The sequence below is a fragment of the Pleurodeles waltl genome, chromosome 7 (genome assembly GCF_031143425.1).
Source record: "Pleurodeles waltl isolate 20211129_DDA chromosome 7, aPleWal1.hap1.20221129, whole genome shotgun sequence".
Taxonomy (NCBI): Eukaryota; Metazoa; Chordata; class Amphibia; order Caudata; family Salamandridae; genus Pleurodeles; species Pleurodeles waltl.
The window spans coordinates 139057876-139346233 of record NC_090446.1 but is presented as its reverse complement, the minus strand read 5'-3'; positions in this window follow the sequence as shown (position 1 = coordinate 139346233).

Sequence of the window (288358 nt, the reverse complement as noted above, 5' to 3'; positions counted from 1 at the left end):
AGGTGCTAAAGGGGGTTCTACAACAGAAGTTTCTTCCGGTCAAGCAGAAACTGCAATGGGCCGCCATCCAGTACACCATACTATATGAAGCTCGCTGACGGATCAATTTTCTGGGCAAATACCATTTTCAGAACCCCCAACAGGCTGCTGACTTTTTTTAGGAAAGTTCCAGACCATAGCCCGAGGGGTGGACCGTCGACCACTTCAAGATCCTCCTATCCACTGACTGACCAGGACTTAGCCCCATAAACAGGATATCCTCAGATGGGCTAGCAGACAGAACCTCACATGCCGCTGCTTGTCTACCCTTTCTGCTTGAAAACAGACTTACATACATCCTTGAAGACAGGAAAGCGTGAAGCTCATATTAACATTCCCCAGCCACTATTGTTTCAAGTCACCACCATTTGCTCATCTCCACTCAGAAGCTTGGATTCTGTTCAACCCACTGCAGCTGATGGTCATCTTATTCATGTACAGATGGTAAGGTATGCTCCTGCTGCCTATTGTATATTTGCACTTGTGGGATTGGGCCGCCAGCGTTGGTGGTGAGGAGTTTGGGGTGGGGGGAGAATATGGTATTACGGTGTTCATTTGATTGTCATTCAATATGTGCCAATCAATGATTGGAGTATGGCAGGACTTAACTTACCTTAGCTCAAGGGAAGCCTTTGAACATGACTGGTGTTAAAGAAACAAGGACGTTGGTATGTTTAACGTGGAACGTATGTGGACTCAATAATCTCCACAAGACTGGACAAGTCAGTTTTTATCTATATCACCACTGAGTTAGCATTCCATTATTGCAGGAAAAACACTGCCCACACCCCTTTGCCTCAAACCAGGCTGCCTATAATTAGCTTTCATTATAACCTTTATATGCATGTGGTGTAGCAATATTAACATAAAAATGAGTCTCTTTCCCTCTGCAGGAATCGCTTAAGGATGAACAGGGTTGATATGCTATTGAAGATCCTGGATTCTTTGATATCCTGTGGGGAAAAGTCACTTAGACAGACCCACAATTCTTAATTTGGGCAGGAGACTTTAAATGCTTCTTACATGAAAGCATAGATATATCCCACATTCCACTAAGCAACTGAGGTACTGCTTTGAGCCATTTACATGCAAGCCACATTATATGATCATGACTTAGTAGATGTTTGGAGAGTTCAGCACCCCCACATCAGGAAAGGCACATACTACTTCAGGGTGCACAGAGGTTGGTTGAAGCAGGACTACTGGCTATTGTCTTGGGAAGTGAGCAACTCCTTGCAGTGGTCTGGTCCTTTTGGACCATTCCCATGTACTAATTTAGCTTACACTCCCTGGCAGATCTCTGGCGGGGTCCAACTGGTGTCTCTCCCCTAGCAATCCACTCAACCAGTTATTTACAGAAGAGCTGCAGATCAAAACTAGAGTTCTTCAAGTGCAATGAGGGCTGAGCTTACTCAGTCGATACTATTTCAGAGGCTTTCAAAGTCACTATCAGAGGTAACTCCATCACAAAACAAGGAGGCATCCAACACACATTTTGCGATCATCTTGCATGCCTGGAATGTGATCTGAAGCTCTTAGAACAACAACAGGCTCAAGGGAAGGACAGCACCACTCTAGAGCAAATCATATCAAAGCTCATGGAGTATAATGAACTGGCTGAAAGAGCATGTCACTTTAGGGGCAAATATGCTACAGCTATGGCGTGCGGAAAGGGTGAGTGATCTGGGAAGCCTTGGCAGCCACAATTAAGCATCCCACAGCAGCAAACAATGTACTTGAAATTGAAAACATACAAGTAGAGTGATGCTAGTCACGACTTTCTACAAGTCACTATATACATTTAAACACACTGGTTGCATTGACACTACACCCTACCCTGAGAACTTGGTACGGGAATGGCTGGCTCAAAATCATAGACTGTTCCTGGAACAGCCTTCACCTTGGAGAAAATACCCAAAATCATAGGTAAACTCCCAACCTGCAAGGCGCCGATGGCTTCTAGGCAGAATTCTACAAATGATACATGGCACTGTTGGGTCCGTGCGTGCTCATAGTTTTTTAAGAATCATTTCAATTAGGGCAGCTACCAAAATCCATGTGTGACCCCCCTGGCAATATGACTCATGTAGACCTCTCTCACCAATAAACTGCAATGCACAAATTCTAGCCAAACTAATGGCTTACCCGCCAATACTCTTTTTGACTCATTTAGTGAGACTGGAAAAATCAGGCTTCTCTGGGCGATCACAGTTCGTAGCCTGTGGACCCTGTTTGCGGTTCTGCAGAAATTATATCCTGATCTGAACACCACATCTGTTCATTTAGATGCCACCTAGCTAAGTGAATCCCTAGAGTGGGACTATTTATTCATGATATTACCCCGGATGGGCTTCCCTTCGACATCTAGATAGGTTTATTATACACCAAGCCCATTGCCAGGGTAAGGAGTAATAGGACATTGTCCACACCTTTTTGAAATATCAAGCAGTACCAGGCAAGACTGTCCTCTGTCACCCATCCTTTTAACGCTGGCTATGGGGGCACTGACAGCCAAGCTTGGGCAACACTGACTATGCACTTTGCTACTCAAGCCAGCACATTTTAGTATCTTCATATGCTTATGACTCTATGTACACGGCATCCAATGCACACCTGAATGCAATTATGAGGAATTCCTCCCAATTTTGCACCCTCTTGGGAGTCCACACAAACTGGAATATCTTGCAAATTTACCCCTTAATCCATAAATAACACGGTTCACCCCAGATTTCCCAATGCACTGCTGCACAGACAAACGTAAATACCTGGGCATCTGGATCAACTGTGACAAATACAAGCTAATAAGTGCTAATTATAATAACTTGATTAACATCCTTACAGATAAGATCACCTGTTGGATTCCTCTCCAGCTGTCCCTAGCGGGGCACGTAGGACTCATTAAGATGGTCCTACTCCCGCCCTGTTATACCTATTCCTGAATATCCTCCTCCCTACTTGGAACACATCTGATCCGATTAGCATGGGCAGAGAGACAACCCTGCATTAAATGGGAAACTCTCACATTGCAGTTTGTCCAGAAAGGTTTTGAAGTGCCAGATATAAAGCTTTATTATCTCTGTGCCCAGGCTTTCTTTGTCACATACTGGTACTGTCCGATACCCTTCCTGCCCCATCTAGCAACTGAAGAGAGCTATATGGCCCCTCCTTTGTTGGTATCTCTTTCAATGGAACCAAAAGAAATATGTCCACTGCTGAGTGTACGTACAAGGTTTGGGAATGTTTATGCAAAAGAGTGGGAAAGATATTAAGTTATTTCCCTCAGCTTCCTCAGAGCTGCCTCCTGCTGATACCGGCTACAAAGGAAAAACTAGTAAGAACCCATCTACTAGCAAAGGGCCTGTCATAGTGGGGCATCATGTATCAACAAGACAAATTCATCACAGTTGTAGAATACCTGGGAGATTTCTTGGGATCTCCAACGGGCATTTTCACATATCACTGGTTCAAGGGCAGTTGCAGGCAAGCCATTCAAGGGTTCCCCAGGGAACCCCACATCTTCACTAGACTTCATAGTCTGCTGACAGCAGCCAGCAAAAACCATCTCATCATCATACTATATTGTGCAGCAGAGGAGGAAAGTCCAATACTTCTGTGAAGGAAAAGCAGGAATGGGTGTCTGAATTGGGGAAGGTGATTCTGAATGAAAACTGGAAATTTTTAGCACCCAGAGGATCTTCCCTTGTAGTAGGCTCAGTAGTACTGACTATGGTGGTCATTACAACCTCAGCGGTCTTTTAACAAGACCGCTGAGGGACCGCCGTGCGGAAGACCGCCAGTAGTGGCGGTTTGCCGCTCGGCGTATTATGACCGTTGGCTGCCCTCTGTCGTTTTTCCGACGGAGAGCCGCCAACAGCCATACTTGCGGGCCGCAGGGAAGTGGAGGTTGCTCCACTTCCACCGTCACACCAACAGAACACCGCCCAGCTAATCACGTCCTGTGATTCTGCGCGGCGGTGTTCTGTTGGTGGTGTGGTGTCGGCGGAGCTGCCCCCATGGCTCCCGTCCCCTCCCGGCGGATCGACGGAACAGGTAAGTTGATTGTCCGTTAGAGGAGGGGGGTGGGGGGTGTTGTGTGTTGTGTGGGTGCATGGGGGTGTGCGTCTGTGTATGTAGGGGGGTGTGTGAGAGCGTGTATGCTTGCGGGGGTGTTGCATGTTTTGGGAATGAGTGCGTGTATGTCTGTAGGTATGTCTGTGTGGATGTGTGCGTGAATGTGTGAATGTGGGTGTACATGTCTGAATGTGTGTATGGATGTTGGCATGTGTGTCGGTGTGTGTGCGTGTATGTGTGTTGGTGGTGCCTGCGTGCGTGTCGTGTGTGTGTGTGTAAGGTAATGTCGGGGGTCGGGGTGGGGAGGGGGGTCCTGCCACCTTTGGGGGGTGGCAGGGGTGGTGGGGGGTGTAGGGGAGGGAGTCGGGGTGGGGGTGGTGGGTGGGGGTGACCCCTATCAGTGCCAGGGAAGAATTCCCTGGCACTGATAGTGCTTACCGCCATGGATTTCATGGCGGTTCCTACCGCTGGAAATCCACGGCGGTAAGCCGGGTCAAAATACCATTGGCGGTATTGTCGCGGCCGCCGGGCTGGAGACCCAGGTCTCCAGCCCAGCGGGCGGAACGGAGAAGCGGCGGATGACCATGGCGGTAACCGCTATGGTCATAATTCCCAAAATAAGACCGCCAGCCTGTTGGCGGTCTTACCGCTGCTTTAACACCGTCCGCCAGGGTTGTAATGACCCCCTATATGTTTTAGCAGCAAGCCAATTATACTCCCACAAGCCTACACAAATTTGGCCTGAGGGAAAATGATTCCTGTAACAGGTGCTGGTCACCTGGAGCACGGTTCCTACACTTAGCTCGGTACTGCAACGCAGTGCAGTCATAATGGGTGGAAGTGATGACCGGCCATCCTGCCTTTGTAGAGGAGAAAATACAACTGGATCCAGTAGTTAATGTCTTGGGCCATGTAAAAGAAAATCCATATCACACAGAAGGTTCATGGCCTTGGCGCTTCTGCTGGCAAAAAGGACTGTGGTCTGCAGTTTGGGTAGGGGACAAGCTCCCAAGCTTAAAGAATAGCTTGACAATCCGATATACTGCAATGAGCCGATGGAGCCCTATTCTAAAGTATTGCATCCCACCTCTAGACCCCAAAACATTTGTCAACCTCTTTATATGTCGTTCATGTACCACTCAGTGGAAACTGTGCATGACGTGTAGCATAATCTATACTGAATGCAAAATAGGGCAAATTGATATGCTTGATGTGTGAATCGTTTTAGAAATGCTGGATAATATTACAGCGCAACTCCCCAGCTCGTAGGACAGTGAATTCCATGTCTATCTCTAACTTATTCAATGCCTCCACATGCTGCATGCTGGGCTGACAGTGGACACAATATAGATGCCCTTTCACCTCCCTTTCAGAGCCAATGTCTGATGTTACTCCTATGTAAGTGTGACTCCTACTTAAGGTGTGGATATCTTTCACTATACTGCCATAAATTCATTTTGTGTATATTTTTTAATTCCGGTTAAACGCAGTACATTGCAAATAAGCAAAGCATGTGCTTTTAAAATGTTTCACAGTTTAATAAAGGAGCAATCTTTCCTCAAACATTCTTTTTTTCTTGCATGAAAAGTGTAATTCTTCTTTTTATCAATCTTTTTACTATTGTCAAATGTTCTGGTGTCATATTCAAGGCAATCCTTTCATGTCATTCCCTTGCTCCGAGTAATCGTTAAAGTGAATGGAAACCATACTATTTCGAGTAGATTGGATCGAGATGATCTTGCGAATAAACTTCACTTTATGTGTTCGCCCATTTATTTTTCTGCCACATCATGCCTATTACTTTAGTGTGTCAGTTATCTATTGTCTCAAATCTCTTCTGTTTGTCGAAGCCTAACATGCTTGATTGTATTTTGACTTTGTCTTAATGGATGGTGACCAATGGCACTAAGTATATGATATTTCCCTGATATCATAACGCAGTTATTCTGATTTGCTACAAGCAGTGATATCATTTACTTTTAATGGGCACATAACGTATGTATATGTTAAACAGTAGATAGTGTTGGGACACCAACATTTCAACTCAAAATACAATTTCCTTCAGAGCAACAAAAGATAAGAGGATAGAATGGAGAGAGATGCATGAAAGCATTACGTTCTCAAAGGGACACTTCATCAAAGTCAAATGTGTCGCACAATGTCAATAGTTACTCTTACCGAGAATATTCATCTCAGGACAGTAATCAAAACAGAGAATTCCTTTCCTCACAACAATTCTAGTAGACCTAAAAGAAAGATAAAACCAAAAGAAAATATTACTGACCTGCACAGTGGTTCTTCAACAAAAGAACCTTGCACAAATTCACACTTGTCAGAGAATGACACACAAATGTATATTTTATCAATCACTGAGATATATGTGAGATAGGTGTACTCTTGTTTTAATTAGGAACTGACTTCCAGTGATTACCACCACTGAATCTTTCACAAAATGGCCATCCTTGTTTGAGCTTGCCTCACAGAAAACAAGCTAGTGCAGACCAATAGGGAGGGAGACACCATGAAGTGGGGTCTTCCTAAAATGCATTCTTGGGAGCTACTCCCGATTGAGTTATAACACAGGTGTCAAGGTAATAATTCCCCCTTAGTTATTTTTACTGCCCTTTGTTTAGTTAAATACCACTGAAATGTAAAAAAGAAAACAGAACAGAGTTAATTAGCTACCTTTGCACGTGTGGTCAACCTAGAAATCTGTTGACAAGTATAAGTAACAATTAGATTACTCACAAAATTAACAAAAAAACACAGCCTACAAAGAAAGGATAGATGCGTGGCAAATGTTACTTTTCTTCTAACCCAAGCTCTTCATTATGGGTACCTATGTGAGTGGAACACGTTTTGAAAATTATCCCACAAAGAAATATTCATCAGGATACAATAGTTTCTCTGTTTTTAAAATTCTGGCTCACAAGCATTAAGCATTACTTTTCGTCCATCAAGTGCACAGTAACCCATGACAACAGTACTTTTTACTTTACCAGGCTGAGATCAGCCAAAATGGGCCCAGGCCAGTCCAGGAGACACTGCAGCTGAACTGTTCCTCCCAGAGCCTCTGGAAATGCTTTGAAGGGCACAGATGGTGCCCTCCTTGCATAAGCCAGTCTGCACCAGTTCAAGGACCCCCAGTCCCTGCTCTGGCACAAAACTGGACAAAGGAAAGGGGGGTGACCACTCCCCTGTCCATCATCACCCCAGGGGCGGTGCCCAGAGCTCCTCCAGAGTGTCCCTGGGTTTTGCCATCTTGGATTCCAATGTGGTGGGGCGCTCTAGGAGCCTCTGAGCGGCCAGTGCCAGCAGGTGACGTAGAGCCCTCCCCTTATAGGTGCTTACCTGTGTACCTGGCCAATCCCCCTTTCAGGGCTATTTAGGGTCTCTTCTCTGGGTGTTTCCTCCGATTCGGATTTCAAGACTCCAGCAGGAATCCTCTGCATCCTTTACTTCACCTTCCACCGAAGAAACTACATCTGGACCCTCCAGGACCTCTACAAACTGCAACAAAGAAGCAAAGATGACTTCTGCAACATTGTATCTTTGGCTCCTGCCAGCAACTGCAACTGTTTCCAGGTCATGCATCTTCTGAGGACTGCCTATCTTCAGTCGTCACCAGAAGAACAAAGAAATTTCCCTTGAAGTGAACAAGTCACTTCCCTGCTTCAGCAGGCACCCCTGTGCAGCGATGACCGGTTGTGTGGGTCCCCTCTCCTGACAAAGTGTGTGGATCCAGCAACACAGGTGGTGGACTGAAGTTGTCCCGATGGTCCTAAGGTCCAGCTGTCCAACTTTGGTGGAGGTAAGACCTTGCCTCCCCACGCAAGACAGTACCCCGTGCACCACGTGATTTGCAGTTGCCAAGACTTGCGTGCAAACTTCCACAAAGTTCTTTGTGCACAGCACAGCTCCGGCCCCCAGCACTCCTTCCTTTGACACACAGCTTCCTGAGTGGTTCTCCAGCGGCGTGGGATCCCTTTGTGTCGTGCTGCGTGGGCCTCCATTTGCACCTTCTTTGTCCCCATGCTGTGGGACTCCTGTGCGCGCTGCCTGGTCTTCTGAGGGCTCTCTGAGTTGTTGAGACACCCCTCTGTCTGCCCCTCCTAGGTAGAGGCCACCAGGTCCTTCCTGGTCCCAGGCAGCGCCATTTTCTGCTAACCACAAGCTTTGCATGTGCTAAGGCTTGTTGGCGGAATCCAGCGATGCAAACCAGACTGCAATCTTCATCTGCACCAACCAGGAACCAGCATTCATCTTCTTGGGTGCAGTACTGACTGTTCTTGTTCACCGGTGGTTCTTCTTTTGCACCTTCTTCCGGGTTAGCAGGGGCTCCTGTTCCCGCTGGACTCATCAGTGCTTCTTGGACTTGGTCCCCTTCTCCCATAGGTCTTCAGGTCCAGGAATCCATCATTGGTGTCTTGTAGTCTCTTCTGGTTATTGCATAATCTTCTATCATGTGTCCTAGTGTGTTCTAGGAAACTTGTTGTGATTTACTCATGCTTTCCTGGGCTCTGGGGTGGGATCTATTAATTACCTTTGGTGTTTTAGTACACTCCCATGGCCCCTCTACACACTACACTTGCCTAGGTGGGAAACCGACTTTCACATTCCACTATTTTAGTATCTGGTTTGTGAATTTCACTATTTGCACTGTTTTCTTACTGTTTTTACATCTATTACTGCATTCTAGTGTATATACTGTGTATATTACTTACCTCCTACAGGAGTATAGTCTCTAAGGTATTTTTGGCATTTGTGTCACCAAAATAAATTACCTTTAATTTTCGGAACACTGAGTATTTCCTTTCATGGGTGTAAGGACTGTGTGACTACAGTGGTATTGAATGAGCTTTGCATGTCTCCTAGATAAGCCTTAGCTGCTCGGCTACAGCTACCCCTAGACAGCCTGGCTTCTAGACACTAACTGCATTTCACTAATAAGGGATAATTGGACCTGGTATAAGGTGTAAGTACCTTTGGTACCCACTACAAACCAGGCCAGCCTCCTACAATTTGGAAATCTCCTGTTTGGAGAACATTTATTTTCCAATTAATTTTCATTTTAGGATCATACACCTTGCTGGGGTGCTCTCCATTTAAGGGCCTTATATAGATCTTAGCGGTCTTACTGCCAATCCGCCATGGTGTCAGCCTGAGAACACCGTCAATTCAACTGTGTTCTGCCAGCCGTATTCAGATGTATTGCAGCTGAGCCGCACACTGCCACAACAGAGTGCTCTTCTTACCAGTCAGGAGGGCAGGTAAACGCCAACCATATTTAGGTGTTACAATCCTGCAGGTGGTGTACTGCCAGCGGATTTCTGACAGCGGGAGACCATCACTTGACCCAATGGACATCGGACAATGACAGTGGCTATGTAATACAGGTAAATCACACACACACACACCCAAACAGTACCTAGCCCGTGTGTGTCTATCTGCATCATACACAACACAACAAACCACATAAACTTGTATCCATTGCCATTCCATCACAAAACGTACATGCCACAAACACACACTGACATACATCCATGACATAACAAACACTATTGACAGTGCACCCACACATGACACAAGCACAACAACCAACACAGCTACACCCTCATCTACACAAAAACACTCCCAGAAAGACACAACTACACACGTCGCAACAACGACTGCCACACAACATTTACATGAATGTTGCATGCAGCAACACAACACCCAACATAACATACACAACATCAAACCCATATGCAAGTGGTACACATACTCACACAACCACATCACCAACTCTAGCTCCCTTTACATCAACCAGCCCACTGCATCGCACACACACATAAACACATAATGACTCACATGCACAACTGAAAGCACAACATGACAGGTACAGGTCTCTTTGCAATGTGCATACATGGACACAGTTGACAAGTGTGACTGAACCATCATTGTGGTGCCAGCATTCATATGGCAATGAATACTGACACCAAACTGACAGCTGTGAATGTGTGCTACTTGTGTGATGTACCAGTGTCTTCCAATCCATATTTTACCCAATCCCCTTGCAATGAGCACACATGGACACAGTTGACAAGTGTGATTGTATCATCATTGTCTTGCCACCATTCATTTGGCAATGAATACTAACACCACAATGACAGCTGTGTATGTGTGCGATATGTGTGATGTACCAGTGTGTCCCCATCCACATCTCACTCAATTGTGTCACATACACATACATATCACAGTAACAAAACAATTATTGTGACATGTATATGACTGCAGTGGTCCCGAGCTCATACGCGTTGCCCACACAATGTAGATAGGCATTGTGGGCGCCCTACCTTCGAGTTCGGCGATGGGGGCCATGTTTTCTCTGTGGTCCAGTGGTAGCAGTGACAGAAGGTCTTGTCCAGTTGAAAACAGAAGTAGATTCTGAAAAAAAGGTAGATTTTCACCCCATTTCTCTCCCCCACCCATCCACCAACTCAGATGTGGAGGTCAGTCCAACACAGATGGTGAGTTGGAAGCAGGAAGCTGAAGCTAGAGCAGGAAGCAGCTGGACATAATTGCATGAGGAGAGGAGAGTTAAGAGCAGTGCGAGGGACGGCTGGTGGTGCAGAGTGGTGTAGCCTGTGCTGGAGCGCCGGGAGTCAGGGTCTGGGAGCCAGGAGGTCCACTGGCACACCTGCAGCTGCTCCCGGGCCTGCACCTGTTCACTATACCTACACTACTGTCTGCACTATCACCACTCCCGCCATTACCTATCTGTGCGCACCATGGTACTTGCAGTGCGCCACTTGCCTCTCTCCCCACACTCACAGTAGAGTTGAGCAGAGTGCGGGTGGTTGTTACTGGCCTCCTGATAAGGCCTTTAGTAGGTCTGGATGGAAAGGACAGGACAGGCTTCTTGAAGGATTGTATGAAAGATTGTGTGTGGGTAAGCGCTAGGTAGCAGTTCTCTCGTCGGTGGTGCGGAAGCAGCCAACAATAGACAGTTTGCACCTCAGCCAAGGGTCGCACCCCCATACATCTGTTATTACTCGCCAGTACCATTCATGCTGCCATTGTTATTGACATCTCTGTGACATTTTGTGGGCTTTATTTACTTGGTATGTGTGTCCTCTACAAAAACATTTGCTCAGTCAATTCTCTACAGTTCTATTTGCTCAGTCAATCAGGCCATTACTGGCTATTTTTTTTATTTCCTTCTTTGTTGTAATGAGAGATTGAGCTTGCCCACAACACATAGCCCCCACAAGTGGACTGACAGAGAAAACGAGTGGTTGTGTGTCTTGTGGTACCCTGAATTGGTACCGTTTCGTACCTAAAATTATTCTACATGGGGCTTGGTAGGTTGCTTGCTGGTGGTGGCCTTATTGGGTTGAGTCTGGTCTCACAGAGACAGTCCGCTAGGTTGGGGGTGTGGTCTGTGAGCAAGAGTCATAACTATGTTCGGCTTCTGCTATCTATAACGAACTATAAGCAACTCTATAGCCTGGGTTGGTGCAGGCCACCTGTTGTTCACTTTGGACGCCAAATAAGTTGAAATAAGATACAATAGGATGTCCCCCAGGTGTTTGCCCTCTGATCGTTTAGTTTCTTCCATCAGTTCAGCTGCTACTTCCCCCAGTTCTCCTGAACTTTTAAAGACTATGGCCCTCATTCTGACCCTGGCGGTTTGAAACCGCCAGGGCAGAGGGCAGAGGAAGCACCGCCAACAGGCTGGCGGTGCTTCCTGGCCAATTCTGACCGCGGCGGTAAAGCCGCGGTCAGAAAAGGGGAACCAGCGGTTTCCCGACGGTTTTCCCCTGGCCAAAAGAATCCTCCATGGCGGCGCTGCAAGCAGTGCCGCCATGGGGATTCTGACCCCCTTCCCGCCAGCCTGTTCCTGGCGGTTTACACTGCCAGGAAGAGGCTGGCGGGAACGGGTGTCGTGGGGCCCCTGGGGGCCCCTGCACTGCCCATGCCACTGGCATGGGCAGTGCAGGGGCCCCCTAACAGGGCCCCATAAAGATTTTCAGTGTCTGCTTGGCAGACACTGAAAATCGCGACGGGTGCCACTGCACCCGTCGCACCGCAGCAAATCCGCCGGCTCCATTCGGAGCCGGCTTCATCTTTGCTGGGGCTTTCCCGCTGGGCCGGCGGGCGATCTTTTGCAGATCGCCCGCCGGCCCAGCGGGAAAGTCGGAATGTCCCCCGCGGTCATCTGACCGCGGGCGGTGTTTGGGCGGTTTCCGCCCACCGGGGTCAGAGTGACCCCCTATATGGCTTAAGAAGCCACAGTCTCATATGTCCCTCTTGAAGTCTCACTCTGCTTTTCTGTCCATGTTTTTAAAAGGTAGAAGTAGGGAAGGGTATAATCTGCACGGTAGTAAGAGTCTTGCCATCAGCCACTTTTTCCTATGGTGCCATCGACGTGGATGGGAATCATTGGTGGAATCGGTGAGACTCAGGCGCTCTTTTGCCTATGGGCCCGCCATCTCTAAATCGGGTGGGAGGACCTCCAATGCAGCGGATGGGTTTTCGGTCAGAAAACCGACAAAGGACCATTAACACCAAGACTTAAATCAGGCCCTAAATGTTTTTGCAAAATAAATAATTTTAAATAATGCTTACATACCTCCCGACGGAACACATAAGTGTGAAATGCATAAGCAGCTTTTAGTTATCTTACAAAACTTATGCCTGCTTCATATTAATGCGTCATTATTGATGATTCTAATTAGATTTGTAAACAAATTGATTTTGATACTTTTCGATAGACCACTTAGAGATGATGGAACTTTCTATGGGAAAATGGATCTAAATCTGAAACACCCGACATGTTTAGATGCTATTGGTACTGTGAGAATTGCTATTTGGCATGGTAAACCCTGTTGTTTGCAGACTGATACTGGTGGTTTAAGAACTCTGCACACTTTGGTACTACTATCCAGTCCCCGCTGTATGTTCTCTGACCCTCAAAACAATGTCAAATTAGCTGCTCCTCAAATGGCATATTAAGTTGCCTGTAAGGCCACAGTGTACGGTGCAAGAAATACATCAATAATGCTGAAGTTAAATATTGGCTTTGTGCTGCAAAACACTGTGGGGGTGATTCCAAGCTTGGCGGGCGGCAGGAGCCGCCCGCCAAGCGGGAACCGCCAGAAGACCGTACCGCGGTCAAAAGACCGTACCGCGGTCAAAAGACCGCGGCGGTCATTCTGGGTTTCCCACTGGGCTGGCGGGCGACCGCCAAAAGGCCGCCCGCCAGCCCAGCGGGAAACACCCTTCCACGAGGAAGCCGGCTCCGAATGGAGCCGGCGGAGTGGAAGGGGTGCGACGGGTGCAGTAGCACCCGTCGCAAATTTCAGTGTCTGCTAAGCAGACACTGAAATTCTAAGTGGGGCCCTCTTACGGGGGCCCCTGCAGTGCCCATGCCATTGGCATGGGCACTGCAGGGGCCCCCAGGGGCCCCACGACACCCCATACCGCCATCCTGTTCCTGGCGGCCGAAACCGCCAGGAACAGGATGGCGGTATGGGGGTCAGAATCCCCATGGCGGCGCAGCTTGATGGAGGATTCCCCTGGGCAGCGGAAAGCCGGCGGTACACCGCCGACTTTCCATTTCTGGCCGCGGCTGTACCGCCGCGGTCAGAATGCCCAAAGGAGCACCGTCAGCCTGTTGGCGGTGCTCCCGCGGACCACGGCCCTGGCGGTTTTTACCGCCAGGGTCGTAATCAGGCCCTGTATGCCATCCACTAGGCTGACAATGAAAAACAGAGCTATAGGCCTATATACTGTTGCTGCATTTAACCCTGCAAGGAAAACCTTTTTGACAGGAAGAACCTTATATTTCAATATTAGATGTTACCATTAGGAAGGCCTTGTAGCCTTCAAGGTAGGGTGTCTAGTATGTAAAAGTGGAACATATAGCAGACTTTCAGAGACAACTTACCAGCACTCCCCTCAATGTATTCCTCTACTATCGCCTCCGGGGAGCATGCAGGACAGCTATTCCTAATCATACCCATGAGCCTGACACTTTCCCAATACTAGGTAAACTGATCGCACATATACAGTTGAATTGCAGGTTGACAAATGCCCAGCTAGAAATAAATGAGGGGAGGAGCTGGAGGAGGAGATCCCCATAGACACTTGGAGGTTATGTTGTGCATAACTGATCTTGATATCTGCTAGCAGTCAATTAATAATTATACAGTAAAAATTCTTGCTGTAAGCTTATTACACCTTCCTTGCTCCATGGAAGCCTGCCTTTGCAAGGACTCCTGCTGTGTGCAATGTAATATCGTGGAGGCTGGTTTCCTTCATTTGCCATGGATGTGCCATGAGGGCTCCTCGTATTGGTGCAAGATGTTAACAGCCTTTCTCACATGACCGACTGTGTGATTCCAGTAGACTCAAAAACTGCGGTGTTAGGCTGGATATACTGTCGCAACACTACTTGTAGAAAGTTAATTGCTCTTGCACTGCTGTTAGCAGAAAGGAAGGTCGTATGCTACTGGGGTAGGGATAGGCTCCTGACTTACACAGCACCAAATCAAATAAAATCAGGATTTATAAAGCGCAACTACTCACCCGTAAGGGTCTCAAGGCACTAAAGGGGTTTGTCCTGTGAGCTTCAGTCGAAGAGCCAGGTTTTAAGGTCCGTCCTGAATTGGGGTAGCGATGGTGACTGCCTGAGGTGCAGGATAAGGGTGTCCCAGCTCTTTGCCATGAGGTAGGCGAAGAATCTCCCAGCAGCCGAGGTCTTCTGTATGTGGGGTACGGTGGCTAGTGCTTGTTGAGTGGAGCAGAAAGGTCTAGTGGGGAGTAGAAAGTGATGAGGTGGTTGAGGTAGGCGGCTCCTAGGTTGTGGAGGGCCTTGTAAGCGAGGACGAGGAGCTTGAAGTTAATTCTCTTCTCGATAGGGAGCCAGTGGAGGTCCCTTAGGTGACTGGAGATATGTTTGCAGCAGGAAATGTCCAGGATGAGTCTGGTGGAAGCGTTTTGGATGTGCTGTAATTTCTCAATGTTCTTCTGGGTAGTACCGACGTAGAGGGCGTTGCCGTAGTCGAGTCTGCTGGTAACCAGGGCATGGGTTACGGTTTTGCGGCAGTCATTTGGGATCCATTTGTAGATCTTTCCGAGAAGTCATGGTGTGTGAAATCAGGAGGATGTGACTGATTTGACTTGGCGGGTCATGGTGAACGAGGAGTCCAGGATAAAGCCAACATTGTGTATGTGGTCTGTTGCTGTGGGGGGGTGCTGAGGGTCAATGGCCACCATGAGTCGTCCTAAGCTGATGTGGATGTTCTAGGAGATGATCAGCTGGGTATCTTTGGCGTAGGAGATGATGTTAAGTCCATAGCGATGGATGTGAGAGGGGCCATAAGGACCTTGAAGAGTGTGGGGCTGAGGGAGGATCACTGTGGAATTCCACAGCTTGTTTCTGTAAGTTCTGACAGATAGGATGGGAGTCTGACTCTCTGTGTTCGGCCAGACAGGAAGAAGCGTATCCATTGTAGGGCCTTTCTGCGGATGCGGGCTGCGTGGAGCCTGGAGCACATGGTGAGGTGTGAGACCGTGTTGAAGGCGGTTGATAGGTCTAGTAGGATGAGGGCTGCTTTATGGCTGCAGTCGAGGAGCGAGCGGATGTCATCTGTGGCCGCGAGAAGGTCTGTCTCCATGCTGTGATTGCTCCTGAAGCCTGATTGTGTGGTGTCTAGGATGTTGTCCTCCTTGATGTGATTACGGGGCTGAGAGTTAATTGCCTTTTCAATGACCGTGCCTGGGAAAGTCAGTAGAGAAATGGGGTGGTAATTCTTGAGATTCAGGGCGGTCTGCCGTGAGTTTCTTCAAAAGCAGTTGTAGTGAATCCTAGTTTGTTTTAATGGGATACATGAGTTAGCTTAGCCTGTGGCTTGCAGACTCGTGCCCCTGTCACCCAGTGACTTTTACCCTACTTAGCGTGCTCTGCAGGTGCACCTGGATTCCTGTAGTGAGGGGATGAACCAGCTGGCCTTCTTGTGGTGGTGTTTGGCTGAGTCTCACGGAGAGGTGCTGCGGTGCTGGCACATTCAGCGATCCGTCTGTGAAGGTTCCGTGCTGAGATGTTAGAGTCTGCGATGAGGGGTGGAGGAGACTTGCTGAGGGTTTGGAGAGCTGTTCCTCTGTGAGCCGGTTCGATTTTCTGCTTGGGGCGCGGAGTGTGTGGCGGTGAATGGTCGGTGAGGTGATGGTGAAATGGATGCAGTGGTGGTCAGTCCGGTGAAGTGTGGAGGTGTTGTCGACGGTGATGTTGTTGCTGGTGGAAAAAATGGCATCAAGCATGTGCCCTGCGGTGCGTGTTGGCGAGGTGACCTGTTGTTTTAGTCCTGTTGTGGCAAGGTTGTCAATCAGAGAAGCAGTGTTGGTGTCATCACTGCTTCAATGTGGTAGTTGAGGTCACAGAGGAGGAAGTAGGTCAAGGAGGCGAGAGCGTGAGGGGAAATGATGTTGACGATGGAGTTCCTAAAGGCTGGATGGGGTCCGGGTGGTCTGTAGATGAGGGTGCCGCCAAAGTTTGACTTGGGTGTGGAGTGTATATGGAAGTGGAGGTGCTCCATGAGGGGGGAGTGTTCTTCTGTGTTAGTTGTCGAGCAGAGGGAGGATCTGTGTGCGATGGCCAGGCCGCCGCCTGGGCGAGAAGGCTGGTCTTTGTGGAGCAATTTGTAGTCGCTGGCGATGTCCGGTGCAGATACTGGGTTCGTCCAAGTTTCAGTGAGGAAGACGATGTCCGGGCGGGTGGAGTTCAGTAGGTTCCAGAGTTCTACGGCATCTTTGTGGAGGAAGCGAATGTTGAGGAGGATGCAGTTGAGATGCTCTGGGTTGATGTTTCCGCAGTGGGAGGATCTGGTGTTTGGTGTAGGGTGAGGGTGCAGTGGAGGCAGGCTTCTAAACCCAGAGATTTTTGGGGACCCATAAAACGTTACCTCCTACTATAGTTGAATGATCTTGCACCACATGGATGATACGGAAATTGCACTATGACACTATCCCCTGCCTTATATATGGCCAGCTATACTGAGAACTCTCTTAGTGTTCACTCCCACAAGTCCTTGATGCATTATGGACTACCTTTGGGCTAACATGCGCAGGATAATTGACTCCAACTTAGTATGTGCTTGATGGTTGAATTATATTAACGTCAATGTGAAACCAATGGCCATGAAGTTAGACCTAATTACGGTGTTATGCAAAAGACTCTATTAGTATCTGCTTACCATTTTGTAACATAAAATTATTAATGAAAGTTATAACTAAGCTCATCAGGAGAAGAAAGTGGAAGATATAATTAGAATTCTATGTTTGGCAATTTTAGTTTGGAATGAGCAGGAATGTATTCAACAAGTGTTTTTGATCATGAATATACAGGAAAGGTAACTAAAAATGTTAGACTTTGCCTGTCTGAACCCTCAGTGGGCTAATTAGCACTTAGGACGTCTGACAGGAAAGCATGGATGTGAAGCACATGGCTCATCCTCTCTCAGGAAGGTCTTTTGGGGAGAGGTCAAGAACTTCATTAACTTGAAAAAGACCAGGTGAAGTCTACCCAATCATAGTTAAATATAAGATGAGGCTTGAAGAAGAGGGGTCTTTTGATCTCAGGTGAATGGTATCCAGCGTAGTTTTTTCCAGAGGGATGGGGGTGCTGGTACCAGAATCCGTTTGAGGTGATTAAGGAGGAGGGGACTGCTCATTTCCTTCAACACACCCATGGCTGGGCCAACAGCATTCCTCAGGGGCAAGGGTTCTGCCATACCGGATTTCACTAAGACTCAGGCACTTTGTGACTGTTTACAGAAAAGCAAACAGGATTTGCTGCAAAAGAGGGCAGGGTTGCCCCCACAGAAACATTGTCTCTATTGGTTAGTCAGTGTCCAGGAGTCACCCCCATCCACAGGCAAGTCAATATTACAGAAGCTTTACCCCAGCTCTTCAGAACATATCTGGATGTGAGGGAGATCAGAAGAGAACCAGACCTTTTATGTGTGACCTATGTGAGTCCTGAAAGGCTGGACTTGCTCTGAATCATACACAGGGACAAGAGGGTGACTGCAAGGGTCAGTTGCCTGACCTCCTAACCTCTTTGTGGCTAGTGGGTCATCAAAAGCTGCAAGAGGCCCTTTTCCTGGAGTGACCAGCTGGTATGTACTTGCTGATGGCCTCTGCTGGAGTGGGTCCTCGCTTGTAAATGCTGGCTTTGAGCTTCTGGGAGCCTTAGAAGTGATCAATAGGAACTGCTCCAGAAAGCTGGAAAAAGTGGGACTTCAAAACAATAACGCATTTACCTTAAGTTAAGCTTGTCTCCTCCGTGCCACAGCTACAAGGGGTAGAGCCCAGGCTCATTTTATTGAACTTGTGTGCTGGACCTGATAAGATTTTGCACTTATTACTTGAGAAGGACTAATTTCCTCCTCAACTAATAAACAATTACCTTAACCTTTGGCTAGTTGTTATGAAATGCTTCGGAAGCTGCTGCTGGGCCTGCATATGAGCAACAGAAAATGGATCCTGAAAACATTATGGGCCTGATTACAACCTTGGTGGATGGGACACTCCATCACAAACGTGACAGATATCCCGTCCACCATATTAAAAGTTCCATTATATCCTATGGAACTTGTAAAATGGCGGGTGGGATATCCGTCACATTTGTGTCGGAGTATCCCATCCGTCAAGATCGTAATCAGGTCCTATGTATGCTAAGTCCTAATATAATGATTAGATTCCTAATTATGCAGGTTGGACCAGTGATATTTGGGGAGATTTAGGGCTGATATAGAGTTTGGAGTATGTGCCATAATTCCTTCATCAAGGAAGCAAATGCTCTGTTTGTAAGGCTCACAGAATACTGCCTGCAGTATTTAAAGGTTGTGCTAAAGGACCACCGTCAGTCATGATGGAATAAGGTATATCAGCCTATCCTCAGTACTTCGTAGTCAATTTCCCAACCCATCATCGACAGATAAAAGATTATCAGCGTTGGTATAGCGTACGTCTGTTAGCCATGTTTAGAACTGTCCTAAGTCAGAGTGGGACTGGTAGTACATTACAAGAGAGCACATCAATGTTGGGCGAGTTTCCAGACATCGGACACATCGATCATATTGACAGACGCATCCGTCAACACACACAGCTGCTCTATATCAACTTATCAATCACACTTGTCACCGCCAACAGACATGCGGGAAACAATGTACCGCCCACACTATTATGACAGGCCAATCCGCCACCTTTTCCGGGGCGGATTCATTGCGGATAAAAACATGGCGGAAACAGCAATTTCGAAGTGAAAACGCTCACCTCTACACACCCCACGAGGAACGAGGACACCATGGATCCGGAACTCCAAATTCTACCTGAGATAGTCTTCCTGCTCCAGTACCAGGAGCACGAACGTCGGCGGCGAAGACCACGGTGAGTACTGCACCTACGACACAGGGGAGGGGGAGGCAAAAAACAGGGACACACACACGCAACACCCCCACCCTCACCCTCACCCACTACAACACACACACTAATACATGTTGATACATTACAGTAACACCCCCCGAGCCCCCTGGAAGAATGCAAAGACAAAAGGAAATGATTGTAACCATTGTAATCCATTAAACTCCAGTACTCCAAAACATATATACACAATAAACAAATATAGACACCAATAATACAAGTCCAGGTATTGCATCATTTATAGTCCGTGGACCACTGGGCCCAAAATGCATGGGCGAGGCCCACACCCGATACCAGATCAAAACAGAGAGAACACTGCAGGGGCATCAGATAGAAATACAACAGGCACCTCAGGGGGAAGGGAAGGGGGGCACCTCAGCCGGATGAGTGCACGACGCCAGATCCACGAGGGGGCCCAATGCCCACTGTTCAATCCTGGGGAGTGCAAAGCCACAGACTCTCAAGTCTCTACAGTGGGTGGCTTGCCCACTGTTCAATCCTGGGGAGTGCAAAGCCACAGTCTCTCAAGTGGATAACAGTCTCCACTGGTTCTGGAGGGGGACTGGTGCCCAGAGTGCTTCATCCTGTGAAGGACAGAGGTAGTGGATGGATGTCTCCACTGGTTCTGAAGGGGGACTGGTGCCCAGAGTGTTTCATCCTGTGAAGGACAGAGGTAGTGGATGGATGTCTCCACTGGTTCTGGAGGGGGACTGGTGCCCAGAGTGCATCACTCACCCTGTGACGGATCCAGTTGCGTCAGTGCCCCTGCCGCTCATGGGCTAGCTGTGCTTGAGTTGGCGGTGCCCTGTGCAGTGGTGCTTGAGTTGGCGGTGCCCTGTGCAGCGGTGCTTGAGTTGGCGGTGCCCTGTTCAGCGGTGATTGAGTTGGCGGTCCTTCATGGCCCAGCGGGGCTTGTCCTGGCGGTCCTTCATGGCCCAGCGGGGCTTGTGCTGGCGGTCCTTCATGGCCCAGCGGGGCTTGTGCTGGCGGGGCCCTCCTGGGCAGCTGGGCTGGGGCTGGCGGGGCCCTCCTGGGCAGCTGGTCTGGGGCTGGCGGTGGCCTCCTGGGCAGCTGGGCTGGGGCTGGCGGGCCCTCCTGGGCAGCTGGGCTGGGGCTGGCGGGGCCCTACTGGGCAGCGGGGCTTATGTTGGCAGGGCCCTCCTGGGCTGGGGCTGGCGGGGCCCTCCTGGGCAGCTTGGCTGGGGCTGGCGGTGGCCTCCTGGGCAGCTAGGTTGGGGCTGGCGGTGGCCTCCTGGGCAGCTGGGCTGGGGCTAGCAGGGCCCTCCTGGGCAGCGGGGATGATGGCGGTCTTCTCCGCCGTGCTGCTCTTCCCAGACTTGCCGGGTTTCTTGTGGCCCTTCCCCACCTTGGGAGGTGTAACAGCTGACTCCACACTCCCACCGGGACCCCTGGGAGCGGCTTTGGTGGCTGGAGTCTTCCCCCTCTCCCGCCGGGCACTGGCCAACTTCTGATGCTTCACAGGGGGAGGACTAGCTGTGCTGTGGCTCCGTGCCACACTGGCTGTCCTGGTGGCCGGTGCACTCCACATACCTGTGACAACAGGCACCACTGGTCCCGGAGATGTTGTGGCTGAGGTGCTACTTCAGGACCAATGAGATGCACCGGGTGGGGGAGGTGTGGGAAAAAGGTCAAGGCTGGACAGGAAAATTCTTTTGGACACACTGGGACAGGTAGCTGGAGGGGGTTTGGGAGTGGAGGAAGAGGTGATGGTTGTAGGAGGTGTACGTTTGGTGACTTTGGGTGCAGGTGCATGCGCTGGAGGCTGTCGTGAGGTGGATGGCTGTTGGGTGGGTGGGTGCCTGCGTTTGTGTATCTTGGGAGGGGGCGTCACAGACACACTGGGAGAGGACACAGGGGACGTGTGAATAGTAGTGGGGTAGTGACTGCACGTGAGCGGGGTGTGCTGGTGGGTGTGCTGGTGATGGCTGTAGTGGCTGTAGAGGTAGTGCATGCAGGTGTGTGTGTAGACGAGACTGGGAGGGAGGAGGGAGACGAGGAAGAGGGGGACACAGTGGAGGCAGTGGATGTTGGTGTGTCTGCATGTGTTTGATGCTTGCGTGAGTGCCTGTGGGATGTGTGGTGCTTATGTTTGCTTGAGCTTCCCTTGTGTGGTGAGGTGTGCGCAGGCTGGTCTGATGGTGTGCTTGGGATAGGCAGAGGTACAGGGGATTGGATCTGGGTGGAGGAAGTTGGAGGGGGGAAGCTAGAGACGGGGACAATTGCTGCCATCAGTGCTGAGGCCAGAGTTTGAAAAGCTTGGTGAAGGGCCGTCTGACCAGAATGCATGCCCTCCAGGAATGCATTAGTTTGTTGCAACTGCCTTTCTACACCCTGGATGGCATTCAAAATGGTAGACTGCCCAACAGTGAGGGACCTGAGGCGGTCAATGGCCTCCTCACTGAGGGCAGCAGGGGTGACTGGGGCAGGGCCTGAGGTGCCTGGGGCGAAGGTGATGCCCACCCTCCTGGGTGAGCGGGCACGGGGCAAAGGCTGAGGGGCTGCTGGGAGGGCGGTGCTGGTGGGGGGGACGGCTGTACCTGTAGATGCGGGGGGCACAGATGTTGCCGCCACCACAAGGGAGCTCCCATCAGAAGACAAGTCCGTGTTGCTGGTCTCAGCTCCTGTCCCCGCCGTGGAGCTCCCCTCGCCCTCCGTCCCACTGGTGAATTCAGAGTCCGTAGTCTCGGCCTCCAGGGCCATGTGGGATGCAGCTCCCTCGTGCTCCGGTGCCACTGCTCCTCTGCCTGATGATGCTAATGCACACAAGAACAGGAAGACCACAAAAAGGGGGGGGGGGCAGAAGAAAGACATGTTGAGTGCATGGATTACCGCTACCGTTGGCGGACAAGACAGACACAGAAGCCCCCTGCACTACGCCGCGCTCTTGGGCTCTACAGTGCAATTCCTGGGAAATGGCGTACAAGGCTATGGACGACATCTGCACACATAGATGACACAGGGCCATGAATAGCTGTACTTGGCACTCTACAGAGGTGGGGTGGGGGGGGCACAGGGCCATGCCTTACGGAGGGGCCTAGCCTACGGAACTCGCCCTGGCCTAGGGAAACCCACAGCCCTCCTCCCCCACCCAGACACCTCCACTGCACGCAAAGTCAGCAGAATGAGAGTGTACTCACCCCCTTGTGTCTGCTGTGATGCCCTCAGGCGCCCCTCCAACTCCGGGTAGGCCACCGCCAGGATCCTGAACATCAGGGGGGTCATGGTTCGACGGGCACTCCTCCCACGTTGGGAGGCCATCCCCAGCTGAGCCTCCGCCGTCTTCTTGCTCCAGCGGCGAATGTCCTCCCATCTTTTCCGGCAGTGGGTGCTCCGTCTGTGGTAGACCCCCAGGGTCCGGACGGCCTTGGCGATGGCACGTCAAATATCTTTCTTCAGGTGGGCGCTGACCTTCATGAAATGTACAGTGGAAGAAGAGAAGTCATTACCAACTGCACCGTCAAAGTGAGTGGCCCCCATCCCTACCCTAGCCATGTGGCACATGCACCCACCGTCTTTCATGCACGCAGCACTCTGCCCCCTTCCTTCTTACATCCAGCCCTCTCCACACAGGCATAGCCCATACAACATGCTCCCTGTGTACTTACCTGTTTGTCTGGAGGACCGTAGAGTAGCGTGTACTGGGGGAGGACCCCATCAACGAGCTTCTCCAACTCCTCCGATGTGAAGGCAGGGGCCCTTTCCCCAGACGCACGAGCCATTGTCTCTTCCAGACTGAGGTCACAGCAGCACTTGCAGTGTAGGTCCTCTCCTGTCGAAGATCAGGTATCGAGTGATTGAACAGATAGAAAATGGTGGTCACGTCCGCGGCGGTGCGTACCATCACCGCCGGCGTACATCTTCATTGGCTCCTGGGACCCATAAGGTCCAATGTTAACCAATGCAGCATTGCGCCGCGGTCTCCGACCACCTACCGCAACGGTGTACAACGCCAGCGCAGTTACCTCACATCCCATTGTCCCACTTTAGAGGTCAGGCAGCCGCCATTTCAGGGGCCCACATGGCCTCATTTTAAACTGCGTCACACATACCTAGGCCTAGTCTCAACACACATACAGGCCACCTTTTGTGTATGATTGATGTTCTGTGTAAACTGTGGGTACGTACCTCTGAGTTGTTTGACTCTGTGCTCGCTGTTGTCCTTCTTAGGCACAATCCGCTGGGACATGTGAGGAGATGGCGGCATCCTCCGGTGTACCGACCGTTGGTGGACCTGTCGACAATGGAGGAGCGACATTTGATCATCACCTACAGGTTTGACCGTGCCACAATCCAGGAACTGTGTACCCAGTTGGAGCCAGACGTGATGTCAGCAATCCGCCATCCCACAGGAATCCCCCCTCAAGTGCAGGTGCTGTCAGTGCTCCATTTCCTTGCAAGTGGGTCTTTTCAAACAACAGTGGCCATAGCATCAGGGATATCCCAGCCTATGTTTTCCAACGTATTGTCCCGAGTGTTGTCTGCCCTTCTGAAACACATGCGGAGCTACATCGTTTTCCCTCAGGTGGAGGATTTGCCTACAGTGAAAGGTGATTTCTATGCCCTGGGACATATCCCCAACTTCATAGGTGCCATTGATGGGACCCATGTGGCTTTGGTCCCCCCCCACAGGAGTGAACAGGTGTACAGAAACTGAAAGAGTTATCATTCTATGAATGTACAGTTGGTATGTTTGGCCGACCAGTATATCTCCCATGTGAATGCCATGTTCCTTGGCGCAGTGCATGACGCCTACATCCTGCGGAATAGCAGCATTCCTTATGTGATGGGGCAACTCCAGAGGCACCGTGTGTGGCTATTAGGTGAGCCCATGGAAGCAAGACAGTGGGAATGGTTGTCTGGGGTTATCCCTCCAGGTTAGTGTGTGTCTAACAGTTGTCCCTCGCCATTTGCAGGTGACTCTGGTACCCCAACCTGTCATGGCTACTGACCCCAGTGAGGAATCCCAGGACCAGGGCAGAGGAAAGCTACAATGAGGCCCATGGGCGAACTAGGAGGGTGATTGAGCGGACCTTCGGCCTCCTGAAGGCCAGGTTCAGGCACCTCCATATGACAGGTGGATCCCTATTCTACTCACCAAAGAAGGTGTGCCAGATCATCGTGGCTTGCTGTATGCTTCACAACTTGGCTTTTCGACGACAGGTGCCTTTTCTGCAGGAGGATGGTCCATATGGCAGTGTTGTGGCAGCTGTGGAGCCTGTGGACAGTGATGAGGAGGAAGCAGAGGAAGAAGGCATGCAGAACAGAGACTCAGTGATCCAGTAATATTTCCATTGAAACACAGGTGAGAATACATTCCTGCATACTACATGTACTTTTACAATACTACCTCTATCCTGTCTGTCGTTTTCACCCAGTGTATGGTCACTGAGTTGTCACTTTCCCTTACGGTTTCACAGATGTGGGTCCCATTGTGTGTCATCTGCTTAAATTCCTCATGGACTAGAGCTGTGTGACATAGGTATGTTGACATTACTATTTCAAGAACATTTTGTCACTGTAATTGTAAATACACTATTTCGAAATCACAGACAGACTCAAGATCATTTTGCGCTTTAGGTGTGTTTGCAAAATGCAAAATATTGGAGGGGGTAGTGAAATGGTGAGGGGTGATGGCGGAGGAATGTCCATGGCAGAGTCCAGTCTATTAGTCTCACAGGTGCATTGCCCATATGGGCATAGGAAGTGGAGCTGGGGCAGTTTAATTATGGACAGGGTGACAAAGTGGGACAGTGGGGTGACAATCAGGGTGGTCTCATTTCTTGGCGGGGGTCTTGGCATCATGCTCTGTCTTGTTCCTGGATCTCAGGGACCGTTTGTGGGGTGGTTCTCCCTCTGCAGGGGGTGGGGTGCTGGTGTGGTGGTCCGGTGGCGGGGCGTCCTGTCCACTAGCGCCGGCGGAGGTGGTGGGCAGTTCGTCGTCCATGCTAGTGTCAGGGGCCCCTTGGAGTGCCACAGTGTCCCTCCTGGTGTTGAGTAGTTCCTTCAGCACCCCTACAATGGTGCCCAGGGTGGAGCTGATGGTTCTGAGTTCCTCCCTGAAGCCCATATAGTGTTCCTCCTGCATGCGCTGGATCTCCTGAAACTTGGCCAGTACTGTTGCCATCGTCTCCTGGGAGTGGTGGTAGGCTCCCATGATGGAGGAGAGGGCCTCGTGGAGAGTGGCTTCCCTTAGCCTGTCCGCCCCCTGTCACACGGCAGCCCTCCCAGTTCCGCTGTGTTCCTGTGCCTCCGTCCCCTGGACCGCGTGCCCACTGCCACTGCCCCCAGGTCCCTGTTGTTGTTGGGGTGGTGGGTTATCCTGGGTTCCCTGTAGTAGTGGACACACAGCTGATTGACGTGTCCTGGGGACGGAGGTATGGGCCCGCTGGGTGGGTGCTGTGCTGGTGTTTCCAGAGGGGGGAAGGTCTGTGGTGGCCTGTGCCTGTGTGAGGGGAACCGACTGTCCAGAGGTCCCCGATGGTCCGGGCTGGTCATCTAGATCCAGTTGGACAGAGCTGCTGTCATCACTGTGGGCCTCCTCTGTGGGTGGAGTGGACATGTCTGGAGCCTCCTGTCTGGTGGCGTTCGGTAGGGGTCCTGCAGGGGTGGAAAGGCATGATTATTGCATCTGTGTGTGGCATGGTGTGCAATGGGTGAGTGACCGTGTACCCCAGTGCTGGCATTCCTGTGTGGGACCTTGTGTGATGATGGTTTAGGGGGTTGTATGGGTATGTGCAATGGGCATGCTTTGGTGATGGGTGTCCATGCTTTGTTGTTGCATGCAGGGCTTGGTGTCGGGATGGGTGGTTTGTGATATTGGTAAATTTGTGAGGGGTTGATGTGATAGGGGTGAGGGCGAGGGTGGGGGTATGTGATAGCATGCAGGTATGGTGGGGGATGTAATAGTTAAGATTTGACTTACCAGAGTCCATTCCTCCACCTACTCCTGCGAGGCCCTCAGGATGCAGAATCGCCAAGACCTGCTCCTCCCATGTTGTTAGTTGTGGGTGAGGAGGTGGGGGTCCGCCGTCAGTCCGCTGTACCGCCAGGTGGTGTCCTGAGACCACGGAACGCACCTTCCCCCGTAGGTCATACCACCTCTTCCTGATGTCCTACCGATTTCTTGGGTGCTGTCCCACTGTGTTGACCCTGTCCACTATTCTTCGCCATAGCTCCATCTTCCTTGCTATTGAGGTGTGCTGCACCTGTGCTCCGAATAGCTGTGGCTCTACCCGGACGATTTCCTCCACCATGACCCTGAGCTCCTCCTTCAAGAACCTGGGGTGTCTTTGCCGTGCAATGGGGTGGTGTAGGTGATGTTTGGGGTGGAGTGTGTGGTGATAAGTGTGGTGATATGTAGTGGTGTGTTGTGTGAGGTGCGTGGAAGTTGTGTGGGTGATGGTGTTGGACTTGCTGGTTGTGTCTCTCACTGTGCTTCTTTCTCAATTGTGGTCGTAGGGGTTTGTGGGTGATGTGGGTGTGTGTTTTATATTGTATTGGGTGTGTGGGAGTGGTGTGTGTATGTGTATCAGGGGTGTGTATTTTGAATTGTCCAATGTGGGGATGTTTTGTAAGAGTGTGTGTATTTTGAGCGCAGCGGTGTGTACCGCCAATGGAATACTGCGGTTGAAAGACCGCCGCGTGGATTCGTGTTTCGTGATAGTGTGGGCATATTTTGTTGGTGTGACGGTGGAGGTTTTGTTTTCACCAGTTTATCACTGACCTTTGGTGTGGCAAACTTGTGTGGGTGTCTGAATTTTGGCGGGTTCCAAGATGTGGGTCATAATGGCTGTGGCGGAATTCCGCAGCCGTGGCGGTGTGTTGGCGGTCTTCTGCACGGCGGTAAGCGGCTTTTACCGCCAATGTTGTAATGAGGGCCAATGTATTAAATGCACTGTTAATAATACTATTACTTTTCTGAATATGTAGGTGCTCTTTTACCAGTTAAAAAACTGAAGTGGGTGTGCTGGTGCTAGTGTGAGGTGAGAGTGGTAAGTGGTTTGTGTGGTTAGAGTGATAGCTCCTATAGTTATCCTACAGATAGCCGCGCTGTTTGTTTGTACCGCCGTGGCGGTCGGAGTGTTAAAGTGGCTGTCTATGTTGGCGGTTTCCGCCACGGTCGTAATTGCAAATTTTTCACCGCCGGCCTGTTGACGGTCTTACCGCCGCTTTAACACCGTCCGCCAGGGTTTTAATGACCACCATTGTCTCTTGTAAAAATGTGGCCAGGATAAGTGTCACATTTATGAAGGAGTAACACTCAGATTAACTGCCAATCAGGTCCTATAAATTTATGGGAATTTTTAAATAAAAATAATAATACGACTAGCAAGCACACTCAGTTGAAGATATATGTTCTGTTGCAGATGGTCTAATATGCCTGACAACTTTAAATTAGGCCACAAATATTATGAAGTATAGAAAATATTTCTTCCATTTTCAATTCAAGATTTGATTAAAAAAAATTATTACATTTTCTAAGGTCAACCTCCAAGAAGAAAAACAATATCTTCTAATCTGGTGGCTACTAAGCCTCAAAAAACACCATGTGAAGCTTTCAATGAGAGCTGCTCTCCTGTCACTGAAGTACATCTGGAGGGCTACTGGGGCCCATCGTGTTTGTTGGCTGACCCCACGCCTACCCTCCTCTATCCACACTCTAGACATAATACAGGCAGCAGAGACTTGCCCCCATTGGAAACAGCTGGGCCGCCACCAAAAGACCCATACTACCATCAACTGTGGTTGTCACTATCTTGGCTCCTCTGACAACCACAGTCATTACAACTGCTGTGCAGGTTAAGACAGACAACATTTGTGGCTCACTTGTTAAGGATACCAGGTGTTTATGAGATGAGTAGGGTGGGAGGCCGAGGGTGCACCTACATGTTAGCACCATGGGCCAAAACCTGAGGGTGTTGCTACACAGCAGTAGGAACACCTGGGCCACATTACAGATTTTTAAGGGCCCACAGAGATCTCCTTAGGGCCCCGAATAAGCTCCAGAGTGCCTAAATGATATACTGGTACAGCACGTGACTGCCTCTACTTTATATTATGGTGTGCTGCACTATGGCTAAAGATCTCTATCTACAGCAGTGTCCAATTTAGCCAACTCTTATCATGGTCAAACAACATCTGCTGCAAGCTTGAGCCCACAAAAATCTCCAGCTAGCAGCTGTACGGAAAGGGGGACACTGCTGCCCCTGTCACCACCTCCCCAATTGGCATTTTGACAGTTTCAGTGGCCCTTACGATCATCTGGCTGTGTTAAGGGCAACAACCAACCACCAACTGCCACAAAAAGTGAACTCCTTCTGTTAGCATCTAGAATATTCCTCCTATTCAACTTCTGTCATCACAATTGTAATCCACTCATGGACTATTGCCCGGAAAAAATCTACTGTCAACTAATCTTTTGTTTCTCATACACCATACCCATTAACTCATTTTCTGAGAGTGTGAATTGTTTATGTATTATCTTTTGGATTTAAAAACATAGAATAAGAATATGTTAGAGCATTATTCTAAAACAAAGGAAGGATGCGCTTTATAAGATGTTACACATAACAATTGTTTAATAAAGTTAACAATTATTATAACAAGACACAATACACTATTCACCACAAGCATGCTACAGTGAGTGCTGCACAGCTCATTTGTTTGAAGTGCAGTTAAAGGGATTTATTCAATATTTAGGAATATAAAGTTTTAGTGGTGCAATTTTTACCAGTAAGGGAGAAGTATCCATCATCTAAGTCTACAAACACTTGCCAAGGTGGAAACCACGTAAAGAAGACACAACACTGGGAAGTACTCAACTAACAAAATATTTGGATGCATGATGAAATAAGAAATAAGAAAGAAAACCACCTAAAGGAAAGAGGAAAGTAACTATTACACTATTGTAGCGACTGGTCCTCCAAATTTATTAGCAACCCCAAACAAGATTCAGCCACACTTTGGGTCTGTCCTCGTGTTTTTCACATACATGCTCAGACATAGTGATAACATTCTTGCAATTTACACAGACATAATAAAGATGAACAGCTCAAGAACCAGATCTATAGTTTGAGACAGACACAACATGTGCACATATTTCATTAGATTGAAATATCTAAAATTACCACCATTCCATCACTGAGTCGAAGTGTATAGATTATATTCACAAACCCATCACACTACTGTTTAGGCAAATTGGATTGTGGATCACTCAGTGATCAGTTTCTGTACAAGACTGCAATATACCCAGCAATGACTTGTGAATTTTCCAATAGATGACAGGTTGAGATAACAACAGAAAAACTAGGCAGCCATAATATGTTTGCAGAAAATACTTTTAGAAATCCAATCAACATTTTATTACAAGTACAAAGACAAGGTTCAATTCTCCCTTCCTCAGGACTGCCCTATTTTGTTGTTTAGCAGTGTGGATTCAATTGGGGGATGGACCAGTTTGCCCCAAATTAGAAAAGAAGATCCAAAAGAATCAAAAACCCGCATTCAAAGAATCAAAGTTATTATGACATTTCAGATCGCTTTCAAGCAATAATCCATCGAATCCGCATGTTCAGTTTCAAGTGCATTTATTGAGCCTATATATGGTAATTCATTCAGGAAATACAAGAAGAAACAGCCAACACGTGTTTCACTCCCTTGTGGTGTGTTCACCTGGGGATTTTTCAAGGCTGCAAATAATGAGAGGTGATCAAATCAGAGTAGTACTACTAACAAGATTAATAGGTTTGAGTATTATTGAAGACCCTATGGAAGTACCGCCCATTAGTGCAAACAATAAGTGTCCAGAGAAAAAAAAGGGAACATATCCAGGTAGTACTCCCGTAGTCTAACCCAAAGTAGTGAGAAGAATGATTAATAAAAATTTGTGACAGTAGATTTCAGAGATGCTTGTTCATAAATTTATAACGCTACAGGAAAGTGCGATGTGTAAATAAAAGTTGGAATTTAAGTTTCTGTTTAAAATTCGAGAATCAAAGTAAGGTTAGAGCTGGCACTGTGAAATTTAGAGTGGCAGACAGATTAATAGTCAGAAAAGGTTAGAGGTAATCTAATGATTGTGATCAGAAGACATCATACCATTGGCGTTGTACGTCTGAGAAAATCAATTTCTAAATACAGATCGTCTAGGTAGACGCAAGGCGTGAAATAAATATGAAATACACATTTGCCAAATTGTTAGTAGAATACACTTATACGGTATACATGAAACATGACCTGGTGGTAGAAACATTATATATATATGTGTCCTTGAATATTTATTTGAAGATGCTTGTTCATAAACTTATAACGCTAGAGCATTTTATTACAAATCATCAGTCTCAACAGCTAGAATATATACAATCTCAAACACCATATCCAACTTTATGTCACAGTTTAAGTACATCATTATGTGATTTCTTGATTGAAATACATTGTTTTGTACACAAATACTATGATAATCTGTAAAAAAAAAAATGGAGAATTAGCAGCATGTATTGTAAAAGAGGAGATGTACCTTTTCAGTATATATGGTCTTTGTATTTCAATGTTATTACTAACAAATATGTTTTCAATGAGTTCACACCTAAGGTCACTGACTCCATCTTTCTACCAGGTATCTTACTGATACATCTCACCAGCTTCATTCTGGAATTCCCACTGGTAGTCAACATCAGGGATGAAGGAGATGTTCCTAAGCAGGGAGAGGCTGTGGAGCATATAACACAATAAAATTATTTTGCAGACCTTTCCAGGAGAGTAGTGAAGGCCCACGCCAGACTTGTGCAGGCACAAGAAATGGGCCTTTTGGGAGCTCCACTCCATTGCCCCCACACACCCTGTTAGTATACGGGCTTCAATGGTCAGAATTACCCTGGCGTTGTCGGGTTTCTCAGTGGTGTTAAAAGCCATGTGCTGCTAGAAGAAGTTGAATTCCCTGAAAAAATGTAATTCAAAATACAAACATAACATTAAGTATGTCTAAATGGCAACATTAGAAAAAGTAATCTCACTACAACACTTTTGATAACACTAACCTACAATGCAGGCACTGATTGATGCAATGTAATAGCAAATTATATTAATATAGAACTCACTAACCCAGATGAGGCCATGAAGCACTTTGTGGTGAGCAGCATCCCACTCCAGATCACAATGTTAGCAGTAAAATGGTAGTTGAGTAGTTCAAGTACTTATTCTGTTTTCTTTTAGATTAGTTGTAGTAACAGTGTTAAGTAGGTGCTCTTGAGAGTCCATGCACTTAATGTATTGTTTAGAAAGGGGCATATTGATTTGAAAAGGTTCAGAAAGGGAAGATGTGAGGTGTAACTGGGAGTGATGGAACTGTCTGCCTGTAAATTGGATGAACTGGATAAGGGGAGAAAAGTTTGGAGAGGATGTTTGGGAGTCCATAGTAGTCAGAAAAGTTTGGGATGGGTAAAAGAGAGTGGGGACATGCAGAGGTTGAAAGGGAAGAATATATAACTATTACTTTTTCCCCAGTAAGTACAAATTAATATATCTATGTAAACAGACCAATCCATACATATATGAATACAGCGATATGTAAAATACATACACACTTAAAAATAATATACTTATTAAGTTTTACGTACAAGATACAACCCCCAACCATATATACACTCCCGTACATATATTCAGTAATACATACATGATCAGATATTTACATGTTTGTTTTGTAAAAATATACCTAGACTGTGCAATAATTATTATTACTTATTTGTGTTATTTCATCTTTTTCTTTTATATTTATGTAACTTTATAAAGTAACACACAATTTCATGTACACAAAGAGATGTATATACACAATGCAATCTACATATATATGTGATCATGTTTAAGTCTGCCATCTGTTGTGGTATGCCGCTGTTGCATAGCACTAGCACGTCATGAGTTGAGCCAAGAAAACATAGCACTGCTATTATGTTCACAGTATGTGGGATGGCAGTTGAATTTCTAATTTCCAACAACATTGCCATTTAAAATTGTAGACCTAAGGCTTGTAATGTGCCATGGTTCAGAATGTGCTTCTTAATGATGTGTCTTACCTGTTCGGTTTCCAATATCACAAGATGCTTTCTTGAGGTTGCCTTCCTCTTAAACGTCCCTGTATTGGTGGATGGACATATCTGCAAAATAGAAGAGCAAGTAATATCCAGGCAAGCGGGCACTTTGTTTTTAATAGTAAACACACTTCGGATTAAAAATTGCATTCTATAGAAGTTTTTAGTTTTGGTTTACCTTACCTTTTTTGCCCCGTACCAGCTTACCAATCCTCTGCTGCTTCCATTTGTGTGGCAAAAGCTTTAGTTTTTGTAGTTACCCCACTTCTGGTTTTGCCGCTGGAGCACAGGTTCAGCAATCTAGCTGCTTACATCCGGTTGGCTATTTAACACCTCTCCCTTGCAGGAAATCCTTTGTTCTGCTCCTCTGGCCTGAGTCTGGTTCATCAGCAGGAGGGCAGAACAGTGTCTGTGATCAGCAGCAGCACAGGCTGGCAGCTGGACCCCGTAAGGCTGCACAAGCAGAACAGAGGAATCCCCTACGGAACCCCCAGAGTACATGGTATCATGCAACTAACTCTGGAATTGGTATAGTTAACATGATTCCAACATGATTGGTACCAAACATGCGTAGGTTCGGAGTAGCCAGTATGTAGTTGTACATGTTGACAAGTGTCCACTACATATCTTAATAAGATTGCTTCCCTGCACTTACAGAGACCAGGAATTGGCCTGGAGTCTGTTGGAGTACCTTGCTTATACAGGGGCACCCTTACACCTAGAGACATGCACCCTGTCAGTGGGCTGAAGGGCCTTCCAGAAGGGTGGCTTATAAGGGTCTAAATGCAGTGGTTAGGTTTGGCAGTGAAAGGGTGCATTCACCCTTTCAAGCAGGCTGCAATGGCAGGCCTGCAGTCACAGTTTGCAGGGGCTCCTATGGATGGCATACTACATGCTGCAGCCCATAAGGGAACCCTAGTTCATTAATGTCCTGGGTACGTAAGTACCATATACTAGGGACTTACAGGGGTGCACAAGTATGCCAAATGTGGGGGTAAAAGGGTTTACTAGCAACCAAATTTAGGGGCGAGAGCACTGGCACCGAGGCTCTGGTCAGCAGGATCTCAGTGCACTACAGTCCAAAACATACTAACACCATGCAAAAAAAGTGTGTGGGGGGGGGGGTACTACAACCATAACTCAGCTTACTACACTTGTCAAGCCAAGTCTTTGAGGATACCAATTTGAATTTATCTCCTTCTACTTGTGGCACAAATTCAAGCAAGTTTAGTACTTTCTCAGCTGAGTCAATCCAGAAAGCACTTGCCTCACCAAAATCAGGTTGTCCTATGGATATATGTCTTCCCAGGATCGTTGTTATCCTGTCTGATCAGCTTGCTCCTACCATATGTTCTTTGGTTAATCGATGTGTTAATACTGGGAAGTTTCCCTCAGTTTGGAAAGCAGCCCATGACCAAGTTATGCAGAGCCAATAAAAGGCCGATCTGTCTCCTATGAATTTAACAAATTATCGAACAACCGCACTGCTTCCCTTACTAGGTAAGCTGTTGGAATACCAAATCAGTAAGCAATTTATGGACTATCTTGAGATCAATAAGATCCTGGACCATCTCAATCTGAGTTTAGACCTTTATACAGCACAGAGACAGCTTTGGTAGCAGTCACTGATCAAGTCAGATGATTGCTTGCTTGATGCCAGCAATCCATCTTTCCTTGTGCTGCTGGACTTATCCGCAGTGTTCGACACTGTGTCTCATCCCAGGCTGATACAAAGGCTTCAGGAGATTGGAATCTAGGATTAAGCCCTCAAATGGTTCGAAGATTTTCTTACCAGTACAACCCAAACTATCATTCTAGGTCCTTACAAATCCCATACCATGAAATTGAACATAGGGGTGCCACAGGGCTCTTGCCTTAGCCCTACACTCTTTAACATCTATGTGCCCCCCCCCCCTTGCCAAGCTCCTTAAAACCTCTGGATGTTGACAATACACAACTAATAATCTCCTTTGATGAAGATCTGGCCAAGGCTAAAGAATGTTTTTCAGCCAGAATGAAAGCAATTGCCGAATGGATGGAAGAGAACTGCCTCCAGCTGAATGCAAGCAAATCTGAGATTATGTTGTTTGGGAAGGCCCCACAGTATTGGGCCTCTGACTGGTAGCCTCCTAAACTTGGTGTGGCTCTGATTCCCACACAAGTAGTTAAGAACCTGGGTGTCTGTTTGGACCAAACTCTTTCTATAAAAGAGCAGGTCTCGTCAACTACAGGAACTTGCTATCACAAGATGCACCTACTGAGGAAAGTTTATACTTTCCTCCCACTTTCAGCGAAGAAAACTCTGGTACATTCATTAGTTGACTAGACTAGGGCATTGTCTTATTGGCTTCTGCAAATGAGACAATGCTTTTGAAACTCCAAGTTATTCAGAAGGAGCCGCATGGGTGGCAGGTCCTTATCTTACCTAGCTCCTCTGTATTGGAACAGGTTACCTCTTCATATTTGGATGTGAACTGATCATTTTAAATTTTGAAAGTTACTCAAGGCAATGCTGTTCTAATTTAGCAGTTAAAGCTTGCATCTGGGTATTGCCCTGCGCTGAGATAATCCTTCTGGGAATATTTGTGAATGTTATAAATTATATTAACAGGGGGGCATGGCCAACCAAGATGCCCGGCGGGATGCGTCTCTAGTGCGCTCCACTGTCCCGTTGTTATCCTGCAGAATCCTGAGTGCCAGACTGTAGTACCCCCCTGCAACGGCAAGTGGGGGTGCCCTGAAGATGTCGGTGGGCCCCCTCCTGATTTTGGCCCCTGTTGGAGCTCCGAGATTGGAGCGCGGGGTCGGGCCTGGTGGATGGGCGTGTCTGCACTCGTGCAGCGGGTTCGCTGTGGCCTTTGCTGGTAGGCGCCGCAGCCTGCCGGCCCGACTGGGTGACTGGAGTATGTGGGGGGTGGGGGGGGGTTGATCAGGGCTATACCCCCCCCCCCGGAGTCAGCAGTGAGGACGGCTGGAATCGGGGCGGGTGTGGCTGCTAGCTCGCTCCGTAACGAAACCTCAAGGTGAAGGAGGTGAGGGAGGGTTTGTGTGCCCCCTCTCTGGACTGCCTGCAAGTATGATGCTCCCCACAGGCACAGAAGACTAATCCTGTGCAATGGTGAGCTACAGTACGGGAGCGAAGGTGGTCGGGGGCCTAGGCTGGGTCCCGTGGGAGTGGCCTTGGTTGGCACGCTCCTCTGCGGGGCCCACTGGTAACCAGCGACGAGGAAGACTGCACTGGGGCCCAACAGATGGTTCTGCTGCCACGGTAAGGTGTTAGTTTTTCCAAACTCTGGAGTGTGTGCAGAGACGTGGAGGACTTGGATCCGTGCTCCTGTGTGTAGTGTGCGCACCTGACACACGCTGGGCTGAAGTGGTCGTCACGGCGATGCGGGCATTTGGGGGCCCCTACGGTGCACACTTGGGCTAAACAGTAGATCTTCAGTGTTCTGGTGGTAACATATCCTATTATCCTTCTGTGGAGGTAAGATGGGGCGACATCGGCAGTCTACGCCGTCACAGGGGAACACAATGGAGGAATATACTACCCCTACTCTGCTTCCACAGAGACAGACCCGCACGGGAGGGTCGGGAGAGGCATTGGAGGAGCCGACCACAGCGGGGGAGCCCACACGTGCTGAGCTGTTAGCCGCCATTCAAGGCGCAAGAGTGGCCCTGGATGGGAAAATAGAAACGGTGGCTGTGGAGGTGAACCTTTTGCGAGCTGACCTCCGCAAGGTATCTGATAAGGTCAAGGTGGCCGAGGGGTCTATCGTGGACTTGCAAACAGAGGTAGGCACACTGTGCAAGCAGATGGCTCAGGTCACATCAATTGCTGGTACATTAGAGGCGCGATTGGAGGATTCAGAGGGCAGATCACGACGGAACAAAGTGCACCTCCTTGGATTCCCGGAGCGTGCGGAGGGCTCCAGGGTGGAAAGCTTTGTTGAACAATGGATCAGAGAAGTATTGCAGCCAGGGAGGGATTGTCCAGGGTGTTTGTGGTGGAGCGCGCTCACAGGGCTTTGGCAGTTCCTCCTCGGTCTGGGGCGCCGCCTGAGGGCCTTCATTGCACACCTACTGAATTATAAAGACAGGGATTGTATCCTACGGACCGCCCCTGAGCCCGATAGGGCTGTCTTTGAGAATCATAAGATTTACATCTTCCCAGACTATACGAATAAGGTCCAGCCTTCCCGAAAAGGGTTTCTGGAGGTGAAGGCCAAGCTTTGCGCCATGAACATCAGATACATGTTGTTGTATCCGGCACGGCTGAGGGTGATTTCCAGAGGTAAAACACCATTCCTTGAGCATCCTTAGGAAGTCCGGAGATGGCTGGAGATGTGGGACAGGGTTGGCCGGGTCCTTCTGGGCAGTCTGGAGTCGGTTCGGCTCACATTTCTGGAGTGAATGGTTCGGACTGGAGGAAGCGTGGTGATGGTCCATCTGGGGTCTCTGCGCAGCGCTGTGATGACTCTGACCCTGTCAGCAGAATTGAAATCCAGTAGGATGGTACTATGGCGATGATGGATCCTGAGCAGGTTGTTGAACTTGCTGGCCCTTTGGACGTGGAGGCTGGGGTGCTATATGTTGATTCTTTATTATGTGGGTCCTTGGGAGATACTGTTTGTGCAGCTCGGCTGGGGGCCCTGTGGTCCATGCCCTGCAGGATTGGGAGTAATGAAACTCTTACGGAAGTTGTTTAAAGGGGCTTCAAATGTCTGTGTACTATATGGTTGAGGGGGGAAATGTTTATCCTAGATGATGTTTGGACGGGGTGGAAGACACTGTGGGGGTGATTCTGAGCTTGGCGGGCGGCAGTAGCCGCCCGCCAAGCGGGAACCGCCAGAAGACCGTACCGCGGTCAAAAGACCGTACCGCGGTCAAAAGACCGCGGCGGTCATTCTGGTTTTCCCACTGGGCTGGCGGGCGACCGCCGAAAGTCCGCCCGCCAGCCCAGCGGGAAACACCCTTCCCACGAGGACGCCGGCTCAGAATTGAGCCGGCGGAGTGGGAAGGTGCGACGGGTGCAGTTGCACCCGTCGTGAATTTCAGTGTCTGCTAGGCAGACACTGAAATTCTTTTTGGGGCCCTCTTACGGGGGCCCCGCGGCACCCCCTACCGCCATCCTGTTCCCGGCGGGAGAACCGCCAGGAACAGGATGGCGGTAGGCGGTGTCAGAATCCCCATGGCGGCGGAGCGCGCTCCGCCGCCATGGAGGATTCTCAAGGGCAGCGGAAAGTCGGCGGGACACCGCCGACTTTCCGTTTCTGGCCGCGGCTAAACCGCCGCGGTCAGAATGCCCAGCGGTGCACCGCCAGCCTGTTGGCGGTGCTACCGCGGTCGTTCGCCCTGGCGGTTTTTACCGCCAGGGTTAGAATGACCCCCTGTGTATACTACTGGGGACGGGGTTTCATTTCCACAGTTGTGGTAGGCTTTTTGGGTGTTGGGGTGTGGGCTGTTGTCCTGGCAGCGTACATATATATGGATCTACAGTATATTTTGATAACCATGTTTTACTGTTTATCCAGGGTGGATACGGGGGTTCGGGGATGCAAAGTTTGCATAAGTTCTCAACGGTTTGATGTTTATAATGGCAGTGCATTGCTGAGTGTGAGATGGGTGGTTGGGACTTGTCACGCCTTCTTCAATTGGGTATGGGGCTGGAGTAGGGGCCCTAGCGGGAGGAGTGGCTTTATAATCTAAACATGGGTAGACAGTTTAATATAATGACATGGAATGTTAGGGGTCTGAAGAGCTACACTACGCGTTAGAGAGTGCTTAGATGTTAAGCATTTAGGAAGGTTTTTGTCTGATCATGCACCGGACCTGATGCATGTGCTGTGGGGATCTGATGCTAATGTGTCTCGTGGGTGACATATGCCTCCTTCGTTTTAGATGAAGGCTGGCTGTTGTGAGAAAATGGTGGCAACCCTCAAGGACTATTTGGATTTCAATTAGGTACGACTAACTCAAGGGGCACGGAATGGGATGCCATGAAGGCGGTCCTAAGAGGAGTGTGCATCGGCATGGTATGTGGGGTTCGCAAACAAATGGAACAAGAACTCACAGATTGGGAAAGTAAACTGGAGGTAGCACAGCAGCAGACACCGGTAACCCCAGAGGTTGAGCAAGAGCAGCTTCGGCTGTTCCAGAAGGTCAGTAACTGCTGGGACATGCTGGATAACGTTACCCTTAGATCGTATAGACAGCGCCTCCACAGGGAGGGAGACAAGTCTGGTAAATTGTTGGCATTGCTCCTTAAGCATGAGGTTGACTCTCCTCCCATCCTACGTATTAGGAATGCGGAGGGGGTACTGGTTACTAATCACAGAGACATTTTTCGGGCCTTAGTGGAGCACTTGCAGGTGGTGTCCAGGGCTGGTCCCCCTGTCTCGGATGTTAGATTAGGAGAGTTTCTGAAAGGAATGAGACTTCCACGGCTAGAGCCGGAAGGTGTGTAGCGCCTAGAGGCTGAGATAACAGTTGAAGAAGTGGGTGCGGGCTCTGGAAGCGTTGTCGAAGTCTAAATTGCCTGGTGGGGACGGTTTCCCAAACGAGTTGTACCAGACGTTTCCTCTTCTGCTGAGGGAGAGGTTAATGGCGGTGTTTGAGGAAGCTCGGGAATGGGGTATCCTTCCTGAGACCACACAACAGGGTGTTGTCTGTTTAATGCTTAAGCATGGGGGCGACCCTGATGACCCTTTCTCATATTGCCCGGTTACTATGCTCAATACGGATGTCAAGATTTTGTGTAAAATTTTGGCTACTCGATTGCGTGGAGTGATCTGGGGTCTAGTACACGAGGATCAACGCGGATTCATCCCCGTTCGTAGTACGACTTACAATTTGCACTGTTTGGCTCACGTTTTTCATGAAACAGCGGAGGCAGGAGACAAATTGGTATTAGTAACACTGGATCTAGAGTAGGCTTTTGACACTGTGGAGTGGGAGTACTTATTGACAGTTCTGCAGGGAATGGGATTTGGCTCTCAATTCTGCGCTTGAGTTAGTTTATTGTACACTGCTCCCATTGGACTTGTGCGGGTGAGAGGAGCGCTATCGGATGTTTGGATGATTGGTAGTGGAACCCAGCAGGGATTCCCATTGTCACCGCTCCTCTTTGCTTTATCAGTTGAGCCGCTGGCGGCCTGGCTGCATGAGGAATTGAGGCCCTGGGGTGTTCAGATGGGTCGGGCCACTCATATCGTCGCCCTGTATGCCAATAATGCGTTGCTATACCTCCGAGAGCCACGAGTCTCAGTTCCCCTATTGTTACAATTGATGGAAGAATTTGGGGCTGTGTGTGGGCTACGGATGAACAGGAAGAAGTCACTGCTGTTTCCTATGGGTTTGCTGTGTGATGCCCCACCAGAGGATTTATCTGAGGTAGGGCTCAGGTGGGAACTTGAAAGTTTTCGTTATTTGGGCATATGGGTTACACATATGGCGACGGTACATCTGACGCACAATGTGGAACGGGTGGTGAAGGGGTTGGATCACTCCGTTTTGTTCTGGAATAAGCTGCCCCTATCCGTGATGGGAAGGGCGGCTTTGGCCCAGATGGTGTTTTTGCCGCAGTGTCTTTACCTGGTACAGAATTCCTTGTTTCCATTGACGGCTCGGCTTTTTAATCACCTAGATAGCTTGTTGATCTCCTTGGTTTGGGCTGGCCGCCGTAGTAGGGTGACGTCCACGCTACAAAGGGGTATGGAAGATGGAGGTATGGCACTCCCTAACATTAGACTCTATTATTATTCAGCTCATTTACAACATGCCGCTAAGTGGATGACGCAGACGGATAATTGGAAGAAGCGGCTGTTTGCAGGCAGGTTGGGAGAGGAGGCACTGGTGCACGCATTGTTGGCAGGCGGTCGGTCAGTGACTCTTGTCCCCTACCTGTCCAAGTATACAGATGAGATCTGGGAACAGGCGGTTAAGCGGATACTCTGACGTGCCCCCTTTGATAGGGAACTGAAGATTTGGAGTCCAGCCCCCTTTCGGGATATGGATACCTTCATGTCAGTGGAGGCTTGGAGAATGGGTGGATGCTTGCTGGCGGGTGATCTATATCCCAATGGTGAGTTTATGTCTTTTCAGGAGGTGCGAGATACGTTTGGACTGAGCGCTATCCAGTTTTTGCAATATGCCAAGATTGAGAGTGTGGCTCGAGGGGCTCCTGTGACATCAAAGATGTTGAACCATTTGATAAACTGGGGAGATGATTCCCACTTGGGGATAGTGTGGGGGTAGAGTGTGCAGCGCTCAGGGCCTGGGATGGAGAGCTGGAGAAACCCATAGAAGAAGTGGACTGGAATTTGGCTCTATCGCTGGTATGCACGGTCTCTTGTAACCACAGATTTAAGTTATTTCACTTTAATTTTGTCCATTGTGTATACATCACGCCTGCTCAACTTAAAAGGGTGGACCCTACAAGGAAGGTAGGGTGTCCTAGATGTGGGGAGATGGGTTGTTCTTTGCTTCTTTTCTTCACTTGGCCTGGGTCTGCAGGGAGGTGCAGCAATTTTGGTGGGTGGTGGTTCGTAAGTTGGACGGGGTTACAGTCTGGGGCTTGAGGCGACCCCATTGGCTTACCTCCTGGGTATAATACAGAGCCCATTGGGTAGGTGTGTCCCATACAGATTCACGCAGCTTGCTTTGGGGTTGGCTAAGCGAAGGGTTGCTATGGGTTGGATGGATACACGAAGTCCATCCCCCTCTCACTGGTCCTGTGATGTTTTGGAATGGGGTGTGGCCGAAGAACAAAATATGAGACTCATACGCAGGGAAGAAGAGGCACTGGCAGACATAACGGCCTGTAGTGCACTATTAGAACACTTTAACAGGGCTCAGGAGTCCAGCTTTGATTGGAGCACGGATGAGGATCCTTGACCTTGGATGTTATACTATGGGTATAAGTGACAACCAACTGTGGTAAAAGAGTCAAGCTGGTAAACGAGGTGTATGAACGATGTGGTTACATATGAGGTCCTGTGGGAGGGAAGCGGGGGTGGTTATGCTGGTCTGCCTAGATATGTCCCATGTTTTTGCCTACAGGTATCATCAGCCTCTGCCCGGGAGAACAATGGACATTGTGATATCTCATATGAAAATGCACTGCCTGTTTTGTGTTATTTAAGTTGTTCATGAAAAACTCAATAAAACAGAGTTATAAAAAAAATATATATATATATATATATATATATATCAACATAGCATAACAATGTGTAAATATTGTTTCCTTACAAATTTGCATTGAGTATTAAAAAATAAGGTCTAAATTATTCAACAACAGACATGGATACATATAAAACAGAAAAATCCTTTTCACATACTTGTGGCATATTGTTTCAAAAAGTATATTTTTTTCTTATGTTTTGTGAACTATCTATTTAAATAATAATAACTCTAGTAAAACATTTCTTTATTTCTTAAAAGTCAATTAGGGATGTGCTTTTTTGTGTAACATTGTACCAAAATTAACTTTTTTTTAAATAATATTGACAAAATATGTTTTTATTTATGTGTTTATTTTACATTTTGTAAGTTTTTGGGTTTAAATCTGTCAAGGAAGACAAATCTTACATCACGGATCATTTATCTGTATATTTTGTATAGAATATGTTCTAGCTCATTTCGAAGCAAAGTCACGGATGGCAAATGCTTGCGTTAAATTTGGAGTACTGGTCTACCTTATTGTCATACATAACTAAACCTTGCAATGTAGGTTTATGTTGGTATGAGTGACATGGTGGATGACTGACATACCCATCATGTATGATGGACTAATAAGTGTAGTCTGCACCTACCTTTTTGGGTGTTCATTTTCCCACACTTGTTAAAATGGGATATTACTGATGGAAAATGTTGAAGCTGTGAAAGCATAATTTGACTTAATGTTCCATCACACTGGCATACACGTTTTTGAGGGCCATTTTGTCATTTGCTCACTCACCTTAAAATGTAGCAGATGTCCTCACAAGTTGCTGCGCAGTTTCTACTGCTAAGACCCATCACAGCTAGGGGTAAAGGTTACAGGGCCCTCAAATTCACAGAACATCCTTGCGGAGAGGTCCCTAATGAACTACGGCAAGCTGTATGGTCTACCAGAGAGTTAAGTAAGATCCACACATGTAACAGCTTAACACAAATATGTCTGATTTGTGCATATGATTGTATCTTCACTATCTAAATGTAATTGTTTTACATTTATATCAGCCATATTAATTGATATCAAAAGTTCCATTCATTATCAAAAGTACATTGAAAAGCATGCTTGTGTAATACAGAAGGGAACTGTGAGCTAGTATGCCTATAATATCAATAACTACGCTTGCTGAGCATACAATAAAAATCAGAAGTTTAAAACATGGTTGCATGGGCAACCATACTAGCCAATAACGCATGTGCCAATAAATATTTTAAAATTAATATATGCACACACACACACATATTGTGTATATGTTTATATATAACAGATTTTTTAAATGTATTAGCTCAGCTCTAGTTTTTACACGTAATAGAGTCTGATATCATAAAATAGCAATTAAACAAATTATATAGTTAATTGTTTTAAAATCACCTCTACCCCCAATTTATGTTGCTAGTAACAAGGACAGCAGAACACTGTAGTGGGTATGGAGGCACAGCCTCTGACATGTGTAAGCTGTGTGGTATACATTACAACTGTGTGATGATCCATGGACTGACAAAGCGTTCCTTCAAATTAGTGTTTATTTTGAAGTATTACAGTAATGATGTAAATCACCCCACAGACAAGAAAGAAGTGCTAAGGTCTTCAATGGTTACGTAACTGTCTTTTTAACTGTCGGCTACCAGGAACACTGAAATCCCCATTGCATGGAGCCTCCCGGTGTGACCATGCCAGCCCAAAGCTCTATGTGATGCCGACTGCCCACAGGAGGCAGAATGCTACATATCTCTTTTCCTTATTCAACATTTAAACAAACATACATAATATTTATATAACACAAGATTTGACTATGAACATGCCTAGGCATTAAAGTCTTGAACCCCAAAAAACTTCCTAAAACTAAATTTGAAAGCTATCCAAATATTGTTATTTACAAGGAATGAAAAACATTAAAAAAACAAGCAATAGTAAGACAAATTCGCAAATAAGATCACCAGAATTAACAACTGTAAGAAGCTCACAAGCTGTAAAAGATTACCTGTACCTCAGAGATATCTTACTCTGCCTAGTATTTATCCAAACCTCTTGAGAAGCATAGAGAACTACATTAGCTTTATCCATTGGATTATTTCTAGAAACATTTTTTTCATTAATTTGTCATTATTACTTTCAAGAGTCTAAGCATCATAAGGAAGCAACTTGGAATCTACTTTCACTATTTTAGACACATTCAGCCAATTACGGTCTTTCACACGTACTGCACTGCCACAAATCTTATCAATTCTCACTAGATCAGAATATTTTGATTCTCCTTTTCTCAATAAAAGTCATTCTTTTAACATGGACAACATCTCCAACTGCAAAATGCTTTGAAGAGACATTCTTTGTTTTATCATAAATACTCTTTTGCTTGATTTGAGCATTTTCAGCACTATTTCTTACAAAAGAATCTAGATCAGACAATTAAACATTCTGTTTGTGCCACTTAGACATCCTTAAATGTAAGTTGAGGGCTTCCAACCTCTCAACAATTCAAAAGGTGAAACAATGGTCGAAAAAATGAGATGTAATTCTGTAAAACCAAAGCATAGTCCTCACATCCACTGCTACTACACACTCTTGGAGCACAGCCCTCCATATGAATTCCCCTACCACTCTGTTCAGGCACTCGCTAATTCATTTGTTTGTGGGGAATAGAGTGAACTTCCTTGTCAAAGACTATCACTTCAGGGAACCCCTCCCTCATGTACACAACTTTGAGGAAATCTAATACTGCCTTGGAATCTGGTTCTCCTATAAACTTTACCTCTGGCCATTTTCAATAATAATCAACCAGAACCAGGGCAAAACAAGAATGATGAGGTAGCAAATGAAACAGTCCCATGAGATTAATGCCCAGTTTTACCCATGGCCTTGAAGTTAAAGCAATTGGAGTCAATGGAGGATTTGGTGATCGTAAAACCTTGTCGCTCCTGGAGCAGATTACATATTAATGGACTTGAAATAAATCTTTTTATCCATCTGTCTCCACCAAAAGTCTGCATGTACTTTGTGGTTGGTAAGGTTAGCCCCCAAATGCCCTTCATGTACTACATTTAATAGATTCCTCGCCTTCTAAGGAGGACTAGTTTATCCAACCTCATTTTTAAACCATCCTCTAACTGTAGCTCATCATCCACTTTTAAATAAGGTTGAATTACAGCTTCAACATTCTTTTCTTCAGGCCAACCTTCAACAATGTAGTTATATACACGCTTTAAGAAAGTGTCCTGTTCAGTTACACTCTTTCACTGGTCTTCAGAAAATGAACAGACATTTTTAACTTCAAGTGCTACTACTATGTAATTTTCCAGGTCTTCATCATCATGAAAGACTAAATCACTGTTTTGACAACCTGGTTCATCTCTATCTATTGGAAATCATGACAGAGAGTCCACTCTAGTATTCTTCTCATCAGGAGTGTGCTCCACATTAAACTGAAATTGTGGCAATTTAGTGGACAACCTAGCTTTATGGGGAGTATGACCTCTGCTACATGTCCCTCCCAGTATATACACTAAGGGCTTGTTGTCTGTCTGTAGTGAATTTTCTACCCCATGGGTAACATCAACATTTTTCAATTGAGCACAAGCATCCCAATAGTTATTTTTCAATAATTGCAGTGCAATTCAGCATTACAAAGTACTCTCAATGCAAACCCATTGTCAGTTTTTTGGGTCAGCATAGCACCTAAATTGAGATTGCTTGCATAAACTGTAAGAAAACACAGAAATGCAGGATAATAAGGTGTTAGGGCTTTAACTTCAACAAGCTGTCTTTTCACCCGTTTAAAAGGTTTTTGCAGCTTTCACCACACAACACACCTGCTTCTGGAATACACCCAGAACTTTGTTTAATATGTCATCATGCATTTGCCTATCATGTGCATATATCAAAACGTCGTCCCGGAAAATGACCACATTCTTTACACCTTTTAGAAGGTTCACCATGATGCATTGAAATGCTGATGCAGCAGAAGCCAGACCAAACGGCATACGACATATTGAAACATTCTCAACAAAGATACAAATGCAGTGAGGTATCTGGATTCATAATCCAATTCAACCTAGTTGTAGGCGGTGGCCAAATCAAGCTTTGCAAAACCTTTTGCCCCAAAACCGGTGACCAACATTTCCATGATGTTTGGAGGAGGGTGAGAATCTAACCAGACCTACTCATTTAGACTGCGAAGACACACAAACACATACACCCCAAGCTCTCTAATTTTTTCTTAGCTACAACTAATGGGGGAAGCCAAATTGAAGATTCTGTTGGTTCAATAATCTCTCTGTCACATAACGATGTATGTTCTCTCTCCAAATCTTCCCTGACACTGAAAGGAACACCCCTCAACTTCTGCTTTACTGGGATAGCAACCTCCATGATTTTGATTTTATGTCTGAAACCTTTAATTTTCCCTAATTCTCCTGAAAACACCTTGGGAAAATTGTTTATGATTTCTTTGACAAAACTAGGATCCCTTATAGCTAAAACCTGTTCTTCTGCATCAGGATACAACACTTGTCAAGTAGACCTTGATGGAACCATCCAAATATATTTAATTCTTTGACTACAACGTAGATCTTACCCTGAATACGCCTACCCTTAAACTCCAATATGTCTTCAAACTATCCAAATAATTCTATCTTGTGGCCTTAGTTAGACTCTGGCACACAATCAGGTGGTAACAACTGTCTATTCTTCCAATTCACCAAAAACAACTCTTGGTGATCATGGTAATGCGCACCCCAGAATCCACCAACAAATGCAATGCCTTGTTTGCTACCAAATGTTAACATACAGAGCCACACAATGAGAAGGTTCTCCTGTCCTTATCTTTTCATCATCAGTGACCAAAACTATGTCCTGCATGTCACCAATCAGGTCTTCTGTATCACTTCCAATGTTGTCCAAAACACACCCTAGTTTTGTTCAAGTGTGTTTTACCCCCTAACATACATTATCAAAATGACTTATTTTGCTACATGGTCTACATACCACATTCCTTGCTTGGCACGTTTTCCCACATTTGGCATGACTCAGACTCCCACACCTGAAACATATGTCACTGTGTTTGAAACCTTTTTTGCTGGCTTTCTTTTTTACTTTTGATATGGTTTGTGGTCAATTGTACTGGATTGACTCAGTCAACAGCTTTATCATTCAATTCAGAGGTTCCCAACCTTTTGACTTCTATGGACCCACACTTTATCATTACTTGAACCCGGTGACCCCCAATAATCATTATTGGAATCCAGGGACCCCCCACTGAGTCGTTACTGAAAGCTGAGGACCTAATCTGATTATATTATTTAATTTTTTAAGCAGTCGTGAACCCCCTGAGGAGGCTTTGCGGCCCCCCATGGGTCCCCGTACCACAGGTTGGAAACCACTGATCCAGTTCTTTAGCTGACTTCTTTGATGTTTCAATACTTTTGGTCACCCTAATTCTTATCTTCTAAAGTAGGATTACCCAGAGATAATAATTTATTACAAATGCCTTTGGCTGAACAAGGATTCAATGAATTGGTCATGTACTAGATGATCGCTCAATTATGAAAATCGCATTCTGCATCCAGATTTCGCAACACAGTGATGTATGTATGAATCAACATCCTCACCAGGCTTCTTAACTCTTTTAAAAAATTTGTGGCTTAACACAACCAAACTTCAAAGTACATCAACTCTAGTTGCTAGTCTTTTTAACAGTTTCTTAAAATTCATCAAGTTCCTTACCATCCCCTAAAGCTAGTTCAGGAAGATGCTTGAACGTTGGTTGCCTCGAATCCCAATGAACAGAGCAAAATACATTTATTTCTTTCAGGTCTAAATTTAGATGCTCCTATTGCTTCTAAACAGGTTTCAAAAGCATCTAACCATTGTCGCCAAGGGAAGAAAACAAGTTACTTACCTGTAACTACAGTTATCCAGTATTGGTATCTTTCATACATTCACATGCTTGAATCATCCCCGTCGTCGAAGTGGGAGTCCCACGGTACATAAAATAGCAATAATTAACAAATAAATTTTTTTTGGCATAGGCTATAATGGAGACAGCAATTGCTTATATAGCCTATCCATGTCCTTTTGTGAAAGGACCCAAACCTGCCTGCTGTCCAATCAGTCACCACCACCCTCTAGAACCTTCTCCAGAGAAGCTCCCTTCCTCAGATTTTCCAGCACGAGAGTGAAAAATTATAAACTCAGAGGAAATGCGAGCATCAAAGGGGAGGAGGGTGGGTCGCATGTGAATTTATGAAAGATACCAATACTGGATAACTGTAGTTACAGGTAAGTAACTTGTTTTCTTATCCAGTATTGGATCTTTCATAAATTCACATGCTTGAATCTGAATAGTCAGCAGTACTGTTGATAAAACATTATATCCAACGTGGATGGAGGGTGCGAGCATGAAGACCCTCTATCTCCAATATAAATAGTTAACTCATACATTTTTCATCGTGAGCTTCAGAGGAATATAGATACTTCTAAGTACATGTACACATATCCTGAACATTCGTGCTGTAAATGCCGATATACATATATATATATATATATATATATATATATATATATATATATATATATCCATACACATATATACATTACATATCCATATAGAAGTATAATAGAAATCACGGTTATTTGCATCTCAAACCATTTCTATATAACTAAGGAAAGGTCTCACCTTAATGAAAGAGATGGCGTAGAACAGCTTGTCCTACTAGAGAGTCGGTTCTTTGTGATGACTCCAAACAATAGTGCTGCGTAAAGGAGTGCGTAGTTTTCCATGTCGCAGCTTGACATATCTTATCAAGGGCAATACCCTGAAACAAAGCAGCCGATGTGGAGACTGCTCTCGTGGAGTGGGCTCTCGGGCGCCTAGTCAGCGGTCTTCCTGCCTTGGTGTGACAGAATTGGATTGTCGAGGAAATCCATCGGGCTATAGTAGCCTTGGTTACTCCTGTTCCCTGTGGTCCAAGAGAATAAGATACTAGGAGTTGGTCTGATTTTCTGATTTGTTTGGTACTTTGAAGATAAAATTTGAGGCATTGTTTGATGTCCAAAGAGTGTAGAGTTTTCTCTGCTATCGTAGTAGGATTTGGAAAAAAGGTTTGTAGTATCACAGGTTCATTGAGATGGAACGAAGATGGCACCTTGGGAATGTATTTGGGGTTGGTTCTGAGCATAACGAAGTCTTCAGAAAAAACTAAAAAGGGTTCTTTAGTAGTGAACGCCTGTATATCACTGACTCCCCTGGTAGAGGTGAGAGCGAGCAAGGTTGGCACTTTCCAAGTGATGTACTTGAGTTCCGCCCTATGAATGGGCTCGAAAGGAGCTTTCATGAGCTGGGAAAGGACAATATTAAGGTGACACTCTGGCGGAGGTAGTCGCACCGGGGGAAAAGTGCAGAAAAGCCCTTTCATAAACTGCTTAATGACTCTGGATGAGCCGATAGATGGCATCTCAGCCGATCGTCTATATGAGGCTATAGCTGCTAGGTGAATCTTGACTGATGCATGGCAAAGACCAGCTTTGGAGAGAGAGAGCAGGTAAGAAAGAATTTGCTCAGGGTTAATTTGAAACGGGTGAAAATTGTTCTGAGAGCACCAAACACAAAATCTCTTCCACTTGAGTTTGTACGTCTTATTTGTGCTCTCTGCTCGTGCCCTAGATAATATTAGCCCTCATTCCTGATCGATGTTCATATCCTGAAACTCTCTGTGCTCAGGAGCCAAGCATGCAATTGTAGTGAAGCTGGGTTGGGATGTAGGATGAGACCCTGATTCTCCGTTAGAAGATTGTGGTTGCAAGGAAGGCGGACTGGATTGGCCACAGACCGGAGTAGGAGCTCCGTGTACCAGTACTGTCTGGGCCAATTGGGGGCTATAAGAATGATCCTGCAGCATTCGGACTTCATTTTCCTGAGGAGCCTGGGAATCAGAGGGATGGGGGGGGGGAAAGCGTGTGCAAAGATCCCGGACCATCTCATCAAAAGAGCATTTCCCCACGACCCCAGGAGTGGGTATCGACTTGCGTAAAACTGGTATTTGGCGTTCAGGTTGGTGGCAAACAAGTTTAGTATCAGCCGACCCCATCGTTGGAAGATGCCGTAGAGTATGTTCTGGTTGAGTTCCTACTCGTGGCAGTTGTCGTCCGTCCTGCTGAGAGAGTCCGCTAGGGCGTTGTTGACCCTAGGCAGGTGCTCCACCCTGAGGCGGACGTTGTTCAGTGTGAGCCAGTCGTAAAGAGACTGAACTTCTCTTGAGAGGGAGAGGGATCTTGTTCCTCCCTGCTTGTTGATGTAAAACATACTTGTTGTGTTGTCCGTTTTGACTAACACTGAGGATCCTGCGATGCGTGGCAGAAAAGCTTTGAGCGTGAGATGGATCGCCTTCAGCTCTAACAGGTTTATGTGCATTTCTTTTTGGAGCTTGGACCATCTGCCTTGAATGCGCATGTCCCGCAAATGGCCTCCCCATCCTTCCAAGGAGGCGTCTGTGGTGATGACAAAGTCTGTTATTGGTGCTAGAAAAGTAAGACCTTGGGAGAGGTGGTTGGTGTGAGACCACCATTTCAACTCCTGCCGAATTTTTGGTGTGATAGTTATCAAGTCGTCGAAGGACCCTTGCGACTGGGTCCATTGAAGTTGCAGTTCTTCTTGCAGCGGCCTCATTTTGAGTCTTGCTAGCCGTACTAGGACTATGGCCGAGGAAATCATGCCCAGGAGCGACTTGAACAGTCGTACTGAAACAAACTCTTTTGTGGAGATTCTGACAGCTAAGTGGGTTAGCTTCTGCTGGCTTGCTGGAGTGAGATATGCCTTGTTTTGGATAGTGTCTAATTCTGCTCCCAGGAAAACTCTTCTGCATGAGGGAAGCACAACTGACTTCTGTAGATTCACTGTTAGACCCAAACTGTGGAATAGTTTTAAGCAGGCTTTTGTCGCTTTGGAAGCTAGTAGAGATGACGGAGCTTTTATGAGCCAGTCGTCCAGGTATGGGAACACCTGGAAACCCTTGCTTCGGAGGAAACCTGCGACTGGGGCAAGGCATTTTGTGAAGATTCTTGGAGCTGATCTGAGACCAAATGGTAGGACTTTGAACTGATAATGGGCACCGGCTACCGTAAAACTGAGATATTTGTGATGTTTTCGGTGTATTGGTATGTGGAAGTAGGCATCTTGGAGATCTAGAGTTGTCATAAAATCTCCAGGATTGAGGAGGTGCAGGATATCCGATAGTGTGATCATCCGGAAAGATTGCTTCCGAAGAACTTGTTGAGTTTCCTGAGGTCTAGTATAGGACGCCACTCCCCTGACTTCTTCCTTATGAGGAAAAAACAGGAGTAGAATCCGAGACCTCGTTGTTGTACTGGAACTGCCTCTATAGCTCCTTTGGCAAGCAGGCTGAATACCTCCCCTTGAAGCAGACGAAGATGGAGAGATCTGCCTGATGTTGGTGGATGATGCGGTGGCTTTTGTATGAATTCCAGGGTATGACCTCTTGTCACTATATCCAGCACCCATCTGTCTGATGTTATTTTCTTCCACTCCTGGATGTAGTTGGAAATATTTGCTTCTATTTGCTGATGGTGTGGGCATTGGGGGAGCATAGCCGGTGCCTGGAGAAGATCATTGCTTTCTGGGTTGAGCTCTGGATTGTGAACCTTGTCTTCGTTTACCTCCCTGTCTGGCATAGGAAGCAGTAGATGATTGCCTGTACTGTTGGTGGTAGGAAGGCCTATACTGGGACTGTTGGTATTGCCTGTGGAAGGAACCTCGAAATGAGGTGAAACTTCTTCCTCTAGCACCCCGAAAGGGCTGTTTCGGGTACTGCAGGGTGACTTGGCAGTGTCCGTGTCAGTCTTGATGCCTTGGAGCGCGTCATCTACGTGCTTGCCAAATAGAGATTGGCCATCGTAAAGGATCCGTGACTGCACTTCCGGCCTGAAAGATGTGGCTTTGAGGCAACCTTGGCGGCGTAAGACAGCGGCACCTGCTAGTTGACGAAAACCAGTAGAGGCTATATCAAGAGCGCAGTAGATTATTTCTTCCGACGTACGCTCACCCTCTTGGAGGATCTTCCGTGCCTCTGCTTGCTTACTTTCAGGGAGGAGGTCCAAGAAAGGTTGCATGTCCGACCACATTTGGTGGTCATAACGACCCAGGATTGCCAAAGAATTTGCTGCTCTGACAGTGATTGCTGACATGGAGGAGAATCTTTTGCCTATATTATCCAATCTCCGTCCTTCTTTGTCTGGAGGAGTAGAGATAGGTGTTGATGGGTTTTTGGAGCGCCTTTGAGCAGCCTGTGAGATAACTGAGTCAGGCTTTGGATGGCCAGTAAGACATGCCGGAGAGTCTTGGGTTGCCTTGTATTTCTTGTCCAGTTTTTGCAGGACTGGTGGAACTGTAGCCGGGTTGCGCATAATCTTTGTACCTTCGCTCCATATGAAATCGATAATCGGAATGGACCGTACAGACTTCCTTGACTGCTCCTTAAAATCATGTAGGAAACATTCCGACTGGGAGACAGATGTTGGAAGGGGAAAGCGTACAGCAGCTCTGTCCATAAGATTATGGAAACCACCTATGTCCTCGGGTGGAGAATCAGAAGGGCGAGGAGGTGGTGGAGAAGGAGTGGGGGCTAAGTAATCATCCCATTCCTCAGAAGGATGTTGCGGGGTAGAAATTTCTCCTTCCTCTTCTTCCCCTGAAGTGGAACCTTCATCTCTAGGGGGTGCAGCTAACACCAAGTGGGATGTCATTCTTGGAGTAGCTGGAGGAGGAGGGACATTGATTGGTGTCACCGGAGAGACTGGCGGTGGTGGCTGATCTTCTGCTGCCAGTGGGAACCTTCTCCTATAATCCTGTAGCATAGATTGTAAATCCTGGATTAAGGAGGAAGGCATCTGTATAGAGTCTCTATGCTGAGGCTCTCTTGGTTGGTAATAGTGTTCCTGATGAGAGTAGTATGGTTGGTACTGGTCATACTCATCCTCGTCATCTTCTTTTTGATACTTGACGTGGAGCTGTGAGAGGCTGTGTGCATCTCCAAATGGACCTTCATCAGATTCCTCCCAGTCAAGAAGATGACTGGGTACTAAAGTTGACACTTTGCTTGGAGATGTGTCTATTGGATAAATGTCTGGTGTGGGCAGAGAGGTGATCCTGACCATGGCTCGGAGACCTGGAGACCTGGAAGAGGTAGGAGTTTCCTCTATCTGCCTAACAGGCACCAGTGCAGTCGTCGATGGTGTGAAAGTTGACATAGCCGTAGACGGTACTGATTTTTCCATCGATGATGGTCTCGTCGACGGTGGTCTCGTCGACGGTAGTGTCGTCGATGGTAGTGTCTTCGTCGACTACGACTTCTTTGACGGTGTCCCCGTCGACGGTGAAACAGCCGATGATATTGGCGTCGCTGAAGTTCTAGTCGATGGAGCAGTCGTCGACGGTGTTATAAGCGACGATGTTTTTGTCGTCGATGGTGTACTCGTCGATGGAGGTTTGAGTGAGGGAATAGGAGCCCTTACCGTCGATGTTAGAGTAGTCGACGCTGACGACGGTCTCATCGACGATGTAGTGGAGACGGTAGTTGTTAGTACCGTCGTCACGGTCGTCGACGGTGGTGTCGTAGTCGATCTGATTTTAAGAGTTACTTTTCCAGAAGTAGAAGGCTCTGAAGAAGGAAAGAGACAGTAGGACTCCTTCTTCTGAAGAGGAGAGTAAGGCTCAGAGGAGACTGAAGTCTGTAAGCCCTTCCCATGATGTAATTTCTGCCTCTTCCTAGATTTTTCTGTGTGGCCCAGGTCCTCAGATTTGGACCTTTTATGTGGCCTCTCTGACTCACTCTCCTCACCTGAAGTACAGGATTTAGCCTGTAACCATGTCAGGAGCCTACCCTCACGGTCTCTGAGGGTCTTTGTGGAGAAGGTGCAACATATCTTGCAGTCCTTAACCTGGTGTTGTGGGTAGAGACAATACAAGCAGTCTTTATGTGGATCATCCACATGAAGCCTTTTCTTTCCACAGGTCTTGAAAGGGCGGAAAAGGCCTTTTCTAGAAGAATCCGACATATTTTCAATTCTTTTGAGAGAAAATGTTCTGAAGTAGAAGAAAAACTGAGCAGAGCTCAGGGAGACTCCCTTCACACGACGTGCGGTAGAAAATCTGAGGAAGGGAGCCTCTCTGGAGAAGGTTCTAGAGGGTGCTGGTGCCTGATTGGACAGCAGGCAGGTTTGGGTCCTTTCACAAAAGGACATGGATAGGCTATATGAGCAATTGCTGTCTCCATTATAGCCTATGGCAAAAAAAAATTATTTCTTAATTATTGCTATTTTATGTACTGTGGGAATCCCACTTCGACGACGGGGATGATTCAAGCATGTGAATTTATGAAAGATCCAATACTGGATAAGGGAGGTCTTCCAGGTGCGTCTAGAAATGGTGGTGGTGGATTTACTGTAGTGCATTTATTTTTTACTTAATAGAGCAAACACTTAAAAACAATGGTATTTCCCACTAAGTTATTAGACAAGAGAGAGAAAGAAAAGATAAACAAAATGGTACACAGGGTGTCATACCACACAATGCGCAATACCTACTGGACTAAACATAAGTGATTTTAAACCTAGTGACTTAATAATTGATTACAACATTTACAATGAAAACAGTAACAATGTTCATGCAGTTTTAATTCAGCACCGGTCGAAGAGTGTATCATATTGTGACGTGGAAACAATATAATCACACACAGATACAGTTTGTGGCATGCATTTAAATAGGTGTGCACATCGCTGCATGACAGAAGAAAAGGAGAGAGATAATAGAAAACTAGAGATCTTGTATCAGTTTCTGGTGTGTGTGTCATGACGCACCTCTATTCAATGCAAAAGCAGGCAGTGTCAGGTGTGTGCATCACTGCGCAGTTCAAGCTGTCACGTGTGCGCGTCACCGCACAGTTCTACACAAAGAGGAATCAGAATCAAATGTGTGCGCCTTTAAATAAGCAAGGACTGAGCACCATTCAGTTCTTTTCACTTGTAAAGCAGTGCGCACCGGTAAACAGATAAAAGCAATACCAGGAGAATATTCAGGACCTCACCTTCAACTCCAGTTTCAGCTGGTCACACTGTTAACTATGCAAAAACAAATACTCAGGGCTAAACACCACATTTTCTTTTCAATAATAAGGCTGTGCACTCTGTTAAATAAGTGAAACCAAGCAGTTACAGGCATGCACATCGTTAAATAAACAAAGGCTAAGCACCATGCAATTCTTTTTGTGATAAGACAGTGCGTACCGGTACACAAATGGAAGCAGTCTACCAAACTAAGCACTCAGGAATGAGTTATCTGCCCCCGTATGTTGGTTTGCACATAACTGCGCTGTTAAATTAAGTACTCATGCTCACCCCTCTAAACTCTTGTGCACAATGTTGTTAACGCTGAATTTTACTAAGGAATATTCATGTTTTCTGAGTGTTGAGTTTGCATAGAAAATGAGTTAACATGGAGAAATAATGCACGCATTTGAAATTGCGCCTATTTGAGTGACCGCCGCTGTTCACAAAGTGTACTTATTAATAGCTTATTAATATAAAATGTTGAGCAAATGTTGGATTAACATATTAATATGTCATATCAAGGGTCATGTATTATGTATTAGCTTTATTAATTGTAGGCTTTAACTTTAGGGAGGTCTTGGACCTAACTGCACGGCCTCATGCCATGCTGCATTTCCTAGGCGATTATAAAATAGCCACTTCGAGAATTAAACTGTGATCTGCCACTGTACTGACCAAATGCTCTTGGCTGAAATTCTTTCTCATGAGAACTGCTTGCTAGTATATGCTGTTCTAGCTAGGGATACAATGTATAATGTAGTGTGTGTAAAGGCGACCTTCCCAGGAGGAGACAATGGATGCACTGACTGGAGTACAAGCTGATACAATATTGTTACCTGACAAGCCCAACGACGGGAACAGGAGAAGAGGAGCCAATCATTGACATGTGAACCGTATACTAGTAAATTCCTAGATTTGGGGTTCTACTTCCATTGGATAAAGAATAACCATACAATTCCTCGACGAATGACAACATGGGAAGTAGTTTTAAGAAATCTAACTTAACCAGACTGCACGGAGAGGAGATATGCCATTTGTTGCCCTTTTCTTTCCTAACCGTTCTGAGACACCATTAGCTCTATTCTTTCTAACTTTCCAGACGCCATTCTCCCCATTCTTTTTGAGGGTTTAGTTATTATTCTCTCCAAACTGCATGAAGAGACTTTACTTTCTGAATTTTAATGCTGAATTCCGATGCCTTGCTGACCGAACTGATGTCCAATTGACGAAGACTATCACAGTTTGCTGAACCATACTGAGGCAAGGTATAAGACGATGATACTGATTGTTATGTCTATTTGCTTTTGTCCCTAGGTACAAACCGCTAATTTTGATACAGCTAGATGTTTTTCCAAATTTGTGTTGACTAAATTGCTTTAGCATGAAGCCCAAACATGCTATTCTAATCTGAAGTTAGTTAGAGTACTCACTGATGATGCTCGCTACATGTAATAACAGTTGATGTATTTTCTTTGCTAATTTGAAATGTATATCATTTCATTTGCGCAGTTATTCTTGCTATTGATTTCTACTGTAACCTTAGAATGTGTGGTGATCCAAGCTTTGATTAAGTTGCGATTCTTTAGGCGTTTGGGCAGCCAGTATTGTTTCTGTATGCTTACCATTTGATTTTGAGATTAAGTTACGTGACATTAGCATAGTTAATATCAGGAAATAAACATTTTAACTTTTACATAAAGGTGTGGTTATTTGTGACTGAAAGGTCACGGCGTGTGGCGTGATTGATTAATGTTATTGATTGTCATTGATCTGTGTTGGTCCGGAGTCTCATGGTGGGAACTACTCTAAGCGCAGTCAAAAGGTCCATCGACCTCCAAACGTGTCCCCTTATAGATTAACCAAATAAGGTCCGACGCGCTAACAGAGATGGTAGCAGAGGATGGTTTGACTCCTTAAGAGCCCATCATAACGGCCCGGTACATAGTTTGTCTCCTTAAGACCCCATCATAAAGGCCAGGTACATGGTTTGTCCCCTAAGAGGCCATCATAATGGCCCGGTACTTGGTTTGTGTCATTAAGAGCCCATCAGAAGAGTATTTGGCCCCAGGGATACTAAGTAAGGAATAACAGGTTTTCCCAGAGATGGTAGTGGGGTAAGGGTTAGTCTCCTACAAAGAGCAAAGTAATTCACAGATTTGATGAGAGAAATTGGTGAAAGTTTGGGTTTTTCAGATTCGATGATACAAAGTGGAGAGAAAATGTGCCCCTAAGTACTTAGAATGACTTTTCCAGAACCTTGGAGCTTGCCAATGATTGTTTGAGGATGTTCTCGGTGTTCTAGTGACAGTGTGAATGAAATAGGTTTTGCACTAGCACCGCTTATGCAAATCACACCTAAATTGTGATGTTTGTGAGGGTTTAGGGAGTTTGCGCACTCTTAATGAAGTTGTAGAAGGAATATGCATACTCTGAAGTTTGAGAGTAGAGAAGTCGTTGAACTTCACGTGTGGCGCATTGTGCTAAAAAATTGTCCACGTGGTTGTTGGTATACGGACCCTGTGTGGTCTAAGACTCCGGAATATATTGAAACGTGTATGAGACACTTGCTTTTTGTTGTAACTTGTTTGGTTTAATAGGTCCTTCGGGTGTGGTTGACAAGTGTGAGTCAAAGTGAGCAAAATCATTTTTCGACTGAGATCTGGTAAATTTTATGTGCATCAGGTCAGACCCACTGATAAGTTGAGAGTAAAATTTGCAGGTCGAATTTTGCTTGCAAATCGGGGAAACTGAGAAAGAAGGAGTAGCTGCTAGAGTGAAACGCGGGCAGTGAAAAATCCGTAAGGTTTCTGAAGCGATTGTGTTACTACCCTACCTGTAGTAAACAGACAAACTGGGTTTTGATTTTGTTTAGTGCTAGCAATAATTTTGCATTTGTTTCGTGTAAATCTGAGTTTGGGAGGACAAACCGCAAGACTTTGCCAGCCTCAGTATGTGTGAGTGTGACGTCATTAGAGCCACGCTGAGATAGGGTGGTTAGTGAGAGGGGTCGCACACTGATTGGCGGACAACGTGAAGCGCAATTGGTTGAGGAGGTGGGTGAAAAGAATTCTGGGATTAAAAGTCACTTCCTGATTTGATTTAGAATAGCATAAAGAGTGCCTTAAGGGGAGATACGTACATTAAAATGTGTATAGGGGATATTGCACCACTAGAGGGTACAACAGCTAACACTGTGATCGAAGAAAAGGGTGCTGCGCCATGTCTTTGGCTGAACCAGTGGTGCAAAGTGACAGAGAAAAACAGGAGTTTAGCGTTTCCTGCCCACAGAACATTTATTCTGAGGAGTTTAGAGAATCTTAGTAGGGTGTTATACGACTTAAAATCTCCTCCGAGACCAGCACAATTCGAGGCATTGGCAATTTCGGAATTAGTAGCTAGACAGCAACAATAACAGAAATTTGAGAGGCAAATGAGGAAGGCAGGGAAGACACTATTGGAGGCTAGATGGGACAGTAATCAGAAATTTGGAAGAACCAAGACTTTACAGGGGATTAAGCTGTTTCCCGCAATTACACAGGACAGAGAAAGAGAAGGAAGGAAAGCCACTAGAAAGACAAACAGAAGCCCTTCCGAGAGTAGGGAGCGGAGATCAAAGGAGTCCAGGAGATCTCTGACACCTGAAGAAGAGTCAGATGATGATGAGTTATTTTACAGTTATTGAGAAACTTTCCCCCACCATATGCAGCACAAGAGAGCGGTCCGAACACTAGTGTAAATGCTTCAGCACCAACACAGGTTAACATGATGACGAGTCCAGTGCAGGTTGATCCAAGCATGACACAAAGCCCAATGCAGAGCAGTCTTAAAGTACCTACTACACCGGTCGCACAAAATGAGATGCCACAGCCAAACGTTCCGAGGATTTACCCTGATGTACCCATTGTGGAACCTCCCACAAACTTAATAGTGCCAATAGGACAGTTTTTCCCGAAACCGACATTGGTTCAGATGGAACCAACTTCACTTTTACTGCCTCAAGTGCGGCCACAAGTAATGTCAAAGTACTCGTCTATAAAAGGGACACAGACAGACATGTCTGCGCTAATGAGCCAGAACACAGGAATTATACACCCACAAAACCCGAATGTTAGACCGAGCCCAGACTCTGTATCTGTACCTGTCACTATTGGTCCAATTGTACCTTTGTTTGCACAGGAGAATAATAGTGCAAGTGGACAGGGAGTCCTGAGTCAGAATTCAATGAAAGGAGGATTCAATTAAAATAACCAACTGGTCTATCCTGTGGGACAAACATTTGATGGTTCGAGATTGTTGCTAGACCTTGGTCCATTCAGAGTTCCTCCGGATACTGTGATAGGGTCGTATGTTAGTCAGAGCAAGAAGTTACTGACACCGCAGACTCCAAGTGTAGTCATGCAGCCATTGCCAAATACCCAGACTAACAACATTTTGCTACAAGGTTTACTGCCCAACAATTGACTAAATGGTTAGACAAGCTGAGTACCCCACAGAGTGCTCCTACAGGAGAGGAGTACTTAAACTATACAAGACTGGGAATGGAAGCGGGTGAGCTCAATGAACAAACTATGGGTGTGAATAGACTCAAATCTTACACCTTACAGGCAGAATTGAGGTAGTGGGAAGGAAGTGAGCAATGTACATCAAAGGCTAGCAGATATGGCAGAGAAGTACGGAATAGAAATAGAGAAAACTAAGCACTTGAAGAGGAGTTACAGGTTAGCTTTTGAAACCAAATATTATGAGCACATGAGATCTGCAGGAATGAAGGCATACATTAGGGAGTTACTCCAAAGAGCCCTGAGATGGGGAGCATGAGACATGCGGGAAGGCAGATGGGTAAAGAAGAGAGATAAAAGAAAAAGAGATTATGCGGTTCTTACTGCAGACGTGCAACAGAGTAAGGATCTGGTGAAAATTTTACCACTGAGAGAGATTCCAGGAGGAAATGTTGTTCATGTCCCTTGGAGCAGAAATGATATTCTGTCCTTTACAAATGATTACCCAAGGCTGAGAGAGAAACCAGTAGAATGATACCAGCAAACTAGCAAAATGCCTGTGGGAAAACTTGAAAACTCTGTTGAAAACTCTGTTAGAGGTAGTAGTTCCAGCTGATTTATGGATGGAGTGTAAGAGGAGCATAGATTGGCTGACAAAAGTACCAGAGAGAGATCCGATTACAGGTGCACCTTCTCCTGAGGTAATGAAATATTATTACAAAGTGACTGAATTTTTTTAAATGAGAATTTTGTCCAAAAACTTTGAGTGGCAGAGAATAGACAGGACAGCTCAGGAGGCGAAAGAGTCAATACATGTGCTGCCTTAAAAGTTAAACAGAGCGATTTAAACTGAATGCGCTGAGCCACCGGCAGCCAATGTAATTGCTTGAGGCTCTCTCTAACTGATGTCCGCCGAGGGAGATTAAGAACCGCTCTGGCGGCGGAATTCTGAACCAATAGAAGCTTATTAATCAGCACCTTATCCAGATTGAGGAGTAGGGCATTGCAGTAGTCTACCTTGGACATCACTAATGCTAAGATGGCAGATACTCTCCATTCATATCACAAATAAGTAAAAACAATTCTGAGCATTTTGATGGACCCGTAACCGGGCGTCTATTGCCACGGTTACACATCAATTCCGTGAGCCGATAAGCTTATACCCCCGGGGTATTCGAGAGCGAGCCATCCTGACAGAAATGACGTCGGAGGAGGAGTTCCCGTGAAGTGAATCAAAAAGAGACTTAGGACGGCGTGTGGGTGTGTCGGGGAAGCCGGAAGGAGAGTTGCGAGAGGAGAAGCCGGAAGGAGAGTTGCGAGAGGAGAAGCCGGACGGAGAGTTACGAGCGGGAAAGCAGGACAGAGAGTTGCGAGCAAGGACCGGGGAGAGGGGGACGCCCGAAGTCCCCGGAGAACCGCGAGACGAGGAAGCAGGAGAGAGGAAAGCCTCCAACCAAGACCGGGGGAAACTGGAGTCGGGAGAACAGCTGCGCGAGGCGTCGAGGAGCTCCAGAAAGACACCAGGGGAAAACGGAGGAAGCCGACACGTCCCAGGAGGGGCGTGGCATACTCAGGTACGATCGTACCTCAGGTTTAAACTCATACCTGAATGGTTGCAGGGTGGGAAAAGTCTAGTGGGGTTGAAGGGGGGACTGGGGGAGAGGTGCCTCAAGGAAGGAGAGAACGTCTAACCCACGGACAGGGTGGTATAGAGAACCATCCAGTTATACAAGAATAATAAGAGAGAAACAATAGAGAAAGTATCCACAGGAAGGTGAAACACTATAGGTATAAAGTCCCATGCACAACCCTGCACCCCCTACCCTCCCACTACCCTACTAACCATCTACAACCATAAACCCAACACCAACACTTACCTGTTGTCCCGTTCTTTCTATTTTGGGGAACCGGTCCATCTCTACTGGGATGAGGTCCAGAGCCTACTCCATTATCAGAGGGACGAAGTTCCGACATCCACCTGAACGCCCTAGAGGAAGCAAAACATCACATCACCCTGGAATTAACTAGGAGAGAACCAAGAAACCCCGAGAAAGAGAGAGGAAAGACTCTGGAATATAAATACCAATAAAGAAAGTATAAAAAACGCTTGGTGCCTATATAGTTATTCCAATATCCATCCCGTGTGGACCCAGAACCCATTACAGGACCATAGACTGATCTTTACCGTATGGTTAACCTGCTTTTTGAAGGATAACTGATCATCAAACAGAATGCCCAAATTCCTACTAACAGTAGAGGGCGCAGGGCAAGTGCCACATTCAGAGGGCCACCACCGTGAGTTCCATAGCTCCTTCCCAAGTCCGAACCATAACATTTCGGTTTTGGTGGCGTTCATTTTGAGCCAATTGGTATTCATCCATTTACTCACTGCCAGCATACAATTGCTGAACCGATCCGCCACCTCCTCCCAAGGCTGATTAATTGGGATGATAAGCTGAGAGTCATCTGCATAGGAAGATGGAATAAAACCAAAAGATTGAATTAAACTGGCCAACGGGGCTACATACACGTTAAACAGCGTGGGGCTAAGGGAAGATCCCTGAGGAATCCCACAAGGCAAAAGATAAGGTGTGGATCTAAAATCGCCACAGCTAACTGTGGTCCATCTATTCGTGAGAAAGGACTCCAACAGCTTAAGCGCCCGGTCCCTAATCCCCACTTGATGAAGGCGAGAAGTCAGCAAGATAGGAGAGAAGATGTCAAATGCCACAGATAAATCTAAAAGAACTAAAATAGCCCTTTGGCCTCCATCAACCATCCTCAGAATAGCATCGGAGGATGAGATCAAGGCCGTTTCTGTGCTGTGCACTTTCCTAAAACCATGTTGAGAGACATCAAGAACTTCCGTTTCTGCTAGGAACTCGCCAGTTCCAAATTCACAATTTTCTCTAAAATCTTCGCCAAAAATGGGAGAAGTGCTATTGGCCGCAAATTACTCAGATCCTGACTATCACCATCTGTTTTTTTCTTAAGGGGTACCACTATGGTTTCTTTCCATGAAGAGGGGTACACCCCGGATATTAGGACCTCTTGATAAATGGGAGCTAACATCAGAGCCATCAGATCAGGAGCCAAATGAAAAATAGAAGGAGGACACAGATCAAGAGGGGAGCCGGACTTAATTTCAAGAATCCTCTTTCTAATATTGTCCAAGGTAGGGAAATGGAAATCTGATAATAGTTTGCCGCTTGCATTAGAATCAACAGATGTCATGGGGGGAAATGCTCAGAGGTTATCCTGAGGAGCAAAGTTAACATGTATTTGTAGAATCTTCTTCTCAAAATGCATAGCAACCTTATCACAGAATTCCTGAGAGTTTTCCAGATCAGCAGGTTTAAGGGGCGTAGATAATGACTTTATCGTCTTAATGAGAGGTCATAATCCAAATTTCGATAACAAGGTGAATCAGATGCAAAATTTTCAACCCATGCACTAGGTGCAAATGCTATGTGTGCAGATTACACAGTTGCAGCCAATGCAACAGTAGGTTCAAGTGGTACCTAGACAGCAAATCCAAATACCTCAAGCCCCAATGGGACAGCAGCAGGTGATGCTTCCTCAACAGGTCCAAGGTCAGAAGTTTAACTAGAGTAATAGTACACCAATTCCTGTTACACAGTGAGAATGGAATAAACGATGATTGAGTGAGCGAGAGTTCGGATGAAGAGGAATGTGTGCTTGCAGCTTCTTAAGAAGTAGATCAGGAGGGTCCATATGTGAAGGGAAAGGTAATGGGTCATAATGTTTCATTCTTGTTTGACAAAGGAGCTACACGCTCTACACTGAGAACTGCAGAAGTTCCAAATCTGGCCCTTTCAGGCAAAACAGTCCAGATTGTAGGGGTAGAGAATGAGTATTTGACCAACCCAATTACAGAACCGGTTCAGGTTAAAATTGGCAGTATCCCTACTGTGAAGAGACTTGCTGTGTAAAACCAGATGCTCAATTACTTGCTGAAATGATGGAATCAAGATATAGACGAACAGTGATGATGAGGATGAGCCAGCTCCAGAGACAGAGAGTGAGACCATAAATGAGGAGTACCCTCTGATCAGTTTCTTTCCAGTATTCACAGTAAAGGATCTTCCTCCAGACTTACAGAGGACAATTAAAGAGAGAGTGTGGGATCTGACACGGAAAGACATTGGCCTGATAAAGGGAGTTCTGATAAAGCCGAATGCAATTTTCCCTCAGATTCCCAAGTACCACATGCCACAGGATATCGTTGAGAAAGTTGCTTGCATAATTGCAGAATTTGTAAACCAAGGGGTCTTGAAAGAAGTGTTGAGCAGCCCATGCAATTTACCGATAATGGGATTGAAAAATCCATGTGGGAAAGTTATGATTGTCCAGGATTTGAGGAAAATAAATGACATTGTGATCAAATGTTGTCCCACAGTGCCAAATCTAGCCGTGATTTTGTTCCAGATTCCATGTGATGCTGAATGGTTCACCATCATAGACTTATCCCAAGCCTTCTTCTCTGTGCTTCTTCATGAGGATAGTCAATTGTTTCAAATTCCTAGATCGAGTTTACTGTTGATGTAGAATTCCTCAAAGGTTTTCAGTCACCTTCCATAATCAATCAGATCTTGACAAAGAACCTGGAGACATTGGAAATGCTTTTCCAATCGACAGTGGTACAGTACATTGATTATTTGTTGATTGCATCCAAAACGAAGGAAGAGTGCAAGTATGACACGATTGCCATACTGAACCATTTGGGAAAAAATGGTCATAAAGGGGGTTATTCTAACTTTGGAGGAGGTGTTAATCCGTCCCAAAAGGGACGGAAAAGTGACGGATTTACCACCAGCCGTATTACGAGTCCATTATATCCTATGGAACTCGTAATACGGCTGGTGGTATATCCGTCACTTTACCGTCACTTTTGGGATGGATTAACACTCCTCCAAAGTTAGAATAACCCCCAAAGTGTCCCCACTTAAAATGCAATACTGTCAGAAAGAAGTAAAGTATTTGGGTCACCAGATTAAGAAGGGAATAAGGAAAATATCCAGCCAAAAGGTCGCAGCCATATTGCAGATGAATCCCCCAGCCAGACAGAGAGATGTCAGGATGTTTTTGGAGATGTATGCTAGTGTCGCCAGTGGATTCCCAATTTTTCTGTCATTTTAAAGCCATTGCAGAAGCTGACTCACAAAAAAGTCACTGACCTCCTGGTGTTAGATCAGGCCTGTACTACACTAAATCCTTCAAGTTGTTTTGTCATGAGCGTGATGCATGTTCTTCGTCTGTTTTGACTCAAATCCACGGAGGTGCAAACCGCCCAGTAGCATATTTTTTAGCTACTTTGGACCCAGTTGCAGCAGCTTTACCAAGCTGTTTGCGTGCAGTTGCAGCGGTTGGACAGAGCCTCGCACAGTGTGAAGGCATTGTGATGGGACATCCCCTGACAATTATGGTCCGTCATTCCATTAAAGTTTTGCTTACCAGAACCAAGACGCAGTACTTGACAGGTGCCAGGTTGACTCGCTATGAGACGAGCATCTTCGGGTCACCTAATGTGTCATTTAAAAAGATGTACAGTGTTTAACCCGGCAACCTTACTTCCAAATGAAAATGTTGAAATTGAAAACTTGGAACATGACTATCTTGAAGTAACTGGTCTGTGCACAAAACTGAGCAGAAGTTGCACTGCAGTTACCGCCCTGAAGTATCAGGACTTGTGGAACAGATGAATGGTACATTAAAGTCAAGAATGGCGAAAATGTGTGCGTCCACAAATCTGAAATGGCCCGACGCACTACCGTTAGTTCTGATGACAATGAGAAACACACCCAACAGGAAGACAGGATTGTCAACGCATGAGATCCTCATGAGCAGAGCAATGAGGTTGCCAACGGTTCTTGCTAATGCTCTTGTGAACATAACGGATGATATGGTGTTGGGCTACTGCAAAGGTCTGGCTGATGTGGTTCGCTCTTTGTCTCATCAGGTGGAAGCCACCACACTGCAACTGTCTCAAGATAAAGGATACAACCTGAGAGCTGGTGCCTGGGTTGTGATCCGAAAACATTTGAGGAAGACGTGTTTGGAACCTCGGTGGAAAGGCCCTTTTCAGGTAGTTCTGATGACTACAACAGCTGACCTCAGAGCTGGATAGAGAAGAAAGAGGAACTGAGACTGGATTTGAGCACATTCAGAACGGTTCAGCCACTCCTGTGAGAGATGAAGGAGAAGACCTCCAGGAGAGTGACAGTGACCCAAACTCAATTGAGGGAGCAGAAGAGCCTAGTCAGAGGAGGGCTCTCTAAGAAGTAGACGATTTTGAGAGACAAACAGAGCAAACACCAGACCCGAGGGTGAAGGAGTTGAGGCGGATCAAAGCCAATGTGATCTGACTCCTCCTGAACCAGTTGCCGGTCCGTCAAGAGAAAATCCTGCAGAGCAAGAAGAAGTTTCAAGTTCAACACTGAAAAGAACATTGACCAAGGGTCCACTGAAAGTAGATAAGTGGCCGGGGTCAAAAGCGAAGAGTAAGGAAGCTGTCACAGTGACGACTATTGAGGAAGAAGTAGATACCACAAGAAGAGAAGACCTGAGTGAAGGAGAGTTGAAAGGAGATCGAAGGTTGAAAAGAAAGAGAATTGCAAGTAGTAGGTACGAGGGTCCTGAGTGGGCATATGCAACAACAAATGAATGGCAAAGAGAATTTTTGTTTTTTTTGTTTTGATCGAGACATTCTAGGTCAATATTTTGGCACTTGAAGGAAATCAATGAACTAAACTGTTGAGGTAATTTTGAGAAAAGTACAAGGAAGAAAAGAGACAGTTGAAAGTAACCTGGAAAGACTTTTTGAAACCTAATTTGACAAGAAAACCTGATTTGACACGCTTCTGAGATGATTTTGACAAAGGATCCTGGAAGTAAGACTGAAAGATGTAAATAATTGCTGACAGAAGATTGAAGATTTTGTTTTTGATTTTTGCTGCATAGTTAATATTTTTCTCTTCTACTTTCTGATTCCTTACAAATCATGAGTAACATTAGCCAGCAGTGTAGGAAGAATAGATGCTGTAAATACATGAGCGTTGGTTTGGCAATTGTATGCATGATATTGTGCTTGATATTGATTGTGGGAATGACTGAACTTGACCAGAGTAAAGCCAACCATACTTCAGCAATAACAGAAATAGAGAAGTTTAGGTTAGATGAGAAGTATCTGCATGTGACACAACACAAGGGGAACTTTCTTCTAATGTTTTCTATTGCTTATTGAGTGAATATGTTGAGACAATGGATACAAGAGATTGTTATGTTTGCACGCAGATTCCTTCATCGGTCGAAGGAGTTACCTATCATAGTTTGCCCCTAACTTACGGGATACGTTGTAGTCTGTTACTAACAATATTCTATAACCAGGAGTACATTCAGTACTTCTATTCAAATCGTGATGTTGTGTTTTCGTTTCTCCCCATAATCAGATACCTGAGTAGAGTAGCTAAGGACAATGACATATTATTAGTAAGAGGATTCTCGGAGCCTACATTAACTTTTGGCACGACATATGCCCACAAAAATAACCTGACTTGCTTGCTTATACCATTAGAAAAGAGCTTCTTAGATCAGATAGATGACAGGAGAAAGTTATTAGAGAAGTTAGAAAAGGGTCTAGAGAAATGACTATCCATTTAGTGAAATAAATGGCCTAATTGGTAATTGTCCAACTTTGGTCCTTTTTTAAAAAGGACATATATAGACTACTAAGATGAACTTTGTATTCCCTTTTCAGCCTATTATACTGATGTATACTGCTTACTATGATACCATGGGACTCCCACTTCGACTACAGGGAATGATTCAAGCATGTAAATCTATGAAAAATATCCCAATACTGAAGAAAAAGCGCTCCTTCAAATTAGAGTTTGTATCGAAGTATTAATGAAGTAAATGACCCCACTGACAAGAACGAAGTGCTCAGCTCTTCAGTGGTCGTGTAACTGACGCCCCAACAGTCAGTTACAGGAACACTTGACTCTGCATGGCATTGAGCCTCGTGGCATGACCATCCCAAAGCACAGGCAGAATACTACAAACTGCTATAACAATAATGCGAATAGGAACATGAATAGAACTCCATATTGTTCTGATTTTAACTGTGATTGTTGTTCAAATAACATATGTCAAAATACATGGCACGGACCAAGCCAAATAATGCTTTAGTTGTGGTCTTTATTCTACTTAACATAATTTTTATTGTACCTGCCATTTTGTTTTAACTCCACTTAAATGATGAGTACAAAAGTATTCATTTGTGTCCTTTCTGGTCATTGATATTTTTAAAGGCATCTGAGACACCCATAGGCGACATTCAATCACTGTCTTCTAAAGATCGCAATCGTTCAAATGCATAACTCATATCAACATAAAAAGACCTCTGAACGTTGGTCTGAGATGTTTATGAGATGTTTATGAGAGTGTACTTTTCTTATAATCTGCCGGTCTATAAAACGAGCCATTAGATATTTGTGGATTTTCGGAGTGTCGTAGTCTGTATAGCAGGTTATCACCGATCCTCGGCTTGCTAAAGTGCATAACACTCTCCTGTACAATGTTTACGTGTGTTACCAATCCAGGAAATACTTCTCAACATAATTATTTTCTTGAACGGGTCTCGTGGGCACCCCGTGAGTTTCTTAAGCCAAAAGACAACTTTTTAAAATTGTGCCAGTATTCCTTTTGAGAAATGAATAAAACGTGTTTTTTTTAGCAGAATTACAAATGGCGTGGATTCTGGAGGCAAATGAAGATGAACTGTACTGTCCACAGGTTTAGCCAATGATGAAAGTAACTAATGTTTTAAACTATTATTTAAATTAGCTTCCATTGCTTCCTTCACGTTTTTAGCCGAATCAGCTCCCATGAGCCCTGTAGGGCTAGTGTACAGACAGTACCTCTTCGAGCAGTAGTAGCAGCAGGCAAATGGTTGTGCTTAGCCTCTTTGTTTGCTGATCTTCCAGAATGTTATTTAACAACATTCTCGGTTGTTAGCAATTATTCATATGCCGGCATAGGTATGTTTGTTTTTGTGTTTTGAGGAAACATTTTGGTAATATATATGTTTTTTCTTCTCTTACTCTCTATAGTTCACCCCCCATTACACGAATAAGAACTGGCGGCCAGCCACTTACCGAGAATTTCTGCAGCTGGGGGTTCGCAGTGCCACAAAATTCACTGTTGGAAAAAGTGGGAGGACATTCCGCGGTGGACTTACATCGCCGTGTTACAAAAACTGGAACGGTCCTCCTTCCTGCTGGCCTACCCTGATCTGGATTGTGAGGTGAAGGTCATGGAGCTGCGAACGACGTTTAGTGTATTTTGCTAAAATACCTTCCATGATCTTATATAACTTACTTTACACTTTGCAGCTTCCACATTCACGTCAGAAATATAAGTTTGGAATTTATGTTTTCATGTAGAGTTTTGGCCAAGCTGATTCCATCTCAAGCATCACGCATATTCCACCCACCTTTTTCAAAGTGCCACAGTATCAAACTGCAGTAGTTTTACGAATGTAATATGTGACACGTTTTTAGGGGACTAACACTTTTAAATGTTTGTAAACTGAAGTACAAGAAATATTAAACATTGATGGGACATTATTTTAAATATTTATTGACACAGATTTCTAAACTCATTTTAGTGTTTGCCGATGAGTTACTACTATCTCACAACGTGAACTATCTCACATCTGCTTTACTACAAATGCATTAAAGTACAAAGTATTAGTAATAATGTAGACAGGATGTGTGTTACATTGGGATGGATTACCGGTCCGTGAACAATCTTACAACTGCTTATAATGCAAACAGGATGTGTGTCACATTGGGACGGTGTACCAGCCCGCCTAAATGTAATCCAATGCCATAGTCATTGAAGTCGAAGAACAGAAGTGTCAGAATGGCAATGTGGAACATGGAATATGAGTGATGTATTGATTTGGATTATTATTTTAAGTGACTGATTGTCCAACTCAAAGAATAATAACAATTCTGTTTATAGTGGACACTTAAAAGTCACTAAATTAATGTGAGCGTAACCCTCCTGGTAGCTGTGGCACCGAAAAGCCATGCTTAACTTCGGAAAATGTGTCAGGTATGTATGCAGTAGTAAAACAGTAATAAAGTCAAAACATCAAACAACAAAATTCCAACACCAAGTTTTAAAAATAAGTATTTTTTACAACCAATATGAGACTATAACAATAAAAATCCAATAAGTGTAACCGGAGATTCGAATTTTTCACACTGTTGATAAAATCGAGCTCCAAAAAGGGCAAAGCAATAATTAGTTCGGGACCTAGGTGCAATTTGAGGCTGGACGCAAGGGTTTCCTGGTCATATATGCCAAGTAGATTGGTCCCCTGAAACCCGGAATTCAAACTGTCCCTAAAAATGTATAAATCACAATGGAGCACGGATCTTTAAAGACATTTCAACATTTTCCTTTAAAAAACATTACATCTCCAGGTCTTCCACGATCAACCTGCTTCAAATAGGCAGCCTTCAGTTTCATTTTGTTATTTGTTTTTCAAGAGTAGCATTTATTAGCATTGAGATAAATGAGTATGCACATAAAAATACTTTCTATTTTCTGAGGGACTGCGCTGTTCTTTATCAAACAGTGACTGACAGATACTTGAAAAAGCACGGACATGTTATTTGTACATTTTCCCAACAACTCATACACCATGATTATGTTTACGGAAAGCTGACTCTCAATACAGCAGTTGGAGTTATGGCTTTGTCTACTCCATCCGTCATCGCTGGAATATAACTCAATCCACAGAGGAAAGAAAAAGCAACAAAGTCTTCGGACATTTAAAAGCAATTCTCTAAATTGGAGGGACAGACTTCCATGGTGGCAGATGGGTAAAAGACGTTTTTTGATGGGCTTTAAGCATTCGTCTAACACTAAATCCGTCCCTTTGTCTCTGACGTCCTTGAAACAATTTAACAAAATGCATCAATTTGCCAAATAAGTCAGATACTAACAGCTGGAGAGATAAACACTAATGGGTTAATATAATGCAGGCTTCGCCAACAAGAAACTCAGGAGTAGCTCTCCAACATGCAGGTTCAATTAATATATACGTGCCAAAGTCGAGAAACGTGTCTATGAGATGAGAATATGTAGAGTTCCAGAATGCATAAGCTGATGTTTGGGGAAAAATGGTTGAATGTCTAAAGTATATTTAAAGTTTATATTTCAGTGGTTAAATAATGTGATGTTGAGAAAGAGTATTACTAGTAACAAATGTATTACCTTGCTATCAAAGGCATTGCAGATACAGCTGTTATGCATTACCCCTGTAGAGGCATTCCATATTGACAAATCCTTTTTTACATTACTGCTGGCTACGGTGCATGAAGAACTAAGGTGAACATTACTGGTAGTAATCAATATGGTAGCCACTAATGTAATCTTGTCTGGTGTGGTCACTATTACAACACTAATAATATTAGCAGCTCGAGATGAGTTTCACTCAACATAAGTAGCTCTTATTACAGAAAAGGTTGGAGACCCCTTATATAATTGATTCTGATTGAGAATAGAGAACCTAGAGCTCTCAGGAACTTTGTGAATTGTTAAATGGAAAAATGGATAGACATAATTGCAATTGTGTTCCAAAAAATGAATGGCTGCAACATGCTTCCAACCTATAGATGGCACCGGCCAAAGGGTCTGCACCAGTAGCTCAAGCCTTTTTAATTTAATTGGGAGGTGGCTCCCAAGCCCTCAGGTATAAAAAGTCACATTTAAGATCACAAAGAAAGATCTGTGTTTTTGGATTAATGACTGTTCTCAGCTTTTTTGCAGTACAGAACTACCCATCACAACTGGTGCGGGTGGCTTTACCACTTTTCTAAAAGGGAAATGAGAGTAACCTAAGAAGGGGTGTGGAATGAGTGGTCAACACTCCAGAAGCAACCTAAAACACCTCCTTTTCAACACTGAGTAATCCTGCCTAATTCTACTTTCAAACAGGCTCTGCTGCACAAATGAACAAGTAGCTCAGCAGTAAGACAATGAAGAACTAGCTGGAGGTAGTAAAGCCATCCAAAAGCCTCATACATCTGATGGAGATGGGGGGAAATGACTGGCTCAAGGCATCTTTGGCCTCTACAAATCACTGAAGCTAGAGGCAGAGCCCTGTGAGCTGCGGTTGGGTAAGCCGTCTACTACCTTACCTGTGCAAGGAAAATCCTTCTTCTGTGCAACAAAATGGTAGCAGGGAGATGTACTGGGACAAGAGGCCCATTCTGGCAAGGCCCCTCGTGGTTGCAACTTGCCGAAGTGAAGCCTTTACGCTGCCAATTCTGTGGGCACACACCCACATCCCGGGGAAAAGTGGAGGTGAAGCGAGTCCCCTCTGCACTGAGGATCTGACAGCAGCCGAGCCAACGCTTAGGCTGGCTACTAATGCCTCTCCCATTTGCTCTCTTCTGCTGAAAGGGGTAGTAAGCTGCAAGCGAGAGGCAGAGCGGTCAGTGTCTGACAGGAATAAGAGGAGGTGTGGATGCCCTTCCCCCAACCTCCAAACACATTCCGGGGCTGGGTACCTACCTTTAAGAGATCAGGTTTTGGGGGCGGTTAGGGGGACAGCACCCTCCTCCCTCTTTCAGATATTGTCCTTGTGGATTGGATGGGTCTTTCATACACCAACAGGGCTAAGGTACACAAGAAAACACACCTCCTCAAGAGGCAGCGACCAAAAAGAGGTGGAGTTGAGTCTGCCTTGATGTGAGAAGTTGCAGGCCTTGTGAAGTACCTGGATCAGGAAGGAAAAGGTGACAAATGACGTAAAGTAGGCACCTGCGGATAATAGAATAGTAGGGTGTGACCAGGCCTGCTTCTAGTTCTCTTACTCTTGCAGCCATCACCACAGAGGAGGGCAAGCAGGCTAGTTAATGGAAACAAGAACAAGACAGTATAGATTGACCATATGTGCTGCCTCATGCTGATACATGGAAGGACATAGCCTTTTCTTTGCTTTTCTCTCTCTTCAAACACATTACAAGGGAATGCATGCTGAGAGATCAACCATAGCAGTGCAGAAAGATGTTATGCCCTGTGTGCCCCTCATGGGTTTAGCAGTTTAGCCACAAGGTGAGTGAGGATGATCTATCCCATTTACTCAGCTGCTGGCATCCCTTGAAGCACAAAAAGCAAAGGAAGGCCACAGACAAGGTTGTGGGCTACTCTTCAGATAAAGATCACAGTGAAAGTAAAGACACTGAGAGGGATCACCACACATAAGCGGATGGGTGTTAGGAGAGACTCACCTTGTTACTCAAATACATGCTCAATCATGCCAAGAGACTAGGAGCTATCAAAACTAGTCACAGACTTAATTAGTCAAGACCCAAACCATGAAAGATGGTAAAAGACAAAGTAGGCTCTATATCCAACTAGGGTGAACGGATACATTCAGAAAACATGCTGAAATACTTCTTCTAGTGCTCTCAGAAACGAATCCCAAAGACCATGACGAATGTTACCTCCCCTGAAACAATTGTGAAAATAATTATATTTTCACATGCCACACTAGAAAAGCAAACATGCTAGGTGCTGTCGTGCTCGGGCAAGATCTTAGAAATGTGGTTGATAGGGTCACAGAAACATATCTCACAAATATAAGATTCTGTCTAAGAGATGCAGACAACCAAAGCACATTGGTCAACAATATTCAAGCACTTAGAAAAGTGTGCCTAACATGCAAGGGAAAAGAACATTGCAACAATCTTTGCTTAGTTATGTTGATGGAAGAAGCTAAGGGCACGCACCCGCTCCAAACATTGCTTTGAAAAAGGGCTTTAAACTGGATCCCAGCAGAAAGCTATACTTATGCTTCCTGATTAAGTAAGGACACTGAGCCTTGACTCAAAAACATTCCGCCCTCCATGACCTCTCCCACTCCTGGATTGCCCAGCATGTGACTGCCAGGCCCTAAATGACACAGAAAAAAATGAAAACCTTAGAGGCTAGCTCATGAAAATAAACATCATGCTCCTCTTCCAAACTAAGGCGTTTTTCTTTGAAAAAGCTCGTCCCTGCGTAGGACTGATACACACACACATACAAAACAACATTACATTTGTCAATTCAAATAACACACACCTGATACCCATACACACACCACACCCACACCACTATAAAACACACACCCACATTACCCACAGCCCTTAACCATTTCAAACCATTGGCACGAGACAGACACCACGACTACAGACAAAACCAGAGCCACACACCACCTACACCTATACGTCCCCCACGCACCCCACATCACACACCCCAACACATAACCCTGCACACCCTCCCCTACACAACTCACACAACACCCATGGCACCAAAAAGACACCCCATATTCTCAGAGGAGGAGCTAATGGTCATGGTGGAGGAAATAATCTGGGTAGAGCCACAGCTATGTGGAGCACAGGTGCAACAGACATCCATTGCTAGGAAGATGGATCTATGGCGGAGGATTGTGGACAGGGTCAATGCCTTAGGACAGCACCGAAGAACAAGGGACGACATCAGGAAGAGGTGGAACGACCTACGGGGGAAGGTACGTTCCATTGCAGCAAGACACCAAGTATCTGTACAGAGGACTGGCGGTGGACCCCCACCTCCTCCCCCACATCTAACAGCATGTGAGGAGCAAGTCTTGGCAATCATGCATCCTGAGGGCATGGCCGGAGTAGCAGGAGGACTGGACTCTGGTAAGTCAACTCTATATTACTACCCCCCTACCTGCATGCCATCACACACCCCCACCCTCACCCTCACTCCCATCACTCCACCACCTCCCACACCCCCCACCATCACATCTCACTCATCCCAATGCCAAGCCCTGCATGCCATACCAATGCATGGACACCACTCACAAACCTGCATGGAACCTATCACTGAAGCATGCACACTAGAGAGATCTAATCATCCCACCATACACCAACGTACACAAGTGAAAGCTGCCAGGGCAAATATAAACAAAGAGGGTAACCCACCAATGCACAATATGTCACACACAGAAACAATAACACAGCATTTACATCCCCACAGGTATCCCAGCCAATGTCAGCGGAGAAGAGGTGCCAGCACTATCCAGTCCGCCAACTGAAGAGGCCCACAGTGATGACAGCATAACTTCAGAGACAAGGAGAGACCGGAGCTGCTGGGGGCGGGACACAGAAGCCTCTTTAAATTTTGATTGCGCGCCCGCTGCCGTGGGACGCGCATAACTTCAGAGCAAGGAGAGACTGGAGCTGCTGGGGGCAAGACCCATAAGCCCCTTTAAATTTTGATCGCGCGCCCGCTGCCGCGGGACGCGCATAACTTCAGAGGCAAGGAGAGACCGGAGCTGCTGGGGGTGGGACCCAGAGCCCCTTTAAATTTTGACCGCGTGCCCGTTTCGCGGGACGCGCCCGGGCCAAGGGCAGGCCCGTCCTGTGACCGGTTGAGGCCGGGACCCCCCTCTGAGGCCTGCTGACCAGGAGGTCTTGTGTGTATAGCATCAAGGGAGGAGAGGGGAATATTGCTTGTTGCGCTGGACTTCCTGATCTTTGCTGGCTGACTGGAGCTGGGGGCGGGGGACTGCTTTACCGTTACTGGCTGGTGGAAGTAGGGGACAGGAACCTGTAGCCCTCTAAACTTATCCTTAAACAAAGCCCCCTCGCCTGCCACCGACCGGGCTAGATTGTGTGCGTTTTACAGTAATTTAGAGGTTCTGTAACTTATTAGGGAGCTTTTATTCCTAATTTATTGCTTAAATTTTAGATCTTGCTTTCCCCTGGTGAGGAATCATTCTTTGTTAGGGTGTGCTTCAGCACACTGCGTTGCCTTGTGGAGTAGTTAGTGTTCGAGGGGGCTGGGCCTGGTTCTTTTGCCTGGTACCTCTTAACCTATCTCAGGAGTTCTTAGACTTGTTGTATCCACGCCTATGATAGAAGGTTTTACTATTGCTGTCTAAGGGTACTTTTGTGAATTTTATTTATCATGGGGAAAAAGAAAATTAGTCTGCAGCAGGGGGATTGTGGGAAGGGCTCTTCAGTCCAACCCTCCATTACTAGTTATCTACCTTCTGTAATTGGGGCTATCGAATCTGAATTAGAACAAGTAGAAGAAAGGATTGGGGCTGTCCAAAAATCTGCTCAGCCGCCCCCACTTGAGCCTGTTGTTCATATAAACACTATTTCAAGAACCGGGCCTTTATTACCGGCCTTGTCCTCTAATATTACACAGTTGGGTCATGATACAATTCCTCCTACAGATTTAATCAATTCTCCTACCGCAATTGTTAATTCATCTCTGGAATGCTCCTGTTCCCAGTCTGATTCCCCCCTTTTGAAGAAGAGGAGAGCTGGGAAAAAGTCTAAAAACACAAAAAAGGATCTGGGCTCTAAAAAGAGAACATCCATCCATCCGGAATTAAGTGCTAAGGATTCTGTTGCCTTGGTTTCCACTCTTGAATGTTCTTTGAAGAAGGGTGCCCCTGAAGATTTCACTAGCGCTATAGATTCTATACTTAAATCTTTGCGTGCAACCTTAGAGGCGAAACTTATCACAATGATTAATAGAAAGCTTGACTATTTTTGTAATGATGTGACTAGTACTTTATTCCAATTTCTTAATCCAGGATTACTAAATTCGGGAAAACTTCATAGTCAAGACCCGGTACATCAAACCAACCCCTTACCTACTTTGTCACCCCAAGGAGTTAATATTCCCTCGATCAATTCACAGGTTGTTTCTGGCCAAGAAAACTTAGTAAATGATTCTGCTCAGGGGTTGACCATGGAAGTCTGTTCCTCTAGGTTGGATGTTTCGGGACATAACAAATCTGTAAATCATGCAGATTCTCTGCACCTACCTCCAGATTGTAATCCATATGTATTGGTTTTATCAAATGTTCCCTCTCTGGAGAGTTCCAAAATAGAAGACACACAATCTTTAATCAGGAAGGCTGGTCATTGGTTGAAATCTAATATTAAACCAAATTTTCACTATAATGATAAGATTCTTATGGCGCGCAGAGTGAAGAGGGTTGGATATTCAAAGAAAAGGTGCCTTTTCTGCAGGAGGATGGTCCAGATGGAGGTGTTGTGGCAGCTGTGGAGCCTGTGGACAGTGCAGATGAGGAAGCAGAAGAAGAGGACATCGACAAAAGGAACTCGGTGATCCTGCAATACTTCCAGTGAGACACAGGTAAGAATACAAACCTGTCTACTACATGTACTTTAACACTACTACCTCTCTACTGTCTGTCCTTTTCACCCAGTGTATGGTCACTGAGGTGTCACTTTCCCTTACGATTTCACAGATGTGGGTCCCACTGTGTGACATCTGCTTTGTTTCCTCATGGACTAGAGCTGTGTGACATAGGTATGTTGACATTACAATTGAAAGAGCATTTTGTCACTGTAATTGCTAATACACTATTTCAAAATCACAGACAGACTCCAGATTGTTTTGTGCTTTAAGGGTGTTTATTTAAGTGCTCAATATTGGAGGGGGTTGTAAAATGGTGAGGGGTGATAGTGGAGGAATGTCCATGGCAGAGTCCAATCTATTAGTCTCACAGGTGCATTGTCCAAAGGGGCATAGGAAGTGGAGCTGGGGCAGTTTGAGAATGGACAGGGTGACAAGGTGGGACAAAAGGATGACATTCAGGGCGGTCTCATTTCTTGGCGGGGGTCTTGGCATCATTCTCTGTCTTTGTCCTGGATCTCAGGGACCGTTTGCGGGGTGGTTCTCCCTCTGCAGGGGGTGGGGTGCTGGTGTGGTGGTCCTGTGGTGGTGCCTCCTGTCCACTAGCGCCGGTGGAGGTGGTGGGCAGTTCATTGTCCAGGCTAGTGTCAGGGGCCCCTTGTTGTGCCACAGGGTCCCTCCTGGTGTTGAGGACTTCCTTCAGCACCCATACGTGCCCAGGGAGGAATTGATGGATCTGAGTTCCTCCCTGAAGCCCAAATACTGTTCCTCCTGCAGCCGCTGGGTCTCCTGAAACTTGACCAGTACCGTTGCCATCGTCTCCTGGGAATGATGGTAAGCTCCCATGATGTTGGAGAGGGCCTCGTGGAGAGTGGGTTCCCAGGGCCTGTCCTCCCCCTGTCGCACAGCAGCCCTCCCAGTTCCCCTGTTTCCCTGGGCCTCTGTCCCCTGAATGGTGTGCCCACTGCCACTGCCCCCAGGTCCCTGTTGTTGTTGGGTTGGTGGGTTAGCCTGGGTTCCCTGTAGTGGTGGACACACTGCTGATTGACGTGTCCTGGGGACAGAGGTATGGGCCCGCTGGGTGGGTGCTGTGCTGGTGTTTCCAGAGGGGGCAAGTTCTGTAGTGACCTGTGCCAGTGTGAGGGGAACCAACTGTCCTGAGATCCCAGATGGGCCCGGCTGGTCGTCTAGATACAGTTGGACAGAGCTGTTATCATCACCGTGGGCCTCTTCTGTTGGTGGTGTGGACATGTGTGGACCCTCCTGTGTGGTGACGTTGGGTAGGGGTCCTGCAGGGGTGTAAAACCATGATTATTGCATCTGTGTGTACCATGGTGTGCAATGGGTGGGTGACCCTGTACCCCAGTGCTTGCATTCCTGTGTGGGACCTTGTGTGATGATGGTTTAGGGGGGTGTATGGGTATGTGCAGTGGCCATGCATTGGTGATGGGTGTCCATGCTTTGGTGTTGCATGCAGGGCTTGGTGTTGGGATGTGTGGTTTGTGATATTGGGACATTTGTGAGGAGTAGGAGTGATGGGGGTGAGGGCGAGGGTGGGGGTATGTGATGGCATGCAGGTAGGGTGGGGGATATAGTAGTTAAGGTTTGACATACCAGAGCCCATTCCTCCAGTGTAGGAGAGTACCATCTTGCCTGGCATGTTACCCCCATATTTCACTGTATATATGTTGTTTTAGTCTATGTGTCACTGGCCCCAGTGCTCATAAGTGTGCGCCCTGTATATGTTCCCTGTGTGTTGACTAACTGTCTCACTGAGGCTCTGCTAACCAGAACCTCAGTGGTTATGCTCTCTCTGCTTTCCAAATTGTCACTAACAGGCTAGTGACCAATTTCACCAATTCACATTGGCATACTGGAACACCCTTATAATTCCCTAGTATATGGTACTGAGGTACCCAGGGTATTGGGGTTCCAGGAGATCCCTATGGGCTGCAGCATTTCTTTTGCCACCCGTAGGGAGATCTGGCTATTCTTACACAGGCCTGGCAGTGCAGCCTGAGTGAAATAACGTCCACGTTATTTCACAGCCATTTACCACTGCACTTAAGTAACTTATAAGTCACCTATATGTCTAACCTTCACCTGGTGAAGGTTAGGTGCAAAGTTACTTAGAGTGTGGGCACCCTGGCACTAGCCAAGGTGCCCCCACATCGTTCAGGGCAAATTCCCCAGAATTTGTGAGTGCGGGGACACCATTTCACGCGTGCACTATGCATAGGTCACTACCTATGTATAGCGTCACAATGGTAACTCTGAACATGGCCATGTAACATGTAACATTCTGGCATTGGGGAGACAATTCCATGATCCCCCGGGTCTCTAGCACAGAACCCGGGTACTGCCAAACTGCCTTTCCGGGGTCTCCACTGCAGCTGCTGCTGCTGCCAACCCCTCAGACAGGTTTCTGCCCTCCTGGGGTCCAGGCAGCCCTGGCCCAGGAAGGCAGAACAAAGGATTTCCTCTGAGAGAGGGTGTGACACCCTCTCCCTTTGGAAATAGGTGTGATGGCTGGGGAGGAGTAGCCTCCCCCAGCCTCTGGAAATGCTTTGATGGGCACAGATGCTGCCCATCTCTGCATAAGCCAGTCTACACCGGTTTAGGGATCCCCCAGCCCTGCTCTGCCGCGAAACTGGACAAAGGAAAGGGTAGTGACCACTCCCCTGACCTGCACCTCCCAGGGGAGGTGCCCAGAGCTCCTCCAGTGTGCCCCAGACCTCTGCCATCTTGGAAACAGAGGTGTTGCTGGCACACTGGACTGCTCTGAGTGGCCAGTGCCAGCAGGTGACGCAAGAGACTCCTTTTGATAGGCTCTTACCTTTCTTACCAGCCTATCCTCCTTCCTAGGTAGCCATACCTCCTTTTCTGGCTATTTAGGGTCTCTGCTTTGGGGAATTCTTCAGATACCGAATGCAAGAGCTCACCAGAGTTCCTCTGCATCTCCCTCTTCACCTTCTGCCAAAGGATCGACCGCTGACTGCTCAGGACGCCTGCAAAACCGCAACAAAGTAGCAAAGACGACTACTGCAACCTTGTATCGCTTCATCCTGCCGGCTTTCTCGCCTGTTTCCTGGTGGTGCATGCTCTGGGGGTAGCCTGCCTCCTTGCACCAGGAGCTCTGAAGAAATCTCCCGTGGGTCGACGGAATCTTCCCCCTGCAACCGCAGGCAACAAAAGACTGCATCACCGGTCCTCTTGGTCCCCTCTTAGCATGACGAGCGTGGTCCCAGGAACTCAGCAACTCTGTCCAAGTGACTCCCACAGTCCAGTGACTCTTCAGTCCAAGGTTGGTGGAGTAAGTCCTTGCCTCCCCACGCTAGACTGCATTGCTGGGTACCGCGTGATTTGCAGCTGCTCCGGCTCCTGTGCACTCTTCCAGGATTTCCTTCGTGCACAGCCAAGCCTGGGTCCCCGACACTCTAACCTGCAGTGCACAACCTTCTGAGTTGTCCTCCGGCGTCGTGGGACTCCCTTTTCTGACTTCGGGTGGAGTCCAGTTCACTCCTCTTCTAAGTGCCTGATCTGGTACTTCTCTGGGTGCTGCCTGCTTCTGTGAGGGCTCCCTGACTTGCTGGGTGCCCCCTCTGTCTCCTCATCCAAGTGGCGACATCCTGGTCCCTCCTGGGCCACAGCAGTATCCAAAAACCCTAACTGCGACCCTTGCAGCTAGAAAGGCTTGTTTGCTGTCTTTCTGCGTGGGAACACCTCTGCAAGCTTCTTCACAATGTGGGACATCCATCCTCCAAAGGGGAAGTTCCTAGTCCTCTTCGTTCTTGCAAAATACCAAGCTTCTTCCATCCGGTGGCAGCTTCCTTGCACCCTTTGCTGGCATTTCCTGGGCTCCTGCCCACTCTCGACACTGTCGCGACTCTTGGTCTTGGTCCCCTTGTCTTACAGGTACTCAGGTCAGTAAATCCACTGTTGTTGCATTGCTGGTGTTGGTTTTCCTTACAGAATCCCCCTATCACGACTTCTGTGCTCTCTGGGGGTTGTAGGTGCACTTTACACCTACCTTACAGGGTCTTGGGGTGGGCTATTTTTCTAACCCTCACTGTTTTCTTACAGTCCCAGCGACCCTTTACAAGATCACATAGGTTTGGGGTTCATTCGTGGTTCGCATTCCACTTTTGGAGTATATGGTTTGTGTTGCCCCTATACCTATGTGCTTCTATTGCAATCTATTGTAACTTTACACTGCTTCAATTACTTCCTTTTGCTATTACTGCATAATTTTGGTATTGTGTACATATATCTTGTATACATTTCTCATCCTCATACTGAGGGTACTCACTGAGATACTTTTGGCACATTGTCATAAAAATAAAGTACCTTTATTTTTAGTATATCTGTGTATTGTGTTTTCTTATGATATTGTGCATATGACACCAGTGGTATAGTAGGAGCTTTACATGTCTCCTAGTTCAGCCTAAGCTGCTTTGCCATAGCTACCTTCTATCAGTCTAAGCTGCTAGAAACACCTCTTCTACACTAATAAGGGATAACTGGACCTGGCACAAGGTGTAAGTACCTCTGGTACCCACTACAAGCCAGGCCAGCCTCCTACATCCAGCTACTCCTTCGAGGCCCTCAGGATGCAGAATAGCCAAGACTTGCTCCTCCCATGTAGTGAGTTCTGGGGGAGGAGGTGCGGGTCCGCCGCCAGTCCTCTGAACCGCAAGGTGGTGTCTTGAGACCACGGAACGCACCTTCCCCCGTAGGTCGTTCCACCTCTTCCTGATGTCATCCCTATTTCTTGGGTGCTGTCCCACTGCGTTGACCCTGTCCACGATTCTTCGCCATAACTCCATCTTCCTAGCTATGGAGGTGTGCTGCACCTGTGATCCGAATAGCTGTGGCTCTCCCTGGATGATTTCCTCCACCATGACCCTGAGCTCCTCCTCAGAGAACCTGGGGTGTCTTTGCTGTGCCATGGGGTGGTGTGGGTGATGTGTGGGGTGGTGTGTGTTGTGATATGTGGGGTGATATTTAGTAGTGTGTTGTGTGAGGTGCGTGGATGTTATGTGGGTGATGGTATTGTGTGTCTGTGGATGCTTGGTTGTAGATTGTAGTGTCTCTCTCTGGCCTTCTGTCGCAATTGTGGTCGTAAGGGTTTGTGGGTGATGTGGGTGTGTATTTTATATTGTATTGGGTGTGTGGGAGTGGTGTGTGTAAGTGTATCAGGTGTGTGTATTTGGAATTGTCCAATGTGGTTGTGTTTTGTAAGAGTGTGTGTATTTTGAGTGTGGCGGTGTGTACCGCCAATGGAATACCGCGGTTGAAAGACTGCTGCGTGGATTAGTGGGTCGTGATAGTGTGAGCGTATTCCTGTTGGCGTAACCGTGGAGGTTTTGTTTTCGCCAGTTTATCACTGACCTTTGGTGTGGCGGACTTGGGTGGGTGTCTAAATTTTGTCAGATTCCGAGCTGTGGGTCATAATGACCGTGGCGGAATTGCACAGCCGCGGCGGTGTGTTGGCGGTCTTCTGCACGGCGGTAAGCGCCTTTTACCTCCAATGTTGTAATGACCCCCTTAGTTCTGGAGGTAACTGCGCTCTACAACATCTGCAATCATCATCATAATCACAGAGCTAAAATGAATCAGCCAAGAGATCAAGGAATGAGAATGGGAGGCAGAACTTTTCTCGGCCAAGGCTTCCAAATTCACTAGAGGGTCACCGAGCAAAACAGTCCCCCACAGAGATCCCCCTGGGCCAGACTAAGGATGAGGTTTTCAAAAAGTTGACAGCAGAAGCAAGACCTGGGGTTAGTGAGAGACAAATACCACAGGCTGCTGCAGAGGAACTAAGGCAGCAGCTACATCAGTTGGATTCCCCCCAAAAAAGATTGAGGTGGAGATAACAGATGTACCTAACTCTCTGGGAATCAGCCCATCACCTATTCATGACCAGTATTAAACCTGCTAGTTTTGGGGGGTCAGATATGTCATCCAAGTGATCTACAGAGACTGAGTACAATATTTTAGTTGACTAATGGCTCATTGAAAACAATGACCTCAAAGCAGATGAAAGTGAGTCATCCGATTCACACTTTATACACCGCACCAGTGTTTTATTAGTTTATGGCTATGCTGGTTACTGAGATTGTAAGTCGAAAATGTGAATGTATGTGTGCATTCAGTGTTCATGTGTGAAAGATGCTTCTGGGGTGGAAGTTTGAGTCAGAGGGGTTTGAAAGGAAATTTCAAAGGAAGTTCGATAAAAAGTTGCTGGTTGAAATGTTTCACTCCTATTGCATGTTGATATGGGAAACAACAACAGGGGTCTGACTAGCCCTTAGAGAGTCATTTAGAGTTTGGCTGACGGAAAACTGCGTCCGCCACAACTCCTGAGAGGGTGGTCGCCACCTACACCGCTAGGTCAGCAGGCAGACACCTAAGTTTCCACCCGCTGGCCTAGCGGGAAACAGGCTACAGCATTATCTCCGGCTCATAATCAAGCCGGTGGCAATGCTATAGCCCGCAGGGTGAACCAGCACCCTGGCAATGTTCACTGCCAGCAAAGCAGATTGTGATATGATGGTGCTGGCCCGGAGGGCCCGCACTGTCAATGCCAAGTGCATGGGGAGTGCAGCGGCCCCCCCCTTGTGCTCCCTGCACCCATTCTCAATTAGCAATTACAAGGCACTGGTACAACCAGAGAAAGGGGTCGTAATCCCCAGGGCAGCGCTGCTTGCAAGCTGACCTGGCGGACTAGGACCGCTGCCACCTCCAGACCACCGGAATCCGAAATCCTGGCAAATGCGCAGGGCTGCAATGTGGCAGTCGGATGGCTTAATGGCAGCAGTCCAGACCGCCACTGCGAGTGTGGCGGTCTATAGACTGCCACACTTGTAAGCACCCCCTAAATGTGTTAACAAGGGGGATTCACATAGACGTTGAGTATTTACATGGAACATCAATGGCCTAAATCAGTGGTTCTTAGCCTTTCGTCTTCTGTGGACCCCCTACTTAATCACTACTTGAATCCAAGGACCCCCCCACTGACACATTATTGGAATCTGCGGACTGCACAGAATCATTTTTGGGAGCCAGGGATCCCGGCCTAAGTAATTTTAGTGATTTGAACCACTTAACAATAAACAAATTATGACATATTTTATTTACTTAACAAATATAAATAAAAAAAACACAATTTTTATGGGATTGGAGGAACTTTTCTAAATTCAATTAAAACAACAAATTGTGCACACTATGGCCCTCATTAAGATATTGGCGGTAAATCCCACTTACCGCCACGCTGATGGCTGCCAATTTAGCGCTGCAGTGGCGAATATCCGTTCACCATATTATGACACACACACTCCAATCTGACAGAATTCAGTTACATACATAAATCCGCCAGACCAAAGGTCAGTGATAAACTTGCGGTCCCAAAACCCACACTGTTACGCCAAAGAAAACAAAGCCCAACACATTATGGCCCACGAATCACCACAGCGGACATTCAATGGTGGTAAACTACCTGCAGTACATACCGCCGCGCTCAGAATGGACACCCACATACAAAACAACACCACATTGGACAATTCAAACAACACACACCTGACACCCATACACATATAACACCCACACTACTATAAAACACACACCCACATTACCCACAACCCTTTACGAATACAAAGCATTGCCACCAGGCAGACACCAAGACCACTGACACAACTAGAGCCACACACTACTCACACCTATACACCACTCACACACTCCACATCACACACCCCAACACACCCTCACCATCACACCTCACATAACAATCATGGTACCACAAAGACACCCCCGTTTCACAGAGGAGGAGGTAAGGGTCATGGTTGAGGAAATTGTCAGGGTAGAGTCACAGCTGTTTGGAGCACAGGTGCAGCAGATATCAATAGCCAGGAAGATGAGGCTTTGGCGGAGAATCGTGGAAGGGGTCAACGCCGTGGGCAGCACCCAAGAACTAGGGATGACATCAGGAAGAGGTGGAACGACCTATGGGGGAAGGTACGTTCCATAGCAGCAAGACACCAGCTCGCCATCCAGAGGACTGGCAGTAGACCCCCCACCTCCTCCCCCACAACTCACAGCATAGGAGGAGCAAGTCTTGGCAATACTGCATCCTGAGGGCCTTGCGGGAGTCGGAGGACGACTGGACTCTGGTAATGCAACTCACTACCATTATCACCCCTCTACCTGCATGCCATTACATAACCTCACCCTCACTCCCATCACTCCACCACATCCCACACACTCCACCATCACATCTCACTTATCCGAATGCAAAGCCCTTCATGCTGTACCAGTGCATGGACACCCCTCACAGCCCTGCATGGACACCCATCACTAAAGCAAGCACAGCATAGAGAACTAACAATCTCACCATACACTAACATACACAAGTAAAGCTGGCATGGCAAATCCAACCATAGAGGGGAAGCCATGGATGAACAATATGTCAGGCACATAAATCATAACACATCATTTACATCCCCAAAGGTACCCCAGCCAACGTCTGTGGAGAGGAGGTGCCAGCACTATCCAGTCCCCCAATAGAAGAGGCCCACAGTGATGACAGTAACTCTGGTGGTCTTGAGGATCTGGACGATCTACCTGGCCCATCAGGGATCACTGAACAGCTGGTTCCCCAAGCCCAGTCACACTCCACCATAGAGCCTCCCCCATCTGGAAACACCCACCCAGCGTACCCACACCTCTGTCTCCAGGACACGTCAATCAGCAGTATGCCCACGTCTACAAGGACCCCAGGCCACACCTCACCCCAAGACAATAAGAGACCTGGAGTCACTGGCAGTGGGCACACGGTTCGGGGCACAGAGGCACAGGCCAACAGGGAAACTGTGAGGACTGCTGTGCGCCAGGGGGAGGACAAGCCCATGGAACCGACTCTCCAGGAGGCACTCTCCGAGATCCTGGAAGCCTATCAACATTCCCAGGACACGATGGTCCAGATCCTGGACAACGTGCGGGAGAACAGACAGCTGCAGGAGGGACAGTGTCAGGGGATCCAGGAGGACTTGCAGGCCATCAACAACACCGTGGTCTCCATAGCAGGGGTGCTGGCAGACAAAGCCCAACATTATGAGGGAGGCAGTCACACACCAGTGGGCCCCTGACACTAGCCAAACATCTGAACAGCATTCCACTTCCGCTGCTAGTGGCCAGGAAGCCCCGCCACAGGACTCACAGTCCACCAGCACCCCTCCCCCTGCAGAAGGCGAACCACCCCGCAAATGTTCCCTGAGATCCAGACGGAAGCCAGAGACACTTGCCAAGACCCCTGCCAGGAAATTAGACTTTCCTGATTGCCCCCCCTGTGTCCCACTAAGTCACCCTGTCCACCCCTTCCTATGTCCCCTTGGACAATGCAATTGTGCTACAAACAGACTGGAACAATACCCTGGACTTTTGTCCATCATCACCGCATCCCATTGCACTTTCCCCCTATATGCTAGTACTTTAATAAACACCCTTTGAAAAAAAAACATTTGGAGTATGTCATGTATATCAAATATGTATTCTTTGAAACAGGAACAAACATTGCAAATTAAGGGGGTCATTCTGACCCTGGCGGTCCATGACCGCCAGGGCCGTTGACTGCGGAAGCACCGCCAACAGGCTGGCGGTGCTTCCTGCAGAAAAGGGGAACCGGCGGTTTCCTGCCGGTTTTCCCCTGGCGGGATTCCGACCCCATTCCCGCCATCCCGTTCCTGGCAGTTTTTACCACCAGGAACAGGATGGCGGGAACGGGTGTCGTGGGGCCCCCCTAACAGGGCCCCATAATGATTTTCAGTGTCTGCAGCAGACACTGACAATATTGACGGGTGCCACTGCACCCGTCGCACCCCAGCAACACCATTCGGAGCCGGCTTCATCGTTGCTGGGTCTTTCCCGCTGGGCTGGCGGGCGGCCTTTTGGCGGTCGCCCACCGGCCCAGAGGGAAAGCCAGAATGGCCACCGCGGTCTTTTGACCGCGGTGCGGTCATTCGGCGGTTCCCGCCAGGCGGGCGGCTACCGCCGCCCGCCGCGGTTGGAATGACCGCCTAAGTGTGCATAGAAAAAGCAGAGCGTAATAACCTGTAGCTGGCTGTAGTGATCACACCAGGAGTATATGTCAATTCACCAACATCTGCAAAATAAATTGCCAGTGGGACATATCAGCATGCCATTGCCACAGAGATTACAACCAAAGTCATTGAAATGTAAAATTACACTGTCCTACCTGTGTGTCATTGGAAGTATTGTCGTATAACTGATGTTCTGTTGTCTTCATCCTCATCCTCCGACTCGTCATCCTCACTGTCCACTGGGTCTACTGCCGCCACACGGGTATCTCCAGTTCCTCCTCCTGCAGAAAAGGGACATGTCGTCTGATGGCCATGTTGTGCAACATGCAGCATGCCACTACTATCTGGCAGACCTTCTTGGGTGAGTAGCAGAGGGATCCACCTGTTAGATGGAGGTACCAGAACCTGGCCTTCAGGAGGCCAAAGGTCCTTTAAATGATCCTTCTGGTTCGCCCATGTGCCTCATTATAATGTTCTTCTGCCCTTGTCCTGGCATTCCTCACAGGGGTCAGCAGCCATGATAGGTTTGGGTAACCAGAGTCACCTGCAAATACTGAGGGACAACATTTAGCCACACACTATCCTATATGGCCCACACCATACTCATACACCAACATTTACCGGGTAGGAAACAGGGCTCACCTATTAGCCACACCCAGAGCATCTGTAGTTGGGCCATCAAATTTTGGATGCTGCTATTCCTCAGGACAAAGGCATCATGCACCGACCCAGGATACTTAGCATTGCTGTGGGAGATAATTTCCCCAAGCACACCATCTGAACAATCATGGAGTGGAAACTCTTATGATTCCTTAACACCTGATCATTCTGCCTGGGGGGACGGGGGGGAAAGAAATGCAATATGTATACCATCAATCACCCCAATTATGTTGGGGATACGTCACATTGCATACAACTCAGCCTTCACTGTGCCAAAATGCTCAACCTGGGGGAAAACAATGTAGCTGCACATGTGTTTTATCAGTGCAGACAACACTCTTATAAGGGGGTATGTCTCCATCCCCTATTCATCCGCAGCGGTAGGTATCTAAGGGACACAAGAGTGAGGAGGCTGTCACAAACTGAACATTGAAGCCACAACAGGGGCCGACATTTTCCATCTCAATCCTTACTTGCTACCTGACCTTCCATAGGAGAGGACCTACACTGCATGTGCTGCTGTGACCTGTGTCTGGAACCTACCATGGCCCGTATGACCGGGGAAAGGGCCCCAGCCTTCACTTCGGAGGAGTTGGAGAGACTGGTGGATGGGGTCCTACCCTAGTACAGACTGCTGTATGGGTCTCCAGACCAACAGGTGAGTACACTGTGGGCACAATGCATGTGGCATGAATGCATGGAGTTGTGTGTGTGAAGGCCTTGTGTAAGGGGGGGTGGATGTCCTCTATGCGGTGTACACGTTGTGTGCTGAGCTATCTGTGTGCCAATGTTGATGGAAACGGGTATGGTGGGCCATATGTGTTACTGGCTGGACTGTTTGTCTAATGGTCTTTTCCTGTCTGTATTCCCTCTGCAGGTCAGCGGCCATCGAAAGCAGGGTATATCGCATGCCATTACCAAGGAGGTGCGGACCCTGGGGGTCTATGGCAGACGGAGCACCCACTGATGCAAACGGTGGGATGACCTGAGACGCTGGGCACGGAAGACGGGGGAAGCCCAGCTGGGGATGGCCTCCCAACGAGGAAGTGGTGCCGGTCAAACCCTGACCCCCCTGATGGCCCACATACTGGCGGTGGCCTATTCAGAGCTGGATGGGCGCTTGAGGGCATCACATCAGCCACAAGGGGGTGAGTACAGTGGCTATCATTACAACTTACAGCTGGTGGGGTGGTATCTGGGTGGTGGATGTGTATTAGTGGGTGCCCCTAGGCCGGGCCTGACATAGGAGCGTAGGTCCTCTGGTTGCTAGGGTTCTGAAGGGATAATCCTGCCTTCCTAGCTTGTAGGCATCCACTATTAGTCAGGGCTGCGTGGATCCCTGGGGTGCTGCAGTTGGCGGTGTGTGCCCCTCATGCCTTGGTGGCTAGCAATATCAGTGGTGGTGCAATGCATAGTACCTAGGCCTGTTACCTGTGTGTGAGGGTGATGTGTATGCCAACTGTGGTGTTAGTGCAGCCACTGACCCAGTGTATCCTTTGTCTCTCTCCCCCCTTTCTTGTTTTGTCATCCTGTCCTTATGTGCATTAGCATCATCTGGCAGAGGAGCAGAGGCACTGGCAACAGAGGGAGCTGCATCCCACAGGAGGCAGAGCCCACCGAAGCTGAGGTCACCAGTGGGACAGAGGGCAAGGGGAGCACCACGGCGGAGACTGGAGGGGACAATTCAGACACAGATACCTCCTCCGATGGAAGCTCCCTGGTGGTGGCAGACACTTCTGTGACCACCCCAGCCACAGGTACAGCCACCAACCCATACCAGCACTGCCCTCCCAGCAGCCCCTCATCGAATTGCCCGTGCCCGCTAACCCAGAAGGTTGGGCATCTTCTACGCCCCAGGCACACCTCAGGCCCTGCCCCAGTGAGCCCTGCTGCCCTGAGTGAGGAGGCTATTGACCTCCTGAGATCCATCTCTGTAGGGCAGTCAACCATTGTGAATGCTATCCAGGGGCTGGCAGCCCAGATGCAGCAATCAAATGCATTCCTGGAGGGCATTCACACTGGAATGGCTGCCCAATAGAGATCGATCCAGGCTCTGGCCTCCTCTCTGATGGCAGCCATTGTCCGTGTTTCTACCGTCCCCCCTCCAACTACCACTTCCCAGTCCCATTGCCCTCAACCCCACCCCATCCCAAGCACACAGCCAGACGAGCATGCACAAAGGACAATACACAAGAGTGTCACAGGCAAACACAAGCACCACACTTCATCCCACAGGCACTCACACAAACACCATCCAGTTGCATACACAACATTATTCACTATTTACACTGTGTTCCCCTCCTCCTCCACCTCCACCTCCACCTCCCACCCAGTTACGTCCACACTCACACCTGTATGCTCGACAGCATGCACTCTGTGTGCTCCTTACTGGACCCCCAGCATTGCTCCTACCAGCCTTCTGGGGTTTTCCAGGCAGCTCAAGCTGCTGCCACCCCTCAGACAGGTTTCTGCCTTCCTGCTGCTTGACCAGCTCAAGCTCAGGAAGCCAGTACAAAGGATTTATTTTGGTAGAGGGGGGTAAAACCCTCTCCATTTTGAAATAGGTGTTAAAGGCATGGGAGGGGAAGCCTCCCAGAGCCTCTTTAATTGCTTTGAAGGACACAGATGGTGCCCTCCTTTCAAGGAAGAGGAGCGACTCCATTGAGTGGACCCAAAAAGAGCATTTTCTTTTTACCTTGGCCACTCAAAAGAATTCTGGGTAGACAGCTAACTCTTCGTGGGGTATGTTGGAGCCAAGAAGGGGAAGGCTGTGCAGTAACGGACCATCTCTCGATGTATTGTGCTCTGCATTAAAATCTGCACTCGCCAAGAAACAACTCCCTGAGAGTTTGCGTGCTCATTCCACCAGAGCTAAGGCTGAGGCCACTACATTAGCATGCATAGTTCCGGTCTTGGACATCTGCCAGGCAGCAACGTGGGCTTCCCTCCACACATTCACCAAGCACTACCCAACAGTCAGGTCCATCAGGATGGGCACTTTACCTGTTGGTCTTGCAAGACTTTCTAGTGTGAATTTGTTTGGCAGACCGACCTCGGTGGAAAGATTGCTTGGGTATCTATTTTAAGGTAAGGAATCTGTGGCTAGAATTCTTAATCATGAACAAGTTACTTTGCAGATTCCTTACTGACCAGCCCATCCTGACTGCTCTGTGAACAGATTCCTAGGGTCAAAGCTGTTCCCCTTTTAGGGCCCTAGTTTTCCACTCTAGTGGTCAGTGTCTTTCGTGGCTCCGCTCTCCTGGCATGGAAAGTCGCAAAAAGAAACTTACATCAGCTCACTGGGGTTCCGCCTATTTAGGCACCATTCATGTCTCTTCCAGCACAGACAATGCCATGCAGAGCCGAACCACACCAAATACGGGTGTGCAGGGATACTGCTCATGAAAAACATCTGGATCCAGTCGGACCTTTGGGATAATTCTAAGGTAAGTCTCATTTCTCAATGATGTTGATTGTTTTTTAATATTTGTATTCATTGGTACAGTGCTTAGTTGATCCTTCCAAGAGTATCTTGGAAGGTGTCCTACCTCCCTTCAACTCTTGTTTTTTTTCCACCTGGCAAAGAGCACTATTGTACTTAATCCACCAGGGAATGTAGAAATTGGGTAGAGTCCTATGACCCAAGTAAGTGGTTCTAAATCTTCTGACTTCTGGAGACTCCCACTTAATCATTACTGGAATCAGGGGATAGCCTGCCCCCTTCAGAACCAGTGGGCAAGACACCCACTCGACAGACTGTGGCCCATCACTCCCCAGGATCAAGCACAGGGCATGTTGCCCCATCCAGAACCAATAGCGAAGACACCCACTAGACATTAGAGAGACTGTGGCCTTGCACTCCCCAGAACCAGTGGTCTTGTTTCATCTCCCAGCCGAGGTGCCCCTGAGGTGCCTGCCTATTTACCAACTGATGCCTCTGCAGTGTTCTCTCCGTGTTGAAGCAGGTGACAAGTGGGGCCTTGAACTTTGGCCTGTGGCCATGTGGCCCACGCAAATTGAGGACTGGGCTGTGTCCCTTTTCTGTACATTTGTATATATTTGTTATATTGCCTATCTTATTATTTCTACTGTGTTGATCTTATTACAAACACTTTGGCGAAATAATTTTGTCCTTGCATTATTCTGCCGATTTACGGGGATAAATTGTTTTTCTTGCGCAGCTGGTTGTGTGCATGGTGTGTGTGTGTATGGGGTGTGTATGGTGCGTGTGTGTGTCACTCTCATTTTCCTCCCCCCTTCCCTTGTGTGCTAGGCAGCTGTACTCACCGTTGTCGTCTTCGCCAGTGTTGGTGTTCGTGGTGGAGCAGAATGTAGAATATCATTGGAAAAACATGTAGTTCGGGCTCCATGGCGGCATGGTTCTTCCCTGTGTTTCCAAAGGTGAGTCCTTTCACTTCTGTGCTCTGTTTCCGTCAGGCTTTTGATGTTGTTGGTACCGCCCCAGAAAAGGTGGCGGTTTGCAGAGTCTTAATATGGTGGCGGAACTTTGACTTCCATCCTGGCTGTAGGCAGCTACCGCCTTGGTGGCTGTTGTTTCTGCCCTGGCGGTCCGTGTGGTACATTGGCTGTCTTTCGGAGATCTTTCCACCATGGTCATAATTTGGCTGTAGTTACCGCCAGCCTGTTGGTGGTATTAGCGCCACTTTATCACCGACTGCCAGGGTCGTAATGAGAGCCTAAATCTTACACAATGAAAGGAAGAGACATAAAGGGCTGAAAACTACAATGAGACAGACAGTGAACTGCAACATCCCCTATGTTACCAGTATCTTCTTAATATCCCTCTTTTTCCACTACAGTCAAGACCGAATATTTATAGCTCCCAACAGAATATGAGTTTCAGCCAAAGATTCTGTCATATGTAAAAGGCACAACTACAGTTAGATGTTTCTTTACTCCTGCTTGGCAAAAAAGTCTTAGTGAGCTCTACAGACACAAACACCAGCATTTTCAGTTCCCGTACTGCCTATACAGTACCCTGCTTTCACTACACAAATTTGACTGTAATAGATCCTCGGGATGTGTCAGATGTGGTACAGACCCTGTAAGCTTTTTTCATTTGGCATGGAAATACCCAAAGGTTAGAGCCTACTGGGAAAACCTAACCCGAACTTTAGGCGAGATGATAGATTTGCACATTAAATGCACTCCTAAACTAAAACTATTAGAATATAACAAGTCTCTCTTCAAACCTACTAGAAGGCTGACTGAAGTTCTAACACTACTGGCTAAAAGCAGATTAATGCATGTGTATGTGATGGTGCTCCCTCAATAATATCCACCTAGTTGAAAGATACTGCATACAGTAGGAACATACTGAGCTTAAATAAACAAACATATGACATGAGGTCCTCTTACTGGGTCAAAGTGTTGTAAATGCCAGGGCCCGTGATCTTGATCTTCAGCTCGCAAAACATATAGAAAGAGCTGTGTGTTTTATTTCTGATTGCAGGCCAAGGACAATGCTTTGTTATTCTACAGATTGATCATCTGGCTGCCAGATCACCTTAAAACCTGGACATAATACTTGAGATGTCACAATTACAGTAACATGTTGGATGATGCTCATGTTAACACCGAACATAATGCTGCTCCTTGCTTACCTGATGTTTGTAATTGTGCTGCATTCATACCTTCAAAGTAAATTAATAAAGAGGTTTAAAAAACAGTTTTAGTGAGCGTGGCACACCTGAGCTTTGTCTTTTGTTTCTTGTGAAGGCTAGGCTCCTCGGTTTTACCTGTTGACTTCTGCAGCGCTAGGGCAATATGCAGGGATCCGACTGGCTCCCTCCCTTGTAGCAGTGGGTCTTCTCAGGTGTAGGCCGTGCTGGCAACCTAGCTCGGGATTTTGATCTTGCAGGTTATTGGTGGGGCAGCCATGTGCAGCAATGTCAGTTCTCAGCAGGGATGGTCTCCTAAACAGCTACCGCAATGTCGTGTTTGGTAACAGCGGCATATGGGCCGATCTCCTCACAATGGTGTCCTCTAACAATGGCGGCCTTCAGGATGATAAGGGTTCTTGTTTGGCTGTGATGTACGCCTTTCTCATCTTGTCAGTGGTAGCACCATCAGTCTCTCATCCTACAGCAATCTGCTGTGCCACACAAAGGGTTGTAGTACAGACTTAAATACAGCTTAAACAAACTGTACAGAGCTAATTGGTGGACCCCTTCATGATATGGATCATGCTTGTCTTTGTGCTCAGGGAAAACCCACATTTCTCTGAGTGCTCTTCATGCAGGAAGCAGGTTGAGCTTCTTCTCTGTCTTATTGTTGGGCCAGGCTACTCTCCAGACACAGCCTTTGCGCAAAGTAATGGCTCTCCTAGCCAATAGCAATAGGGCAGGAGTCATGTAGAAAAATCACTTTCATAAATATTGCTCACAAAAATACTGAAGAAATATGCTTAAAAATAAATAAAATATATTTATACACCCCCCCACCAAAATACATAAGACATATAGATCACGTTTTGTTTTAGCTTACTAAAGCTTGCCATGTGCGGAAAACTGAATATTGTGGGGTAGTTGGACAACAGCTATTGTGTGGGAATTAAAATGCAAAATTAGGATGTTGATCAAAAACAGCATGGTACTTTTTTTCATAAAACAATTGACTGCATGTTTTTTGGTGCTGTGGGATTGGCATTATGTGAGATGGAGGGGGTCTTCAAATCCAGGAATCTTCAGAAGTTTAATGGATTTTGAAGCCAGCGTAAAGAGTGCAATTGAAACTTATTTCCAAACTGCAACACTTTTAAAGGTAAATCAAACATTACCCAAAATTATTTGTTTGTCTGCATGCTTGAAGTAATGGAATACAGCAATTAAGAAGGAATTAATTTGTTGCTATCTAGCGTGAAAACTCAAGTGTTTCCAAACATATTCGTCTGTGCCTGACTTTTTATTAGCTATACTGATAGCAACAATAAAGTAGTTACAGGGTGTGGTGCATTTGAATTCCTGGCTGGCCTCCCCTGGTGCGCATCTACATAAATGCTGACGCACAGAACAAAAAGTTACTTTCCTTCGATAACAATCTTTCTGATCGATATCCTTTCTACCTACAGATTCCTCACCTTTGAATATTTCCTAGCACCAGACTAGTCAGGAAACATCTGCAATAGCATTGCAGTGTAAGCAGAGGGAGCAGACTCAGTTATGTTGTCAGGCACAGGGTTGTGATGACGTCACTGGGGCCATATGCTTCAGGACCGGTCCTCAGATGCCAGTTCTGTTTTTATTTCCGAGCCTTTCAGCACCCCCAGAGCTTTGTTCTCTTACACACCGTAGACAATTTTCTTAATATGTTTTTTAGTTGGTGGAGATAGGGACGTTACCTCTACAGAGGTCTGGTTTCAAGCCCTGTCATTGATGTGATGACCAAATGTCCATCACAGATCCGCACAAAGGCTGTCTCTGGTGCCTTGGGTCAAGACACAACATATCATTGTGTAACCTCTACCAGCAGATGTACTTCTTTTTGAATTGGTATTAAACCCCCGAGTCTTCGCAAAAGTGATGGCAGTGGTGCCCAATCTCCATCGTGCCTGGATAGCAGTTACCCAAACTGGTGCTCCACAATTTGTAGTCAGGGAGTTGGGGTTCTGAAATCAAAAGCCTCAAATCTCACCTCACTCCTGCTCTGCACATCCTGTTCATAGGGGCAGTACTGAATACCATATTGCCAAGATTTCCCTCGTCAGTAGATGATACAGGGCACTCAGGATATGATTCGGATGTTCTGGGTGTGACCTCAAGTCCCAATCTTGAAGGTCATTTGTTTTCTCTGCCTATTGGTCTTCTTCATCCTGCTGGACACTCATGCATATTGCCTCTGAAGTAGTGACTTTGCAGGCTTTGTTTCCAACTTCAAGGGGATACAGGAAAATCCATTGTGTTATCCAGGGACAGTGAGCTGGTGGCAAAGAGAGGAGGATCCTTTTCAGGAAACAACTTTGTATTCCCCTTCCGCAGAGGCCACAGTTAAAATAGATGCTTCCCCCTTAGAGAAGAGAATGTATTTAGAGGACCTGGAGTTCAGAGGATACTGGTCTCCAAAGGAACAAAGTTGTCATACCAATCTAATGGAAATGAGGGCGCGCAAGGCTTTCCTCATGACACTTTGTAGTTCAGATATTAATCTATCATATGACCGCAATATGGTACCTAAGGAAGCACGATGGAGTAGGGCCTCAGATTCACTGCCAAGAAACTCTGAGACTGGGAACATCAGGACGGTCTGTAGATTGTGGCCAACCATCTGGCAACTTTGCAGAACACACCTCATGTAGATTTCTTTGCCACTCAATACAACAACCACTGCCTAAAGTTTGGAGCCCTCCATCTCTGCAAGGAGCTTTCAAGATTCATTTCTGCTGGAGTGGACAATTCTCTTCCACTATGCATCTCCCCCATGCCCTTGGGGTCTGAGGAAGATTCTCCATGACTGGGTCTAAGTCATTCTTATTGCCCCAAACTGGAAATAAAGGGTGTGGTGTATAGACCTTTGGCACTTGTTTATTGTGGTCCCTCTTCATCTTCCAGTCAGTGGACCTTTTGTCTCAATCCAAGGGACAAGTCCTGCACCCCCAGTCTTAACTGTCTACATCTTAATTTGTGAAGGCTGGGTGGAAAAATGTAAGTGCCTTTCACCTAGTAACAGAAATGGTGGATGTGACCCTCTTAGCACACTACTCTGCCTCATAATCAGTTTGCTCAGGGGAGTGGAAAATATTTGATTTCTGGTGTGCTGAGAGAAGGATTGATCCTTTAAAATGTCCCTTGCCAACATACTACAGTTTGCATTGTTCTTGGCACAACAAGACTGTGAGAGGTACGTTTCACCACTGTCTGCTTTTGTGTGTTTACCTGATTAACTCTCCTTGTTTTAGTCTCCGGGTGTGACAATGAGATTTCTGAAAGGCCTGACAAATGAATATATATATCTGCCAACTCTTTCTACAACACCTCAGTAGGACATTAATTGGTTCTGCCAATTTTTGAGTGCATGTACAGTTGCCAATTGAGGCTTTTGAAGTTGCAAACAGTTTTCCTATTTGCCATCACTCGGTTCACTGAGTCAGTTAGTTGCAAGACTCCTGTTTATGTGTTTCTTCCCAGACAAGTTAGTGTTTTACTAAAACAAACTGCTTTATTTTTAAAGTTGGTGTCTCCTTTCTGTCTGGGACAATCCATCACCCTACCTTCCTTTTTTCCTTCATTTTATCCAACAAAAGAGTTGAGGCTTTTAAGGCTCGACCTGAAGTTTGCAGTAAATTTCTACATCAAGCTTTGTTTGCTATACTGCCTGTAAAAAAGGGAACTGTAGAGAAGCAAACTCTATTTCACGGGGTCAAGATCTGGTATGCTCCAGCCAAGAAAGACCCAACTGAAGTAAAGAGTGCTCTTTCCACCAGGGCAAAATCCTTCCCTTCAGCCCTGGCTAAAGCGGTGTGTTCCAATGGCTGGTATCTGCAAGGTTGGGGGGGGGGGGCCTATCCTACCTGAGATTGATTCAATTCATGGTGGTGTTAACAAGAGGGCACACCTCATAGACTGCGCTCTTGGGAACAGTTAATTGCACCAGGAAAATTGCAGACTCCCCTTTTATTACTGGTGGGGCTACGCTGGCTGAGGATTGCAGGTCCCAACAGTGACCAGTAAACATGTCATTGGGAGTCCTGGGTCTGTGACACATCCTGCTGCTGTGATAACAGTAAGAAGTGACAGCGGAACAATTGGGAAGCTGGACAAACAGAACAAATGGTGTAGCATGCCATGGTCCAAGTGACAACGACTGAACAGCAACTCTTGGAGAACGGGATCACACCCCTTGGAGTACTCAGTGGGGCTCCAAGTAGTATTCCAAGACCATACAGGAACTTACTGCTCTGGAGCTGTCAGTCAGTTGATTCCTAAAGGGAAAATGGTAAAATCAAAAATTATGAAATGCACAGCAGAGGCCCAACACCTCGGTCCTTGGGCACTAAACAAACTGAGAAGGTGACTAGGAAGAAGGGAGTGAGCATAGTCCTAGTATGGAGGCACTGATGGCTACAGTGAGGGAAAAAGCAGAGCGGGGAACAACATCTGCGGGTCGGCCGTCTGAAGGTAAGTTTAGATTGATAATGTAGCAGTTTACCGGCACTCTCACAGAGCTCCAAGCTCAGTGGGAACTGTGAATTCTGAAAGCCAGAGAAAGCTTCAGGTGCTGGCATCGGGAGGGACGCTGGCAGCACTGCAACAGTATGGTCCCCCTTTCAAACCTCTGGGCTTGTCTGAAAATTGCCTGAAAAAATGTTGACCCACAACTGTTGTATGAACAGAAGAAGCATCTTCCCATGACCTTTCACTAGGGGGATATCCCTTGCAGTGATTTAAGTTTTAATTTCTTCCTAAAGAAACGTGAATCCCAAATCTCTTCAACCTCAAATTCCTGTACGTGGATCACCAAAATTACGGGTCACAGAAAAAAGGCATCAAAAGAGATCTACACTGTAAGGGTTCAGTTGGGTTGGATAGAACACTCGATAAATCTTCCAATACAATGGCATTTGTACTTTTAAAGGCAACTGGATTCACGATTTGGACGATCTAAACCAGACCATAGAAGAAAACAAGTTACTTACCTGTAACTACAGTTATCCAGTATTGGTATCTTTCATAAATTCACATGCTTGAATTATCCCTGTCGTCGAAGTGGGAGTCCCACAGTACATGAAAAGCAATAAGCACCAAAAATGTTTTCCCATAGGCTATAACGCTAATCTAATGACTCATATAACCTATCTTTGTCCTTTTGTGAAAGGACCCAAACTTGGCTCCTGGCCAATCAGGCATCAGCACCCTCTAGACTACTCTCCACAGAGGCTCTTTCCCTCAGATTTTCTAGCACAAGAGTGAGGACTATGTCCTGAGAGTGAAATGCAAGTCTCTAAGGGGAGGAGGGTGGGTCGCATGTGACTTTATGAAAGATACCAATACTGGATAACTGTAGTTACCAGTAAGTAACTTGTTTTCTTATCCAGTATTGGATCTTTCATAAATTCACATGCTTGAATCTGAATAGCCAGCAGTACTCCTAATAAACGTTATGCCCGCAGTGGATGGTAGGTGCGAGCATTGTAATCCTTTAAAATATAGTACCAAACAACATAGCTATAAATCTTGCTGTATGCGTATAAAACAAACAAATCCAACAAATTTGCATAGCAATTATAGACTACTGCATACAGAATTAGGTCTACACATTAAAGGAAAGATCTCACCTTAATGAAATAGATGACGTCCAACGTGGGAATCAGTTCTTTGTGACGATTCCAAACAGTAGTGCTGCACAAAAGAGTGTGTAGTCTTCCACGTTATCCAAAGTAATCCCTAGAAACAAAGCAGCCGCTGTGGAGACTGCTCTTGTGGAGTGCGCTCTCAGGTGCTTAGTCAATGGTTTTCCCGCTTTTGTGTGGCAAAACTGAATGGTGGATGCAATCCACCGGGCTATGGCAGCCTTAGTGACTCCTGTCCCTTGCCGTCCTTCAGCATATGAGGCTAGCAGCTGATCTGTCTTCCAGAGGTGCTTTGTACGCCGAAGATAAAATTTCAAGCATCTCTTGATGTCTCAAGAATGAAGAGTCTTTTCTGCGATTGTTGACGGATTCGGGGAAAAGGTTTTTAATATTACTGGCTTGTTTAAATGAAAGGATGAGGGCACCTTCGGAATGTATCTCGGGTTTGTTCTATGAAGAATAAAGTCATCTGAAAAGATAAGATAGGGTTCCTTAATGGTAAAGGCCTGTATATCGCTGACTCTTCTCGTGGATGTAAGAGCAAGTAGAGTTGCCACCTTCCATGTGATGTATTTCAGCTCCGCTCTGTGAATAGGTTCGAACAGGGCTTTCATTAGCTGAGACAGAACTATATTTAGATGCCACTCTGGCGGGGTGGATGCACCAGAGGAAAAGTACGAAACAGGCCCTTCATGAACTGTTTGATAAGTCTGGGTAAGCCAAGTGACGGCATATCGGCCGAGCGTCTATAAGAAGCTATAGCTGCCAAATCGATCTTAACAGATGTGTGACATAGCCCAGCCTTTGAAAGGGTGAGAAGGTATGAGAGAATTTGCTCCGGCTCAATCTTCAACGGATGGAAATTGTTCTGCAGGCATCATACACAAAATCTCTTCCATTTGAGTCTGTACGTCCTATTTGTACTGTCAGCTCGTGTCCTGGACAATATCAGTTTGCATTCCTCATCAATGTTCATACCCTGGAACTCATGGAACTCAGAAGCCATGCATGCAATTGCAGAGATGCTGGATCTGGATGAAGAATCTGACCTTGACTCTTCGTGAGAAGGTGGTGCTTGCAGGGAAGACGTATGGAATTGGTCACCGACAGGAGCAGGAGCTCCATGTACCAATACTGTCTGGGCCACTTGGGCGCTATGAGTATGATCTTGCAACCCTCCAACTTCATCTTCCTCAGAAGCCTGGGAATTAATGGGATGGGGGAAAAGCGTATGCAAAGATCCCGGACCATCTCATTGAGATAGCATTCCCCCACGACCCCGGAAGTGGGTATCGACTGGCATAGAATTGGCATTTGGCGTTCTGATTGGTGGCAAATAGATCCAGGGTCGGCCGTCCCCAGCATAGAAAGATGCTGTCCAGTTCCTTCTGGTCGAGTTCCCATTCATGGCAGTTGTCGTCCGTCCTGCTGAGAGAGTCCGCCAGGACATTGCTGACACCTGGCAGGTGCTCCACTCTCAGGCAAATGTGCAGCGTGAGCCAGTCCCAGAGAGACTGAGCTTCTCTTGAGAGGGACAGAGATCTTGTTCCTCCTTGCTTGTTGCTATAGAACATGCTTGTTGTGTTGTCTGTACAGACCAAACAAACGAACCTGTAATCCGTGGAAGGAACGCCTTGAAAATGAGAATAATTGCTTTTAACTCCAACAGATTTATGTGCATTCTTCTTTGCGCGTCATCTCCCTTGAATGACCATGTCCTGTAGATGGCCTCCCCAACCCTCCAATGAGGCGTCCGGCGTGATAATGAAGTCTGTCACTGGAGTGAGAAAGGTCAACCCTTGAGAAAGATGGTTGGTTTGAGACCACCATTGCAATGTCTCTACTATCCTCGGTGTAACATTTATTAAATCCTCGAAGGATCCTTGGGATTGGGTCCATTGCAGCTGTAACTCTTGCAATGGTCTCATTTTCAACCTTGCCAGGTGGCCTAGGACGATGGATGAGGAGATCATGCCTAGAAGCGACTTGAACGGACTTTCTTCTTGAGATTCTGACAGCCATGTTGGTTAGTTTCTGCTGCAGTGCCTGTGTGAGATAAGCTATGCTCTCCATGGTGTCGAGTTCTGCACCCAAAAAGACTATCCTGCGTGTAGGAAGAGTGACTGATTTCTATAAGTTTACCGTTAGACCTAAGCTGTGAAATAGTTATAGGCAGACGTTGGTAGCCTTGTACGCTAGCTGCGATGTAGGGGCTTTTATCAGCCAGTCGTCCAGGTATAGGAAGACCTGAAAACCCCTGTTGCGGAGAAAGCCTGCTACTGGGGCAAGACATTTCGTGAAAATTTGTGGTGCTGACTTCAAGCCGAATGGGAGGACCTTGAATTGATAATGGGCACAGGCCACAGTAAAGCAGAGATATTTCCGATGCTTTGCACGGGTGAGTAGCGCGCTTTATAAATATTAATGATTTGATTTGATTTATGTGGAAATAAGCATCCCGGAGATCCATTGTTGTCATGTAATTTCGATTGTTCAAAAGGTGCAGGATATCCGACAGTGTGATCATACGAAAGGATTGCTTCCTTAGAAACTTGTTCAACTTCCTGAGGTCTACGATTGGCCTCCATTCCCCTGACCTCTTCCTTAGTAGAAAGAACCAGGAGTAGAACCCGAGCCCTCTGTGCTGCACCGGAACCTCTTCTATCGCTCCTTTGGCGAGCATTAGGGAAACCTCCTGCTGAAGCAAGTGAAGATGAAGTGGTGTGCATTTTCCTGGCGGATGGTGTGGTGGTTTTTGTATAAATTCCAGCGTATGACCTCGAGCCACTATATCCAGCACCCATTTGTCCGATGTTATGCTTTTCCAATTGTGAAGGTAATTGGAGATGTTCGCTCCCACCTGATGGCCCTACGAATACTGTGGAAGCGTAGCCGGTGTCGGACAAGACTCATTGCTTGCGAGGCTGATCCCGGGTTTGGGAACTCTGTTTTCTCCTTCCTCCCTGTCTAACGTAGGAAGCTGTGGATGGTTGCCTATATTGCTGCTGATAGGCTGGTCTATATTGAGGCTGTTGATACTGCCTATGGTAGAAAAACCCCTACCTCTTGCTCCCCGAAAGGGCTGCTTTCGGTACAGCAAAGTACCCAGGGACCGAGCTGTGTCCGTGTCAGCTTTGATGGCCTGTAATGCGTCGTCTACATGTTTACCGAAGAGAGACTCTCTGTCGTACGGCATTTCTAGAATTCTGGACTGTACCTCTGGTCTGAAAGAAGTCACTTTTAGCCAACCTTGGTGGCGTAATACAGCTGCTTCCGCCAGCCCATGGAAGCTATATCCAGGGTGTAGTCAATTATCTCCTCCGACATACGCTCTCTTTCCTGAAGGATCTTTCGTGCCTCCGACTGCTTGTTCTCAGGAATGAGATCGATGAAAGCATTCATATCCGACCACATCTGGCGATCATAGCGACCCAAAATCGCCAGGGAGTTGGCTGCAAGAACAGTTTTGGCCGACATGGATGAAAATCTCTTGCCCACATTATACAGTCTTCTTCCTTCCCTATCAGGAGGAGTAGATATAGGCGTTGATGGGTTCTTAGAACACCTTTGGGCAGCTTGGGAGATGATGGAGTCTGGTCTTGGATGCCCTGTCAAACACGCCGGAGTGTCCTGTGTCACTTTATACTTTTTGTCAAGCTTCTGTGGAACTGGTGGAACAGTCGCTGGGTTCTGCATGATCTTGATACTCTCACTCCAAATGAAGTCTAGAATAGGAATAGCCCTCACAGACTTTCTGGCTTGTTCCTTGAAGTCATGGAGGAAGAATTCCGACTGTGAGACCGACGTTGGCAAGTGAAATCGTGTGGCCGCCCCATCCATCAAGTTGTGAAACCCACCTATATCCTCCGGTGGAGAATCTGGAGGACGAGAAGGTGGGGGAGAAGGAGTAGGGGCTAGATAATCGTCCCATTCCTCACTAGGATGTTGTAGTGTTGAAATCTCTCCTTCTCCTTCATCCCCAAATGTAGAAACATCGGGGGTCATTACAACATTGGCGGTAAAAGCCACTTACCGCCGTGCAGAAGACCGCCAACACACCGCCGCAGCTGCAGAATTCCGCCACAGCTATTATGACCCACATCTCGAAATCCGACAAAATTCAGACACCCACACAAGTCCGCCACACTAAAGGTCAGTGATAAACTGGCGAAAACAAAACCGACACCGTCACGCCAACAGAAATACGCCCATGCTATCACGACCCACGAATCCACGCGGCGGTCTTTCAACCGCGGTATTCCATTGGCGGTACACACCGCTGCACTCAAAATACACACACATCTCCAAAACACCACCACATTGGACAATTTGAAATACACACACCTGATACACATACACACACCACTCCCACACACCCAATACAATATAAAACACACACCCACATCACACACAAACCCCTACGACCACCATTACAGAGAGAAGGCCAGAGAGAGACACCACCATCAACAAACTAGCAGCCACAGGCACTCAACACCATCACCCACACAACTGCCACGCACAAAACACCACACACCACTACATATCACCACACTTATCACCACACACACCACCCCACACATCACCTACACCACCCCATTGCACGGCAAAGACACCCCAGGTTCTCAGAGGAGGAGCTCAGGGTCATGGTGGATGAAATCGTCCGGGTAGAGCCACAGCTATTTGGATCACAGGTGCAGCACACCTCCATAGCTAGGAAGATGGAGCTATGGCGAAGAATAGTGGACAGGGTCAACGCAGTGGGACAGCACCCAAGAAATCGGGACGACATCAGGAAGAGGTGGAACGACCTACGGGGGAAGGTGCGTTCCGTGGTCTCAAGACACCACATCGCGGTACAGCGGACTGGCGGCGGACCCCCACCTCCTCACCCACAACTAACAACATGGGAGGAGCAGGTCTTGGCGATTCTGCATCCTAAGGGCCTTGCAGGAGTCAGTGGAGGAATGGATTCTGGTAAGTCAAATCTTAACTATCATATCCCCCACCCTACCTGCATGCTATCACAGACCTCCACCCTCGCCCCTATCACTCCAACTCCTCACAAATGTACTAATAACACAAACCACCCATCCCAACACCAAGCCCTGCATGACAAAACAAAGCATGGACACCCATCACTAAAGCATGCCCACTGCACGTACCCATAACACCCCCCTCAACCATCATCACACAAGCCCCCACACAGGAATGCTAGCACTGGGGTACACGGTCACCCACCCATTGCACACCATGACACACACAGATGCAATAATCATGCTTTTACACCCCTGCAGGAGCACTACCCAATGTCACCAGACAGGAGGGTCCAGACATCTCCACCCCACCCACAGAAGAGGCCCACAGTGATGACAGCAGCTCTGTCCAACTGGATCCAGATGACCAGCCCGGACCATCGTGGGCCTCGGGACAGTTGGTTCCCCTCACACAGGCACAGCCCACCACAGACCTTCCACCCTCTGGTAACACCAGCACAGCACCCACCCAGCGGGCCCATACCTCCGTGCCCAGGACACGTCAATCAGCTGTGTGTCCACCACTACAGGGAACCCAGGATAACCCACCACCCCAACAACAACAGGGACCTGGGGGCAGTGGCAGTGGGCACACGGTCCAGGGGATGGAGGCACAGGAACACAGGGGAACTGGGAGGGCTGCTGTGCGACAGGGGGCGGACAGGCCAAGGGAACCCACTCTCCACGAGGCCCTCTCCTCCATCATGGGAGCATACCACCACTCCCAGGAGACAATTGCAACGGTCCTGGCCAAGTTTCAGGAGGCCCAGCGCATGCAGGAGGAACAGTATTTGGGGTTCAGGGAGGAACTCAGAACCATCAGCTCTGCCCTGGGCACCATCGTAGGGGTGCTGAAGGAAATACTTAACACCAGGAGGGACACTGTGGCACTCCAAGGGGCCCCTGACACTAGCATGGCCGATGAACTGCCCACCACCTCCGCCGGCGCTAGTGGACAGGAGGCACCGCCACAGGACCACCACACCAGCACCCCACCCCCTGCAGACGGAGAACCACCCCGCAAGCGGTCCCTGAGATCCAGGAACAAGACCGAGCACAATGCCAAGACCCCCGGCAAGAAATGAGACCACCCTGATTGTCAACCTACTGTCCCACTTTGTAACCCTGTCCATATTGGAACTGCCCCAGCTCCACTTCCTATGACCATATGGCCAATGCACCTGTAAGACTAATAGACTGGACTCTGCTATGGACATTCCTACACCATCACCCCTCATCATTTTACAACCCCCCTCCAATATTTAGCACTTCAATAAACACCCTTGAAGCACAGAACAATCTGGAGTCAGTCTGTGATTTCAAAAATGTGTATTAGCAATGACAGTGACAAAATGCGTTTTCAAATGTAATGTCAACATACCTATGTCACACATCTCAAGTCCATGAGGAATCTAAGCACATGACACACATTGGAAACCACACCTGTGAAACCGTAAGGGAAATGTACAACTCAGTGACCATATACAGGTTGAAATCGACAGACAGGATAGAGGTACAAGTGTGAAAGTACATGTAGTAGGCAGGAATGTTTTCTCACCTGTGTGTCACTGGAAATATTGCTGGATAACTGAGTCCCTGTTGTCAATGTCTTCTTCCTCTGCTTCCTCCTCATCACTGTCCACAGGCTCCACAGCTGCCACAACACCGTCATCTGGACCATCCTCCTGCAGAAAAGGCACCTGTCGTCACAAAGCCAAGTTGTGAAGCATACAGCAGGCCACGATGATCTGGCACACCTTCTTTGGTGAGTAGAATAGGGAACCACCTCTCATATGGAGGCACCTGAACCTGGCCTTCAGGAGGTCGAAGGTGCGTTCGATCACCCTCCTAGTCTGCCCATGGGCCTCATTGTAGCGTTCCTCTGCCCTGGTCCTGGGATTCCTCACTGGGGTCAGTAGCCATGACAGGTTGGGGTAACCAGAGTCCCCTAATAGCCACAAACGGTGCCTCTGGAGTTGACCCATCACATAAGGGATGCTGCTATTCCGCAGGATGTAGGCGTCATGCACAGAGCCAGGGAACATAGCATTTACCTGGGAGATGTACTGGTCTGCCAAACATACCATCTGTACATTCATGGAATGATAACTCTTCCGGTTCCTGTACACCTGTTCACTCCTGTGGGGGGGACCAGAGCTACATGGGTCCCATCAGTGGCACCTATGATGTTGGGGATATGTCCAAGGGCATAGAAGTCACCTTTAACTGTAGGCAAATCCTTCACCTGAGGGAAAACGATGTAGCTCCGCATGTGTTTCAGCAGGGCAGACAACACTCTGGACAACACGTTGGAAAACATAGGCTGGGACATCCCTGATGCCATGGCCACTGTTGTTTGAAATGACCCACTTGCAAGGAAATGGAGCACTGATAGCACCTGCACTTGAGGGGGATTCCTGTGAGATGGTGGATTGCTGACATCAGGTCAGGCTCCAAATGGGCACACAGTTCCTGGATTGTGGCACGGTCAAACCTGTAGGTGATGATCAAACTTCTTTCCTCCATTGTCGACAGGTCCACCATCGGTCGGTACACCGGAGGATTCCGCCATCTCCTCACATGTCCCAGCGGACGGTGCCTAGGAAGGACAACAGCAACCACAGAGTCAAACAACTCAGAGGTATGTACCCACAGTCTACACAGAACACCATTCATACACAAAATGTGGCCTGTATTTGTGTTGTGAGACAATGCCTAGGTATGTGTGACGCAGTTGGTAATTAGGTCATGTGGGCCCCTGAAATGGCGGCTGCCTGACCTCTAAACTGGGACAATGGGATGTGAGGTAACTGAGCTGGCGTTGTACACCGTCGCGGTAGGTGGTTGAAGACCGCGGCGCAATGCTGCATTGGTTAACATTGGACCCTATGGGTCCCAGGAGCCAATGACGATGTACGCCGGTGGTGATGGTATGCACCGCCGCGGACGTGACCGCCATTTTCTATCACTTCAATCACTTGATACCTGATCTTCGACAGGAGAGGACCTACACTGCAAGTGCTGCTGTGACCTCGGTCTGGAAGAGACAATGGCTTGTGCGTCTGGGGAAAGGGCCCCTGCCTTCACTGCAGAGGAGTTGGAGAAGCTTGTGGACGGGGTCCTCCCCCAGTACACGCTACTCTACGGTCCTCCAGACCAACAGATAAGTACACAGGGAGCACGTTGTATGGGCTATGCCTGTGTGGAGAGGGCTGGTTGTATTAATGAAGGGGGCACAGTTCTGCGTGCATGAAGGACTGTGAATGCATGTGCCACATGGCAAGGGTAGGGATGTGGGCCACTCACTTAGACGGTGCAGTTGGTAATGACTTCTCTTCTTCCCCTGTACATGTCATGTAGGTCAGCGCCCACCAGAAGAAAGATATTTGGCGTGCCATCGCCAAGGACGTCCGGACCCTGGGGGTCTACCACAGACGGAGCACCCACTGCCGGAAAAGATGGGAGGACATTCGCCGCTGGAGCAAGAAGACGGCGGAGGCTCAGCTGGGGATGGCCTCCCAACGTGGGAGGGGTGCCCGTCGAACCATGACCCCCCTGATGTTCCGGATCTTGGTGGTGGCCTACCCTGAGTTAGATGGGTGCTTGAGGGCATCACAGCAGACACAAGGGGGTGAGTACAAAATCATTCAGCGGACTTTGCGTGCAGTGAAGGTGTCTGGGTGGGGGAGGAGGGCTGTGGGTTTCCCTAGGCCAGGGCAAGTTCCGTAGGCTAGGCCCCTCCGTAATGCAGGCCATGTGGCACCCCACCCCAACTCTGTAGAGTGCCAAGTACAGGTATTCATGCCCCTGTGTCATCTATGTGTGCAGATGTCGTCCATAGCCATGTAGGCCATATCCCAGGAATTGCATCGGTGGAGCCCAACAGCGCGACATAGTGCAGGGGGCTGCTGTGTCTGTATTGTCCGCCAATGGTAACGGTAAGCCATGCACTCAACCTGTCTTTCTTCTCTCGTCCCCCCCTTTTTGTGGTCTCCCTGTTCTTGTGTGCATCAGCATCATCAGGCGGAGGTACAGTGGCACCGGAGCACGAGGGAGCTGCATCTCACATGGCCATGGAGGGCCACACCACAGACTCAGAATACACCAGTGGGATGGAGGGCGAGGGGAGCACCACGGCGGTCACAGGATCTGCAACCAGCGACACGGACTCGTCCTCCGATGGGAGCTCCCTTGTGGTGGCGGCAAAATCTGTGCCCCCCACTTCTACAGGTACAGCCGCCACCCCCCCTACCAGCACCGCCCTCCCAGCAGCCCCTCAGTGTGTGCCCTGTGCCTGCTCACCCAGGAGGGTGGGCATCACCTTCGCCCCAGGCACCTTAGCCCCTGCCCCTGTCACCTCTGCTGCCCTCAGTGAGGAGGCCATTGACCTCCTCAGGTCCCTCACTTTTGGGCAGTCTACCATTTTGAATGCCATCCAGGGTGTAGAAAGGGAATTGCAACACACAAATGCATTCCTGGAGGGCATTCATTCTGGTCAGGCTGCCCTTCATCGAACCCTGCAAACTCTGGCCTCAGCACGCACTGATGGCAGCCATTGTCCCTGTATCTAGCCTCCCCCCTCCAACTTCCTCCACCCAGATCCAATCCCCTGTACCCCAGCCTATCCCAAGCACACCATCAGACCAGCCTGCACACACCTCACCACACAAGGGAAGCTCAGGCAAACATAAGCACCACACATCCCACCGGAACTCACGCAAGCATCACACACATACAGACACAACAACATCCACTGCCTCCTCTGTGTCCCCCTCCTCCTCATCTCCCTCCTCCCTTCCATTCTCGTCTACACTCACACCTGCATGCACTACCACTACAGCCACTACGTCCCACGCCAGCACACCCACCAGCACACCCCGCTCACATGCACTCACCACCCCCACTACCATTTACACGTCCCCTGTGTCCTCTCCCAGTGTGTCTGTGACGCCCCTCCGAAGATACACAAACGGAGGCACACACCCACCCAACAGCCATCCACCTCACAACAGCCTCCAGCCCATGCACCTGCACCCAAATCAACAAAAGTTACACCTCCTACAACCACCACCTCTTCCTCCACTCCCAAACCCCCTCCATCTACCCATACCAGTGTCTCCAAAAAACTTTTCCTGTCCCCCCTTAAACTATTTCCCACCACCCGCCCCCCCCTTCCAACTCATAGGTCCCGTATTAGCACCCCAGCCAAAAAATCTCCGGGACCAGTGGTGCCTGTTGTTACAGGTGTGTGGAGTGCACCGGCCACCAGGACAGCCAGTGTGGCACGGAGCCACAGCACAGCCAGTCCCCCCCCCTGAAGCACTAGAAGTTGGACAGTGCCGGACGGGAGAGGGGGAAGACTCTAGCCAGCAAAGCCGCTCACAAGGGTCCCAGGGGAAGTGTCGACTCAGTTGTGACTCATCCCAAGGTGGGGAAGGGGCAGAAGAAATCTCCAAAGTCTGGGAGGAGCAGCACGGCGGAGAAGACCGCCATCATCCCCGCTGCCCAGGAGGCCACCGCCAGCCCCATCGTCACTGGCCAAGAGGCCACCGCCAGAGTCACTGCCCAGGAGGCCAGCCCCATCGTCACTGGCCAGGAGGCCACCGCCAGAGTCACTGCCCAGGAGGCCAGCTCCATTGTCACTGGCCAGGAGGCCACCGCCAGCCACAGCCCAGCTGGCCAGGAGGGCCCCACCAGCCACAGCCCAGCTGACCCATGAAGGACCGCCAGCCACAGCCTAGCTGGCCAGGAGAGCCCCGCCAGCCACAGCCCAGCAGACCCATGAAGGACCGCCAGCCACAGCCCTGCTGGGCAATGAAGGACCGCCTTGGCAAGCACCGCTGAACAGGCCAGGGACCGCTGAACAGGGCAAAGACCGCCATGGAATGCACCGCTGAACAGGTCTGACACTGGCATCTCAAGCACCGCTGAACAGGCCAGGGACTGCTGAACAGGGCAAAGACCGCCATGGAATGCACCGCTGAACAGGTCTGACACTGGCAACTCAAGCACCGCTGAACAGGGCAAAGACCGCCATGGAAAGCACCGCTGAACAGGTCTGACACTGGCAACTCAAGCACCGCTGAACAGGCCAGGGACCGCTGAACAGGGCAAAGACCGCCATGGAATGCACCGCTAGTCCATTTGCGGCAGGGGCAGTGGCGCAACTGGGACCGTCATGGGATGTGTGCTGCACTCTGGGCACCAGTCCCCCTCCAGAACCAGTGGAGACTTGCATCCACTACCTCAGTCCTTGGCAGGATGAAGCACTCTGGGCACAAAGCCCCCTCCAGAACCAGTGGAGACTTGCATCCACTACCTCAGTCCTTGGCAGGATGAAGCACTCTGGGCACAAAGCCCCCTCCAGAACCAGTGGAGAGATACATCCACTACCTCAGTCCTTGGCAGGATGAAGCACTCTGGGCACAAAACCCCTCCAGAACCAGTGGAGACTGTTATCCACTTGAGAGACTGTGGCTCTGCACTCCCCAGGATGGTACAGTGGGCAACCCACCCACTGTAGAGACTTGAGAGACTGTGGCTTTGCACTCCCCAGGATGGTACAGTGGGCAACCCACCCACTGCAGAGACTTGAGAGACTGTGGCTTTGCACTCCCCAGGATGGTACAGTGGGTAACCCACCCACTGCAGAGACTTGAGAGACTGTGGCTTTGCACTCCCCAGGATGGTACAGTGGGCAACCACCCCACTTGAGAGACTGTGGCTTTGCACTCCCCAGGATGGTACAGTGGGCAACCCACCCACTGCAGAGACTTGAAAGACTGTGGCTTTGCACTCCCCAGGATGGTACAGTGGGCAACCCACCCACTGCAGAGACTTGACAGACTGTGGCTTTGTACTCCCCAGGATGGTACAGTGGGCAACCCACCCACTGCAGAGACTCAAGAGACTGTGGCTCTGCACTCCCCAGGATACATCAATGGGAATGGAGCCCCCTCGTGGATCTGGCGTCGTGCACTCATCCGGCTGAGGTGCGCCCCTTCCCTTCCCCCTGAGGTGCCTGTTGTATTTCTATCTGATGCCCCTGCAGTGTTCTCTCCGTTTTGATCGGGTATCTTGTGTGGGCCTCGCCCATGCATTTTGGGCCCAGTGGTCCACGGACAATGAATGGTGCAATACCTGCACTACTAATCGTGGTGTATATTTGTTTATTGTGTATATATATATATGTATATATTTGCTTACTGTATTTTGATATATTACAATGGTTCAACTCATTTCCTTTTGTCTTTGCATCCTTCCGGTGGGGTTAGGGGTTGTTACTGTAATGTATAGATATGCATTGGTGTGTGTGTTGTAGTGGGTGAGGGTCGGGGTGGGGTTTGGGATGTTGGTTGTGTGTGTCCCTGTGTTTTTGCCTCCCCCCTCCCCTATGTCGTGGGTGCAGTACTCACCATGGTCTTCGCCGCCGGCGTTGATGATCCTCGTATAGGAGCAGGAAGACTATCGCAGGGAGAATATGGAGTTCCGGCTCCATGGTGCCCTCCTTCCTCGTGGAGTGTGTAGAGGTGAGCGTTTTCACTTTGAAATGGCTGTTTCTGCCGTGTTTTTATCCGCGGTGAATCCGCCCTGGAAAAGGTGGCGGATTGGTAGGTTATGATACTGTGGGCGGTACATTGTCCTCCGCCTGTCTGTTTGTTGTGACCGCTGCACTGTTTGTCTGTACCGCCGTGGCGGTCTGAGTGTTAAAGTGGCTGTCTTTGTTGGCGGTTTCCGCCACGGTGATAATTCCAATTTTCTTAACGCCGGCCTGTTGGCGGTTTTACCGCCGCTTTAATACCATCCGCCAGGATTGTAATGACCACCATCATCTCTAGGTGGAGCGGCTAATGTAGACTGAGGAGTCAGCCTAGGAGTTGCTGGTGGTGGAGGTATACTCCTTGGTGTAACAGGAGAGGTTGGAAGAGGCGCTTGTTTCTCCGCTGCAGTTGGGAACCGCCTCTTGTAATCCTGCAACACTGACTGCAAGTCCTGAATCAAGGAGGCAGGCATCTGTACAGTGTCTCTTGGCTGATGCGGAGGTTCGTAACAGCGTCCTTGATGTGAATAATAAGGCTGGTATTGATCGTACTCATCATCGTCCTCCTGATACTTAACATGCAACTGGGATGGGATGTGTGCATCACCAAATGGGCCCTCATCTGACTAGTCCCAGTCCAGAAGATGACCAGGCAGTAAGGTTGTTACCATACTTGGTGAAGTATCCTGTGGATATATTGTAGACCTAGACATTTCTGTAATCTTAACTGCAGCGTGAAGATCAGGAGACCCAGAAGAAGTAGGAATAACATCCTGGCTGATAGCTACCATTGGCATCGTCGATGGTGTCGACGATGGTCCCGTCGACGGAACTAATGTCGTGGACGATTTCTCCATCAACGACTGTCTTGTCGACGGTGGTGTCGTCAACGGTAGTCTCGTCAACAGTGTTGCAGTCGACGGTATTCTCGTCGACAATGTCAGCAACGACGATGGTCTCGACGACGATGGTGTTGACGTTACCTTCAGAGACAAAGTCTTTTCTGAATGCACTTATAGACCACAGAGGGTAATCCATAAACCCAACGGGGCTGGGTAGAAACTGAGTATCAAAGTCTACAATGCCCCCAAAGGAGAACAAGAGTTATTTACACATATTGTAAGCAGCATAGGTAAAAATGAGTAAAAAGAAATCTTTTATTAATTCACATATAAACATTAAAATCCTATTTATATAATAGTTCAGTAGGAACAACCCATCCCAAAATCAAAAGCGGAAGGACAAACTAGTGTAAAGAAAAGGTGCTTGTGATTAACAATAGAGGAAAAAAGGAGTAATCAATATCCCAATAATCCAAAAACTAAATAGAAATAAAAGGCAGCCGGTTGGTTATTCTTTCACTGCATTGAGTCAGTCTCGAGTTATCTAGAAATATAAATCTCTTTCGTGCGTCCTTCCTTAATATCCTATGCAATAACCAATCCAGACTGAAATATGTACGTCGACGTTTCGACCCCTTTATATTCTGGGCCGATTCACTGCTCCACAATGGGTTTTCTTCAGGACTAACTGAAGGGAGTCCCCTATCTTATAAAATCTTCTGGCCACCTCATGGAGTGATCTGATACGTTATTTGGGAGAAGACACACACCCATACGGAGATTGAATTAAATGAACAATAAATGTACCACCTACGGGAAATATCTGGAATAATTAACTCCTGAATAAACAAATAGATTCAGTTGTTTGGCAAGTGTAAATCTGGAACAAAGGAGGTGGCCAGAAGATTATAAGATATTAAGGAAAATGCATCCATGACCATGATAACCTGATTACCTTCTGATGGAGGCAGGGCGTCAATTAAATCTGTGGAAATATATGCCGTGGCTCTTCGCGCTACTGGCAAGGGCAGCAGAAATCCAGTAGATCAAGAGTGAGAAACGTTCCCCTGGGCCCAGAGGGGGCATGATTTAACAAAATGTTCAGCGGCCCCTTGGGGGAAACCAAAAAGAATGATGGAGGAGCTCCAGAGTGGATTTAAGTCCTCTGTGACGAGCAACAGGAGAATCATGGCACGTTTTGAAGACTTTCAACCCCAATTCTCTGGAGTGTATGAATAAGGTCTTTCTTTTAGTTTGTAGGTTTGTCCTCATGAATATCCCAATACTTTCTTTAGAATAACTAGCTTGGACTCTTTCAAGTAAAGACTGTCATCCCAATGATCTTTTGTGGAGAAAGGATATTTTGGCCAAAGGTTGGCACATCAGCCAAGCTACTCTTAGAACCAGGAATATAAATAATAAACAAGTCCTAATGATTGAAAAAATATGCCCACAGGCTTACCGACTACACCTGCACTGCATATGTGCAAAGTACAGTAGGTTGCGTTGATCAATATGAATACTGAAGGTTTCAAAGGTTCCCATAAAAAAATGTCTTTATTCAGAACAAGCCATTTCCATTGCCAGAAGTTCCCTCTCTATGAGTAATTCCTTTTTGAGTTGGACAAAATATAAGAGTAGTAAAAAACCTTCTATTCTAGCCTGTTATGTTCCTGAGGCTCTGAGACTTCAACACCAATGGCCCAGTCGGAGGCATCAGTCTCAGCAATACATTGCTTAGTTGGATCTGGAAGGGGTAAGAATGGGGCTTGAGTAAAGGCTTGTTTCATTTCTCTGAAAACAATCTCATCTCCAGAATCTCACTGGAAACGTTGGCTAAGCATATCCGTCTTCAGCAAGCCATGAAGCTACTAGTGAATTGAGCAAAAATATTGACAAACTACTAACAGAAATTAGCAAACCCAAGAAAACATTGTGCATCTATAATACTAGAAAGGGCTGGCCAATCCAGAATGGCAGATACTTTACAGGGTGTTGTTCAAATGGAAACCCTGATAATCAACTTCAGATTGGTCAAACTCATACTTTTCTGTCTTGCAGAAAAGTTGATTCTGACGGAGACTGATCAACACCTGACAGATGCTGGTGGTTAACAAAGGATTACTTGAATGACCAAGATATTATCAAGATATATAACAACAAACATGTCAACAAAAATGTGGTCCATGAAACGCTGAATAATGGCTGGAGCCTTACTTAAATCAAAAAGCATAACAGTTGATATGCTCCACAAAGATCTAACTTGGTAAACATCCTAGTGCCTCTAAAGAAGTTTAAAACATCTTTAATCAAAGGAAGATGATATCTGCCTCTTATTGTGAGGTTGCTTAGCCCTCTAAAGTTTATGCAGGGTTTCAACTCATTACATTTCCTCGGAACAAAGGACAACATAGCACCGGCTAGGGAGGTAGATTCAGTTATTAATCATTCTATTCATTTTCGGGTGTGATGCACCCCCCTACCACTCCCACCCCCTTCTCCCTGCTCCCTACCTGGACACTGACTTGCTGCCCTGATTGCACTTGGTGTGGCCCAGAACTAGGTTGGAGGAGGCAAGCCACCTTCTATAACATTGCAGAGAGTGCAGGAGTCCTTAGCCTGTGGTAAGGCTGCTGTAAGCGTCCGGGAGCCTGTCGCCCTCGGACACTGACCTGCCTGTGTGCTGGACCGGGTGTGGGCCAGACCGGGAGGAGCGGCAGAAAGAAAGAAGTGGAGCTCAGCACACGCCATTGACAATACATTATGTTGAAGACATCCCAGAGAGTATATGCGGCAGCTAGCTGGGGCCTGCTCGTGCCTGCGGTGCTGTGTCTGGGGCCATGGACGGGGCTCGACAGCCTCCCCTAACACCCATAGCTGCCACCTCCGAGGCCCACCCTCCCTCCTAATATCATTTGCTGTTGGCACTGAAGCAGGCTAGCATTGGGGAGGCTAACTAAAGCCTGTTCATGCTTTGGGTGCTGTGCTTGGGGCTATGGACAGACCAGGATCCTTCCCACATGTGATGGGCTCCTCTAGGGCCTACCCCTCCCCCTTTACATTCCTGCCAGAAATGGAAACAGCTTCAGGAGCGGGGACAGCGACTGATCAGGGTCCTATTAGTGCATGCAGCAAACTGATGGATGGGGACCGCGGGCGAGGCTCAGAAGCCTCCCCGGGCATGGACGACTGACCCTTCAGCATGATGAGGCAAACTTTAGGTGAGACCCTGCATTTTGCTTTTTCTTCACCATCTCTTGCTGGTGCTGGAGGGGTTCATCCAACCCGCGTAAGTAATGGGCTGATCGATTCATTAAAGACTTATGCAAACAGCAAACCCACTCTACGGTATTTCAATCTCATTGTTTGAACATGAAAAGCAGGCAAGCTGTGCCTTAAATGCCATGACCAGCACAGAACTTTAAGGGGACAGTGCTACATTTGCTTCTTGAAGCCCCAGGGGCCAGAGAGACATTGCCACTGGTCTGCTTGCCCTGTTGGTGCCCACACCTGGGCTGACAGCAGGGTCTCCACTTTCCCCTCTCTAACTTCACTGATTGCCCTCCACGTGGCCCAGGCCAAACCGCCTGACGACTCTGGCTGAAAGCAAGATAAATTATTGCATTCTATGTGCACTTCCCAGCGCTGTTCTTCTGAGTGTCTCTCCGACATTTTGCCTTCACATGGATCAATACCTCTGATATCGAGGCTGGGACGAGAAGACAACTGAGGAACTGCCAAGAGTTGGAGGCATTTGGACACTAGCTGCAGGTTGTGGTGGGTTATCTGGTGTCAACGTCCTCTGGTGACTCAACTCTGAGAATGGGGAAGTCAGAGAGGAGTCAGACCAAGTTGCAGTTTGATACCACACAGGCGACCAGAGCGCAGCATGCCTCTGAGGTCTCTGCTTCCCGTGACCACTCGTCGGAGCTAGATATGAGCACCCTGATGGTACACATACAAAACAGACTCACCTCCATTGACACCAAAACAGATACTCTGACTGACCAAACAAACAAAATAACCCACACACTTGACAAACATGAAAAAGGTATGCCTACAGTGGAGAACCACATTTCACAGCTGGAGGATGATGCCAAAGGACATGCTCAGAAACTGTTGGACATGGGAAAGGTGCTTAATGTCATTAAAGAACAAGTTACTTACCTTTAGTAATGCATTATCTTGTAGAGACTCTAGCTGCAGATTCCTTACCTTTCGGTAATCTGGATTTTTTTTCTGAGCAATACCCTGCGTGCGCTATCTGGTGGCGTTGTTCAGATCCGTGTGCATCGTTTGGCTACTTGTGGCATCATCAGTGTCATTGGAGACGCCTGTGATGTCACGGTCGCCTATAAAAGCACCACCCTGGTGCGCGTACGTCAGTTCTTTTACCCACAAACGTCCATGCCAGAATTGCAGAGTCATGGATAGTACCAACATTTTGTCTGTACAAAACTAGGGCCCTGAAAGGGATAAACCCTAACCCTAATAGACATATCTGTAGAGCGGGGAGGCATGGGTGTGTGTAAGGAATCAGCAGCTAGATAGAATCTCTACCAGATAATTAACTTATTCATCTGATAGAGACTTCTAGCTGCAGATTCCTTACCTTTGAATAGATACCCAAGTCATAATCTCCTGGCATTGGGATGTGGATACCTCCACTACACTAAAAAGTCCTGTAGGACTGAACGGGCAAAGTGCCTGTCTCTCCATACCTGAATGTCCAGGCAAACTTGTGCAATGATGCCCACGTTGCCGCCTGACAAATCTTCAGGACTGGAGCACCCCGAGCTAGCGCAGTGGTAGCAGCTTTGCCCCTGGTAGAATGAGCCCTCAGGAGGCTGCTTCCTGGCAAATGTGTAGCAGATCTTGATGCACAGAACGCCCCAGCGCGAAATGGTTTGCTTCTGCACTGCCAGACCCTTCTTTGCTCCAACGTACCCCACAAAGAGTTGGTCATCCACCCGGAATTCTTTTGGGCGGTCAAGGTAGAACGACAACGCTCTTTTCGGGCCCAGTCTGTGGAGGCGCTTCTCCTCCTTAGAAGGATGCAGTGGAGCAAAGAAGATGGGCAGTGTGATGTTCTGGCACAGATGAAATGGGGTCACCACCTTGGGGAGGAAAGAGGCACGAGTTCTCAGTATCACCATGTCTGGATAGATAGTGAGGTACGGTGGCTTTGATGACAGAGCTTGCACCATCCTGGCAGATGTTACTGCCACTAAGAAGGCTGTCTTGATGGTGAGCAGCTGGAGGGGACAGTTGCGTAAATGCTCGAAGGGAGCACACATCAGAAATGTGAGGACCAGATTTAAGTCCCATTGGGGCATAACAAAGGGCATGGGGGAAACATATGTACAAGCCCTTTGAGGAATCTATGTACAATGGGGGATTTGAAAAGTGCTGATCAGGCATTAAAAGGAATGCAGATAGGACACAAAGAAAGCCCTTGAGAGTACCCAAGGCAGAACCCTGCTAGGCAAGGGAAAGAGTAAAGGGAAGGATATCCGAAAGAGAAGCAGAAAGAGGATCAATAGACCTGTCTGTACAATAATATACAAAGTGTTTCCAATGGCAGCCATTTACCGTTTTAGTGGAGGAACGCCTGGCTGGCAAAATAATTTTACAGGCTTCAGGAGGAATATCAAAAGCCATCAAGTGCCGCCGCTCAATTTCCACGCATGAAGGTGCAGAGTTGACAGGTTTGAGTGGAGAACCCTCCCCTGCTGCTGCAACAGAAGATCCTCCCAAAGGGGCAGCCTGATCGGAGGATTGATGTTTATTTTGAGAAGCTCAGTATACCAGACTCTCTGTGCCCAATCCAGAGCCACTAGGATTACTTGGGCCCGGTCGTTCTTTATCTTCTTGAGAACTCTGGGCAGGAGTGGTATGGACAGAAAAGCGGACAGGAGGCCTGAACTCCACTCGTGACGAAAAGCATTGCTGAGCGATTGCCACCTTGGACACTCAAACGCCCAATCCTGCTGACATTGCGCGTTCTCTGCGGAGGCGAACAGATCTAACCAAGGCTCTCCCCACTGCTGAAAGAGTTCTTGTGCCACCTCCGGATGGCGATACCATTTGTGATCTGCTAGGCATCGACGGCTGAGTTTGTCCGCCCTGGCGTTGGACCTCCAGGTTTATGCCCTGCTGTTCCAGCCATGTCCAGAGATGCAGAGCCTCTTCACAAAGGGTCCACGACCCCACGCCGCCCTGCTTGCTGCAGTACCACATTGCAGTGATGTTGTCCATGAACACCTGCACTATCTTCCCTTTCACAACAGGAAGAAATGCTTTCAGTGCCAGTCGGATCGCCTAGAGCTCCAGCAAGTTAATATGCAGTCCGGATTCTGCCGGAGATCTGAGGCCTCAGATCTCCGCCTCCCCCAGATGGCCACCCCATCCCAGAAGTGACACATCTGTCACTACTTTGAGATCTGGCTGGGGAAGGGAGAGGAGTCTGCCTCTGACCTAATCGCCTTTCACTAACCACCACTGCAGGTCGTTTGCAGTTCTGTCCGAGATCTGAACCATGCCCAATGGAACTTCAGGTACCACTGCAGAGCCCTCATATGCCATTTAGCATGTTTGACTAACAGGATGCAGGAAGCCATGAGTCCCAACAGCCTCAGACTCTGTCTCACCAAAATCCTGGATAGAGGCCGAAACATTGGTTTCGTAACCTGAATATCCTGGACTCACTGCTCGGAAGGTCCCCGTGTCCACAACAGCTCCATCGAAAGGGAGCTTTTGAGAAGGAGTCAGGTGTGACTTTGGCACATTCATAGTCAACCCCAGTGAATGCAGGAGGTCTGCCATAGCCTTCAACAGCCAGTTGTTGAGATAGGAGAAGATTGAAACCCCTAACCTACGCAGAAGAGCTACTACCACCGCCATCACCTTGGTGCACAGCAGAGGGGCACTGGTGAGACCAAAAGGCAGCACAGTAAACTGAAATTGCTCATGGCTCACCTTGAACCACAAGTAACGCCTGTTGGCGGGCATGATGGGGATGTGAAAATACGCATCCTGCAAGTCCAACGTTACCATTCAGTCATCTTGGTTCAGGGCAGACAAGACCTGAGCAACAGTGAGCATCCTGAATTTCTCCTTTTTGAGGAAGAGATTGACGTCCCTCAAATCCAAGACAGGGTGAAAACCATTGTACTTTTTTAGAATCAGAAAGTAGAGGGAATAACGACCACTGCCTACTTCTGACATCGGGACCCTTTCTATGGTTCCCTTGGCCAAGAGAGCTGTAACTTCCTCGCGGAGCAAGATTAAATGATCCTCCATCAGCCATTCTTTCAATAGAGGGACAGAGGGAGGGAAAGACTGGAAGGGGAGGGAACAGGAATAGCCCTTCTGTATTATCTGCAAAATGCATTTGTCCGATGTTATGGACCACCAGTGAGGGAGATGAAATCAAATCTTCCCTCCAACTGGGTGAACATGGCCTTGCAGAACATACTAGGAGGGCTTGGGCACTGTGGAAGAGGGGGGCTGGGTGGCGGCGGACCTCTGTCTAGACCCTCTGGGTCTGAAGGTACCACAACCTTGTCCTCGCACTGGATGCTGTAATAATGGAGGACGGGGGCTGACCTGTGGGTGGTGTGGTACCCTGCCCCTTCCGAAGCCTCAAAAGGGGCAAAAGCCAGACTGCTGGCGAGCAGGCGCTGAGAGGCAAAAGAATCTGGCCTTAGCTCGAGAGTCCTTGACCCGCTCATGCGCTGAGTCTGCCTTTTCTCTAAAAAGGCGTGAGCCATCGAAGGGCATGTCCATCAGGTTTGCCTGGCTATCCCACGAAAAGCCAGTGGTACGAAGCCCGGCGCGACAATGAAGGGCCACTGTCGATAAATTCGCCCTGCCCAGAGAGTGGGTTGTGTCCAAACCACACTGAATCGTAAACTTGGCTGCATCTCTCCCATCCTTGACAGCTTGAATGAGAGTGTCCTGTACGTCCTCCAGTACCTGGAGCAGCACCTCTGCCCCCATATCCCATAAAGTATGGGAAAAACGGCCTAATAGGCATGAGGTGTTGAAGGACCTCATGCCAGGCTGGAGGAAGAAAATTTCTTCCCAAGTTGGTCTGGCTTCTTGGATTTCCTATCCAGGGGAGAGGAAGGGAAGGCACCATGGGACCACCAAGCTCTCCGAGGTGGGATGTTGGGTGAGGAAACTTGGGTCGGTAGGAGTTGGTCGATGGTGGCGACAAATTGCCCTATTTACAGGAGCCCCTGTGCTGGGTTTGGACAACGTCACCAGTCGGACATCAGTAAGGGCTTCCTTGAAGGGTAAAATCGGCTCCAATACTGCAACCCCCCGGATGAAGCACCTATGTCAGGATGTTAGTCCTGACCGCCACCGTAGCCAACTCTAGGTCCAAGACCTCAGCTGCTCTATGCACCACCATGGCATACAACGCTCCCTCCTCCGTAGCCACAGGAGGTGGTGAGAGCATACCAGCATCTGGAGAAGTATCCAGTCCACTGGCTTCCCATAGATCCTCATACCAGTCCTGCTCCAGCTCCAATCCATACCCTAAAGGGTTCTCAAAAGCCTCCCATTCCTCACCTGTGCCTTGTTGTACAGAATAAGCCTCAGACACTGATCTGGGCTATGTCGGCACCGTCAAAGTATGAATCGGCGTTGTACGACGTTGTTTCAGCTATGGATCATCTGAAATGAGGATGGGACTCGCACCAGTGGTGAGCGTGGGCGGTGGGGGGAGCGTCGATGTGGGGACCGGCGCTGGATGAGGCAGACTCTGTGGAAATGGCATTGGTCCGGATCCGATATCAGATCCCGGTGTGCCCATCGGCACCGAGACCGAAGCCAGCGGCGTCGAACCCGATGGGGCCCCTGCTGACCCCGTGGGGTCCGAAGACCCACCTGGGGAGGCAGCCCACTCAAATACGAGGCTCATGGCTTCAGAAAAATCTTTAATTTGAGCGGGGTGGCTCCGGCTCCCAGATAGGGGGGAGACGTGAAGTCAGCCCTGGCAGCGGCTCTACGGAACCGTGCTTGGAACGTCGACGCTCCCGTAACGCCTCGTCGGCCAATGGGTGTGACATACTTGAAGTCCAATTGGACTTCTTCTTCTTGTGCCTCTTCCCCAAGTGCCCCGAGGACCTCCAGTGTGAACTGGAGGACTTGGGGCTCTTGGAGCAGTCCCACGACCTCCTCCTCGAGCGTAACCGTGACCTCCTAGGAGTTGCGCCAAATGACGTTGACTGACGGGCCGCCATGAGCTTCAGAGACAGTGCTCTCAAAGCTTTCGGGGCCACGACCCGGCAGTCGGAGCACGACTTTGAGTTGTGGTCTCTGTTGAGGCACCAGAAACATACCTGGTGGGGGTCTGTCACAGACATGGCGCGATGGCAGGTGCCACACAGCTTGAACCCCATCTTCCTCTATGACATCCTCGCACAGACACGAAAAATCTTAGACAAAAGGGTAGAAAAAAGTCCAGCCAAAAAAAGCTTGTTCCTGGACCTGCGCTTAACCGGCGCGGAAAGAAAAGAACTGACGTACGTGCGCCGTAGTGGTGCCTTTCTACGTGACTGTGACGTCACAGACACTTCCAACAACACAGACGCCACAAAGAGCCGAATGATGCAAGTGGATCCGAATGACGGCAGCCGACGGTGCACGCAGGGTATTGCTCAGCAGAAAATTCCAGATTCGAAGCTGACACCAGGGAATTCAAAGGTAAGGAATCTGCAGCCAGAAGTCTCTATTAGATGTTAAAAATATGGATTTAGAGGCCAAGTCATACCACAATAATCTACATATAGTGGGCCTCCCCGAGTCAACTGACGAAGACAATATGGGGACTATTTTAAGGCCTTTAGGAAAGTGCCCCTTTTGGCATGGTTAACCCCCACTTTTTGCATGATATCTGATGCTAACTTGACTGAGTGTGTGTTGGGATCCTGCTAACCTAGCCCCAGCACCTCTGTTCTTTCCCTAAACTGTACCATTGCTTCCACAGTTGGCACACCCCTGGCACACAGCTAAATCCCTTATAAAAGGTGCCAGTGGTAGCAAGGGCCCTGTGGCTAGGGAGGGTCCCTAAGGGCTACAGCACATATTATGCCACCCTAAGGGACCCCTCACCAAACACATGCACATTGCCATTGCAGCTTGTGTGTGCTGGTGGGGAGAAAAAAGGTAAAGTCGAGAAGGCATTCTTCTCTGGGTACCATACCCACAAACCACTGCCTATGACATAGGTAAGTCACCCTTCTAGCAGGCCTTACAGCCCTAAGGCAGGGTACACTATACCACAGGTGACAGCACAGCTGCATGAGCAATATGTCCCTCCAGTGTCTAAGTCCATTCTCAGGCATTGTAAGTGCAGTATAGCCGTATTGAGTACATGGGCTGGGAGTTTGTCATTATGAACTTAACTGCTCCATGGGAAATTTGGTAATCAACTTCTCAGCTCAATAAACCCACCCTTATGCCACTGTTGGATTCACTGACAAATGTACACAGAGGGCATCTTAGAAATGCCCCTGTATTTCACCCAACCCTCTAGTATAAGGCTGACCGGTCTGTGCCAGCCTGCCATTAATAGACAAGTTTCTGACCCTATGGGGTGAGAGCCTTTGTGCTCTCTGGGGTGAGGGACAAAGCCTGCTCTGGGTGGAGGTGCTTCACACTGCTCCCCTGCAGGAACTGCAACACTTGGCGGTGAGCTTCAAAGGATTCTGCCTCATGTTACACTGCCTCAGGACACTCCAGTCAGTCCTACACTAGAGGATTGGGTAAAATACAGGGGGCATCTCTAAGATTCCCTCTGTGTGCATTTTTTCATAAATCCAACACTGGCATCAGTGTGGGTTTATTGTGCTGAGAAGTGTGATACCAAACATCCCAGTATTCAGTGTAGCCATTATGGAACTGTGGAGTTCATTTTGACAAACTCCCAGACCATATACTTAATATTGCCACACTGCACTTATAATGTCTAAGAATGAACTTAGACACTGTAGGGACATATTGGTCATGCAGCTTATGTCCTCACCTGTGGTATAGTGCAGTCTGTGTTTGGGCTGTAAAGCCTGCTAGAAGGGTGACTTACCTATGCCAAAGGCAGTGTTTTGTGGGCATGGCACCCTGAGGGAGACTTTGCCTTTTTCTCCCCACCAACACACACAATCTGCAATGGCAGCGTGCATGTGTTAGATGAGCGGTCCCTTAGGGTGGCACAACACATGTTGCAGTCCTTAGGGACCCTCCCTGGTCACAGGGCCCTTGGTACCACTGGCACCTTTTACAAGGGACTTACTTATCTGTGTGCCAATTGTGAAAACAATGGTACATTTTTAGGGAAAGAACACTGGTGCTGGGGCCTGGTAAGCAGGATCCCAGCACACTCTCAGTCAAGTCAGCATCAATATCAGGCAAAATGTGTGTGTGTGTGTGTGTGAGGGGCAACTGCAACATGTGCCAGTTTCCTACATGATACATTCTTGAACTGTGCTTACCTGCAACAGAGATCCTTTTGGTTCTAGAAATAAAGAAACAGAGTATATTTTTGATACCTAAATCATTGGTCTGGAGCTAGACATTGAGGGGGTCATTCAGACCCCGGCGGGCGGCGGGAGCCGCCCGCCTGGAGGGAACCGCCATATGGCCGCTCCGCGGTCGAAAGACCGCGGAGGCCATTCTGGCTTTCCCGCTGGGCTGGCGGGCGACCACCAGAAGGCCGCCCGCCAGCCCAGCGGGAAACCCCTTCCCACGAGGAAGCCGGCTCCGAATGGAGCCGGAGGAGTGGGAAGGTGCGACGGGTGCAGTTGCACCCGTCGCGAATTTCAGTGTCTGCTGAGCAGACACTGAAATTCTTTGTGGGGCCCCCAGGGGCCCCACGACACCCCATACCGCCATCCGCCCGCCAGGAACAGGATGGCGGTATGGGGTGTCGGAATCCCCATGGCGGCGCAGCAAGCTGCGCCGCCATGGAGGATTCCTGAGGGCATCGGAAAACCGGCGGGAGACCGCCGGTTTTCCTGTTCTGACCGCGGCCAAACCGCCGCGGTCAGAATGCCCTGCGGGGCACCGCCAGCCTGTTGGCGGTGCTCCCGCATCCCCGGCCCCGGAGGTCCTTGACCGCCGGGGTCGGAATGACCCCCTGAGTGTGTGCCTCATTTCTTGTCTGTGTGTGTACAACAAATGCTTAGCACTACCCTCTGATAAGCCTAACTGCTCGACCACACTACCACATAAGAGGGCATTAGAATTATCTACTTTAGCCTCTGTAAAGCCTGTGGCAATCCACTGGACTCTGTGCACGCTATACCTTACTTTGATATAGTATATACAGAGCCAGCTTCCTACAAGACTCTCCTTAAAAAGCTTGTGGGACTGATTGCTTCTCTCCCTTTTTGACCTTGGAGCGGGCCAATTGGTCCCTGGGTCCCAGGCCCCCACCAAGGCCTCTCCCATCTCATAACTTCCTGCTTCTTCAACTACAGGGACAGGAATGCCACCCTACAGCTTGCTTGGGAGAAGCAGGTCTTGACCCACGAGGTCTCAAAGATCTTGATCTTCCCCAATTTCATGCTTGCGATGCAGAAGGTGCACAGTGAGTTCGGGCCCATCAAGTGTAAGCTGCACCAGACGGGCATTTCATATGCAATACTACACCTTGCCTGTCTGAAAATTACGCTTGGGGGGGAAATTCCATCTCTTCAACATGCCTCAGAATGCAGAACCTTTGTCAAGAAACTGATGAAAGATCACTGTGTGACACTGGGCAAGGGGATGTGACCGCAGGAGGGCAAGGACAGGGACTAGGGATAGGATGCTAATGCTGGCGGACCATGATAGACTGTGGCGGACCGGCTAAAGTTGGCATGCCAATCCTACTAACAGAAGATGTCTCCCCACATGTACGTATGGATGAATGCTCATGTTCTCTCACTATTTTTCTATAACCACCTATGTTCATGTATCCTATCAGTATGCTCTTGCTCATTTTCAATTTTTGTTGCTGTTGTTTGTGTTTCTTTGTGCATATGCACTGGCAGGTTGGGGGTTGGTATGGGTGGGGGAGGGTTCCGCGAAGACAATGCCAGAGCACGATCTAACATACTGAACGCGCAATCGCAGCAGGACTCACACTGCAATATCACAACAAATTGCCTCCTACTTTGCTGGCGTGTAGACTGACTGACTACCTCCCAATCTGTTCACGTACTTAGAATGTAAGAGGGTTCAACAATCCTTGGAAGGCCAGACTAGTAATGGCGTATCTCAACCAACTTATCATTGATATAGCTCTCCTGCAAGAGGCTCATCTTGCACCACACTCCCAGCCTCGCTTTGCCTCTCGATAGGGTGTCCATTGCTTCTTCTCTACCTATTCCTTGTATGCCCGGGGCATGGCTATACATATTAGGAAGGGTGTATCTTATTGCTTGCTCTATTAAGACAACGACCCACAAGGACACTACAATATCTTGCAGATAATACCTGGAGGGCAAACGCACTACACTAATCAACCCTTACTTCCCTTACATGGACGACCCTGCCTTGGTCAAGGGCCTTTTGACAGAATGTCAAGTCTTGCCACTGCATACTATAGGGTGGTGACTTTAACCTAATCCTTGATAAACAACTTGACTGCACTAACACAACTACCTGCACTCATCAGGCAGCTGTGACTGCACTTGCTACCATCATTACCACACACGACTTATACCATCTGTGGTGGACCTACTTTCCTGCCCAAACTGAGGGCATGCACGTCTCTACGGCTCATCTGACGTAGGCTCGCCTCAATTACAGGATAGGCACACCGGTATGTGAATAATGGATATAAGCCATAATGGACATAAGCCATCACCCTCGCACCCTGTCTGACCACTCACCGATTAAGCTGACCATCACATGGCATCTCTTCCTACAAGCCTTACTTGACACAGTGTTTGCTGAACAGGTGTGTACTGAAATACTACAGTATTTTCAGGTTAATGAGGGATCAGTGCAGTCTCCTGGAGTGGTATGAGAGGCTTTTGAGACGTATATCAGTAGTATCTGCATGGCAAAACAGAATGGGGTGCGTAAAGCACTCCAGGCCTGACTTGAGCAGATCCATGGACCCTTGAAGACACTATAGGTTGACTATCAGGCTGTGCCATCCGCAGATACTCTTGATGCAATCAGGCGTAAACAGACAGAGTTTGCAGATGCCGCGGAACTGTAGGTCAAACAATCACATAAGTAAGTAAGGGTATGGGCCTATGGTGAGGCAGAGAGGCCTAGTCACACCCTCACAATACGCTTGCAACTAGACAGGCATTTACAAGCTATCACATGCTTAACAAGAGAAAATGGCACCACAACCTATGAAGCGTTGGATATCTTTCTGGAATTAGTTGATTAGTACACTGCCTTGGGTTCCTTGTTGAGTTTTATAAACACTTTGTGCCCCTCCTGGCACCTAAGCTGTTACAGGTGTACAATGAAGAAATCCAGTGGAGGCAGCTCCCCACCTTGATGCAGGAATTTATCCTTATTACACTTCTGAAAACTGGCAAGGTGCCTAAACGTCCTGACTCGTATCGCCCCTTACCTCTCATAAACCTTGACACTAAAATACTGGCCAAGACACTGGCTAGCAGTCTGACCCTGCTGATGTCATTGCTGTTTCTCCTGGACCAGTCAGGTTGCATACCGGGCAGGTCAACGGCCCATAACTTGCACACTCTTTTAGTGCAACTACATCAGCTTGACCCGTCTTTCTGGACCAAAGCCTTTGACTCGTTGGAGTGGACACATCTATTTGAGGTGTCAGCACAAATGGGCATCCCGTGCCAACATATATATGAACTGGGTGCAATTACTGTATACCTCCCTGATGACTCTGAAACACTTGGGGGGGCTTTTCTGAACCCTTTCCCATCAGTTGTGGCACCGGGAAGGGCTGCCTGTTTCCCCCCCATCCTATACACCCTTGCCTTGGAGCCTCTAGCGTGTGCAATCAGACAACTCTGTGGTCACTGGTGTTCTCACCTTGGAATTTGATTGTGCCCCATATGTTGATGACATTACTCTATATTTGACAGACCACTACCCGAAATCTAAGCCCAGTCATTTAGGAATTAATTTTTGTTCACGCTGTGTCGGGGGTCTCCTTGATCTAGAATAAGCCCACGGTCCTTCCACTCATAACCGCTACAACACCCCGATCACTGGATTTCCTGATTCCGTGGGCGACGCAGCCTGTTAAATAACTTGGAATCTGGCTCCACTAGGATAAAGGCATTTTGATTCACGAAAATTATGGGGCCACTACGACCCTCATCGAGGCGTGGATCACCCACTGGAGGACACTTCTGCTTTCCCTGATGGGGTAGATTGCACTAAATAAAATGGTCATACTCTTCAAGCTTCTTTACATCTTCATTAACATCCTCATGCCCCTTACATAGCACTTTTTAAGACCCTCAGATTGCACCTGATCCCCCTCGATTGGGCAGGACGCCAATCAGTATACACTGAGATATGATGGCTCTCCCTTATGCCAAAGGGGGACTGAACATGCCAGACTTTGAACTCTACAATCTTGTGCCCATAGGCCCATTTTTGGCATAGCCCACCCCTATATATGGCACACATAGCTATCCATCACCAATCGCTCACAGCGTTGCTGGGTCAAGCACCTCTATGCACTTGCATCACAATCAACACAATCTCAAGCACACAACTGGCCTGGGGCAGGATTCAGCAGAGGTTGCAATCCCCTGTCCTTTATTCCCCTAAGCAGGCGCTCACCCAATTCCTGCTGGCCTCTGACTGTCAACACCACACTATTACAGCATCTACACGTGTGGGGACTGACTCTTCTGGATATTTGCATCTAATATTGTGTTTGGGGTTTAAGCAGGGCACAGTAGCCAACGTTTCCCCAGGAGACCTGCACATCATCCAGACAAGAAGATGGTCAGCAAATATAGGAATTCTTGCAATCTGTGTACCTGGAGAAATGAGGAATAGCTGAAGAAACTGCTGGAATGTCAGAAGCTCTTGAAGTGCGGGCTTGACATAAGGCAAAGTTTTCATCTCACAGTTACTATAGCTCCTGTGTCTGCTGCAAGACTGTTTGAACTAAAGCCTAAGCCTGATCTACTGGGACTCCCTGGGCAATGGCTTGGGCTTGACCCATCTTGACTGCCTGAACTGGATCCATGCGTTTAGCTTTTGGGTGTCATACACTGTTGTGAAGCTAATGCCTGATGGAGAGCCTTTGGATAAGGCTCGGTCTAGTGGCCTAGGTTATCACCCTCTTAGTCTTCCAAAGGTATGGGTGACCCCTTCCAGAATCTTTGTGGCTGCCGAAACTAGACAGCACTTAAACAGAAGGTGACTCCTGGAAAAGATACTGCATTTGAGGAAAAGGCATGAAGGCACAAAGCCTCCAAGGGAACACAGAAATCTTGGGCTGGAAGGGTGACCAATGCTACTAGAGCTCAAGGCCAGAGACACCAGCAGAGAAGAAGACATCCTTACAGAAGATTTCCAAGGAGGAACCAAGGGAGCAGTGGAGGTGTAGGATAACTCAGACAGAAGAAGCAGAAAAATGATGGAATGAGAACTGGCAAAACCTCAAGGGAGACCTGCCATTCAATCAGGAGTGCTGGAACAAGACAACAAATCTGCGCGAAGCATCACAATGGAAGGAATTTACAGATTTTCCTCTTTCCAAAGGTCAAAGGGACAGGAAATACTTATGAGTCTATATTGGTCTGGGAAAAAAGTAATAGGCTTCAATAATGTGACAGATATTTTGAACAGGGTAAATATTATACCTCATAAATCTTTACAAGAGTTTCTGGAGAGAGAAAGAATTGGAAGTATGGAGGTAGCAATGATGTCCCCTGATAGAGACTCCCAAAAGAAAGAGAAAAATGAGCATTGAAAACAACAACAACAACTCAGGCACCTGCAAGAACTCTGTGACCCGCTCAAGATAGCCCCGAGCACTAACACTGGGCAGGATGAAGCAGCAGCGCAACATGACCTGAACATGTGATACCTCAATTGTAGCCTGACACAGTGCTGAAATCCTCACTCCAGGAATGAACGAACAGGATAAGATATCTAGATTACAAGGCTAAAGGTGCAGAAAGCCACTACAGCTGAACAAATATTTGAGCAGTGGGCTTAACAGAAGGACTGAAGGAACTTACTTGGTGCAATAGTTTGCAACAGAAGTGGCTGCATGGGGTCTGTCAAAATTGTATGCGTTGAACACAATGCACAAGCTCCCAACTGAAGGGACTGCACTTAGGACCGCCCCACTCAGTGGCATCTCACATTTTTCATTTCATAAACTGAGACAACGTCCTACTTTTAAGTTATAAATCACATTGTCTCGATTTTCCCTAATAAGACAGCCTTGAGCCAAAAACACAAGGCGTCTTTTAAGTTGGTAAAAGCAACACCTCCACAAATCAGGAATAAAAAATAGATTATTGTTGGTGAGACTGGAGATAACCAATGGAGACAAATCTTTGTTCCATGAAGAACTGGGTGAATTGGTAGACTGGTGGGAATCAAAGCAAGAGAGAGCCTGCTCCTGCAGGACCATTCAAGTCTACAAGACTCAGGAGGAAAGCCACTAGGAAACGTGTTTCGAAATCAACCACAATGAAGGTGCGAGCTGAAAGGGAGGCAGTGGGGTAGCAACTAAGGCATTTCAAATTAGCAACTTTCCCTGGAGAACCTTATGAGAACCATATCCTGCCATGACAGTCCATGACTGAAATTCAGAACATTCCACACTGCAAGGGTATGAACATTAGCAGCGGGAGAGTTGAGAGGTAACAAACAAGGATATTATTCTTGATTAAATGAGGCTCATTATAACTCTGTTTATTACCAACGGTAGCAGATGTGGGTGCTTCAAAATGCGCAGAACACCCCCTTCCACTAACAAGCCAATCATCTAGATTGATGGAAAGAAGGCAGTCATTTATACTGCATATTAGACAGGGATCTGTTGCTACTCTGCTTCAGTGCAAGAGAGTTAAAATATTGTTTCCATGGAGTTGCCTCTGCAATATATACATGGTCAGACTCATGGTTCAGTTTGTACACTGTGGGATGGGTGTCAAGTACATATAATGATTTCCATTAGACAATGCTGGAAACCCCAAACAAGTACAAAAAACTAACTTGGAATGTTATGGGTAGTAGGTCCACAGTTAAATGCTTAAAATACAATCTCATAACTGATGAAGAGAAAAATTTATTATTCCTCTCCGTTAGACATATTTACACTGGCAGGAAATAACAAAGATGATGAAGAGGACAATTATTTCCAACAGGATACTCTTCCTATGTTACTGGAGCCCTGGTTTGGGTCTGATAAGGAACCCTTCAGATCTATGGATTGACTTGGAAGGCAGATACATCCTGATTAAGGGGGAATTAAACGAGTTGGAATAAGTGCTGGGAAGCATTTATTTTCAAATACAGAGCAGATGGCTTTCTGGCTCCGCCATGGGAACTCCTCCGTCTAGCGGGCAAACCACCTGTCTCCAAGTAACCCATTTCCTCTTTATTAAGATATGTTCCTAAGAATATAACAAGACACAGAGGGGTATATTTATACTCGTTTTGGCCAGAATTTACGGCATTTTTTTTTTACGCAAGTTTGAATGCAAAACCAACTCCATATTCATACTTTGGCACTTGACCTGTCTAGCACCAAATTTATGGAGTTAAAGTCAATTTTTGGACGTGGAACCTACTTTGCGTCAATGAGATGCAAAGTAGGCGTTCCCGTGCAAAACATGACTCTATGGCCTTAGCGCCATATTTATCCCCCCCATGCTAAAATCACGCACTGGGGGGAGGAGGTTGCTTGCTTTGCACCATTATTTAACGCCTGGGTCAGGGCAAGCGTTAGGGGACCTATGGGTCTATGTCCATGGTGGAACATCATGGAATAAGCCCACATGTACCCTCCCTGGGACACCCCCACCCACATTAGAGGGAAAGCGAAGGATGGGGGACCCCCATCCTAGGTAAGTATAGGTAAGTATTTTTTTTTTTAAAGTGCCATTGGGGGCCCTGAAGTGCGCCCCCCTACATGGCACTGGGTGCAGTGGCCATGCCCAGGGGACCCTGGTCCCCTGTGCTGGCCATTGGGGTGGTGGACATGACTCCTGTCTTTTTTAAAACAGGAATCATGTGGTATGGATGGTTTTGTGTCAGAAAATGATGCTAGGCTGGTGAGAGTCATTTCTTTTTTACTCTAACCTGCCTAACGTCATTTTTTGGTGCAAACCCCCCTTCTTCCATACCGCCAGCCCCACCGAGCTAACATCATTTTTTCTGATGCTAGCCTACCCTTTGCACCAGCGTGCACCATTCCATAAATATGGTGCCCAGCTGGTGCTCAGAAATGGTGCAAGCCGGTGCTAAAAGTTTTGGTGCAAAACTGCATTGGTGTAGTTTTGCACCAAAAAGTATAAATCAGGGCCTTAGGCCCTGCTTTAGAGGGTTTTGGCGCAGGGCACTGCACCAAGTCACCCTGCTGTGCTGCCCTATGCCAAAGTGAAAGGGCAGGAAAGAACCGTATTTATGCAATATGGTGCATTCCTGTCCTTTCTCCCTGCACTGGTGCAGTTTCGGAAGCCTATCACCAATGCAGGCATTCTTGCACCATGGTGCAAGGGTGTCTGTGTTGTCTGCAGGATTGTTTTTGTGCAGCAAGGGGCACAAATATTTCTCCACGCATCCCCATGTTTACATGGTTTTGTAAATATGGGGAAGCATCAAAAACCACGGGTGTTGTGTGGGTACACCCACCGTAATGCTCATGGAACACCTCCTGAGCGCAGAGTAAGGCAATGCAATGATTTACACTGCCTTGCCTTACTCCATATCTATGAGGCCCTTCAAAGTCACACAAAGCGGCTTTGTGTGGCCTCAAAGATATGATTTTGTGGTCTGCGCTGCCGAAGCGTCACACACAGTGATGCTCCGCCGGCGCAGGGAGCTCATAAATATGCTCCTATGTTTTATGCGCCTGAAGTGCCAGGTCAATGGGAAACATATGTTTGGCAATAAATGCTCATGTTTCAGTCATTAAAATGTGGTAGTTGTGTCTGCTGCACTCTAGTACACTGCTTGGGCTGCTGGCACTTCCTCAGTATCCAGTAACTAGGACATTTCCTCAAGCGAGAGCTAGAGTGGTGTGCTTCTATGTTTCTTGAATGCAATTAGACAAGCCACTTACAGGTCTGTACTCTAATGAGGTTTATCTGTTTTATGTGAGCTTTGGTATATCTTTCTTGTGCACATCTAAAAGTGAAAACATTAATAAAACACATTCATTAAAAAAGAAAAGAACATTTGGCGTAAACCAGAAAAGATAACCAGAAAAGATATACTAAATGAAGTGGGTCAAATAAAGTGACCAAGAAGTAAAACATTACAGGTATACCATTTAATAACTGAGTAGTTTCTTGCAATGAGGAGAACATCTATATGGTAAAGATTAGTATAAATAATTATTTGCATGTCAGGTCTGTCCTGCGTATAGATAAATCATACATTTCTTTGAGCATACCCAGTCTCCCGTGACACTAAGGGCCTCATAACGACTTCAGCGGTCTTCACGGAAGACTGCTAAAGCTGCTGCATCAAGCATACCGCCAGTGCAGGCGGTATGCTGGCTGCCCTATTAGGGGTTTTCAGCTGGGACAGCGGGTGCGGCAAAAACATCACTTCCACCCGCTGGCCCAGCGGAAAATTCACCGCAAAACTGATGCTGGCTCGTAGGGCTGGTGAAAAGGGAACTCGGAATCCCCATGGCAGCGCTGCTTGCAGCGCTGCCCTGGTGGATTGCGACCGCCGAGACTGCCAGGCTGTCGACAGGCGGCAACCTGGCGGTGCCGGTGGTCTGACAAGGGCGGTTAGGCCACAGTCGTAATGTTGCGGCTGGACCACCTCTTTGCGGGTGGTCCGACCACGACCATGACCATGGCGGCCTTGTGACCGCCAGGGTCCAAATGAGGGCCTAAGTGTCCACTTGCATTTGAACGTCTGTTAACTGAATTGTTTTCCACATCTCCAAAGTCTCTGCACTTAGCCGTACTCTGTTTTTGTACGTGCTGGAACCTATCTTGCATGCAAATGATCCATATCCGTATGTACCTCTCTTGGCCTCTTAATATAATAGTCCCTATATTCCCTCTGCATTCCCATGATATATACAAACCACCCACTGCCCATAATTAGCCTTCCCTTCCTGAAACTTAAGGCACTTATTTCAGCATGCAGCATATAATGAAACTCCAGGCATCAAGCATTAAAGCAGTTTTAAAACATCACAAGCATGCCTACAGACATTGGACGGTAGAGTACTGAAAACTTGCATTCTAAAGAGCGACACTTATAACAAATACAATGAGACTTGTCTTACGTTGTTTTTTTCATGGGTTTAGTTGAAAGCGTAGTGAGCACCATGGCAGTCCTTTCAGCTGTTGAACAGGAGGCAACACAATTTAATTCAGGAATAAACTTTATTTGTGTGCACCAATCCGCATGCACAGCCTAAAAAAGAGAATTACGCTTTTGGTTTAACATGGTATATACACTTCCATGTAAATAAGTAAGAATTTTCTTAAAACCAACACTTTCATTGTCAAGGCTTGTCACAGCACTTCGAGCAGAAAGAAACTATATGAAATAGGTGAATTAACTACATCTTTTAAACAATGTGTATTACTACGTGAACAATGTATATTAAGACTGAAAACATTTATCATATATACTGAAAAATAAACATATTTGGAGTCACACTCCATGTAGAAAAGAACACTTTGAAGACTGTACGGTTCTTCTTCGTCAGTAAGAAGAGTCTACATGACAATACAACATAACTTATTTTCTATATAATTTTCATCTTTTTGTTTGCCTGTGAGAATTATCTTTTGACTATCACAAAGCCATGCTGGTCCAAAGACAATCCAAACAATAAAACATCTGATCACGCAGCCTGCAAGAATCAAGGTGACAGTTTGTTTTGCGTCACTGCTGACCGAGCTGAAATACACACACACTGAAAAGAATCTCTGGAATGCACCTCTTAGTCTAGAGAATACATTTATTAAATCACTCTGCAAAGCTCGTAAAGGAAAAAATGTGCGCAACAATTACATGAAAACATGTACAAGGAATCTTCAATCTATAAACTGCAAATGTATATGCAAAGACACAGATATAAGCAGATAATAGAAATTAAAAATTCATCACCATGGGGTACAATTGCTTCATCTTTCTTCCGCCAGCACAAAATCGTTGACCCCAGATCGACTGTGATGAGAAAGAGATCTACCTTCACGGGAAGAATGACAGGCATCGGCGTCCCGCCCCTGCCAGAGGTCTCTGAATCACTTAACCGTCAATCTGGTTTTCGGTCTCTTCTATAACTTAAACAAGCCAGAGAGGAGACTTCTGGAAAACCCCTCTCGCTCCGCATGTTGTTGTTAAAAAATGCTGGCTACTTCAAGTCAGTTTTGAAAGGAACACGTTGGAACTGGTCAGTTTCCCCAAGTGCTCTCTCAAAACAAAACTGTTCCCAGCTGTACCATAAACATCATCCTAGTACACTCTTATCTCTCTAAGCCCTTGGTGAGAAAGAAAACTCAGACATGCAAAGTAAAAACATGAGCAAAAAGCAAATTGCATAACATGGGCACAGAAAAATACTTTCAGCTTCAGTACTTCTAACATCTGCACCTCTAACGTGACAGTGGCTAACGCCAAAATAAAGTCAATAGGCAAAATGAAGATGCTGGTCACCAATGTGACGGTGTGCTGCTAGGCTAAGTGCAACATGGAGTCAGTGGTCAAAACAGAAATATCATTACACAGTTCCACACCAGGCCACAAATATGTCCCAATGCCTTGAATAGATGGACGCAGGTGAGGGGAGTCTTGCCACATGAATCACATCCACGACCTCAGAAAGCAAATTATAACGACTCTGTCACCATGCATTGAGGAGTAGATTGTAGAGATTTGGTTTGCAAAATTCTGCTCTGTTGCAAAGACATGAGGTCCTGCCGACCAAGTAAACAAATCTGAGGGTAAAGTCTCAGGTTCAACAGATCAGGCATCATTCTCTCTTGGCCCAAACTGGGGCTATCAAAATGACATGGGCCGAGTCTGTCCTGACTTTCCTCAGAAATCTCGGTAGGTAAGCTAATGGTAGGAATGCATTCAAAAGGCCTTGGCTTCATAGCAATTGGAATGCATCCCCTTGGGACTTCTTGGCAGAAACTGAGTCAGCATTGTGAATTGCTCCTTCCATAAGTAGGCATTCAGGGGGCGAAGATCCAAAATCAGCCTGAGCTCAACGTCCCTTCTGGGCACCAGGAAGCAGGCGGAGTAATACTCCTCACCCATTTCTGGTACCTTCTAAATGGCTTCTTTGCCCAGTAGCGACCTGACTTCCTGCAGGGTGATGGCGCTACAAACTGCCGAAATTTGGGTAGGCATATGTGGAATACAAGGGAGGCAGGAATTGAATGGCAAGGCATAACCTTTCGAAAGCCTAGAAAGTGGGCTCTAACACAACTGTCTTTAAAGCCTTCCAGTGTAGAATCAGCATTTCCCCAGAGAGAATAGATCCATCAAATGGCATGTCTATTAAAAACACCTGGACATTTCTTGAAAATTCAGGAGCACATCCAGTAAGGGCACCTCAGACAATACTGGTGCCCATGGCATGGTACACACTGTCTGTTGTGTCGAAGCTGTACCATTTACTTTTTTGGCACTGACTTCTTCATCGTAAATTGTTTAAGATAAAACTGTCTTGAGGCTCTCAGTGACCGCCAGCAAGAGCTCACTAGCCATGTCCCAAAGGCCGCATGTACAATTGCATAATAGAAGACTGCGCTCAGGCACACTAGAGCTAAATGTAAGATGAAATATTCTCTTGCAGAAAGCATTATTGTGTTTCGGCTGCCTACCAGGCAGAGAAGAGAGGACAGCATTCAGATTGACTCTGCTCGTGGACGTATGCTCATCAAGTTTTGTGGAAGTCCCCAGTGTTGCATGGTGGGTGAGAAAAGCTGAGTCACCAGGGACAAGTCTGTTTTGTCTAGCCACTGAGTTACCATTTGGAGAAGCTAAGCATGGCTTTGTCCAAGTAGACACCAAAGTGTCCATTAAAACCTCAGTTAAACACAACAAATGTTCCTATGAGGCAGTCTCGGACTACAAGATTTTCATCAACAAATTATCCTTCATTCATGTGTGTGCATTTGGAAATCAAGAACTTGGACAACCAATGTAAGGGGGGTACTATCTTCTGTGGAAGGGTTGGATGGTGATTCTATTCTGACTTAATGTCAGGAGAAATGCCCAAATCACTAGGTTTAAGAAGTCCCATGTACAATAAAGCATCAGTATAAGGAGGGGGAGCTAGTTATTTCCCCCCTCATTGACATTATTATCACCTAGTGTGCCCTGAAGCCCTTACACTGTGCTTGAGTCATAGCTAAAGACGTTTTGATTACCATCACTTCATTCAGACATATCAGTGAGCTCAAGGCACTAACCTTAGAAGAACCTTTCTTCTAGCTACAAAAGGATAAGGTAGTTATTCGCACAAAGCCAACATTTCTTCAAAAGGTAGTTTTCCTTTTCCACCTTAATCAGTCAGTAGAGTTACTCATTTTTTTCTCACCCAGACTCTGTTGCAGAAAGGGCTCTCCAGACATTAGATGTTAAGAGGGTTCTTATGTGCTACATTGACAGAACAAAGGATATTAGCAAAAACAAACAACTTTTTCTTACTTTTTCACCTCCTCACAAAGTAAAGCCCATTTCCAAATCAGACATTGCTAGATGGATAGTTAAATGCACCCAGACATGTTACGTTAAAGCCAAAAGGACCTTACCTACACCTCTAGGAGCACACTCTACTTGTAAAATTGAGGCTTCCATGGCTTTCCTGGGTAATGCCTCTATAGCTGATATATGTAAAGCAGCTACATGGTCTACACCATACACCTTCACTAATCATTATTGTGTGGATGTTGTAGCATGCCAACAAGCTAATGTAGGTCAGGCAGTGGTACGGACACATTAACATGCAACTGCAACACCCTCAGATTAGCCACCGCTTTTGGAGGGCACAGCTTTAGAGTCTATGCAATGCAAGTGTATCTACAGCCACACGTCTTGAACAGACTGCTACTTACCCTGTAAGCATCTGTTCTTGGCATTTGCCCCTGCCAGACCTATGTTGTGCTATGAGATAACCAAAGCACAGCCCCACCCTTGGAAAGTGATCCCCAGCCACTTCCTTGATGTAAGTTCTATGGGAGACTAGAGACCATCTTTAGCTATGACTCAAGCACAGTGTAAGGGCTTCAGGGCACACTAGGTGATAATAATGTCAATGAGGGGGGAAATAACTAGCTCCCCCTCCTTATACTGATGCTTTATTGTACATGGGCCTTCTTAAACCTAGTGATTTGGGCATTTCTCCTGACATTAAGTCAGAATAGAATCACCATCCAACCCTTCCACAGACGATAGTACCCCCCTTACATTGGTTGTCCAAGTTCTTGATTTCCAAATGCACACACATGAATGAAGGATAATTTGTGGATGAAAATCTTGTAGTCCGAGACTGCCTCATAGGAAAATTTGTTGTGTTTAACTGAGGTTTTAATGGACACTTTGGTGTCTACTTGGACAAAGCCATGCTTAGCTTCTCCAAATGGTAACTCAGTGGCTAGACAAAACAGTCTCGACCTAGAGAACAGGCTCACACGACCGATCCTGGCGGAAAACAGTTTAACAATGAATTTTGTTAGCTAAATTTGAGGTATGCAGGGCTTTCTCTGTAAGAAAACATTGGAGGATCCACGCAAGCCACACCTCCCTGGATTCCCCCGGGTGTCTAGTTTTCAGAAATGTCTGGGTTTGGCAGTTTTTTCTAGACAGCCGCCGGGCCCTGGACTAAAAACACAGGGACCCCTGGCAAAAACAGGTCGGTCTCAAGGCGCTGGGGGGGTGAGGGGAGAGCTAGTGGTCGAAAAGCCAAGTCTTGAGGTGTTTTCTGAAAGACAGGTCTTGGGTCAGGCGGAGTTGGAGTGGTAGGGAGTTCCAGGTCTTTGCGGCAAGGTGAGAGAATGATCTTCCTCCGGTGGTCGTGCGGCGGACACGAGGAACATAGGCGAGGGCGTGGTTGGCGGAGTGAAGGTTGCAGGTGGGGGTGTGAAAGGCGAGTCTGTTGTTGAGGTAGGTGGGACCTGTGTTGTGGAGGGCCTTGTGTGCGTGGACGAGGATTTTGAAGGTGATCCTCTTTGATACTGGTAGCCAGTGTAAGTATCTGAGGTGGGGTGAGATGTGGTTGTAGCGTGGGATGTCCAGAATGAGGCGGGCGGATGCGTTCTGGATTCTTTGCAGTTTTGTTTGGAGTTTGTTTGTTATTCCTGCATATAGGGTGTTTCCGTAATCCAATAGGCTACTGACCAAGGCGTAGGTGATGGTTTTCCTGGTTTCGATGGGAATCCATTTGAAGATTCTGAGGAGCAGGCGGAGGGTGTTGTAGCAGGAAGAGGAGATGGCATTGACCTGCTGAGTCATGCTGAGTGTGGAGTCCAAGATGAAGCCCAAGTTGCGTGCGTGAGTGGTGGGTGAGGGTGCGGATCCTAGGGAGGTGAGCCACCAGAAGTCGTTCCAGGCTGAGGGGTTGGTGCCGAAGATGAGTAATTCTGTCTTGTCTGTATTTAACCTGAGGTGGCTTGATTCCATCCAGCTGGTGATGGTGTGTTCATGTGATGTTGCCGAGGGGGGCCTTGTACACGTTGAAAAGTGTGGGGCTGAGTGAAGATCCTTGAGTGACGCCACAGGTGATATTGGAGGCTTCTGATAGGAACGGCGTGAGGCAGACTCTTTGGGTCCTGTCCGTGAGGAATGACGAGATCCAGTCAAGGGCTTTGTCGCAGATTGCAGCGTTGTGGAGGCATGTGCGGAGAGTGTGATGGCATACCGTGTTGAAAGCTGCAGAGAGGTCCAGGAGGATGAGTGCTGCTGTTTCTCCTTTGTCAAGCATGGTCCTGATGTCGTCTGTTGCAGCAATGAGTGCGGTCTAGGTGCTGTGGTTTTTGCGGAATCCGGATTGGGAGGTGTTGACTGCCTTGTTGTCTTCCAGGAACCGGGATAGTTGATTGTTCTCGATTTGTTCGATGACCTTGGCTGGGAAGGGGAGGAGAGAGATCGCTCGGTAGTTCTTGGGGTCGTCAGGGTCTGCTTTAGGTTTCTTTAGCAAGGTGTAGATTTCTGCGTGCATCCATCTCTCTGGGAAGGTGGCTGATTCAAAGGAACTGTTGATGGTGTGGCAGAGATGGGGGGGATGATGGTGTTAGCTTTGTTGGAGATGTGGTGTGGGCAGGGGTCCGATGGTGATCTGGAGTGGATGGTGGCCATGGTGTTCGCGGTGTCTTCTGTGTTGACCGGGGTCCAGGTGTGGTGGAGGTGGGTGTTGCTTGGAGCGTAGGGTTCGAGGGTGTTTGTAGTAGCTGGTGGGACTGGGAGTTGAAGCTGTTGTGGATTTCTTCTATCTTTCGACAGAAGTGGGATGCGACTGAGTTGCAGAGCTCCTGTGATGGCGGGGGTTCGTTGGAGCAGGCCCTGGGGGTGGATAGCTCTTTGATGATGCCGAAGAGTTCTTTGCTGTTGTGAGCGTTGGTGTCGATGCAGTTTTTGAAGTGCGTCCTTTTGGCGGTGCGTATCAATTGGTGATGTCTGCGTAGGGCCTCCTTGAATGCGTTGCGATTGGAGGTGGTGTGGTCACGGCGCCAGCTTTTTTCCATTCTTCGGCATCGTCGTTTGGATTCCTGTAAATCTGGGTTAACCAGCTGGCCTTGATTCTGTGCGGGGTGTTTGGGTGTTTTTTGAGCGGTACGAGGGTGTTGCCGCAGTCTTCTATCCAGTGGTGCAGGTTGGTGGTGGCTGTGTTGGGGTCTGAGGTCCTGGGGGGGGGGGGGGCGGAGGGGATTCTGGGCGAGGGTGGAGATCAGTTGGTCCGTGGAAATTTTGCTCCAGTTGCGTCGGGGCGGTTGTGTGCAGTGGTGGTGAGTGACTGGTTTCTGGTAGGAGAAATGGATGCATCGGTGGTCTGTCCAGTAGAGTTCGGTGGTGTGGCTGAAGGCGATGTGGTTGCTGGTTGAGAAGATGGGATCGAGTGTGTGGCCTGCAGAGTGGGTCAGTGAAGTGACAAGTTGCTTGAGGTCGATGTTGGCGAGGTTGTCGATTAGGTTGGTGGTGTTGGTATCGTTGGTATTTTCCAGGTGGAAGTTCAGGTTGCCTAGGAGGATGTAGTCTGTTGAGGCGAGGGCTTGGGAGCTGATGGTGTCGGCAATGTCATCGCAGAACTGTGGTCTCGGGCCGGGGGGTCTGTAGACCAGTGTTCCTCTCAGTGTGTTGTTGCCATTTACATAGATTGTGAAGTGGAGGTGCTCGGCGGACTTGATGATGTCGTCGGAGTTGATGGAGATTCTTATGGTATTTTTATGGACTATGGCGATTCCTCCTCCTGGTTTGTTGTCCCGGTCTCTTCTGGTGATTTTGTCATTATCTGGTATAGCTATTGCTACGTCTGGTTCCGAGGCAGGGTTCATCCATGTTTCAGTGAGGAATGCAATGTCCGGCGAGTGAGTGGTCAGTAAGTCCCAGAGTTCAATTGCATGTTTGTGGACGGAGCGGGTGTTCAGCAGGACGCATCTTAGGTGGCAGTCTGTTGTTTTGTTATGGTGTTCGGGGGTTGGCTTGCAGGTGAAGTTGCAGGCATTGCAAGAGAAGGGTGCACGTTGGTGTGGACTGGCAGCAGATGGAGGAACGTGTAGTTCGTCGGCAGTGTAATAGTGAAAGGTAGTACGGGGGCGTGTTGGCCAGGGGGTCTGGCGCTAGGTGCAGTGCGGGCGGCATAAGAGGGGAGGAGGGAGGGTGTGTCAGCTGGGAGGAGGGGTGGCGGGATCCAATGGCAGGGGGGGCGGGCCAGCAGGGAACCAAGGTGGGAAGGAAAGGACTCGAGGAGGGAAGGGGGTGGGACGCAGCAGCTACGGGAGGGAAAAAACAAGTAAAAATACAGGGCAAAATACAACAGGAACTGGTGGCAGCTGACAGCAGCGAGGAGCGATGGAAGCGACCTACCTGCTCAAAGCACGGTCGGAGGTCGCTGTCCTCGCCGCGCTGTGGCCGGCATAAGAGGGGAGGAGGGAGGGTGTGTCAGCAAGGGAGGAGGGGTGGCGGGATCCAATGGCAGGGCGGGGGGCGGGCCAGCAGGGAGCCAAGGATGGAAGGAAAGGACTCGAGAAGGGAGGGGGGCGGGGCCGCAGGGACGCAGCGGCTACAGGAGGGAAAAAAACAAGTAAAAATACCGGGCAAAATACAACAGGTACATTTTTAGCAGAGACCTGGGGGAACGCTGGGTGGTAGGAAACTTGTTGTTCCCCTCAGATTCCAAACTTTTCCATCACAGAAGTGTGAGGAAAAAGGGTTTTTTAGACAAATTCGGGGGTTTGCAAGGGATTCTGGGTAACAGAACCTGGTGAGAGCCACAAAAGTCCCCCCATTCTGGATTCCCCTGGGTGTCTAGTTCTAAAAAATGTACAGGTTTGCTAGGTTCCCCTAGGTGCCGGGTGATCTAGGGCCCAAATTCCACAGCTGGGTACATTAAAAAAAAAAGAGTAAATTTTGGGTGGAAAAATTTGATGTGTCCACTTTGCATTTTGGGCCGTTTCCTGTCGCAGGCTCTAGGCCTACCCATGCAAGTGAGGTACCATTTTTATCTGGAGACCTGTGGAAGGATGTTTGTGGCTCCACTCAGATTCCAGAACTTTACCATAACAGAAATGTGAGGTAAATTTATTTTTCTAGACAAATTATGAGGTTTGCAAGGGATTCTGGGTAACAGAACCTGGTGAGAGCCACAAAAGTCACCCTATCCTGGATTTCCCTGGGTGTCTAGTCTTAAAAAATGTACAGGTCTGCTAGGTTTCCCTGGGTGCCGGCTGAGCTAGGGCCCAAAATCCACAGCTAGACACATTGCAAACAAAGGGTCAGTTTAGGGTGGAAAAGTGTGATGTGTCCATGCTGCGGTTTGGGTGGTTTCCTGTTGCGGGCACTAGGCCAACCCACACAATTGAGGTACCATTTTTAATCAGGGGACTTGGGGGAACACGGAATAGGAGAACAGGTGTTATTACCAATTGTCCTTCTCTGCATTTGGGCCTTCCAAATGTAAGTGTGTATGAAAGAAGTTCTTTTGAGAAATGCCCTCTAATTCACATGCTAGTATGGGTACCAACAAATTCGGAGATGTGCAAATAGCCACTGCATCTAAACTCCATATATTGTGCCTATTTCGGAAATACATAGGTTTCATTGACACCTATTTTACCAAATTAATTTCTGTATACCCGGGATACAATGAAAAACCATTGCAAGGTGTAGCTCAGTTACTAGCTCTGGTTACCTAGGGTTTTTGGTGGACCTACAAGCCTTATATACCCCTGCAACCAGAAGAGTCAGTATATTGCTTTTAAAAATCTGCCTTAGTTAGAAGTTACAGATTATAAAGTAATCACAAATAGCTGTTTGTTTAATCTTAATTTCAATTTTTTTTTTATTTCAACTGTTACTTTCTATAGGAAAACCTTGAAGGATCTACACAAATGACCTCTTGCTGAATGCAGAATTTTGTCTACTTTTCAGAAATGTCTAGCTTTCCATTTGTAACCCTAACTGGAAAGAAGCTGAAAAACACAAAAAATTTGAAAAATGGTCAATGTAACAGTGAAATGCCCAAACTGTTTTTTTCTGATTCAACTATGTCTGTTTGTGAAAGCTGGGAAGATGGTGATTTTAGCACTGTATATCTTTTGTTGTTTGCAGAGGAAACAAAGACACTTTCTTTTGCAGTTTTTTCTAATTTTTCCCCAAAAATTCCAATGTAGCTATATTTTGCCCAATTTCTTTGTCTCCTCCAAAGGAATTCACAAACCCTGGGCTACATTAGAATCCCCAGGATGTTGGAAAAAAGGACGCACATTTAGAGGTGGATACTTTATGTGGACAAAACGTTATAGGGACCTAAGTGCAAGCTACCCCAAATAGCCAAAAAGGGCTCAGCAGTGGAAAGGGGGGGGGGAGGCCTAGCAACGAAAGGGTTAAAAACACATGGAATAAACCATGAAGAGCAGACTGAATACTCATGTTGCAATGAAATACAACATTAATAAAGATGCATTTATATTTGAAACGTACACCTGAATAAATTAGCATATAAAACTCAAAAGGGGAATGTAGGAAGTTGGCTCGGTATGTATTATTTCAAAGTAAGAAATAGTGTGCATAGAGTCCAAGGGTTCCCCTTAGAGGTAACATAGTGGATAGAAAAAATATATTTTCTTAGTTAATTTTAAGAACCACAGGTTCAAGATTTACAAACAATACTTTAAATGAAAGGTATTTCACTCAGGTATCTTAGGAACTTTGAATTATCACAATAGTATGTACAGTTTTGGCAAAAATGGCAATAAGCTATTTTAACAGTGGACACAGTGCAAAAATCAACAGTTCCTGGGGGAGGTAAGTAAATGTTAAGTTCACAGGTAAGTAAAACACTTACAGGGTTCAAAGTTGGGTCCGAGGTAGCCCACTGTTTGGGGTGCAAGGCAACCCCAAAGTTACCACACCAGCAGCTCAGGGCCGGTCAGGTCTAGAGGGATCAAAGTGGTGCCCAAAACACATAGGCTTCAAGGCTTCAATGGAAAGAGGGGTGCCCCGGTTCCAGTCTGCCAGCAGGAAAGTACCCGGGGGTTTTGTAGGGTACCGGGGGGGGGGGGGGGGTGCACAAGCAGGCACAGAAAGTACACCCTCAGTGGCACAGGGGCAGCCAGGTGCAGAGTGCAAACAGGCGTCAGGTTTTCAATAGGAATCAATGGGGAGACCCAGGGGTCTCTTCAACGATGCAGGCAGGCACAGGGGGGCTCCTCAGGGTAGCCACCACGTGGGCTAGGCAGAGGGTCGCCTGGGGGTCGCTCCTGCACTGGAGTTCGGTTCCTTCAGGTCCTGGGGGCTGCGGGTGCAGTGCTGTTTCCAGGCTTCGGGTTCCTTGAAGCAGGCAGTCGCGGTCAGGTGGAGCCTCTGGATTTCCTCTGCAGGCATCGCTGGGGGAAGTTCAGGGGGGTCAACTCTGGCTACTCACGGGCTCGCAGTCGCCGGGGAGTCCTCCCTGTAGTGTTAGTTTTCCGCAGGTTGAGCCGGGGGCGTCGGGTGCAGAGTGGAAAGTCTCACGCTTCCGGCGGGAAACGTGTGGTCTTTAAAAGTTGCTTCTTTGTTTCAAAGTGTTGCAGTTTCTTGAACAGGGCCGTAGTTCTCGGGAGCTTCTTGGTCCTTTAGATGCAGGGTAGTCCTCTGAGGCTTCAGAGGTCGCTGGACCCTGTTGGGTGCGTTGCTGTTGCAGTTTTCTTCGAAGTAGGGAGACAGGCCGGTGGGGCTGGGGCCAAATCAGTTGTCGTCTCCGTCTTCACTGCAGGGCTTCAGGTCAGCAGTCCTTCTTCTTCTTCAGGTTGCAGCAATCTATCTTCCTCGGTTCTGGGGGGCCCCTAAATACTCAATTTAGGGGTGGGTTTAGGTCTGGGAGGGCAGTAGCCAATGGCTACTAGCCCTGAGGGTGACTACACCCTCTTTGTGCCTCCTCCCTGTGAGGAGGGGGGCACATCCCTAATCCTATTGGGGGAATCCTCCTTCTGCAAGATGGAGGATTTCTAAAAGTCAGAGTCACTTCAGCTCAGGGCACCTTAGGGGCTGTCCTGACTGGCCAGTGACTCCTCCTTGTTTTTCTCATTATCTCCTCCAGCCTTGCCACCAAAAGTGGGGGCAGTGGCCGGAGGGGTGGGCATCTCCACTAGCTGGGATGACCTGTGGTGCTGTAACAAAGGGGGTGAGCCTTTGAGGCTCACCGCCAAGTGTTACAGTTCCTGCAGGGGGAGGTGAGAAGCACCTCCACCCAGTACAGGCTTTGTTCCTGGCCACAGAGTGACAAAGGTACTCTCCCCATGTGGCCAGCAACATGTCTGGTGTGTGGCAGGCTGGCAAAAACTAGTCAGCCCACACTGGAAGTCGAGTATGTTTTCAGGGGGCATCTCTAAGATACCCTCTGGGTGTATTTCACAATAAAATGTACACTGGCATCAGTGTGCATTTATTGTGCTGAGAAGTTTGATACCAAACTTCACAGTTTTCAGTGTAGCCATTATGGTGCTGTGGAGTTCATGTTTGACAGACTCCCAGACCATATACTCTTATGGCTACCCTGTACTTACAATGTCTAAGGTTTTGCTTAGACACTGTAGGGGCATAGTGCTCATGCACCTATGTCCCCACCTGTGGTATAGTGCACCCTGCCTTAGTGCTGTAAGGCCTGCTAGAGGGGTGACTTATCTATGCCATAGGCAGTGTGAGGTTGGCATGGCACTCTGAGGGGAGTGCCATGTCGACTTAGTCATTTTCTCCCTACCAGCACACACAAGCTGGCAAGCAGTGTGTATGTGCTGAGAGAGGGGTCCCCAGGGTGGCATAAGACATGCTGCAGCCCTTAGAGACCTTCCCTGGCATCAGGGCCCGTGGTACCAGGGGTACCAGTTACAAGAGACTTACCTGGGTGCCAGGGTTGTGCCAATTGTGGAGACAAAGGCACGGTTTAGGGAAAGAACACTGGTGCTGGGGCCTGGTTAGCAGGGTCCCAGCACACTTTCAAATCATAACTTGACATCAGCAAAGGCAAAAAGTCAGAGCCTGGAGCTCACTCACCCTTCTAGCCGATGTTATGGCCACTAGAAACATGGTCTTCAAGACTAGCAAACGTAAAGAACAAGAGTGCATAGGCTCAAATGGCGATCCCATTAGAAATGTCAATACTAAATTAAGATCCCACTGTGGCATAACAAATGGAGTGGGTGGAAACCCATTAGTGAGACCCTTAATGAACCTCAAAACAAGTGGTGATTTAAACAAGGAAGGTTGGTCTGGGAGGCACAGAAAAGCCGACAGCGCTGATAAATAGCCCTTAACTGTGGCAACTGCACAACCCTTCTGTGCCAAGGAAAGAGCAAATAATAATATGTCAGCCTTTAAGGGATAAATTTGGTTCTCTCCACACCAACCTACAAATCTGGCCCACCTACTTGCATAGATCTATTTGGTGGAGTGTCGTCTGGCCGATAAAATAACATCCACCACTTCCGTCGGGAGAGAAAAGGCACTCAGATTGCCCCGTTCAATCTCCAGGCATGAAGGTGCTGACTCTGGAGGTGGGGGTGTAGAATCTGCCCCTGCGACTGCGAGAGGAAGTCTGCCCTATAAGGGAGACGGAGCGGAGGGCACAGAGAGAGTTGGAGAAGGTCTGAATACCACACCCTTCAAGATGACTTGGGCCCGGTCCTGGCGGATCTTCCTCAGAACTCGAGGAATCAGGGATATGGGAGGAAACGCGTAAAGCAACTGACCCTTCCAGGACATCTGAAATGCGTCCCTCAAAGCTCCTTGCCCTGGATACTGGAGGCTGCAAAACAACGGGCAGTGCGCATTCTCCTGAGTAGCAAACAGATCTATCTGCGGGCATCCCCACATCTGGAAGATGTAAAGAACCAGATCCGGATAAAGACACCACTCGTGGTCGATCGAGATGCGCCGACTGAGAACGTCAGCACGTACGTTCAGAACTCCAGCCAAATGATTTGCTACCAAGCAAATCTTGTGGTCGTGAAAAGCTTCTCTGCAGAGAAGATATGACCCCACTCCTCCCTGCTTGTTTATATACTACATCGCGGTAGTGTTGTCTGTCAGGACTTGGACCGACCGACCGTGAAGGGAAGGGAGGAAGGCCTTGAGAGCCAGACGTATCGCTCGCAATTCCAACAGATTGATGTGAAACCTCTGTTCCACTGGAGAACAAAGACCTTTGATCTCCAGGTCCCCCAGATGAGCTCCCCACCCTAGAGTGGAAGCATCCGTCACAACTGTGGCCACTGGCGGAGGCAGGGAAATCGGCCTTCCTTACGACAGGTTGCCGACCGCAGTCCACCAATGAAGATCCATAGCAGTGTCTCTGGAGATCCTGATCGAAGCCTCGAGATTCCCCTTGTGTTGAAACCACTGCCTGTGGGCGCACCACTGAAGAGCCCTCGTGTGCCAGCGTGCATGAGTGACCAGCAGTATGCAAGAAGCAAACAGACCAAGCAGATGAAGGACCTTGAGGACTGGAACTACTGCTCCATTTCGAAACATTGGAATCAACGCCTGAATGTCCTGAACCCGCTGGGGCGGAGGAAAGGCCGACTCAATGTTGTGTCCAGTACTGCCCCTATAAACAGGAGGCGTTGAGAGGGCTCCAGGTGAGATTTGGGCACACTGACTGAAAAACCCAGGTCGAACAACAACTGAGTTGTCGACTGCAGGTGAGCCTCATGAGCTGCAGAGACTTGGCTTTGATCAACCAATCCTCCAGATAGGGAAATACCGCTATCCCCTTTCTTCTGAGCTCTGCTACAACCACTGCCGTCACCTTTGTGAAGACTCGAGGTGCTGAAGTAAGACCAAACAGGAGGACCACAAACTGATAATGCTGCGACCCCACCACAAACCGGAGATACTTCCTGTGTGACTTGAGGATAGGAATATGGAAGTACGCATCCTGCAAATCGACAGGCACCATCCAATCTCCTTCGTTCAACACCAAAAGAACCTGTGACAGGGACAGCATCTTGAACTTTTCCTGCTTGAGGAACCAATTCAAAATCCTCAGGTCCAAGATTGGACGTAACCGACCATACTTTTTGGGGATCTGGAAGTACCTTGAATAGCAGCTCTGACCCCTCTCCTGCTCTGGAACCAACTCCACTGCGCCTTTCGACAAAAGGGACATTACCTCCTGTTGCAATAACAGAAGATGGTCGTCCGAACAGAGGGACGGGGAGGAAAGGGAGGAGGGAGTTCCCAAAAGGGAAGAGCATACCCCTTCTTCACGATGTCGATGACCCAGGAGTCTGATGTTATAAACTCCCACATGGGAAGAAATCGGGCAAGTCTCACCCCTACCGGAGACACGTGAGCAGGCAGTGGTGGAGGACTAAGGCTGCTTGCCCTGCTGCACCCCTCCTGAGGAAGAGGAAGAAGCAGAGTGCTGCTGGGTAGCCCCTCTGGTTTGTACTCTACCCCTGCCCCTGAAGGATCTGTAAGGTAGGGTTCCTGCAGGTTGCTGTGCTGCCTGGAGCCTGCCACGAAAGGAGGTGCCACGACCAAAACCCCTAAATTTTCTAAAAGATCTAAAAGCAGATGAAGTGGCTGCTTGAAGTCCCAATGATGTCGCCGTGGCTCTGCTCTCTTTAAAGCGTTCAAGAGCAGAATCAGCTTTTGCTCCAAAGAGTTTCTCTCTGTCAAAAGGTAGGTCCAGGAGAGTAGTCTGCACATCCGGGGAGAAACCTGATGAACGCAGCCAAGCCTGTCGCCTCGTCACTATGGATGTGCCCAGAGCTCTTGCCACTGAATCCGAGTTGTCCAACCCAGACTGAATCACCTGGGTCGCCGCCGCCTGAGCGTCCGGTAACAGGTGCAATACCTCCTGTGGCAATCCAGGGTGACCCTTAGCCTCCTCCATAAGGGCATGAATATAACGCCCCAAAATGCAAGTCACATTGGTCGACTTCAAAGCCATGCTGCAAGAAGAAAAGGCCTTTTTTGCTGCCTGGTCCATTTTCTTAGACTCCCTGTCCTCAGGGGTCCCGGGGAACGAACCAGGAGCTGACCGGGAGGAGCACGACGCCTGAACAACCAAACTCTCTGGAGTTGGATGTTTGGAGAGAAAGTCCGGATCACCCGGAGCCACATGATAGCGCCTCGCTACCGCCCTGTTGACGGCTGCCGAAGTCACTGGCTTTTTCCAGATATCTTCAATGGGATCCAAAAGAGCCTCAATGAAGGGCAATAGAGGCTCTGCCACCGCCGACGCTGGATTCAGCACTTCATTGAGCAGAAAGAGGAAGGTCTAAAAAGTCTGCAGCCTTCCTTACTACCGCATGAAATGACGCAGCCTCCTCTGTATACTCCCCTGGGGAAGCCAAATCCCATTCAGGGGAAGTGTCAAGGCCACTTGCTGTGTCCAAGCCTTGTAGATCTCCCGAAGGCTCCATGATCTCCCCGTCCTTCAAATGTTGTCTGCTGTATTCCTCTTCCTCCAGGAGCCGTAAAGCCAATCTCCTGGATAGGAGTCTGGATTTGAGCCCCGGCGTCGATAAGGCGTCAGCCGAAGCCAAAGATCTTCGTCTGCGCCGCTCCTCGGATCCATCCGACGCCGGACCCTCCGGCGCCACAGGCAACTTCACTGTAGACTGGATCTGTGGTGAATCCATCGGCGCCGGGACAGCAGACGTTGTCGGCGTCATAGGCCTTCTGGGCGAAGCCAAGGGCATCGGCGCTGAGGCGGCTCCAGAAGGAAGAAAGGGCATAAAGGGTGTCGGCTTGTAAGGAGCCGGAGCACCCAAGTTAAAGGCCAAAGGACCTGATGGACCCGCATGCCCTCCACCAGGCGCCATGGTGGAAAAAATGTTAAACATTGCATTTAAAAATGTAGCGGGATCCGTACCCGGTGCCGGGAAAGTCTGATAAGTCTCTGGAACCGGCACCGGAGGAGAGGCCGATGATGGACCAGGCATCTCCTGCCCCGGAGAAGCCGTCAGCTCCTGATGAGGCTCGACTTCAAACACCGACAAAGGAGACATCGGAGAAGCCGACGTCGTCGGAGGTGTGACAGTCGGGCTAACCTCCCACGTCGGCCGGCGCCGAGCTGACGGAGATCTGGATTGGCCCCTGCTCGATCGCCGCCGTGATTCGTGATGACGCCGAGAGTCCCCATGACGTCGATGAGTCTTTGAAGATTTCGAAGAAGACTCTCTGCAATGACGCCTTTCCTTCCTTTTCTTGGAACGGGCCAGAAATAACTTAGCCTCTCGCTCTTTAAGGGCCTTAGGATTCATGTGTTGACATGAACCGCATGAATCGACATCATGGTCGGAACAAAGGCACCATAAACAATTTTCATGGGGGTCCGTGACCGACATCCGTCTCCCACAATGGTTACAAGGTTTAAAGCCAGATTTTCTTGGCTTAGACATAGTAACACCGAAGTGAAACTGTAGCTCCCTGTTAGCCTTGAAGAAAAAACGTTACTCGAAGGCACGGAAAAAAGGGAACTGACGTCTGCACGTCCACGAGGACTTCTTATTGCCTGGATGACGTCATACGGCATTGCGTGGAGTAGGGCAATTGTGACATCATCGTCGATGTGCAGAGCTAGAAGAAAATTTCTGTTGAAGCTGGCTCGTGGGGGAAAATTCTTTAGGTGAGGAATCCACAGGTAGGTGTATCCATCAGAAAAGGAAAATACATGTCAAATATTTCAGACATTCTGAAAGATGTAGTTGTGTGAATCACCAGTGACATGGCTACTTCGAGGCTATTCGAATCATTTGAGCCTTGCCACTTTTTTACTCAATGATGACTGTCTAAATCATTGGTAGAAATGAAATGCTTTCACACAAACTTACTCAAAAAGGACTCTCCATAGGGTATCTGGTTGTTAAAACTTCGAGGCATACATTGAGTACTTTGTTTCCACGTTTGCGAACACAGCTATCTGGGGCAACCCCAATTGCAGTGCTTCCTCGTTTAACACCCACTTGTGATTTTGTTAAACAATTTGACTTTGGGAGTCTGCTTCTGAGTATGACTCACCGTTGCTATTTGTAGGTCCCTAGCTAATGGCCACTTTCAAATCGCCTGAGTCTTGAGAAATAGGACTCTGGATCTAGTTCCTCCTTTTTTGTTCAGAAAATGCAATCATTGTGTTGTCCGTCCAAATCAACAGAGTTTGACGGGAAGAAAGGATTTGATGGTCAGGTGGAATACCTTCAGATCTGATAGATTGATTCTGTAATATTTTTGCACCTCTAACATTGTGCCTTGTATTTGTATGTGATGCATAAGCTCTGTATTCCAGAAGCATTCGTCCGTTACTATGATATGTGATAGAATGTGGTCATGAAATGAACACCCTATAGAAGATTATATGCTCAGTACCACCAAAGAAGAAATGATGTTGATGCTTCTGTGAAAATTTGTGTTGCCAACTGCTAGGAAATTGACACCACTTGTCCTCCCGACACTGTTCAAGAGGTGTCACCCGAGGATGTGCATGCAGAACAAGGAAAATGCACAAAGGTATGTGACCGTAACACAGGAGATTTGCAGGACCAATGGATGTGATGAATTTAGAAGAGTGCAACAATTCAGACATCTCAGAAATCTCCTGAAAACTATCTATACAATGCAGGAAATTCAGAATACACAAAAAGACAGCAGTGTTACAAAGAAATTGTTTCTTAAACTCCCTTGCAATTGCGGAGCCTAAGCCAGTAACTGCGCACCATTTGGGAGGGGCTAGGCACACACCATGGTCAGATGGTTACCTGTAAGCCAATATAAGCACAGTCAGAAAGAAGTCACATTGCCTATCAAAGGTGCACTGCAAGTTTCCCGTGCTCACTTAGTTTAGCATTCGGCAATTGGTATCTTTTTTGTTTTCCCTTCTTGATTTCGCCTCTCAAAGTTTTCCCTAGTCCCTTCTTTTCCTGTGTACTGGGGTATTTCCTAGTTACTGCAGTGTTCCTCGTTGTCTATGTTCCGGATCAGCTAGTACCTTACCCTATTTATATGCCTCACTATCACAGTCCACATTTTTTCCCTCCAACTTCATCCTCATTTCAAGTGTTCCAGTGCTGAGCAGTGGCCTGTGAGTCCAAGTGTAGTATACCGTACTGTTGTGTCTTATTTTTGACCTCCTCTCTTTCCCACAAAGTACTTTTTCAAGAACGTATACCACTGAGGTTTAGGGTTATAGCAGTGTGGAGATCTGAGATGCTCATCTGAGAGCACCTGCTACTTGCTCCCCTGTCTAACAAGCCGGACAATCTAGGACCATTATCAGACAATGAATGAACTGGACTGGAATAAAAGGCAATTTTTATGGAGTAATTTTTAGACACAGTAATTGCAGAATGGACAATGCAGTAGGAAGCGCTGCTGAATTTAGACAAAGGGACGCTTACAGAAACCAGCCATCTAAACGAGGGTTTATAAAGATACTGTTCTTTCTGAGGTGTTGATACCTCTGCCAATCAGACGAAGAATCTAGTGGCTTACAGTTTTTCTGTGATCTGATGGGAGCAGCTCTAATACAGGTCAAGATCATTCCATTGCCAGTTCTAACAAACCCGAAATCAGATCTTGAGGTAGCACAATGATGGGCAGCCTAAACAATTATGCATGTATGTATGTGTGGGTGGAATTGGTATGTTTAGCTTGTAATCAAGTTTAACCAGATTTTTGTTAAATGTAGTGATATCTTCATCTGGAGATATATTTACGGGACAGAATCAAGAATAAAGTAGAGTAATCTCTTACAGAAGACCAAGATAAGCAAGTAGACAATTCTGAACGGGTTTGGAACATTGACCATGTGCATCTTTTGGACCTGGAATGGCATGAGTAATTTATTGATCTTCTGTGAGTGTGGGTGGTATTTTGGAAGGGCTTCTAGGTGTAGAAGATATATTTTTTGAGGCAGTGAGAGGAGTCGGTAAGGTAGATTGTGGAGTTGTTAGATCCGTGGGCACACATATATAAGAAGCAACTGTTGGCAAATCATGACACATTGGTGAAACAATGCCCAAGGAGAGACTTATCACAGGCGAAGTGCATCTTGAGGGTAGATCCACCATGGAACACTAAGAATCTGAAATATCCTGGAACCTCCTTTTCACCTTATGCACCCACTCGGCTGAAAAGTGTGAAGATTTATCGACGTCATGCCTTTTGGTGAATGTTGTCTTGACACTGAGTACCTCGACACTGATAAATGCTTTGAAGTCAATTTTGGCAGATCTTTGTACATCATTTGACAGTCCTACTCATTCTCAAGGTCACATGTCTGAATATCGACATGGAGCTATGATGTACAGCAGTCTACTGGGTGTTCTCCCCAGGATTCTTCTGAGGTGGTGAAGCAAAGCTATGATAGAGGAAACCCCCCTTTTCCATGCAGCGCATATCGTCCTAAGGCAGACATGTGTTATGCCTTTGCTGCTCCCTTTGAAGCCCATTGAGTCTAATCTTCGATCTGTCCCTCAGTCTTTCAGGAAAGTTCCTGACTAGAAGGACATTCTTCGGCCTAATATGAAATTGGTAGGCAAATATAAGATACTTTGCGGGTCTGTTTGTGCATATTCCCTGCCACAGAAAGGACACATTGCTAAGAAAAAAAGAAATGATTATTTTGAAAAAAGAAAAAGATTTCTATCAGGAAACAGAAAAATGTGCTCTGGGCCCCAAAAGATTGAGAAAGTGAATTCACTTGCATATGTGCCTTAATTCTTAGATATATACCATACAAATACAACGCCCATATGTGCCTTAAAGTGTGCTGTAAAGTTACATTTTATCCATCAATTGCTATTAGTTTTTTTGACCTGTCTGAAGACTACTACGCTTTAATATTATTAAACAGTAGCTAGCATTTTAAACAAAGCCTCGTTTTCCTAATCCATGTTGTACACTGCACATTTCAGCTAAATCAGTCTACGCATGGCCCTGTTCTGAAATTGGCACAACAAAGCAAGTATTGCAGTAGTCAGAGAAGTCAGCCTTCGAGAAAATTGTTGCTATTATCCAAAGTCTTCTCACATTCTTCCCACAAGAAAAGCCCGGCACCTGCTTATTAGTGCCTATCTGTAGGTATTGCTTTTATCACGTTTACAAATCCATTCACTTGCTCCGAGTAAAAGTGTGTGTATGTATATATATATATATATATATATATATATATATATATATATATATATATATATATATGTGTAGCATTAAAACATGTGGTGTTTGGCATCATCTCCTCAAACTGAGCAAGGGTGGTATGCTTCAGTTCATTTAAAAAGCAACTGCTTTGCCTAGTTTGAATACTTGATCGCTATTTCTGGATTAAATATGTATTAGATTTATTTGCACTTTATCCTGAGTGTTTTTCCAGAGTGTTTGTGTTTTCTTTCATAAGATGTCAAGCAAAGTAGTTTTGATAAGGTTTAGAAAGTTTTTAAAGCAAAAAAATAAATTAGGAACCAGGACTTCGATTAATCGTGACCAAAATTGTTAAAACGTTCTGCTGGGACCATTTTATTCTATTTTAACTACTACTCTCAGAGGCATTTTAAATACCAGACACTAGGCACTTTATTTGCTGTTGGGGACATCACTGACTTGCCTGTAGATCGCATTACTTCTCATCATTTCCTAGACAAAATGAAAAAATCCAGGCCATAAAAACTGAATAACATAAGAAATACTAAACAATAGGGTGGGATAGCACTGACGTACAGTAATTTGCACATAATATCAACAAATACCATGATATTCCAACATCATATATATACAGTGCGGTGGGATAATCCTCGCCTCTGCGTCCTTAATAGAATTGAAAAATTCTTAGCGCGAATGCTAGAAACTTTTTTATTCTATGTCAGGACCGGAGGCTCAGATTATTCTAGTTCAAAGGTGATTCACAACTACAGATGCTATATCAACAATAGGTTTACAATAAAAGGTTTTAAATGTAGAAGGCGAAGACCAATCTGCTGCCTTTAAAATGTCCTCCAGACGAGAACCTAAAACCAAAGACTTTGATGCCATAGCTCCTAGGGCAGAATGCGCTCCAAATTTAGAAACATCGACACCTGCTTCACTCAGCAACCAACGCATCCATCTAGCGAGCGTGGCTGAGGAAACAGGGTGATATGGTTTAACTAAAGAAATGAGTAATTGCCCCCCCTTTTCAGAACAAAATTCTTCTGTACTTACCTCGTAAGCCTTAAGACATTGTACCACACAAAGATTGGGGTTATCCACAAAACAAGGGTAAGTCACCGACTTCAAATTGCACTTAGTCCTACGTGAAATGGCGAAAGAGACTCCTTCAGGAGAAAACACTCTCCCCGCTAAATCTAGAGGTCTAACATCTGCCACCCTCTTACATGATATTAAACACAATAACATGGTGAGTTTAGCAGATAACTGTTTCCTAGACAAAAATCTATCAACATTAACATCCCAAAGGGACGAATAACAGGGGCAAGGAGGATTAGCTAACCTGATACCCCTCATTAATTTACATACAATAGGAGACTCACCGATGGGTTTACCTTCTACTGGTAAATGCCCTGCTGAAATAGTGGACCTATAATTATTGATAGAACGGTAAGCCAAACCTGACGCTGCTAGGGAGGAAAGGAAATTCAGGACCAGACAGCTACCTGCTGAAGAAGGAGCCGCACTCCTAGAACTACACCAAGCACTCCATCGCTTCCATGCCAAAGAGTACCTCTTGTGAGTACTGGAGGACCAGGAACCTGCAATGAAGTCGGAAGACTCCTGCGAAAGTCCTGGGATGACCGATCTTTGCCTGAAAGACGCCATGCCATCAGGGATAGCTTGCCTGCCATAATCAATGGATGTAACAAGCCCTGAGGGTCCTGGAGGAGATTCTCCCGGAAAGGAAGAAGGATCGGATGGTCGCAACTCAGTTCCATTGCTATCGGGAACCAAGCTTGCGATCTCCAAAGGGGTGTCACTAGAACTAACTCCGCTTGCTGACGCCTGATCTGGGCCAAAACCCTGGGAATCATCAGGAAGGGAGGAAATGCATAACTCAGCTCCTGAGACCAGTCCTGAAGGAACGCATCCATCTTTGATGCCTCTGGATCTGGCCTCCAACTGAAAAATCGTTTCATCTGCCGATTGAGACGAGATGCAAACAGATCTATCGAAAAAGGACCCCACTTCGCAGACAGAGTTCGGAAAACTCTGGGATGTAACCTCCAATCGCTGAAGTCTCTCAGGTGACGAGAGTTCCAATCGGCCACCAAGTTGCTGGCCCCAGGGAGGTACTCCGCCACCACAGAAATCCTGTGCTGAAGACAAAAGTGCCAGAATTCCTTGGCTATTTCCGCCAGGATGCGGGAATGAGTTCCCCCCAACTTGTTGACATATCTCACTGCCGAGATATTGTCCATTCGAAGAAGAATGCAACAATTTGCTCTGATGGACGAAAGACTCTTGATTGCAAAAGAGCCTGCTAGGAGTTCCAAGCAATTTATGTGGAGACTCAACTCCAAGCTGGACTACCTGCCTCCCCTGGACACTGAGCCGCACCGGGCTCCCCAGCCCCAACGACTGGCGTCAGACTCTATCACTACATCCGGGAGAGAGTTTAATATGGCTCTGCCGTTCCAGGCTTCCATATGATCGAGCCACCAATGCATCTCCGCACGGGACTCCTCCGACAAGGGAACTTGGTCTGCATAACTGAGTCCCTTCTGAAGATGAGAAATCTTCAAACGTTGAAGAGCTCGGTAATGCAAAGGACCCGGGAAAATCGCCTAAATCGAAGAAGATAGCAGGCCCACCATGCGAGCAATCGCTCTCAAGGAAACAGTCTGTCTGGATAATAGAGACTTCAATTCTCTCTTGATTGACCGGATCTTCCCAGAAGGAAGAATCAGGAGAGACCATAATGAGTCTATCTGGAACCCCAGAAAGTCTATCTGATGGGAGGGGACCAGAACGGATTTTGGGGCATTGATTATGAAACCCAGACTCTGAAGAAGAGACACCGACCAATTGAGGTGGTCTAACAGGAGGTCTTGATCTTGAGCCATGATCAAGATGTCGTCTAGGTATACAATCAGCCTGACCCCTTGGGAGCGAAGGAATTCTACTACTGGACGCATAACCTTCGTGAAACACCAAGGGGCGGAGGACAGGCCAAAGGGAAGGACCTTGTACTCGTAATATTCGGTCTCCCAACAGAACTGAAGGAACCTCCGATGTGGAGGAAAAATAGGGATGGTCAAGTAAGCATCTTTTAGATCTAAGCGAACTAACCAGTCTCCCTCTTGGAGAACATTTCTTAGTAAATGGATACCTTCCATTTTGAAATGACGATATAGCAAATAACCATTGAAGTCTTTTAAATTTAGAACTAGGCGCGAGCCGCCCCCTTTCTTGTCTACAAGAAACACTGGACTGACAAAACCTGGAGGGTGAAGGGGAGCTCTGATCACGGCACCCTTTTTGATCAGGGCTGCAATTTCTGCGGAAATAAGACTGTGTTCTTGATGGGAAAAATATCCCTGTCTGGGAACGCATGTTTGATAAGGGGTCTCGTAAAATTCTATCTTGAACCCCTGTACGGTCTCCAAGACCCAAGCATCCGAGGAAATTAGATGCCAATTCTCCAAAAACTTTTGAGTTCTGCCCCCCAAAATTACTTCTGAACTCAAGACCAATCTCACCTGTGGCTCCCGACTCCTGGGAGAAAGATTGTTGTTCTTTGGCTCTTCCTCTGCGGAATCTGCCTCGACCATACCTAGGTCTTGACGGGTAGAAGGTAGACGAGGAGGAGTCGTAACCTTGATAACCCCCTCTTCCTTGCTGGAAAGATCCACGATGGGGGCCTTGCTGATTGAAACGGCCGAAGGCACGCCCTCTGTAGCGTCCGGCCCCTCGAAAAAGTGGGCGCAGCACTCTCCGGATGGATCCTTGTGCCTTGTCCAGACTGGCGTAGGTGGATACGAACTTAGCAAGTTCTTTCATGAAGGGCGAACCAAATAGTAAACCCTGGGCCACGGGGCCCGATTCCGATGCAGTGAGGTCCGCCAGTTTGGGATCCAGTTTCATCAAAACCGATCTGCGTCGTTCAGATGAAATAGCAAAATTAGCAGTGCCCAAGAAACATAGAGCTCTCTGAACCCAGCCTACCAGAATATCCGGGTTAATAATGTCACCCGATTCCTTGGCTTGGAAGGCCAATTCCAGAATCTTAGTTAGAGGTCCGCGAATGTCTAAAAGTTTATCTTGACATCCGCGCCAATCGCGATCGATACCCTTCTTAGGATCCTTAGCCGATTTCTTGAGGAACGTAACAAGGGTAGGATCTAACTCTGGAGTCTCTGTAACTTTGGAGGGAAAATCAGGTCTGGGACACTCAGACCTTAATCTAGATCGGATATCCTTATCAAATCCGTGTCTGATATGTGCTTCGACATAGTCTGTCACCTCAGGAGGTGGTAACCACAGAGAGGATCTGGGATGCACGATGTCTTCAGGCTCGAAAGTCAACACCTTAGGGTTAGAGACCTCCTGGTGGTGGGCTTTCTTCTTGCGTTTACGAGGAGGCGCGTCCTCCTGCTCGGAAGAGTGGTCAGATGAAGAAGAAGAAGAAGCTGGATCATCCACAGCTTTCTTTTGCGATCCCGCATTGTAATCATGTTCCCTAGCCATATTCCTTAAAAGGGATTGGAAATCCGCAGCATGCGGATTAGGAGGCTGTTTCGCAGATTGTGGGCCTGCCGCAAAGGAAGGATCTTCCAAGGAAGGTGCGCCCACGGGCGCTGTCCAAGCTTGTTGATCAACCAAGCCCAAGAGGTGATGCTTGATGGGCTGAATGGCCTGAACCAAGGCCTGATTAACTGAATGACGCACCCCCGCGTCTAGAGCATACACCAAATCCTGGTCAAAAGTGCCAGCAGTATCATCAATATAGTACAAGTCCTCGGCTTGGTCATCATAGCCAGCCATACTGAAAACAGCAAAAAGGTAGCTCACGAGGAGCAGTATCACCAATAAAATAATAAATCAGGGCAGAAATCAAACGTCAACTTTTTAGATGTGGAGGGAGCTGCCCTGAAAGGGTTAAATGCCCTTGAACCAGGCCCAGCCTGAATAAAAATTGTTTCAACCCCAGTGTCCAAGCACTGGGGCGTAGTGGGAGCTGAGCCGGAGGAGATATAAATCAGAGGGGTTTAAAGCGCTGTAGCACTTAATATACCTGAGGCAGAGCCTCTAATAATAATATCCTCTTGACGAGGAGTCTAATAGCGCAAATGCGCTGATTGCCTCTGAGGCAGAGCCTCAATAATGCCCTCAAGGAGAAACAAAAGAGTAATTAAATAAATAAATAAAAGTTCTAAAAGCGCTCTGGTATGAGCGCTGAGAGGCCAGTACCCCGGAGAGATAAGTAAATTAATTTGTTCAACGCTCCGACGAGCGTGAACAATTTCTCTAAGAAGCGCTCCGAGCACGCGTTGGAAATTAGGAGCCCCGGTGGAGGAAGATGAAAGGGGAAGCCTAAAGAGCGCTTCGGCACGAGCGCTGACGGCCGTCACCAGGGGGAGAAGGTAAATAGAATAAACGCTCCGTCGAGCGTGAAATATAATTCTAAATAAACGCTCCGGGCGAGCGTTAACAAGCGGAGCCTCGGGGAAGACAACAAAGGGAAATTAAGCTGCCTGGCAAGCAACGAACGGAGTAAACGTACGCGCGTCTGCTGCTCTACACGCGGCGAGGACGGCGAGTACAGAGGAGAAGAAGCGACGTGGGCCCCATAAAAACGCGCTCACGCAGAGCGCGGGTCGTAAAATAAAGCATTTTTAAATAGAAGAAATATCTCCCGGCATGAAAGGACTGCGCAAAAGAGTGCGAGTCCTGCTCCATTTGCTCCCAATCCACGTAACAAAAGCGCTCCAATGGGCGCTTATAAGGAGGGGAAAAGCCCGCTCCCAACACGTTATAAATCACAATAGTAAGAAAAAATCACACTTATCTGGCTGCAAAGCAGCAAAGAAAGAGGAGTGGCTTTGTGTGATTCAACACTTTATAGGCTTCCTTCTCGATGGTTGATGACGTGTCATGACTAGTATTGGGTCATGTAGTTTTTTACTTTCCATGATGTTCATTGGCTGCTGTTTAATAATAAAGCATGGAAAGAGAAGCATAATCTGATCCTCCGGTCCTGACATAGAATCTTGACCACTATTGTTAAGGCATGCTGTTGGGGGCATTTTATTCTATTTTAACAAATAATCACAGAAGCATTTTAAATACCAGGCACTAGGCATTTTATTCAATGTCTCTCCGGTTAGAGCAAGCGGACACCATTTTTCAATGAGTCGTGTCCTAGTCTTTCTAGGAGGAGACTATTTAAACACCAATGGTAGCGCAACCGCGCACTTGGTGAGCCAATGGCATGCCAAAGGCAAACCCGTTTGCGTCCGGAATTTGCCAAGCGCCAGGACCCTGCAATTTCTTAGATCCTAAAGTAAACTCAGACTTTTATTGTTGTAATGTCTGTAACTTCACCCTCTGTCTTGAGGGCCCTGAACAATCGTCAAGACCATAATAGTGCTTAGAGCATGCAGTTAATTCCTTAGGCTGTTTTTAATAAATGCTTGGTTACTCGTTAAGCACAATCACGAGCTCCTTGAGCTGTTAGAATCTTATACCCTTCATTTGGTATTTTTAACCGAAACATGACTAGAGGAAACCACTGACCCTGATGTGGTCTCAACTCTGCCTGCCGGCTATGTTATCAACAGACTCAACAGGGTTGCAAACGCAGTGGCGGTTTAGCAATAGCATACCGCAACTTGCAGGGAATTATATGTGAACCTACCACCTTCCTAGATTGCGAGGTTCTCTTCTTTCAATGCAAGATTACATATAGCTGTACCTTTCACAGACTCCTTATTTATAGCCTCCTCCGACCCAAGGCCAATCGTCTAGATGCCATGTGCAACTATATTGATATTAGCATTCAATATTCAAATTATACCCTGATAGGGGGTTTTAACTTTGATTTAGCAGACTCAAATGATAAGGATTCAGTACAGTTAACCGAACTGCTTCATGTTGGAGCAGAAAGCGCTAACTGCCACGCATTTAGCAGGCCATATTTTAGATGGCATATTCTCTAACGACCCTAGCTTGAGGGTGGCTGCCGTACTACCTGTAATATGGTCAGATCACATGGTAGTCCAGTTTAGTATTAATATCACAACCCCCAAATTTGATACTAAAATGACAGAGGGGAGTAAAGATATTTGATTATGGAATGAGACTGATTTAGGTGATCTGGCCGAGAGCTTAACATCAACTAAGCCTGATTTTATTAATGACCCCAATTTAGCGGCCGCATGTTATGACTGGATAACCAAAGCATTCCTTAAACAAGTGCCATTATAAAACGTTAAATCTCATAGGAAGAGGCCATATGCCCCATGGTTTCCCACTGCACTTAGATCTATGAAACAAAAATGCCATAGACTTTAGATACAGAGATACAATTTGTGGATATAAAAAATGTGTTCTGGCTGAAAAAATTAATTTTATATGAAGAAAATGTAATTGGCCTTCAATTCTTAGAAAGAGCTTTTCAAAGTTGTCCAATCTCTTTTGAGTCCTAATCTCCCCTCCAGCTCTTCCCCTTGCCAGGCTTTCTGTGATAAACTGGCAGAATTTTTTTTAAGTAAAGTGGCTTTAGTATATAGAGAATTCGACTCCTCTTGTTCCTTATCCTACCCAAGTGTAGAACCCCTATCTACTGGTTCAAATAAGTTGAGCTATGCAACTTTCCTTTCCTAACCACTGATCAAGTGACTGTGCTAATTGGGCATATTAGGTCAGGAGCCCCTTCAGATGCTTGTCCAGATAACATAGTGCATGACTTGGCAGATAGTGGTGCCCCGGTCCTTACAACTTGATGAACATCATCATCACAACAGCCATTTTTCCCTTGGACTGGAAAAAGGCTTCCATTCTGACTTTACTAAAAACAAAACCTTTGTTGGACCTCAAGGAGGAGAAGAACATCCGTCCAATATTACAGTTCCCTTATGCAGCTAAGCTTCTTGAAAATCACCTTAATACTTGCATATCAGACTACTTAAAAGATAACTCCCCCCTACATAATGCACAGTATGGCTTTAGAGCAAGCTACAATACAGAGACAGAGTTGATAGCTGTCTCTGAAGAGATGAGATGTATCAAAGATGCCGAGGGGAGAGGTGCAGTGGTCCTTTTGAACTTTTCTGCAGCTTTTGAAATGGTAAACCATGTTGTTTTGTTAGATCACTTGTCTGATACTGGCACACAACCTCCTCTCATCTTTTTTGAGAAATAGGGAGCAGACGGTGGCACTGGGTGAATTCAACTCTAAATCCTTCTGCGTTCCATGCGGTGTCCCTCAGTTTTCCTCAATTATCCCTAACCTTTTCAACATATATGTGGCCACCTTGGCTAAGCTGATCCATTCCTTCAAGTTCGCCACAGCTGCATATGCTGATGACAGACTGTGGTCTCTGTCTCAAGTAACTTGGAGGAAAGTCGGCAACAAACCTAACAAGTGCATGAGCGTAATTGTTAACTAGATGACAGCTAACTGTCTGAAGTTAAATTCCGACAAAACAGAGGTTCTTATTTTTGGGCAGGAGTCCAGTTTTTTTGGGACAACTCATTGTAGCCTAGGACTCTTGGATCTCTTCCTGAACCTGTTTCCAAGGTATGGAAACTTGGAGTAGTTTTCGATTTTGATCTGTCTTTTAGGGAGCAGAATAATAAATTGACAACCTCTTGTTTTTTTATGTTAAAATCCTTAAGGAAGGTGTTGCCTTCTATCCCCTTTTCCATTGCAAAAGAACAGTGGTTATCACCCAGGTACTATTGAGGATCGACTACTGTAATGCCCTTTATATGGGCTTCAAGCAGGGGAAACGCAAGAAGCTCCAGACGTTGCAGAATGCAACTGCCCGTCATCTAAAAAAACTTCCAAAACAGAAGTCAGTGTCTAAATTCCAAGTGGAGCTTCACTGGCTTACTGTAAAAAAGAGGGTTGCCTTTAAGGCACTTAGCCTGGCACACAAAGCCTTGAGCAGTGCAGGACCTGACTACCTTATGAGGAAATTCAAATGCTATTAACCAGTACGATCAGCCTTCTAATATTTAGTCTCTGTTCCCAGGATACAGAAAGTTTTCCTGGGGCAACCACAGCTTTGGGTATTCCAGCTGTGGAATAATCTGGCACTGTACAACTAAAGCCAGCCCAATTTGCTTAGCTTCTGCAAACAGTTAAGCTACTTTTTGTTTTCTCTCCCATTATAATTCCATATGCCTTTGGTCAGTTTGTCGTAGGTCTCTCCAGTGCTAAGACGACTCTGGGTATTCGCACACTCAAGAAATAATAAATCAAATTGAAAAAGAACAGGCATACATGGCAGGGCACTATAGGGTGCTGATGGAGTACCCTTTTTTAAAGACCTGCTTGGCTATATTGCACTCTTTTTCTCACAGAAAAAAAGATAAAAATGTTTCTTTAACATAGCTTTTCAGTCAAATTGTGATAATTCAGCATCTAAAACTGCATTCTTTTTAAAAGAAAATTACAAACAATTGGCCAATTTAGCCAGCAACCAGCAAATTTTCAGAAACTCTTAATAAAAACATAGCTTTTCAAAAAAGAGAAGTCTGATATACATTTTTTGTGAAAAGTGGTCCAAGATCCCTCATGACAACTCAGTGGTTTCGGCTACAAGTGAAGTTCCCATAGAGCATAACTATTAACACAGGTCAGCAACCATTCCTTCCCCAAGAATTGTTTAATAACACTTCCATGATGAGGAGCGTTTCTCACCCATTTACATTAATATCCGGAGTTAGGTTCTTTCAAATACGGCATGTCAGAAATGACATCTTGTAGGAAGGTGGCTTTCTTCTAGCATTGTTAGCCCCATTTTTGGCCTGTTTGTCAGTGTGTTTTTACTGTCTCACTGGGATCCTGCTGGTCAGGACCCCAGTGCTCATAATTTGTGGCCTATATGTGTTGTCAACATGCTTGACTGTGTCACTGGAGTTCTGCTAACCAGAACTCCAGTGTTTATGCTCTCTCTGTTTACCAAATTTGTCACTATAGTTTAGTGACTCCATGTTCCAATTCAGATTGGCACACTGGATCCCCTTATTAGTCCCTAGAATATTGTACCCAGGACATTGGGGTTCCAGGAGATACTTATGGTCTGCAGCATTTCTTTTGCCACCCATAAGGAGCTCATACAAACACTCCTTCAGGACTGCCACTGCAGCCTGAGTGATATAGTGCACACACTATTTCACAGCCATTTTCACTGCACCAGATAACGTATAAGTCACCTATATGTCTAACCTTCAGTTACTGAAGGCTAGTTGCAAAGTTACTGTGTGAGAGGACACCCTTGCACTAGCAAAGGTGCATCCACGTTGTCCAGGACCAATTTCCCAGACATCGTGAGTTCGGGGCCACCATTATAGGTGTGCACTACATATATGTCAATACATATATGTAGCTTCACAATGGTAACTCCGAATATGGCCATGTGAGGTGCCCAAGATTGTGATAATGAACCCCCATTCCAAATCTGGTATTGGGGGCAAATTTCATGCACCCTGGGGGCTTCACCATAGGCCCCCAGTACTTCCAAACCAGTTCTCTGAGGTTTTCACTGCAGCCCTAGCTGCTGCCACCTCACAGACAGGTTTCTCCCCTCCTGGGGATTGAGCAGCTCAATCCCAGGAAGGCAGAACAATGCATTTCCTTTAGGAGATGGGTGCTACACCCTATCCCATTGGAATATGTGTTACAAGCATGAGAGGGGTATCCTCCCAGAGCCTCTGGAAATGCTTTGAAGGGCACAAATGGTGCCCTCCTTGCATAATCCTGTCTACACTGGATCAGGGACCCCAAGTCCCTGCTCTGGTGTGAAACTGGACAAAGGAAAGGGGAGTGACAACTCCCCTGTTCATCACCACCCCAGGGGTGGTGCCCAGAGCTCCTCCAGAGTGTCCCTGGCATTGGCCATCTTGTTTTCCAAGGTGTGGGGACCCTCTGGGAACATCTGAGTGGCCAGTGCCAGTAGGTGATATCATAGACCCATCCTGATAGGTGCATACCTGGGAAGGGAGCCAATCCCCCCTCTCAGGGCTATTTAGGGTCTCTACTCTGGGTGTTTCCTCAGATTCGGTTTGCAAGACTCCACCAGGACTCCTTTGCATCCTCTGCTTCAGCTTCTGACCATCGGATCAACCGCAGACTGCTCCAGGAACCACTGTAACTGCAACAAAGTATCCAGGAAGGCTACTGTGACACGCAACTTCAGCTCCAGCCAGCAACTGCAACAGTTTCCAGGTTGTGCATGCTCTGAGGACTGCCTGTCTTCATTCTGCACCAGAAGAACCAAAGGAATCTCCAGTGGAGTGACTGAGTCACTTCCCTGCTTCAGCAGGTACCTCTCTGCAAGGATTACCAGTACTCTGGGACTCCTCTCCTGTCGACGAGCATTATCCCTGGAGCACAGGTGGTAGACCGAAGTGATCCTGACTGTCCAAAGGTCCAGCTGTCCAAATTTGGTAGAGGTAAGGGCTTGCCTCCCCGTGCCAGACAGTACTCCTGTGCATCACGTCTTCTGCAGCTCCTTGGGCTTCTGTGTACTTCTTCCAAAAGTTCTTCCTGCACAGCGTAGCTCAGGTCCCCAGCACTCTATCCTGCGACGCTCAGCAACCTGAGTTGTTCTCCGGCTGCGTGGGATCCCTTTGTATAGTGCTGCGACACCTGCACATTGCAACTCCTTTGTCCCCATGTCCTGGGACTCCTGTGAAGTGCTGAGAGCCTCCTCTGTCTCCTTAGTCCGAGTTGAGACCCCCCGGGTCCCTCCTGGGTCCGGGCAGCGCCTCTTTGACGAAAAATGCGTTCTTGCGGGAATCAAGGCTTGTTAGCGGAATCCAGCAACGCAAACAGCCTGCATCCAACGGCTCAACGTGGGACATCTCTTGCACCAAGCAGGAACCCACAGCTGTCTTATTTGGTGCATGTCTGTACTTTTCTTCCAACCGGAGAATCCACTTTTGCAGCTTCATCCAGGTTGGCAGGGGCTCCTGTTCTTCCTAGACTCTTCATCGACTTCTAGACTTAATCTCCTATATCCACAGGTCTTCAGGTCCAGGAATCCATCATTGGTTTCTTACAGTCTTGCTTGGTTCTTGCATAATCCTTTACCACGACTTCTAGTGTGTTCTGAGGAAACTTACTGTACTTTACTCCTGTTTTTTGGGCTCTGGGGTGGGGTACTTTACTTAACTTTGGTGTTTTTCTTACATCCGTAGCGCCCCTCTACACACTTCACTTGCCTAGAGGGGAATCCGACTTTCTCATTCCACTATTTTAGTATATGGTTTGTGTTGCTCTTGGGCCCATTGCAATCTATTGTGTTTTTCACTGTTTGCACTATTCTATGACTGTTTACTTACCTGAATGTATTTATGAGTGTATATATTGTGTATAATACTCACCTCCAATAGGAGTATTGCCTCTAAGATATTTATGGCCTTGTGTCATTAAAATAAAGTACCTTTATTTTTGGTAACACTGAGTATTGTCTTTTATTGTGTATAAGTACTGTGTGACTATAGTGGTATTGCAAAAGCTTTGCATGTCTCCTAGTTCAGCCTTGGCTGTTCTGCTACAGCTACCCCTAGACAGCCTAAGCTGCTAGACACTGCCTAAATTTCACTAAGGTGGATCACTGGACCTGGTATAAGGTGTGAGTACCTCTGGTACCCACTACAAACCAAGCCAGCTTCTCACACATCCAAACTATGCTCCATGGTCTTAGACTGATGGTTGCTGCATATAAACAAGACCAAGATAATCAAAAAGCAGCAGTATAAATTCCACAGGGTATCCATGGAAGCTGCACTGATTGTAGCTAGGCCTGCTCCTGCTGACCTTAGTTTTCCTGCATGTCTGAATGTAATGATGTTACAATAAGATAATTCAGCAGCATTATTAGGACCTTGCAGATGCTAATTAAAACCAAACTATGACCTGGTTGTAGGGAACTTTGAAGCACTGGCTTAAAAAAATTATTACATTGTCTCTTTCCAGGTTTCCATACTGGAAATGGTTATATTGACCAGATGTTCCTGTTCGTTCATGAATATTCCTATAATTGTGCCAAAATGTTTTTTCATTAGCTGATGGCAATCAGCATTAAGTCTGTCTAGTAAGTGAAACATCCAGCGTTGGGTAGGCTATTGTGTTTAGACCTTATGGGTTAGGAGGTCTTTCAATATCTGACTTTCAACTATAGAGCTTGACTGTCTATAACCATTATGCATTTTTTGGTTTTTTGGAAGATGACATTTGATCACCTGACCAAAATGGAGAGGGCAATGATTTTATGTGCAGGGTTGCTGGCACGTACCAGGAGATAGTTATCAGAACCCAGGAAGGAAACTAACGGCTGGGCTAGTTTTGGGTGTGCCCAAAAGGAACTACTTGGATAAAAGGGATGACCTTGGAATTTTTATCCCACTACCTAGGGAAAAGATGCTAGGAATGCTAGACAAATTTGATCAACTTGTCATTCAAAAAATGTTGCATACATCAAGTAATATTAAAACAGGAGATTCATCTAAAATAAACTGTTGCTTTAAAGGTGAAGTGAATTACCTGTTTTGAGTATTATAGAGTTAAGCATGATGTCTGCATGATTCTGCTCCATTTCCTTGCCCAATGCAGTTATACAACTTGGGGAAACAGCAAGTATGTGCATTAAGGGGGTTGTCCATTGGCCTGAAGGCCGGCCCTCCAGCAAGTCCTCTTGTTTCCTCTCTATGTAAAACTTTACTTTCCACCTGTGCCCAGGCCACCTTTGAGATCACCCAGGTGGAATGTGTAGGGGGGGTCACTGTCTTCCATCTAAAGGGAATCAGGCGTTTAACTAGGATAAGGGCCAGGTTTGAGAAACATGCCCTGCTTTGTTTTTCTTGGTTCTGCATTTTAGTCCCAGCAGGCACACTTCTCTGGACTGCAATGTGGAAAGCCAGTACAACGTGTCAAGTGTGCTGTGGCTTCCAGCCACTACGGGACAAGCGTAAGGCATGCCCAAAACATATGCAGAAAATCTGCATTAAGGGTGAGGCACTGGGGGTAGGCAGCATTTGTATGGTGAAAGTATTGAATGATTTTGTGTGTGGGGGAGCTGATAAGCTCTGTGTAATGTATAAAACTGTATTAATTTGAGGTGGGTGTGGCAGGACACCAGGGTAGAGTAAGTAATATTTCCTGCCACTCTTTATCAGTACAAGAACGGCCAAAGTCAAATCCCAGTGTTGGCACAGTGTGGCAAGGGCAATCACTGCATGTGTACGCAGGGAGCCAGCTATCCAACACATCATATGTCAACCCCTTCTCATTACAAGTAGGTACTAGATTGTAAGGTGCAAAGGTATTCCTGCTGCATGCTTCCCCATCGCATCCCCACTGACCGGATGAGGGAAGAGTTCAGCAGAAACTGTCCCGGCGGGAGATCAGCATCCGCGACAAGCTTCTTAATGTATATAGGACCACCACATCCTGATACAAATCACCAACAATGCAGAGTCTGGCCTCGTGCTAGGGACCCAGTTCCCTTAGGAAGGTCACCAAATCACCCAGTGGGATGCCAAGTAGTGGCAGTGCAGAGGCGTAAGGTGTCACTGATTGGGAAAGAAAGAGATTTCTACAGAAGCAGCGTCACACAACCCAAATCAAGAGTGATCGAGGCAACGGTGCCTGGATCTTGTGTGAAAGGTGTAAAGTACACGTCCCAGGTCCCACGGAAGGAAGGTAGTTGCAGTATCTTCCAACTGGCAACCAGCACGCCACCCATTTCAGTTGTGAAGCCGATAGTAGTACTCAGAATCGGGGACACCCAATCCACCACACTCCGCTGAGAGGTATAGCTTAGCGAGGGCCACCCTTTGACACATTGCATGCCATATGAAATTGCCTGTTAAATGCTCCAGAGAGCCAAAAAAGGGTTTGCTGATATATAGGGGCAAGTTGGCAAAATAGCACAGCAGGGGTTTCGGTACTACCATCTTTGTGAGGGCCACTCTGCCCGCAACAGACAATGGCAAGATCAGCCAGAATGATTTTTGGGGCCGCGTGTAGGAAAGTACCATCTTGCCTGACATGTTACCCCCATATTTCACTGTATATATGTTGTTTTAGTCTATGTGTCACTGGGACCCTGCCAGGCAGGGCCCCGTGCTCATAGGTATGTGCCCTGTATGTGTTCCCTGTGTGATGCCTAACTGTCTCACTAAGGCTCTGCTAACCAGAACCTCAGTGGTTATGCTCTCTCTGCTTTCCAAATTTCTCACTAACAGGCTAGTGACTAAATTTACCAATTCACATTGGCATACTGGTACACCCATATAATTCCCTTGTATATGGTACTGAGGTATTGGGGTTCCAGGAGATCCCTATGGGCTGCAGCATTTCTTTTGCCACCCATAGGGAGCCCTGACAATTCTTACACAGGCCTGCCACTGCAGCCTGAGTGAAATAACGTCCATGTTATTTCACAGCCATTTACCACTGCACATAAGTAACTTATAAGTCACCTTATAAGTCACCTGTAGGTCTAACCTTCACCTGGTGAAGGTTGGGTGCCAAGTTACTTAGTGTGTGGGCACCCTGGCACTAGCCAAGGTGCCCCCACATTGTTCAGAGCAAATTCCCCGGACTTTGTGAGTGCAGGGACACCATTACACGCGTGCACTATACATAGGTCACTACCTATGTATAGCGTCACAATGGTAACTCCGAACATGGCCATGTAACATGTCTAAGATCATGGAATTGTCACCCCAATACCATTCTGGTATTGGGGGGACAATTCCATGATCCCCCGGGTCTCTAGCACAGAACCCAGGTACTGCCAAACTGCCTTTCCGGGGTTTCCACTGCAGCTGCTGCTGCTGCCGATCCCTCAGACAGGTTTCTGCCCTCCTGGGGTCCAGGCAGCCCTGACCCAGGAAGGCAGAACAAAGGATTTCCTCTGAGAGAGGGTGTTACTCTCCCTTTGGAAATAGGTGTGAAGGGCTGGGGAGGAGTAGCCTCCCCCAGCCTCTGGAAATGTTTTGATGGGCACAAATGGTGCCCATCTCTGCATAAGCCAGTCTACACCGGTTCAGGGATCCCCCAGTCCTGCTCTGGCACGAAACTGGACAAAGGAAAGGGGAGTGACCACTCCCCTGACCAGTACCTCCCAGGGGAGGTACCCAGAGCTCCTCCAGTGTCCCAGACCTCTGCCATCTTGGAAACAGAGGTGTTGGGGGCACACTGGACTGCTCTGAGTGGCCAGTGCCAGCAGGGGACCTCTCTTGGTAGCCAATCCTCCCAACCTGGTAGCCAAACCTCCTTTTCTGGCTATTTAGGGTCTCTGCTTTGGGGAATTCTTCAGATAACGAATGCAAGAGCTCACCAGAGTTCCTCTGCATCTCCCTCTTCACCTTCTACCAAAGGATCGACCGCTGACTGCTCCAGGACGCCTGCAAAACCGCAACAAAGTAGCAAGACGACTACCAGCAACATTGTAGCGCCTAATCCTGCCAGCTTTCTCGACTGATTCCTGGTGGTGCATGCTCTGGGGGTAGCCTGCCTTCACCCTGCACCAGAAGCTCAGAAGAAATCTCCCGTGAGTCGACGGAATCTTCCCCCTGCTAACGCAGGCAACAAAAGATTGCAACACTGGTCCTCTGGGTCCCCTCTCATTCCGACGAGCGTGGTCCCTGGAACACAGCAACTCTGTCCAACTGACTCCCACAGTCCTGTGACTCTTCAGTCCAAGTTTGGTGGAGGTAAGTCCTTGCCTCCCCACACTAGACTGCAAAGCTGTGTACCGCGTGATTTGCAGCTGCTCCTGCTCCTGTGCACTCTTCCAAGATTTCCTTTGTACACACCCAAGTCTGGGTCCCCATCACTCCGTCCTGCAGTGCAGAACCTTCTGAGTTGTCCTCCAGCGTCGTGGGACTCCCTTTTGTAACTTCGCGTGGACTCCTGTTCACTCTTCTTCTAAGTGCCTGTTTGGGTACTTCTGCGGGTGCTGCCTGCTTCTGTGAGGGCTCTATGAGTTGCTGAGCGCCCCCTCTGTCTCCTCCTCCAAAAGGCGACATCCTGGTCCTTCCAGGTTCTCAGCAGCACCCAAAAACCTCTACAGCGACCCTTGCAGCTAGCAAGGCTTTTTTGCGGTCTTTCATCATGGGAACACCTCTGCAAGCTTCATCGCGACGTGTGACATCAGTCTTCCAAAGGAGAAGTTCCTAGTCCTCTTCTTTCTTGCAGAACTCCAAGCTTCTTCCAACCGGTGGCAGCTTCCTTGCACCTTCAGCTGGGGTTTCTTGGGCTCCAGCCCCCCCCATGGACACTGTCGTGACTATTGGACTTGGTCCCTTTGTCTTACAGGTACTCAGGTCTGGAAATCCGTTGTCAGTGCACTGCTGGTGTTTGTTCTTCCTGCAGAATCCCCCTATCACGACTTCTGTGCTCTCTGGGGGTAGTAGGTGTACTTTACTCCTACTATTCAGGGTCTTGGGGTGGGGTATTTTTCTAACCCTCACTGTTTTCTTACAGTCCCAGCGGCCCTCTACAAGCTCACATAGGTCTGGGGTCCATTCGTGGTTCGCATTCTACTTTTAGAATATATGGTTTGTGTTGCCCCTATACCTATGTTCTCCTATTGCAACCTATTGTAATTCTACACTGTTTGCATTACTTTTCTTGCTCTTACTTACCTGATTTGGGTTTGTGTACATATATCTTGTGCATATTACTTACCTTCTTACTGAGGGTACTCACTGAGATACTTGTGGCATATTGTCATAAAAATAAAGTACCTTTATTTTTAGTAACTCTGTGTATTGTGTTTTCTAATGATATTGTGCATAAGTGGTATAGTAGGAGCTTTGCATGTCTCCTAGTTCAGCCTAGCTGCTTTGCCATAGCTACCTTCTATCAACCTAAGCTGCTAGAAACTCCTCTTCTACACTAATAAGGGATAACTGGGCCTGGCACAAGCTGGAAGTACCTTTGGTACCCACTAAAGGCCAGGCCAGCCTCCTACACCGCAAGGCATATACAGGTCGGACGAGGTTACCATCCATAAGGTCCACTTGTGTATGGTAAATTCACATTCCCAGGTATCAGACTGTGAACGTCTGCCAATTTAAATCGATACCATTGAGCTGCATAGTTGAGGCACTGCAACCTCTCCATTAACACAGCGTGGTTATGTCTACCCTTACCCAATTGTTCATGACCAGCCGCGGAGGACTGGGCCTCAAGTCTGAGCAACTTCTGTTCCACGAGAGAGACGTCACTGCCAATCTGACAGCACATGTTCCGGAGATTGCTCAGGGACCTTGAAGGTGTTCTATTCTATCAGTCTGGAGGTAGCGGTGTCAGCATTTATACTGAAATACTCTGTGAAACTACTACTAAAGGAAGCCCTACATGGAAGGTTCTTCAGTGCCAACAGCTGCCGTCGCCACATTGGGACTGAGATGGCGGGCATGTCCTAGGTGTAATGGGTTGTGATCTGAATGTTTCCTGCCAAGGTAATCTATGTGTGTGACATGTGGGATTACATCTGAGGTGCTGACAAATTGGTCTATTCGGACATGTAAACTATGGGCATGTGAATATAAGGAATACACCAGTGTGGTGGTGTTATGCTGGCACCAGACATCCAAGAGGTTCCAAAGTTACATCCATGTGGTTAAGATGTGGCCATTTGAAGTGGTAGTGGTGTGGGGTGGGGGAGGGGGTGGAAGAAGCGCTCTAAATTCACATATAGGACACTAATAAAGTTGCTGCCTAATAGCCAGGAGAGTGCGCTCCGCCATGACAAGACCCCAGTCTGTGCATTCAGAAACATTGCTTGTTCAGAGTTCGGAGCATTGATTGAGCCAAGCATTACCTGGCAGCCATCTAAAAGGCCCTCGACTAAAACATATCGAACCTCCGGGTCTATGACTGTGTTGCCTGCTATGAAGAGGATCCCCCATCTTAACCCACACCAACACCCCACGGACCTAAGTAGAGTAGTTAATAGAGCATATTTGTCCCCTCCATCTCTTCTGTAACTGCAGGGCTTCTACCTGAGTAAAGTGGGATTTCAGCAGAAATGCTACATGTGTCTTCTTGCGGCACAAATAAGAATACACAGCATATTGACGGCAAGGAGTGTGCATCCCTCGGACATTCCATGTTATAATATAAGTGTAAGTCATCATGATGGAGTCTGGATGGATAGAGTCTCACTCCCACCAGTAGGACAGGGCCAACCCCACCCTGAATAGTGGCCTTGGTTGGTGCAGGGTATAATAGCAAACCAAAAAGAAACAACCATAATAACATAATATTTATAATACCATTGAGAGCAGGGATACAATGGTTATCTGCCCAAATTTATATACAAGGGGTGAGAGGGTTGATAAACCGGTTTGAGGGGTAGGCAATGGTGGATATCGTTTGGATGGTGCCCCTATCCCATGTGAACCAGTGATGGGCTTGGCCCAAGCACCCACTATTCGCTACATACGACTGTCGAGTGTGGGGACACCAGATTATTAGAGAAGGTAGCATGCCCGCACATCAATAACAGCGCAGCTAGGAGAGAGATGGGTGATCAGTGCCACCCGTGTCGCGCATCGATGAGATGTGATCACCCTGTGTGCCGCAGGCACTCTGAGTGATACACCTGTAAGTCACCACATAGTGCCATACTGTCGCAGGACCAGCTAGGGAAGGCTCTCAGAGCAGTGGTGTCACGCAGGGGGACATGGTTGCGCTTGTGGGAGTCTGGGGATGTTTGCTTGATTAAGGACCATCAGCCGTCCCCAACCTCCGAAGAGCTGCTGGTGCTGAAAACCGGGCATGTATTCAAGGTCACTGACCCGGGCCTGCCAGCAACCTATACGTGCCACCTGATGTCCCGGGAGGCAGCAGTGAGTCAGCTATCTGAAGAAGGAAGTATAGACCTGCCATAACTGGAGGGTATAACAGAAGGCCCCTACATAGTCAAAATAACATAGCCTGTTTTAAAGGATATTGGGGGTCATTACAACATTGGCGGGTGGCAACTGCCACCCGCCAAGTTGTAACCGCTGTGTAAAAAATTGTAAATGTAAATTAGCACTTGTATAGCGCACTACTCACCCGTTAGGGTCTCAAGGCGCTGTACTCATACCGCTATGGAACCCCTCCTGGCTTTTCCCTGTGAGGCGCCCACTCCTGAGCACCCCCAGGGTGAAGCCAGGCATCCAAGCACTGTTGGGGCCGTTGTGGAGATTAAGCAAGCTATTGCCCAGAGTTGCAGAGTGGGACCCATGAATTAGATGAGGCACTGAGGCGAGAAATATCTGGTCAAGGGGAATTGAGCCCAAGACCTGCCGAAGCGGGACTTGAACCCTGGTCTTGAGCCAGATCTCTGCTTCAGGGTCTGCCGCTCTAACCATTGAGCCACACTTCTCCTTGCGATGGGCCACCAGGGTGTAGTCTGGAAAAATCATAATTTTTGTATATTTGATAACCAAATTGTCCAGTTTGCAGACCTCGCTCAGGATTACTCCCTGTCTTTTTTAGGGCATGAGGCGTGCTACCAGAGGTGTAGGCAGAAAGCCCTGTAAGGGCCTTTGCACCGGAACTTTGTCCACCTGCTCGAACAAGAAGGGGTTGTGGGAAGTTGGCTCTGAATGTACTATTTCAAAGTAAGAAATAGCATGCACAGAGTCCAAGGGTTTCCCTTAGAGGTAAGATAGTGGCAAAAAGAGAGAATTCTAATGCTCTATTTTGTGGTAGTGTGGTCGAGCAGTATGCTTATCAGAGGGTAGTGTTAAGCATTTGTTGTACACACACAAGCAATAAATGAGGAACACACACTCAGACAATTCCAGGCCAATAGGTTTTTGTATAGAAAAATATATTTTCTTAGTTTATTTTAAGAACCACAGGTTCAAGATTTACAAGTAATACTTCAAATGAAAGGTATTTCACTTAGGTAACTTAGGAACGTTGAATCAGCAAAATAGCATGTACAGTTTTCACAAAAATGGCAATAAGCTATTTTAAAACTAGACAGAGCAATTTTCAACAGTTCCTGGGGGAGGTAAGTGTTTGTTAGTTTTGCAGGTAAGTAAACCACCTACAGGGTTCAAAGTTGGGTCCAAGGTAGCCCACCGTTGGGGGTTCAGGGCAACCCCAAAGTTACCACACCAGCAGCTCAGGGCCGGTCAGGTGCAGAGGTCAAAGTGGTGCCCAAAACGCATAGGCTTCAATGGAGAAGGGGGTGCCCCGGTTCCAGTCTGCCAGCAGGTAGGTACCCGCGTCTTCGGAGGGCAGACCAGGGGGGGTTTTGTAGGGCACCGGGGGGGACACAAGTCAGCACAAAAAGAACACCCTCAGCAGCACTGGGGCGGCCGGGTGCAGAGTGCAAACAGGTGTCGGGTTTGCAATGGAGTTCAATGGGCGACCCAAGGGTCTCTTCAGCGAAGCAGGCAGGCAAGGGGGTGGGCTCCTCGGTTTAGCCACCACCTGGGCAAAGGAGAGGGCCACCTGGGGGTTGCTTCTGCACTGGAGGTCGGATCCTTCAGGTCCTGGGGGCTACAGGTGCAGTGTCTTTACCAGGCGTCGGGTTCTTAGAAGCAGACAGTCGCGGTCAGGGGGAGCCTCTGGATTCCCTCTGCAGGCGTCGCTGGGGGTGCCCAGGGGGGTCAATTCTGGCTACTCACAGGGTTGCAGTCGCCGGGGAGTGCTCCCTGTAGTGTTGGTTCTCCGCAGGTCGAGCCAGGGGCGTCGGGTGCAGAGTGGAAAGTCTCACGCTTCCAGCGGGAAACGTGTGGTCTTTAAAAGTTGCTTCTTTGTTGCAAAGTTGCAGTCTTTGTGGAACAGGGCCGCTGTCCTCTGGAGATCTTGGTCCTTTTAGATGCAGGGTAGTTCTCTGAGGCTTCAGAGGTCGCTGGACCCTGGGGGACGCGTCGCTGTTGCAGTTTTTCTTGAAGTGGGGAGACAGGCCGGTAGGGCTGGGGCCAAAGCAGTTGGTGTCTCCGTCTTCTCTGCAGGGCTTCAGGTCAGCAGTCCTTCTTCGTCTTCAGGTTGCAGGAATCTATCTTGCTAGGTTCTGGGAGCCCCTAAATACTCAATGTAGGGGTGTGTTTAGGTCTGGGGGGTTAGTAGCCAATGGCTACTAGCCCTGAGGGTGGCTACACCCTCTTTGTGCCTCCACCCTGAGGGGAGGGGGCACATCCCTAATCCTATTGGGGGAATACTCCATCTGCAAGATGGAGGATTTCTAAAAGTCAGAGTCACCTCAGCTCAGGACACCTTAGGGGTTGTCCTGACTGGCCAGTGACTCCTCCTTGTTTTTCTCATTATCTCCTCCGGCCTTGCTGCCAAAAGTGGGGCCGTGGCCGGAGGGGGCGGGCATCTCCACTAGCTGGAGTGCCCTGGGGCGCTGTAACAAAGGGGGTGAGCCTTTGAGGCTCACCGCCAGGTGTTACAGTTCCTGCAGGGGGAGGTGAGAAGCACCTCCACCCAGTACAGGCTTTGTTGCTAGCCACAGAGTGACAAAGGCACTCTCCCCATGTGGCCAGCAACATGTCTGGTGTGTAGCAGGCTGGTAAAACTAGTCAGCCCACACTGGAAGTCAGGTATGTTTTCAGGGGGCATCTCTAAGATGCCCTCTGGGGTGTATTTCACAATAAAATGTATAATGGCATCAGTGTGCATTTATTGCGCTCAGAAGTTTGATACAAAACTTCCCAGTTTTCAGTGTAGCCATTATGGTGCTGTGGAGTTCGTGTATCACAGACTCCCAGTCCATATACTCTCCATGGCTACCCTGCACTTACAATGTCTAAGGTTTTGCTTAGACACTGTAGGGGCATAGTGCTTATGCACCTATGCCCTCACCTATGGTATAGTGCACCCTGCCTTAGGGCTGTAAGGCCTGCTAGAGGGGTGACTTATCTATGCCATAGGCAGTGTGAGGTTGGCATGGCACCCTGAGGGGAGTGCCATGTCGATTTAGTCATTTTCTCCCCACCAGCACACACAAGCTGGAAAGCAGTGTGTCTGTGCTGAGTTAGAGGTCCCCAGGGTGGCATAAGACATGCTGCAGCCCTTAGAGACCTTCCCTGGCATCAGGGCCCTTGGTACCAGGGGTACCAGTTACAAGGGACTTACCTGGATGCCAGGGTTTGCCTATTGTGGAAACAAAGGTACAGTTTTAGGGAAAGAACACTGGTGCTGGGGCCTTGTTAGCAGGCATCAGCACACTTTCAAATCATAACTTGGCATCAGCAAAGGCAAAAAGTCAGGGGGTAACCATGCCAAGGATGCATTTCCTTACAGGGGTTCTAGAGGGACTCAGCAGGAATAAAACTGCAAATCCACGACTCAAGGTAGGATCTAACGTCCCAACACTCTGCGTTTTCGGGCAGACCCATCATCCGAATGTTTTGTCGTGATCGGCCCTCCGCATACTCCACCAATGTGTGAGCCCTTTCACTCAGTGTGTGCAGCTGAGACTGCATATCGTGAGTTTGCATTTGGAATGTAGCCAGCGATTGCTCCGCTATGTGGACCTTGTCAGAAAGCTTCTGATGGTCATCTCTCAGTAGCCTAAAATCTATTGCAACCAGGAATATTTTATTTTCTAGGGACACGCTGGACTGCTCTATTGATGCTAGTACCGCGTCACGTTTACCCTCGACTGAAGTAGGGCTGTTGGGATGGTTTTCAGGGTCCACGGCCTGTTGATCGCTCAGTAGCGGTGTCAAGGGTAGAAGTCGCTCGGGCTGGGTTCCAGAGTTGAGGTGCTCCATCATTGATACTGTGACTCCAACACCGTTCAGAGGGTGTAGTGGCCGACTCCGGGTGTGGCCGGCATGTGGGCACCATGTAGGGTGATGGCACTTTGCAGCACAGTGTCTCAGGGGCCTCGGGACAGGCAGTCAAGGTGGTTCTCAGGCATCCCCAATGAACGTGCAGGGTTATGCTCTCTAGGGGAGACTGGAATCTCCCCCAGTCACAAGGCAGCATCTCCTCACAAAGCTCTCATGAAGTACAGCCCAAAGCACTCAGGGCCCCGAAAGGGATCACTGTGCATGGGTGTCGTCACTTGTAAGGGGCCTCCAGCACCCCTCCTTGGGAAAGCAGCAGCGGAGGAAACACCATGTGTTCAGCACGGCTCCAACGCTTGCCCTCTGGCCCCATGCACCTGGATGTGAGGCATCATGTATCAGGTTGCACCTGTCCCCAATCCAATCCCAATGCTCTGTGTGATGTTTCACAGGCTGTCCCCCACTACAAGGCCCAAAATAAAGTGCTGGTGGTTCATGGTAACCACGCAAAATGGCATGCTTTCATCCAGGTCTCCTCTGACTGTTCAGCCCTTGAGCCTGCACTGAGACACATGCAGATTGTCATGGAGCTCGGGGTCAGCAGCACATACCCAATCGCCCCAGCTGTCCCTGGCAATGCAGGTTAAGCTATGACAGTAACTTTTTTTAATTTGGGGGATTTATATAGCACATGAGCTACTCAGTGAGTGTTTCGGCACTTGAAGTAAAATCTAACCCAATAAATTAAAAGAACTAATCGGCTGACCCAAACAGCCAAGTCTTAAGAAGTTTCTCGAATAGCAAAATACCCCTGGTGGCACCGGGTTGAAGTGTAAGAGCATTCCACTCCTGAACAGCAAGATTAGAAAAGGGCTGCCACCCCATTTTTTTCCTTATAAATTGAAGGATTACCACCAGCTGGGAGTTGGAGGACCATGACCTGACCGGTTGATATGGGGTAAATCTGCTGAACAGGTTATTTACGATAAAAAAAGCTTTCTGAGTTAGAACTGGGCCTTTAAACCTCACACTATCTTTCATGGGCAGTCAGTGCAGGTCTTTTAGAGCTGGCTGGATGTGCGCTCTCCTGGGGAGACGCAGCAAGAGCCAAGCAGTGGCAATCTGCATTAGTTGTAATTTCCTCAAGAAGTAGACATGCAGTTGGCATAGTCCAACCTAGAGGTGATAGGGCCTGGATCACTGATTTTTTTGCTGCAAAAGGGAAAGAAGATACAGATTTTTTTTTAGCATTTTTAATAGGCCAAAGCAGGTACCTACTACCCCTGCCACCTGAGGAGCAAAAGACACAAAGTTACCAAATTTCACCCCCTGGTAGACAATTGAGGTCTTAGCTGTCGCCGGGGCTGAACTGGGTCGAACCAAGCTGCCCCACTGCAAGTGTTCTGTAAGGCCACTGTCCGCTACAGAGGCCCCTGCACAACTCAGGACATGTAAGGGGCTGTCAGTCACAGGCCAGGCCCTGATTCACCCACCATCGGCCCATAGAGCAGGCTGCAGTCCTCAGGCTCCCTCCAACCAATCTGTGGCACTGGCAGGGCTGTATCTGCCCAGCTTGGATGTCTGGAACTTCTCCATTTAGAAGGCCTCATGGGGCCACGCACAGGTGACTCTCCACTGGGGGCTCAGGGCCCATTCAACAGTTCTTCACCCCCTGGATCACAGGGAAGAAGTGAGGGAGTAGAGGGCAACCCTCGCCCAGTGGCAATGTCTGGGGCTGCACCTTCCTTCAGGTGTGACAGTCTTCACTGCAGCGGGTGGTCCGGTCCCAAGTCACCCCCCGTTGGTAGTCTGGAGGCCCGTATTTGCCTCAACAGTAACCACACCATTTCCAGCAGCGCTCACAGATGAGTAGGGAAGCTGTTAGCTGCCAAGGCTTATTAATGACTACAGATGACGGGATCATGGCGCAGAGTTCCATTAAAGAGCGTCTACCATCTTGGCCTTTTTGGTTACGCCCTTAGTAGCTCACCTGTTTTTGAGACAGGAATGTCCTGTATGATGTACCCGTTGGGCTGTGGGGGCCTGTACTGACGCAGACATTGAGGGCTATCTGTACATGCGGACCCCTACCATCCTGGAGAGACTCTAACATAATCCCAATATATAAAAAGGGTGACCGCCTCAATCCAGCCTGTTACAGGCCAATCTCCCTGCTGGACACAACAGCTAAAATAGCAGGGAGAATAATTCTGAACAGGCTACAAACATGGGCAGAGGAAAATAATGTTCTAACCCCGGTCCAGTATGGATTCCGAAAAGGAATCGGAACAGTGGAACAAAGTCTAAATCTAATTCTTATTATTGCAAAGTATACTAAGATCAGAGCAGGCAACCTGTACCTGGCCTTTATTGATTTATCATCAGCCTTCGACTGTGTGATTCATGATAAATTATGGGATATTTTAAACAGCATGGGGGTGCAACCGGCCATAATTCAATTTATTCGTGAAATGTACACAGGGAGCAGAGCAAGAGTGAGGTACGGCCTAAAAGGGGAATGCACTCGCCCCTTTGGTTTATACAGAGGGGTGCGCCAAGGCTGCGTTCTTGCTCCGTTCCTGTTCTCAATGTACATAAACAACCTATACAAAGAACTGGCCACTAAATGTAAAGATCTACTCCATCTACCCCAAATAGATAACCGAACTGTCCCGGCATTACTTTACGCAGATGATGCAGTACTAATGGCTAGGACCCCAATAGCTCTCCAGAAACTCTTAACAACCTGCATTACATACATGTCATAGCTGGGTCTTACTGTCAACCGCTCAAAAACTTTTATCATGAACTGCGGTGGGAAGCCCGGGAAGTCTTATAACATCACTATTGCAGATTGCAGATAGCAAGAAGCAAGAAGCAAGGTCGAAACCGCGCAATGTTTTTCATACTTGGGCATAACTCTTGATAAGTTGGGTTCCTGGGACAACTGCAGGAAGATGAAGAGAGTGCACTTGATTAAAACAACGATGGCACTACGACTCTTCTCCAAAAGGCTTGGGGGGATTACACCACCTAACATGGTAAAGATCTACAAAGCCAAGTGCATTCCAGCTGTTACGTATGGGGAAGGAATTTGGGGTCATACAAACTGTGATCTAGTTCAGACTGTGGAGAATGATTTCCTACGACATCTGTTGAGGGTACCAAAAGGAACTTCATCGTACGTCACGCACTTGGAACTTGGGGTTCCTTTCATTGCAGACCTGATAAAGATACAGCCATTGCTATTATGGCATAAAGTCTGGACCTCGGAGCACACCAGTTTTAATAAGGCCATTCTTACTGACTGTACGAAGTCATTATACACATCAAGGGTACCATGGTTAAAATACATCACGACCTTTTTTGAAAAATTGGGCAACAAAGACTACTACTCAAATCCAGCCTCGTTGCAGAAGATATCTAGGAAGGACCTGAGCAAGCTGGCATTAAAACACCTAGAAGGCATACGTTGGGGTGTGGAATAAAAAAAAAACTTCAGTCATTCATAACCAAATAATTTTGACGGCGGAGGGCATGCAGCCTTACTTGGCAAACATGGTACTCCCTCGCCACCGTTATGTCCTTACCAGACTTAGGCTAGATACGTTTCATCGCCTAGTTTCATTTCCAACTATGAATGATTGGTCAATCTTGTTAAAACCATGCCCCTGTGATGCAAAAACATCGCAATCAACAATTCATGTGGTCTTATTTTGTCATTTTTACGCCTACCAGAGGAAACGCCTAGTTGTTCCACTTTTAAGGAAAATTAATCTCCCCAATGTCGCACAGCCTATGCCTGTCTCCAGTCACCCTCTTCCTTAGAAACGTGTGGTATTTTAGCAAATTTTGTATGTATGGTATTAAAGATAAGGAAATCTATGGGGGAGATGTTCAAAATATAATCTACCGTGATAGGTTTCTTCTATTGTTGTGTTTCTTTTCCCTCTTTTACTACATGTTTACTATATTTTTATCGTTTTATCTATTTTGACTTTTATTCTTTATTGAAACACATGTATTATAACCAGAGATCTTTTTTATGACTGTTATGTCTTTTATGACTTGGTGAAAGTCGAATAAAGATTTTGTACTACTACCCGTTGGGTCCCCAGCCCAACTGCAAGTATCTGGAATGCTGAGTTTTGCATATGTGAAGGCCTAGGTCTTCCCGTTTAACAAAAGTCTGGTTCCGGAACCCTCTAGGACCTGTAAGCGTTCTTTAAGTGGCTCTCCACTGTCACAAAGGAATACTGTCCCTAACACAGATTCATGCATATACCACTGTGTGGAAGCACACCTTGTTTTCAGAAATCTTGGTGTGACCAGACATTTTACATGTGTCTTGCGAGTGGAAGCCTTGGGCCCTCATTTAAAGTTATGCTGCATAGATAAGCCCAGACTCCTTAGATCCAGAGCACATGAGAGATGTATGTTGTGTGTAGTCTGCGTGTTAAAAAGAAGAGTGAACCGGAGTGCCAAAAGGCCTCCTAGTTCCAATTTGGAAACTCCTGGCCTGTTCATGTGCACAAGATGGATGTCATATTCCTTTCCTAGACAGTGGAGGTGTATTGCTGACATACCTGAAACTGTCAGGAGGGAACTTAGATACTGAAGTGAGGGATAGAGAACACAGACTTCCAATTAGAAGTTTGAGTGCCTCGTTTTCATTTGGAGGGCTGGTGATCAAACTTTCCGAGGGGGAAAGTTGAGACTGCAGTTCCTGTTGCCAGAGTGTGAAGAGTCCTTTGACTCGGATGTCAGTAGAGTGTAAGGGTGTAAAACATTTTGTGTAAGTGCTAAGGTAAGTATGATTTTTTCAAAGAAGTGATTGGGTTTCAGGTGCTTTATGTGCAGAGCAGGCTATGACTTGTGCAGCACTGGACATCACTTCTGTATGGTGCTGCGCTTCTTCATTCTGTTGCATCATTACAGAGTCATGAAAGACAGTTGATATTATTTCTATAAAAAAGAAGAACAAACAAGCAAAACAAAGAATCTTACCAAAACTCTGATGTTCTGATGGACCTCAGATGATCCATTTAGAAGAGCCTGAACAGGAATTTGAGTAGCGTGACCTAATTAAAGATTAAAAACAAAACACACACTACAGAAATAGTAAAGAGGACTGCAATACTGGCAGAAAAAACATCAACTGCTATAACTCAATAATCATAATAAAGCAGTGGGTCAGGTACACAACAAAAACATGCACAACCCAAATAAAACAGCTCACATTAGTGATCTCAAAAACCTGACTTTCCAATCATGTACGTAATGTATTTTTTAAAACTTTAATTGGGTTATTCAAGCAAAACACATTCAGTGTATCTCAAGATTTCCTATTAGGCTGCAAGTAAGCGTGCCAAAAAAGACAATACAGCAAAGTTAATTATGTAGTAAAACCTTCCAAAATTGCTAGTCTGATGTTAGTTTACTGAGTCTGCAATAACAGTGACACATCCTCAACACACTTTATACATCATGTAGCATGGCAAGCACAAGTGCATTCCTCTACTGAGTTATCTCGTGGGTTCTAAACTACTTTCATGGGATTAGAAAGGAAACACAGGACGATGCAATTTCATGGCAGAGTAGGATAGAATTATGGAACTAACCAATGTGGGTTAGGATTGGAAAGTGGCATTAAGAGGGTAAGTGAACTTTTCGACAGTCTCTGTGTGATCTAATAATGATTTATGTTTGTTCATGTCATTTATTAATTCCGGACCTGGTGGTAACTCTTGACTTCAAAGTAATGACTAGTATGATAATTGCTCCACATACAAGGTAATAAGAATTCCTCCATGTATTCTCAGGTCAATATGTAGCTGCAAGTTATTCTGGGTTAAGATCCTGAAATGGGCCTCAAAGCTCGATGGCCTGTAAGGGTTTGTTGCATAGTCAGTCTCTCATTCTATTTGTCTCCAGCTTCATCAAGCCAACTCTGCATGGCAACAGAATAAACGTGTACTAGAGTTTTGTCCTTTTGTACCTAGAACCACAGGAATTAAAACTACTATAAACTCAAAGAACTGCAAAAAACATTGAAGGCCTCCTCTTGAAAGGTGACATAAGTTAGGAAAGAAAGATATAGTTAAACAAAACTCCATATGTATATTGCCAGTGTGAAATTTGAAACAGTTAACCACTTAACTGCTGGGCTCCTACCTCCCCCTCTAGTGCTGAGCCCTTTTTTGGCTATTTGAGGTAGTTCGCTCTGAGGGCTCTATAACTTTTGTTCACATAAAGGGGGTCATTCTGACCTTGGCGGTCCATGACCGCCATGGCGGAGGGTGGCGGAGGGTGGCGGAAGCACCGCCAACAGGCTGGCGGTGCTTCCTGGGCGATTCTGACCGCGGCGGTAAAGCCGCGGTCAGAAAAGGGGAGCCAGCGGTTTCCCGCCGGTTTCCCGCTGGCCCAGGGAATCCGCCATGGCGGCGCTGCTTGCAGCACCGCCATGGGGATTCCGACCGCCTTCCCGCCAGCCTGTTTCTGGCGGTGTCCACCGCCAGAACCAGGATGGCGGGAACGGGTGCCGTGGGGCCCCTGGGGGCCCCTGCACTGCCCATGCCACTGGCATGGGCAGTGCCGGGGCCCCCTAACAGGGCCCCACAAAGATTTTCACTGTCTGCTGTGCAGACAGTGAAAATCGCGACGGGTGCCACTGCACCCGTCGCACCCCTTCAACTCCGCCGGCTCCATTCCGAGCCGGCTTCATTGTTGAAGGGGCTGTCCCGCTGGGCCGGCCGGCGGTCTGCTGGCGGTCGCCCGCCGGCCCAGCGGGAAAGCCGGAATGGCCGCCGCGGTCTTTCGGCGGGAACCGCTTGGCGGGCGGCGACCACCGACCGCCGCGGTCAGAATGACCGCCAAAGTATCCATGACAAATTTTCACTCTTTTTTTCCGAACATCCTGGGGATTCTAAAGATATCCAGCGTCTGTAGCTTGACTTGGAGGGGATCGAGAAATTAGGCAAAATATAGCAAAATGTAGAGTATTCTGGGAAACATAAAAAAGTGCTCTTTATAAAAGTGACACTTTTTTTAACCTAAAAATGACGTCAACGAATGGTTTCATGTGCTAAAGTCATCATCTTCCTAACATTCAGAAACATTCATAGCTGAATAAGAGAAAAATCTTTTTTTTTTACCACAGTTTCTCTCAACCTACTTCCAGGTTTGTTCTATAAAGTAGTGTAAAACCAATGAGTGATACAGGAAAGATACATATTTCTGAAAAGTAGACATAGGGGGTCATTCTGACCCTGGCGGTCAGTGTTAAAGTGGCGGCCAACCCGCCAACAGGCTGGCGGTCCAAAAAATTGAATTCTGACCCTGGCGGGAACCGCCAACACAGGCCGCCACTTTAACACTCCGACCGCCACGGCGGCACAGACAAACAGCGCGGCGGTCACCGCCAACAGCCAGGCGGCAGACAATGTACCGCCCACCCTATCACGACTCACCAATCCGACACCTTTTCCGGGGCGGGAGCCCCGCCGATAAAAACACGGTGGAAACAGACATTTCCAGTGGAAAACGCTCACCTCGACACACTCCACGTGGAATCGGGACAGCATGGAACCGGAACCCCACATCCTCCCAGCCATTGCCTTCCTGCTCTTCTTCCAGGATCACGAACGTCGCCGCAGACGACAACGGTGAGTACTGCACCTACGACACAGGGGAGGGGGGAGGAGGAAAGGTTACGGGCACACACATACGCCACACACCCACCCCCACCGTCACCCCCACCGAAATACCTACATACCAATGCAGATTAAAAAGTCAGAGTGACACCCCCAAACCCCCAAAACAAAAATGCAAAGACAAAAGGCAATGATTGTAAAAATAGAACTATATTATAGCAATAATTAAGTATAGCGAACTTAGCAATATATAAAGAATTATTACACATCTAGAACTATATATATACAAGTAGCAAAAGTCCGGCACAGTTTTGCAAAGTTCAAATGTCCGTGGGCCAATGTGCAGCAACACATGGGCAAAGCCCACACACAAGATCGAGTCCATTGGAGAGAACACTGCTGGGGCATCACAAAAATAAAATACTGGCACCTCAGGGGGAAGGGAAGGGGGGGCACCTCAGCCACATGAGTCCACGACGCCAGATCCACGAAGGGCCTCCATGCCCACTGTGCCATCCTGGGGAGTGCAAAGCCACAGTCTATCAAGTCTCTACAGTGGGTGGATTGCCCACTGTGCCATCCTGGGGAGTGCAAAGCCACAGTCTCTCAAGTCTCTACAGTGGGTGGATTGCCCACTGTGCCATCCTGGGGAGTGCAAAGCCACAGTCTCTCAAGTCTCTACAGTGGGTGGATTGCCCACTGTGCCATCCTGGGAAGTGCAAAGCCACAGTCTATCAAGTCTCTACAGTGGGTGGATTGCCCACTGTGCCATCCTGGGGAGTGCAAAGCCACAGTCTCTCAAGTCTCTACAGTGGGTGGATTGCCCACTGTGCCATCCTGGGGGGTGCAAAGCCACACTCCATCAGGTGGATTACAGAGTCCACTGGTCATGGAGGAGGCATAGTGGGCAGAGTGCCTCGTGAAGCCCTGCCCGACACAGAACCGGGCCTGCCAATGGGCCAGCAGTGCTTGACAGGAGGGCCCAGCAGAGCGGTGCTTGAGATGAGGGCCCAGCAGAGCGGTGCTTGACAGGAGGGCCCAGCGGAGCGGTGCTTGAGATGAGGGCCCAGCGGAGCGGTGCTTGACAGGAGGGCCCAGCGGAGCGGTGCTTGAGATGAGGGCCCAGCGGAGCGGTGCTTGACAGGAGGGCCCAGCGGAGCGGTGCTTGACAGGAGGGCCCAGCGGAGCGGTGCTTGACAGGAGGGCCCAGTGGAGCGGTGCTTGAGATGAGGGCCCAGCAGAGCAGTGCTTGACAGGAGGGCCCTGTTCAGCGGTGCCTGTCTTGGCGGGCCCTGTTCAGCGGTGCTTCTCACGGCGGGGCCCTGTTCAGCAGTGCCTGTCTTGGCGGGGCCCTGTTCAGCGGTGCTTCTCACGGCGGGGCCCTGTTCAGCGGTGCTCCTCACGGCGGGGCCCTGTTCAGCGGTGCCTGTCTTGGCGGGCCCTGTTCAGCGGTGCTTCTCACGGCGGGGCCCTGTTCAGCGGTGCCTGTCTTGGCGGGGCCCTGTTCAGCGGTGCTTCTCACGGCGGGGCCCTGTTCAGCGGTGCTCCTCATGGCGGGGCCCTGTTCAGCGGTGCCTGTCTTGCATTTCGAGTGAACCACACCTGGCCAATACTTCCCGCTCAGTCAGCATCGGACCTTTCCGTTGCGGGGCCCTCCTGTGATGGAGTCCTGGCGCCCTGGGTCTCCTCCGATACCCCCGGAATGGGGCTGGTGGGGCCCTCATGGCCAGGTCGGCTGCTCTCTGCCTTTTGCGCTTTGCTGCCCTTGCCCTCCTTGGCAGACTCTCCGTGGTCCTTGGCTCCCTTACCCGATGTGGCAGGTGACGGTGCAAGGCTACCCTCCTTGGGGGTAGGCGTATCAGGCCTGTCGCGCCTGCCCTTCAGTTTTTTGCTCCTCTTCCCAGGGGGGGGCTGGCTGTGCCTTTGCTTCTGGCCGATGTCCCTGCCCAAGGAAAGGGCGGACTCCAAAAACCAGGCACGACGTTCTTGGGAGTTGCTGGGCTGGTGGTGGCTGAGGTGTTTTTGGAACTCTTACGAGATGGAGGGGGTGGGTCAGGTGAGGAAAAGAGGTCCAGTTTAGAGAGGAATAGTTTTTTAGGAGCAATGGGAAGGGTAGCTGGAGTGGGTATGGGAGTTGAGGAAGAGGATGTGGTTGTAGGAGAGTCAAGTCTGGTGTCTTTGGGTGCAGGTGCTTGGGCTGGAGGCTGACGTGAGGTGGATGGCTGTTGGTTGGGTGCCTGCCTGCGTTTGTGTGGTTTGGAAGCGGGGGTGACAGACACACTGGGAGAGGACACAGGGGACGTGTACATCGCAGTGGGGGCGGTGACTGCACGTGTGCGGACTGGTCTGGAGGGTGTGCTGGTGATGGGTGTACTGGCTGATGGTGGTGTGCATGCAGGTGTGAGTATAGACGTCACAGGGAGGGAGGAGGGAGACGAGGAGGTGGGGGACACAGAGGAGGTAGTGGCTGTTGGCATGTCTGCATCTGTATGTTGCTTGTGTGAATGCTTGTGTGTTCTGTGGTGCTTATGTCTGGATGAGCTTCCCTTGGGTGTTGAGGTATGTGCAGGCTGGTCTGTAGGTGTGGATGGGATAGGCAGAGGAACAGGGGAGTGGGACTGGGTGGAGGGAGTTGGAAGAGGGAGGCTGGAGACAGGGACAATCGCTGCCGTCAGTGCTGAGGCCAGAGCGTTGAACGATCACTGCTGGGCAGCCTGACCCGAATGAAGGCCCTCCAGGTATGCATTGCTTTGATGCACCTCCCTCTCCACACCCTGGATGGCATTCAAAAGGGTAGACTGCCCAACAATGATGGATCTCAGGAGGTCAATGACCTCCTCACTGAGGGCAGCAGGGGTGACTGGGGCAGGGCCTGAGGTGCCTGGGGCGAAGGAGATGGCCGCCTTCCTGGCCGTGCGGGCACGGGCCGAAGGCCGAGGGGCTGCTGGGAGGGCGGAGCTGGTGCGCTGGGTGGCGGCTGTACCTGTAGTATCGGTGGGCACGGATGTTGCCGCCACCGCAAGGGAGCTCCCATCCGAGGACGTGTTGGTGTCACTGACGTCTGCACGGGTCCCCGTGGTGGAGCCCCCCTCGCCCTCCGTCTCACTGGTCATGTCGGAGTCCGTGCATGGCCCTCCGGGGCCATGTGAGATGCAGCTCCCTCTTGCGCCGTGCCACTTCTCCTCCGCCTGATGATGCTAATGCACACATTCACCGAAAAACAAAGAAAATGGGGGGGGGGGTGGAGAAATAAAGACAAGTTAAGTGCATGCATTGGGGACACCGTTGGCGGAGAGGACAGACACAGAAGCCCCCTGCACTACGCTGCGCACTTGGGGTACACTACTCATTCACTGGGACATGCCCTACAAGCCTATGGGCGACAACTGCCCACACAGAATACACAGGTCCATGAATAGCGTTACTAGGCACCCTACAGAGGTGGGGGGCGGGGGCACAGGACCATACCTCACGGAGGGGCCTAGCCTACAGAAATCGCCCTGGCCTAGGGATACCCACAGCCCTCCTCCCCCACCCAGGCACCTCCACTGCGCGCAAATATAGCTGAATGTGCTGGTACTCACCCCCTTGTGTCTGCTGTGATGTCCTCAAGCGCCCATCTAGATCGGGGTAGGCCACCGCCAGGATCCGGGACATCAGGGGGGTCAAGGTACGACAGGCACCCCTCCTAGGTTGGGAGGCCATCCCCAGCAGAGCCTCGGTGGTCTTCCTGCTCCCGCGGCGGATGTCCTCCCACCTCTTGCGGCAGTGGGTGCCCCGTCTGTTGTGGACCCCCAGGGCCCGGACGTCCTTGGCGATGGCACGCCAAATATCGATCTTCTGATGGGCGCTGACCTATGTGACATGTACAGGGGGGGAAAAGAAACATCATCACTTTTCTGCATGCTCGATGTGAGTGCCCCCCCCTCCCCAAACTTGCCATGTGGCACATGCTCTCATCTGTCGTGCCATGCATTCGTAATTCGCTCCCCTCCCCTCCATCGTACATCCACCCCACTCATCACAGGCATTGCCCACTATGCATTGGCCCCCGTGTACTCACCTGTTGGTCTGGAGGACCGTAGAGTAGCGCATACTGGGGGAGGACCCCGTCCACGAGCTTCTCCAACTCTTCGGAACTGAAGGCGGGGGCCCTTTCCCCAGTCGCAGCAGCCATTGTCACTTCCAGACCGAGGTCACAGCAGCACTTGCAGTATAGGTCCTCTCCTGTGGATGCTCAGGTCTCGTGTGATTAAGCAGAGAGAAAATGGCGGTCACGCCCGCGACCGCCGGCGCACATCGTCATTGGCTCCTGAAACCCATAGGGTTCAATGTTAACCAATGCTGCTTTGCGCCGCGGTCTTCGACCGCCTACCGCCACAGCGTGCCACGCCAGCGCAATGACCTCACTTCACATTGTCACACTTCACAGGTCAGGCAGCCGCCATTTCAAGGGCCCACATGGCTTAATTCCTACTGCGTCACACATGGCTAGGCCTTGCATCGACACTCATACAAGCCATTCAATCCAGAGAGATTTGTGTACTGTGCAGGCTGTGGGAACTTACCTGTGGGTTGATTGACTCTGTGCTCCATGTTGTCCTTCCTAGGCACCGTCTGCTGGGACTTGCGAGGAGACGGAGGAATGTTCCAGTGGACAGACCGCTGGTGGACCTGTCGACAATGGAAGAACGACATGTCATACTCACCTACAGACTCAACAGTGCCACTATACAGGAACTGTGTGCCCAGCTGGAGCCAGACCTGATGTCACCCATCCGCCAACCCACAGGGATTCCGCCTCTAGTGCAGGTGCTGTCAGTACTCCATTTTTTGGCTAGTGGATCATTTCAAACTACAGTGGCCATTTCATCTGGGATGTCTCAGCCTATGTTTTCAAGGGTATTGTCCAGAGTGTTGTCTGCCCCGATGAAATACATGCGGAGCTACATCATTTTCCCTGAGGTGGGTGACTTGCCTACAGTGAAGGGTGATTTCTATGCCCTTGGACACATTCCCAATATCATTGGTGCCATTGATGGTACCCATGTGGCTTTGGTCCCCCCAAAAGACAATGAACAGGTGTACAGGAACCGAAAAAGTTATCATTCGATGAATGTCCAGGTGGTCTGTTTGGCTGACCAGTACATCTCCCATTTAAATGCCAAGTTCCCAGGGTCAGTGCATGACGCATACGTCATGCGAAATAGCAGCATCCCTTATGTGATGGAACAGCTACAGAGACAGCGTGTGTGGCTAATTGGTGACTCTGGTTACCCCAACCTGCCTTGGCTATTGACCCCACTGAGGAATCCCAGGACAAGGGCAGAGGAACGGTACAATGAGGCCCATGGGCGTACTAGGAGGATGATCGAGCGGACCTTCGGCCTCCTGAAGGCCAGGTTTAGGTGCCTGCATATGACAGGTGGATCCCTAATGTACTCACCAAAGAAGGTGTGTCATATCATAGTGGCCTGCTGCATGCTTCACAACCTGGCTTTGCGACGCCAGGTGCCTTTCCTGCAGGAGGATGGTCTAGATGGTGGTGTTGTGGCCGCTGTGGAGCCTGCGGAGAGTGAAGAGGAGGAAGACGAAGAGGACGACACAGACAACAGGGACAGAGTGATACTGCAGTATTTCCAGTAACACACAGGTAAGAATCTACTCCTGCATTTTATTATATCTGTAACAGTACTGGCTCTCTACTGTCTGACCTTTCACCCCAATGTATGGTAACTTAGTTGTGAATTTGCCTTCCTATTTCAGTGATCTGGTCCCCACGGAGTGCCCTCTGGTTTATTTCCCCATGGACTACCGCTGTGTGACACTGGTATGTTGTCATCACAATGTAATTGGACATTTTTGGTTGGTTATATCGAATACATTTGGTTTAAAAAAATAAATAGCAGACTCCAGATGGTTTTTGTGCAATAATTGTGTTTATTGAAGTGCAAAAATTGGTGTATAGTTCAAAAAGGGTGATGGGTGATGGTGGAGGCATGTCCATGGCAGAGTCCAGACTCTCGTTCGCACAGGTGCATTGTCCATATGCCTGTGGAAGGTGGAGCAGGGGCAGTTCAAGGTTGGACAGGGAGAACAAGTGGGACAGTGGGATGACATCCGGGGGGATCCGTGCATGGCGGGGGTCTTGACATCCTACTCTGTCTTCTTCCTAGATCTCAGGCCTTTCTTGCGGGGTGGTTCATGTTCTGCAGGGGGTGGAGTCCGGGTGGCCTGTTGCTGTTGTGTCGGGCCTCCTGACCACTAGCGCCGGCGGAGGTGGTGGGCTGTTCTTCCTCCATGCTAGTGGCAGGGGCCCTTTGGGGGGCCACATGGTCCCGCAATGTGGTGACAATCTGGTTGAGTGCCACCACGATTGTACCCATTGCGGAACTGATGCTGCGCAGTTCTTCCCGGAACCCCATGTACTGGCCCTCCTGCATGGCCTGGATCTCCTGGAACCTGGCCAGGACAGTCGCCATCGTCTCTTGGGAGTGGTGGTACGCTCCCATGATGGTGGTGAGGGCCTCTTGGACAGTGGGTTCCCTAGGCCTGTCCTCCCTCTGTCGCACAGCAGCCCTCCCAGTTCCCCTTTGTTCCTGGGCCTCTGTCCCCTGGACGGTGTGCCCACTACCACTGCCCCCAGGTCCCTGTTGTTGTTGGGGTGGTGGGTTGCCCTGGGTGCCCTGTAGTGGTAGACACACCGCTGCTTGACCTGTCCTGGAGACAGAGGCATGGGCCCGCTGGGTGGGTGCTGTGCTGGGGTTTCCAGAGGGGGGTAGGTCTGCTGTGGCTGCCTGAGGGGAACCGACTGTCTAGAGGTCCCCAATGGTCCGGGCTGGTCATCAGGTTCTAGGTCGACAGAGCTGCTGTCATCACTGGGGGCCTGTTCTGGGGGTGGGATGGACATTTCTGGACCCTCCGGGCCGGTGTGTTGGCGTTCGGGCCCTGCAGGGGTAAAAGAGTATGGTTATTGCTTCTGTGTGTGCCATGGCGTGCGATTTGTGGGTGCCCTTGTCCCCCTGTGCTGGCATTCCCTTGTGGGAGGAGTTGTGAGGGTGGTTTGGGGGGGGGGGATGGGTATGTGCAGTGGTCATGCTTAGGTGATGGGTGTCCATGGTTTGTGTTGGCATTCAGGGGATGGTGTTGGTTTGGGTGGGTTGTGCTGGTGAGACATTAGCAGGGAGGATATGTGCTGGGGGGTTGGGGGTGAGGGTGGGGGTGTGGGTTGGCATGCTGGTGGTTGGGGGGGGTGAAGTAGTTGAGATTAGACTTACCAGAGTCCATTCCTCCGCCTACTCCAGTGAGGCCCTCAGGATGCAGGATGTTCAAGACCTCTTGCTCCCATGCTGTGAATTCAGGTGGAGTGGGTGGGGGTCCGCCGCCAGTCTTCTGCACAGCGATGTTGTGTCTTGACACCATCGTCCGCACCTTCCCCCGTAGGTCGTTCCAGTGCTTTCGGATGTCTTCCCGATTTCTGGGATGCTGTCCCACAGCGTTGACCCTGTCGACGATCCTTTGCCATAGCTCCGCCTTCCTGGCTATTGTGGTGTGCTGCACCTGTGTGCCGAAGAGCTGGGGCTCTACCCTAATTATTTCCTCCACCATGACCCTGAGTTCTTGGTCCGAGAACCTGGGGTGTCTTTGGGGTGCCATGGGGTGGTGTGGATGAGGTGTGGGGTGGTGTTTGTGGTGATGAGTGTAGTGGTGTGTGGTGTTTTGTGCGTAGATGTAGTGTGGGGGATGATGTTGGGTTCCTGTGTGTGTTGTGGTTTGCGTTCCCTGTGCTCTCTCTCTGTGTATTGCGCCTTGTCTCTGAATTTCGATTTGTGGGGGTTTGTGGGTGATGTGGGTGTGTGTTTTATATCGTATTGATTGTGTGGGAGTAGTGCTTGTATGTGTATCAGGTGTGTGTATTTGTAATTGTCCAATGTGGCAGTGTTTTGTAGATGTGTGTGTATTTTGAGTGCAGCGGTGTGTACCGCCAATGGGATACCGCGGTTGAAAGACCGCCACGTGGATTCGTGGGTCGTAATGGCATGGGCGTATTTCTGTTGGCGTGACGGTGGAGGTTTGGTCATCTCCAGTTTATCGCTGACCGCTGATGTGGCGGCCTTCAGTGGAGGTCGGGTTTTTGGCGGTTTGGCAGTTGTGGGTCAGAATGACCCTGGCGGGTTACCGCGGCCGCGGCGGTGTTATGGCGGTCTTCTGACCGGCGGTAACTGCCTTTTACAGCCAGGGTCAGAATGACCCCTATAGTGTTGAATTCAGCAAGGGATCATATGTGTAGCTCCCTCAATGTTTTCCCATAGAAAACAACTTCGAAATAAGGAAATATTGAAGCAGGAAACAACTGCCATTTGTGACAACAGTTTCATCTGTAACTTTTTGTTACAATGTTCGATTTACAAAAGCAATATACCATTGCATCTGCTAGAGCCGTCTGGTTGCGGGTATATATAAGCTTTGCAGTTTCTCCAAGAACCCAAGGTAAATAGAGCCTACAACTGAGCTGCACCATACAATGGTTTTTATTGTGTTCCGAATATAGACCAATTCATATGGTGAAATATGCAGAGTGAAAATGGGTATCAAGAGAACCTATGTATTTCTGAAATTGGCATAAGATGGGGAGTTTAGTTTTTTGTACATCTCTGAATTTGTGGGTACCCATACTAGCATAAGATTTAAAGGGTATTTTTCAAAATGTGTTCTTTCTTACACACTGGCTTACACTCGGAAGGCAGAAATGCAGTGAAATTAAATTGGTAATAACAAACATTTTCCTAGTCTATGCTCCTAGTGCCCGCGGCCACAGGAAAAAAACTAAAACGCAACATGGACACATCACATTTTTCCACTCAAAACTGACCCTTTTTTTGCAAAGTGGGCTGCTGTGGATTCTGGGCCCTATCTCAGCCGGCCCCTAGGGAAACCTAGCAAATGTGCTCATTTTTGAAAACTAGACACCTTGGGGAACTGAGGGTGGGGTGACTTGCATGGCTCTCACCGGGTTTGTGTACCCAGAATCGCATGCAAACCTCAAACATTGACTAAAAACACATTTTCCTCACATTTCGGTGAGGTAAAATTCTGGAATCTGCAGGGAGCCACAAACTCCCTTCTACCTAGCATTTCCCTAATTCTCCCGATAAAAATGGGTCCTCACTTGTGTGGGTAGGCCTAGCGCTCACAACAGGAAAATGCCCTTGTTGCTTCTTGTCGCGGAAGCTAGGCCCAGCCACACAAGTGGTGCAACATTTTTATCTGCATAAGTGGGGCAATGCTGGGAGGTAGAAATTTTGTGAATTCTTGCAGATTCTGGAAGTTTCCATCACAGAAATGTAAGGAAAATGCATGATTTCAGGCAAAGTTTAAGGTTTGAATGGCATTGTGGGTAACAAAGTATTGTAGGATTCAAACAAGACACACCACACTGGAATCCCCTACTTGTCTAGTTTTCAAAAAATTCTGTGGTTGTTAGTTTTCCACGGGTGGTGGCCGAGCATGGCCACAAAACCAGAAGCTGTCCCTAGTGCTGATCTCTCCACGTAGCACTTTATGGCTTCTTGGCCACACAAGCGAGGTACCATTTTTAGCAGGAGACTTATGGAAAACTGTGTGGTAGGAAACTGGTGGCTCCCATAGATTCAAGAAGGTTTCCTCACAGAAATGTGAAGGAAAAGTGTGTTTTTAGTCATAGTTTGAGGTTTGCAGGTTATGGTGGGAAAGGAAATGGTGTGGAATGCATCAGAAGCACAACTCACAAGACTCCCCCGGACGTATAGTTTTCCAAATTATCTGGGGCTGGTAGATTTTTCCAGGTAGCAGTCTATTCAAGCCCAAAAATTGCAGCCATTCACCATTGCAAGTGGGACGATTTTGGAAGTCAGCCACACTCTGCTGGCCTATATGTAAAAACAACACTCAAAAGAATCAAATGTCCTCTTGCTTACCATTGAGATGCAGGTGCTTCATTCTGCAGGGCAGCAGACAGGCTGTTGAGGTTTTAGGGATGAGGGTGGGTCCTGATGTTGAGAAGGGTAAGACCCACCCCAATATTTCAGCAAAAATATAAATTCCTGCCCTACAGTATGCTTCCTGTCCACCCATGGATAAATTGGGTGCATGCCTCATGCCTGCCCCTACGGGGGAAAAAGACTGGTTTGTCCCTTCCGGAGTGGGATGTGGTGTGGCCAGTGCCAGAGTGCAACACCCACAACACTTTCTTTTGCCCCAAAGGAAAACTCTTTCGTGTCAGGTGGATTTTTCCCCCCTTTTTAGAGCAAGTGTAGAGCAACATCTCCAATTGTGACATGTCTCATATCTGCCCTTATTGGGAAGGAAGTCACTAATGATCCCACTGGAGCAGGGGTAAGGCTCGATGCCAGGGTTTATTTTGGTGCCATTTTGAAATCACTGGTGTCTAGTGGGGTTTCTGCCCTCCAGGAGGGTGGTGCATATTGGGATAAATACCCTATCCACCCACCAGGAGGGATAGAAAGTCTATTCAGCCACATGGTGAGGGGGAGCATGGGCCCATGCCTGGAGGGAGGCTGCTCCCCACCAAACAAATTGCATGAATTCAGTCCCTAGTGTCTAGTGGGGATTCTGCAGCTCAGGGTTAAGCCCCCATCTGCCCGCCAGGGGCGCTAGTTGGGGTTGGCTGGACAGCCTCACCCCTATATTTAAAAAAATAAAATAATTTGCTGGAGTCTAGTACAGTGGCTCCCAACCTGTGGTCCTGGGACCCCCTAGGGGTCCATGAAGCCTCCTCAGGGGATTCCCGACTGCTTAGAAAATTAAATAATAATAACATATTGGGTCCGCAGCTCTCAGTAATGACTCAGTGGGGGTCCCTAGATTCCAATAATGATTCAAGGGGGGGGGCGCAGAAGTGAAAAGGTTGGGAACAACTGGTCTAGTAGATTTTCTGCACCCTTGGGGTGGGGGCAGAAATACTGTTGCCCCATTTAGTTAGGGTTGGGGGTATAGTCATGCACATGATGGGCAGCCCCCATCCCTATATTTAAAACAAAATCTTTCCCTGGGATAGTCACATGATTACTAATGCTCACCCCAAGAGGGGGTAGAAATACTGTTGTCCCCTTTACTTTGGGTGGGGCTATGGCCATACCCATGCAGCCCCCATCCCTATATTTGTATAAAAGGAAAAGGAAAAGATTCCTGGTGTCTAGTGGGCTTTCTGCACCCCCAGAACTACAGATTGGGGTAAATTATCGGGGGGGGCATCACAAAGACTGACAATTTTAAGGAGATTAGGGAAGCACAAGCCCTTGCTAAGGGACAGCTCCCCTTATCCCTGGTATCTAGTGGGTAGATCCCGGCTTGGGAAGCTTCTCTTGCGGCAATCACCAAGCAGGGAGCCACTGGGTAGAGGCACCTTTGGAAAGTAGCGATTTTGACCTAACCAACGATACCTCTCCTGAAGAAATCAGTCCATCAGCTTGTTTTACTTTAATTTTCAGGAGTCAAGACATCAGCGCGCCCGCACGCTAATTGTCACTACAAATAAAAAACACTCAGGCTTCTCGAGAAGCACTTGTCGAGCAGCCTGGGCTTCAGAGCATCAGAGGGCCCTTTCTAAGCCTTCCTATTGTCAGCCAAAGGCCAACAGATGCACCGGGGAGGGAGCACGGTCACTGGCTGACAGCAGCATTTAAGGGGTTAATAGTCTGATTTACCTATAGATTTTGTTTAATAAATAGAGAATACATCATGGATAGTCGCTAACTGCAATGTCAGCCTATACTATTATTAAGGGGTTCTGGTGACATTTGTTTTTTAAATGTCACCAGAACCCCGAGACAGCAGAAGTGTTGGTGATTTAGAAATCTCACCTGAATTCTGTGATTTCAACATGAGACAACATCACACACGTTCTTGTTATGCATTTTTTTTTTTACAGTACATGACTAATTCATTTTAGCACTCACTGTTCTCCTAAAACTGCACGTATTGCTATCAAAGTTTCAGTGTTTTGAGAAATGTATGTTTTTATTGGGGATAAACTGCTAATATTTAAAATGTTTTATGCAAAAATGAGATCTATTATAAATTAACGTTTGAATGCAAAGGGCACTGCAAGAAAATTAAAATCTCTCATTCTAAAATCCGGTTTTAGCACATATAGAGAAAGACAACAAAATGCAATGAAGACAGTGTTTACTTTCACACACTGGGGAGGATTCATTGGCAGATTCGTGCATCAAGTAAGGGCCTGCAATGGCCAACTTGTCAGGTGTACTGATTGGGATTGTATGTGATTTGGTTGAAAAACGATCTCATGGAATACCATTACCATTTTCCCTATGTTGTTTAATGGAAATGTGAGGATGAATGGCATTTACCATTTCAGAGAAACCAATTAATAGAATGTTCTATTTTCAAAATCAGCTTTTGTATGCCTATTTTACTGTGTAAATGCAATGGTTGGTGGCCTTACTTTCTGAAACATTTTTGTCAGAGGTAATTATTTCAGTGTTTTACTTGAGGGAACATTATTTTAGGTTTATGTGTTTTACAATGTGATCAATTACTCCATATTATTGTAATTCACTTACCCTTTACCACCCCTAAATACCATCCATCCTTTGACCCCCCTCACAACTCCTAAACACCATCCAGTTCCACATCCCGTTGAAAGTACAGCCACCCTTGACCACTATACCCCACCAATCCCTGAATTCTAAAAGCTGGTTCTACCCCAAAACTCCAAACATCTCTGATCCCTTAAAACCCTTCACCACTTCTAAACTTAATCCTTCCATGAAACCTAAAAAAACCTTAACCACCCCTAAATGCCACCCATCGCTGACCCTTAAAAACATATCAAAACCTCTAAATTCCATGTAATCCCTTAATTTTCAAACTCTTTCTACGTTTAAACTCTACCCATACCTGAACCTTTCAAACTCCTCAAACACCCCTAAAGTCCCCTGTTCCTGATGCCTAAAAACCTATCACCACCTCTAAACTCTACCCATTACTGAAACTGAAAACCCCTCCCCAACCATAAACTCTCCTCTTACATGAACCCTAAAACCCCTACACTCCTCCTGCCCCTAAACACTAAAAAACCTTCACCACCACTAAACTTCACTCAACCATGAATCCTGAAAAACCCTTTCTATCCCTAACCCTTATGGAACCCTCATCACCCCTAAATATCTCCCATCCCTGAACCTAAAAACCCATCACTACTCCTAAACTACTCCCAAGTTTATTATAATACTGGATTTTTCCTCTGTAAAATTATCTTTTGGTTTAAAATGCTTTCTTAAATTTTCATTGTATCTGTATTTCCTTAAAATCAACTTTGCATGAGTGGGTTTAGGAAGGAAAGATAAAGGTGGTCATTACAACCCTGACGGTCGGTGTTAAAGCAGTGGTAAGACCGCCAACAAGCCGGCCGTAAAAACTTTGCATTTACGACCGTGGCGGAAACCGCCAACAAAGACATCCACTTTAACACTCCGACCGCCACGGCGGTACAAACAAACAACGCAGCGGTCACCGCCAACAGACAGGCGGAGGACAAAGTACCACCCACAGTATCACAACAGGCCAATCCGCCACCTTTTCCGGGGCGGATTCACCGCGGATAAAAACATGGCGGAAACAGGATTTCGAAGGGAAAACGCTCACCTCTACACACCCCACGAGAAACTAGGACACCTTGGACCCGGAACTCCAAATTCTCCCTGCGATAGTCTTCCTGCTCCTCTACCAGGAGCACGAACGCCGGCGGCGAAGACCACGGTGAGTACTGCACCTACGACACAGGGGAGGAGGGAGGGAAAAAACAGGGACACACACATGCAACACGCAACACCCCCACCCACCACAACACACACACACTAATCCATATTGATACACCACAGTTACACCCCCCCGGAAGGATGCAAAGACAATAGAAAATGAGTGTAACCATTGTAATATATTAAAATCTAGTAGGCAAAAATATATATATACACCATGTACAAAATATATACCAAGCATAGTAGTCCAGGTAGTGCTCCAATTAAGTCCGTGGAACACTGGGCCCACACAGTATGGGCGAGGTCCACACAAGATCCCCGACCAGGACGGAGAGAACACTGCAGGGGCATCAGAGAGCAACAAAACAGGCACCTCAGGGGGAGGGAAAGGGGGGGCACCTCAGCCGGTTGGGTGCACAACGCCAAATCCACGAGAGGGCGACATGCCCACTGTTCAATCCTGGGGAGTGCAAGGCCACAGTCTCTCAAGTCTATACAGTGGGTGGGTTGCCCACTGTTCCATCCTGAGGAGTGCAAAGCCACAGTCTCTCAAGTCTCTACAGTGGGTGGGTTGCCCACAGTTCCATCCTGGGGAGTGCAAAGCCACAGTCTCTCAAGTCTCTACAGTGGGTGGGTTGCCCATTGTTCCATCCTGGGGAGTGCAAAGGCACAGCCTCTCAAGTGGATAACAGTCTCCACTGGTTCTGGAGGGGCTGTGTGCCCAGAGTGCTTCATCCTGCTACGGACAGAGGTAGTGGATGGATCTCTCCCCTGATTCTGGAGGGGGCATGGTGCCCAGAGTGCTTCATCCTGCTAAGGACAGAGGTAGGTGATGGATCTCTCCACTGGTTCTGGAGGGGGCATGGTGCCCAGAGTGCTTCATTCTGCCCATGACGGACTCAGTAGCATCAGTGCCCTTGGCGCTCATGGGCCAGCGTTGCTTGAGAAGGCGGTACCCTGTTCAGCGTTGCTTGGGACGGCGGTGCCCTGTTCAGCGGTGCTTGAGACGGCGATGTCCTGTTCAGCGGTGCTTGATACGGCGGTGCCCTGTTCAGCGGTGCTTGGAGCGGCGGTCTCCTTTGCAGTGACTCAGCTGCTGGCGGTCCTTCATGGCCCAGCTGGGCTTGTGCTGGTGGTCCTTCATGGCCCAGCGGGGCTTGTGCTGGCGGTCCTCACTGTCCCAGCTGGGCTTGTACTGGCGGTCCTTCATGGCCCAGCGGGGGTTGTGCTGGCGGTCCTTCATGGCCCAGCGGGGCTTGTGCTGGCAGTCCTTCATGGCCCAGCGGGGCTTGTGCTGGCTGTCCTCTCTGTCCCAGCGGGGCTGGTGCTGGCGGTCCTCTCTGTCCCAGCGGGGCTGGTGCTGACGGTCCTCTCTAGCCCAGCGGGGCTGGTGATGGCGGTGGCCTCCTGGGCAGCTGGGCTGGTGCTGGCGGTGGCCTCCTGGGCAGCTGGGCTGGTGGCGGTGGCCTCCTGGGCAGCTGGGCTGGTGCTGGCGGTGGCCTCCTGGGCAGCTGGGCTGGTGGCGGTGGCCTCCTGTGCAGCAGGGCTGGTGGCGGTGGCCTCCTGGGCAGCTGGGCTGGTGGTGGTGGCCTCCTGGGCAGCAGGGCTGGTGGCGGTGGCCTCCTGGGCAGCTGGGCTGGTGGTGGTGGCCTCCTGGGCAGCAGGGCTGGTGGCGGTGGCCTCCTGGGCAGCAGGGCTGGTGGCGGTGGCCTCCTGGGCAGCTGGGCTGGTGCTGGCGGTGGCCTCCTGGGCAGCTGGGCTGGTGGCCTCCTGGGCAGCAGGGCTGGTGGCGGTGGCCTCCTGGGCAGCTGGGCTGGTGCTGGCGGTGACCTCCTGGGCAGCTGGGCTGGTGCTAGCGGTGGCCTCCTGGGCAGCTGGGCTGGTGCTGGCGGTGGCCTCTTGGGCAGCTGGGCTGGTGGCGATGGCCTCATGGGCAGCGGGGATGATGGCGGTCTTCTCCGCTGTGCTGCTCTTCCCAGACTTGCTGAGTTTCTTGTGCCCCTTCCCCACCTTGGAAGGTGTCGCAGCTGACTCCACACTCCCACCTGTACCCGTGGGAGCGGCTTTGGTGGCTGGAGTCTTCCCCCTCTCCCGCCGGGCACTGGCCAACTTCTGATGCTTCACAGGTGGGGGACTGTCTGTGCTGTGGCTCCGTGCCACACTGGCTGGCCTGGTGGCCGGTGCACTCCAGATTCCGGTGACTACAGGCACCACTGGTCCCGGAGATGTTGTGGCTGAGGTTCTAGTTCGGGACCTAGGAGACGGACGGGGTGGGGGAGGTGTGGGAAAGAGGTCAAGGTTGGTCAGGAAATGTTTTTGGGAGACACTGGGACGGGTAGCTGGAGGGGGTTTGGGAGTGGAGGAAGAGGTTGCGGTTGTAGGAGGTGTTCGTTTGCTGACTTTGGGTGAAGGTGCATGCGCTGGAGGCGGATGGCTGTTGGGTGGGTGTGTGCCTGCGTTTGTGTATCTTGGGAGGGGGCGTCACAGACACACTGGGAGAGGACACAGGGGACGTGTGAATGGTAGTAAGGGTGGTGACTGCACGTGAGCGGGGTGTGGTGGTGGGTGTGCTGGTGATGGTAGTAGTGGCTGTAGAGGTAGTGCATGCAGGTGTGAGTGTAGACGAGACTGGGAGGGAGGAGGGAGACGAGGAGGAGGGAAACACAGTGGAGGAAGTGGATGTTGGTGTGTCTGCATGTGTGTGATGCTTGTGTGAGTGCCTGTGGGATGTGTGGTGCTTATGTTTTCCTGAACTTCCCTTGTGTGTTGACGTGTGTGCATGCTGGTCTGTAGGTGTGCTTGTGATAGGCTGGGGTACAGGGGACTGGGTCTGGGTGGAGGAGGTTGGATGGGGGAGGCTAGAGACAGGGACAATGTCTGCCATCAGTGCTGAGGCCAGAGTCTGAAAAGCTCGCTGAAGGGCCGCCTGACCAGAATGAATACCCTCCAGGAATGCATTTGTTTGTTGCAACTGCCTTTCTACACCCTGGATGGCATTCAAAATGGTAGACTGCCCAACAGTGAGGGACCTGAGGAGGTCTATGGCCTCCTCACTGAGGGCAGCAGGGGCGCCTGGGGCAAGGGCTGAGGTGCCTGGGGCAAAGGTGATGCCCACCCTCCCGAGTGAGCGGGCACAGGGCAAAGGCTGAGGGGCTGCTCGGAGGGAGGTGCTGGAAGGGGGGGTGGCGGCTGTACCTGTAGATGGGGGGGCACAGATGTTGTCACCACCACAAAGGAGCTCCCATCAGAGGACGAGTCCCTGTCACTGGTCTCAGCTCCTGTCCCCGCCGTGGAGCTCCCCTCGCCCTCCGTCCCACTGGTGAATTCCGATTCCGTAGTGTGGCTCTCCATGGCCATGTGGGATGCAGCCCCCTCGGGCTCCGGTGCCACTGCTCCTCCGCCTGATGATGCTAATGCACACAAGAACAGGAAGACCACAAAAAGCGGGGGGACGACAGAAGAAAGACATGTTGAGTGCATGCATTACCGCTACCGTTGGCGGACACGACAGACACAGAAGCCCCCTGCACTACGCCGCACTCTTGGGCTCCATAGTTCAATTCTTGGGAAATGGCCTACTAGGCTATGGATGACATCTGCACACATGGATGACACAGGGTCATGACTAGGTGTAGTTGGCACTCTACAGAGTTGCGGTGGGGTGCCACATGGCCTGCCTTACGGAGGGACCTTGCCTACAGAACTCGCCCTGGTCTAGGGAAACCCACAGCCCACCTCCTCCACCCGGACCCCTCCACTGCGCGCAAAATCAGCAGAATGAGAGTGTACTCACCCCCTTGTGGCTGCTGTGATGCCCTCAAGCGCCCATCCAACTCCTGGTACGCCACCGCCAGGATCCTGAACATCAGGGGGGTCATGGTGCGACGGGCACCCCTCCCACATTGGGAGGCCATCCCCAGCTGAGCCTCCGCCGTCTTCTTGCTCCAGCAGCGAATGTCCTCCCATCTTTTCCGGCAGTGGGTGCTCCATCTGTGGTAGACCCCCAGGGTCCAGACGTCCTTGGCGATGGCACGCCAAATATATTTTTTCTGGTGGGCACTGACCTACATGATTTGTATAGGGGGAAGAGAAAGTTATTACCAACTGCACCATCAAAGTGATTGGCCCCCATCCCTACCCTTGCCATGTGGCACATGCACTCACCGTTGTTTCATGCACGCCGCACTCTCCCCCCTTCCTTCTTACATCCACCTCTCTCCACACAGGCATAGCCCATACAGCATGCTCCCAGTGTACTTACATGTTTGTCTGGAGGACCGTAGAGTAGCGTGTACTGGGGGGGACCCCATCCACGAGTTTCTCCAACTCCTCCGATGTGAAAGCAGGGGCCCTTTCCCCAGACACTCGAGCCATTGTCTCTTCCAGACCGAGGTCACAGCAACACTTGAAGTGTAGGTCCTCTCCTGTCGAAGATCAGGTATCGAGTGATTGAAGTGATAGAAAATGGGGGTCACGTCCGCGGCGGTGCCTACCGTCACCGCCGGCGTACATCATCATTGGCTCCTGGGACCCATAGGGTCCAATGTTAACCAATGCAGCATTGCGCCGCGGTCTTCGACCGCCTACCGCGACGGTGTACACCGCCAGCGCAGTTACCTCACATCCCATTGTCCCACTTTACAGGTCAGGCAGCCGCCATTTCAGGGGCCCACATGGCTTCATTTTCAACTGCATCACACATACCTAGGCCTAGACTCAACACACATACAGGCCACTTTTAAGATTATGAATGGTGTTCTGTGTAAGCTGTGGGTACGTACCTCTGAGTTGTTTGACTCTGTGCTCGCTGTTGTCCTTCATAGGCACCGTCCGTTGGGACATGTGAGGAGATGGCAGCATCCTCCGGTGTACCAACCGTTGGTGGATCTGTCGACAATGGAGGAAAGACATGTGATCATCACATACAGGCTTGACCCTGCCACAATCCAGGAACTGTGTACCCAGTTGGAGCCAGACCTGATGTCAGCTATCCGCCATCCCAAAGGAATCCCCCCTCAAGTGCAGGTGCTGTCAGTGCTCCATTTCCTTGCAAGTGGGTCATTTCAAACTACAGTGGCCATAGCATCAGGGATGTCCCAGCCTATGTTTTCCAATGTGCTGTCCAGAGTGTTGTCTGCCATGCTGAAACACATGCGGAGCTACATCGTTTTCCCTCAGGTGGAGGATTTGCCTACTGTGAAAGGTGATTTCTATGCCCTGGGACATATCCCCAACATCATAGGTGCCATTGATGGGACACATGTGGCTTTGGTACCCCCCCCCCACAGGAGTGAACAGGTGTACAGAAACCGGAAGAGTTATCATTCCATGAATGTACAGATGGTATGTTTGGCAGACCAGTACATCTCCCATTTGAATGCCATGTTCCCTGGCCCAGTGCATGACGCCTACATACTGCAGAATAGCAGCATCCCTTATGTGATGGGCAACTCCAGAGGCACCGTGTGTGGCTATTAGGTGAGCACCTGGAAGCTAGTCAGTGGGATGGTTGTCTGGGTCTGGGGAGATCCCTACAGGTTACTGTGTGTCTAACAGTTGTCCCTCGCCATTTGCAGGTGACTCCGGTTACCCCAACCTGTCATGGCTACTGACCCCAGTGAGGAATCCCAGGACAAGGGCAGAGGAACGCTAAAATGAGGCCCATGGGCGAACTAGGGGGTGATCAAGCGGACCTTCGGCCTCCTGAAGGCCAGGTTCAGGTGCCTCCATATGACAGGTGGATCCCTATTCTACGCACCAAAGAAGGTGTGCCAGATCATCGTGGCCTGCTGTATGCTTCACAACTTGGCTTTGCAACGACAGGTGCCTTTTCCGCAGGAGGATGGTCCAGATGGTGGTGTTGTTGCAGCTGTGGAGCCTGTGAACGGTGAAGATGAGGAAGCAGAGGAAGAAGAAATGGGCAACAGGGACTCAGTGATCCAGCAATATTTCCAGTGACACACAGGTAAGAATACAAACCTGACTACTACATGTACTTAAATACTACTGTCTCTCTACTGTCTGTCGTTTTCACCCAGTGTATGGTCACTGAGTTGTCACTTTCCCTTACGATTTCACAGATCTGGGTCCCACAGTGTGACATCTGCTTTGATTCCTCATGGACTAGAGCTGTGTGACATAGGTATGTTGACATTACAAATGAAAGAGCTTTTTGCCACAGTTATTTCTAATACAGTATTCCGAAATCACAGACTGACTCCAGATTGTTTTGTGCTTTAAGGGTGTTTATTTTAGTGCTCAAAATTGGAGGGGTAGCAAAATGGTGAGGGGTGATGGCGGAGGAATGTCCATGGCAGAGTCCAGTCTATTAGTCTCACAGGTGCATTGCCCAAATGGGCATAGGAAGTGGAGCTGGGGCAGTTTAAGGATGGACAGGGTGACAAAGTGGGACAGTAGGATGACAATCAGGGTGGTCTAATTTCTTGGCGGGGTCTCGGCATCGTTCTCTGTCTTTGTCCAGGATCTCAGGGACCGTTTGCGAGGTGGTTCTCCCTCTGCAGGGGGTGGGGTGCTGGTGTGGTGGTCCTGTGGCGGTGCCTCCTGTCCACTATCGCCGGTGGAGGTGGTGGGCAGTTCATCGTCCAGGCTAGTGTCAGGGGCCCCTTGTAGTGCCACAGTGTCCCTCCTGGTGTTGAGGACTTCCTTCAGCACCCCTACGATGGTGCCCAGGGTGGAATTGATGGTTCTGAGTTCCTCCCTGAAGCCCATATACTGTTCCTCCTGCAGGCTCTGGGTCTCCTGAAACTTGATGGAGGAGAGGGCCTCGTGGAGAGTGGGTTCCCTGGGCCTGTTCGCCCCCTGTCGCACAGCAGCCCTCGCAGTTCCCCTGTGTCCCTGCGCCTCCGTCCCATGGACCGTGTGCCCACTACCACTGCCCCCAGGTCCCTGTTGTTGTTGGGATGGTGGGTTAGCCTGGGTTCCCTGTAGTGGTGGACCCACTGCTGATTGACGTGTCCTGGGGACGGAGGTATGGTCCAGCTGGGTGTGTGCTGTGCTGGTGTTTCCAGAGGGGGGAAGCTCTGTGATGGCCTGTGACTGGGTGTGGGGAACCGACTGTCCCGAGGTCCCCGATGGGCCGGGCTGATCATCTAGATCCAGTTGGACAGAGTTGCTGTCATCACTGTGGGACTCTTCGGTTGGTGGTGTGGACATGTGTAGACCCTCCTGTCCAGTGACGTTGGGTAGGGGTCCTGCAGGGGTATAAAAGGATGTTTATTACATCTGTGTGTGGCATGGTGTGCAATGGGTGGGTGACCGTGTACCCCAGTGCTTGCATTCCTGTGTGGGAACTTGTGTGATGATGGTTTAGGGGGGTTTATGGGTATGTGCAGTGGGAATGCCTTAGTGATGGGTGTCCATGCTTTCTTGTTGCATGCAGGGCTTGGGGTTAGGATGTGAGGTTTGTGATGTTTGGACATTTGTGAGGAGTTAGAGTGGTAAGGGTGAGGGTGGGGGTATGTGCTGGCATGCAGATAGGGTGGGGGATGTAATAGTTAAGATTTGACTTACCAGAGTCCATTCCTCCACCTACTCTTGCGAGGCCCTCAGGATGCAGAATCGCCAAGACCTGCTCCTCCCATGTTGTTAGTTGTGGGGGAGGAGGTGGGGGTCCGCTGCCAGTCCGCTGAACCGCCAGGTGGTGTCTTGAGACCACGGAACGCACCTTCCCCCAAAGGTCGTTCCACTTCTTCCTGATGTCCTCACGATTTCTTGGGTGCTGTCCCACTGCGTTGACCCTGTCCACTATTCTTCGCCATAGCTCCATCTTCCTTGCAATTGAGGTGTGCTGCACCTGTGATCCGAATAGCTGTGGCTCTACCCTGACGATTTCCTCCACCATGACCCTGAGCTCCTCCTCCGAGAACCTGGTGTGTCTTTGCCGTGCCATGGGGTGTGTAAGTGATGTGTGGGGTGGTGTGTGGGGTGATAAGTGTGCTGATATGTAGTGGTGTGTAGTGTGCAGTGCGTGGAAGTTATGTGGGTGATGGTGTTGTGTGCCTGTGGATTCTTGTATTGTTGATGGTGGTGTCTCTCTCTGGCCTTCGTTTGTGATTTGTGGTCGTAAGGGTTTGTGGGTGATGTGGGTGTGTGTTTTATATTGTATTGGGTGTGTGGGAGTGGTGTGTGTATGTGTATCAGGTGTGTGTATTTCGAATTGTCCAATGTGGCTGTGTTTTATATATGTGTATGTATTTTTAGCGCAGCGGTGTGTACCGCCAATGGAATACCGCGGTTGAAAGACCGCTGCGTGGATTTGTGGATTCGTGGGTCGTGATAGTGTGGGCGTATTTCTGTTGGCGTGACGGTGTGTTGGCGGTCTTCTGCACGGCGGTAAGTGTTTTTTACCGCCAATGTTGTAATGACCGCCAAAATGTCTTATTAAACATCCATTTAGCTTATATTTTTTGTTTAGGGAAGAAAAACATCCTGAAAATGGATTCCACACTGTGGATTACGAGGAGTATTCCTCTTCTCTATTAAATACAAGCTTTGAAACCACTGGCAAACATTCAATAAGAAGGCTTACCCTTTTAATAACTTATGAGATTGTCTCATAGGTAAATAGAGGATAATCAGGATGCTATCAGGTGGGCATCAATCTGGATTTTTTGTCTAAGGAAAAGCACAGGAGCATGAAAAGTGCTGTTTAAGTTTAGTAGGGCCAATGTAGGATTGTCAGGTTCGCCAAATAGTTGAAGATTATTCTGAACATGCCTCCATTGAGTCTTACTTGATTCAGATGTCTTGCTGGCTTTGTCTATGTAAACTATTCCTGCTAGTGCAGCAGCTATCATGTGCTTGGGTACACAATTAATGGTAGATGACAAAATCAGTGGGTCACTGGGTGATGCTGGCAAGATGCCTAAGACGTGTGACAGAGGACATGCTAATTGGGCAGTGACATGAAGGGAGCAACAGTTTTTCAGGCAGGTGAATTGATGTGACCTTCATGGTCATGCAAGTGCTTTCAGTCAGATTCAGGCATAAGTGTAGGCATAGAAGTGAAAAGGAGACACGTTAGGGTATAGGTAAAGCACCTCAGGCAACTCACCAGAATCAGCAGTTCGCCTTGGAGGTTTGAGAGTTCTCCCCTCCAATCACCATATGCAGCTTCAGTAATGCAGTTTCCTCCCTTGGAAAGTCCTGTTTAAAGACCCTGAGGAAGAAGGGTTTGCTCAGCACATAAAACCCATATTCTCAAAACAAGGGTGGGTTTTTTGAGAAAAAAAGAGAGCTATATAAACATATGTTAATAGCCCTGTGCTGGGATTGACCTGGGGAGTGGGTGGAATGTTGTGAAGGGGGAGAGTACACAACTGTGGAACGGTTAAACAGTTGCTTCTGGGGTTGGTGGAATGCAATAAAGATTACTTGTGTTCACCTTGTTGTGCGAGCACCTTCCGTTCGTTGCTGATGAGCGTAGGACCACCAGCTTCCACCCTAATCTTTTTCGTGTGCTGTGAAGCATGTTGGGCTCAATGCGACACACAGAGGTGGTGAAATCTCCCTGGCTGATATTCCAGCTGTTCCAAAGCGTCTGTCCTGGCCACGACAGTAGGAGTTTGTGAGACAGCCAAGCACATGCTCATCCGACGCCTGGAGGTATTTTGGTGCAGTCCCACCTATGCGGTAAGTACTACAGCCTGTAAAAACACACATACAGTGCATCTAGCACTGGTGTCCATTTTAGCTGATTGGGAAGGAATCACCCCCAATCAACTATAGAAATTGTACGCCAATGACGCTGACGGTGGCCATATTATTTCACTGAGAAGCTTCTCACTGACCAGCAGTGAGAGCATGTTACAGCTTTATTCTATACCAGTGGTTCCCAACCTTTTGATATCTGTGGGCCCCCACTTTATTAACACTGTAACCTGGGGACCCCCACTGAATTATTATTGGAATCAGGGGATGCCCCACTGAATCATTTTTAAAAGCTGGGCACCTAATCTGTTAATATTATTTAATTTTCTCAGCAGTCCCGGACCCCCTGAGAAGGCTTCATGGGCCCCCAGGGGTCCCCAGACCACAGACTGGGAACCACTGCTCTATACCATTGCCTTAATCGGTGACAGGCACACCTTTCAATAATATGACTGTGTTTAACAGTTGGGGATCAAACTGCACAAAATTGGGAATTTGTTGAATTCCACATTGTAGTGTGATTGCCTGCATCAGCATCAGTGACAGGCAAGTCTTGAAAAAAAATTGGCCTGCACTTACCAGTGATAGGCACCCTATGAAAGAATCAACACACCTGGTATGAACCATTTAGCAGTGAACAGGAGTTTGTTAAAAGTTACTGTACATTAGTGTGGGAGCAGCAACTCACCCACGTTTAGGTATTCTCAATAGAGAGGGTTATGGCACCCCCACCATTCCTTCAGGTCCCAGGCACCTCTCTACTTATCTGGCAGCAATGGTGGGAGGTTTTGAAGCCTATCTGGAGGCTGTAGATGGGGACACCTTCACTTCAAAGAAGAAAAAAGCATTTCTAGTGAATAAGTTAGGCGCAGAAGGAAGGAGTGTTTTGACAAAAATTGCCTTTAGAAGTTGTATATTTCCCCACTGCCATAAGGGAAGAAGGTAATACCGTACAAGTTGAGGATGAGTACGCATCCATCATAAACACTCTTGACAAGAGGTTTAATCCAAAATAAAACACTGTTTTGGAACAGCACAAATTTCTGCAATGTGGTCAGTATTCAGGTAAATCTATTGATGACATTGTTACAACTTTAAGAACACTTCTGAGTACATGAGTACATGCAACTTTAGAGAATGTAAAGATGAGATCATCAAGGACCAATTCAAACAAGCATTATGAATGTTTATAGTCCATGGAGGATCCCGACTTGGAAACTGCTTTTGTTCTAGCCAGGAACATCAAACATTCTCAAAATTTATGAAGGAAATTAATGAAAGTCCCAAAACAAGTCAAGTCAATAAAATTTTGAAACAGAGTTCTGCCAAAGGGTTGCCAAGTAGAGGTGTGGGTCCCAAATCCCTACAATCGTCTCACAACACTGAAACTCTGGCTTCCAAGTTTGGGGGAGACAAGAATGAAAGGTCATGTTTTGCTTGTGGTAGCAAATTGCATATGGGGAATGCCAAGTTTTGTGTTGTTTCCAATCAAGTATGCTTCAACTGTGGAAAGAAGGGGCATTTTGCCCGATTATGTAAGTCTCTGACAGGACAAAAAGCTTGTATTCCACAATTATGAAAGTTATTGACGTGGAGGTTGTCTCCAATGATAACAAAAATGTCATTTTAATATTATCTATCTCAGAAAATGGATGGGGTGAAGTAGTGAAAATACCCTTAATGTTTGGTTTAGATAAAAGGAAACTTCCATATTGTGAAGTCTCTATAAGCAACAAATTGGTCAAGTACATGGCAGACTTGGGTTCTCCATTTACGTTGATCAACTAAAACAATTTCTGAAGGTTTGGGGAAGTGTATTTACAGAAGTCTAATATAAAGATTTTTGCATATGGTGGTAAGAGAGTAGAGGTCGTAGGGAAAACTGATGCTACTTTAGGGTTTGAAGGTAGTTCTACAGTGTGACCAGTCTATGTGGCGAAAGGAGGTTTGACTTTGTTGGGATGAGATGAAAAGGGTGAAATGAATATTATTTTAGATCCAAATCATCTCACTATGATATTGTATCATAGAAGATGGGTGGCTCTGAGCACACACACAAACTGAGTGCAGATGATTGGGTGTAGAATACCTCAAGGTTTTTACAGATGAACTGGACAAGTTGAGAGGGTTCCAGCACTGTATCATATTAAAGCATGCTGCTCAAAGCATTGCTCACAAAGCAAATAAAGTACCATTCCATTTGCAAAGTAAATTGAAACAGGAGTTGGAAAAGCTGTGTAGGTTAGGAGTCATCAAACCCAATGAAGGTTCTGAATGGTTTGCTTCTGTAGTGTTGGCAGAAGGTCAATAAATCTTTAAGACTATGCACCTCATTATGACTGCGGGGGTCTTTTCCGAAGACTGACGCAGCAAGACCACCAGTCCTTTGATCTCGAGAATGGTGTGGTTTCACTCTCTCTCTGATATTTTTCTAACATTAAGGAATGAAAAGTGCACATTTTTTGGGAGGGCTGTCAATTATTTGGGACATTGAGTCTCTAGGAAGGATGCTGATCCTAAGAAAAAAAAAAATGTAGGCTGTTCAGAAGGCACCTGGACCCAATGACAAGGATCAGCTTTGCTCTTTTCTCGGACTATTAGAATACTATGCAAACTTTATGAGACATTTTGCGGAGAAAACTGCATGCTTATGTAATTTGCTGAAAAATAATTTGAAGTTCATATGGGATGACGATTGTGACAGTGTATTTGAATCTATCAAAATAGAAATTGTATCTGTACAACCTCTTAAGGTTTTTGACATCAATGATTTATGTTATCATCTCCACTGGTGCAAGCAATGTGGGCCTTGGTGCTGTACAAAAGCAGAAAAGGAGTAATGGACTTTGAAAGGTGCTGAGGCAATGTATTCCACTATAGAGGAGGTGCTTGTTTGTGGTGGAGTGTGCAATAATTTAAGAATTTTGTATGGGGTAACAAATTTAAGAACAGACCACAAGCCACTGACTGATTTGTTTTCCACGAAAGGAGGGAGAAGAGCCACTCGCCAAATAGCAATACAGGTTACAAAAATTCCAATATGAGTTGGGTTACTCTGCTGGTGCAAAACAGTTTGTAGCAGATTGTTTGTCCAGGTTACCTTTGGTCGACAGTTAAGTCACAGATGAAGCAGGCGATGATGAGAATATGGCATGTGCTGTGGGTTTGATTGGAGTTGTCATGAAAAGGGCTTTGACTGAAAAACAGTGGTTGGATGCATTGGGAAAGTGTGTGTGTGTTAGACCTGACAGCCTTAGGGTGGTCACCGCTAACCTTTTGCCTGCCTCCCTCCACTTTTTAGATACTGTTTTTGCTGGGTTTAAGACTCTGCGTACTTTTCCACTGCTAACCAGTGCTAAAGTGCATATGCTCTCTCCCTTTAAACATGGTAACATTGGATCATACCCAATTTGACTATTTAATTTACTTATAAGTCCCTAGTAGAGTGCACTATATGTGCCCAGGGCCTGTAGATTAAATGCTACTAGTGGGCCTGCAGCACTGATTGTGCCATCCACTTAAGTATCCCCTTAACCTTGTCTCAGGCCTGCCATTGCAAAGCCTGTGTGTGCAGTTTTACTGCCAATTCAACTTGGCATTTAAAAGTACTTGCCAAGCCTAAAACTCCCCTTTTTCTACATATAAGTCACCCCTAAGGCATGGCCTAGGTAACCCATAAGGCAAGGTGCTGTGTAGGCAAAAGGCAGGACATGTACCTGTGTAGTTTACATGTCCTGGTAATGTAAACCCCCTAACTTCATTTTTACACTGCTGTGAGGCCTGCTCCCTTCATAGGCTAAAATGGGGGCTGCCCTCATACATTGTTTGAGTGGTAGCTGCTGATCTGAAAGGAGTAGGAAGGTCATATTTAGTATGGTCAGAATGGTGATACAAAATCCTTCTGATTGGTAAAGTTGGATTTAATATTACTATTTTAGAAATGCCACTGTTAGAAAGTGAGCCTTTCTCTGCACTTAAATCTTTCTGTGCCTTACAATCCACGTCTGGCTGGGTTTAGTTGACAGCTCCCTTGTGCATTCACTTAGACACACCCCAAACACAGGATACTCAGCCTCACTTGTATACATCTGCATTTTGAATGGGTCTTCCTGGGCTGGGAGGGTGGAGGGCCTGACACTTGCATGTCAAAGGACAGTAGCCTGCCCTCACATAAAGGGCTGCCACACCCCCCTACAGGGACCCTGGCAGACATGATTAAACTGAAAGGGGACCTTGTGCACTTCTAAGCCACTCTTTGAAGTCTCCCCCACTTCAAAGGCACATTTGGGTATTTAAACAGGAACTCTGCCCCTACCAACTCAGACACTTCCTGGAGAAGAAACCTGAACCAGAACCTGCATCCTGCCAAGAAGAACTGCCTGGCTGCCCAAAGGACTCACCTGTCTGCTTTCTGTGAAGGACTGCTGCCTTGCTGTTGCCCTGCTGCCTTGCTGCTCTCTGGCTGTGGTGAAGAAGTGCTCTCCAAGGGCTTGGATAGAGCTTGCCCCCTGTTCCCTGAAGTCTCAGGACCAAAAAGACTTCATCTCTACAAGAAGGACTCCTTGTGCTGTGAAATTCGACGCACAGTTTGCCAGAAACAACGCACAGCCTGCACCGCAGTGAAAATTTCACCGCACGACGAACTGGAACAACGCAGCCCGACTTTGCATCGAGAAGATCGACGCAGCACCAGCATAGCGACTGGAAATTCGACGCACAGCCCACCGGAACGACGCACAGCCGAGCCGGAACGACGCAGCTCGACTTCCAGAGAGGAATCTACGCAGCGCCTGCCATGTGGTAGAAAATTAGACGCAACGCCCACCAAATTGACGCAGCTCCTGTGACTTCCTCCTGCCAGGGTGTCTGAAAACCCTGCAACCTGAAGAGGATCCACGACCGAGCACACCCCTTTGTTTCCACGCATCTCCTCCTCGGGTCTTTGCGGAGCTTCTTCACGCGAACCAGGTACTTTGTGCTTGAAAGAGACTTTGATTGCTTTTAAAAGACTGAAGACACTTTATATCACTTTTACAGTGATATCTCAACAAATACTTATTGCATTTTAATCGTTTTGACCTGCATTTATCCAGGAAAATATTATATATTTTTCTAAACACTGTGTGGTGTATTTTTGTAGTGCTATACTGCGTTGTTGTATGATTTATTGCACACATGCTTTACACATTGCTTTCTAAGTTAAGCCTGACTGCTCAGTGCCAAGCTACCAGGGTGTGGGCACAGGACAATTTGGATTGTGTGTGACTTACCCTGACTAGAGTGAGGGTCCTTGCTTGGACAGGGGATAACCTGACTGCCAACCAAAGACCCCATTTCTAACAGTGTGGAAATGCAGGAGGTTATGAAATGTATTTCTGGTCAGTGGCCAAATAAAAAGTGCAATGCCAAGGCTTTGGTTCTGTACAAAAGAACTGCTGAAGAATTGTCCGTTGTTGACGGCACAGTCAGGAGAAGTGAACATATTGTTGTTCCAACGAGTATCGTAAGCAAGGTGTTGGAACTAGCTCACAAGCGGCATATAAGCATAAATGCCATGGATCGCAGGGTTAGGGAATACATTTTGTGGCCAGGAATTGATGTGACTGTGAAGCGTTTCATTCATGATTGTTGTGTGTTTGCTCTCAGTGACAAATCACAGAAAACCTATCCTTCTCCTATCACACCCACTGTAGCAGATTACTTGTCTTGGCATAACCTAGCTTTTGACATGTCTGGCTCTTTTGGGGTCTTAGGAATTACACCAAAGTTCACCTTAATTTTAATCGACTATTTCTGTAAGTGGACGGAAATGAAATTCATAGAAAATGTGAGTTCCAGTGCTGTAATTAATTTCTTCAAAGAAGTGTTGTTGATAGAAGGTTACCCTAAAGAACCGGTAATGGATAATGGTAATCAGTAGGTGACCAAGCAGACTAGGAAGTTTTGGGAAATTTCTGGCATAAGGCATGTGAGAACATCCTTATATCATCCCAGCAGTAATGGCTTGGTAGAGAGGGTAAATCGTATTGTGAAGAATCAGTTACAGTTGCCACTAATTAATGGTCTTAATTGGAAAACAGTTGTTAGTGATATGATATGGGTCATGAGAACCACTCCTCGTATAAGCACAGGGGTGTCTTGGTTTACTTTGTTGAGAGGCAGAGTCTCTGGATCAAAGATGAATCAGGAACGGATGAATAGGAAGTATGCTGGTGGCACAAACTACGTTGTGTGATGGATAAGAGAAAGGCAGTGCAAAACAAATGCAACACTGATAGTATCACACAAACAAAGGAAGATGTACATGTGGGTGATTGGGTGAGATCAAAAACACTGGTGATATCTAAAAAGGTTTGTCCCATTTCATGGTACTCAGCCAGGTGAAAGAAGTGAGAGATTATGTGGTTGAACTAAGTGATGGAAAAGTTTGGAACTGGTGTTTCATTTCTGGATTTACTGAATCCGAGGCATCATATGTATGTGAGAAGTTGGGAGAGTGCAAATGGGGAGAGGAAAGTCCAATTCTGTACAAGAATCTTTGTCAAAAGAGGTTGTAGGGGAGAGTAAAACTAATTTTTGTGAAGCTTAAGGACTATGAGATGATGCAAGGGTGACAGGGGTGTAAGTTGACAATCAACCCATTTATGGTAACTTATTACCTGTTGATGCATAGGTATATACTGTATATTTCTTGCTTTAATCGTATATTGAATATTTACTGGATCCATTTTTCTAGTTCTGTTAGGAAGTTCCAAAGATTAATTTTGCTTCCATTCTAACTTACCACGTAAATATGTTATTCCATGGAAGTGATTTTCTAAGTTCTTGCATGTATTTTCGTTTAAATTGTGAAGGAATGGCCAAGATGGAGAAAGAGTAGGACGATACGACTGTCCTCTCCTCCACCGCTGGCAGGCCCGGACGACATTCCTCCCCACCTCTAAGAACCTCACCAGCTTCCAGCACTGGTCCTGAGGCCGGGGACCTCCCTCATTGTGGGGCTATTCCAGCGGAACCTGGAAGTATGCTTAACTGACAGGTGGAAGATCCAAGGAGAAGAGTCGACAAACACAAGATGCCGGACATGGCCAGGTTGCGCTGAGTCGTGGCAGCCCTTAAGCATGGCAGACCCTGAGGACAGGTCACGGAGAGGCAAGGCGGCCTATACGTGAAGATGCCTCCCGTAGCCACTAAAACACAGTCACTGCACCTGGAGGGACCGCTGGGTGCTTGAGGAGAGTGAGGCAGCCTCAGGTCCAAAGAAAGTGCAGCAGACAGAGGAGCACTGCTGGCGCAAGAGCCTGGCCAATGCCAACCATGTTGAGAAGAGGCAGGGCTGGTGAGGCAGGACCTGGCCCCTGGGGCCACACTAGGGCAGCAGAGGAGGGCACGACTGACACTGGGACACGGACCCCGCAGGATGATCTGACTGCCTACTGCCCCTACAAGACCGGTGAGGCTGCAACAGAGGGGTTGTGCTGGCGCTGGGCTCGGGACCATATGTTGACCCCACGACTCCCTTCTGCTCGGAACTGGGGGAGGCTGTCAGAGCTTGTGGGTGGCAGTGGGCCCCTGGCTAGATCATATCTAGGCACCTGGGGCTGATGCTCCCCAACGTCCGAGATAATTCCGGCACCCATGATGAGCTGCCCTACATTGGACCCTGGCGCCCATGTAGGCACAGGAGGAGGCAGCCCCTTTTTAGATAGGGCCCCGAGATCGGCACAAGGAACAGCAATACATCATCTGTTGGTGCTTATTTCGGCCCTGTGCAGCTGAGCCCCAACTGACTGCATTGCTCTGGGGCCCCTCAGGAGCATATTGTAGAATCTTGGCACACCTTATCCGGCCTTGGCACCGCTCTTCGGCGGGGGCTCATCCCTCCAGCTCTGAACATTCCTTGGTCCTCTGGGCCCCACGGAAGACAGTACCATTGAGCCTGCATGCCAGGTCCACCGTGACTGCAACACTAGGACCCGAGACACCGCAAGCTTAGCTAGAAGGCAGGAAGCGCAGGCTCCTATTACCGGGGTGGCATCCAGGGATAAACCCTTATTTGCAGCACATAACCCCCGCTCACAACACCAGCTGGGAGCCCACTGGCTTGGATGAGGCCCTTGCATTCCTTAGGCTGAGAGAGCTGCCTGAGTGGGGGTCACCTTAGCAAAACAAATGCATGATGGAAGGAGTGCTGACAATGCAAACCCCCAGTCACAGATCTGGGTTTAATCCATCGTTCTTTTGCTCACCATGCCACCCCAGTTTGGACCCAGCCATATGCAAATCAGTCTTGACCCTGCACCTCATGGGAACAGTCCAGCCCAAACTGCCAGGCTAGGTCCTCCCTGGACCGGAAACAAGCATCCTGGGATCCGGTTTCAGAGTATCACCCTTCTTCAGCCAGGTTAGCTTGATTCCAGTTGCACAGTGAGCAAGGGACCCACGTCTGGGCATACCCTTCCCAATTAGGGCAACTTTAGCAACACAAAAGGATGATGGACAGAGTGCTGACAATGCAAACACTCACCACTAGTCACAAATCTGGGTTTAATCCATCGTTCTTTTGCTCACCATGCCACCCCAGTTTGGACCCAGCCATATGCAAATCAGTCTTGACCCTGCCCCTCATGGGAACAGGCCACCCCAAACTGCCAGGCCAGGTCCTCCCTGGACCGGAAACAAGCATCATGGGACCGGTTTCAGAGTATCACCCTTCTTCAGCCAGGCTAGCTTGATTCCAGTGGCACAGTGAGCAAGCGACCCACGTCTGGGCATACCCTTCCCACTTGGGGGAACTTTAGCAACACAAAAGAATGATGGACGGAGTGCTGACAATGAAAACACTCACCCCCAGTCACAGATCTGGGTTTAATCCATTGTTCTTTTGCTCACCATGCCACTCCAGTTTGGACCCAGCCATATGCAAATCAGTCTTGACCCTGCCCCTCATGGGAACAGTCCAGCCCCGACTGCCAGGCCAGGTTCTCTCTGGACTGGAAACAAGCATCCAGGGACTGGTTTCAGAGTACCACCCTTCTTTATCCAGGCTAGCTTGATTCCAGTGGCACAGTGAGTAAGGGACCCACGTCTGGGCATACCCTTCCCACTTAGGGCAACTTTAGCAACACAAAAGGATGATGGACGGAGTACTGACAATGCAAACACTCACCCCCAGTCACAGATCTGGGTTTAACCCATTGTTCTTTTGCTCACCATGCCACCCCAGTTTGGACCCAGCCATATGCAAATCAGTCTTGACCCTGCCCCTCATGGGAACAGTCCAGCCTGAACTGCCAGGCCAGGTCCTCCCTGAACCGGAAACAAGCTTCCTGGGACTGGTTTTAGAGTATCACCCTTCTTCAGCCAGGGTAGCTTGATTCCAGTGGCACAGTGAGCAAGGGACCCACGTCTGGGCATACCCTTCCCACTTAGGGCAACTTTAGCAACACAGTCCATCACTTGTTCTTTTTGCATTTGTCGCCCTAAGTGGGAAGGGTATGCCCAGACGTGGGGCCCGTGCTTCCCATGCCACTGGATTCAAGCTAGCCTGGCAGATGAGGGGTGAAACCCCGAAACCGGTCTCATGATGCTTGTTTCCAGTCCAGGGAAGACGTGGCCTGGCAGTTCAGGCTGGACTGTTCCCATGGGGTACAGGGTCAAGACTGATTTACATATGGCTGGGTCTAAACTGGAATGGCATGGGCAGCAAAAAAAACGATGGATTTAGGTCCAGATCTCTGTACTGGGGTGAATGTTTGGCATTGTTCAGCATTCCGTCCATCACTTGTTCTGTTTGCATGAGTGGGGGCCACCGGCAATTTCTGGTGACACCCCTTTCAGACTATGGATCCACACTGTTGCTTGCAGACACTGCTTTTGACATTGACCTCTGCCGCTGAAGAGCAGAAGAATGGCAAATGCAGAGGCTAAAAATGACAGAACACTACTGAGTCCCCTGGTGGGGGAGGAGGAGGCCCTCAGCATCTGGGAGCTTCCGGACGGAACCGGAGACTATTGCGCAGGATAGGAGAGCTGTCCTTGACTCAGTCTCACAAGACTCGGGGGGGGGAGAGTGAAGAGAGATGATCCCTTCGCCTGCAGACATTACAATGAAATTTGAAAGTCATTTAACCAACACCCCTATTCTAGATTACCCAACTGGTCTCTCTTGGGTATCCTTCTGAATCCTTGAGAACACCAGCGACATTGTATTTGTTCATTACAAATGTTTTCGATATTCACTACTACACCTAGATCTCACACACAGTACTTTACATAGAGATGCTGGCTACGACGTCTTGCAGCCTCCTCCTGATTCCCGGGTAGATTTGGGGAGTTCTCAGCATTATGCTACACACCTAAACTATGCCACACCTGACTGATCACTTAGGAATAGTTTCCATAAAGGCAATGGCACTGAATAATCTTGTTAAGAGGAGGGCCCTCTCGTCCTATTAGGAGCACACTGAGGCGCAGATTTGCCTTTTCCAGGAAACACATCTGATATCCACCGACTGGCACAGACTTCGCTTCTAGTCGTTCCCAGACCAGATCCTATCATCTGCTCCTTCTAAGAAAGCAGGAGTGGGGATACTTATTTCTAACAAATTTAGAGGGGTTGTGGGCGATAAGGGGGCGGAGATCAGGGGGATGGCCCACCTATTGCTAGTAGACAACCAGACATTGATCCTGGGCTCCCTGTACGCTTCTAACAAGGGCCAAGAGCCCTTCATACACAGAGTGAAAGAGGATGTTTTGAACTCCAACTGTAGGTGGATTCTCCTGGGAGGGGACTTTAATACAGGCTTCAACTATGAGTTAGTCCGTTCTGCACAGCTGCAGGGGGGTACAGGAGCGATATCAGAGGCGACAATCCAATGGTTGAGTGGTCTGGGTCACCAGGACATTTGGAGGTTACACAACCCAGTCACAAAGGCCTACACATTTTACTCCCACACACACAAGACCTAATCCCGGCAGGACCATTTACTTGGGACATAAGAAGTGCAAGACTTGGTGATCTCGATCGATATCGAGCCCTGCTCCCTGTCTGATTATGCTGTCTATAGACTTGTATATCTCACCCCAGTTACCCACTAGCCACTCTTGGCACCCACATACTCCACTCTTACACAAACCTGATGTAATTTGTCAGATACACAGGACTCTCACCGATCTAACCCCGATATTAACCAGGCTCTTTAATTCCCTCGAGGATCCCCGAGCGGTTTTGCAAGAAATGACGGAGGACTCGATCACTGTCATCCTAAAGCCTGGTAAGGAGAGAAGTCAGTGCGGATCGTACAGCCCTATCTCCCTCTTTAATGTGGATTTTAAGATATTCACAGGCCCCCTGACGGCACGCCTACATCCACTCATACCAGGCCTGAAAGCTGCTGGTTAGGTTTGCACTCCAAAGACATTGCTTGGACAACACTAAACAGCTTCTCCATTTAACATATATGGCGCAATGGTCCAACCAGAACACTATGCTCCTATCAATAGACACAGAGAAGGCATCTGACTGAGTTCACTGGCCCTACCTGATGGTGAACCCAGCACACTTCAGCTTTGGTGACCGGTTTCATTCCTGGATACATAGCTGCTATAGCTGCCCCAGGGCTACAGTGCACATCAACGGTTCCACCTCTCCTGCCGTTTCCATCCAATAGGGTATGAGACAGGGTTGCCCCCGTCTCCCCTATTGTTTGTGTTATACATGGAGCCATTCGCCCAATGGATACGCAACAACCCAGCTATCACAGAGGTTCTATTCGGGGCGACATCCACACTGTTAGCCTCTATGCAGACAACGTTCTGGTGGCTCTGGACGACCCTATCACCTCTCTGCCGGCATTCTATCAAGAAGCAAGCAGATTTAGTGAAGCAGCTGGATTCCGCGCTAACATCCACAAATCACAGGCCCTTATCCTTACTGTTCCCCACCACCATGAGTAACAGCTTTCCCACCAATTCCCCATACAGTGGGTGGACCTGCCAATCACCTACATTGGGATCCAGCTCTTGAAATCCGTGACGGCCACCAGAGCCCTTAATTATGGGTGGCTTTGCCAGCAAGTGGTTAAAGACCTAGCATTATGGTACTCTCACTGCCTTTCCTGGCTGCGTAGGATCGCAGCCGTTAAAAAGACAATACTCCCATGAATATTTTATCTGTTCCCAACCCTCCTGGTGACCCCACCCCCTGGAACTATCCGGTTTCTCTAGGGGGCGCTCCAAGACTTTGTGCAACCCAGAATGCACAGAGACCTGAGCTACTGGCCACGGGTGATGGGAGGTTTAGGCAACCCGACCTCTACACTTACTTTCTGGCAGACCTTCTTCGCTATCTGCATGAGTGGTCCCAGCCAGAATCTGAAAAACATTGGTTGTTCATGGACCTGGAAGTCGCTGGTATCTACCTTTGGAAAGTTCCCTTCTTCCAGAAATCAGAAAGGCCCAAAAGTCTCTATGCTTCCCTAGATACAGGGTCACTCTTGTGGGAATGGGATACAACTGATGCTCGTAGGAGATTGACTATCTTTCCATCGCCCCTCAAGTCCATTGTGGGAAATACAGACTTCACTTCGGGCATGGACCTGGCCACTTTCCACCAAGTGCAAGAGGCAGTTTTTCGCTCGATGGGTCACTTTTGGGATATTAAGGCTCCCATTCCATTTGAAGACTTACGAGATTCCTATGATCTACTGGAGATAGAACACTTCCATTACATGCAAATCCGGCACTGGCTCACTAACCCTCCTAATCGAGCCACGGCGGGCTGTCATATGACAGCCTTCGAACAATGACTCTGGACAAAATCAGACAACAAACACCTGATCATGGAGTTATATTGTCTCCTTCTGTGCCCTACCCAGACTTCCTAAATCATTAATCCAAATTCGCTGGGTAAATTGAATAGGCAGACAATTCACACCTAAGGAATGGAGTGAAATCTATTACCCGGCACGGCATGTAGCCAGCAACATGGTGTGCAATGAAACATCCACCAAGATCACTTTATATTGCTATCTCACACCTGCCTGGCTTCACAGGGGAAACACCACATGGAACCCCCACAACTGGTGCCACTGTGGCCAATCGGGTATGCTGCTCCACATATTTTGAGACTGCCCCAAAATAGCCCCTTTTCGTAAATGACACAGACAAATGTCTCAATACTACATTAGCCCGATTCCAAGCTGTAGGAAGTTGGCTCTGTATATAGTGAGAAATAGTGTGCACAGAGTCCAAGGGTTCCGCTAGAGCTTGATAGTGGCAAAATTAGATAATTCTAATGCACTTATTTGTGGTAGTGTGGTCGAGCATTAGGCTTATCAGAGGGTAGTGTTAAGCATTTGTTGTTCACACAGGCAATAAATGAGGAACACACACTCGAAGACTTAACGCCAGGCTAATAGTTTTAATATGGAAAATATATTTTCTTAATTTATTTTAGAACCACAAGATTCAAGATTTGAGGTATGTACATAAAATGCAAGGTATTTCACACAGGTAAGTATGGAACTTTGAATTAAATCAGTAGTACACACAGTATAGGTTAAAATGGTAATAAGCAATTTAAAAAGTGAACACAGTGCAAAAAAACAGTTCCTGGGGGAGGTAAGTATGGTTAAGTTTCTGAGGTAAGTAAAGCACTTACACAGTCAGTCTCCTGGGCATAGGCAGCCCACCGTTGGTGGTTCAAGGCAACCCCAAAGTCACCGCACCAACAACACAGGGCCGGTCAGGTGCAGAGCTCAAAGGAGGGCCCAAAACACATAAGCGCCTATCTAGAACAGGGGTGCTCCGGGTCCGGTCTGCTGTCAGGTAGTACCTGTGTCCTCGGGGAGCAGACCAGGGGGGTATTGTAGAGCACTGGGGGGGGGGGAGGACACAAACAGGCACACAAAACACACCCTCAGCAGCACAGTGGCGGCCAGGTGCAGTGTGCAAAGTTGGCGTCGGGTTTGCTATAGAAAGCAATGGAGGGACCCGGGGGTCACTCAGGCGATGCAGGCAGGGCAAAGGGGGGCTTCTCGGGCCAGCCACTGACTGGGCTAGGATGAGGGCCGCCTGCTGGTCACTCCTGCACTGGTAGGTGGTTCCTCTCAGTCCTGGGGGCTGCGGGTGCAGTGCTTGGTCCAGGCGTCGGTTCCTTTGTTACCAGGCAGTCTCGGTCAGGGGGAGCCTCTGGATCCTCTCTGCAGGCGTCACTGTGGGTGTGCAGGGGGGTCGACTCAGGTACTCACACCGTCGCAGTTGCCTGGGAGTCCTCTCTGCAGTGTTTTTTTCTCTGGAGCTCGAGCAGGGGGCGTCGGGTGCAGAGTGAGAAGTCTCACACTTCCAGCGGGAAGGGAGAGTTCTTTCAAAGTTGTTTCAAAGTTGCAAAAATGTTGCTGTTGGTGAATAGTGCTGCTATTCTCAGGAGTTTCTTGGTCCTTCGGTTTCAGGGCAATCCTCTGAGGTCGCTGGTCCCTGTCAGATGCGTCGCTGTGCAGGTTCTTTGAGTCTGGAGACAGGCGGTAGAGCTGGGGCCAAGTCAGTTGTCGTCTCCGTTGTCTCTGCAGGGCTTTCAGGTCAGCAGTCCTTCTTCTTTGTGTAGGTTGCAAGAATCTGATTTTCTGGGTTCAGGGTTGCCCCTAAATACTCAATTTAGGGGCGTGTTTAGGTCTGGGGGGCAGTAGCCAATGGCTACTGTCCTGGAAGGTGGCTACACCCTTTTTGTGCCTCCTCCCAGAGGGGAGGGGGTCACAGCCCTAATCCTATTGGGGGAATTCTCCAATCTCAAGATGGAGGATTTCTAAAGGCAGGGGTTACCTCAACTCAGGACACCTTAGGGGCTGTCCTGACTGGTGGGTGACTCCTCCTTGTTTCTCTTATTATCCACTCCTGCCTGGCTGCCAAAAGTGGGGGCAGTGGCTGGAGGGGGCGGGCATCTCCACTACCTGGGATGCCCTGGGGTGTTGTAACAAAAGGCATGAGCCTTTGAGGCTCACCACCAGGTGCTACAGTTCCTGCAGGGGGAGGTGAGAAGCACCTCCACCCAGAACAGGCTTTGTTCCTGGCCACAGAGTGACAAAGGCACTCTCCCCACGTGGCTAGAAACTCGTCTGGTTGTGGCAGGCTGGCAGAAACTGATCAGCCTAGTACTAGGAGTCGGACTGGTATTCAGGGGGCATCTCTAAGATGCCCTCTGGGTGTATTTTACAATAAATCCCATACTGGCATCAGTGTGCATTTATTGTGCTGAGAAGTTTGATACCAAAGATCCCAGATTTCAGTGTAGCCATTATGGAACTGTGAAGTTCGTGTTTGACAAACTCCCAGACCATATACTCTTTATGGCTACCCTGCACTTACAATGTCTAAGGTTTTGCTTAGACACTGTAGGGGCATAGTGCTCATGCACTTATGCCTTCCCCTGTGGTACAGTGCACCCTGCCTTAGGGCTGTAAGGCCTGCATAGAGGGGTGACTTACCTATGCTACAGGCAGTGAGAAGTGGGCATGACATTCTGAGGGGAGTGCCATGTCGACTTAGTCATTTTCTCCCCACCAGCACACACAAGCTGTGAGGCAGTGTGCATGTGCTGAGTGAGGGGTCCCCAGGGTGGCATAAGACATGCTGCAGCTCTTAGAGACCTTCCCTGGCAACAGGGCTCTTGGTACCAGAGATACCATTTACAAGAGACTTATCTGTGTGCCAGGGCTGTGCCAACTGTGGGAACAAAGATACAGTTTAGGGAAAGAACACTGGTGCTGGGGCCTGGTTAGCAGGGTCCCAGCACACTTTCAATCATAACTGGCATCAACAAAAGGCAAAAAGTCAGGGGGTAACCATGTCAAGGAAGGCATTTCCTTACACAAGCATATACAGTTTTGGATCTCCCAACTGTCCTTACATTCCCCCTCAGGTCCTGTAGAAGCCACCATATCAGTCTCGACTTGGGTGCAGCCCACCAAACGATCCTGGCTCACTGGGAGACCGACAGAACCCCAACCAACAAAATGTGGCTCCACTGCCTCTGGTACACCCATGGAATGGAGAAGCTGGCACTAGCGGAAACCGTATGTAGCACTATTATCAAAGGATTTCCGCTAACTAACCGTATGTAGCACTATTATCAAAGGATTTCCGCTAACTGACCTGCCCCAAATATCTACGACCCCTCTGACTGGTGGAGGAGTGAGCTGAATCCCCACAGAACAGCCTTATAGCTACTTTCCAGTACCACATAACACATCTCACGACTATGCCGCAGACGGTTGAAGTACTCTAGGGGAAGGGGATGTGGGGGCAGAGGGGAGTTTGTTGTGGGAGTTTCACATGTTTTGACACTGCACCTGCGCCTTCCTTAGCTGACTGTGCAGATAATGCCCTGCCAGCCACTGGTTGTAGGCAGGTGTATGTGTAACCTCTTAATATATCTAATAAACAGAGTTAAGCCATAAATTGTGAAGGAGGTGGGGGGGGAGTCTGTTGGCATTGACCTGGGTAGTGGGTGGAATGTTGTGAATGGGAAGATTCTATAACTGGCAGTTGCTGCTGGGGCTGGTGGTTGGTGGCATTCAATAAAGACTACTCGTACTCACCTTGTTGTCGGAGCACCTGCCCTTCACCCTGCTATGACAAACTCTCCATTCCATACTCTATGTACTTTTAGTTCAATATTTCACTTTATTACCCCAAGCGGTGGGGAGTCAAACAAATATTAAAACTCAAGTTTATAAAAAATACAAAAAAATTTATTCTTTACACTGTATCCTCTTCCTAAAATGATTTTATGTGATGTATCCTGTGGACGAGCACTGGATGAGATGGGAAACATGCGCTTTTGAAATCATGAGAATGCAGGTCCCATATATTTTTAAATCTTATGGTTCAGAATGACAATGAGTATATTGAGAACACTCTTGGAAAAACATACGGATTGATTGATGCTTCGATAGTTAAATCAGATTAGATTCATCAAGGAGTACAATAATGGTACTGTTAGAACGTTAGGCTCTTTTAATACTTCTGCAATGCAGGATTCTTGATATGGCACAATATGAGATGTTCATAATCCCATCAATGTAGTCCCTCTATTACTATTTCAAACTTTTAGCAAAAATATATATGGAAACACTTAAATTCCCTTTGATCACATGAATCTGGCCCTGAAGAAGAGCTGTAGTAAAAACTGCAAAACACCAGTTGATTATTTTGCACAATAATGATTTTTTTGGTTGAAGATGTAATTAATGATGATTTATTATCAGGAAAATTAACATGTTATCCATGTAACAATTTTAGAGAAAAATATGTGATGGTGAATGCACTGTAATCTGTTGGTGGAACCATCTAAAGTAGTAGAAATATATTATCTAAGCAGAGTCCTGGGTGTGCGTGCACTGGCCACAGCCTGAAAAAAAGAAAGGCCATCCATCAGACTGCAGAGTACTGAGAAACCACAATGGGTAAAAAAGACGAGGCGCCCTCTTGCCCCGCATAGAGTGGCAGATCTGAGCCTCCACATTCGCAGTAATTGGAAGATCTTTAGCACAGAACAACAGAAGCGCACAGCAAGACCACAGAAACAGCAACAGACAATGTGAGCCAAGTACCTCTGGGAAAGTCCACCAGCACACAGTTATTGTGGCAGGTCTTACCAGAAGTGGAAAAAGCACACCGAAAGAAAGATGAGAAGTGAGGGGAGAGTCGAAAGTAGAATTGGAACGCAGCCCAAATGAAAAGCGGCATGCAGGGGCAGAGAACATAGAACAGAGACTGCATCTTATCTGCCCCTGATAGGAGGGCAGGGAAAGAGCTCCTGAAGGTTGTGGATTCTATGGAGGTATAGCTCGGAACCTCTATTAAGGTTTTCAGGTGAAAGGTGAAAGAGCAGATCTGATGTAAAGAGGAATGAGAGATACGGACTGACAGCAGGAAATCTGAAGAGGAGAGGCTTTTATTGGGGCCCAGCAGTGACAGTACAATGCAAGATGCAGGCCACAGAGGACAGCAGATTGACTAGCAGAATGACTGGACGAATGGGACACCTAATGTGGAATCAGGCACCGCTTTGCAGCTCCTGTGAACTCATATCTAACACCAAATATCTCTTCTCAGGATTAAGCAAGAGATGGGAAGTGCAGACCGTCATGGACAGACAGTGATCCCATGGAACTTACACAAATAAAAATCGAAAAAATAGTAATAACCAGAAGCAAAGACTGGAGGGGAGGCCTGAACTTCCAGGAGGAGCAATACTGAGGTTGGCAAAGCTAAAAGCCAAGTCATTCTCAGCAGGATCATCGTTCAAGTGGCTCAAAACATAGCAAGCTTCTAAAAGTCTGATGCTAAACAATATTGGGGGGGAAAGGACCTTACAGAAAAGAGGTATAGCACTTGAAAAACAGCCAGAGAATCTCAACTTGTTATACCTGAAATTATCCCAACGATTTTTGTCAAATGTGCATTTTACACGATATTACTCAAATAAAAAGGAATTATGATCAAGAAAACTGAAACTGAAAACGTTTTCACTTCAATTCAGAAATAAACAGAAGACAAAGGCAACAGGGCCAAAGACTTCAGGAACTCACTTGATGAGAGGTAAAATAAATATGTGATGGCATTTGTGAAACAGGAGGCCTGAGAGGAACAGAGTATAATCCTATAAGCAAAAGAAGCAAAAAGCGTTTCAAAGTTTCCCAATATAGACCCAGGGAAAACAGCTTAAGGACCTAGGCGTCGCTAGGTAGATCTGACCAGAAGATCAGCCCATCAAGTGTGCACAATCCAACACAACTGATGATACAATGGAGCAATCAGTCAACCCTCAATCTTATTATGATGGATAGTAAACAGAGGGTGACTCCAGCTGGCTTTGTACAGCTTGCCCAGTAAGATATTCTGGCAATTATCAATTACTATCAGCAAATTATTGTGCAAGGACAGAAAGGAGAGATCCTGTATAGAGGAAGACACCTAAGACTATCAAAATTTGTCAGCAATTACTTCACAGAAGACAAAGAGTTAAACCACTCACTGACTGAAGTTTAAATGGAAGGAAAATCCCCAAACAGTTAATGAAGATGACAAAAAGTTTACAACAATTTATTTAAAGAAGGGTAGACTGAGGCCCTCATTATGACTTCGGCGGCCCTCATTATGACTTCCGTGGTCCTTTTCAAAGAACGCCGAAGCAGCTGCAGCCAGCAGACCACCAGTGCTGGCGGTCTGCTGACTGCCATATTTGGAGTCATTGGAGGACTTCTGCCCATTTAAAGACATAAGTCCGACTCCAATGATGTGGTTGCATCTCCAGCAGCGCCACAGCAGTAAGACTCCGCCCACCGTATTACGAGCCGTAGTACAGCTTGGTGGAGTCTTGCTGGTGTTGTGGTGCAAAACCGCCAGGACCCATCCACTCCTGCACAACCAGCTCACCGGAAAATGTAAGATGATCTTCTGAAACGGATTGGGGGTGGGTGGGTGGTGGAGGCGCTGAGTGTTGGGTGCATGTGTGTGGTGTGTACATGTATGTGTTTGTGAATGGGGGTGTATGAGTGCGTGTTCATGAGCGAGTCAGTGGGGGTGTCTGTGTGCAAGTGTGCAGAAGAGGGGTGTGAGTTTATGTGAGAACGGGTGTCGGAATGGATGTGTAGGGTTGGAGTGGTGTTTCTGGGTGTGTATGCCGTGCAGGGGGGTGTCTGTGTGTGAGTGCGAGTATGCAGATGGGGAGGGGGGTTGTGAATGCGTGCGATTGAATGTGAATGTTTGTGCCCATGTATGCGCATGAATGGGGTGTTCGTGTGAGTGTTTGCATAGGTTTTAGTGTCAGTGCGTGAATGCGTGTTTCAGTGTGCGTGTTTGAGTGTGGGTCTCCGAGTGAATGAGGGTGCATGTAGCGAGTGCGTGTGAGAGTGGGGTGCATGTTCGTAAGAGTGTAGACGTGTGTGGGTGCATGTGTGCATTTGTGTGGATGTGTGGGGGTGCGTGTGCCGGCGACAGGAATGGGGATTCCTGTCACCGGGTGAGTTACCACCAGGTTTTTCGTGGGGGGGTGACCACCACGAAAAGTCTGTTGGTCTGCAGATTTATAATCCGACCAGCAGGATGAGGCCTGCCGCCGGGTTTGAGGTGCTTATCGCCGGCCGCATCGGTGCAACCACACCAGTGGGCCAGGCAGCGATGTGGAAGTTTGGCTTCTGCCAAACCCCACAAGTTGTGTTGTGGTAAGACCACCACGGCAAGGCTGGCGGGCCGGTTGACTGCCAGCCTCATAATGAGGGCCTAAGTCTGTCAGGGGAAGCTACACCAGAACCCCTAAAATAGACTAATTGAAGCATCTCTATGGAGACAGCAATTCCACAGAGGTAGAGAGTGGCTCGGTCATCAGAGAAACATGGAGGTAACAGTGGGTTGCCGACCACTAAATATTATTTATTTTGAGATTTGTAGTAGATGGAAACAGATTTGAATAAATGGGGAGGTCAGAGGCACATAAAAAACACACAAAAAGCCAGTGGAGGTTGGGTTGGGGGTATTAGTGGAGAGAATGTATGAGCATTTGTGCCATACTTGGGGCTCAATATAGATTTCAGTGGGCGGCACATGATGCCACTACCTGAATTTATAAATGACCACCAAGCTGGCGGTCACTTATAATGCACTGACAATGCCTTTGCAGTTTGGTGCAAGGCTCTTTCAACAAGTTCGAGCCCCACACCAAACAAATTTCTCTTTTTATTTTCAAAGCGAAAAACATTGAAACAGGTTTTTCTTTTTGAAAAAAAAGGAAAATGCTCCTCTTGCCATGGAAATACTTTCCCATAAGGAGTGGAGCATTTAGTAGTTATCACTGACTCTTATTGCTTGGGTTTTCCTGGCAGTGATGGGCAGTGAAAACTGACCTCTAATTCTGCCATCGAATCAGGCGGGCAGAATTAGAAGTCTGACTCCGATGGCTCTTAGTCCACAGGACCGTCAAGGGAGTTTAATCACAGAGGAGAAGCAGTATTCTCTACTGTGATTAAACCAATGGTCCTCAAGCACTTAAATCAGGCGGACAATTATCCTGGTGGTACACATACTCTGTCGGAGTTGGGATGGATTATCTATACAGCCAAGATATAAATCAGCCCCTTAGTTTTACAAGGATATGTTTTCTCAAAAAGTATGAGCAGGACTAAGAAGAATCTTGGGTGAGGAGAGTTAATAAGGGTGGGAAAGACTTCCATATGTTTGGGATAAAAATTACACATATGGATAGAGAGCTGAATTAAAGTGTTGTTGCTTTTATTAATGGATGATGTCAACTAGCCTTAAACTGATGGAGTCTCAAAAGAGGAGAGAAGGAAAATTAATAACCTAATAGGAACATTTTAAAGTAGTAACCTTGAACATCTGGAGACTCGAAACAGTACCAAAGCAAACAGGAACACTCAGGTGCTCATTCCAAGTTTGGCGGGCAGCAGAGGCTGCCCGCCAAACTCAATCCGCCACCTGACGGGTGCCCGCCCGCCGGCCCTGCAGTGAAGAGGGCCTTAACATTGACGCCGGCTCAGAACCGAGCCGGCGCCAATGTGGTGGTGCAGCGGGTGCAACAGCACCCGTCACGCATTTCACTGCCCGTAATTCGGGCAGTGTAATGCGTGAAAGGGCTGTGCATAGGGGCCCCTGCCCTGCCTATGTCAAGTGCGTGGGCAGTGCAGGGGCCCCTGGCACCCCCATTCCGCCAGCTTTTCCATGGCGGTGTGAACCATGGAAAGGCTGGCGGAATGGAACTCGTAATCCAGCGGGCAGTGCTGCCCTTGCAGATTACAACCACCAGGAGTGCTAGGCTGGAGTCCGTCTCCAGGGTGGCAGTGTCGGCGGTATTACCGTGGCGTTTCAGCCGCTGTCGGAATTTGGCAGATCGGACCGCCACACTCGGACATAGCACCTCAGTCTTCTTGGGTTGACAATTGCCTGTTTCAAAGATTCGTTTTCTCAAGAGAGACTGGGGTGTATGGAAAGGCACTCCTTACTCACCAATCTTTTGTCTCTGGTACAAACAACACAAGTAAAGTTGAAATCCTCATCTCTAAGGATATTAAAAGAAGGGTTATAACGACAGAAACAGATATATAACAATTTTTTTTTGCATTTGTTGGTAAGCATGGGTGCAAATACTTATACCAGCTGTAATATATGACCCAAACACAAGATAATTAGCTTTTCTGAAAGAAATGAATCAGAATAAATTACAGATAGCTGAAAAGGAGTTTGTAACCGAGGTGGAGGGATTTGGGATTGGGGATTTATGAAAATACAGTCAGAAACAAAGCAGAACAGGCAATGTAGGGCCATACCAGGGGAATAGGTGTATTAAACGCATTAGGGTCTAATACCTTACTCTCAACATTATTTGCTGATTAGAAGGCCTCTCCAAACCTCTTCCGGCAAGGGATTGTGGTCATGGGGAATGCCTTGTCAGTGTCCATATGCAGTTCTGTCTCATACAGGTGATATGCAAAAATCAATAAATCATCCATGGAACATTTGAGAGTATGGAAGTTCCTCACTACTGCCCAGTAGGATAACCCAGGTCACGTTCTCTGAGATCCTAGAAGAGTATTTTTAGTGGCCATCAGAACCTCCAAGTTCTCTGAGGAGAATCACATGGTTTCAAATGTCAACTCTTCATGAACCACTCACTCATGCTGAGTAATGGAAAGGAGTAAACTACTTTTCATCACTCCAAAAGATGTCTATTCTGTAGGAGATGGAGTAAATCTGGGTATCAGACCTGGCAAGGCTTGGCTGGTGGCTGTCAAAACTCATGCCCTGCAAAGTCAGGACAGGATGGATGACATACACTTCATTGATGTTGCTTGTTGCTTAATATCAGTACAAGGACATCACTTGGTGGTGCTAAAATCCTGCCACCAAAACCATACTCTTAGGGAAGGTGCTAGTGATCTCTTTGCTTAACAAGGTGAACCAGAATGGATGTTGTGTGCTCTTACAGAACGAAACAATAGGCAACTGAAGCTCCACCTACCATGTACTGTAGATGTTCTCTATGATCAGGAAGTGCCTCTTTGAACTGTGGGGGTTATGAGAGAACATTCAGGACACTACACGGAGGGACCCGTTTGGGGTTTGGGGGAGGTATAATACTTTTGCCCCATCAAGTTAATATGCAACTTACTTTTTTATGATAAAATCTATTGGGTCTTACTGTGAGCAATGTTAACATTTTACTACGTTTCAAATGTTAATGCCTTGCTGAATCCCAACCACAGAAAACAAATTGCTAAAGCAGTTCAGTCAGTGGAAACAGACATAATGGGCCTGATTCTAAGCTTGGCGGGCGGAGGGAGCCGCCCGCCAAGCGGAAACCGCCAGAAGACCGTCCCGCGGTCAAAAGACCACGGCGGTCATTCTGGGTTTCCCACTGGGCTGGCGGGCGACCGCCAAAAGTCCGCCCGCCAGCCCAGTGGGAAACACCCTTCCCACGAGGAAGCCGGCTCCGAATGGAGCCGGCGGAGTGGGAAGGTGCGACGGGTGCAGTTGCACCCGTCGCAAATTTCAGTGTCTGCAAAGCAGACACTGAAATTCTTTGTGGGGCCCCCAGGGGCCCCACGACACCCCATACCGCCATCCTGTTCCTGGCGGGCGACCCGCCAGGAACAGGATGGCGGTATGGGGTGTCAGAATCCACATGGCGGCGCAGCTATGGCGGATTCCCATGGGCAGCGGAAAGTCGGCGGTACACCGCCGGCTTTCCGCTTCTGGCCGCGGCTGTACCGCCGCGGTCAGAATGCCCGGCGGAGCACTGCCAGCCTGTTGGCGGTGCTACCGCCAACCCCCGCCCTGGCGGTATTTACCACCAGGGTCAGAATGACCCCCAATGTGTCTGCAGAAGAATCATCTTGAACATAGACACACACACACAGAGGAAACTGATGGAGCAGCCATGTTCAAAAAGGTACTGGGGTACCAGCCAGGGTTGCTGCACACAGTGTGGAGGGGGTAAAATTATTTTTAACAATCTAATTGAAGTGCTGAAAATTACCACATGAGCTGTCGGTCATTTGGTAATCATGGTAATCCATACAAGAAACTTTTGTTCCATGCCATGTTCGCCTTATGCCCCATACTGTGACAGTAGGGCTTTTGGTCACCACTGGCACTTGAACTTACCAAGTTTGAGCAGGGCTACTATATGCAACTTTAATTGTCCCAATAATTGTCAATGCCTGGTCAAAAAGAATCATAGATCTGTTTATCAAAAATTAAACTCCTCAACCTTTGGCAGAAAAAACATCCCGCACATAATTTAGATAACTTATTTTTGCAATCCGAAAAATGACACTTGTATCAATGCCATTTTGATTTCACAGCACTTTTTTTAACTTTTTTTTTTTTTTACCAAAGTGAAGTATTATTCCAACATCTTTAACAATCAAATTTCTATCAAGCTGAGCCTAAAAAATATTGCATTCCTCAATACTGTAACACAATGGATGTTTAAAAGACAGTTGCTTCGTGACCCAATTTTAAAAAGCTGTAAGCAGAAGTACCTAGGAATTAATTCAATCCATTTTTTATTGTGTTGGATACTTTCAAGGCAGCAAACTGAAGGGCTTGTAGAAGCTACTATAACCCATTATTTATTTATAAAATGAACAGGAACGGACACTTATACAGGAGGCCATCATTTTATCTAAATTAGCAGCTATGCTGCAACTCTCTAGATAACATCCCTATTGATACAGACAAAACTCATGAGTGACTGAATGCTGCTAAAGCAGACCCCGAGGACAAGATTAATTTAAGGTGCAGCAGAACATGTCACTCAACATGCGAAGTTAATTGGCAACATATTAGCCCCTCTGCTCTGAGAGGATGCATCTAACAACAGACCCACTGCAACCTTCAATCACACTGATAAGCCAGTCGGCAAAGAAAAAGTAATCCTTACACATTTTTCTCAATTATTTGATAAACTGTATGAAGATGATCACTGTTAAGTTGACATTAGTATAATGGAATTTCCCCTGCCAAAATAATGATGAAATTGCAGCTCTAAACTAGGAGGTAACCAGGGAGTAATTGTTTTAGGCTACTTCAAATTTACAACGCAGAGGCACTGCATTTCTTCTGAGATTTATGAGAGTTTCTTCGACATATCTAGAGACCTACTCCTATACGTGACTTGCAGTGCTGAGTGAGAAGGAACGACTGACACATGGGAACATGTTAATAATGTTGTATTCCCTAAAAGACAACCCATCTTGCTCTTAAATGCAGATGGCAAGATATCTGCAAGATCTTGTTTAATCACCTCACCTTGTTTAATGAACTCACCTATTGCCATGCCATGCAAAATGTGATTATGGCGCAAAATGACTTCATTAATGCTCATTACCACTAATCTGTTCCCGGCCCACAATAACCATGAATCAATAATCTTCCTCAACACAGTCCAGATTTAAGGAGGCAATGCAGATGAACTCGAACTACGATTGGAAAATAACAGCTGGCCATGCTGACACAGGCCTGCAACAGGACAATACAATCCATCTGGAAGATATTCTTCCAGTGCATCTCCAGGCACTTCATCACGCTGTCCTTGAGGGAGGTTGTTGCTTTGCCCTTCAGGGAAATTGCAATTATGATTATAGTCTATGTTGGGGATTTCCTGGATACAAAGACTGTATTTTCCTTAGAGGCCTGGTAATTAAGTGTTCAGATCTGGAATTCATGGTTTTAGAGGAGGGTGGCCTATGGCCAGAACTTGGATCCATGTGGAAGACATACCACAAACCACAGTATAAATGCCTTCGTTCGCTGTATGGATGTTGGCAGTGCAACTGATAGCCCCTCACATGTCTTGCCCATGGTTGCACAGTAGTATGTTGTTGGAACCAGTTAGTATCTGGGTCAATTTCCGACTTCCAGAGGAAGGCCCTCTTGTGAACAAGAGAATAGCAGCTGGCCCCACAGAGGATTAATCCATCCCAGAAGTACGTGCAGATGTAACCGGGACCAATGTTAGTGCTGTCATTTATTACAGAAATAACAGTGTTGGCTGATTAGCGAGATTGCTGTCGAATTTAGACCCTCAGGATATGTACAGGAGGTTGTCAGAACTGCACCGGGGCTGGAATGAGTTAAGCCAGAGTCAACAGGAGCTGCATCACGACCCAGAGCAGAGGAACCACAGAGATCTCTCTAGCCATCTTGGACTCAGAGCTTTCAAAAAGAAGACGGAGGAGAGGATGGAGGACAGCACTGGGGTGAATGTGAGAGCTGTATCAACAAGAATCTGTGAGATGTATGGCTTCTGCAGATGTGTTAGGATCTGTGCTTTCTGTGACCCACAATCTAAACTAACTGTTGAAATCTCATGTGATTTTGAATTACTGTTAAAACCTTTGAGATTTGGAGGCCACTTAAACCACATTTGACCAATGCAATGTGCTTGGCTTTGCAATAATCTGCTGAAGCTGCTCAGTTCAATTTGCAATCCTGAGGAAAACCGTGGTCCTGCAAGAAGACAGACCGAGCGAGACTGAAATTGTGGGGCAACAAATCAGTGCACTGAGAGTCCTGAGAAACTGTTATAACTCTTGGCTTCTGTGCTCTTTTGGGAAACAGTGAAGTAATTAAGAACCGAAATCTGGATTCACATTTACACTGAGAAAAAACATTTGAATGCATAAGAATGAAATGTGGATAAGTATTGAAAATAACAAAAGGGAATTAGAATACAAAATGTCCTAAATTATTTTTTAAGTTAAATGTCGGGAATACAACGGAAACATAAAGCAAATGAAAACAATGATAACTAGATAGTAAAAGGATGTTTCATGAAACCAATTAATTTGTGTGAAGTTGAACATGAAAGGAATAATTTAGGGGAATCTGTAAAACAGTGTGATCAATCTTGAGGCAATCTATGATCAATTAACTATAAAGGAGAAACTCAGCATTGAAGTGTGAGTAAAGACTGTGCAAGATTATTATTTTAAAGTAGATGTCAGATAGTGATATGAGAATCGTTCTTGGAAACCTAAGTTAATTGCTAAAATTCCCTAGACCGTTACTTTTTGGTAACCCCTTTTGTGTATAATTAAGTTAACTATTTTCTTTTCTCTTTTACTGCTCACAGGACATGCAATCGAAGTATGCTTGACAACAGGAGCACTATCCCAGCAATGTAATGAAGGCAATTACAGACATCTTAGCTGGAGCCATCTTGTCACATACGTCTGTCTGTTTTCCCCCTTTTTTGCCGTGGCGGTTCATCAGTGGGGGCGGAAAGCTGTGCAGAATGCGTAAAAAATAAAATGGTAATAAAATTATTTTATTACCATTTTATTTTTGATGGTTTCTGTCAGCAAACAGTGTGAGGGCGGGGCCAGTGCGTCACTGCTGCCAATGACTGGAAGAGAGAGGAATGGCCACTTCCGTTTGAAGTGTGCATGTTGGTTTGGCCAGCTACCTTTTCAAACCTCTACAGCCCGGCTGTCTTGGACAGCTGGGTTGGAGAGCAGGCACAGGCCTACACTGCCTCTTGGAGCATAGAGCCGGCCTGCTCCAGCCACTCAAGATACTTTTTTCAACCTGCTTAACAGCATGAAAACAGATTCTTGATTGGATGAGGGAGTTGGCTGTGGACTCTGTGCTCAAGAGGACATGCTACAGAACAACCGGGACGTGCTGCAGAACATCAAGTAAGGTAAGTGATTTTTATTTTTACATTAGTGTGTATGTGTAGTTATAGTAGTGTTATGTGTGGTTTTAGTAGTCTGTTAGGTGTAGTTTTTTTAGTATGTTTTTGTGCCCCTCCCACGTAATTTGTCACCAACCGCTATTGCCTTACTGCCTAGTAGCTCAGAGAGGTTTAATTAAGATTGTGACCAGACAGGTGCAAGAGGCGAGACAGAATCCACATCTCTCCTGCAAAGACTTCTACTCAGAGGTCAGTGTAACGTAAGTTTCTGACCCGCCACAAGATGCTCCAGGGCATAAAACTGCATAGCTCTGAGCTGTCCGACCAGGTATCTACTACCCTAAGGAAGAACAGCTGAAAGGGGTGGTGCTCTGAAAAGACGGACCGTTAGAGCTAGGGTGGATCCCCAAAAACCCAACGGCTGTCCATGCTGGAGCACCTGATGCCTAGACATGCTCCTCAAGAAAGTGGACAGGGAAAATGGGTGTGGGGGTCAAGTATGTATGTATGTTATGTTAATTCAATTTAGACAGTGCAGCGTCTAATTGAAGGTTTTTTGACGCTAGATAATTGCATAGTGGTCCTATCTGGTTGTTGGCTAAAAGGGATTAAAGATGGACATCATCAGAGGGTGCCAGGCGCACTAGAAGCCATTTGCTTCCAGTGCGTCTTCAGAAGAGGAGGTGAGTTTCTCCTCCGGCTGGGGGGGGAGGGGTAGGGGGTGGGGGGATTGCGAAGAAAGAGGCATCAGGGGAAAGGAAGGGCTTTTCCTTTCCATCGATGTCTCTTTTAGCATTCCTGCTGCCAGATCGTGATGCGATCAGGCAGCAGGAATGCCACTAGGCACCAGGGATTTTGTTTGTGTGTGTATGTTTTTGTGAAGGGAAGCGGCCCCGTGGGCAAGGGCCACTCCCCTAAGGGGGCATAATATTTTTTGCCGTTTCTGCCCCCCTAGGGGCAGATCGACTTTTATTTTTAGGCTGATCTGCCCTCAAGGGGGAAGAAGCCACTAGAAACCAGGGATTGTTTTTGTGTGTTTTTTTGTGTTGGGGGGGTGACCCTTTGGGCAAGGGTCGCCCCCTCAAGGGGGAAAAGCACTATTTGGTAGTTCTGCCCCCCTTGGGGGCAGGGGCAGAAGCCACTTAGAGCCAGGGATATTGTGTATGTGTGTTTTTTTGTGTGGGGAGGCGGCCACTTGGGGCAAGGGTTGCCCCCCCTAAGGTGGCAATATATTTTACACCACATCTGCCCCCCCTTGGCGAAAGATTGGCCTATTATTCGTAGGCCCATCTGCCCCCACGGGGGCAGAAACCACTTAGAGCCAGGGATACTGTGTGTGTGTGCGTTTTTTTTTGGGGGGGGGGGGCTGCCGGGTCCGCCCCTTGGGCAAGGGATTCAGTACAGTACTGGTGGCCATTTCTGCCCCCTTGGGGGCCGATCAGCCTAGTTTCTTTGGCCCATCTGCCCAGAGGGCGGCAGAGACCACTTGACACCAGGGAACATTTCTAAATGTTTGGTGGCGGGGTGTTTGTCAACTGGCGAAGTGTTTGCATTTGTGATTATAACAGTTTATTTATCCTTTTTGTTCCGGTTCAAAGCTTTTGATTTCTTTGCTGTGGCTCGTTGCAATTTTGGCAGTGGTTGACCTGCGGTTTGCGTAGTTGTATATTTTAGGTAAGTAAAAACAATTTACTCCAAATGACTAATGTTGCCATGCACGAATTACATTTTGTAAGTAGTGTACTAAATGCAGGATTGTGTGTGAAATTGTCATTAGATTAGTGCACAATATTTGTGTTGTCTTGTGTGTAATCTTTTAGATTTCTTTTTAGTGGGATACCATTGCTGATTGCTGTGGCTGTGCAGAGTAGTTGCTGGTGAGTCTAGCTTTTTCATGCAAGTGAGTGGTATAGTATTTGAGTTTAGAACTCTTAGTGATTAAGCCACACTTTGTTTATTACTTATCTTACACAGTGCTGGTTGTTGGTGGTGCATTTGTCCAGTTACTTTTCGTAGGAAGGATCATGGCTAGCCGTAGGATGACCGTTCAGCAGGTTGTTGGTGTACTTTTTGAGTCGTCTTCTGACGATGATTATGAGACTGACTGCATCTGAGGCAGAGGAGGAACTGCAAGATTCTGGAAGTTAATTTTCTGTCAGAGAAGAATCGTCTGATGATGAAGCCACTCTCAGTGCTGATGAAGTGCCTGTTTTAGAGGAGGACACTGATTTGCCAATGGTGCAGCAGCTAGCGGTTGAAAGGCTTCCCATTGGAAGACCTGAACTCTGGGTTGTTCCAAACATGGAGCAGCTACAGTTGCCTGCCTTTACTGGTCTCCCAGGGTGTAGAGTAAATTCGGAAAACGTTTTGCCTGTCAATTTCTTTCACTTGTTTATGGACGATATATTTTTGGGCAGACTAATTTGTATGCAGAGCAGTATTTGAGGGACAACGCTGCCAGATGCAGGCCACACTCTAGAGCTAGCCGGTGGATTCCCACAAATCGGAAAGAGTTGAAAAAGTTATTGGGTTTAACTTTTTTGATGGGGCAGATAAGGAAGCCATCACTGTCTTCATATTCTTCATATTGGTCTACTAGTCCCTTGATGGCAACTGCTATATTTCCTGCAACCATGAGTCATAACCGGTATGAGCTTCTTCTTCGGATGCTGCATTTTCTTGATAATGCTTTAGCCTTGCAACAAGAACACCCTGATTCTGACCGTCTTTTTAAGATTAGGCCTGTCCTTGATCATTTTGTAGATCGGTTTTCAGAGGACTATGTTCCATGCAAAGAAATATCTGTAGATGAGTCTTTGGTCCTGTTCAAGGGTCGTTTGGTTTTTAGGCAGTACATTCCTAGCAAGAGGGCATGCTATGGAATTAAACTGTATATGATGTCTGAAAGTAGTACAGGATATGTTTATAATTTCCAGGTCTACACTGGTAGGGATTCCAGTATTGACCCCCCTGGTTGTCTGCCACTTTTGGAGTTAGCGAGAAAATTGTGTGGGAACTTGGTAGACGACTGTTTAACAAAGGTCACCATTTGTTCGTAGATCATTTCTACACTGGAGTGCGGTTGTTCAAGGAATTGTTCAGAGTGGACACTGCTGCTTGTGGCACAATCTGCTCTAACCGGAAAGGCTATCCAAGAAAGCTTGTCAATAAAAAACTTGAGAAGGGACAGTGCAGTGTCTTGCGGAATGATGAGCTGCTAGCTCTGAAAATGTATAGTCAGGAGGGATGTCTACTTGCTAACTACCATCCATGATGAGAGTACTTCACCTGTGGCTGTTTGGGGTCAAGTTGCTGAAGTGTGCAAACCTTTGTGCATTTTACACTACAATAAGCACATGGGTGGTGTTGATAGAGTAGATCAGAGGTTGGAACCTTACACTGCTGCTCGTAAGGCTTCTGTTTGGTATATAAAATTAGCATTCACCTGTTCCACTTGGCTATTTTTAATGCTTTTGTTGTGTTCAAGAATAGTTCTCCAGAGTCAAGGATGACATTTGTGAAATTTCAGGAGTCTGTCATAGCGAGCCTTGCTGTGCTGGAACAGGCAAGAGTTGCTAGAGAAGCAGTGGTGGAGGATGTGGCTAGATTGAAAGATCGCCACTTTGCTGAGCACATTCCTGCCACGGCCAAAAAAACACTTTCCTGCTAAGAGATGTAGAATCTGTGCTCCAAGAGGTATCTGGAAGGAACCTAGGATGTACTGCCCCAATTGTCCTTCAAAGCCTGGGCTGTGTGTGCAGTGGTGGCTAGTGACTGAAAGCAGTGGTGGGGCACAAATACGTAATTGCACCTTGTGAGTGAGCCTCACTACCCACGTATTTCCATTCACCTACTCACTCACTGCCTTGGGCCACCTACCCATTTACTCATCCACATTGTCATCCACTGCCATTCACACAACTCTTATACACAGACACCCACATTTTCTCAGCCACTCAGTCAAGCCCTGCAAACACTTATGCAAACAAACACACATTGCCTCACCCATCCAGTAGCCAGCAGTTTCAGTGATACAAGCTACACGTTTATTTGAGCTGCAGATTACATGTTTAATATGACATATCATGTCATTAGTCTGCAGAAGAAATAAAATGAGCATAACTAGCCATGATCAATTCCTGGAACCATTACTGCCTTTGAGAGAGGAAATCACCTTCAGAGGCAGTGAAGGGAAGGGAGAGGAGAGCTGAGAGAACAGATTTTTTTTTTATTGTCTGTTAAAAAGATAGAGCTCCAACTTACTTGTGTGCAGGGTTGTCTTTAGCATATTTATGACTTGAGGTCTTCAGGTCACACTCCTGTCTGCCAGAGAGCCCTGGATGGAGTTATTTATTGTATTTATTCCATTTCTCTGCCACAGACTGCTTGTAATGCAGGAAAAGGGGATTTTCTTTGGGCAATGCCACATTCTTTTAATAAAATGTGACCTCTGGTACGTAGACCCTTCTGATCACACCCCAGTATATAGGAAAGGGTGGATAATAATATCAGAGTGGCATGACGTTTTCAGAAACCCGGGCTGAACAAAAAATGCTCCAGGCTGTTTACTACCAGGGCTTCTGGTGGAGGAGGAGATAAGCCAGGGTCATCACTGTGTTCTGATAAAACGTAAGGGCTTTGCGTGGGAAAGCCCTGTCAGCCCTACTGTGCAGCATTCAGCCACATACTCATGCAGGCGCAGTGGGGCTTTTGAAAGTGCACAACTTTCACTCAGAAAATGTTGTGCAGAAAATGTTTTACTTTCATCATGTAATTAAATATATGCTTCACTAGAGAGGCCAGAAAAGGCAAAGGGGCGCAGCCCCTTAGCCCTTGAACACCAGCCGCCCCTGTGTGTGTGGGTGGCTGTTTTAGGAGTTACCACACTCAAAATATTACTGGGAACTACCGTGAGCATTAACTGCCTGTCCTATATTTTCATATGCTCAGTTTCACGGTTGGCATTACTGTCATGTATTTAGTTAGAGCTTCGGTGTTTGTAGTTTTGTACTTATTTCTAATTAGTTAGTGGTTTCTTTGTTGTTAAAAGTGATGGCGGTGTGCATGGAGTGGCGCTTGACTGGTGGTGTGCATGGAGTGGCGCTTGGCTGGCAGAGTGCGTGGAGTGTCGCTTGGCTGGCGGTGTGCGTAGAGTGGCGCTTGGCTGGCAGTGTGCGTGGAGCGGTGCTTGGCTGGCAGTGTGCGTGGAGCGGCGCTTGGCTGGCAGTGTGCGTGGAGCGGCCCTTGGCTGGCGGTGTGCGTGGAATGGCGCTTGGCTGGCGGTGTGCGTGGAGTGGCTCTTGGCTGGCGGTGTGCGTGCAGTGGCGCTTGGCTGGAGGTGTAAATAGTGACTTGCAGTTGAACACTGCAACACACTGCTAACCAAACTCCATTCCACACACTCCCATCAGTTGGTGTGATTGCTGTGTCAGGCATGTGGGCGCATAAAAGTGATGGGCCCATGAATGGCGCTGTCTGTTGATGCAAGTGTTGTAATGTGCAGGGCCCGAGGCTGGCGGCGTGAATGGTCTTGTGCATGTCATGTACGAAAGGTGTGTGAATGAACTGTAAAGCGGTTGGTGCCTTGTCGCGGCTTTACAGCCCACGAGCTGTGAGTCATTGGTTCAGTTTTTTGGTCTTTCAGTTATTAACAGTGCATTTCATTTTTGTGAAATCTCTTGTTAATGAAATTCAATCTACTGAACCATCTCTAACCCTTGTGCTTAATCCAACCAGTATGTGTGGTAAAAATGAAAAAACCTCCTCCGCTGTAATCAGGCATCTCACCACACCCAGGTGTCTCGGATGGGACCCTGACGATGAAGCATACCACCAACTTGGTTGGTGGGTGAGTTTTTTTTTTTAACATAACCTAAGTGTGTTTATTTTCACAATTTTAGTGTTTGGAACGTCACAAAAGTACGTGGACACATCAAAATTATATATTACATAACTAACAGTGTTTGGGGGGGGCACCTATGTTTTTGGTCCCAGGTGCAGCATTCATCTAGGGAAACCCATAAAACTCAGACATTATTGAGAACTAGACACCCGGAGGAGTCCAGCGAGGTGTGGCTTGTGTGGATCCCCCAACATTTTCTTACCCAGACTCCCCTGCAAACCACAAAATGTGCATAAAAAAAGTATATTTTCCTCACTTTTCTTTGTAGGATCACCGCTCTGGCACACATTTCCTACCACCCAGCGTTCCCCTCAGTCTCCCAAGTAAAATGATACCTCATTTCTGTGGGTCCACAAAGCAGGGTCAGTCTAAAGATGTATAAAAGAAAAAGATGTACTTATCAACTCGCTGTGCTATTCCTGCCGTTTTTGGCTGTATTGGCCTTTTTCTGTTGCAGGCACCTAGGCCAACCACACAAGTGAGGTATAATTTTTATTGCCAGACCTAGGGGAACATTGGGTGGTAGGAAATTTGTACCGGCACAGTGATCCTACAAGAAAAGTGTGGAAAATGTGATTTTTATTTTGTTGTATTTGAGGTCTGCAGAGGAGTCTGGGTAAAAAAAATTGGGGGGATCCACGCAAGCAACACCTCCCTGGACTCCTCCGGGTGTCTAGTTTTCAAAAATGTCTGGGTTTGGTAGGTTTCCCTGGATGACCGCCACACCTCTGACCAAAAATGCCAGTGTCTGTTTGAGAAATGCCCCGTAATTCACATGCTAGTATAGGGACCCTGGAATTCAGAGATGTGCAAATAAACACTGCATCTTAAATACAAAGGTTTCCTTGATACCTATTATTGACTCTTTATATTTTACCAAATAAATTGCTGTATACCCGGTATACAATGAAAACCCATTGCAAGGTGCACCTCATTTACTGGGTCTGGGTACCTAAGGTTCTTGATGAACCTACAAGCCCTATATATCCAAGCAACCAGAAGAGTCCCGCAGACATGAAGGTATACTGCTTTTGAAAATCTGACATGGCAGGAAAAGGTTACATAGTAAAACGTGGAGAGAAATGCATGTTATTTTTGTCTTAATTTCAATATTTTTCTATTTCAGCTGTTATGTTCTGTAGGAAAACCTTGTAGGATCCACAAAAATGACCCATTGCTGAATTCAGAATGTTGTCTACTTTTTAGAAACGTTTAGCTTTCCAGGATCCAGCATTGGTTTTATATCCATTTCTGTCACTAACTGGAAGGAGACTAAAAGCAGAAAAAATAGTAAAAATGGGGTATGTCCCAGTAAAATGCCAAAATTCTATTGAAAAATGTGGTTTTCTGATTCAAGTCTGCCTGTTCATGAAAGCTGGGAGATGGTGGTTTTAGCACCACAAACCCTTTGTTGATGCCATTTTCAGGGGAAAAACCACAAGCCTTCTTCTGCAGCACTTTTTTCCCCATTGTTTTGAAAAAAACTACATTTTCGCTGTGTTTTGGCTTATTTCTTGGTCTCCTTCAGGGGAACCCACAGACTCTGGGCACCTCTAGAATCCCTAGGATGCCCAACAAAAAGGAAGCAAATTTTGTCGGGTAGCTTATGTGGAAAAAAGTTATGAGGGTCTAAGAGTGAACTGCCCCAAATAGAAAAAAAAAAGGCCTGGCACCTGAGGGGGAAAAGGCCTGGCAGCGAAGGGATTAAAGACCGTTCTCTGTCTCATGGGTAGCCAGTGCAATTTCTTAATGTGGTTGGAGACTGAGACATATTTGGGAATGTTCAACAATAGCTGGGCTGCAGCGTCCTGCAGAATTTGTAGTTTGGTTAGTATGTGCTGATGGGCCATGAGGAATAATCTGTCACAGTAATCCAGCTTGGCTATTACTAATGTGGTGACAGTAGTGTAGGAAAGTACCATCTTGCCTGGCATGTTACCCCCATTTTTCACTGTATATATGTTGTTTTAGTTGTATGTGTCACTGGGACCCTGGTAACCCAGGGCCCCAGTGCTCATAAGTGTGCCTGAATGTGTTACCTGTGTAGTGACTAACTGTCTCACTGAGGCTCTGCTAATCAGAACCTCAGTGGTTATGCTCTCTCATTTCTTTCCAAATTGTCACTGACAGGCTAGTGACCATTTTTACCAATTTACATTGGCTTACTGGAACACCCTTATAATTCCCTAGTATATGGTACTGAGGTACCCAGGGTATTGGGGTTCCAGGAGATCCCTATGGGCTGCAGCATTTCTTTTGCCACCCATAGGGAGCTCTGACAATTCTTACACAGGCCTGCCACTGCAGCCTGAGTGAAATAACGTCCACGTTATTTCACAGCCATTTTACACTGCACTTAAGTAACTTATAAGTCACCTATATGTCTAACCTTTACCTGGTAAAGGTTAGGTGCAAAGTTACTTAGTGTGAGGGCACCCTGGCACTAGCCAAGGTGCCCCCACATTGTTCAGAGCCAATTCACTGAACTTTGTGAGTGCGGGGACACCATTACACGCGTGCACTACATATAGGTCACTACCTATATGTAGCTTCACCATGGTAACTCCGAATATGGCCATGTAACATGTCTATGATCATGGAATTGCCCCCTCTATGCCATCCTGGCATTGTTGGTACAATTCCATGATCCCAGTGGTCTGTAGCACAGAACCTGGTACTGCCAGACTGCCCTTCCTGGGGTTTCACTGCAGCTGCTGCTGCTGCCAACCCCTCAGACAGGCAGCTGCCCTCCTGGGGTCCAGCCAGGCCTGGCCCAGGATGGCAGAACAAAGAACTTCCTCTGAGAGAGGGTGTGACACCCTCTCCCTTTGGAAAATGGTGTGAAGGCAGGGGAGGAGTAGCCTCCCCCAGCCTCTGGAAATGCTTTGTTGGGCACAGATGTGCCCAATTCTGCATAAGCCAGTCTACACCGGTTCAGGGACCCCTTTGCCCCTGCTCTGGCGCGAAACTGGACAAAGGAAAGGGGAGTGACCACTCCCCTGACCTGCACCTCCCCTGGGAGGTGTCCAGAGCTCCTCCAGTGTGCTCCAGACCTCTGCCATCTTGGAAACAGAGGTGCTGCTGGCACACTGGACTGCTCTGAGTGGCCAGTGCCACCAGGTGACGTCAGAGACTCCTGCTGATAGGCTCCTTCAGGTGTTAGTAGCCTTTCCTCTCTCCTAGGTAGCCAAACCCTCTTTTCTGGCTATTTAGGGTCTCTGTCTCTGGGGAAACTTTAGATAATGAATGCATGAGCTCAGCCGAGTTCCTCTGCATCTCTCTCTTCACCTTCTGATAAGGAAACGACCGCTGACCGCGCTGGAAGCCTGCAAACCTGCAACATAGTAGCAAAGACGACTACTGCAACTCTGTAACGCTGATCCTGCCGCCTTCTCGACTGTTTTCCTGCTTGTGCATGCTGTGGGGGTAGCCTGCCTCCTCTCTGCACCAGAAGCTCCGAAGAAATCTCCCGTGGGTCGACGGAATCTTCCCCCTGCAACCGCAGGCACCAAAAAGCTGCATTACCGGTCCCTTGGGTCTCCTCTCAGCACGACGAGCGAGGTCCCTCGAATCCAGCGACGCTGTCCAAGTGACCCCCACAGTCCAGTGACTCTTCAGCCCAAGTTTGGTGGAGGTAAGTCCTTGCCTCACCTCGCTGGGCTGCATTGCTGGGAACCGCGACTTTGCAAGCTACTCCGGCCCCTGTGCACTTCCGGCGGAAATCCTTCGTGCACAGCCAAGCCTGGGTCCACGGCACTCTAACCTGCATTGCACGACTTTCTAAGTTGGTCTCCGGCGACGTGGGACTCCTTTGTGCAACTTCGGCGAGCACCGTTTCACGCATCCTCGTAGTGCCTGTTTCTGGCACTTCTCCGGGTGCTACCTGCTTCAGTGAGGGCTCTTTGTCTTGCTCGACGTCCCCTCTCTCTGCAGGTCCAATTTGCGACCTCCTGGTCCCTCCTGGGCCCCAGCAGCGTCCACAAACGCACGATTTGCGTGTAGCAAGGCTTGTTGGCGTCCTTCCGGCGGGAAAACACTTCTGCACGACTCTCCAAGGCGAGAGGGATCCGTCCACCAAAGGGGAAGTCTCTAGCCCTTTTCGTTCCTGCAGAAACCTCAGCTTCTTCTGTCCAGTCGAAGCTTCTTTGCACCCGCAGCTGGCATTTCCTGGGCATCTGCCCATCTCCGACTTGCTTGTGACTTTTGGACTTGGTCCCCTTGTTCCACAGGTACCCTAGATTGGAAATCCACAGTTGTTGCATTGCTGGTTTGTGTCTTTCCTGCATTATTCCTCTAACACAACTCTTTTGTCCTTAGGGGAACTTTAGTGCACTTTGCACTCACTTTTCAGGGTCTTGGGGAGGGTTATTTTTCTAACTCTCACTATTTTCTAATAGTCCCAGCGACCCTCTACAAGGTCACATAGGTTTGGGGTCCATTCGTGGTTCGCATTCCACTTCTGGAGTATATGGTTTGTGTTGCCCCTATCCCTATGTTTCCCCATTGCATCCTATTGTAACTATACATTGTTTGCACTGTTTTCTAAGACTATACTGCATATTTTTGCTATTGTGTATATATATCTTGTGTATATTTCCTATCCTCTCACTGAGGGTACACTCTAAGATACTTTGGCATATTGTCATAAAAATAAAGTACCTTTATTTTTAGTATAACTGTGTATTGTGTTTTCTTATGATATTGTGCATATGACACTAAGTGGTACTGTAGTAGCTTCACACGTCTCCTAGTTCAGCCTAAGCTGCTCAGCTAAGCTACCATTATCTATCAGCCTAAGCTGCTAGACACCCTATACACTAATAAGGGATAACTGGGCCTGGTGCAAGGTGCAAGTACCCCTTGGTACTCACTACAAGCCAGTCCAGCCTCCGACATTGGTTGTGCAGTGGTGGGATAAGTGCTTGAGACTACTTACCACTCTTGTCATTGTACTTTTCATAAGAGAAAAATATACAAAACAAGGTCAGTGTATATACACATAGCCAAAAAGTTTAGCATTTCCTCTTTTCACTCTTTTCTAAGTGCTGAAAAGTACTTCTAAACTTTCAAAAAGTTCTTAAAAGTTTAAAAAGTTTTTTCTGTCTTTCCAAAAAGTTCTGAAAACTTTTTTCTCTTTTTCTATCACTTTAACTCTCTCTAAAAAATGTCTGGCACAGGAAAAAATGTTGAACTGTCCAAACTTGCATATGATCACCTTAGCTGGAAAGGAGCAAGGAGTCTCTGCATAGAGAGAGGTTTGAGTGTAGGGAAGAATCCTTCCTTAGAACTGTTAATTAATATGCTTAGAGTACAGGATAAGACCATGAGTGCCAAATCTGGTGAAAAAGTAGCTAATGGTTCTCAATCTGATCCAGGGACTCCCCCAGGAAAAGGTTCAGGAAAGAAACTTCTCAGCCTGCCCATTACTAGACAGTCTAGCATAGTTGGTACAGAGGTTGAATCACACCATACTGATGGTGTGCTCTCACATTATACTGGTAGCCAAGCTGTTAGGGTGCCCTCTGTAAGGGACAGGTCTCCTTCTGTTCATTCCCATCATACCTCTGTATCTAGAAATGTCCCTCCCACCCACCCTGATGACAGATTGTTAGAAAGGGAGCTCAATAGATTGAGAGTGGAACAAACCAGACTGAAGCTCAAGAAGCAACAGCTGGATTTGGATAGACAGTCTTTAGAATTAGAGAAGGAAAGACAGAAGTTGGGTTTAGATACCCATGGTGGCAGCAGCAGTATTCCCCATAGTCATCCTGCAAAAGAGCATGATTCCAGGAATCTGCACAAGATAGTTCCCCCTTATAAGGAGGGGGATGACATTAACAAGTGGTTTGCTGCACTTGAGAGGGCCTGTGCTGTACAGGATGTCCCTCAAAAGCAGTGGGCTGCTATCCTATGGCTATCATTTAGTGGAAAAGGTAGGGATAGGCTCCTTACAGTGAAAGAAAATGATGCCAATAATTTCCAAGTTCTTAAGAATGCACTCCTGGATGGTTATGGCTTAACCACTGAACAGTACAGGATAAAGTTCAGAGAGACCAAAAAGGAGTCTTCACAAGACTGGGTTGATTTCATTGACCAGGCAGTGAAGGCCTTGGAGGGGTGGTTACATGGCAGTAAAGTTACTGATTATGACAGCCTGTATAACTTAATCCTGAGAGAGCATATTCTTAATAATTGTGTGTCTGATTTGTTGCACCAGTACTTGGTGGACTCTGATCTGACCTCTCCCCAAGAATTGGGAAAGAAGGCAGACAAATGGGTCAGAACAAGAGTGAACAGAAAAGTTCATACAGGGGGTGACAAAGATGGCAACAAAAAGAAGGATGGTAAGAATTCAGACAAGGGTGGGGACAAATCTAAAAATGAGTCTTCATCAGGACCACAAAAACACTCTGGTGGGGGTGGTGGGCCCAAATCCTCCTTTAATCAGAACAAGGAAAAGAAACCATGGTGCTATTTATGTAAAATAAAAGGCCATTGGACAACAGATCCCAGTTGTCCAAAGAAAGGCACCACAGCTCCTACCACTACAACCCCTACTGCTACACCTAGTGTCCCTACTAATAGCAGTGGTGGTGGGAGCAAACCTACTAATAGCCAATCCAAGGGAGTAGCTGGGCTCACTTTTGGTAATTTAGTTGGGGTGGGTCTGATTAGGGAGACCACAGAGGCTACTTTAGTCTCTGAAGGGGCTATTGATTTAGCCACTTTGGTTGCTTGCCCCCATAACTTGGAGAAGTACAAGCAACTAACCCTAATAAATGGTGTTGAGGTCCAGGCCTACAGGGACACAGGTGCCAGTGTCACAATGGTGATTGAGAAACTGGTGCACCCTGAACAACACATACTTGGTCACCAGTACCAAGTAACCGATGCTCACAACATAACACAAAGCCACCCCATGGCTGTTGTAAATCTCAACTGGGGGGGGGGGGTAACTGGTCCAAAGAAAGTTGTGGTAGCTTCAGATTTACCTGTAGACTGTCTATTAGGGAATGATTTGGAGACATCAGCTTGGTCAGATGTGGAGTTGGAGGCCCATGCAGCAATGCTGGGCATCCCAGGGCATATTTTTGCTTTGACAAGGGCTCAGGCCAAAAAGCAAAAAGGACAGGGAAGCTTGGATCCTGGAACAATGGACCAAGTGCTCCCTAAAGCTAGGGCTAGTAGAAGCAAACCACTTCCTACTATCCCTCCCTCTACAGTGGATTCAACTTCTGAGGAAGAAGAATCCCCCCCCTGTGCAGAACCTACACCAGAGGAGCTGGAAGCAGACACTGCTGAGCTTTTGGGTGAAGGGGGGCCTGCCAGGGAGGAGCTGAGTGTGGCACAGCAAACCTGTCCCACATTAGAGGGTCTCAGACAGCAAGCTGTCAAACAAGCTAATGGGGATGTCAGTGACTCTCACAGAGTTTACTGGGAGGACAACCTCTTGTACACTGAGCATAGGGATCCTAAACCTGCAGCTGCCAGGAGATTAGTGATTCCTCAGGAGTACAGAAAGTTCCTCCTAACACTGGCACATGACATTCCCTTAGCTGGGCACCTGGGTCAAATGAAAACTTGGGACAGATTGGTACCATTGTTTCATTGGCCTAGGATGTCTGAGGACACAAAGGAATTTTGTAAGTCCTGTGAAACCTGTCAAGCCAGAGGCAAGACAGGTGGCACTCCAAAGGCACCCCTTATCCCACTGCCTGTGGTTGGGGTTCCCTTTGAAAGGGTAGGGGTTGACATAGTTGGCCCCCTTGACCCTCCTACGGCTTCAGGCAATAGGTTTATCTTGGTGGTAGTGGACCATGCCACAAGATATCCTGAAGCAATTCCTTTAAGGACCACTACAGCTCCTGCAGTGGCAAAGGCCCTCCTGGGAATATTTTCCAGGGTGGGCTTCCCAAAGGAAGTAGTATCAAACAGAGGAAGCAATTTCATGTCTGCATACTTAAAAGCCATGTGGAAGGAGTGTGGTGTAACGTACAAGTTCACAACACCCTATCATCCACAAACAAATGGACTGGTGGAGAGATTTAATAAAACTCTCAAAGGCATGATTATGGGACTCCCTGAAAAACTCCGCAGGAGATGGGATATCCTTCTACCATGCCTCCTTTTTGCCTACAGGGAGGTACCCCAGAAAGGAGTGGGCTTCAGCCCCTTTGAACTTCTTTTTGGACACCCTGTTAGGGGTCCACTCACACTTGTAAAGGAGGGTTGGGAACAACCTTTAAAAGCTCCTAAGCAGGATACTGTGGATTATGTACTTGGCCTCAGATCAAGGATGGCTGAGTACATGAAAAAGGCCAGTAAAAACCTTCAGGCCAGCCAAGAGCTCCAGAAGCAATGGCATGATCAGAAGGCTGTTTTGGTTCAGTACCAACCAGGGCAGAAAGTGTGGGTCTTGGAGCCTGTGGCCCCAAGAGCACTCCAAGATAAATGGAGTGGACCCCACACAATTGTTGAAAAGAAGGGTGAAGTCACCTACTTGGTTGACTTAGGCACTGCCAGGAGTCCCCTTAGGGTGCTCCATGTCAACCGCCTGAAACCCTACTATGACAGGGCTGATCTCACCCTGCTCATGGCAACAGATGAGGGACAGGAAGAAGACAGTGATCCTCTACCTGATCTCTTCTCTTCCACAGAACAAGATGCTCTTGTGGAAGGTGTAGTTTTGGCTGATTGTCTTACTGCTGAGCAGAAAGATAATTGCATAAATCTCCTAGGACAATTTTCAGAACTCTTCTCTACTGTGCCAGGCACCACTTCTTGGTGTGAGCACACTATAGATACTGGAGACAGTTTACCTGTCAAAAGTAAGATCTATAGGCAGCCTGACCATGTCAGGGACTGCATAAAGCAAGAAGTTCAGAAAATGTTGGAACTAGGAGTGGTTGAGCACTCTGACAGTCCATGGGCTTCCCCTGTGGTACTGGTACCAAAACCCAATTCTAAAGATGGAAAGAAGGAAATTAGGTTTTGTGTAGACTATAGAGGGCTCAACTTGGTAACCAAAACTGATGCTCACCCTATACCCAGGGCAGATGAGCTTATAGATACACTGGCATCTGCCAAGTATCTAAGCACTTTTGATTTGACTGCAGGGTATTGGCAGATCAAATTGTCAGAAGATGCTAAATCTAAGACTGCATTTTCTACCATTGGAGGACATTACCAGTTTACTGTAATGCCTTTTGGTTTGAAAAATGCACCTGCCACTTTTCAGAGGTTGGTGAACACAGTCCTGCAAGGGCTGGAAGCTTTCAGTGCAGCATATTTGGACGATATAGCTGTCTTTAGCTCCAGCTGGGATGATCACCTGGTCCACCTTTGGAAAGTTTTGGAGGCCCTGCAAAAGGCAGGCCTCACTATCAAGGCTTCAAAGTGCCAGATAGGGCAGGGTAAGGTGGTTTATCTGGGACACCTTGTTGGTGGGGAACAGATTGCACCACTTCAGGGGAAAATCCAAACAATTATTGATTGGGTTCCCCCTACCACTCAGACTCAGGTGAGAGCCTTCCTAGGCCTCACTGGGTATTACAGGAGGTTCATTAAGAACTATGGCTCCATTGCTGCCCCTCTTAATGACCTCACTTCCAAGAAAATGCCTAAAAAGGTATTATGGACAGCAAGCTGTCAGAAAGCTTTTGAGGAGCTGAAGCAGGCCATGTGCTCTGCACCTGTCCTGAAAAGCCCTTGTTACTCTAAAAAATTCTATGTCCAAACTGATGCATCTGAATTAGGAGTAGGGGCAGTCCTATCACAACTTAATTCTGAGGGCCAGGATCAACCTGTTGCTTTTATTAGTAGAAGGTTGACCCCTAGAGAAAAGCGTTGGTCTGCCATTGAGAGGGAGGCCTTTGCTGTGGTCTGGGCTCTGAAGAAGTTGAGGCCATACCTGTTTGGCACTCACTTCATTGTTCAGACAGACCACAAACCTCTACTTTGGCTAAAACAAATGAATGTGAAAATCCTAAATTGTTGAGGTGGTCCATATCCCTACAGGGAATGGACTATACAGTGGAACATAGACCTGGGAGTAGCCACTCCAATGCAGATGGACTCTCCAGATATTTCCACTTAGACAATGAAGACTCATCAGGTAATGGCTAGTCTTATTGTCCTTCGTTTGGGGGGGGGGTTGTGTAGGAAAGTACCATCTTGCCTGGCATGTTACCCCCATTTTTCACTGTATATATGTTGTTTTAGTTGTATGTGTCACTGGGACCCTGGTAACCCAGGGCCCCAGTGCTCATAAGTGTGCCTGAATGTGTTACCTGTGTAGTGACTAACTGTCTCACTGAGGCTCTGCTAATCAGAACCTCAGTGGTTATGCTCTCTCATTTCTTTCCAAATTGTCACTGACAGGCTAGTGACCATTTTTACCAATTTACATTGGCTTACTGGAACACCCTTATAATTCCCTAGTATATGGTACTGAGGTACCCAGGGTATTGGGGTTAACTAGATATGGGTTGATAATTGTTGGTATTTTTAGGGTATATATGTATACATACATACACTCACGTACATACACACACACACATATATATGTTCACTGCAAAAAATAACAGTTAATTTAACGCTATTGTTAAATGAAATGTTAAGTTTGAAAATGTTAAACTCTAAAAACGACTGAAATTCACCAGTTATAGTTAGAGTTGTCTCAAGTTCTCCACTATTAATATCTTTCATAGATTCACATACTTACATTTTCCCTGTTGTCATAGTGGAAGTCCCACGGTAACAGCAATAGAAAAGCAATGCTAGTAGATAGGGCTTAGACATTTAAAACAATAGAAGTTGTTAACCTATTGACTTTGTTTTAAAGCATCCAAACTTTAGCCAGAGTGGAGACCAAGAAGCACTCTTCCCCTGCAGAGCTACCATAAATTCTGAGCAAAAGTATAATACTTAAAGGATAAGAGGTAAAATCATGGTAAGCCTGAATGGGGAGGCAGGAGGGCCGCATGTGACAAGGAAACAGGTGCTGTAACGCAGCTTGCCCAACTGCCAAGTCAGCTTTGTGACACAAGTCCAGGCAACAGTGGTTTGTAAAGGTACGGGAGTTAACCCATGTGGCTGCCCTGCAGATGTCAGGGAGTGAAGCCCCTGCGAACAGAGCAGAAGAAGCTACTACTTTTCTTGTAGAGTGCACTTTCACCTTCATTGACAGTGGCCTTCCTTCTTTTTCATGGCAGAATATGATGGCTGCAGCAAGCTAATGTTCAATACTGGCCCTAGAAAGGGTTTGTCATTTTCTGGGTGAGGCGCATGAGACTAATAGTTGATCAGACTTCCTGAACGATTCAGTTCTGCACAGGTAGAACTTGAGACATCTTTTAATGGTCAGGGCATGAAGAGCCTTTTCCACAGGCGAGGATGAATTAGGGAAAAAATATATTGGGCTCACTGAGATGAAAGGTAGTTGGCACTTTTGGAACATACGTCGGGTTAGTTCTCAGAATCACTTAATTCTCACAAAACTGAGGATATGGTTCTCAGATTGTCAGAGCCTGCATTTTGCATATTCTCCTTGAATAGCCAAGAGAAAGGTGACCTTTGAAGAAAAAAAGTTCAAGCCAGCCTTGTGAATTGGTTCAAAGGGAGGTTTCATTAACTGTGATAAGACTGTATTGAGTTGCCAGGCCACGGGTGGAGGCTTAACCAGTGGAAAGGACAGGAAAAGACCTTTCACAAACTCCTTAGTGAGTCTGTTTGACCACAAAGAAATCTAGAAATTGCTGTCAGGTGAACTTTAAGAAGCATGAGACAAACCTGACTTTGCTAGTGCAGCAAGTAAGGAAGCACTTGTTCTAGAGTTGAAGATATGGGATGCACCAAGTGAGAAGTGTACCAAAGACAAACCCTTTTCCACTTTGCTGAATAACATTTATTTGTGGATTCTGCTCTAGCATGTCGCAAAATCATTCTACAATCTTCAGGCAGATTTAATGACTTGAACTCAGTGCCATGAAGAGCCAGGCAATCAAATTTAGGGATCGGATCTGCAGATGCAGAACTTAGCCTTGTTGAGTGAAAGGAGATCCTCTCCTGGTGGGAAAATGTGAGGAGAACTGTCCGATAGGCGAAGAAGCTCAGTGTACCAGTACTGTCTTAGCCAGACTGGAGCTATTAGAATAAGACAGCATGGTTCCAGCTTCATCTTCCTGATAATCCTGAGAATGAGAGGAAAGAGCAGGAAGGCATAAGCAAACATTCCCATCTATGCCAAATTGAAATCATTTCCTCTGGATCCTGGTTGAGGATATCTGCTGTCAAACAGACTGCATTCTTTGTTGAGCCACCCAGCAAACAGATCTTAATTGGGTATTGCCCATCACTGGAAAACTTTGATTAGGTGATGTTGATTCAGCTCCCACGAGTGACATTGTTAGTCTATCCGGCTTAGGCATCTGCCAATCTTTCTGTTCTCCTGGGACATGCGCTCCTAGAAAGACTGCTATCATTGAAGGAGTTAGTGAGGATTTCTCTTCATTCAATTGAAGACCTGGAAACTGGAACAGTCTTAGGCAAGCGCGAGTCAAGTCTTTGGCTGAGAGAAAGGTGACTCCCTTTATAAGCCAGTCGTCCAGGTAGGGGAATGTCTGATGACCTAATCTTCTCAGAAAAGCTGCTACTGGAGCCATGCATTTTATGAAGACCAAAGGAAAGTACTTTGAAATGATAATGGTACCATGCCACCTTGAAACAAAGGAATTTACAGTGTTTGGGGTTAATGGGAATATGGAAATATGCATCCAGCAGATTAAGGGATGTCATGAAGTCTTCTGGATCCACTAGTTGAAGAATTTGATGCAAAGAAATCATTCAGAAGGATTGCTTCTTGATGAACTTGTTCAGAAGCCTTAAATTCATCGCCTGTCTCCAGTTCCCTGATTTTTTTTATGAAAAGGAAACAATTGGAATAGAAGCCTATGTTGTGCTGATATGGCAGGACTTCTTCTATTGTATCCTTGGAGAGAAGCACACAGATCTCTTTCTTCAACGCAGCTAGATGTAGGTGAGATGTTTTGAGTGGTGGATCATTTGGAGGCTTTTGAATAAATTCCAGGGTGTGGCCATGCTGAATTATGTCTACCACCCAATTGTCGGAAGAGATATTTTCCAATGACTGAAGAATCTGGAAAGAAAAAAGCAGAATTTGAGGGTTGGGACAGAGATGGCAGGTTCCGACATATGATTGTCTCCTAATCTACAGGGCAGTGCTGCATGCAGCACTGCCCTGTAGATTATGGCCTTATTCTCTTTCACCCTTTTCCTGGTGGTAATGCCGCCATGAAAAGGGTGGCGGAGAACAGGTGCAGGGGGCCACAGGGGACCCAAGCACTTGGCACGTGGCAGTGCTTTGCAGACAGTGAACATTGCAAAGGTGCTGGTGCGCCCTTTGGGCTCCTGCATTGCCGCCGGCTTGATTACGAGGGAGCGACAATGATGTAACCTGTTTCCCGCTAGGTTGGTGGGCGGGAACTGAGGTTTCTGCCTGCCAACCTAGCGGGAAACTCTTAATATCTGCAGTGGGGAGGTGGCCACAAAGACGGTGGCCACCCTATCTGGAGTTGGCGGACGGGCTTTCCTGTCCGCCAAACTCTTAATTAGGTCCTTAATCTCTTATACTGTTCCTCTGAAGGAGCTGGAGGTTCAAAAGTCACCAGAAGGCTGATGGGTCAAAAGGTCAAAGCTGACTTAGCAGACGACATATAGTAAGAAATATGAGGTATGGTGGCTCTGCAATGGATGAAGGCTTCGGGGTCTCAGCTCTGGTTGGCTGAAGTATGGATGCTTTAAAACAAAGTCAATAGCTTAACCAATTCTATTATTTTCAATGGGTTTTATAAGGCCTATCTACTAGCATTACGTTTCTATTGCTGTTACTGTGGGACTTCCACCATGACGACGGGGAAGATTCAAGCATGTGAATCTATGAACGATGTAATACTAGAGAACTATAATTCATGCCATAAAACTATAGCACGTCACTGCCATGCACTGTGATATTAACAATAATCTCAAAGAAGATGTTGTAAGTCAAATCAAATCATTAACATTTATAAAGCACGCTACTCACCTGTGCGGGTCTCAAGGCGCTAGGGGAAAAGGGCGGGGGGGGTTACTGCTGCTCGAAAAGCCAGGTTTTTAGGAGTCTCCGGAATGCAGAGTGGTCCTGGGTGGTCCTGAGGCTGGTGGGGAGGGAGTTCCAGGTCTTGGCTGCCAGGAAGGAGAAGGACCTCCCACCCGCAGTGGAGCGGCGGATGCGAGGGACGGCAGCGAGCGCGAGGCCCGAGGAACGGAGGAGATGGGTGGGGGCGTAGAAGCTGAGGCGACGGTTGAGGTAATCCGGTCCCTTGTTGTGGAGGGCTTTGTGTGCGTGGGTGAGAAGTCGGAAGGTGATCCTTTTGCTGACTGGGAGCCAATGCAGGTGTCTCAGGTGTGCGGAGATGTGGCTGTTGCGGGGTACGTCGAGGATGAGGCGGGCCGAGGCGTTTTGAATACGTTGCAAGCGTTTTTGGAGCTTGGCGGTGGTCCCAGCATAGAGGGTGTTGCCGTAGTCCAGACGGCTCGTGACGAGGGCGTGGGTCACGGTTTTTCTAGTGTCGGCGGGGATCCAGCGGAAGATCTTGCGGAGAATGCGGAGGGTGAGGAAGCAGGCGGAGGACATGGCGTTGACTTGCTTGGTCATGGTGAGAAGAGGGTCCAAGATGAAGCCGAGGTTGCGGGCGTGGTCTGCGGGGGTCGGTGCGGTGCCGAGGGCCGTGGCCCACCAGGAGTCGTCCCAAGCGGACGGGGTGTTGCCGAGGATGAGGACTTCCATTTTGTCAGAGTTCAGCTTTAGGCGGCTGAGCGTCATCCAATCTGCGACGTCCTTCATGCCCTCTTGTAGGTTGGTCTTGGCGCTGGCGGGGTCCTTGGTGAGGGAGAGTATAATTTGGGTGTCGTCGGCGTAGGAGGTGATGATGATGTCGTGCTTGCGTACGATGTCGGTGAGGGGGCTCATGTAGACATTGAAGAGTGTCGGGCTGAGCGATGACCCTTGAGGTACGCCGCAGATGATCTCGGTGGGGTCTGAGCGAAACGGAGGGAGGTAGACTCTTTGGGATCGGTTTGAGAGGAAGGAGGCGATCCAGTCCAGGGCCTGGCCTTGGATCCCGGTGGAGTGGAGGCGGGTGATAAGGGTGCGGTGACAGACGGTGTCGAAGGCAGCCGAGAGGTCGAGGAGGATGAGGGCGACTGTTTCACCGTTGTCCATCAGGGTTCTGATGTCGTCTGTGACTGAGATGAGGGCGGTTTCAGTGCTGTGGTTGGTTCGGAATCCGGTTTGTGAAGGGTCGAGCAGGTTGTTGTCTTCTAGGAAGGTGGTCAGCTGTTTGTTGACGGTCTTCTCTATTACCTTGGCGGGGAAGGGGAGGAGCGAGATGGGGCGGATGTTTTTCAGGTCGCTCGGGTCAGCCGTAGGTTTCTTTAGTAGTGCGTTGACTTCGGCGTGTTTCCAGCATTCGGGGAAGGTAGCAGAAGAAAAAGAGGAGTTGATGACGGCCTGGAGGTGCGGGGCGATGATGTCGTCGGCTTTATTGAAGATGAAGTGAGGGCAGGGGTCCGATGGAGCGCCGGAGTGGATCGAGTTCATGGTGGTTTTGGTTTCTTCGGTGTTGATGTGGGTCCATTCGTTGAGGGTGATGGTCGGAGGTGTGGGTTCGGTGATGCTTGGTTGGGTCTGGTGTCCGAAGCTGTCGTGGAGGTCGCTGATCTTGCGATGGAAGAAGGTGGCGAGGGAGTTGTACAGATCTTGTGAGGGCGTGACGGCGTTGGCGTTGGCGTTGGCGTTGGGGTTGGAGAACTCCTTGACGATACTAAAAAGTTCTCTGCTGTTCTGGCTGTTTTTGTCCAGTCTGTCTGTAAAAAAGTTCCTTTTGGCAGCGCGGATCAGGTGGTGGTGTTCGCGGGTAGCGTTCTTGAGGGCGGTCATGTTGTCAGCGGTGTGGTCCTTGCGCCAGGCCTTCTCGAGGGCACGACAAGTTTTCTTCGATTCTTTGAGGGTGTCAGAGAACCAGAGAGGTTTTTTGGTGTTGGCCTGTCGATGCGTGCGTTTGAGGGGAGCAAGGTTGTCTGCACAGTTGGAGATCCAGTTCGTGAGGCTGAGGGCTGCGTCGTTGGGGTCGGTGGTGAGGGTGGGTTGGTTGGCGGCGAGTGCGGAGAAGAGTTGCTCTTCGGGGATTTTGTTCCACTGTCGACGAGGGATGGGTTGAGTGCGGAGGTGGCGGGTCTCGCGTCGGAATGTGAAATGTACACAGCTGTGGTCGGTCCAGTGTAGAGCGGAGGTGTGGCTGAAGAAGACGTGTTTGCTGGCGGAGAAGATAGGGTCAAGCGTGTGTCCGGCGATGTGGGTGGCGGTGTTCACCAGTTGCTTGAGGCCGAGGTAGGCGAGGTTGTCGAGCAGGGTGGTGGTGTTGGGGTCGTTGTTTTGTTACAGATAGAAGTTGAGGTCGCCTAGGAGGATGTAGTCCGGCGAGGCGAGGGCGTGCGGGGAGATGAAGTCGGCGATGGTGTCGCTGAAAGGGGGCCGCGGTCCGGGAGGACGGTAGACGAGGGATCCTCTGAGGGTGGTTTGGGGTCGGTGCGAATCTGAAAATGCAGGTGTTCAGCGGCGAGAGGGGTGTCTTCGGTGGAGGTGGTGACGCTGATGGAGTCTTTGAAGACGATGGCGATACCTCCTCCTACTTGGTTGGTGCGGTCTTTTCTGGAGATCTTGTAGCCTTCGGGGATGGCGGTGGCGATGTCTGGAGCAGAGGAGGCGTTCATCCAGGTCTCCGTGATGAAGGCGATGTCCGGTGCTGTGGAGTCCAGGAGGTCCCAGAGTTCAACGGCGTGCTTGTGGACGGAACGAGCGTTGACCAGGATGCACTTGAGGTGGTTGATGGCGCGTGGGCTTGTGGTCGTGGTAGTTGCGTGGTGGAAGATGCGTTTGCAGGAGTTGCAGGCGAAGGGTCCATGGGTGCGTTTGGGGTGAGCTTGGAAGCAGGTGTTGGTGCGCCCTGGGTTGAGGCCGTGGAGGGTGGTGGGGTTGTAGCGGATCAGCGGGGCTTGGGAGAGCTGGGGAACAGGGGTCGTGGCGCTGGGCGCGGGCCAGGAGCGGGCGGGCGCAGATGGGCTTGCCTCTGGCGCGCCCGCTGCGCGGTCGCGCAGCGGCTGCCATATGAGGTAGGAGGGGGGGAGGGGTCAGCTGGGGGCGAATGGGAGCTGGGGGTCGGGGGCGTGCAGGAGGTCGCAGCGGGAAAGCGCGAGGGAGGGGGGGACAGGTAGAGTGAGAAGAGCTGGGGGAGGGGGGTTTAAGGGTGGAGGGGGGTGAGTGTTAGGAGGTTTAGGAGATTAGGGAGAGAGATAGGAGTAGGGTTGTGAAGATAGGGGAGGGGGGGTTGTAGAGGTGGGTGAGGGTGAGAGGTAGAGTGAGAGGATAGGAAGATAGGTAATAGAGGGGGTGGCGGGAAGGGGGGGAGAGATAGAGAAATAGATAGATAGAGAAATAGATAGAATGAGAAATAGATAGATAGAGAGATAGATAGAGAGATAGGTAGATAGGAGGAGGTGGAGAGTGAGGGAGTTAGATAGTGAGATAGATAGATAGAGAGATAGGTAGATAGGAGGAGTGAGGGAGGTAGAAAGCGAACGGGGTAGATAGGGGTGATAGAGAGGGGGAGACGAGTGAGGGAGGGGGATAAGGCAGGAGCAGGAGGGCAGGTGCGGGGAGAAGAAGACGGAGGAGGCAGAAGAGCCGAAGACAGAAGATAGAAGACAGAAGAACAGAAGACCGGAAGAACAGAAGAATAGAAGAACAGACGAACAGACGACCGGAAGAACAGAAGAACAGAAGAACAGACGACCGGAAGAACAGAAGAACAGAAGAACAGGAGACCAGAAGATCACAGAAGAGCAGTAGATCAAAGAAGAGCAGAAGATCACAGATGAAGATACGGAAGACGAAGAACAGAAGGCAGAAGACAGGCAGAAGACCACAGAAGAAGATGAAGAAGAAGAGAGGCGACAGGAGAGGCAGAGAAGCACACAGAAGAAGAGAGAAGACGGGGAAAAGAAGAGTACAGAAGAAGATTACAGAAGAGGAGGAAGAACAGAGAAGAAGAAAAGGAGAAAAGAAGCAGGAGAGAGGGTGAGTAGCGCGGGGCAGGGCGAGGGGCTGGGAGGTGGGGGGTACTTACTGCGAGGTGGGTCTCAGGAACCTGGAGGAGCTGGAGGAGCTGCAGCGGCAGGGGGAGCGACCTACCCTTGGGTAATATTTCACCTAACTATAACATTACTTTAACCTTTGTTTTTTTTCAGTGAATTTCGAAATGGTTTTTTATGTAAGGTTATATTTAATCACCATACATTAATCCAACCCCTTGATGCCAACCAGCTCCACAGGGCATTCAGTCCTGCATTGTTGTCCACAGGACCTGTGGCCAATCTCCTGCATGCAGCCAAACCTATGATGTGCACGGCATTTAGCATTGCATAGTGGGGGGTTGGCCACAAGGTCCTGAGGCCAAAGAAACCCAAAAGCACACCACACATGGCCTTCGGCTATATGGAGCAGGGGATTGACCACAAGGCCTGGCCCTTCAAATCCCACGACTTTTTATATTTTTGAAAAAGGCTCCTTGGGCCCTGAGGACCCCATCCTCGAGGGCCACTATTAAAATTAAAGGGGAGTGAGACTGTGTGCCCTCCTCCCTGAGCTTTGTAAGGATCTGGGGACCCTATCTCCCAGGGCCACTGATTAAATTCAAGTGGCCAATTTTGGGCCCAGGACCCCATTCAGGGGCCCAGCACTTGATTTTGTTAAGGAAGGCATGTGCCCCCCCCATCTGCTTTTGGCCCCAGGAACCCAATCTGCGGGATCAAGCTCATATTTGGGTGGGAGAGGGGCACACGGCCCCATCCCTTTATCGCTTTTGGACCCAGGGACCCCATCCCCAGCGCATTTCTTTGGGATAGGGTGGCATGTGGTCCACCTCCCTGGACCGATTCTGGACCTCATCAAAAGGTGGGTGCCCACCAAAGGCTCCCACCACACTTTCACTTGGGGCTGCGGGGGGAGCCCTAAGGCACCAGCGGGAGCCGGCATTGCATCCCCCAGCAGAGAGCAGCTAAAAATGCTTCTCCCTGCAGGCAGGAGAAATATTTAAATCAGTTTCCCTGCCCGCAGTAATGCGGCCATGAAAACAGATCTGAAGTCCGCTCCCAGCATGCGGCAGCATTTTTCCAGCTTCGTGCCTTCCGGGAACAGACTTCGTGTTTGCTCCTGCTTTGTGGGAGATTTACATTGTTTCCGCCAAGCAAGAGCAAACACAGGTTTCCCTTCTCACGACAGTGCGGGCAGGGAAACCACTATGTTCCAGGGATGGGCACCCCAGGACATAGCATAAGAGCCATCCCTGGGGAATGGGGGCTGTGTGCCCCCCTCCCCCTTGCGAATTACAGTAGGACCTCAAGGGGATGGTGTGTGCAGGGCCAAAATCAGCAGAGGAGGAGGGCGCAATGACCCACCTACCCATTTACTCGGCGGCTAGGCCCCGTGGGTGGGATCCCAGGGGCATAATAAGGAACGGGAAGGAGGCAACATGCCCCCCTCCCCCTTTACCAAGTGGTTGGGCCCCAGGAGATGGGGTCCCCAGGGCAGAAATCAGCCTCGGGAGGGGGGCCATGCACACCCTGCCCGAAATTATAAATATTTGTTCCCCAGGACATGGCCCACCTGGGAGGGGGCAGTGAGGGGGAGAAGAGAGGGGCTTGAAAAAAACAAGCACAAGGGACCACACTTGTTTTTTTTTTTTTTTTAAATGGTTACTGTGGAATTTGTGACAAAAGGAAAAAAGGAAAAGAAAAAACATTTTGGCCCCAGGCCTAGGGGATCAGGGTATTCCTACCTTGCCCCGTTGTGTCTTTTTTTGCGTTTTTTTTATTTATTTTTTTAGGACTCCCAAGTCCTAAAATGGCTGGCCCACCACCTGGATGAGGTGGTGGCAGCCAATCATGTCTCAGTTTGAGATCCGTTGAGCTCTGCGGAGCCTCCACATCCCTATATATACACAAAGTTTTTCATTAATTACTCAAACACCATTGAACAATTTACACCAAAAACACAATAAGCACTCTTCCTGGACACAGATATAGCTTTCTGCCAAATTTGGATTAAATCTGTTCAGTGGTTTAGGCTGTAGCTTTGTCTAAAGTTCATATGGGAAAATGAATAGGGAAAACACATTTTGGGCCCCACTTTTTTCTCAGCCCCAACTTGACGGATCACTCAAACTTTCCATGCAAACACTATGCAAAAAAGAGCAATGTTTGGGAAAGTTTTGTGAAGATTTGTCAATCAGCACCAAAGTTTTAAGCAACACAAAAATAAATATATGGGTTAAGTAACCTAAGGTCATGGGTTACAAAGACAGACCAGGCAGGCAGGCAGGCAGGCAGGCAGACAGACAGACAGACAGACAGACAGACAGACAGACAGACAGACAGATAGATAGATAGATAGATAGATAGATAGATAGATAGATAGATAGATAGATAGATAGATAGATAGATAGATAGATAGATAGATAGATAGAACCATGTTTCCATAGGCAAAACAATTTTGCTTATAATCTTGGCACCGAAAACGCATTTTTGCCCATGCAAATTTCCATAGGAAAATAAGACACAGCTACAGCCAAAACAACTGAATGGAATGACACCAAATTTGGCAGAAAGCTAGATTGTGTTCCAGAAAGCATGCTTTTTTGATGTGATGTAAATCTGTCAGAAGTTTTCAAGAACCTAAGGTTCAAAATGTATGTACATGTCATACTGCGGCAGAGCTGTGGATCCAACAGATCATAAGATTTGATGATTTGCTGTCACGTCATCAACAAAGATGTGGCAGCAACCAATGTAGTACTCTGCTACTGAGTCCCCTGTCCTGAAGAATGATTAAAAAACATATAGTGGGGTAGGATACGGATATTCTGCCCAATGCCTGATGGGGGGTGAGGGGGGTTTGGGTGAGAGGGACACTCCCCAGGACCAAAAACGGTATATATATTTATTTTTAATAGTACTGCAGATCTGTGGTAAAGTTAAACAAAAAAAAAAAAGGTGGTCTCGAACCCTTTTCAGAAATAAGCCCCCCCCCCCCAGAATGGGCCCGGTGGATCAGTGCAATTTCATGTTACGGGGAGTGGGGTGTGTGGCTCCCCTACCCATCAGTTTCCACGACCCAGGGACCCCATTCCCTTGGGCTGGGATTTTCAATGGAGAGTGGGGTGCGCTGCCCCTCTTTCTAGACCATTTCTTAGCCCCAGGGACCACCATCTCAGGGTCTGAAGGCATTTTTCATCTTTTGGCCCAAGGACCCATTTCCTGGGGCCTGATTGCAGCATGGTCCCGGGGATGGTATTACGCAGGAAACTGCTGTTTCCTACCCTAGAGATTACAAGCAGGACATTTTCCTGAGCACAATTTTGCTGCTCTCTTCAGGAATGAGAAAAGGAATGGAGACAGATCTCAACAGCACACAGTTTTGTGTTGGTCGGGGAGCCAGCAGGGGCTAAGGGGGCCTTATGGCTCCTCCCACGCCCCTCAACTATTTTTATGTTGTTTGTGACCTGGATGAGCACACACAGTACAAGTGCGATGCCCGGCTCCTGCCGGTGCCCACAAAAGGTGCTTTGGGGCTCCTCCAGAGGCCTTAATTTTAGAACAAGTGTGGATGTCCTGGGAAACTATAAACATAATTTTTTTTTTAAATGAATAATAAATGAGCCACAGGAGCCGCTCATTTATTATTCATTCCCCCAGGAAGAAGTGCCTCCTAATGCCCTGAGAGGGCTTTTTAGTCATGTATTTAAAACCTGGTGGTGCACCCCCAGAAGTGGAAGGGGCACCACCAAGCATTTTTTAACGTTCTGGAGGGCTCCAGGGAGCAGAGGAGCCTCCCCCCAGCAACATTAAAAAGAAACACAGTAAATCTCCTGGGTCATTGAATCCATGACCCCTGGAGAGCTTACCATATGTTCTTAAATCACACTAACCTGACGCTGGCGTGCACGGACCCCTTGTGGATGGTTCTATGGCTGCACATTGCGGCCTGGTCCCTGGGACACTGCTGTTTCCTACCCAAGAGACTGAAAGCGGGACATTTTCCTGGCCATAGAGCACAACATTGCTCCTGCCTGGAGGGAGCAGAGTAAAATACTGCTCCCTTCGGTTGGAGAAATGAAATGTAGTATGATCTCATCAGCACCCATAAAGTGTGCTGGCTGGGGAGCCAGCAGAGTCCCTGTGGCTCCTCCTACACCCCTCAACTACTGTTATGTTGTGTTTGGCTCAGGTGAGTACCCACATTACAAGTGCAATTTCCAGCTCCTGTCAGCCCACAAAGAGTGCTGGCTGCGGAGCCAGCAGGAGCTGTGATGGCTTTGAAGCTCCCCCAGAGGCCTCAACTTTAGACAAAGAGTGGGTGTCCAACAACAATGAATAATAAATTAGCAGCAGGAGCCACTCATTTATTATTCACTTCGCCAGGAAGGAAAGCCTCATAATGCCCTGATAGGGCTTTTTAGTCTTATTTTTTAATCATGGTGGTGCATTCCTAGAAGGAATGGGGGCACCACCAAACATTTTATATTGTTCTGGTGGGTTCCAGGGAGCACAGGAGCCCCCCAGCAATATTAAAAAGAAACACAGCAAGTCTTGTGGGTCATTGAGTCCATGACCCCTGGACAGTTTACCATACTTTTTTAAGCACTCTGACCTGGAGCTGGAGTCCAGGGATGCCTTGTGGTTGGTTCTATGTCTGCACTTTGTGGCCTGACAAATGTTAAAAAAGACTCAAAGAAATGTTTAAATTTTGAAAACATGTTGTGACAACCACTGTTATTAAACATTGCAACTTGTAGACTTATAGTTTCTGGTGACTTTTTCACAAAGCCAATTGGTCTGCTTTAAATATGTTGATGTGCTGACCCACTGATAAAGCTAGTAGGTCTGCCTTACTTAAAATGACACCATTTATATTGTTACATGACACAGCTCCATACATCTGTGGGGTCGTTAGTCATAGGGCCTGGTCGCAAGCCAGGTGCTGCACCCAAGCACACGCCACACATGGCAAAAGGCCCACATTTCTGAGGGTTGGATGCACAGCAACTAGCATCTTACTTTACATTTTTTTTAAATAATTAAAAATTCACAGAAAAAAAGATTAAAGTAACGTTATAGTTAGAAATTGTAGTAATATTTTACTTTCCATTAACAAAAAAAAACTAGAAAATCACAGAAAAACATCAAAGATTAAAGGGACGATATATTTAGGTGAAAATGTCAGTTAAAACTTACCATTTTAAACAAACAAACCATTAAAATTCACCAGTTTAACCTATCTAAAAAAAAATCTAATTCGAGCCCAAGAGTAACTATAACTCATGCCCTACCACACACGGCTATGTACCTCACCTATTACATCACTCATGATATGGTTAATGACTTGTCACTTTTCTAGCTTAGCATGACCAGAAATATGACAATATTAGGCTTTAAAACTCTGCTAGAAGAGCAGACATTTGAGGTGAGCAGTTTTAAAAGTATTGCTGGCGTTGCAGAGTGCTCCATATCAAGGAAGCAGTTCTCAACCTAAATCCTAGGAAATACTCAAGGTTTCCTACTTCCATTCTTGCATATATACATGTGTGTGTGTGTGTGTGTATGTGTGAAAGAGGGCGAAAGTGAGCGCGCACAACTGGGGGGGCGTGTACAAAAGGATTACATTTTTCAAAAAATATAATAATGAAAAATAATGTAAAACAAATATAAAACCAAACAAAATAATTTTTAAAAAATGTAAAACAAATAATGAAATCTATAATAAAATCAACAAAATATAATGTACATTTCAAATAAAAACATGGATATAAAATTAAACAAGAACAAAATATTTGATATTACATTACATAAACCATTACTAATAATATAGCTAAAAACAACTCCTCGATGAAATAGAAATAATACATTACAATAAAATTGTACTATTAGATAAAGAAAATGCCCCAAATAATAACAAAAAACAAAATTACAGAACAACAATTCAAATAAAAACAGAAGCACAATTCAAAACATCTAAAATAAAAGCTAAAAACAATAAATCCAAATAAGTATATCTCCAACAAAAAGTTAAAATATTGAAATGCTACATCTAAAGTAACTTAGATAAAAATCAAAAATAATTATCAAACTCAATTAAAATAAACATTCAACCAATTACAAAAATAAAAAAAGAATATTCCAAATTCATCACAAAAAAACACAGAACTTTTTTTTTTACTTTTGACCACCTTTTCTATTTTATTAATTTACCACTCCCACTCACACTTAAAAATCAGAAGGAAAAACACTACACTTTAAAAATATAAAATTTACTATTCCCACATCAACCAACCTAAGTTACAAAAGGAAACCCACTGGTTTTTGGAGGGGTCCGATTTTGTATTCTCATTGCAATCTAAGCGACATTGAAAGTACTGGATTTTGGAGAGGTTGGATTTACTACTCCCACTCCAATCTACACAACAGTAGAAAACCCACTGGATAATTGGAGCAGGTTATCAGATTTCCTGTTCCCATTCCCACCTAAGCAACAGTGGTGAAAGTATTGCACTTTGGAGGGGTCAGATTGACTAGCTCCACTCCAATCTAATCAACAGTAGGGAAAGCTCTAGACTTTGAAGGGCTCTGATTTACTATTCCCATTCCAACCTAGCCAATAATAGAGAAAGAGTTGGTTTCTGTAGCGGTCAGATGTACTATTCCCACTCCAACTTAAGCAACACTGCTGAAAGTACTCAACACTGCAGGGGTGAGCAGCAGTAGAAAAAGGTTTGTAGTTTGTGGGGTAAAATTTATTATTCCCACTCCAACTTAAGCAACAGTAGGAAAAGTGCTGAACAAATAGCTAACAATTATTATAAAATATATTTAAAATCACATTAAAAATGTATACAACATAAAAAATCCTTAGTTATATTGTTATAAATAAAATCTATACTGCAAGAACTCATTATTTACTCAAAGAAATAATTGACTTAAAAATTACCAATTTAAAAAATATTTCCAAATTAAAAACACTAAAAAGTTACAATAACTGCACTTCCCACTTTATTAACTTTTAATCCAAACAACCCACCCAAAATGTGAAAAGATTCTAAAAAACATAATTCACAACAAAATAACTTATAAAACAAAAACATAACACACCCCAAAAAATATTATTTTAACAAATCAAATAATTGCACAAATAAATTTTTTAAATTAACAATTCAAAACATTAAATGACTAATGAAATAAAATAATTATACTGAATAAAATGAAAATAATTTTAATAATCAGTGACTTAACCATAGACATTTTAGAAATGTTAAACAATGTTAAAAGAAAATGTGTATTCCAAATCAGGAATGATGATATGAAATACCCAGTAGACAGGCATTTTAAAATCATGCATGAGAATTATGATTTAAGATTTTAAAAAAAATAAACAGGGGTGTGTCGCACATCCCTAAAGATATATGGGGAGGAGGTAGGGAACATAATCTTAGAAGACTTGAACCTAGAATCATTTTAGAAATGGAATTCAGGGAGCCTCTCTGCTTGAATGTAAATAAAGAACTGTACACTGTCCTCTAATTAGAGAATAGGTTGGAATGATCTCTTATGGCAATTGTGTCTTTAATAATATTTCTGTTTTTTATGGTTATTTTTTAAAGTGTATTCCCTTCCTTTTAAGAGAGACTTAATAAGAAATTGTAGGAGCTAGCCCACATGGGCAACACCTTTTTACATGGGGGCAGCAGTTGACATCAAATGGAGAAGTATACCGCTGACATTCTCCACCTTACAACGATGAGTTGCATTTATGATAATGATTTATGCCAAATAATTGGTTTACTTACAATATAATATGCATGCATAATAAGTATGGTAAACACAGGGATTAAGAGCGTTTATGAAATTATTCATTAATTTTGTGGAAGAAAAATGTTAGAATGCTCATTTACTTTATGGATGAATTAGTGGTGGAGCAATCTTGATCTGATTTTTATAGTTAGTATTTAATAATCGGTATGAACTTGAATATTATAAGTAGATGTTATCTCTGTTCATCTATATATACAGGGCTGTTGTATGGCATAGGTAACAATATGGGCACCACTTTGGTGATGATTACTCAGGTCCCTTGCTTTTGTTAGCAGCACTGTTGTGTAAGGAATGGTCTTATGTCACACTCAAGTTTAAACCAACAAGAGCCTAAATTATGCTCTTGGCAGATGGGATAATCTGTCACAAGCTTCATGGATATTCCACCCGCCATATTACAAGTTCCACAGGATATAATGGAACTTGTAATTCGGCAGAGGTGATATCCATTACATTTGTGACGGAGTATTCCATCGGTCAAGATTGTAATCAAGTCCGGAGTTGTAATGTTGATAGGTATTGTGAACAAGGCTGTTAAGCAGCTGAAACATGATGGTTCCTCAGCACGTTTGTGCAATAAAACAATTGACAAGCACCTTTTGGAGTGCCGGCTCTGCCTTGGGAATCAATGGAGAAACAAATATTTTGCACAAGTGTAAGAGGACACATGTATGCAGAGTACCACTGGTGATTTGGCACATACCAGAAACTGTGCAGTGTGTCTGAAATATTTAAATCTCTTCCCACCCTACTTTCCTACAAATCCAAAACATATAAACTCAAAAACAATACTTTAAAAATGCTACCAAAACAATAAAACACCTAGCATAGCACACACAATCATACATATTACAAAATAATACATCAATATCAATACAATTATATTTAAAAATAATAATAAACACTTAATGAAATAAATAACTACCTGTGATATTTTGTAGCATGATCTTGTTACCACATTATTATTTTTTTAACAATATTATTGTCTTTGTAACGTTCAGTCACAACAAAGGCTCATACTGCTGGGCAATATTCTGAAAGTGAGGCGTGAATGCCACAAGATGATTCCCTATGCCACCAGAATACTGTAAACACATGAAAAGCAAGGCAACTTCAGGTGAGTTCAGTACCCTGAAGAAAGAGGAAGTGTAGAGAACAAAAGATGGCGTCACTGAGATACCTCAAGATGAAGGCATTAGTTCTCCTTGCTGCCAATACCTTCAGTGTTTATGGTGTGTCTAATAAACATACTGTATGTGTTACTGCCTTCACGTTATTCTCCTTCTCAACATCTGCCGGCCACCATGAGAGAGAGTCTCAACCATGGAAGCAGAATTAGGAGATACAACTGTATTAGACACGGGCTACAACAAAGGCCACCCAAAAAGAGGAAGAGCAATTGGGCTTGGATCTCTGGTGCAAATCTCCAGCCTCACTGGAGTAGGAGTCTATGGTCACGAGTCCAGGGGCAGAGAGATAGGCTCAATCTTTGAGTACAATACTTCTATACTGTAGGAAAGTACCCTCTTTTTGGCATGGTTACCCCCACTTTTTGCTTGCTGGCAGTGTGTTCTGTTTTCACTGGGATCCTGCTAACCAGGACCCCAGTGATTGTGCTCTCTCCCACTAAATCTGGTTGCTTAGGACATGGCACACCCCACAATTGGCATACTGGTGCCCCCCCATATAAGGCCCTAGTATATGGTACTTAGGTACCCAGGGTATTGGGGCACCAAGGGTTCACCATTGGCTTCAGCATGTATTTTGCCACCCATGGGAGCCCATGTAAAATGTGTCTGCAGGCCTGCCATTGCAGCCTGCGTGAAAAGGTGCATGCGCCCTTTCACTACAGGTCACTGCACCAGGTCACTGTAAGTCACCCCTATGGTAGGCCCTCCTAGCCCAGAGGGCAGGGTGCAGGTACCTGTGTGTGAGGGCACCTCTGCATGAGCAGAGGTGCCCCTACAAACTCCAGCTCCATTACACTGGACTTCGTAAGTGCGGGGAAGCCATTTTACCTGTGTACTGGATACAGTTCACTACCTGTATCCAGCTACATAATGGTAACTCTGAACCTAGGCATGTTTCTTATCAGCCATGTCTGAATCGTATCCCAATACTTTTGACAGTATTTGTTGTATGATTCCATGCACTCTAGGGGCTCCTTATAGGACCTCCAGCATTGCTCCTACCAGTCTTCTGGGGTTTTCCAAGCAGCCCAGGTTTCTGCCCTCCTGCTGCTTGACCAGCCCGGACAGAGGAAGGCAGAACAAAGAATTTCCTGTGGGAGAGGGAGGTAACACCCTCTCTCTTGGAAATAGGTGTTAGGCTTGGGAGGGGTAGCCTCCCCAAGCCACCGGTATGCTTTGAAGGGTACATTTGGTGCCCTCCTTGCATAAACCGGTTTGCACCAGTCCAGGGACCCCCAGTCCCTGCTCTGGTGCGAAACTGGACAATGGAAATGGGAGTGTCCACTACCCTGTCCATCACCACCACAGGGGTGTTGCCCAGAGCTCCTCCATGTGGCCACTTGGTTCTGCCATCTTGAAACCAAGGTGGGCAGAGGCCCCTGGAAGCATCTTGAGTGGCCAGGTGATTCCACAACCCCCTCATGGTAGTTGGTCACACTGTTAGGTGACCAACCCCCCTTCCTTGGCTATTTAGGGTCTCTCTCTTGGGTGGGTATTCAGATTTGACATGTAATATTCCAGTAGGACTCCTATCCATCACTTCATATCTTCTGGCCACTGGGACTGCAACTGGACGAGTTTTCAGCCTGAAAAAGAAGCAAGAAGGAATCTCCCTTGGAGTGAAGGAGTCACTCCCCTAAATTTACAGGCATCACTGTAACGACGACCGGCTGCATGGATTTTCTCTCATCCAGAGCTACGTGGATCCTGCATCACAGGTGGTGGTCTGGAGTGGTCCCCTTGGTCCTCTCTACCAGCTGTCCAACCTGGGAGACAGTAAGCCCTTACCTCTCCTTGCAGGACAGTACCCCTGAGCACCGTGACGCTGGCAGCTACCAGGGCTTGTTTGTTGCTCCTCCAAGGGATCTTCAGGCTCTGTGTTGCCCCGGCCTCCAGCACTCCCTCCTGCAAACCACAATCTCGTGCCTGCTGCTCCAGCGACATGGGACTCCTCTTCAGGCCTGCTGAGCGGGCCTCACCGCGACTCCTGTGCCTGCTGCCAGTGGGATGCCTGTGGGGGCTGCTTCCTCTTCTTGTGACTATCCCAGCTGTTGAGGGTCACCCCAGTCTCCACTCCTTGCGATGAGTCCCTTGGACCTTGCTGGTCCTCTTCAACCTTGCAAAACCTTCTTCTCTGACTCTTGTATTTGCCAAGGCTTGTTGGTGGTTTTCCAGCACCCCGGACCAACTGCATCACGAACCCCTACGTCAGAGACTACGTGCATCACTGCTGACTTTCTCTATCCACCGTCGACCTGGTCCTGCATACACAGACGTGTGAGTAGTGGCTCCTGCCACAACTGGACACTCCATCACGAACTGCACTTGGTCCCCTTTCTTTTCAGATCCTCTTCTGTCAGGATCCACCTTTGCTTTCTTCCAGTCTAAGCCAGGGACTTACCTCTGCTTTCCTGGTTGCCGGGGGTCACTCTGGTACTCACCTCTTGGGTTTCCTAGTTCCGCCAGCTCCCCTCTTCTGATTTCAATTCCTTGGGTGGGGGACTGCCTTTCACATTTCACTTTTATATTATATGGTTTGGCCCTACCCTAGGACCCTCATTATTTGCTATTGCTTTTATCAATGCATATTGTTTTCTATGCTATTCACTAATTGCTAATGTGTATATAATAGTGTGTTTACTTACCTTCAGTTGGGGTATTGCCTATAGAGTATTTTAGTATTTGTGTTACTATAATAAAGTAGCTTTAGTTTTGTAACACTGTGTGGTTCTTTCATGTGTGTAAGTCCTGTGTGACTGTATTGATATTGCATAAGCTTTGCATGTCTCCTAGATAAGTCTTAGTTGCTCATCCACAGCTACGTCTAGAGAGCCCTGGCTTCCTAAACACTGCATACACTTCACTAATAGAGGATACCTGGACCTGGTATAAGGTGATAACACCATAGGTGCTCACCACACACCAGGCCAGCTTCCTACATATAGCACTGCACCCAAAAAGAGAAACCAGCTCCACCCTTCAGTATGTTGGGTTCTCCATGTTCAAACACGGAGCCGAGCTTGACAACAGGCAATAGAATCTTAAGAACAGAGGAGCTTACATCGTTGGTGATACGGTGCTCTTAGGCACTTCAAACTGTCCCTAGGGACTGTGACAACTGGGTCAGACTGGAACAAGAATTGAAGCACTGTGGTAGATGGTCTTTCGCCATGGTACTTTTGCCTCCTGGAGCCCGAGCCCCTGTAATTAACCCCTGATACTTCTTCCTGGTAATGGAGTCCAAAGTCTTTTTGGGACTGGTGAAGCTTTGTTATGCTGGCATATCAAGACAATTCCAAAGGAACTGTATGTAAATTTTAGCACGTAAAGTACAGGCACGCTCTGGATGACTGTTCCCTTTAAGAGGTTATGAAGGTCAGCTCTGCAGAGGGCCCTAATGGCTTAAATCCCAAGTGTTGCACATACCCTACGAAAGCTGAACAAAAAAGTGGGCTAGAGATTAAAAACAACAAAAGGTCTCTAGAAAATTAATCTGAAAACCCATGGTCTGTGCGACTAGGAATTTTCTGAGCAGGACTCAAGCATTCTCTGATTCACCTGGTGTGCAGACAAAAAACTGAAAATGGTGAGGAAATGTACATGTGCAAGCATAGGTAAAATGCTGTGTGTAACATGTTAACCTTTAAGTGGTAAAGGCAAGTTAAAGTTCTGTATAAAATAGCAGCACATCCGCTAGGTTGAAGGGTTAACCACAAATTGAGATCAGGAAGAGTCCGGATCTAAGAGTACAAACAATCACATCCACTCCCTCGATAAACCTAAACTGTGAGTAATTCTAAGATGGCACATGTGACCTTATTCATCACACTGTGCATTTGTCTTCAAAAATAGTGGTGATCCACTATAAATGCGCTCCCAATTACTGCAATGTTTTGCACAAAGTAGTATTTCGACCACATTTGAGGCATTCCCAAAAAAGGCCATACAAAGGCAAAAATATTTCTGAACATTCGATCAGTTCATACCTGAGAAACTCAGTGATTTGGCCTCGTGCCTTGGCAGAAATGCTATTTGAAGCCAATCTTGCATGAAATACGTACACACCACAAGCCAAACAACCTAGATACCAAACGCTCATAATCTATACTGTCAATAGCACACTCCAGCAAAGTACACTTCACATTTCACACTTCAGACAAAATATCTCATGCTCACAATTTGGATACTAAATACTGTAGTATGGGGCCCTAGGCCCTCATGCTGGGAAGTAACGTGACGCAGACACAGTGGTAGGGTACTACTAACTGGCCTCATGCACGTGCGCCCGGCCGCTTTTATTGGCAGGGTCACATGACTGGTGACGCCTGTGTTGGGTGGGTGTGGGGTGCACATGCAAGACCAGCCCTCAGCAGAGTGGCTGGCAGAAACACTAGAACGAGTCCAGCTGGACTCTACATCCCTCCCAAACTTTATTGAGGAACCAAACAAAGTTCAACCTGTAAAAGAAAACAATAACAAAGCACCACAATCAGTCTCTCGGCCTCAAAAAGGCAGACTGCAAAATTGCAGTGGACATGGTGCAGCTGGGAGCACCCGGACATCTCCGCACGAGTCCATAATTTAACCAGGTACAGCTGATACGAACACTGTGTGGATGAAGTCCAGATACTTCAGTCGCTTGTCCACGGCCTCACAGTTCGCTGGATATTGTCGATCCGGTCTTGCCTGGGCTCATGTGGTCAAAGTCTATTTACAGTTTCTGATGCGGGTGCATCTGGAGCAGTGGGGAGTCCACTGTACACAGTTCTGGACGGCATTCTGACTCTGGAGATTGTCTTCCTCCTAAGACTGCAGATGACGTGACGGCCTGGGGCACCTGGGAGTCCAGCGGCAGAGCACCGGCAGTCTTCCCTCTCCTGCCAGACCTCCATCAAGCAGGAGTCTCCTCGAGGCCCTTTTGCGGGCTTCCACAGGACTGTGTGGATTGTGCTTGCCTATCTCAGGCCCAGCAAAGACGTCTCAGAGGAACAGCCTACAGGACCACACCCGAGTCTCGCATGGAGCCACAAGGGTGGTTGATGCAGGGTCCGCTTGCTCGAGCCATCTGGATTCAGGTGCTCTGGCCATAGTGCAAAGTCTTCAGGTGACCAGTCTCTCAATATAAGACCTCTGTGCTTCCGGATGCCTGACGTGGAGTTGTCTCAGATGCATTCTCTCTCGGCGAGATTCCGCTCTCACAGGAATTCGCTGGAGGCCCTTGTCCCTGGATTGCCGTGGGACTGCATGGGCTGTGCGGCCAACATAGGCCACGCCAAAGAAGTCTCTCTGAACTCCCAACAGGGCCACGTCCAAGTCTTGTGCAACCCCAAGGGTGGATGGTCCAAATGATCTGGTCTGCTCTCACCGGCAGGTGTCTGGTTCACGGGGCTCATGGCAGGTGTTCAGATGGTACGTTTCTACGTTGCCAGACATGCCTTGTCAGCGTCAGTTCTCGTTACTGACTGTCTCCACTCAGGTGGTGCTGTGCTCCTTCGGTGTTTGGGCGATGCACCTCATCATGATGATAATGATGTTTTTCATCCTTCTGCAGATCAAACAGGTGGCAGTGTCTTCGTCGGCGGAAGGACCACTTGATGGACGTCGCGGCCAATGGCGGGTCTTGTGTGGCCTGTGCAGTTGGCGTCAGGGATGCCATTGCAGCCAAGCAGCCGGTGACAGGACGGTCGCACTGCGAAGCGTGGGGGACCACCCACATCGCTGTCTTCAGTGACGTCTGCTCACCCCGGTGACTGTCTTGTGCTGATGGGTACCTTCTCATCTGCTCGCACGAGTCCTCAGTTGTGTCACTCTACTTCCTTCCACTTTCACACCTGTGATGGAGTTGATCTGTGGTGTGACTGGTCTGTCACACTCCTCTCCTCATTTCTTGTTAGCATTGTGCCACTCTCTCTTCTCCTTTTTCTCCTTGGTGTGGCATCGTGCCACAGGTCGCATGCTGTGTCACATGGACCTATCACTGCACCTTTGCTGGTGCATCTTCCTCTTCGTCCTTGATGTGGCGTTGTGCCACAGGTCTCATGCTGCGTCACATGGACCTATCACTGCACCTCCTCTGGTGCATCTTGCTCGGTTGCAGCCTCTTGCAGGCTGAGTTCTGCGGGTAGGACATGATCTGCTCTTTAGGCAGACCTCTCCCGGTCTGGTCCGTTCCCAGATCCTCTTTGTGGACCTCTCCGTGGCAGGAGGGCCCCTGCTCTCTTCCTCCATCTCTTCACTCAAGGGTGCCACTCTTGCGCCTCGAGGCTCTGCTGTTGTGGCGATCACTCCTGCCATCTGCTCTGGCAGGGTCAGTCAGTTCAGATCGGCCAACCGTGGCCATCTTCCGTCGTTGTGTGGCCAGCTGACATGGCCTCTTGTCCCCTGCGTTACGTCACGCTCTCGAGTACTCTCTCCATCTTCACGGGCTTTTCCCCGTGTCGTCACGTTCTCCGGCGCAGCTCTCTGCGCACGTGACATAGGGGGTCATTCTGACCCCGGCGGGCGGCGTGCACTGCCCGCCGGGCGGAAACCGTCCAAACACCGCCCCGCGGTCAAATGACCGCGGGGGACATTCCGATTTTCCCGCTGGGCCGGCGGGCGATCTGCAAAAGATCGCCCGCCGGCCCAGCGGGAAAGCCCCAGCAAAGATGAAGCCGGCTCCGAATGGAGCCGGCGGATTTGCTGCGGTGCGACGGGTGCAGTGGCACCTGTCGCAATTTTCAGTGTCTGCCAAGCAGACACTGAAAATCTGTATGGGGCCCTGTTAGGGGGCCCCTGCACTGCCCATGCCAGTGGCATGGGCAGTGCAGGGGCCCCCAGGGGCCCCACGACACCCGTTCCCGCCAGCCTCTTCCTGGCGGGGTCGGAATCCCCATGGCCATGGAGGATTCCTTTGGCCAGGGGAAAACCGGCGGGAAACCGCTGGTTCCCCTTTTCTGACAGCGGCTTTACCGCCGCGGTCAGAATTGGCCAGGAAGCACCACCAGCCTGTTGGCGGTGCTTCCTCTGCCCTCTGCCCTGGTGGTTTCAAACCGCCAGGGTCAGAATGAGGGCCATAGTCTCTTTATGTTTCATCTCTGGGCGTGCTATGGTAACGCCTGGCATGTCACTTTCTTGTCCTGCGGTGATGTCCATCACTCCTGGGGCATGTGGTGTTCTTTTGGCAGTGGCAGCGGACGGCCGCCAGGGGCTGCGCAGGCAATGTGCCTCACGTGGCACTTATGTCCACTCCCCACCGTTGCAGCTGCAGTCTTCTCCTTCCCTTTGCAGCGTTGTCTGCGTTGCTTCAATCTTCCTGGCCGTTTCCGTCTTCTGCGCTGTTTCCGTCCAAGGGCGCATTGTTGGTCTGGAGCAGTCACTTTCTGAAAGTGCTGCTGTAAACTTGCCTTCATCCATGCTTGTTTTCCTTTAAAACAGAAACAGGGTGCAGTACCAACTTTGGCCACTGGATGCCAGTAGTGCACTTCTTTTCTAGGTTGAAGACAGTCTTTCCTGTTACCGGGCCTCGTTTGTTTCAACAGATGTCGTGAGGAAGGAATACTGCCGGGAGGACTTCTCAGGCTGGTGGGGGCTGCAGGTAAGTGCAATTTTTTTTATTTTCTCCTTTTTCTCTTCTCTTCTCTTTTTTTTTTTCCTTTCTGTCCATTTTTTTTTCTTCCAAAAAATGCGCAGCCTTGTCTGAAGAGGCTTGCAGACGGATGTCAGTGAGGGGGTGGGGGCTCCGGGCACAGTTTTCTCTAGGTGCGTGTCAGCACCTCAATACTTTGTTCTTTTGTAGGAGGTGGGGGGCGTGGCCCTGGGCAATTTTCTTTGCCCTTGGTGCGTGTCTGCACCTTTTATTTCAAACTGTTTTCGGTATGTATCTGCACCGATGTTATCTGTGACCACACGGCAGCAGGGGGGCGGCTCTGGGCATTTTGATTTCTTTTGTGGTGCATACCAGCACCGTCACGGATATCTCGTTGCGGCCGCAGCAACCGTCCTTTGTGCTGCAGCTGTTTTGCCAGCATTTTTGGGGTGGGGGCGGCCCTGGGCATATTTTCTTCGGTGCGCGACAGCACCATGAATTAAAAACGAAAAGGGGAAAACGGCCCCCGGTCGTTTTCTTCATTCCTGGTGCCCGATTGTACCATGTACTTCACACGCGGCCGCAGCAGCATGACACACGCTGCGGACTGCGTTCTTTTCTTGGGGGTGACCGGCCCCAGCCATATTTTGGCACTTTCACTCTCCTTCTTCACGGTGCGCAACAGCGCCTTCTGCCCATATACTGCGCGGACCCACCAGCCCTCTCTCCCGCTGCGGGCCGCGCTGCCTCTGACGTTGTGGGGGGGGGGGGCTCCGGGCATCCCTCCACGAGGGCTGGGGGGAAAGCAGCACTGCTCGCCTTGCAGCGCTTTGTCTACCTTCGGCGCCCGCAGCCGTTCTGGCAGTGCTGTGGGACGCTCCGATCTGCAGCACTCACCCCCTTCATTCACACCGGTGGGTCTGGGGCTGCGACGGCCTCACTTCTCCTTGTTCCTCCACCGATTGCTGTGTCAAGTTCATGTCTGCAACCACGTGGGGTTGCAGATCCCACTCATCGCCATTGTAGTATGGGGCCCTAGGCCCTCATGCTGGGAATTAACATGACGCAGACACAGTGGTAGGGTACTACTAACTGGCCTCAGGCACGTGCGCCCGGCCCCTTTTATTGGCAGGGTCACCTGACTGGTGACGCCTGTGTTGGGTGGGTGTGGGGTGCAAATGTAAGACCAGCCCTCAGCAGAGTGGCTGGCAGAAACACTAGAACGAGTCCAGCTGGACTCTACATCTACCACCATTTGAGAGACCTAAAACTACAGACATCGAACACCCTCAACACTGTTGACTACAGTACACCAACTACTCACACCCAAACACATTACATGCTTCATGCACCCAAAACAAACATAAACTGATAATGCGCACGGACACCCCCCAGTACACACCACACAGAGGAACACACTGTTCTGACCAAGCCAGCATGGCAATATATGGTTATCAAACTGTTTGTGCAAATAGTTGAAACACACCGAAGAATAATGCTGATTGTTTTACCTGGTCTAATCACGAAGCTTTGCAGATTAAATAGGCCATAGTTTACTGCGTCACTGGAAGTGAAGATCAGAATGTTTCCTCTCGCATCTCCAACAGAGAACACAGTCTTTTGGCCATCTGTCCTGAGAGAACAACATGAAATAACATTAAAAGCACCAGTGCTTTCAAGCTTTCAAGAACTATTAGTAACCTCTAGTGTTAGTGGATTATCAGGCTACTGTCTAGTGCAGAGTGAACAACTCAGGAGGTTTCCTTACTGTGAAAACAAATGCATGCTGTTCTCATACTAATGTAGTTTACATTACATGGCAAGTTATAGTCACAAATCAAGTAATTTCTAGTCTTGCTTTTGTGGAAACATAATTCTGGAAACAATAGTGTTGGCCTTCCTATAATAAAAATATTTGAGTGACAACTTTGTGGTGTGGGAAAGTAGAAGAGGAAGCAACAGGGCACTACCCTGAGAAGGGGATAAAAAGAGTTATTTCGGCCTGGGAGGATTTGGGTGGGGGAAGAGAAAAAGTGGTGTGTTCTGCTGGAGTGGGAAGCTGTAGTTTATACTTTTGGGAGGAAAAAGCATTTGAGAAAGGAATGAGGAGGTAAACAACCCAAGATATATTGTATGTATAAGTTGCATTTGAAGGCTTAAGGACAGTACAAGGCTATAAGATTATGGCCCGATGATGCCAGCTAGAGCCCCCTACTGCCGCACCCACACTATGTTTATTCAGTGAGGGTCACTCCTCATTGGCTGTACTCTCAGACACAGTCATAAACACACACAAAGGCAACAACCCCACATCCCCTCTCACTAAACTAATTAGTGAGTTGGCCAGTGCAGACAGGCTTCTTTCAACTCATAATTCGGACCAACCCGCAGCTTTCACTATATCCGCCCAATTGCACCTCGCCAGTAAGTAAACCAGTTTACATCATTCAAACCAGAAGAGGTGGGACATATTGTAAAAATAGCATAAAAAGTCTAAGTACTCCATCTGCCAGCAAGACCATGCACACCATCACGTTTAAAGCAATTGCTATCAAAGCAAGATTCTTAACTGGTATTGTTCCAATCCAACTAAAACACACAGTAACAAATACACTTTTGAAACTGACAACAGGCCATTAATTCTTGCTAAATAATGTTTAAAATCAAAGCTATCCTATCATAGCAAAATATCAGAAATAGAGATAACAAGACATCCAACTACAAAATCACTTTTTTCTTCTTAATCCGCAATCCTGGTGCTGATTAAAGAAGGGAACTAAAACCACCCTTGCCAGCACAAGAGAGAAACGCCTCAAGACACTGGTTGATGGCATGCAAGCCACACTCGTGCTCCATGATCTCTCAGATTTTTATGACATGAAGGATAATGCCATTCTTCTCCCAAGACTTGAGCAAGGGGTGGAGGGACCAATATCACCTGAAAGAGAAAGGTTACTTACTCGTAACTGTAGTTCTCCAGTATTGATGTCTTACGTAGATTCACATAATTGAATCATCCCAACCTCGAGCTGGGATTCCCACGGTTTACATAGAGAGCAGGAAAATGTAAAGTATAGGCAGAAAACTTTGACACAGTCATAGTAGTAGCCTATTCACTTCATTTAACAATGATCTGAACTTCAATCAATTGGTACCCACTTCACCCTTCTTCAGCCAGGTAACCAGGCTCAGATTTCGCAGCACACTTTTTGCAAATATATTGTAATATAGGTGAGCCTATGATGGGGAGGAGGGTTGCTTTGCATGTGAATCTATGAAACATACCAATACTAGAGAACTGCTGTTACAGGTAAGTACATTTTATGTTTTCCAATATTGGATCTTTCATTGATTCACTTGCTTAAATCAGAGTAGCAATCAGTTATTTATAACCTATACAGATAGTGGGAAAAACAAAGGAGAAACAATAGACTCACCTTAATGAAAAAAGATGATGTGGTACTGCTTGTCCCAATGCTATATCTCTGTTAAATATTGTATCTGCTGTATCTCTGTTAAGAAATGCTGAGTAAACATGCCTGTCCTTCTATGTGGCTATCCTGCAAATGCCCACTATTGGAACTCCTGCAAGCTGCACTGCAGATGTAGACAGATGTAGACAGGTAAAGCTGATATCCCACGTTATTAAGGTGCTAGATTATGGCTACAGATACCCAGCGAGCTGTCACTTTTTTCAACAGTGGCAGTCCTCTTTGCAGAGAGACACAGGGCATTAATGACCGATCAGATAGTTGGAAAGATAAAGGGCCCAACGTATGGAGCAATTTTGCATTTCCTAAGAGTTGCTATTTCAGGTTGTTAGGAAATGCAAAATGGTGTTTTCGTGTGTACAAAAGGCATTTTCGATGATGCCATTTTCGTTATGTTTCAAATCACATTTTTTGCATTTTGAAATTAGAAATCACAAATTGGTATTACCAAATAGCGTGTCACTAACACTATGTACAAAGGTTTTGCGTATTACAATTAGTCTCAAAATGGCCATTTAGGAAATGTAAATACCATCAATGTGTTTCAGGTGATAATCAGGTTCAAACTATAAAAAGTCACCTAAAGTGCATCTGGATGTTTCAGAATGGTGGCTCTCTATATCTAAAAAGGAGACAGGACAGAATATTTAGGGTGCGGATCGCCCTGTTTGAACTAACTGAGGAGATTTACGAGGAGATTTACGAGAAGTATAGACTGAGTAGAGAAGTATTTTTGGATGTAACTGCTGCATTACATTCTCAGCTACAAACCCCAACAGTCAGAAGCAATGGATTTCCACGACATATGCAGGTATTGTTCTGTCTACCCCTTTTAACTTCTGGCAGTCACCAGGGATTCATATCGGTGGCAGCGGCAGAGTCACAAAGTGCATTTTCCAGGTTTTTTCATTGTCTTTTGGACTGAATGGTTGATAAAATGAACCAATTTTTTTCCAAACTATACAACACACAAAACTAATGTTTTATCGACGAGCACAGTTTTCCAAACGTTATTGGTTGTGTTGATGGGGCACATATTGTCATATGCACCCCCTCCGCAAGTTAATTCATTTACAGAACCAAGAAAAGTACCCACTTGCTCAGCGTTCAGGGAGTATGTGACGTCTTGTGCACCATCAATGACCTTGTAGCCAGATTCCCAGGCAGAACACATGACTCCTTTATGTTGCGCCACAGTGGAATAAATAACAGTGTTTCTCAGGGTGAATTTGGTGATTTTTTTTTACTTGGTGAAAGGATTACACACTCAATTCATACATTGTTCAATAGTAATAATGTAAAATAAACTACTTGTTTCTCCTTCTCATAATGCCTAAGAAGTAGGTGCATATGCCTTACGCCCTTGGATACTGACCACATGTTTGAATACAAGAATCAGAATTGACAAGCTGTACAACAGGGCACATAAAACAACACAATCGATAATTGAACAGACTTTTGGAATACTGAAATCATGTTTTAGATGCCTACATAAGACTGGTGGAGCACTGTTCTACAGACCAGAGACCTTTTGCAAAAGCATTGCCACGTGCTATTCTCCACAACATAGCCATGAGGAAGGGTTTTCACAACGTCAACATACAACCAGAATCAGAATCAGATGTAGAACTACCACCACTACAGATCCATCAGGACGGGACACATTCAGCAGAGGGTCGAGCCCGACACACAGAGATCACTAATAACTATTTTTAAGGTAAGCATGATGACCACATTAAAAAAAACACACACATGTTGCCAATGTTTTTCTATCAATTATGTTTTGTAATTGTGTATCACTAACTGTAATCCTATAGGATGTCACTGTTTGAACAAAGCAACAAAGTTTGAGAACACAAACATAACAATCTAGTAACATACATCTCAGTGTATGCAAAAGTTACATTTTACAAACTCTGTCGTTGGTCCCCTTCTCAGCAGGACTTGGCTGTGGAGTTGGGCATAAATCTGTGCCAGATGTGTCGGCGTGTTCACCTTGTACAGCATACATCTGGTACACATATGCCACTGAGGATATAGCAGTCTGCGCTTTAAGTTGATTGTAATATGTTGGTGACAGTGTTGAAATGTTCTCCAGAGCTGTGTGGTCATTTGAACCAGACCATGTGCTACATCCTGGCTGTAGTGCTCCATGTCATTTTGGATGTTCACAGTTCTCTTGGCAAGAGTGATGGTGGCTACTGCCAAATTATTTATTGATTTGGTAAATGCATCATAGCGTGTCATGTGGCCCTTGTGTCAGCAGCTTTGCATACATTGCTCCTTATCTATGCCAGCTATCTAACATTCTTGTCCTTTCTGCAATGTCAGCATTGAACGCGACATGCTTTGCAGATGCCTATTCACTGTTTTTATCTGTTTGGCTTGCAGGTGCTGTACTGTGAACATTGATTATTCAAGCCCATCAAACAATTGTGAATTGTATGGCATGTCATCAGAGACATCATCATGGCCTACAGATTGTTGGACTTTATGATGTCTGTGTCTAACGCACAGAGATGAAGTTGTAATCCTGGCTTGTGTTTGCTCTTCATCACCTTCCTCAAAGTTTGGGATTAGTGTCAATTTTGCTCTCCTAGTAGTCGGAGTTTGAATTATGGGTGTAGGAGTAGCAATTGTGCTGTCATCGTTTTCCATTTGTGTGACAGGTGCTTCATCAGCCTCAATGTTTTCTGACAAGTTCTCGGTGTGATCTGTGAAAATTCATGTATCCAGTTAGTGTAGATAACTAGTTACTAAGTTCATGTAATATAGTTTACAATGTGATTTAGATGTTTTTTACAAGAAAACACACAGCTATATGTACTTTATCATCCACAAATACTACACCACTCAACTTGGTTGTACTACAACTCCCATAATGATTACTAAATTACAGGAAATGTTTAACTTGAGTTTTTGTAGCTAATATGCTGCACTTGAGGACTAACAAACAATATGTTATGGATAATTTAATGCAAGAAAAAGGTTTATGCTAGCTGGAGCCCCCAGGATTGGAGGTATCAATGTATGACATTCCCACCACACTTTTAGGTTCAAGTGTCCCCCCCATTAAGTACTTCTATTGGAGTGGGAGGAGGAGGTTTGGAGATTCACTACCTGTGCCGTGTGCCACAAGCCTCAGTCATTCTGTTGGCCACCTTTTCATTGGTACGCGAGCTTAGGTCGTACCGTTGTTTCCCTATTTCTGGTATGTCCTTCTGGGTAATACCAAGAGTTTTCAGTTTTTCAAGAATGATGTTCCAAATTATTGTTTTCTGGGCCTCAGGTACAGAAGAAGATGATTTGCCAAACAGCTAATCTGTGTGTGCCATACATTCCTCAGTCAACAGCGCCAGCTCTTTATCTGAAAATGGCACTTTCCTCTTCCTGCTGCCAAGTCCTTATCCCCAACGAACAAGTTACTTACCTTCGGTAACGCCTTTTCTGGTGGATACACTAGCTACCTGTGGATTCCTCACTCATTGAATTTTCCCCATGCGCCAGCATCCGACGGAAATTTTCTCCTAGCTTCTGCACGTCGACGAGGACGTCACAATTGCCAAGCTCCCATGCGACGCCGTCTGACGTCATATGGGCAATAAGAGGTCCTCGCCGGCGTGCTGACGTCAGTACAACATTTTTTACGTGCCTTTGAGGCGAACAGGCAAATACCAACAAAATATATCTGAAAGGAACACATCAAATAAAATCTTATACCATAATATTTAATTAACTTAAATAGAAAAAACATTCGTATAAATATGCATATATGCAAAAATATATACATATAAATAATATACAAATATACCATAACAAAAATATATACATATATAGAAATATATATATATATATATATATATATATATATATATATAAAAATAACACAAACATGTATAACATCTGCATCAGTTTAAACAAATCAATGACTTAAAGGAGCTCACCCAAGGAAATCTTGGTAAGACCAGACAGTCAACGGGGAGGCGGGAGGGACCGTGAAGAATCCACAAGTAGCTAGTGTATCCACCAGAAAAGGCGTTACCGAAGGTAAGTAACTTGTTCTTCTGATGGATACAACAACCTGTGGATTCCTCACTCATTGAATAGAGTCCCAAAGCAGTACCGCACTCGGTGGAGGGTGCCTGAATGGTCAAACCAAGAAATCCTGCAGCACCGACCGTGCAAAATGGCCATCCCTCCTCACCTCCGAATCCAAGCAATAATGCCTTACAAAAGTCTGGAGGGATGACCAAGTTGCGGCCTTGCAGATGTCAACCACAGGAATACCTCTAGCCAGGGCCGAAGAGGCCGACTTAGCTCTGGTGGAATAAGCTCTTATTCCATCAGCGGGTTCCTTCTTTGCCAGAGAGTAACACAGCTTAATGCAAAGAATGACCCACCTGGAGAGTGTTCTCTTGTGGACTGCCTTTCCTTTACCCGATGAAGAGTTGATCTTCCAATCTGAACTCCTTTGTTCTGTCGACAAAGAAGCTCAGTGCTCTTCTTGGGTCCAAACGATGCAGTCTTTCTTCCTCTTTCGAAAAATGAGGTGGAGGATAAAAAGAGGAGAGTGTAATAGACTGACCCATATGGAAGGGTGAAACAACCTTCGGCAAGAAAGCAGCCTTGGTCCTCAACACCACCTTATCCCCATAAAAGGATGAGTACGGGGGCTTAACAGAAAAAGCCTGTAGCTCACTCACTCTTCTAGCTGAAGTGATGGCAACAAGGAAAACAGTCTTTAGAACCAATAGCCTTAAGGGGCAAGAATGCATCAGCTCAAATGGTGAGCCCATAAGAAACGTTAAAACTAGATTCAAATCCCACTGAGGCATAATGAAAGGAGTGGGAGGATATCTATTAGTCAGGCCCTTTATAAACCTCAAAACTAACGGAGATTTAAATAAAGAAGGTTGGTCAGGCAGACACAGAAAGGCTGACAGAGCCGACAAGTAGCCTTTAACTGTCGCAACTGCACAACCCCTCTGTGCCAAGGACAATGCAAAAGACAAGATGTCCGATAAGTGGGCACGTAAGGGATCAATTTGCTTCTCTCCACACCAATTCACAAATTTAGCCCACCTGCTAGCGTAGATAGATTTAGTGGAGTGTCGCCTGGCCGATAAAATAACATCCACCACCTCAGGTGGGAGAGAAAAGGAACTCAGGTTGCCCGTTCAATCTCCAGGCATGAAGGTGCAGGCTCTGGAGGTGAGGGTGTAAAACCTGCCCCTGCGATTGTGAGAGGGGGTCTGCCCTGTGAGGGAGACGGAGCGGGGGCACAGTGAGAGTTGGAGAAGATCTGAATACCACACCCTCCTTGGCCAATCCGGAGCTATTAAGATGACTTGGGCCCGGTCTTGGCAAATTTTCCTCAGAACCCGAGGAATCAAGGGTATGGGGGGAAACGGGTAAAGCAACTGGTCGCACCAGGACATCTGAAACGCGTCCCCCAACGTTCCTTGCACCGGATACTGGAGGCTGCAGAACAACGGGCAGTGCGTGTTCTCCCGAGTGGCAAAAAGATCTACCCGAGGAAATCCCCACATCTGGAAGATGTACAGGGCTAGATCTGGATGAAGACGCCACTCGTGATCGGTCGAGAAGTGCAGACTGAGACTGTCCGCACGCACGTTCAAGACTCCGGCCAGATGGTTTGCTACCAAGCAAATCCGATGGTCCCTTGCCCAGGACCATAGCCGAAGAGCTTCTCTGCAGAGAAGGTACAACCCCACTCCTCCCTGCTTGTTGATGTACCACATCGCGGTAGTGTTGTCCGTCAGGACCTGAACCGACTGACCGCGAAGGGAAGGGAGGAAGGCCTTGAGAGCCAGACGTATCGCCCGCAATGCCAACAGATTTATGTGAAACATCTGTTCCACTGGAGACCAATGACCTTTGACCTCTAGGTCCCCCAGATGAGCTCCCACCCTAGAGAGGAAGCATCCGTTATCACTGTGGCCACTGGCGGAGGCAGCGAGAACGGCCTTCCTTAGGAAAGATTGCCGTCCGCAGCCCACCATCGAAGATCCACTGCAGCGTCTCTGGAAATCCTTACCGATCCCTTGAGATCCCCTTTGTGCTGAGACTACTGCCTTCTGAGGCACCCCTGAAGAGCCCTCATGTGCCAGCGTGCATGAGTGGCCAACAGAATGCAAGAAGCGAACAGACCGAGCAGACGAAGGACCTTGAGGACTGGAATGACCGCTCCACTTTGAAACATTGGAACCAATGCCTGAATGTCCTGAATCCGCTGGGGCGGAAGAAAGGCACGATTCAATGTTGTGTCCAGTACCACCCCTATGAACAGGAGGCGTTGAGAGTGCTCCAGGTGAGATTTTGGCACGTTCACCGAAAAGCCCAGATCGAACAACAACTGGGTTGTCGACTGCAGGTGACGCAGCACGAGCTCCGGAGACTTGGCTTTGATCAACCAATCGTCTAGGTAAGGAAATACCGCTATCCCCTTCCTTCTGAGCTCTGCTTCAACCACCGCCATCACCTTCGTAAAGACTCGAGGTGCTGAAGTAAGACCAAACGGAAGGACCGCAAACTGATAGTGTTGCGATCCCACCACAAACCGGAGATACTTCCTGTGAGACTTGAGTATCGGGATATGAAAGTAAGCATCCAATCTCCTTCGTTCAACGCCAAAAGCACCTGAGCTAGGGTCAGCATCTTGAACTTTTCCTGTTTGAGGAACCAATTCAAAATCCTCAGGTTCAGGATTGGTCTCAACCGACTATCCTTCTTGGGGATCAGGAAATATCTTGAATAACAACCCTGACCCCTCTCCTGCTCTGGAACCAACTTCACTGCACCCTTTGAAAGGAGGACCAGAACCTCCTGTTCTAGTAACAGGAGATGTTCTTCCAAACAGAAGGATGGACGGGGCAGGATGGGGGGCGGAAACTCCTGAACGGGAAGGGCATAGCCTTTCCCCACAATATTGGTGACCCAGGAGTCCGATGTTATTGCCTCCCACATGTGGAGAAAGTACATTAACCTCCCCCCTACAGGAGTGGTATGCAAAGGAATTGGTGGATGACTAAGGCTGCTTTCCATGCTGCACCCCTCCAGAGGAAGAGGCAGAGTGCTGCTGGGTGGCCCCTCTGGTTCGAACCCTACCCCTCCCCCGTACGATCTATAGGGGAGGGCAGTGGCGGCTTGCTGTTGAAACCTGCCCCGAAAGGAGGAGCCACGACCAAACCCCCTAAATCTTCTGAACAATCGTGAGGAAACAGAAGAGGAGGCCTGCAAGCCCAAAGATTTCGCTGTGGCTCTACTTTCTTTATATCTTTCAAGGGCAGAGTCTGCCTTTGAACCAAAAAGTTTATCCCCATCAAAGGGTAGATCCAGCAGGGCT